We start from the raw sequence: 202803 nt of genomic DNA, 5'->3' as shown, positions 1-202803 counted from the left end.
GAGTGTACAAAATGTAACTAAATTGACCTTTCCGTGTCTGCAAGGATACATTAGATTAATCTGAATTTTGATTATATCTGTTTTAAATAGGCTAGCCTATCTTTGACTTCAAAATAGTCATTGATTTATAGTTTCACAGAAAACTCACCCGATTAACACTTTGATTGCTACAAGATCTCGACAGGCCTATTTGGATGTTGCTACCGTTTAACATTGCACAAAGGCCTTGTTCGGGGGCCCACAGCAAAATGTTCTCTTATAGCGAGAATCACACGCATACATCAAAAGAAAGCTGAACTTGTCCACTTCAATTTAAAAAATACATTTTGATTTTACCATGTTCCATTCTGGAGATATTGACCTTTTTGCAACACCTGCATTTGCCTGGAAGTGGTTATCTTGAACAGCGAGCAGAGTTATGGATGGTTTAAAGTCAGAGACATTGACAGGCAGATATAAAATTGAACCCAATAAATATCCTATACATCCTATACACCGAATGAAAGCCCTGAATGTGTACTGTTGCGCGGTGCAACTGTAGAGAACAGTTGCACCGCTCACTTCACAGGGGTGTGATTTTTATTATTACAGTAGAAGTTTACAGACCAAACTGTAAATAAAAGGTTTACATGACTTTCTGCCTCAGTCCGTATATAGCGAGCTGTAGTGAATAAGTACAGAACAGTTGCAACGCTCACTTCACAGGGGTGTGATTTTTATTATTACAGTAGAAGTTTACAGACCAAACTGTAAATAAAAGGTTTACATGACTTTCTGCCTCAGTCCGTATATAGCGACCTGTATTGAATAAGCAGAGAACAGAATATGGGACAGAGTTGCACCACTCACTTCACATGGGTGTGATTTTTATTATTACTACAGTAGAAGTTTTTTTCTTATGAAAGCAGAGAGTCTTCTGTTTCATACGGTATATAGTATTTATATGTCGCTATAGGCCTTATTTTGTGAATATTGAGTTCGGGTCCATGTCTTCTCTGCAGTTATATCTGGTGGGCGCAATGTGCATCCACCCAGTAACCAATTTATGACAGACTGTACATGGGATCAATGTTTACTCTTTTCCTCGTAAAAGTACACATTCAGGGCTTTCATTCCGTGTATAGGATGTATAGCATATTTATTGTGTTTATTGTTATATCTGCCTGTCAATGTCTGACTATAAACCTTCATAACTCTGCATCCTTTAGATGATGATGATTCACTGCTTTCATTGTTTTGATCGCAGTAACATTGGGGGGGGGGGGGGGGGGGGGGGGGTCATGGGCACATTGGGCAGCAAAAGTCTTGATCGTACGGCTATAAAAAGTCCCATTCCACCGTTCGGTTCAGAACTATAGTATAACGGTGAGACGCGTTGTCATCATGAGCTGATTTTGTTTTTCAAGCTAGTATAGGGAACATGCCTGGGCATGCACGGTTTAGGACGCGGAAAAGTTCGTTATACATTACACCCGGGTCGATTACGTCCCCGACGCGTTCATTGCGGTCTTATCACTACAATTATAATGAATAAAAAAGCGTTACAATCACACGTCTGAGCGATCTCCGATTATGACGGCTCTGCATGGCGATACGTGATCCACCAACGGTAGACTGTCTGTTGTCATGGCGGCCCCTCGATACTGTAGTTCGTTTGTTAGTTCGTAGTATTGTAGGCTCGGGGATCGTTTGGTCGCTACAGTATGAAGAAGTAAACATGCATCTGTCCATGTGTGTTGCAGCAATGCCGATCTGGTGCAGAATCTGCAGATCATGTGTTAGGCAGCGTAACAGCGTTTCGTTCATGTTTTTTTCCGAGACATGAGCCCCCATCTCGCAAGGCCCTCCTCCTGCAGGAGAAACAGGAGGGGAGGGGGGAATCGAGTATAAAAGCCAATAGGTGGAGGAAAGCCTGGTGAGGCGAGGTTAGGTGAAATTTGATTCTTTTCACACACAGACTAGATCGGCATGGGCGCATCCAAGCGGCCCGCCAGGAGGGGAGGGGTTTTTTTTTTTTTTTTTTTTTTTTCTGATCACGTGAGCGGGACTAAGCAGCAATGATTGGGCGATGGTTCTTCATTGTCCGGGTGGGTAAAAAGATGAATGAAAGTATGCTATAAAAAAGTGATTGAAACGTATTGATACGTGATCCGCACCCGACGTTTGATTAATTGATAACGTATTGATACGCGATTCGCGTCGGCTGTGTTAAATAAATACTTTTTGAAATGTCTATGGGAGAAATGCATTGGGATTAATTTCCTGGGCCTGGCGTCGTCATGAAAGGGGGCGGGACTGCGACGCTCTATAGTGTAGCGGGTGTTTAAATGGGCTTACCTCTACGATGGGAGGGTGGGGGCGTACACGACAAGGCTCCGCCTTTAGGGCGGGTGGTGGCAGCTGATTGGGTAGATGGCGTGGCTCCACCTGTAGCTCGAGACGGCAGCGGACATGAGGCTTCATCGTCATTATCAGTCACGAGAAAACAAAGACAAAAAGGACCAATCATTCACTGATGATCAACGAGTGTCTGCGTGGGAAAGAAGTCCCGAATCAGTGATACTTTAATCCACTGATTAAAGATACTTTAATCTTTAATCTTCATATAATAGGTCCTCACTAATGATCATAAAATGGAGAACATTTTATGGTGCCCATTTTCTTCTACTCAGTCTGTGTCTCATAGAAGGGCTGTGGGCAGTTCAGTTCATTTTTTTTTAAAACAAGATTATTTTTACAAAAATGTTTAGATTATTATTATTGAGAGAACGATGGCTACCATTTTCGCATTGCAAAGCCTGCCGTTTCTATTAGCTTGGATTCCCCATCGATCATGTCACTGGTGGACGGGTTTCTGAACTGCCCACAGCCCTCTATATGAGACACAGACAGAGTAGAAAAACATTGTGCCATTTTATCATGATTATTAGTGAGGACCTATTATGCCCAGCCCACTGAGCCCCCACTGTGTGCCCAGAAAGATGCCCAGCCCCCTGAGCCACTGCCACCCCACTGTGTGCCCAGAAAGATGCCCAGCCCGGATCTACGTTAACATACCTTGAGGTCGAAGAGGAGGTCGCGGTGTAGGGTTGGTCGTCATGTCATACACTAAAGAAAACCGGTTTGATGAGATATTGTAAATAAGCATTATTTTTATTTTATGCAGGCTGTATTATATTGTAAATATTTTATATTTGACATGTGATTTATGCTTTATGACTAGAGAAGGTTGTAACAGTTACCTGTATCTTGCCTGGGATTTGTTTGCTTTTCATCCACTGAGGTGACTCCTAAAAAGAATGATTTGGGGCATTATTGGTCATTATAAGTGCAGATGTTCAGCCTGCTCACTCCTCATGCATTGAAGGAAGTATGAGCTCAGTTCAAGGCTCTCCCCGGGATTACAGTAGGCAATTGAGGAATAAATAAATTACACACACACGGCTGTATTTTTTTTTTTTTTTTTAATGACTCTTTCTAATTGTCAAATTGATTAAAAAAATATATATTTGACACTTTTTGACAAAATATCAGTAATTCGGACACAAAACTCTGACCATTGGTCAGACTCATCATACAGTATATAATGTAAATTAATTGAAGATAATTACGCTCCTTTCCAACCAAAACAACTTTGCTGGAACCTTTGGCGCTTTCACGGAACCAGCAGACATTTTGTTGGTTCCAGTTTCGAACCAACTTTTAGGATTAAATCTGAACAAATTCATTTTCAGTGGAAACACTCTGAACTGGTTCAATATTAACCCCTTTAGGCCTGACGTCGAAATTTTAACACCAAAAGGGGTTCCCGCCCAAAATGGATTAAGGCGGGAAAAAATAACCAAACTGGTTCAAGCCCGATGGTAAAGGGACGTTAGTTAGTTGTGAATTCACCTGTATTTGTTGTGGTGGGCTGAATATCTTCCACATCACTGGCTAATGGCGTCATCCTGCTGTCATTCACTGCAACGACAACGTGTGCACGACACACACACACACACACACACACACACACACACACACACACACACACACACACACACACACACACACACACACACACACACACACACACACACACACACACACACACACACACACACACACAATAGGAGATCTACAAGCTCACAGTGCGTCACTTGGTGCCACGCTGTCAGCTTGTACAAGAGAAAAAAAGATGTTTGGAAACTTTTGAATAATTATATTAAAAAAAAAAAGTAAAGATCAATCTTCTCTTCTGGGGGTCCCTGTCCCATTTTCAGAGATTGGGGTGTCCGCGGCCAAAATACCTATATCTATAGAGCACCGACGTCTGACGTAATTCACACATCCTACCTTTTTTTCCCCCATTCTGAATTCCCGTAGATTTTTTTGAGTGGTGTAAACCACTCCTACAACTGGCTTTTGTGTGCATAAAAAAATTACCATGGTTGCTATGTTCAAAATAATTTCTGACGTAATTAAATCACACCCGGGTGAACTGGATGACCATAGCAACCGTGGTCATTTTCTCTGCACAGAAAAAGCCAGTTGTGAAATCACATCCGGGTGTGATTTCATTACGTCAGATCAGAGCTGATCAGGCTACATAATACCTTACCTTATTTCATTACGTCAGACATTACGTCAGACCACAGCTGATCATGCTATATAAAACCTTACACCACTCAGTTCACACGGGTGTGATTTTTTAATATCGTGTCGAATACGAACTGTGTTCCACAAACAATGGGGATGTCAGCGAGTGAATGTCGAGACTTTCTGTGCTCTATTTGGGGCGGTCCTTGGCCGTGGGAAAAGGTTCTGAGCACTCACCTATCCTGAAGATGTTGTCCAGGCTGGTTTTGCACAGGTCCTGGAGGTGGTCTCTGAGTTGTGTCACGGCTGAGTGGACCTCCGCCACGACCCTCTCCTCCTGAGCCAGACCCCCCTGACCACCTGTCTGGACCGCCAGGGGCTCCATGGTCAGGAAGTTCTGGGGAAGAAAAAACGCAAGAGAACAGACCAGAAAAGATGATAGACTGAATATGACCATTCAAACACAATTTTTCGGGCCAAAAGAAGAATTAGAAAGTAGAAAAGAAAGGCAGGTTACAACACTTTTTGTTGTTGTTTTTCTTCTTTGTAATTATTTGTTTGGTCCAAAATATTGTGTGTGTTGTCATGATTTGTCACGACAAGAGTTGGCTTCGTACGACACTTAAAAAGGTCTTTAAATAAATACGTTTTGAAATGTCTATATGGGAAAAATGCATTGGGATTCATTTCCTGGGCCTGGCGTCGTCATGAAAGGGGGCAGGACTGCGACGCTCTATTTCGCAGAGCACTCTACCTGATGGGCGTGGTTATAGCCTAAACCTATAACCCTATAACCTTTACCCCACACACACACACACTATTGCCTAAACCTATATAACCTCAACCCTAACCTCAGAAACACTATTGGAATCATGCATTTCCCGTCAGTCAGTCAAGTGTATCACTCAAAATCTCCATACATAGGGAAAGCCCCATATATGGTGCCCAGGTCTTGTGACATCGCACAGAACCTCGCTTCTCGCCCCCGGAGGTCTTACTGGTATTATCATCATCATCATGATGGGGACAATATCTCACAACGGGCAAGGGCTAGTTAAAGTAATTAAAAGGGCAGAGTGGGTTTATATCAAAAGCATCATGCAATGTGTGTGTCCGTGTTCGTGTGCGTGTGTGTGTGTGTGCGTGGCTGCGTGCGTGTGTATACCTTCAAGAAGCATACTGGATCCTCCATCTCGGCCAGCCGTGCGATCTCCTCACAGTTCCTCCGCCTCCAGCGCAGCATGGCCACCTCCTGCTCCAGACCCTGTATGTGCACCTCGGCCCTGCTCGGCAGAGAGGCCTCGTGGGCGCAGAGGAGCTGGGCGACCTGGGCGGCCATCGTCTCCACACTGCCCACCAGCGCGGAGAACACCGCAGAGCTCTCCGTCTGCACGGCCTGGATGGAAGCCTGCATGTATGTGGGGATATGGAGGAGGAGACAGAAGAGAGGATGATGGGAAATGGAGTCACAAGCAAACTGGCATGATCATGACACCCCTTACTAGGTGTCCCTCAGGTCATGGGGGTCCAGGGACCCCCCCGCCCAGGGTCCTTAACCCATTCTGACCTGAGATCAGATTCTAAAAATGTCTTCTACATCCTGACAGTTTTCTGAAAAAGCTATGTTTCTATGTCAGTCGTTCTTCGATTTTTCAAAAATAGCAGACCTACAAGCTCGTAGCGCGCCACTCGGTGGCGCGCTATGAGCTTGTAGGTCTGCTATTTTTCAATAGCTAAAGCATAACATAATGCTTTAGCTATTGAAAAAGGGGTTCTCGCCCAAAATGGGTTAAGGGTTTGATTGCTAAATGGATTGTTAGGAACCAAAGGACCCTTATGGATCTATAACTCTGAGAGTGTACAAACGGGTCCATTTGGATCCATTTGTACAGTTAATTTGTGAGTTAAATTGATTGATTGATTTTACAATATAAATTGGGGTCCCCGCGGAGATAGCAATGCCATTAAATGGGGGCCTGCAGCCTAAATGCATGTCAAACTGGAGGTCCTTGAAATTAAAAAATGGTTGAGAATCACTGCTAGAGCTGTAAAAATCTTCTCTTAGGCAAATGGGGGTCCGCAGGCTAACGTATGTCAACTTGGGGGTCCTTTACCTTGTGTTGACGGGCCAAGTGTGGCAGTTCTCTGAGATGTTTCTCTGTGTCCTGGATTCTCTTCTGGAGGTCAACCTGCAGCTGAGCCAACTCCTTCTGCAGAAGACCAATAGGAAAATAAATACTGTCAACAAAAGGAAACAAAACAGGACTTGGCCTGAGCCATTTTCATGCCTGAATGGACAGATTGCAGTTGATTCAGAGTGTAGTATTTTATCAATACCAAGAACTTACGATCTTAGTTTTTATACTGGCTCCCAGTGTGTCAAATAATCAACTTTAAATGACTGTTGTATTGTACGTTGGTCTATACGGCTGTACACCGGGGCTCCACCAGGCGTGTCAGCGTCGTGTCTCCGTCACCGGCAGGGAATGTTCCCTTTTTAATCAATGAAGGGTGGCTCCACTGCCCGCGTTGCGTTGCGTTGCGTGACTGCACTCAAATTGCCCCGGTTCGTTTTTTGACGCACGCGACGGAGACGCAACACGTCCGGTGGAGCCCCGGTGTTACATGATTTAGGGAACAAAAATGTACAAATTAAGTCAAGTGCAGTAAAATACTCAATTAATTAAAAAAAAAATTGGTCATTTAAAAAGGCTTTAATTAAAGTGTTTCAACTGTGGCAGAAATCAGTATTGGATGCTCAAAAAACACAAATTCAGACTTCAAAGTATGAGAGATTTTACTCGAGTAAGGAGCCAAAACGTACATGACACTTCAATGTACTGTACAGTAACAGAAATCCAGTAGTGGCTCAAAGAACAACTAGCTTAACCCATTTTGGACTGAGGTCGATAAAAAAAGGCTTCTAAATCCTAACATTTTTCTGAACCTTTTTCATGACCAGAATTATCTCTATTGGTCCACGGACCCCCATCTCAAAATATGATGTCCCAGGGACCCCCCTAGAAGCCAATATTTTAGTTAAAAATGTTCACTCTGAAATATAGTATGCGCCACATTTTCACGATTTTCCAAAAATAGCAGACCTACAAGCTCGTAGCGCGCCACTCGGTGGCACGCTATGAGCTTGTAGATCTGCTATTTTTCTATAGCTAAAGCATAACATAATGCTAACACCAAAAGGGGTTCCCGCCCAAAATGGGTTAATATACATACTGTATCAACTGTTTATATGCAAGATTTCATAGCAGTTAACATATGGGCTTATGTGCTTGATTTACTATCATCCCTGATGATTTCATGTTAAAAAAAAAAGTAGTTACTGCACTTTGACTTTGTAGGCCGCAGTGTCTCTCTCCTCTCCTCCTCAGGTTTGACTCTAATATTCCTGTCTCTCTCTCTCTCTGTCAAGAATGCTACGAATGGCACTAGGTGTCAAATGGACGGACCGGATCAGAAATGTGGACCTCTATGGAGGACCTACCACGGGTCACAGACAAAGTCAGAGAGAGAAGGATGAAGCTGGCAGGGCACTGCGTCAGCCAGGCACCCAGAACTAGAGTCAAGTAAATTCAGTGCCGTCGCTACCTATACGCGCAATACGCAGGGGGGTAACAAAATGTGCCAAAAAGTGCCTAGCCGACCGCACCCTCAAAATAACAATTTTCTCGGCGGCTCCGCCGCATAATAACAAGCGTCCTCGCAAACAGCGAAAATAGCCGGTTTGCATGAGGAATAGAGCACCGAAGTCCTGACGTCACTGCCCTCTACTATCAGTAGAGGGCGCCAGTCCCAAGGTTCGTGTATTATTTTATAAGCATTGTAATCTCCATAGGGGGATTTTTAGATCGCCTCATATAAGAACTGTGTTTGAAAAATAAACCGATCACCCCGGCCTTTTCACTCATATGGATATGAAGCATCGACTGAAGGTGGAGATGTACAAATATACCCAAAGAGTAACAAAATAAGCGTTAGAAACGAGCCAAACAACCCAGAGACTACATTTCCGGGTAGGCTGCGTCTGCCCGCAGCCCGTCACACAACAGAAACTGAACGTTAATTACGTTTATTTTAATTTTAATTTTATTGATATATAATGTATCGTGGTTAGTACGAGTCGAGTCACCACCAGCTGAGCTTACGTCAACGAGGAATCTCAGGAACGCAGTATGTTGACAGCTGGGCGTGACGTATATGCTCAGCGACATTGCATTCATATGTAGTTTCAAGGCTTTTGCGGTCACATTAATTCCATTTTCTCCAGAAACTGGCTGTATCAAATATGAATGGACATCATTAACGACGCACAGCCACTCCCCTGACAGAAAGGCCGGGGTGGTCGGTTTATTTTTCAAACACAGTTCTTATATGAAGCGACATAAAATCGCCCTATGGAGATTTCAATACAAATAAAAAAAAATACACAAACCTGTGCGTTGGTGCCCTCTACTGAAAGTGACGTCAGACTTCGGTGCTCTATAGCAGCGCTCTCTTCAGGAGGGGGGGGGGGCAGCACACATATCCTACGAGTAGGGCAACTAAAACGGTCAGCTACGTCCCTGAGTAAATTGACTATGGGCACCAACCCAGGGCAGGAGGGGACAGAAGCGTACCACTTGCAGTACGTAGACGCACTGCGGCGTGACAGCTTAGCTAACAACACTGTAGAGCTCAGGAACCTGATCTTAGATGGGAAAGTGTGGATGGCATCGATCCAGGAATCCCGAGTTGGTGTTGGCTAGACCTCACTCTCGCAGTAACTTTATCTTATACAAGTAAGACGTGCGAACGCAGCTCGTAAATTGCAATAACAATTAGAATAAATTACGTACTTTAAGGTTTTATTTAAGTTATTTTTTTATTAGTTAAGTTTTTTTAAGTTACGTTTTTTTTGCGTGTGTGTTTTTCTTTTTTTTAAGTTTTTTTTTTAAAGTTTTCTTTTTAAGTTACGTTTTTTTTAATTTTGTTTTAGTGTGTGTGTATGTGTGCGTGCGTGTGTGTTACAGCTGCGCCCTCTGGTGGCGGGTCGGTGGTGTTACAGCGTGACACACAGACACACAGGCCATCTTCTATAGTTAGTGCTCACTGCGTTCGCAAAAACCTGTCTCGCTGTCCTCTTGTCCTCAGGTTTGAATATAATAATACACACATGCCCGTCTCTCTCTCATAATAATTACCCGTCTCTCTGTCCTCTCGTCCTCGGGTCTCAGCACATGGTGATTGCGGTGACCACGCCGGTCATGGCGGCACTCTGCGCACACACACTCCTGGCAGTCGCGGCAGTAGAGCTCCAGGGGGAGCTCGTGCAGCGGGCAGGTCCGAGGGGCCACGCTGGGCAGCGTGGGGTAGACGCTGCCCTGACGGCGAGGAGGCCCTCCCTCCCCGCTGGGCCCCCCCGGCGCAGCACTACCGCCGTCGGAGTCTGTTCACCATTAGTTGGTTAGTAGAGAATCACAGTTATTTCTGTGTTGATTTCATCGATTAGAACAGTGGTTTTCAGCTGGTGGTCCTTGAGGGGGTTCCAGGTGGTCCCCAGCTAAATGACGGAGAGTTGGTAACCAAATGGATCCTTATTAGATCTTGAACTCTTGAGAGTGTATAAACCATTTGGTTTCATTTTACGCTCTCAAGAGTTACATTATTGTTAAACATCTGCATCACTTCATGTACAAGAAGTCTACACAATTACAGAATGTAGAAGAATTGTTATTTTGATAACAATTCTTCTTCTCAACGTTTGCCTGTTATCTCTCCTAATTTTACCAACATCAATACAGCATGGATTAGTGGACAAAATATAATTCAACAACAACAAAATATTCTTTAGTTTTGGGTCTGAGAGGCTAAATCTCATCAAATGGTGGTCTGTGGCTCAAATTCCGAATAAATAATAATAATAATAATATGAAAATGGTTGAAAACCACTAGACTAGAAACTATGACGGAACATGTTCGTCAACTACCTTTTTTCCACCCAGGAAAGCTAAATAAAAAAAGAAATGCAAACTACAAAAACTAAGACTAAATATATTGACAATTTCGTCAACAGATAAAAACTAGACTAAAATGTTAGGGAGAGAAGAGAGACAGTAGAACTAAAGGCAAGTCATTTCATGTTTGGTTGCGCTTGGGGCGCGTTGTGAGCTTGTAGATCTGCTATTTTCAGCCTGCAAGCAAGTGTAAAATCGGCTCCATAATGGATTTCTGTCGACAATATCAAGACTAAAACTAAAAACATTTCACATGACTAAAATATGACTAAAACTAAGACTCTGACTAAAACCACATCCAGATTTGCAGTAAAACATGAACAGACCTGTCCCAGGAATCAGCTCCAGATACAGGGCCATGGAGGGCGGAGCGGAGGAGATGGAGTTCTCCCTAAAGCTGTTGCTCCTCAGCTTCTCCATGGCCTCCATCAGCACCGTGCTCCTCGACAGACAGGGACGAGGATTGAACACCTTACGACACTGTGGGAATCAATCATCACAATGAGTCACCGTCCGCTTCATATTGTCATTGGAACGCACCGACACCATCCTGTGTGACAGGAGGTGTGTTTCTATTAATCGTCAACTTAAATTTGTAATCATAAAAGCCCTAAGTTATATTGTCCCTTTTCATTTTTCGCGCAGACGAAATGAAAGCCTGGGTATCGAGGCTATATTGTCCCCTACTACAGGACTCATACCTGGGGACAGTTGTATTGTCCCCTACTATAGGACATACCTGGGGACAGTTGCATTGTCCCCTACTACAGGACCCATACCTGGGGACAGTTGTATTGTCCCCTACTATAGGACATACCTGAGGACAGTTGTATTGTCCCCTACAATAGGACATACCTGGGGACAGTTGTATTGTCCCCTACAATAGGACATACCTAGGGACAGTTGTATTGTCCCCTACAATAGGACATACCTAGGGACAGTTGTATTGTCCCCTACAATAGGACATACCTGGGGACAGTTGTATTGTCCCCTACTTTAGGACATACCTGGGGACAGTTGTATTGTCCCCTACTATAGGACATACCTAGGGACAGTTGTATTGTCCCCTACAATAGGACATACCTGGGGACAGTTGTATTGTCCCCTACTATAGGACATACCTAGGGACAGTTGTATTGTCCCCTACAATAGGACATACCTAGGGACAGTTGTATTGTCCCCTACAATAGGACATACCTGGGGACAGTTGTATTGTCCCCTACTATAGGACATACCTGGGGACAGTTGTATTGTCCTCTGGCCTTCCCTCGGTCAAAGTGGTTCTGGATACACGGCAGGCAGTATGAGTGTCCACAGGGCAGGGTGGCGGGGTCTCGGAGCGTCTCCAGACACACGGAGCACGCAAACGTCTCCTCTTCTGCCCAGGCTGAGGCCATGATGACCACGTCCGGCTAGAGAGGAAACGCACAGTGCAAAAAAGGTATACGTTAAAAGTTCTCAGTCGCCACGGCTGATTTCGTTTGGATTCCATAGAAACCAGCATACGTCTTCTATGTAGAAGCATGCTGCACAGCGAAAATAGCTGATCTAAAAGCTGGAGCAGTGGCGTGCACAGATAGACACTAGGGGGTGCTAGAGCACCCCCTGCCCTTTTGGCAATGTGCCCTTTTGAAAAAAAAAGAAGAAAAAAAAACTTTTTTTTTCTTTCTTTTTTTTGATTTTTCAAAAATAGCAGACCTACAAGCTCGTAGCGCGCCACTCGGTGGCGCGCTATGAGCTTGTAGATCTGCTATTTTTCAATAGCTAAAGCATAACATAATGCTAACACCAAAAGGGGTTCCCGCCCAAAATGGATTAAGGCAACCGGCCGGTTCCACGCGCTGCACAAGTTGCCCTTTTTTAACTTGAGCACCTGCCCCTCTAAATGTCTGTGCACGCCACTGAGCTGGAGGGCTGCATGGGAGCAGGGGTCATCAATATGTCCGTACATGGCCTTGTCCGTGGGAAATGTTTTTGTTTTACATACCATTGTAATGTTCATACTGTAGTTATGTTGATCATAATGGCCAAACTGAATGTCAGTCTCCAGGTTTTCTTCAAAATATGTATGACATATGATTTGTTTAATACACATTAGGAGTCCACTGGTACTAGTGCTTCTCAAACGTTTTATTTGCAAGGACCACCACTCTTAGGGCCGATTCATACTCCTATTTTAGAGCCGAATAAAAGTCGGTTCGGCGCTGTAGACTAGAGCCTACAATGTGACGTCATTTGAGGTTCGGGGGAGCGGCTCTTCGGTGCTCTTCGGTGCTACTGAAAATTTCTGACGAGCCGAAATCATTTCGGCACTACAGCGCCGAAACAGCGGTAAAATAGGAGTATGAATCGGCACTTAGAGTGTACCAATGTCAATGGCATGTGTACACTCAGAGATGGGCAGTATTTGAAATACATGTATTTGAAATACGTATTTGAAATACTTTTTTGTATTTTGTAATTTGTATTTTGCTGGGATGGAAGAAATGAGATGTATTTTGTATCTAAATACTTTCAGATCTAGTATTTTCTGTATTTCAAATACATAAAATACTTTTTAATGTCATTTTACACAGCCTCAGGTTTAAACTGTAGGGGCAAAACACATGCACCCACACTCTAGGTGCTGCCACACGGTCAAAAGAGCTGCGCACGTTCTCGGCTGCGCGCTGCTTAAAGCTTGAGTTTTTAGACAGCTGGTGGCTGGAAATTAAGCTCCACCTCCGCCGAATACTTGCGCGACGGCCAGATTCCCGGAAACGCTCTCCTCCGCTCAAGTCTTCCGCGGAGGTGGAGCTTAATTTCCATCCACCAGCTGTCTAAAAACTCAGAATTTAAGCTGCGCGCAGCTTAAGAAGTGCGCAGCTTAAGAAAGTTTTGCGCTATGGTGTGGAGACGGTGACACCGTGGGCACATTTGAGCCGACAGGCGCGGCCAAAGGAAGCTGACTGACGACGTCTTTCCGGAGTTTTAGACAGCTGATGGATGGAAAAGAAGCTCCACCCCCGCGGCTGACTGCCTCGACTGACAGATTCCCGGAAATGCTCTCCTCCGCGGCAGTCAGCCGAGGGGGTGGAGCTTCTTTTCCATCCACCAGCTGTCTAAAAACTCGGAAATGACGTAAAATACAGCTTCTTCTGTCCGCGCATGGAATCTAAAGTGTGCTTAGGCCCACACACAACACAACACAATGTGTGATGTCACTTCTGATTGGCTTACACTCATTGAACCACAAATGAGAGGCAGAGTAGGACGGGCCTTGAGTTGAGACTTTACCTCACATCTCCAAGTTGCAACTAAATGATTACTTGTTCCCCAGAGATAAAAGGTGTATTAATCTAAACATGATTATTGGATATTGCAAGCTAAGGCAAGCTTACAACAGGACATATTTAAATATTAGTAAAGTAGTGGAAGGTGGAGGGAGGCTTTAGAGCTGGGCATGTCTGACTCTGTGGACAAGCAGAACATGTGGACACATGGAACTGAACAGAACAGGGCACACCAAACAACCAACATGTTATAATAAATATGTTTGTTCTACTGTGTAGAGCCTAAATGTGCAGGTGCAGTACTATTTCAACACAGTGTGGGTGTATAATTCTATTTTTGGTGTTTTGTTTGGCTGGATCAGTCACAAAAAACACACCTGACTGCAATTAATCTCATTAAAAATTAACAGTTGCCACCTAGTGGCACAACTGCTGTTTGTTTTAAACAGCAGTTCAATATAAAACCTGTCCATGCCCTCTTTGAACTCTTAAATGGTGATTCATACTTTAAACTAGAGCATTTACATTTTAGATGAGTCACCACTTTTATGAGTTTATAGTAAATCAGCTTTCATTTATCCTTAGTAGCCTCACTGTTCCTTTTAGCCTTTATTATAATGAAGTGCCCTTTTGTTGTGACATCACGCTGTTCAGGTTAAATTATTAATGGTAATTAAAGGTATATTCAGTGATTTCACTTAATTCAAATATCACTCCTTTTGTTTTGTTGTGATAATCCTCCCTACTATAGAGTGTGCTGACCATATAAGGAGGTCCTCCCTGTTACTCCCTGGGGGGGGGGGGGGGGGGTCAAAATACCGTAGGTTTCGTTTTTGGCTAGGTGGCCCAGCCTTCATCCAATCAGGATAGAGAGGGGCCTTCCACCAATCATGATTGAACGGGGCTTGGTGTGTGTGCTGTTACAGCCTGTTGCGTTTCTCCCCACTGTAGTGCGTGCATGTGCACATCTTGTTACCGGGGAAGACCGGGGGGTTTCCAAATCACTGAATGCTCCTTTAATTGATAATCTATTCATGTTAGTCATTAGTATCTTGTTTACTTATCTTGTTTTTTTATTGTTGGTTTAAATGTAAATTGGTGGTAGGCCTAATAAATCAATCAATCAATCTCTTTCTACATTTTTCTCGAGGTAGAAGTCAAAGAGGAGTGACAGTGATGAATCAGATGGCCAATTCATTCCTTTGTGGGTCCTGTTTGATACAGTTATAGCACATTGATTTGCTTAAAATATAAAGTGTATCATTCTTAATAACCTTCAATGTATTAGACCAGTGGTAACCAACCTTTTCAAGCCCAAGAGATTTTATTCCCAATTGTAAGCCATGATCTACCACTAAAATGTGTTAAAAAAACACTTGTTTTTTGCGATGTGTGCACACATCCAGAGACTATAGTTTAAGAATAAATAACTGATAGTTATATAATTAATGCCTAAATATTAAGACAAATGTATTAGAAATATACATATTATTATTATTATCTTATTTGTTGAGGCTTTTTTTAATAAAACAAAACGCAAAGGACATGAAATTAATTGCTTATATAGCACAATATTTAGTTTCTCAGTTCGATGAATATTCACATTTACAGATGTTCAAATGACAAATGCATACAAATGCATACAGTACATATACAGTATATATACCAATAAAGCGAAAAGTGGAGATGTCATGTTTAAGATCATTGAAATGAATGGCAACAGGATAATCACGGACATTTCTTCGAATAGAGCTCTTATGTTCACTCATTCTCTGTTTGAACTGTCTAGTAGTTTTCCCAATATATGCTAAACCACAGGGACATTTGATCATGTATACCACATGGGTTGAGACACAAGGTATACAGAACTGTTGACAAAAAGAAAGAAAGTTTTCGGTAACATGTGTCACCACATATTCTCCTCACTCTCGTAAGATAAAGGCTATGTTCAAAAAGCACTGGCACATTTTAACCTCTGAGTCTCTGACCCTGAATTATTATCATTATTTAAGTACCCTCCCTTGTTTTCTTTTAAACGAGTAAAAAATGTAAAAGACCAACTTGTACATTCTGACTTTCAGTCCCCTAAGGTTTCACTTAGACAGACCTTATTGAGTCCTCTGCCACAGGGCAATTATCCATGTGGCCATTGTGCCCAGTGTGGTAATACACACAAGACGTCCTCTTTTAATCACCCCCATACTGGAAAGAAGTTCAAGATTAACAGCATTATAACTTGTGTCTCAACCCATGTGGTATACATGATCAAATGTCCCTGTGGTTTAGCATATATTGGGAAAACTACTAGACAGTTAAAACAGAGAATGAGTGAACATAAGAGCTCTATTCGAAGAAATGACCGTGAATATCCTGTTGCCATTCATTTCAATGATCTTAAACATGACATCTCCACTTTTCGCTTTATTGGTATAGAACAAGTCAAACTACCAGCCAGGGGTGGTAACCATGATGTCCTTCTCAAACAACGCGAGGCTTACTGGATACACACATTGCAAACCCTCTACCCGAAAGGGTTGAATGATGAGCTATTATTAAATGTTATGCTGTAATCCATAAAATGTATTAATTATATTATTGATTTGAACTTCATGTCCAGTGGGGTACTAAAAGCACCATGTGTCTTCTTTTTTATCCTTTATGTCCACTCTTGTTTGAGTATGGACCTTTTTTACATTTATTTTATACATTAATTGTATGTTGATTTCCTTATGTATTATGGCATGACTTATATATTATTCCCTGTATTGTTGTAATTGGTGACTTTCAATAATATACTAGGAATGTTCTACAGAAGTACTGCACCTTTAAGTCACATGACTGGGTTCTTCACAGCTGCTATCTTATGAATGATTACTATATACAATTTGATTGGTTGTCTAAACCTACTGTTGTGTATTTAATGAATGTCAGCCTATTCTCAAACTATGCCTGAAGAAGGCCGAAAGGTTGCTATGACTCTTTAAAATAAAGTCCTTGAACCAGCAAGTGGCGGTGTGCGGGTCTCTCCCCCTTCCTCATGCCACAGACATACAGCATTTGTGATCAATACAGATTTTGATGGCTTCGTGACTACGAGCTGTGCGGCCTCTCTCCTTTCTCAGTCATAGTTATCTCCTGCGGTCAGCACCTCCCCACTACTGGTGTGCGCTCCTACCTTCCTGTTTGTGTGATCAATAATTTGACCATGAATACATAATAAACTAAATGTGCTGCACATTTTTTAAATTATACTAGAATAATACAGAAAAGTCAATTTACGGCACTTGGCCTATAATGACATGCCCAAACAAAATGGAGATGCCAGGGTTAAAGAAAACCTTACGACCACCAGGTGACTATAAGACGGTCATTAACTGTGGCATGATGACAGTTTATTCCATATTTGAGGTTTCAATAATTGGGTCTCATCAGTACAGTTAGTGCTTCCATCGCATGTTACATAACATGAGAAAAGGGCCATTTAGGTGCAGAGGTGAGTGGGTGCGTGTTATATGGTTATTGTAGAGATTGCTTGCTTTTCAGAGGACAGGGTTGCTTGAGGTCATGAGGAGATCAAGTTCTTATCAAACCGAAACTATTTGGTTTGGTACGGTAGCTTCGATAGTTGGTGACATCTTGATGAGACATCCTAGAGACAGTCTTAGACCTTGCATAGCTGTGATGTCATGCATGACAATGGAACAATGGAAACAGAAAGATAAGAGTCAAAACCATCATGTACATGTACGTACATGATGAGTGATTAGATAACGATAAAAAGAGCATGCCAGGATTTAAAGGAATGCACTAGTCACAACTAGTTCCATGCAAGGGCTACTGTAACTTTGATCATAGGTGAACAAGCTTCTAAGTGGAGATTGTGGAAGTTGTGCATAATAGTCAAACAAACAAACTCCACATGTCTGGGGCCATCACTGCGAGCTATTCTAAATGCACGTTCTGTGTATTGGTAGTGATGGACTGCCTGTCAGTCTGACACCCGCTCACACCGGGATCTACTTGAATGGCTCGTGCGAGCTACTGGTAGCTCGCGAACCCCTGGTTGGTTACCCCTGTATTAGACATTCTGACAGGTCATTCATTTAATATTTGGCAATTAATTATGAATTTACTTATTATATACATTTTAATGAAAATGTATTTTCAAAATACAAAATACGTATTTGTATCTCAAATACATTTCTCAGACCAGTATTTGTATTTTGTATTTAAATACATTCTGTGACCCAGTATTTGTATTTTGTAACAAAATACATTTTCAATGTATTTTGCCCATCTCTGTGTACACTCTCGGACTCAGAGTTACGACACTGTTACGGTCATTCAGGGCTATCTCTGTAATACTCATTTTGTATGTCCATGGCAAATATTTAATTTTGACAAAAATGTCCACCACAAGCCAATGGGGCTGGGGGTTCATTTCACAGTTTCACAAATCGCACACAGGACTTAGTCAAACAAACATTTCAGCATTGAGACGCTACCACCCATGGAAAATAGAGCTATTAAATGAATACTTATCTCAACAAAACAAAAATCACTTACTATACTAAACCTCAAAGGTTATTTTCTCTGGAGGTGAAATCTTAGCTGCGACCACAACGTGACGAAGCGTACTAGCAGGCAACCTTTCCAAGCACAGTAGTCACCTCAAGACGCCGTTAAAGTGACCCGAGTTGTTCCAACCACCACCAGATGCAGCCAACAGACAATAGCAACAGAGCTGAAATGCCATGATTTCACAACATGCATTATTACACACTGCTCCAAACATGCAGTCTGGGCTGAGGTGCAGGGCAGGAAAGACGGGTTCGTCAACACGTTTTCCACAATGATGCCATGAATGCAACAACCCCAAAAATAAATAAAATAAAATAAAATCATGTGGGGCCCGGGAGCCACAGGTTGAGAACCCCCACCCCCGAAAAAAATGTTTGTTCAGTTAAAAAGAAACCATCAGTGTTCTATTTGGGTGGTCGGCCGCTCCCTCTAGTGTTGTGGCTGTGGGTGTCACTCACTTTTGGGGAAGTACCTCGACAGGTGCAGGTCATTGAGGGCACTGTCTCTTTGACTATCTTACATATTTGCTTAACCCCATGTCTATCTGGAAAATAGCCAATCTACAAGCTCACAACAGGTGATAATTTTAGTAGTCTAGCACAGTGTTTAAATTGCAAATGCGTATATGTTTTGGATTAATAATATACATCTGCAAGTTCATTATTAACTCAAAGTAACTGAACCTGGCAAATGATTAACACTTTTTTACTTCACTACCATTATTTTGCTTCTGATTAACGGAGTAGAAGTAAAGTATTGAAAAACAGATACTGTAAAGGACCTCAAATAATTAGCTTACTTAATACTGGAGTAAACACTTTCCATGGTTTACTTGGGGTGGAACTTAAGACTAGTATATGGGGGGGGGGGGGGGGAGTTAGGGGCCAGTTTGGCTATCATTGGTTCTCAAGGTGGGGTCCAGGTACCCCCAGGGGTCCTTGAGGGAGTTCCAGGGGGTCCCCAGCTATGGCAGCCAAATAATATCTGTACAGGTCTGTAACTCAGAGTGTACAAATTAAACCAAATTGGACCCTTATTACAGGTCTGCAACTCTGAGTGTGCATGTACTGTACATACTCAGTTAAAATTACAATTCATTTTACAATATTAAACACTTTGATTGCTGGAAGATCTCAACAGGCCTATTTGGATGTTGCTGCCATTTAACATTGCACAAAGGCCTTGTTCGGGGGCCCACAGTAAAATGTTCTCTTATAGCGAGAATCACACGCCTACATCAAAAGAAAGCTGAACTTGTCCACTTCAATTAAAAAAATACATTTTGATTTTACCATGTTCCATTCTGGAGATATTGACCTTTTTGCAACACCTGCATTTGCCTGGAAGTGGTTATCTTGAACAGCGAGCAGAGTTATGGATGGTTTAAAGTCAGAGACATTGACAGGCAGATATAAAATTGAACCCAATAAATATCCTATACATCCTATACACCGAATGAAAGCCCTGAATGTGTACTTTTACGAGGAAAACAGTAAACATTGATCCCATCTACAGTTAGACAGTAATTGGTTATTGAATGCAGCTTGTGCCCACCAGATAACTTCAGAGAAGACATGGACGTGAACTCCTCAATATTCACAAAATAAGGCCTATAGCGACATATAAATACTATATACCGTATGAAACAGAAGACTCTCTGCTTTCATAAGAAAAAAACTTCTACTGTAGTAATAATAAAAATCACACCCCTGTGAAGTGAGCGGTGCAACTCTGTCCCATATTGCACCACTCACTTCACATGGGTGTGATTTTTATTATTACTACAGTAGAAGTTTTTTTCTTATGAAAGCAGAGAGTCTTCTGTTTCATACGGTATATAGTATTTATATGTCGCTATAGGCCTTATTTTGTGAATATTGAGTTCAGGTCCATGTCTTCTCTGCAGTTATATCTGGTGGGCGCAATGTGCATCCACCCAGTATCCAATTTATGACAAACTGTAAATGGGATCAATGTTTACTCTTTTCCTCGTAAAAGTACACATTCAGGGCTTTCATTCGATGTATAGGATGTATAGCATATTTATTGTGTTTATTGTTATATCTGCCTGTCAATGTCTGACTATAAACCTTCATAACTATGCTTTCTTTTTGATGATGATTGCCGCATCGCCTAATCTATCTCACTGCTTTCATTGTTTTGATCGCAGTAACATTGGGGGGGGGGGGGGGGTCATGGGCACATTGGGCAGCAAAAGTCTTGATCCGTACGGCTATAAAAAGTCCCATTTCACCGTTCGGTTCAGAACTATAGTATAACGGTGACTCGGTGAGACGCGTTGTCATCATCAGCTGATTTTGTTTTTCAAGCTAGTGAAGTATATTTACTAACAAGAGAACATGCCTGGGCATGCAGGTTGGAGGCGATGGAGGAAAAAAAAAGATTCCCCCGGCTGTGATGTCAACGACAACGGATCACAACACCACGGTTTAGGACGCGGAAAAGTTCGTTATACATTACACCCGGGTCGATTACGTCCCCGATGCGTTCATTGCGGTCTTATCACTACAATTATAATGAATAAAAAAGCGTTACAATCACACGTCCGAGCGATCTCCGATTATGACGGTTCTGCATGGCGATACGTGATCCACCAACGGATTTTCCGAGAGACAGAGCCAGCCAGGACAGAGCCCCCATCTCGCAGGCTCCTCCTGCAGGAGAAACAGGAGGGGAGGGGGGAATCGAGTAGTATAGTGTTGTGTGAAAGCCAATAGCTGGAGGAAAGCCTGGTGAGGCGAGGTTAGGTTAAATTTGATTATTTTCATACACCGACTGGATCATTCCATGGGCGCGTCCATTTTAGACTGGCTTAGTGGCTTCTACACGTAAAGCGGCCCGCCCTCCTGTTTTCAGGATGGGAGGGGGGGTTTTTTTTTTTGGTTTTTTTTCTGATCACGTGAGCGGGACTAAGCAACAATGATAGGGCGATGGTTCTTCATTGTCCGGGTGGGTAAAAAGATGAATGAAAGTATGCTATAAAAAAGTGATTGAAACGTATTGATACGTGATCCGCACCCGACGTTTGATTAATTGATAACGTATTGATACGCGATCCGCGTTGGGAGTGTTAAGATCGAGGGATACATTTGCTATGACTCTGAGCTGGTAATTGGAGCCTGCTCCCTGCTGATAATTTATTATAAAAAAAGTAAAAGGGTTATGGCTAAATGCTCTCAAACATAACCATTTGTTAAATTATGGAGAAGTAAGGGTATATGACCATCAAAACTAATCACTGAAATATTTAATTATTTTACACCATTTATAGATGAATGCAATGAAGTGTCTGCAGGTGCATTTATAGATACTAGAGCGGTGCCCGTGGGGCCTCTACAGCGTTGCCCGTTGGGCACTGGCCTACCCAGATATTACGCGTTGGAGCCTCTACAGCGGTGCCCGTTGGGCACTGGCCTACCCAGATATTACGCGTTGGAGCCTCTACAGCGGTGCCCGTTGGGCACTGGCCTACCCCGATATTATGCGTTGGAGCCTCTACAGCGGTGCCCGTTGGGCACTGGCCTACCCAGATATTACGCGTTGGAGCCTCTACAGCGATGCCCGTTGGGCACTGGCCTACCCAGATATTACGCGGTGGAGCCTCTACAGCGATGCCCGTTGGGCACTGGCCTACCCAGATATTACGCGTTGGAGCCTCTACAGCGGTGCCCGTTGGGCACTGGCCTACCCAGATATTACGCGGTGGAGCCTCTACAGCGATGCCCGTTGGGCACTGGCCTACCCAGATATTACGCGGTGGAGCCTCTACAGCGATGCCCGTTGGGCACTGGCCTACCCAGATATTACGCGTTGGAGCCTCTACAGCGGTGCCCGTTGGGCACTGGCCTACCCAGATATTACGCGTTGGAGCCTCTACAGCGGTGCCCGTTGGGCACTGGCCTACCCCGATATTATGCGTTGGAGCCTCTACAGCGGTGCCCGTTGGGCACTGGCCTACCCAGATATTACGCGTTGGAGCCTCTACAGCGGTGCCCGTTGGGCACTGGCCTACCCAGATATTACGCGGTGGAGCCTCTACAGCGATGCCCGTTGGGCACTGGCCTACCCAGATATTACGCGTTGGAGCCTCTACAGCGGTGCCCGTTGGGCACTGGCCTACCCAGATATTACGCGGTGGAGCCTCTACAGCGATGCCCGTTGGGCACTGGCCTACCCAGATATTACGCGGTGGAGCCTCTACAGCGATGCCCGTTGGGCACTGGCCTACCCAGATATTACGCGGTGGAGCCTCTACAGCGGTGCCCGTTGGGCACTGGCCTACCCAGATATTAAGCGTTGGAGCCTCTACAACGGTGCCCGTTGGGCACTGGCCTACTTGGAACGATGCAAGTTGGAAATGCATGTCCCACCCAGATATTATGTCCGTGTCCCTAATATGCCCATATATGGAGTTCTTTGTCAGGCATGCCCAAATATGGAGTCTATGCAGATGTCAGAATTATGTCAGAACAGTTCTTGGTCAGGCATACCCAAATATGGAATCTGGCCCGGGCAGAGGCCCTGCACTCCCTGTGGGGGTGTGGAACGCGTGTGTCGAATTTGAAGTCGGTGGGGTGAACGGTTCTCGAGTTACGTGGATTACAGACGTACAGTACAAGTACAGAGACTTGGTGCATTTATAGTCAGATAGATATAGATGCCATTAGTAGCTATTTCCAATAGAGGGCACTGTAGTACAATTTTGTCATCTTAAATTTCCACTGGAAGCACTAACACTAATTCACGATTATTTGCTGAATCTAAAAGAATTATCACTATAATTATCTAATTTATCATATTTAATCACAGAACATAAACCTACCTCTGACCCAATATCAATTAATATCAATATTCATACAAAACACTAGAAAAATGTGCTTCCAGCAAAAAAATAAATTACGCACGAGACAACATTAACATTAGAACAAAATCTTAGTCGTTTTTATTATAAAATGATGCTACAATTTAACTGATTATTACATAGTGTCATAAGAGTTACTAATGAGTTTATGGATTAATCCTCTCTCTCTCTTGTGTACTAAATGGATAAAGTGTTGGAGTCCTCCCAGAAGGTTTGCACGCCATTTACATCAGGTGTGTCCCATCCGCCAAGCGGGTTTACGGACATACCGTCACTGGTCTGGGGTGGACCCAACCATAGCCACTGGTACTTGGAGAGGTAGAGGAGGAAGGGATGATGGCATGTAGAATCAATAAGTTAAGCATCAGTCAGTCAGTATGGATTTAAAGATAGTTGGGAAGGTCCCTCTCCACCACCTGAAAAGCAAGAAACAGCAGAAGGAAATCCATTACACATCTCCCACTCAAAGCATTGTAATACACACAAGTAGCCTACATTAAAAGGTAGGGCAAGTGATTTTAAGTGTTAAATTAAATAGCTCTATATTCTGATAGTACTCATTGTTATAAATTGTTTGTTCAGTAGCACGGGTCTCCCTGTCTCTCCAGCTCTTTAATAAACAGAATCAATTACACTACCTAAAGTTAATGCTATTACCGGTAGATACATGTTCTGTTGTAGTTCGTTTTTAGATATTTGATGTCGCATTAAATTTTTACTAGTTACAAAGAAGACCACCAATCTCAATGTCATTGGTTTACTTTTTACTTTCTCTATCCCACTTTAACAGAAATGTTCGAATGATCTGTACTAACTCTCAGAGTATGACTACGTGTTAATAGTTTGTTTGCATTTAATCCTCTGCCGTCTGGCTTTTTGTTTTTCTAATGCAAGTTTGGGTGGGATGGCCGATTTGGAAGGAAAGGGACAATATAAAGCTTTTGATGTGCATTTCATTTCAATGTTGATGATCATCATAGAACAACCCGTGGTGCATTTCAATGCCAAACTTTGGCCTGGCACGGCCATATAGTATACTGTATAGCATATAGCAAAGACAACACGCCACACAACCACTGAGAGTAGGTGCTAAAAACCACTGGAGTTAACCTCGGTGGCATTCGAAAGTCACACAAGCCCTACAACAAATAGGTAATGTTGAAAATCGTGATAGTGTCCCTCCAAGCTTAATTATACAACAGGTCGTTTCGAGGAAGCAATCTGATTGGTTGAAACGGCTTCTAGCCGTGGATCAAACCACGTTTGTGGTCGTAGTGACTACATCTGTCATTACAAATATTTTTTCAGCGATTTTCTTAGTTTTAAGGGTAACTGTTGTATAATTGCAATATTACACTCGAGGGTGTGGTTTAACGTGATTATTGCCACTTCAGTGATGCTTGCGGAACTCGACTTAGTCTCGTTCCTTACCGCATCACTGTCGTGGCAATAATCACGTTAACCCACACCCTCTTGTGTAATATTGCTTAAGTCTAAGACAATAACACACACATCTACGATGGTATTTCAGCATTTAAAGGACTACTGTAGTCCAGTTATTCCACTCAGCATTAGATCAAACAAGGAGGTTATGTTATACATACACTGGGATCATCCATTGGTCCATATCTCTTCACCACTTGGCCTTCTCTATTGATGAGAAACTAAAAACAGAGAGTCAGCGGGATATTAGATCAGCGGGATATTAGATCATTAAATGCACATAAACAAAGAATTAGTTTCTACAAATTGCTCATCTTGTCAATGTGTATATAGCGTTTACTTTCTGTATGGGTATTATCATATGAGTAGCCTTCTATAACTATATTCAAAACAATTACAATTATTTGCCTTACAGTAACATTGCGGTTACATTGCACATACTTTACTTGAATTTCTCTGTACAGGAAAGGTATACCATTGCTATTGCCATGTGAACTCAAATATTTAAGAGTGACTGAACATAGATGCTGTACTTGCCTTGGTGAAATTCCACTTGATACTGCTGCAGGGGTGAAAGAAATAACATGTGAGAAGATTATACCAACCACACTGGCTACAAGAACAGAAACATTAAATACATAAAATAGTCATCATGAATCTTACGTAAGCTAAGAACAGTGGAATATCTATATAATTAAACTATACGTATACACTATAGAGCGTCGCAGTCCCGCCCCTTTCATGACGACGCCAGGCCCAGGAAATGATTCCCAATGCATTTTTCCCATAGACATTTCTATTAGTATTTATTTAAAGACGGTTACGCCGCAGACAAAGCCAACTCGAGTCGTGACAACTCATGACAACAAACACAATATTTTGGACCAAACAAATAATTACAAAGAAGAAAAACAACAAAAAAAGTGTTGTAACCTGCCGTTTTTTTCTTTTTTCTAATTATTTGTTCGGCCCAAAAAATGGTGTTTGTTGGCTTTGTCCGCGGCGTAAACGTCTTTAAATAAATACTTTTTGAAATGTCTATGAGAAAAATGAACGGAGAATCATTTCCTGGGCCCTGGTAGGGGGCGGGACTGCGACGCTCTATAGAGTGCTATGTCTACATAAAATCTAAGTTACTTAAGTTTAGCCTTTGCATACGCCTGTAAGGTCACTGAGGCTAGGGAAAGTGCTACGGCAAGTGCTACGGGCTAAGATGGAGTCTGAAGAGGTGGGTTTTCAGACGACGGCGGAAGATTGGGTGTGAGTCTGCAGTTCTAATTGCAATGGGAAGTGCATTCCATAGTTTTTGAGCCAGAAGGGAGAAGCGTTTGGGACGTGTGGAGCATTGTCCCGGCGTTTTAAGTGAAGGTACTTTCAGCTTCCCTTCGTTGGCTGATATGAGCACGCAGGAGGGTTTGTAGGGTCTGATCAGACTTGCAAGATATGGGGTTGCCATACCTTTGGTTGCTTTGAAGGCTAGCATCATAGTTTTGTGAGGGCCGCGACCGGGAGCCAATGGAGGGATAATATTATTATTTAAACTGTCCTTCAGGAAGTGCAATTAACAGTTTGCTCAATACTGAATTACATGTGGTATATTTAAAGGTATGTTAAAACACTGCATATCTTTATATCTAGATATATATGTCAGGGGAAGAAAACTAGAATCAACTATAAGACTCTGCATCTAATGATAAAGGAGGATTGGCTGCATTACAAGGCAGCACAAAACCACTGGCTTATCTGTGCAATCCATCATACTCCAGATGGAAGGAGAGTGAGAGGGGTATACAGGTTATGGTGGGGGACCCTAACCCTTTGGGACAGGGAGGGCGGGGTCTATTGGTCTAACTTATCAACAAGGGGGCAGTGGTGTAAAGTAACCAAGTATTTGTATAGATACTTACATACTAAGTGTTCCATCAAATAATTGAACAAATTGATAGAAATGACAACATAGATAAGGTCAATTCAGGAATATTAAAAGTGTTTATAAATGTTATAACTCAGAATCATGCTATGGTATCATTCTAGAACTAGACTCTAGAAGGGAGAGGAACTTTGATATGACAGAGGAATGGGAGACATTGTATAAACAACAATGGGACCTGACAAAAAGGTTATTTTTTTCCTTTGTCGTCTCCCAGTGTTCACTCATTGACTTGCTCATGACCATACAGTACAACTTACTTTCCCAGGAAGCCTCTCCCGTTGGGTTGCTCCTTTAGCCACTTCCACAAAGGGTGGGCATCGTCCCCATTTACATCAATCTTACTGAACATAGGAAAGTCAGCATTGTAGGACTTAGCAAATTCCTTGATCTGGGCCTCAGTGCCAGGTTCCTGGGAAGTAAAACAAAATACTTATTTTATTATTCAGGTGCTGATTGATCATGTATCCACACTAAATGTAACCACTTGTCACTTGTGTTAAGACATTCATCTTTGATGGTTAACTTTATGTTAATTTTATTTATTCTAATAGGCACTAGAATTATGCTGGTGCTGGAATAATCAATAAGCATCTATGGTGTGCACTGTTATAATTGCTATATCGATCTGTGTATGCATGGTCCTCTGTATATGGCAAGCAATTCAGATGTAACCTACCTGCTTCCCAAATTGGTTAGAGGGGAAGGCCAGGATGCTTAAACCTCTCTCAGCGTACTTAGCGTGCATCTCCGCAAACTGAGAGTAGTTTACTGGGGTTTTACCTCATTTAGAGGCAACGTTGGTGATGATGACAACATTCCCCCTGGAAACAAGTCAGACACATACAGTACTGTACGGGACTGTGCATATAGAATTGTAAAGACATACAGTATGGGTCCTAATACTGTAGTACACCATCTACAACTGTTGATGAGGAATTTTGAATCAACATACTTTAACTATACAGTAGATTGATTGATTTTATTTGGTGTATTAAAGTTTCTTTTATAAATAGATGATTAAAGTAAACATATTCTTCAGTATATATTGAAATTTTATTTCCTTTAGAGGATAGCCCCTTGAGATGTATCATCTCGTTTTAGAGGGGGTCCTCTGGCACAACACAATGAATACAGTACATAGACAATACAACAATACATTAAACATGTCGACACAGAACACAGTAGTGGTTGCATATTACAAAAGAAACATCTACAACTGCCAATAAGGAATTTTAAATCAACACATACTGTAACTATCTCACATTTACTGTACATATATATATATACATATACATAGTATATTGCAAATTACCCACTGTCTAGTATACTGATATTAATATTCTATCTATTAACAGCCATATAACTAACCTGTATTTTTCTAGGGGTACTACGTTGCCATCAATATCGGTGGCTGAGAAGTCATAAATAGATGTGGCTCTCTGCCATTCCTCTGTTGGGTTACTCTGTGTAGGAGACAGAACATACAAAGGGAGATAAGAGAAAAACAAGAGGAGAGTTTCACAACAACTTTGGGGGAGTTAGTTGTTGCAACTTGTTGGGACGTCTTCCTAATGATGAAGATCTGTTTGTGTGTGCAGATGGACACATGCCAATGTCCACATATTTGCTGCACAGTGAATAGCTTATTATGCAATGTAAGATGTGAGCCAAAATCTTTGCGCTTATCTCTGCATCCAAAGTTTCGTATGAAGGTTCACCTTAAAAGCATTTCCACGTATTTCATCTCGACAACATACTGTGTGTGTGTGTGTGTGCGCGCGTGAATGTGTGTGTGTCAGTGTGTGTGTGTGTGCGTGCGTGTGTCAGTGTGTGTGTTGTTTGCTTTTGTTTTTGCTGTTGTTTTTTACTCTGTTTATTAGTTATTCAATTATAATTACTTTTTTAACTGTTTTTTAAATTTATCCTGTTACCCGCTGAATGACTATTTTGAGATACATTGATTATTTGCTTCAATACATGCCTATATGACCTGCTGAGCCTGTAAAAAAACTCAATAAACTGAATAAACTGAATTTTCAAAAAACCAAATACTAGCCAATAAAAACAAGTAAAAAAATGTAGGCAGTGATGGCATGTCACATTCACATAATACACTTCTCTGATCCGCTATAACAGGGATTTTCAACTGATTGTGAACCAGGGACCACCACCCTGACACTGTTGTGTTGGGACGAGATATGGGCTAAGCTTAGTGCTTTCGTAACACTTGCTAAGTTGCTACGCAATGCATCCCCATGTCTCTACATACTACTGATGGCCCCTCTCATCCTGATTGGATGAAGGCTGGCTAACCCTAGCCAAAAACAAAACCTAAGATTTTTTGTTTACCCCAGGGGTTAACTGGGGACAGAGAGGAACTCCTTATATGGTCAGCACACTCTATAGTAGGGAGGGAGGATTATTAAAAAAGATATTTGAATTAAGTGAAATAACTAAATATATCTTTAAAATATAAATAAATAAAATGCCTTCGTTAAATGTATTAAAATATGTTTAAATAATACAGTATTTCAAAAGTCCATCAAATGTAAGAAAATATTTGAATTAATAGCTAATTTGAATTAAATTGAAATTAAATCATGATCATGTTAAAGACTTGATTTCATTCATTGCGCGATACTACGTGCAACAAATTATATCAAGCCCAGGCATTATTTAACTGAAATATACGAGTGGTGCAGAGCCAAAAGATATATATTAGAACAACTGATCTATTCCTATCCCACGGTTGCCCTACCCTTATTCCATTATCTTACTTTATCCAACCTTCCATTAAACTCAGATTAACTGATATACAGTTGCAGAAACAGGATGGGCACAATTCCTAATAATAATGATGACTCAATCAGGCAAGCTGGTACACTTCTTGAGATTCTAACTCCCTTTTCTGTGGAATTTCTTAACCTCAGACTTTCCAGTAACTGACAACATTGACGCACTTCCACGGAACTGTGCACACATGTTTAGTGCACTGTTCCTTGGAAGAAAATACAAAATAATCACTTTGCTACATTAGTAAATGCATGGTCATGGACCTCATGCAATACTAGCTCTGGTCCATAGCTCTAATGCCTTCATTAGAGCTATGGAACTGTTCTCTTCCTACGCTCGCATAAATGCAGACCAGCCTCTCGTCTGTAGCTTAAATATAAAAAACGTTTTACCTACTCACCAATACAAAGGCGGTTTGTGTAATTAGAAAGCCTACTTTCCTTAGTGGACACACTCTTAGCCCCCCACCACATGTATAACATGCACTTTTTGGCCAGAAAGGGATTTATTTTCTCCGGAAGGAAAACCAGATGAGATTTTTCTCTTGACAATATCGGTAGAGGGCGCAGTGGAGTTTCCCGGTGGAAATACAATCCCTTTCTGGCCAAAAAGTGCATTTTCTACGTGTGGTGGGGGCTCAGAGTGCATCCACTAAGGAAAGTAGGCTTTCTAATTACACAAACCGCCTTTGTATTGGCGAGTAGGTAAAACGTCATTTCAGCTATAGGCTAGTCTGCATTTCATGCGAGGGCTAGAAGCAAAGAGTGGCAGAGCCTTAATGCAACGGCAGCAAAGGACATTAGGGCTATGGACAAGAGCTAATGCAATACCTTCACGGACCACCTGTTGAAAACCCCAGCCCTATCACAATGATCAGCTTCACACTCACACTGCTTTCAAAATATCATGATATTTGATTAATTATAACACCAGTTCAGCTGGTCTTACCATAGTCTGCAACAAGACCGCAAAGAGAATGGTGGGCCCTAGCAGACCCATGACTGCCTTTCAGTAAGTCCCACTGAGAAGGCAGAAAGTGGTATCTCCAAACTCTGAGTGATTTCACCAGCTGTCCACAGTCCTACTATAATAACCACTACTGACTCTCGCTGCTACAAAAGGCACATATTTGAGTGACTATTTATGAGGCTCAGGTGATGATTAACATGACAGATAAGTGGACTGTGACTTGATCAATCACACGTCTGCAGTGGTCCACAGTCCACAACATTTTCCACAGGCTACATGATGTGCATGTGGTTATCTTCTCTTAGAGGCGTGAGACATACAGTCAAGCAATGCATTACATCATATACTGCCGTCTGCTGCTCTAACATACTAAAGGTTACATCAGTCAAACATTATGCCTGAAGTGACCCACTATGTCATTTTTCAACTTAAACTGTATACTCTGTTGGCCAGGGTCCCCCAGGGATACTTGGCTATACTATTCTTCCTTTTCTCCCTCTACACACCAATTTAATATAGCTCATGTTGTGAGCTTGTGCATTGGTTATGTTTGCCTCTTTTTGTAGAATAGGGACGCTAGGGTGGTTAAACAACATAATACCATAACCGTTACCATACACACTACTAGGGGACAACATATATATGCCCATATAGTAGTTTATACTGTACACTACCAGGGGCATACTCTCGTGGAAAGGCAAATCAATGTTATGTCTGAGTCTTTTTCCTATTAAGAACAACAGGGAAGAAAATTATGCAAATAGATGATCCTGTAACTGTAAGGTCTCAGATCACACTTTTCCCTGCATGACCTATCATTGCACAAGTGTTCTTTAACAAAGTACCAAGCCCATGTCATGTGAGTATTACTGCTGATCCTGTATACAGTTAGGCAACATGCCTGAGTGTATAGACTGGCTGGGGTGGGGTTCTCCCTTTCCACATTGATAACTCAATAAAGTATTGAAATAATACCGTATTTAAATTGTTAATATATTACAGTAAGAATTTGCTGACTATGTGTCTACACTAGATGTCAAATGGCAACAGAATTCCATACCAGTTTTCTCACAGTGAACCAACCTACCGAGATGCCAGTGGGAGTGCTTGCATTTGAGCTGAGGCGGTACTAGGCAGAGCCTTACTCAACATGGCTAGTGATAGATAGCCTGATAGGGTAATAATCTAATCTGATTTAGGATGGATTATTTTCAATTACGTATAAACCTCAACTCAATAAAACAATCTATAACTCTGTACCCTGCAAAATGCTAAATAATTATATTTCCATTGGTAAACACAGCATAGCCAATTTTATAATAATAATAATAAGTGTAATAATAATAATAATAATAATAATAATAATAATAATAATAATAATAATAATAATAATAATAATAATAATAAATTTGATGTGGCGAAATGCTGCAGGGACACAGAAGAAACAGTCACCCTCATTAATTCAAAATTGTCACACAATTTTGCCATGATGATATTCAAGTAAACTGCTCAGGAATGGCTGTGGTTAAATGAGATAAGGTGCACGCTGACAACATAAACAAACTTGACATTTGTTATCGTGCATGACTGTGCAAGCTTGAGAACATTATCAGAGAAGACCTGCATTTCCTTCCAATGAAGATAGGAGTTATACATTGACCAAATGTCCCTGGAGTAAAGTAACATTACCAAATAAATAAATAAAACATCAAAGGTGAGAACAGGGATTAGGCGTTTTATGGTGGTTTTATAGCTAGGGCTATATTGTGGAGACTGGCGCCGGGGATGTAACGGTACGCAACGGTACAGTATAAACATTAACTAATAATAACAGAGGTTCAAATTAAATAAACTTTACAACAATAGCTACATCTATGAAACGACCAGATAGGCTACATCTTAACCTACTAAATAGGCCTATACAAGACATAATGAATTATATTACCGTTGTCAATAAAAAATAGTACAATACCATCGCAAGCACTCCACTGCAGCTGCTCGCCAATGCCCCAAACATAAACAGTCGATAGACTAGTGGTTTCATTTTGTCAAACCCTTTTCAGTGGAGTTTGGAGTGCACAAAAAATGTGCACAAAAATATGTGCGAATTGCGAAATGCGTGTGCGCTCATCAGAGATCAGACTAGCGTAATCCTTTTACATCCGCTTGTTAGTTTGAAAAATAAAAGTCAAATATGTTACAATATGAAGTTATTATTTCTTTTTTTTAAATTGCCGCAACTATTAACACATTTGTCATTATTTGCACATATGGCTTACAGTTTCACTGTTTTTTATGGCCAACATATATCGTGCTTTCCTTGCATTGAATCAACGCTGCCTGCTACTTTCCCCCGTCTTTTTCTGAAAACATAAAATAAGCCTTTATTTTGAAGTGATCGGAACTTGGGAGAAGAACTTGGAGTCAATGCTTTCTATGTTACAGCCCTACCTTACATTCTACACGGCGTGCCGTGTAGAATGATTGATTGAATGAATACCAATCATAACAAAAGTACATAATGTTTGCTTTAAGCCCACATTTAATCTACGTTGTCCTCGCCGTGTCGTGGTGCGGCTATTTACTTAAAATAACGTTTAATTACGAGATGCACACACACACACACACTTCGAAAATAATTAATTCATCAAATATGTTAGATTTCTATTAATCCTTTTTTTGTTTTTGTTTTGGAATCTCAGTCGCACAGTGATGATGACACAGACAGATAAACGTCATCAGTTTGCGACGTTAGACGGAAACGTGAGTGAGAGAGTAGCACATCACAGAGAGAGTGGAATAAAAAACGCATTTAATAAAAGTCCACATCATACATTCACCTGAGAGGAGATGGATGACGAGGAAGAAACATACAGGCTCTGGAAAATCCGTAAAACAATCATGCAGGTGCGTCGTAAAAAACAACTAAACGTCGTTTAGCCCCGTGCTGTTGTGTGAATGAGATTTCATTACGAGCTGCAGGGTAGCTACATCAAGTAATTTAGATCTATTGATTGATTGAAGTATTAATGAACAGTTTGCAGAATTACAGTACATTTCAAGCACAACTCAATACAAAAAACTTAACTGTGAGTGGACGACAAAATAAAGTACACTTGAACGTTTATCTAACGTTCAAATATATGAATACAATATACTTCGTTTTAAAGTTGAATTGACATTAAAGTACCATTGCAGGTATTATTCATCATCATATTTTATAATAAGAAGAAATGTGTCTAATCAGGATTGTGCTGATCTTTTGTTAGCTCCGTTTGGAACCTACGCTGCTACGCTTTATCTCATTTAGCTCATCTCGGAGCTAAAGCGTAGCAGAGTAGATATAGAGGTTCCAAAGAAACGGAGCCAATCTTTTGTTTGCTTCGTGCTAAACCAACCTGTCTCTGCTTTCAGTTGTGTCATGACAGAGGCTATCTGGTGACCCAGGATGAGTTGGACCAGACTCTGGATGAATTCAAGAGTCAGTTTGGCGACAAGCCCAGTGAGGGTCGCCCCAGACGGACAGATCTCACTGTGCTGGTTGCACACAATGATGACCCCACTGACCAGATGTTTGTTTTCTTTCCTGGTGCGTTTATGGTCAATTATTAATGCCCGAGGGCAAATGTGACAATTTTAAACGAAGTCATTTAATATCCAGCAAGAATATAACGTCAGTGTTGTTAATGTCTCTTCACCTATCAGAGGAACCCAAGGTTGGAATCAAAACCATCAAGATGTACTGTCAGAGGATGCAGGAGGAGAACATCACACGTGCCATCATTGTTGTTCAGATGGGCATGACGCCATCAGCCAAACAGGTAAAAGATCAATGATAAGCCATGTATATTATAGTTAATATTAACATTGAAGTAAACTTTGATGTAATTTGAATTGACTTCTATTGTACCATAACACATTAAAACCATGATGCATCTGTCATTAGATATACAAGCTCATAGCGTGGCACACTATGAGTTTGTAGATGTTTTTTAAAATCTTGAAAATGTGTGTATTTCAAAGCGAACATGTTTAACTCAACTCTTTGTTTTAGCCCCTTTCGGGAGTCGGGACCCTCGGTTACCGTTTCTGAATTTTGGACGGCGGTAACCTAGAATAATCCTTCCAGGTTATTCCACTTTCCATAGGAATGATATGACGCAGCTTTACCACTGTCTGTTCACGGAGACCCGCGTCCCGCGTGGTCGCTTGAGTGTTGATGAGATGTTTCAAAGATGCATAAAGTTGCAGTAGGAGACTGTGGAAACGTGTGAGAAGCGGCATTAATCGGTGTGGCCGTTAAGTATTTTTAATCTATTTTTGAAGTTTTGGCTTCTCTGAAGTGCGACATATCAAAGCCTACACGGGTTGTGCAGTCGATGCGCTGTGATTGGCCAGTCGCTGTGATTGACAGCCTAACCTTAACCTCAGTAAAACTAAACCTAACCCTAACCTTAACCTCAGTAAAACTATACCTAACCTTAACCTCAGTAAACTTAACTTGCCTGGGGGCGTGGTTATAAGCACAACCCGTGTAGGAATTAGTATGTAGCGGTAAAGCTGTGTCCTATCATTCCTATGGAGAGTGGAATAACCTAGAAGGGACCCTAGGATGCCGCAGTCCAAAATTCAGAAAAGGTCCCGAAAGGGGCTAATCTTTGCTTCTGTGGGTCACTGGAACAAAATATTTAGAGGTGGGGGTCGGCGGTCAAATACATATCGGGGGGGGGTTAAGCACCACTGATATAGCAACATGTGTTTTTCAGAAAACCTAGGATTTAGAAGACATATTTAGAATCGGCCTCAGGACTTAATGGCCGGTATACTATATACATGGGCAACTCTATGCTACACTACACCAAATCTTTGCCAAAAAATAGCCAATTTGCTCAACGCTTTGTGTTTCAATGTGCTGTGAGCTTGTAGATCTGCTTTTGTAATAGGGAGGGACTCTAGCGCTTATGCATTGGGGTGGTGGGCATATTGTAATTGGCACTGTACTTGACCTTCACCCTGTTTTGGGGCTGTATCTATTGTTTTAATATATAGATAAGATTACTATTTGTCTAATTATTTCTGTGCATACATTTCTATATTCAGTCTCTGGTTGACATGGCCCCCAAATACATTCTGGAACAGTTTCTACAGCAAGAGCTGCTCATCAACATCACAGAACACGAGGTAAACGGCACATTGTTTCGACCCTTTACTGCTCCCATTATGCTCGAATAGGGAAATGTTCTCTTAGTGACACTGTTCTTTGTCTTTCAGCTTGTTCCTGAACACATTGTCATGACAAAAGAGGAAGTGGTCGAACTACTGGCAAGATAGTATCCTTTCACACTTTAAAAGTTCATTCAAGAGGAAGGACTTAAAGTCAGATGTTATACATTCGTGCTTCACAACCTGATTGAGGTATTTATAATGAAACATAACTGTCTGGATTCAGCTGAAGGAATGACAGTATGACTGCTGATATTTAACTGTACAAGCCAGGTATGTTTGCTATTCCTTTACACTTAAACCTCAGCAAACTGAAGGAGAGTCAGCTACCAAGGATCCAGGCAGGGGACCCTGTGGCCCGCTACTTTGGCCTGAAAAGAGGACAGGTAACCAAACTGATGCAGTAGATCGCTTTTCCCCCTCTGACATTATATACCTACTAACTTATTTATTTCAGAAATATGGATTAATTACCACTGAATTGTCTTTCAATTGCATTGTTTGAGGCACTGGGACCATATTAGCTAGTTTGGGCCATGGTGGTGCCTGTTGCTGAATAGTCTACTCTAGATGACCATTGTCTCTCTTGTACTATTCCATTTAAACCTACCGTATATGTAAAGTTGTCGTATTTAGGAAAAAACTTTCATTCACTTTCTTTTTCCAGGTAGTAAAGATCATCAGGCCTAGTGAGACAGCTGGGCGGTATATTACATACAGACTGGTACAGTGACAGCAAAGTGAGTATTGGATATGTAAAGAAACAAATTAAGTTATTAAAGCCATGTATGCCTCAGTGAAGAGTACCAGGAATACTAACGGTAGTAGTGCATGCTACTGCATTCCCCCACATCCTATGTTTTAGAGTTAATCCAAAATGAATAAACATGGTTCCTGGGTATGTGGCTTTTACAACTAAACATCTCTTAAAGAATTTAGCAAACTAAATGTCTGGATCTGTTATGCTTTGTAAAAGATTTCTTTGCATGTTTTTTCCCCCAGATATTTTTGTATTCCTACTTCCTAGTAAAAGAAACTGAAGATGGAACATCACCTGTGGCTTATTCCTTAGCATGTCTCTTTATTTACTATATACTATTTAGTTTTAGTTGTCATTTTACTTTTGTAATATTTTGTAAAATAAACTGAGTTACAAGACTGTTTTCACGAGTTCACTCCTTGGTTAGAAAATATCTTGAGGAATATTTTTGAAATGCCTACCTTCTTTCTCCAACGTAAAGCCATGCTGCTTAAACTGCAGTGGATCCGATTTGCATGACTACCGGTATGTTTATACTGAATCCTCTAGTCTTACGTACATTAAAAATCACACCCGTGTGAACTGAGTGGTGCCTCCCCCTCATTAGCAGGCAAGTGCAGCACTCTCCGTTTCTGGTACTCAGTCAATGAGTCAGTCATAGTTAACACGGACATTGCTGTTCCTTGGAGTGGTTGCACCACTCAAACAGCAAAGTATATTTTGTTATTCATGAGATCCAGATGGAACCAGTATTTGGTATGCAAAGTCGTATTTGTTTTAAAATGTAGCAACCGTTTAGTATGCCCAACGCCTAATGATTGTATGAAACAAGGACATTCAAAATCCTCTGAAAATACAAATTTATTTATCACGACAAGACAGACATTCAAAACCAAGCAACATTTAAAAAATAAAATTAAAAATTGTGCTGAAATAAAACCAGCAGCACTTTCAATGAAATGGTTGGAAAGAGCAATGTCAAAATACTTCTAAAGGTTTAAAGGGGAGTGATTGCACAAAACAGCAGTAAGCATCTGGCATTGTGGAGTTGTATGCATACGTTTCACTACCAGGCTAGATTAAAAAAAAATCCATTGTACAACTAAATTTCAGTGTTTTCTCGAGAACAAATATCTTGACACCCTGTTTCATAACATACTTGACAATATACACTGATGGTTATCAGACAAACTCAGCATCTCTGTCCGCATTTCTGGTTAGGGGTAGTTTTTGCCCATGTAGACGTGTCGGGGTGTGCCCTGCTAGGCTCACTGTAGGGGAGCAGTTATTGTTGGACTGGTTAATGTTGAGCTGTGACAGGGTGGCACCCAGATCCTCTTCTGCACCAATCTCTACTGGGGGTTCACACTGTGGCGGCGCAGGGGGGTCACCTCCATCAAATTCTTTTTGGCTCTCCTGGTCCGCATCTGTATGGCACATAGGCTGGCTGGACAGATCAAGGCTGTCCCTGTTGTTCAGCTGGTCATCATCCGTGCTGACCACACTGTCCTGCTTGACCAGGGTGTGTGGCTGCTGTGAGTGTGTGGTTGCCTGGCCGCTCTCATCCAGTTCCGAGTCAGAATCTCGATCCAGCTGTTCGCTGGAGCCTAGAGAACTGTCTGAATGGAAGAAAGACAACACTGCTCAGGAAGGAGTGTTAATCCTGGACACACTTCACTGACACTTATGAAGTAGGTCTGTTGATTAAATAACAGACCAAGAGAGTTATCGCTGTCAATAAAACTAATAATAACTGCTGTTGTAAAATTGGGGACCGCATGTAATTCCGACGGAGCATTTGTCAGACATGCGCTGCTCCCGTGCTTGCGGTTATGGTTAGGGTTTGAGGTGGTCGTTTGTCGGACCAATGACTAGTCTGAACTACGTACTGCAACCATAAAATTAGCATACTTAAGTAGAGAGAATTACTACTGGGAGAAACAGCATTATGCATTGTTGCAGACATCAGAACTCTTACCACATCCCTCCTCCATCTTATCATGGTCTTGTCTGTTCTGCTCCTCTGTGCCACCACTGTCCTCTGCTTCAACAGTGCTGCCACCCTGAACCAGAGGATAGAGGAAAACCTTTCACACACTGAAGCACGGAGTTTAAAAAAAAAAAAGCGTTCATCTTGGCGTCGACAGTTCATGTTAGACATTCTGCAAAGACGCAGATCCACCTCATAAGATTCTCCTGTGTAAATAGACTTTGAAAGGTCTGCTTTTAATGATGTCAAATTGTGACAGCCCTGTTCAGCAGTGACGTATATGAAAGTAAACTACATTGACAAAGATGCATGTTTCAACCCTCGGTTGTGGGTGTGAAGGGGATACAATGCTCTCGTACAGGGAACTAGAATGAACAAAGCCTACCTGTTCATGGTGAAAACAATGAGTCATTTAAAGCTAAAGGGAACTGCCGAAACTATTGTAAAAACATTGGATGACTATTTTTTATGGTACTATGCCTACAGTCTTAAAACCACTCTTGTTAACCTGTAAATTGTAAAACTTGCATGTATTGTATACAAACACGTTCTACAAATGTTACAGAGATGTAAAAAGGTAATGAGCCGTATCTGGCTAATTACCCGTCATGTACATTGCCATACCTGTTGAGTAGAGGGAGGGGTGGTACTACAGGATGATGTTTTGGACTGGAAGATGGCAGTGTAGAAGACTATGAGGGCTTCTATGATGCGGGCCTGGTGGGGGTAGTCCACCAAGGACGACAGGGAGACTGTGGCCCCCGTTGGCCGGGGACGCATCAGGGAGGGCCCAAACACAATCCCCAAGTTACTGGGACTCATCTTGTTTTCCTGCTCCAACTCTGAAATTCTGTGAGAGCGTGAGATAGGTGCAGGACAGAGATTGAGGAATGAAGAGTAATATGACAGTTGGTTCTCTCAAAGGTTCATTCAGAATCTGAAGCCATTCAAACAGACTATGAAAAGTTATTTTTGTTTTTTTACCAGCCGTGTTAACTGACCTGCGGAGATGGCGTATGATGTAGCGTAATGTAGCAATGTTGGGCTTTGGCAGCCCCTTCAGAAGCTCCCTGAGCTTGTCCACTAGGACCAGGGCATCCGGGTCAGTGTCTGGACCAAGGTCAACTAGCTCCGGCCCCCTGCCCATCAAATGGCTGCCACTACCTGACTCGGCATCCTCTCCTGGGGTTTCAGCCTGCAAGCTCTCCTTGGCGAGCCCCATCAGATTATTGTACAGAGGGAATGGCATAATGGGCTCTGGCAACTGGGGGGGAGGGGGAGATTTAATTAAGAGTAAGGTAGGAGTGTGGAAACAGGAATTAAAGGCTTGTGTTAAAAGGGGTGCAACACTTAAAGCACACATCTTTTTTTCATATACAGAAGTTATGCATCATTCAAAGCATGGATAGTTAACACTTTGCATCAACATTGTTTATAGTTAATTCAACACAGCATCAAGGTCCTTTTCCCATTTGTGCATGTATCCGTCTGTGTTCATTTAATGATACCTGTCTGAGGTAGAGCTTGAGGACATTGCTGATGTCATGTGGTGAACACGGAGACAGTTCTACCAGCTCCTTGCCATTTTCAAAGGACTGGCACAACTTCTCCACACGAGTCTTCACCCCATTCACCCTGTAGATACCCTAGAAAGAGGTGATTGGAGATTGTGTTTGTTAGCTGAGCACACGTGCATTTTAGCAACACCCTTGTTAATAAATTAAATTAATAAAGCACCACCACCAACTATTGCCTTCAAATATACACAAATCGGTCACGTTTGTAGATTAGTACACACTATTTAGCTGCTGGGGAGTCTTCAGATTATGCACCTTGGATTATGAACACATTTTGCCTCCCATGGTGCTCATTGTGTACTGGTGTGGGATAGACTCCTTCCCTTATCACATATAAGGTAATGAATGTTACCCTTTGAATGGCATTGTGAAACAATGCACACTGCCACAGTGTCACACACCAGTGAATAGGTAACGCAGGTAAAAACAGAAACTACCAAGCACACTAGAGCAATAACGGGGGGCATGGCCAAGACTCCCCCTCACCTTCATCTTGAGTGCCCGTCTCTCGATCTCAGAGATACATTTGGTGATGATAAAGGGGATGCCATCACTGCCACAGCTGGCTGCCTGAGAAAACTCTCTTCCAAAGAGCTGTAGACGTCCCTGCAGCCTCTTATGGCCACATTGGATGGCCATTGTCTCCAAACAACGCTTGTGGCACGCTAGGAAGCACTGTAGGAGGATGATTACAATTTCACAGTATTCTCAAAGTAATGAAAACTTATCCCAATACATGACAATCACACAGTATTTGTAATCGTTCGTGTCAGCATCAGATGTATTGTTTATACATAGTATATTTTGCACATGAAGATTGTCCCAGTGATGTTGGTACAGTACATTACACTGAAATAAATAGCACAAATTTGTATTTTGTATCATTTACTCAAAATATAAAGACAACCGGTAATCACAGCCCCAAATGCAATGTACACTATATAACCTGGTATACAGTAGCAATATATATTCATTCACAACAAATTATAAACTACTTCTACTAGATGGCATAATTAATTTAGCATACCATTATGTGAATGACCAATGCCTTGAAATTATCTTAACTGCAATAAAAGTACAAGAGCAACCATTTATCTGTGGCTTGGTGATATGGGACAAGCGTTATTTTCTTAGTTTAGTTATGGGCATTTTAAAGCCTTTATTTGATAACAAAAGTGGAAAGAGACACAAAATGACAAGAGTGAGAGAGATAGGGAAGGACATGCATCAAAGGGCCTCAGTACAGGTGGCCTTTGAACCCGGGCCGGCTGCGCAAGGACTGAGCGGTATGCATTTTACCCATGATAAATTAACTCTCACCTCCTCACACTCAGCACCCTGGAAGTAAACGTAGCTGTCACACTCCCGACACTTCGAAGGAGTCCGCAGCTTCCTTAGTCTGTGTGTTTGTGCTGCTTTGGAAAGGCCGATGTTCCGGAAGGGTCCAGTGGAGACCACATCAGGCTCCAAGCCATTGACATCTAGAGAATAGGAGATGCATTAATGCACAGTCAGTAACACAGTTCTGCCAACTTAATTCTGTAAAATAAATATAAATTATAAAACATTTTTATCCCACTCCGTTCACTTGTCATGCAAAGTAAAGTACAGAAATATGACAATCTGTGGATCCTACTTGGGGTTTCAAAGGATGCCACATTGCCATCCGGTTTTTCGTCCTCAGAAGAAATGGTACCAGTGGACGACGTCCTTGCGATTTTATTGATGTCACCTAAAATGTGCACACACAAAAATATACATGAATGTTTAAGTTTGACACACACCGAAAAAAGTCAGGTGATTAGTGTATTAAATGTATGCATATCTATTCAATGACAGTGGATTCAGATTTACATGTGCTAGCAGTAGGAGACTCCATCCCTCCAACACTGTCATCGCTAACTGTCGATCCCCATGACTTATGGCCTAGTCCTGGTGAAGAGAAAGACATGATCAACTATGAGTAATGACAGCCCAAAAGTATTAGGTTTACTAGGTAAATACATGCACCTTACTTTTTACTGTTGTGCATTAAATATTAAAATGTTTCCAGTCTTGACAAAAGTTATCTTCCTAGCCCAAGCAATCTAATATTGCAATCACTGCAAATGTTAAAACAAGCAAAGGTACAGCTCTGTCCCACTCACTCTTTCGATTTCGCTCGGTCTCTCTGCTGTCTCCAGGGCCCGTGTCCACAGAACAGCTTTCCGTGCCGCTGGGCTGATCCATGTTGAAACTGTCATGCCTGCTTCTATGGCCCTGCCTACGACACCAAGTCAAATCATCAGAAAAATAACTAAGTACATTCACTCAAGTACTGTACTTGAGTACAATGTGGTAGTTTAGGTAAGTATTTCTAGTTTTTCTAGTGCAGATTTAGATTACTACTACAAAACATACAGTAACATAGCAACAATATAATATCTATATATTGCCCAGGTATTGCTGTGCCGTGTCTTACTGTGAGGATGAGGAGTACGGCTCAAAGGCGTAATGCCGGGTGGGCTGCTCTGGCAGCTGCAGGTCTCGGACATGGGCAGCGTACTGCTGGCCTGGGTCATACAGCTTACTGCTCTCACACAGGGTCTGATAGTGGACTGGTAAAGCCACAGTCTGCATGTGCATATTCTGATAGTAGGAGATTGTTGCCTGTACAAAGATGAGCAAACAAGTAAATACAAAATGCACACATGAACGTAAAAGGATTTTATATAACCACTTAAGCGCCATTAAAGTCTTCTAAAAAATAGACGATCTAGAAGTTCACAACGCATCGACACGCTGAGCTTGCAGATATTTTTCTGGGAGGAAAATTTGTTCACTTTTCAAAATGGGTACGCCAGCTTGAAATTGAAGACATATCGGCTGCATAATTGCCGATACCAACACCGTAAGTAAAATAATGTCCGGCGTATTGGCCAGACCGGTATAGTTGTCTGGATTTATGCTATATATCAAAAGATGAGGGACGGGCGGCGAGTCTAGATGATGCAGATGGGGACTTTGTGTGTCAGTACTGACCGAGCGTAGGGTCTGGTCACTTTGTTTGATGACTTCCTGTAGCTGTCTCAGTACAGTGACCTTGGTGTGTTCTAGATCCAGCTGCTGAGTGGTGGCATCAGCTATACAAGTCCTGTAGGTCGCCTCAGCTTCATCAGCCTGCACAGAGAGGGAAGCAATACCTTTATGTATTTATTTTTTGCTACTTTAGCCTGACACCGTTGTACGACCAAGTAGGGCATTCATTAACGGAGATACAAGGTTTCTGCCCGACAGCAACGATAAACAGTAAGGGAGTGGCAAGTGGTGAGGAAGACCTTGTTGCGAGTCTCTTCCTCCAAACGTTTCTTCTTCTCCGACTTCGACTTGCCGGTGGACCCGCCTCCATCCTCCTCGGCACGGCAGGCGGAAGCTTTGGCCTTTTCATATTCCTCGCAGCGTGCCATGTAGGCCTGCTTGGCCTTCCGCAGGTTCGCCTCGCATTCCATCTGTACACACACGTGCACAATGTTACACGCAATGTTGGAGGTGATTTTTCGTGGTATGGTCCTTAAATGTTTTTATTTTTTAAAGACTCTCTCTATCTATCCATATACACACACACACACGACCATATATTGTACATAAAGAGCCACATTGCCATTTTGAATGCATTTCCCTATAGGCATTAAAACGTTGCCTAGTGCACATCATTGCGCAGTCATGTACAGAAAATAAATTGAACGTTTCAAATTGATTTTCATGCTCATTTACACATACAGAATTTGTCTTGTACATTTAGCCCATAATAACCATAAGGAGCGTTTTCCAGTACCCGATCAAACTACTGTTTCCCAAACAATGGGTTTTATGGATTAATTGTGGTTAATTCACTATTTTTTTATAGTGTTAAAAATGCCAGACCACAGATAGGAGTGTACAAATAAGACAAAAAGAGTCCATACTAGTTTCCTCCTGGCTCGAATCCACTGCTCCTTGATCTCCTTCCGTCTCTTCTCGTGCTCCTGTTTACGTTGCAGCAGTGGCTACAAACAAACAATGTCAAACATGTCAAATATCTTACATGTCTGCTTTTTGGGACATCATTTAAGTCTGTGTGCATGTGCCTTTGTGTGATGAATGAGTACCAGGATGAAAGTCTGGTTGTGCAGTCTGGCGTGCGCCTGCTGAAGCCCAACGCTCTGCTCTTGGTCCTGCTCCAGAGCCAGAGAGTAGATGGAGAAGAAGGGCATGTGGGGCTGGTGAGAGAAGAGGAGAGGATTCACCATGATGGAATAAAGCAAAATCTATAAAGCAAGATCTACAAGCTCATAACACATCGCAGCACATAGAAAAGTGCAATTATTTAGTTTTTTTATGTATTGTGTGGAGACTTTGTGGGAACTAGCATATTTGCTAAATCTGGCGTACCGGTATTGACGTTGCATTCACATTAACTGTCCCATCCAAATAAACTAATAACAAAAAAAAGTAAAGTAAAAAAAGTCTGCCTTGCCAGTAAAGGGGCAAAACTCTGGAACTCAATGATGTAAACTCAAATGATGGTTAAAATCAAAACGGTGCTCACATGAATAGACCGACTGGTTTATTGTTACGATTAGGTTGACTTTCTAAGTTTCTATAGTTTATGTATCGTGTCTGATTCTAGTTATTTTTTATTCCCTGTATTTGATATATTATGTATTATTTTTGTATAAAAGCCTCCTGTGTATTGAGAATTATCACTTGTGCTAGAACACTCAAGCAATGCATCTGGTCTGTCCAATATTATTATAATGTCAAATAATCATAAAAGGCTAAAAGGAAAGTATAAAATAAGGATTAAGTGATTAAAACCAGGAAAAGACAACACTTTTTCCACATCACAATATCCATTCATCTTCAACCGCTTATCCGTAGTCGGGTCGGCATCTCATCCTTGGTCTGCCCCGGGGTCTCCTCCCATGTGCGAGGCATCGTGGACCTCCTTAGGGAGACGCTCGAGACAGCATCCTAACCAGATGCCCGAACCACCTAATATGGCTCCTTTTCAGGCAAAGACGCAGCGACTCACTCTGCTCCGAGTCTCTCTCGCATGACTGAACCTTCTCACCCCATCTCTAAGGGAGATGCCAGCCACCCGTTGGAGAAATCTCGGCTGATTGTATTCGCAACCTTCACGATATGCATAATGTAAACGTGACAATATCTAGTCTCATATCATGATAGTGATATATTGCCCTGCCTTCATAGACTGAAGAAACAAAACATGTTTACTTGTGTGATGCTGTGTTTGCAGGACTGATATAGTCTCTGAAGGTTCTTGGAGAACTCCATCTCTAGAAGGACACAGAAAAACAAACATTTAAATGTGTTGCTGACAGACAAAGATATAAAGAGGATGGTTCTAGAGAGATATATATACACACCCAACGAGAGCCTCTTCTCCACATAACCTATCAAGTCCTTCATGTACTTTGAGATCGTCTTGGCGTAGAGCAGAGCAGAGTCCACTCCTCCTTCACTGTGCTGCAGGACTATATCCACCTCCTCCACCCTGCCTACAAATGTATATTATATACACATACCGTTACTGTGCTTCAAAAGCAGTGGGAAAGTGCCAGTAAGGGACAGAGCAGCAATGAGTGTTGTTGTGTGTATCTTGGTGTGTGTCTATTTGTAAGACAAGAGGGGAAAACAGCACTCACACCAGTCTCTCAATGAGACATTGGAGAATAGTGAGAACAATAATGGAAGTGGGAGAAAGTGGAAAAGCGATGGAATTCCTACCGATATACTGATGGTCATTCCTGAACAGGCTGCCATCATGTCCTTGACCTGAGGCTGCATGCAGGTTCTCCATAGACTACAGGGAACAAAGACCACATCTAGAAGTCAATACCAACAAGCAACAATTCAAGTCTAATCTAAAACCTGACAGGCCCAGGGCTAAGTGTATTCCTCTGAAACTGACCCATGTTTTAAGCCAATTACTACTTTAGGCAAGGGCAAATCCACTGCTGCATTATGCAGGTCTAATTCCAGTGAATAAGGGGCTTAGAAGGTGGTTATCTGGACCCTCAGAGGCAGTGTGTGAGGAACCGGCATGATTTTAATGATCCATCCATCCATCTTCAACTGCTTATCCGGAAATCGGGTCACGGGGGTAACAGTTACAAAGATTTCCAGTCTTCCCTTTCCAGAGCAACATTAGCAACTTCCTCCTGGGGGATCCCGAGGCCAGTGTGGAGATATAATCCCCTCCCCATCTGGTCCTTGGTCTGCCACTGGGTCTCTTCCCAGTGGGATGTGCAGCGAGGACCTCCCTACTAGGGAGATGCTTGGGAGGCATCCGCATTAGATGCCCGAACCACCTCTTAAGCTATTGTATTTTTTTAGGGGCACTAGCCCCTCCTATGCCCAGCTTTCCGGGTTTGTGTAAACACAAACATTGAAGACAAAAGTGAAGACGGCAAAGTGAGGACGCAAATTGTGATTGGCCGGAGTCTTCCCAGGGCTGCCCTTCCCGTTTTCACTCTACACTAAATATTTGACAAAGCTCACATTATGACATTAGAGCTGCCATTTTCACAGAATGTTTGCCCGCAGAATAGGGACACACAGGGCTCATGTGGTCTATACCAGTAAAATGTAGGCAGTCATGCACATAATTCATAACAAGACATACCCTGCTTTTCTCAGTTGGCAGCAGGTTGAGCAGTGTGCTGCTGTCCACCTCTCCCATGAGCAGCTCAGACACACTGTGGAGACAACACAGAACAGTACAACTTACTGAACACAAAGATACAGGCCTAACAAGTAAAAGTAATATGAAGACAGGACAATGAATATAGTGATGATCCATGTTCCAGAAGGAAAGCATTCTAAAATTAAAACCAAAGGAAGACAAGGCCTTTCATTGTAGTAGGTAGGTAGTATAAGTCAATAGTCAAGCATGGAGCAAATGGTACAGTAGATGGCAAAAAATAGCCTTTATCCGTGTTGTGTTTGGCTTTTGTATACTACGTCTGGTCTGATTCACCATCGTCCATGTCATCAGTCTGTGTACTTTATTTATTTTATTTTAAAATAATGTATTTATCTACCAAACTATCAAGTGGATCTTCATGGGAATCTCTACACATCTTCATGCTCCCCAGAAGATGACCCCTACTGATTTAGGTGAGCCAATGGCCTTTCCTCTATGGCACTACCGTTAGACACACAATGCTAAAAATCTGCTGGGCAGATTGCAATGAAACTCACCGAGTGCATGCATACGCCATGATGGCCTTTCTTCCATCAATATTTTCTACTTGTGCACAAGTCATCTCAAGCTGTAATGGGCGCATTGCCATGAAACCTGCCGAGCACATTCATGCTCTGGGAGAATATTTTAGCCATCATCTGGCACCACCCGCAGGACAAAATATAAACTTCTCATAACCTAATAAGCTGACCCTATGGATTTCCACTAGTTTTGACGTGTAAGAACCATGGACTCAATGTGCTGCTACTATAGTGGGGCTTTAAGACATGGGCAGACGCAACGATGCAGTCTGCCTTTCATTGTCAATGGAAGCCAGCGCCTTGACGATGCAAAGACGCAATGATGTTCTTGAGCTTAGCCCAGATACCCTGGGTAAATATAGTAATCATTTCATTTCATGCATGTAGCTTCTCCAAATGATACTCCCAGTCGTCTTTGCGTCTGCCCGTGTGAACGCACCATAAGTCTCGTTTAAGTTACAATGTAATTTAATGGAGCAAAATACTCTCCCCCCAAGAGGCCCTTTGCCAAGATACCATGAATTACAATTTGGTAATAAATAATTTAAAGCATAATAAATTTAATCTTCAGGTTGTGATTCAAAGAGTAGAAGACAGAATGAGGAAATAGCCTCGACAGGGGGAAATGTTCAACTCAACTGTCCTACTCTGCCCACTCGCTTCCTCCTATGGGTCTATGCCTTTTTTAAGACCATCAGAGTAGCTTATGGTAGATGTGTGCACACCTGCTCATGCCTATAAGGAAAACACAGACCTACGGTATTTTAGCCATGAAAATATTTTCCCTTTGAGAGAACGTTCAGGTACTAAAGAATAAACTTTGAGAGCTTACAAATACAGCCATATTTATAACTGTTAGTTACATATCACATGTCTCCCAGCAGGGACGAATTTCATTTTCATGTTCTTTTCAAATCGATAACAATCAGTTCAGACTGCAACTAGGCACTGAATAACAGGGTTTGGGTTTGTGTCATACTGCATGCAACGCAAAAGAAAACCACTTCCTGTTTTCAGCTCTGCCTCATGCAAATGTGTCACACAAGAACTGCACTTCTCCAGACAACGTTGCACAGGTTATACACAGAATGACTATTGCACTGCACCTCAAGCCATCCCTTATGCTCTTGCATTGCTCACCACAAGTACACATGACTCATGATGGACTACACATAATGGTAATAACAAATACAATTTAGGCATTTAGTAGACCCTCTTAATTCAGAGCGATTTAAAGTAAGCAAGAACGAGTGCCATGTCTACATAAAATGCTATCTAAGTTACTTAAAGACAGGGTGAAATGGTTAATTTGGGCATTTTATTTTGAAGTTTCAGCTTGAAACACTGGCTCTGAGTTTCTGAACCAATCAGAGCGTCGCATCCCTTCAGGCGATGGGACGGTAGCTCTGCTACATGCATGCACAACGCATGGAGTGTAGCCAAGGGGGCAGGCAGACTTTCCAACGTTGAAGCTCTGGGTCCTAGTGGTAGGAGGAGGGACTACAGGCGGACCCGTGGATTCATGACCGGGAAACCCCGTGCAGCTGGGCTTTAACGTTGAGCGCTCGGTTGCCCTACGTCACTCAGGACCTCAAAGTTGAGGTCCTGGGAGGGACTTCCGGCAGTCTTCCGGGTGCTTCAAAACGCCACTGAGCAACTTCCACTGACATGAATAGCTGGGGGGGCGGAGCTTCGCGCCAGTTCAGTCTCTATTATATATATACTCTATGAGTGTAGCTCTAGCAGTTTACTGCCATGTGGCTTATTTCTAACCTATGTTTTTTCTGATACATATTTTAGCGTGATGATTAAGTTTAAACCGAGTAATACACTGTCTGGATGTCATCTTGAATGAGATTAAAAATAGAGTGGTTCTGTAATCAAAACCACCTGTGTTTAGACGGATGCGCAGCAATGGGAATCAAACAGGTGAATCAAGATTCATTAATATGCATGTGAGCCTCGACATGTCATCACGCAGCCCGTTTTCGTTCAAAGGAAGTAAACCACAGATATGGTCTAAAAGTGTGAAAAACGTATTTTTAATTTCAGTAGGTCTTTATGTTTAGCCTTTGCATACAAGCAAACGGTAGGATTATAGAGATTCCACTTCACTAAATATACAGTAGATAGAAGAGAATACTTACTTGCTGCTAAAAGCCACTGCAATCGTCTCAATGGCCTTCTCAAAGTCCTTTTTGTCTGCCTCGTTACAAGCCTCATAGTGAAAACCTATAAAACCAAGATCACAAATAGGCTTAGCTCTCATATAAAAAGGTAATTTAGTAGACAAATGTGACAAAATTTGACTGAGGGGCTGCCATTGGATTTTTCGTTTTTTCATGTCATATGAAAGCAGGGAATAAAAAAAAAAAGGTTTTCTCCTCTGGTGAAAAGCTGGAATTTGCGCGATGGCAGTCTTTCAGTCAAATCTGGTCACAAATGCTCTACCTTAAGTTTTGCATTACACTAATAAAGATGGCAAAGCTGTCATTACATTTTATTTCACATTAAATAAAACTAAATCATCCCATTTCCCCCCAGGGGACTTGTAAACGGTAAGGGGTTCTGGTCGGAGCAACCAACTGACCTTTGACCTTGGATATGAGCATGCCAGCAGCGGTGAGGATCTCCACGGTGTTGAGCAGAGGGTAGGTGCTAATGACCTGCCGTAGAACCCGCAGAACCTCCCCCAGACACTCATGGGCCACAGGACGCCGACTCTCCTCCTTACCTGGTTCAAGGTGAGTCAGAGGGGCTGACAGGGAGTGTGAGAGGGACAGAGGAAGACATGAATGGTGAATTTGTGTTACATGAGTTGACAACTTCACATTGCCGTGTGCCGGAAAGGAAGACATACAAGAAGACAAAACTGGCAGAAAGTACCGTGAAGCCTAATTGATACTTCATGACTGGTGTCGCTGAAATGAACGATATTCAAGTGGAAGAACGTGACACATTCCAACAGCATTCTGGTAGAAAATGGACAACCTGAAGCGATATTGCCCTTTGCCCCTGTTAAGTGTTGACTTGATGCCATATGTAGTCCTGAAGAAAGCAAGGATGTTACAGAGACACTGGAGATGGAGTAACTTGGAGGGGGGAGGGAGGGAAGAGGGGTGAAAAATAAAAAATAAATCCTGGGAACTGCACTTGTGTCCTATGTATGCATAGAAATGCTGTTATTGTACTGCTTTTTCCAAATAAAATAAATATTATAAAGAAAAAAGAAAATAGACAACCTGTCAGACATTGTCAGAGCCACAGTAAAATCCTTAGTAAAGGCCACAGTGTTGAAAGTTCACACTGAGTCACACCTCTGTCTTGATGTCAGTAACAACATCTGCAGCCTTCTGTTCATTTCCTCATTTCTTGTGTACTGCATCATCTGCCTACACCTCCCCATTTCTATCAAAGCAGCTCTCTGAAAAAGGGCAACCTTCCCTGAAGTCTTCTCCCTTTTCGTCCATGTGGCCTCGTCTGTAAATGTCTTGTCTGTGTCAGAAGCAAGAAGACAAAAGGCAGAGGGCTACGTGACCTGCGTCAAGTTGTGTCACAGAGGATGTGGCCCTTTCCCATTGTTTTGACCGATTACAAACAGACAACTATTCTTGCTGTATAATTCTGGTACTGTACAAGAAACATGCTCCGTCAGCTTTCTGTTCTGGCTAAATTCAGCAACCTTCTCCATTAAGTGTATGCATGTATAAAGGAATTTGGCATGGGGAAAAATTCTTTAGCTTTGCTGGATGTGCAGACAAATCAATGACCATACCAGTGGTCTGGCACGTTTAGCCCACTGACTACAACTCAGTATAATTAACATTACTATTTTCCAAAGCATAGTCGTTTGTTTGAAGTTAGTCATTGGATTCCATTCATTTCAGTATGGTATGAAAATCAACATGCAGACTTGAAACTTGTTTCCAGCATACAAAATACTGTCACTGTATTGTCACATTTTGTCAAATGTTATTGCATTTGAAAATCAAAGATAGTCCCTGGAGATTAGCCAAACAATGTTGTTTAGCCAACATTGGCTCAATTATCCAGGCAAGTTTACAAGAAATGTAAACTAACGCATAATCTAAAAATAGAGCAATTAACAGGAAAAGGTCCTATGCATGATATATGGCTGAAGCCATACATAGACAATGACCTGTATGCAATATGGTAACGGTCATGGGGAATTCTTCTGAGTAAGCGGAGTAAGAAGTGGAGACTACGCTGTGTTGCGATGTGATAGGTGAGGGGTCATGGCGATGCAGCCAGCCTATCAGAGGAGGAAATGTGAACGAGGCCTTTCTTTCAGAGACTATCCATCATGGCTTCCTGTTTAGAATGCTCACCATGGGTGGAGAACGACACAGAATAGAACCAGATAAAGTTACAGACAACTCTCATCTCGACCGTGAGAAACCAAAAACGCAACAAGTGTGTCTACTCTGAACAAGTCTTTTCATCCGTTTAAAACAGGCATCTTTCTTATATTATGAAAACACATATTGCTTATACCTGAGAGGTTAGAAAAGCTTTTTTCAAATGCTTCATTGGCAGTATGGCACTTCTTTTAAATAAACAAAATGTAAAATATATCCTGAACCATAACCTTCACTCCACAACGTCTAGTCACGATGAGGGAGTGGAAATCTTTCACCATTCTAGCCCTGTAGCACATACATAGAGCAGGGGGAAGAGTGTGCAAGAGGCTGCAGTAAACAAGAAGTTGGCTTCCTGCTGGAGACAAGAGCGCGGTCGACTCTGTGGGCGCAGCGGAAACGCAGCCCTTCAGTTGGAGAGAGGAAGCTACGAGGCACTTGTCAGCTTGCTGCAAAGTGGCTCCACGCCTTCAATACAATATACACATGGTGGGTAACAGGAGAGAGATTGACGTTGGTGGATTCCTCGTCGTCTCCTCTCCCTTATCAAGATGCAGTGAAGGGGACCATGTCAGCCTCCCACCTTCGCCACCCCCCCCACTCAGAGCCAAGAGGGAAGGAGGAGCCAAAACAACAAGTGTTGTTCCAGACTCATGTTAACAAGTACGTACGTTTTGTGGTGTGTGTGTGTGTGTATATACAAAGACACACAACACAATAACACTGGTATACAGTCACCATCCAGTAGCCAAATATTAAAACTAACAAACAAAAGGAACATTAATTACATATACACAGAGATATGTTTGTGTCAACTGTCCCATTCATATCCCTGGGTCTGATCTCTGGGGCAGGAGGAGGTTCACTTGTGTCTGTCACTTGCTATTTTCACCAAACGGTTTTATAAGGCAGAGCAGAGCCTAACCAATCATTTAAAGTTGAATAAGTAAATATTTGGGATGATATCAATCATGTCAACCTTTTTTCCAATGCTTCCAAGAGAAGAGTTATGACTGGCTCTGGAAGAAAAAGCCTCACCCTTCTATGAACTGTACTTGGCTGAAAGTTCATAGACACAGCTTCATGAAAGCATCTCATTGCTACATTCTCTCTCTCTCTCCCCCCTTACCTTCAGCCAGCACGACATCCTTCAGTTTATCCACAGCCTCAGCAAAACGCGCCACATCCCTCAACAGGGCTGGGATGTCTTCCACCTCAATGGCTGTGCTCTCAGGACCATCGTTTGGGGTGGTAGGGGCAGATGCTCCCTTCCCTTGGCCCTTAGTAAACACCCATGACTGCAGTGGGAAACCTGGGGGACACACAGCTAGTCACTCAACCAACCAGGCATTTACATCATCTGGATTATGACCATTACACTTTATGAAAGAATATGAAACATTTTCCTGACATAGGGTTGGATTTCTAAACGGCTGACTTGGACATTGAGCCTTGCCAATGTTTCCATAACATTGACACTATTTGCACTTCCCATACACTTGCACACCCCACTGAAGTGTGTACAGTAAAGAACATAAGAGGGTAAACACATTAATAGCTTAACTTTAAAGAGCGAGACTTGGAACTAGCGTCAAAGACGATGTCCACGGTTTCTCTTTTGCATTTTATGACGTAGGTCGGGCTGCACGATTATGGCCAAAACGATTATCATGCATTATTTTGACCAAAATTGAGATCACGATTAGTCAGAGTTTAGTAAAAAACAAAAATCACTCGTGTGAAGTGAGGGGCGCTCTCACAAACACGTCCTCCATAATAAATACAAAAACTGAATGAAAACAGAGCAATGCTTTCACTTTTACATATTCCTGCTAATAAACACATCTTTGTATACTTAAATACTGTTTGTATTCACTCCAGTGAGTCCATTCATTGTACCTGCATGATGGATGTGAATAAAACTGCTGAACCTCATTAGTTGACATACATTTTAACTGATACTTTATCGTACGTGGGAAGTGAAAATCGTGAACCCAATTAAAATTGTATTAATTGTGCAGCCCTAGTATGACGTGGTGACATTTTATGATGGTATTGAAATGGATACTGTAGTCATTTTAAAATACCTTTTCGTTATATTGCCCAAATCTATTTAGGCTGTTTAATTCCTAGAGTCAATTAACGAGCGGTGGTTTCACCTGAATTCCTCTAGTTTGTCCATTTCATGCAAAAATCAGGTGTTTGTAACAATGCACATTCAATGCATGCTATGGCTACAAGTCATCTTTTCAGCACATGATTTGGTCTTTTGTGTTCTCGGTTTGTTGCCAACGTGTCAGGCGATTGCATGGATGTGAACTGCAGCAGAAAGGAATATATATTAAGAAAATAACCACAGTTTATGACCAAACCTGCAGCGCTGGCGTGTCTGCTGAGGGCCGTGGGCCTCCTCAGGGTGGCCACTGGGGATGGGCAGCCCACCACTTGCAATCCCGCCAGCTTACTATGATGGGGGTTAGGTGTGCCTGGGCACGACATGGAGGGGTCCAGCAGTCCAGCGGAGGTCGGGGTGAGAGTGGAGGTGGAAGAGGAAAAACTGAGGTCGACATCTCTACGAGGCTGCTCCTGGAGAATGGACAGCTAAGAGAGAGAGTGGCATGAAGAGAGAGACGGATAGATGGAGCAAGAGAGAGTCAGACATACATGGAGAGACAGCAAATTTTATGAGAAACATCAAGAGACGAAATAAGTTGAAAACAGCATGCACACCAATTGTTTTGTTGCCCTACACTACAGAAGAAAGAAAACAGAATTAATAAAAATCCAACATTTCAGTTGCGACCAAAAACAATTAAATGCAGAGGTATTCAGTAAGTGCAGCAGGAATAGATTTTTTCTTTAAACATGAAGAGACAGACATGGAAAAAGGTTGAGATGATCGCATGACTTATGCCCAGAACCAAACAGCACGAGGGCAAAAAATGTGACTGCTTGACTTGTGGTGTCCAGGACAACCTTAACACAGTACTGTTGTTGGTAAACACGTAAATGGAGACTTTCACAAGATCCTGTGCTGGCTTATGCAACACTTCCTCACTGAAGAGCTGCTTCAGGGTGTGGCCAAATTGAGCGTCTATAAATTCAGAAACTGTATTTTGGGAAAGTATCGTGAATATGGGTGATGATACAGTGTGTGCGACTGTGTGTAACTGTGTGTGTGTGTGTGTGTGTGTGTGTGTGTGTGTGTGTGTGTGTACACACGCGCGCGCTCGCTCACTCACTCACTCACTCTATATACATGCATGTATATAGATATTTAAAACGTTTTTTTAGGAAGCACAGCACAGCAGCTAACTGGACACTCACTACCACATTTTGCAGTCTCAGCATTTTAGTGTGTTTATGAATAAACCTGCCCAAGCCTGGGTGGCAGGTGTATGCCCTCCAGCTAGATTGTAAAACATTATAAGCAGCATCTGACCTTGCGACTAGTACTACTTGGTATTAAATGGTCTGCATATCTTATCAAATGGGGATCCATTATATTTACTACAAGTAGGCTACTGTAGTGTGTATACAGTACTTATTTACTCTTGGAGTGAGAAGTAAAAGAAATATTGTAAGTCTTGAATAATGTCATTGGTTTCAGAAAGCAGCCGTCTGTACTACTGTCACTGTGCATAATCTTTGCACAATCCACACAGAAAAGGCCCATTTTCATTCCAGCTCAAAATTTCACTTTGCAGTTTGCATATCGGTTATCGGTGATTGTCCTCGGTCACAAAAATCCCTATCGGTCGGAGTCTTGCACACTAACTATTACTACAGATACAGAAGCAAGTGACTCCTCTGCAACAGGAAGCAGCACTGTATGGCAGTTTAAAGCATGATGGGGATCTCAGGGATAGGCCCAACTACTAAAATAATGCAAATTATCTGTCACCCATTACAGAAATGACTTTCCACATTATTACACTACACACTTTTTGTTGCATATACACAAAATTGTTGAATAACTATTTCCAGTGGATGTATTGGAAAGTGGTTCATCTGCAAAAGGGGAAACATACCTGCTTAAGCCATATGTTCGGTCTGTTGGGAAGTATGTCCAATTTATCCTTTCCCTTAGACTCGCTTTTCTTAACTCTCTGACCAGTAGAGTAAGGGTTGTAAGTGGGTTTTCCACCACGTTTCTGCATGCTCCTGTCTTAGAGTATAAGGCTCCTGTCCCTATAGCTGCCTCTCCAGCTTAAGCAGAAGTAAATTTTGAAAGTAGCCTACGTTGATCTTGCAAGAGCACCCCCTGTGTGGCTTACACTGGCTTGAAAGTGAGAGGGGGAGGGGGGGGGGGGGGGTGCGACTGGTAGCCTACTTCTGCCTAAGATGAGCCATAAGTCTATTTCACAAACCAGGCTCGTAGCGTGACACAACCTGTTAAGAATGTTGTTGATACCAAATGTCAAATCTGAAGGCTCTACCATAATATATATTTCTTATAGCCATATACTACTTCTCATTGGAGCATCTTATAAATGGCTAAATTGTAACAGCTGCAAAAGCGTTAGTCAGTTGTCACTTTCCACTCCCCTCAAAGTCCTGTCTGTCTAGAAAAAGACAAGTTCCTCAAGTCGTGATCTGACTGACAGTGAGTCAGTGTCAGTCAGTCACACAGTGACAGCAGGAAATCGTTTAAAAGCCTGATATACTTCGTCGTACGAGGGTGTTGTATGCCAAAAACAGCCGATCTACAAGCTCACACCACACAGGGGATGCAACACCTCCCGAGCTTGCGAATCGGCTTTTTTTCGGCGCGCGACACACGTCGTACGGTGGAGCAGCATAAACCAAACAAAGACAAATCTAATTAAAACAGTGCCAACCATTACACTTACAGAAGGGACGCCGCTCTGCGTCCCGGTGCTTCCTGCTCGGCTCTTCTTCGAGATGGATGGCGTCTTGATGAGTTCCCGTTTCTTTCGGGTGAACATCTTCAGCGTGCCCTTGCCGTCCATCCCGGCCACTTTGATTTTCCCGTAGATCCCCCCCGCCCACCCCCCGACTCGCCACTTGCGGTGTGCTCTGTGCCCGGTTAGCGCCTCTGGCACCTCGCCGCTGCCATCCAGTCCGACCTGCCTACCCCACGTATACCGTCTGTGGTCTGCCGTGCTCTCGTTGTCACACATGGGAGAGAGAGGGCGCGCGCGCACGCTCACAAGTAACGAACTGACTCAAACTCAACCGTCACTCACCACACACACAGTCAGCGCACTGAGCGCAGCAGAGCAGCAACACGATAGGGCTTGATTGATTGATTTCGTCCGCGGAACGCAATTCAAATGTTGGGTGGTTTTATGAATTATTATTCCACAATGGCTGGTTCAAATCAAATCAGTGGTTAGTGGCTATTACATGAATATTGTTTTGTTTTTCGTTCGGTTTCTAGTAAATCGAACATAACTTGATGATCCACCCTACTACCAGGTTCTCTAATGCTCATGCACACCAAACTGGGAAAAAAACAAACACCCTTGCAATTGATAGCCTGCAAATCAATCAATCCGCCTGTGAACACCTGAGATTCTTTGACCATGTGATTTGTAACTCCGCCTCGCATGATGCACCTGTCTGACCCTCACTAGTGGATACACCCCCTCAGCTTGATTGACGTGATCAGAGTCCAAGATGCTTCATCTATTCTAGTTAATCTACCACAGACATTCTGAAATGGATATGGATCTCAAATTAATTGCACCCTAGTGCCAATTGCCAACCGAGGTACTTTAATAGGATGTTTTTTATTTTTGTCGTACGAGGAGGGTGTACTTTAATAAAGTTTGCAAAAGATTACAGATTTATACAAGGATGCTAAAAGGAAGCCTGTTATTTCCATTGAGGGCCTGTGTATTCAATTAATTGAGACATTTAAAGACAAACAATAATCTATCTATAAATGCACCATGTCCATGTCTCTGTACAGTAGGCTGTGTGTAATCCACGTAACTCGAGAACCGTTCACCCCACCGACTTCAAATTTGACTTCACACTTGCGTTCCACACCCCCACAGGGAGTGTCGAGTCGGTCGGACCCACGGTTGTCTAGACCCGCCTCAAAAGCCCTCTGTCCATATATGGAGCTGGCCAGTTCTGACATCACAACACTCCATATTTGGGCCAGGAAAAAACCTGCCTACGGAATCAAATTGATCAGGGCCCACTGATAGATATAGAAATCTCCATGGGCATAAACGGGACACAGACAGATGGGTGGAACGGGTATTGCATAACCGGGTGGGGCATGGATCTCCAACTTCCATCATTACCGACTCAGTGCTCCACAACCGGGCACCGGTCTACTATACAATAATATGCAAAACCATCGTATCGAAACGAGTAGTAATCAAAAAGAAAAATGCAGGTATAACAGTAAACAGTTGGGGGGGTCATTTCCGGTGATAAGTGAGGAGGACTGTACTTGGGAACATATCACAGCTGTTTTGTGTTGCGCTTAATAGACTACGTCATTGAGTAAAAGTAGACCTCAAGTCAAAAAAGTGTGGCCACCCTGCTACGGTTTACCCATCCATACACAATCAACCACATATACCGTAGCCTATTTTTGGACTCATAGTTACTCATCAACACTGATATTTGCAATTATCTTACACGTTAGGCCAAAAAAAAATGTGATGTAGAATCACAATATATGTTGGCTATTATTATCATCAATAATAAATAATATTATACTGTAATCTTAAAGAAAGACATCCAGGAAAATGAAGAAAAAATGTTTATTGTAGCAAAAAGAACCTTGTGCAGTGCCATGATGAATCAATAGCTATAAGATGTTACCATTTCTAATAAAACTAGAATTTGTTAAACTTATACATGCTATAGCAATATGATTTAAAATGAGCTATTTAAATAAAAAAACAAAACCAGGCATTCCTGATTTATATCTAAATGGGGGTACCCAAACACTATAAAAACAATACCTGTCTCCCATAGCCCACACCTGAATGAGGCCCTGAGATTGGCCCCACAAACATTTTCAAACAAAGTTTTTTTTCCCCGTATAAAAATGTATTAAATGTATTCCTACTAATGTTTAAAATCCTAGAGACAGCTTCAGAGTAGTGGAGAATGACATTGTTGTTTTGTTCCCATTGCAGTAGAGTAATGGCCTTGGTACTGTTGGCTTCAAAGTTCTTTATTCTGAAACGGGGAAATCTGCAGTCCAGCTTCAAGTTGGCCCAGTTTCTAGAACACTGTTAAATTGTGCTTCAATTGCGCTTAAAATGTCGAATCTAGAGTTCTGTAGCCGGACCCCATTCAAAGTCTTCCGCCTCTTCCTCTTCCTCAGAGCTGTCGCTGCCTCTGATCTGTGTGCGTCTGGTTTGAAGAGCCTGGTGATGAGCCAGCCTATAGCAGAAAGGAACAGATTACCACACAAATAAAATACCTTACAGGAGGTCTAGCATCTGTAGCTCATTGACCATAACTAACTGCCGACCATTTTCCATAGCATACTGTTAGTTTAGTATTGGATTAATTGGATTCTTCAGTACGATAAAATCAAGAGACTTGAAATGTGCTTGAGATACAGTAGGCCTAAACTAAATACACCAAATACCACTGCATGTTTATTTTTTTGGTTTGTTATATGACTTTGGGGGGAGTGTGTTTGTGTGTGTGTATACATTATACGGCCAAAGCTGTGAATAGAAAATTGTCAGTATTGTCTTTAACTACTATAATCCCAGCATCTCAGTTTTGGGAATCCAAAAAAGAAAATCCAAAGATTTTCAAATATTGTCGATCTGCAGTATTTTTTAAATAATTTAGAAAATATTTGTGGGTAAGTGGTTAAACACATTGTGGTCTGACTATATACCAATGGACTCTGAAAGAATACTTACACAAGGAACTGAGGAGACTTCCTGTCTTTTGCTTCTACTTGTGGCTCTGCAAGGCGAGCCTAGAGGGTGGACAAGACCGATTTAAAGCAATTTTGTAAATATACACCTGTCATTTAGGATTACAACACTCTGTCTACAGCAAGTTTAAGACATATGGCTAAAATCACTGGAGCCTTATAAATATGCCAAATGTAATATTTACCTGCTCTAGTTTCTCTTCAATAACAGACAAAGTGATGGGTGGAGGACTCTCAGGCTCCACCTCAACAGGTGGAGGTTCAGCCACCGAGTTCAGAGTGGTGGGGTCAGGGGCTATAAAATCTGGGGGTCCATCTGACGGAGTAGTGGGGGACACCACACGTTCATTGGCACTGTAATCTGAATCAGAGTAGCTCCTGTGAGAGGGAGCCGTCTCTGGAACAGCGATTTGAGGTGGGCTGTAATCCCCATGTCGAGACGCCCTGGGCTCTGGTACATGCATCAAAGGTGGGATTTCTCTAGGCATGTAGGAGTCACTATCGGGCTCCTGGTCCATGTCAGAGTTGTGGTGTTCCGAGGCAGGCTCAGAGGATCGGGCTAGTGCGGCGCCAGTAGCTCTGGAGCTCTGCCGCGGTAAGGTTTGGTCTCTGTGAAAGGCCTCGTCCAGGTCTTCATCGGTGTACAGCTCTCCATCGGTGAAGGCCTCTCCATCCGTGTCCTCCAGGTCACTGGCAGCACTGAGGTAGTCCGAGTGAGTTTGGTCTAGTGTTTCCAGATCCTGCTCTGCACCACTCTCCAACTGCATTAGAAAAAGCACAGGATTGTTGTTGTTTTATTTAAAGTATTTCACACAACTTCAGCATGTATGACAAAGGAGAACAGGTGAATAACAGTTGAAGATACAAATTATTCTCATATTATAAGCTTTAGTTTCCATCATCCTTAGCCTAATGGAATAAGGGCTATGCATATAGTAAAGTTTCCTGTGACTTATTAAACAAAGCCTTCCATTCATACTAATTTAGCAAGTTATAGCAATTCACTTCCCTACACAATTGACTTATCTCTGCCGCAGCAGAAAATCCTCATATTTTTACTTGGAATGATGGATTACTATGGTCCTCTATGAAAACACTGGGACTAGAAAACCTTTTAAAAAATCCATTCATTATATAATTTGATTTCAAAAGTGCATGTCTGTCAATTTAATCACACGGCTGTTTCTTTCATTCCTGCGCGCGCGCACGCACGCACGAACACGTGCGTGCGTGTGTGTGTGTATGTGTGCGACTATCTTACCGCGACCTCAGACACCCAGACTGGTTTGGCTTGCTGGTGGCGGATCTTGTCCTTTAGCGTATCATACCAAACATTGGCGTTGGGCTGGAGGTCGACACGTGCTGGGAGGGAGCGATGAAGACAGAAAACATTAACACAGTGTCAAAATCACACATAACCTGCTGGGAGAAAACTGTAGAGGAAATCTTGAAAAAACAAGAGGGTGACCGCACACGCCAATAGCCAGAGTGCCAATATTTTATTAGGACAGCAGGTAAGACAAAAAATGAATCCAACGTTTCGGCGGTTAAGCCTTCATCAGGGAATGTAACCAATATCTAACAGTATGTCTGTTGGCCACTTTAGGGGCAAGAAAATCAATTAATTATTAATTAAACAGTTGTACTTTCATTGTATTGAATTTCAATAGCCTATATACAACAGTGGAGCTCAAAGTGTGGTCCAGCGACCCTCGGGAGTCCATCAGGGGGTCCCCAGCAAAATGAGTTAAAATAGCATAAAAAAATCAGTTCAACCACTTTAAACATATATACATTTTAGACTATTTTAAAATAGTCGATCTACAAGCTCAAAACGTGTTGCATCGAGTTTGTAGATGTGCTAAAGTGGAAAATGTGGAATATTTTGAAACATTAACACAATTTCAGTCATGAAAACGAGAAACACTGGCCTATACAACATGGCAAAGATGTGTCCTTACGGTGAGTTTACCAGGAGGAACGACATGGTGTTACCTGAGAAAAGATGACTGCAGTGTTTCCTCATCTTGAGGGCCTGTGCGTAGAGGCGTCTGGAGCTCTTGTTGGAGTTGGGGCTGTACCTCTGCCTCATGGCCTTCACCTCCTTGCGGCTGTGAGGGTCCAGGAACAGCACCATAGGGTGGTACTGGATGTAGTTTAGCCTCTCCACTGCAGTGGGAGTGATGTCCAGCAGGGGGTGCTTGTCCTGAGAGTCAAAGCCATGTATGGGTGTGACAGTTAATCAAACTAATAATAATTAATTTAATCGGCTATAAAAGATAATAAGTTAAATAAAATGATTAGAATGGTCAGATCTACAAGCAGATCTACAATCGCTAAGTACTGTAAATAATCAATAGTTGCAGCCCTAAATGCCATAACCAAGAAAATAGGCTGTTTTGAATGAGGCGATGAGAAGCAAGCAAAACAGAATATTTTGTATTATATAATTTTACAGTATAATCAGGTCGTTTGGCAGATAAGAACATCTTTAGACTAGCAGGTTTCTCTTCCGCTTCATATACATCAACGGTCTGGTCCAGAATGTGTAACAGTCTTGATTTAATCAATCTTAATCAACCAGTCAGGTAACCGATGAAATGCTTGTTTTTATAAATATTTATGTCACTTAGTGTTCACCTTCTCAGCTATCCTCCTCACTGTGTCCAATTTAATAACTGTAGATCCACTGTCCCCTCCTCCACTGCGGGGTACCATTTCTGTCATTGCACAAGAATCATAAAAAAGCATTGTTGATATTTTTGTTTTAAAAGGAAAGCAGATAAGAATATGAAATGACAAAGATGAGAAGCATAGTTTACATTTATCTTTAAAAACTTTTTTAATAACAGTGGAACATTGGAAAATACAAGACATACAACTAACCTGCCATCTCATATTCATCAGGCAACTCTCTGGCCAGCTTCTCCATGGCAATGTCATTTAGAGGACCCAGGATAACAATAGGCCTTTTAAAATTGGCTGAAGACATACAAGTTACAACAGTATCAGAACCAGTTCAACAAGTAATCATTGAAATTTGTCTAGTGGCATTATGTTCATCATCATACAAAGATATATTTGTCTTTTACATGACACTGACATTTGTCCTGTTTGAACACATGCAGATGAGTGTCAACAAAACACCAACCTTCTCTGAGCAGCACTTTCTCATAAGCTGGGAATTTGCCCTGAATGGTGAGCTGCAGTAAGTCATCACGATTCCTGCGAATGTTCTTTTTGGCACCTCTGAGCCCCCGTAGTTTCCAGAATTCAGCTCTGGGTCCTGCTGAGACCTGCTGTCGGTCTCCACTGCCCCTCTGAGCTTTCTCCAGGCTGGCCATGGTCTCAGCCCTGGGAAAGAGTACAGCAAACTCAGTCAATGGAATTGAAGTACAGGAAAGGGCATTTTGCAATATGCAGTGTAAGTAAATACATAGATTACACTATATATATTATAGCATTTAGTCAATTCGTTAATTGTGGTTCAATCTTATTTGAATGCACATTGTAAAGTACTTTGGATACAGGTGCCTTATAAATGTACCATTGAATTTACATTTATACTTAATATATTATTTTTATATTCTAAGACTAAACCCAGTTGGTCATTTATTATGTACATATATGTCCCTCTGACCTGACTTGGTTGGGGATGGTGCCTTTATCCATTTCATGCAGGTCATGGCCCATACGGATGGCTAGCCAGTTTCCCAGTTTTCCACGGTGCATGGTGTCCACCACCCTGAACACCTCTCCTCTGGTGAAGCTCAGGCCGATGTTGCCTTCCGCCTCATGGTCAAAGTGAGTCCGAATGTAGAAATTGTCTCCCAGGCTAGACTTGAGAATCTTCTTATAAACTGTAAAATGACAATCATTACGTTTGGCAGAAGAAGAGATGTACAGATGCTAAAATCCCTTACATTCCTAATGCCACCTGTTTCTTTAGATAGAAAAAAACAACAATAAGTTGATTTAATAATAATAGTAATAACATAACAATTGAGTTCCTATTTTTTTCAATTCTTGTTACCCTGCCCTATAGTAAAGACACAGATATAGTATCTGTGAGAAATCGTTGTACTGTAATGACACTTACGATCCATCTTGTTCTGTGTGCGGATTTCCACCTGCTCCCCTCTCTTGATGTTGAGGAGGAAGTTGGCAGCCTCCTCTCGTGTGAAATGGCCAAAGTCTATTCTATTCACCTACACAGAAACAAGCACACACCCGTTAACTTATTTTGGTTTTAGATGATAAATAATCATCTCCTCAATAATGTGTGAGAGAGTACTTTAAAGACAATCTGATAATTCCTTCTCAATTCTTATTCATTTGCCAACACCTTTTTTTTGACATTATCAGTCTCTGCCCACAGAAAAACAACCCTATATACTTCATTGACTGTGTTCCCCCAGGACGTCTATACTGTCCTTTTACACCTCTTCCCACAAAATATAAAAGCTCAATTTATGACGTGCCAAAATTGTGACCCTAGGATTCATGTGGTGGTTATCAGGGCTGTGCTGTGCAGCTGGCCCTCATCCTCTGCAGTGGAACATGTGTGTTAATAACAAAAAATAACTCTTAATGGGTGTGTCACCTGCATGATCTGGTCCCCTTCCTTCATGCCCTGATCGTAGGCAGGGCTGTTGGGTTGAACGCCACCAACAAAGATGCCAACGTCATTGCCACCGACCAACCTCAGACCCACGCTGCCCTCTTTTGTAAACGATACGGTCTTCAGATCTGAGCTGTATCTGAAATGTGTGAGAGAGAGAAAAAGAGAGAGAGAGAGAGAGAGAGAGAGAGAGAGAGAGATGGGCAGCGAAAAGGTGGAGGACCGGATTTTTTTTTAAAGTTATGTTTATTGAATAGCACTTAATGACATTCAACAGTATAGTCAACATAGTCAACATTTACATTTTTTTGTATAGATCCCCCCTTGCCCTCCCCCACCCCTTCCAAGATCTGTCCATCTGTGGGCAATGTCTTGTTGCCAGTACATATGCACAGTATGCCTAATTCGGCATCATACTGGCCAGTATTTGAGTGTATACAGAAAAATAAACAGTAAAAAAGAGAAAACAAAGAAAACAAAAACCAAAAAGGGGGAAAAAACGAAACAAAAACTGAAAGAAAACGAAACAAAACACAACAACCAAAAAAAGAGACAACAACAACAACCATCTTAATGAATTGCAGTGCAATATGGTTTGGTCATGACATGGTTGGGATAAGGACAGGAGATTTTACGTGCACTGTGCATACATATAGGTTTGTTTTTGCCCTCATACATACATACATTTTATATATATATATTCTTTTTTTTGCATATATGTATACACAGACATACACGTGTAAGTGTACCCCTTTTCAAACAAACACCTAGTTCTTTATAGTGTTTTAGGTGATAGTGTGAGTTTCTACGTATCTTATAAAGGGGGACCAGGTTGTGTCGAATTTCTCCCGGGCTCCGGTAACGGAGTATCTGATCTTTTCTAACTTCAGTGAGAACATCACTTCCTTGATCCATTGTTTAAAGGAGGGGGTTTATTCGATTTCCAGTTTAATAGAATGAGACGACGAGCTAAAAGGGAGGCAAAAGCGAACGCTTTCTTGTGCTGTACAGATAATCCTTCCTCTGTCTTTTTTTTTAAAGATATTTTTTTGCGGCTTACGCCTTTTATTGGTTTTTTGAAGGGACAGACAGTAGGCTGACAGGAAACGGGAGAGAGATGGGGGAAGACATGCAGTAAAGGCCGTGTCGGGCTCGGGAGTCGAACCCGCGGCACACTGCGACTGTATTACCAGTCGGGTGCCCAGACGGTTACGCCACCGCCTGGGCATCCTTCCTCTGTCTTTACCACTCCAAATATGGCCGTGATAGGGTTGGGTTCAAAATGTTTCCCGCAAATGGTTGAAAATGTGGAGAAGATCTGATTCCAGAAAGGATGTAAGTCACGACAGTTCCAAAACATATGGCCTAATGTAGCTGGACATTGAGAGCACCTGGGACAGTTGGGATTGGTCGATGGATAGATTCTGGCTAATCTAGCATTGGAGAAGTGAAGACGATGAAACACTTTGAACTGTATTAAACTGTGTCTTATACAGAATGATGAGTTGTGGATAAGTGCTATACTGTCTGTCCATGTCTGTTCCGAAATTCCTTCTCCAATGTCCTCTTCCCAGGCCAGTTTTGTCCTTGTCCAGGAGATGGGCTCAATCTGGTGTATTGCTGAGTATGTTTTGGAGATTAGGCCTTTTTTGTGTGGGTTGAGTCTCAGTATATAAAGTAATGGGTCATTTGAAGGGAAATTAGGAAAAGAAGGAAACGGTCTGTTGGCAAAGCTACGGATTTGAAGGTATCTGAAAAAATGTGATCTTGGGATGTTATTGTTATTGCATATATGATTGCATGTGACAAAAGTATTGTTAGCGATTAGATCTGAAATGAAGACAAGACCGTTCCTGTGCCATAATTTGAATGCAGAGTCAATTTGTGATGGTAGAAAAAGATGATTATGTGTTAAGGGAAGGAGGATACTGGATTCTCTAAGGCTGAAGTGGGTCCTGAATTGGTTCCATATTCGGATTGAGTTTTTAACTATTGGGTTTTTAGAATATTTACCTGGGTTAAGGGGGAGTTGGGATGACAACAGCGAAATAGGGGAGATTGAAGCCGCATTCTGGATCTCCATATGTGACCACATTGAGCCGTCTCTCTTAGAGAAAGTGTTGAGCCAATAGGGAAATTTAACTAAGTTTGCTGCCCAATAGTAGTAGTAGTAGAAGTTTGGTAATCCTAACCCTCCCTCTGACTTAGACCGTTTTAAATATCTTCTTCGTGCGTGGATTGGTATTGATCCATATAAAAGTAGAAATGATTTGGTCCAATTGATTAAAGAATGATTTTGGTAGGAAGATGGGTAACATTTGAAATAGATACATAAATCTTGGTAGTATATTCATTTTAATAAAGTTAGCTCGACCTGCAAGTGAAATGGGAAGATTTAACCAGCGTGTTAGCTCTAATTTGGTGCGATTTATGAGTGGAGAGAAATTAAGATTGGAGAGTGCGGAGATTTTACGCGTTACGTTTATACCCAAGTATACAAAGCTCTCCTTTTCTACTTTAAATGGGAACGAGTCATATACTACCTGTTCGGCTAATGTATTACTGGGGAAGATTAGACTTTTATTTAAATTAAGTTTATATCCTGAGAATTTTCCAAATTGTTCAAAAGTGTCTAGGACATGAGGTAGCAAGCTTTCTGGATTAGAGATATAGAGAAGAAGGTCATCTGCGTATAATGAGAGGAGGATCGGAAATTGAGTTTGTTTATTATAACAATATCATATTAATTGCAAAAGAAATAACAGAATAAATTATAGCCACATCTATGTACACAGTAAAATAATCAGCATATACACATATGACTACAACCACTTGCAAATTCATGTTACTTACCCTAGATTTGGTGTAGGGTAGGAGTCTGGCGGTAAAGAATAGATGGGCTCTTCTACGGGCTTGGCTAAAGGAGATTTCAAACGGTTTAGAATCTTCAGCCAACCACAGGTGAATCAGAAAGCACTGCAATGGTTTCATAGAACAAACAGATACTCACAGTAGACTTGGGGGTTATGCTTCACTGAAATCCCTGACCTTATTGTGCCAGTTCCATTAGTAGCTCTGGGAATGCTGCAGTAGAGAACGTGACATAATCTGAATACACATTCAAAATATAACAAAATGTATAAAAGGTAAAATGTATTCTACTGTAGATACACCGTAAAATCATTGTGTTAATGTATTTATTTGTAAGAGGATGTCATTCCTATGGGAACTTGCTAAACAGGAAAACAGTAGAGGGAGAAAGACCATAACCCTGTCTATGTATGTGTAATAGCTACTGATCAAATATGGCCCACCAGGGCCCAGGGGCATGTTGCATTGTTATGTTACTCAGAGTCACTTACCTGTGGTTGCTCTCCCGCCCTGAGCTCCCAGACCTCCTAAGATGTGACAGCTGGTCTGACTCTGAGGAGTCTAAAAAAGACAAAGTTACAGCAGTCAGGTATAACTCCAGCATATACATCACAACCTTCAGTGTTAACTCGTTCCTGATGTAGGTATGTGAGCAATATTCAGGTTGACAATATCATATGACCATATCCAATTCACAAATAAATATAATATGTCCCTCTTCTCATTTATTTGGTGACGTATGTAGACCAGATAGGGCATACACACAACGAGTTGGCGAAACAAAATACAATGAAAGCCAGTGTTCTTGTGGCGGTCCCTTTCCTTTAGCACCAGCTCCAACAACTCCATCGGTTGCTCTGCTGATAAACATGAATGTTTACCACTCAAACTAGAGAGAGAATACTAATGATTTCACTGAGCACCTGCTGCATAATTTGTGTAACTAGTAAAACAGAAACCAGAACCACAAGTAACTTACGAGATTACAAACGTATTCAAACATGTTTGAAAAGCTAGATATCATATTAACAATCAATCAGTCACAAAGTGCTTTAAAGTAACTATGAAATTACAGGTACAAATGTGAAAGGAACAAGCATGTATGCATGAATGTTTGAGGAAGGGAGGGTCAGAGAGTGTGTGAGAGAGGATAGGATGTGGTGCATACAGACCATCTGGAGGTGGTTTGTTGGGCGGCAGGACTCGTCGAGGAGGCTCCTGTTTCACTGAGGGTGGAGAAGACCCCGTCTCTGAAAGAACTCTAGGGAGGGGGATATCAAGAAACCTAGTGAATTGATTCAGTAATACAAGCACTGGGTGATATACCCCGGCCCATAGTTTTTATTTTATTTTATAAATGGAACGTGAATAATAATAATGGAGTTTATTTGTTACGCACTTTTAAAATTTTACACAAATCTCAAAGTGCTACATTGCATAAAAAGTTAAAAAAAAACAATTAAATGAATACAATTCTGATCAATGATGCCCCCCCTCCCAACTAGTTTAAAAACACACAAAGGCTCAATGTCTTCCTTCTTGCAGGAAGTGTCAGGTCATAAATGTGTGTACAGAGTTGTTTGAGTTGAGACAACAGTCATCTGTGTCTTAAGCAGATAAACCAGTCTAACATCCTGCCTCGATATATCTTTGCATATCTATCTACACTGAGACAGTGACCCAAAAAAAGAGATTTATTTCTATGAAATGCAACATCAAGAACCTTTGGTCAAATGCATTATTTATTTTGTACACAACTGGAGTGTGCAATTGTTTGGATACGGGATTGCATGCTACAGGCCCAGTGTTTGGTCGGGCTACCTGCACCTGGTTTTAATATAGATTGTCAGTGACATCACAGCACCATGTTCCTCAAACCACACTCATGTTGTCCCGTCAGCCATACCTGTATCTGTTCTTGGCTGGTTTGGAGTGTCCACTGTCTGAGGAGTCCCTACGCGGGACAGCTGCATAGCTGGCCTCCGACTCGGAGTCAGAGTGAGCTGTGTACAGAAATATGCACCTTCAATAAACTTTCAACACTCATCTCATATTCATTTCTCTCTCACACACACACACACACACACACACACACACACACACACACACACACACACACACACACACACACACACACACACACACACACACACACACACACACACACACACACACACACACACACACACACACACACACACACACACACACACACACACACACACACACACTAAATCATCCTTTCTGGGGCTGTGTGATAAAACATGCCATATCTCAACTTGTATGCCAAATGCCTGCTTATTAGCTATGAATATGACTATGGGTTCACACTTATTTTAAATTTTGTAAGTGTAACAACAGTTGCAAGGAGTTGCATCATGGCGACCCTCTGGTGTGGTTAGGGCTTTAGTGTCAACGCCCGCGCGCACACCCGCCCACACCCACATCCCGCCCACACCCACATCCCCCCCCCCACACACACACACACACACACACACACACACACACACACACACACACACACACACACACACACACACACACACACACACACACACACACACACACACACACACACACACACACACACACACACACACACACACACACACACACACACACACCTTTCTGTGGTGGAATGCTGGCAGTTACGCTGGGTGCCTTCCAGCGTGGTGGCTCCACCTGGGTAGGCTGGGAGACATCTGGGAGGACTCTGGAAGAGAAGAGAGGGAGGCGGGAGTGAGGGAGGAGGAAACAAACAAATCTCAGTTACGTTTGGAGAGGGGAGGTCGCGTGGCTAATATGATGATTATAGGTGGAGGTGGAATATTGAATATTCACCTTAGCGTCTCTGGGGGGGGTAGCCCTCTCTTTGGCGGTTTACATGCGTTAAAACTTAAAAGTGATCAGTGTATCGACAAAAAGCAAGGGGTCAATTCATTCGGAAACGTTGGTCCCGCTTGACCTGGCCTTCTTACAGTACTAGGTCTAAAAGATTTCTGCCACATGTTGATGTGATTATCACGTGTCATACGAAACATGCCGTCTTATCTTGGTTGACATTTGTATTGATATATTAGATAATATATGAGAGTGTAATGAGACAGGAAGCTGTCATAACAGAGATAGGGGACACACTGATTTGAGCCTGGCTCCTCGCAACTTCATAAGAAGTGCATGAAGTGTTTGAGCCACCAGGCTCCTCCTGAACACGCTATCTCTACTCGGAATTGATATGGGGATTGTTTTTCATCAGTCCGTTTGAAAACAGTGATTGTGGTTCCCTCTGGAACATCAACATACAGCCACATAAGAACGTGATCAGTGGAAGTCATTTTTATTTCATTGCTTAACAAAATCAAACACAACTTAAAAAATGATCAAAAATCCAAATAATTAAAAATAAAAAATGTATCACGCAGTACGCGGTCAAAAAAACACAACAACAACAGTCAAATACAACAGTCAAATACAACTCAAGACTAGGATTCTACAAACACAAAATAACCAAATCAATTAAAATCACAAGGACATTTTTAAAGGTTAAGCTAGATTAGCTAATGAAGACATGCATAACATGCATCGTTTGCTCAGCGTCCCAGTCCGGGAGGTCTTGTTGAGGGGGGAGGGGCTATGAAGACGTGACAGTGGGACCCTCATGTATACCTGTATCTGCTCCGGGAGTCTTGGCTGTGGGGGGTGCCCTGCCTCTGGGGGGGTCCCGAACTTCCATCTGACTCCGACTCAGAGTCTAGGGATTGTCAGAGAGAATCAATGTGGTAGTTTTAATGTTAATGTTATCATCATGCGGTAGCTTTAATGTTAATGTTAGCAGCGTGTGGTACATTAGCTTTAAGGTTAGGCTCTGACCATAGATAAGATTCATTGATGGTAGGTACTGCTGAGTTGTTACCATATCATAACCTGCACTTAAGTTCCATTTCGGAAGGACTCCAATTAAACATGTTAATTTAAACTGTTTTGGGGCCTAGGGATAGGGTTTATGTGTATACAGAGCTTGGGGGCAAGAGTTTAGACTGGGGTTTGTGTGTGTGTGTGTGTGTGTGTGTGTGTGTGTGTGTGCGCGTGTGTGTGTATTGACCTGGGGGTGCGTCTCTAACGGGAGAGTTGACACGCCGAAGTGTCTCTTGGCGAACAGTGATGGGGGAACCACTTCTCCTTCCAGGGTGGGGCAGGTCAGGAAGAACTCTGTAGGGGGGCACACAGAAGAGATGAAAGTTAAGCAAGAGATGAGCAGTATATGTTATCACGTGCCGTGATAACAATGTCTGAAGTTTTACTAGGCAGGGTGACCCGGTTCCAAAATCGTCTCGAATGCCGGCATAATCTGCGCACGGTCACACCAAAATTATATATACACCATTAAATTGCTAGCATTTCAAGCAAGTGCGAAGAATCAGGAATGGATCAACAATCGAAATTAAATCGGAGTGGAAACAATAGGGAAGAGTCAGGTACAGTGGAGGATGGACAGATGTGAGTACTACAACGAATTCAGTTCAATACTACTACTACTACTGTATGCATTGCTGTGCTTACTTGTATCTGGAATCTAGCCGTGGGCTCACTCTCCGTGGGGGAGGGGAAGCACTCCGGTCCGAGTCCGATTCCGAGACAGGCTTACGGGGCCGGGAGGCACTGGACGAGGGGCGTGGGGCGGTCCAGCTGTGGATCGAAGGAGTGGCTCCCACCGAGCTCCCCCCGAGCCTGGGGAGGGTGGAGACTCCTGACAGACTTCTGGAAACAAAGAGGAGTAACACTTTCTATGAAGCCCATATTTATGCATTAATAGATACCTTCATAACACGTACGTAACGAACGTATGTTTAGATACCTAAATGCATGAAAGTGAAGTTATTATGAATTATGTGGATTCAATGCTCATAAAGTGGCATGAATACAAGTAAACACAAATGGCTTTTTTTCCTAAATCACTGACTTGTATTTATTGGAGTGGTCCCTGGTGTCAAGGCTGTCTCTCCTGGCAGGAGGTGGGGAGGCACTTCGATCGGACTCAGACTCTGACGGGACTGGAGAAGCAAGATCAACAGTAAAAACATATTGTTCCATTACATATTTCCAGCTGCTTTAGACAAACAAACAAGCTCTGCTCACACAGTAGATGTCGGAGCTTTGGTTACAATCATTTCCCATGTAGGCTCCCGTGAAAACACAGCCCTGTGTCATCAATATTATCAACGGGGTGTCCCCCGTTAATATTTCTAAGCTTCTGGGGGTGCCAACTTTGGTTTGGTACTCTGGTTATCCGAGAACCTGTTTGTTTTTTTGAGTGTGTAATAGATCGACTGAGCCTGGATCTGTTAGGAGAGAGCTATTCTCTGCAGTACTGACCTTTGCGAGAGGGGTAGGCCTTGGCGGGAGGCCGGGTCAGGGTTGAGCGCACCGGGGATGAGTCACGGGACTTGGCTGGAGGCGGTGGTTCAGCTCTGGTTCTGGATTCAAAGATAGGCAGAAATTAGAAAAGCCATCCTTCTATTCTTAGAAATGTACACATAACAAGGTGAGGCGTGAACCTGATAATACTAGAGAACCACAAAGATGGCGAGCAAGACAAGCATCGTGTATGTGTTGTGTACCTGCGTGTCCGTTTTTCTCTGGTGGGGGGGCGGGACATTCTGTCTCTAGGAGCAGGAATGTCTGTGTCGAGGTCTGAAATGTCTGACAGGAGAAAGATGGGCATTGTGTTTAAAATGACATCACACATTGGTATTTGACAACAATATCTCACACACAATATCTCACCACACACGTTCCCCTCGGTTTCTCCACTCACCCTCCAGCTCCGAGCTGCTGTTTTTGTGGCGGTCCTCCTCGCTGTTGGGGGCACTGTCCTCCACCTCTGGAATGCTGACCAGGAACTTGCGGTCATCCCTGAGAACCATCATGGTCAGTTTGCCCCTGCTCTTCTCCACAAGGTGCTTGGTCTCCAGCAGCGACAGGTTCTCTGTCGTCATGCCATTTATCTGAACACAGGGATAATAGGGGCTAAGTATGTGAATTGAAAACAACAGAGTGTATTTTCACATTCGTACAACAAAAAGGAAAAACAACATCCATTCCAGGCTGCTACAATATTATTTTACTAAATGCTAAATGATGCATTTATATAGCGCCTTTATCCAAGGCACTTTACATAGATTGTGCATTACATTCACTCATTCATACACTGATGGCGGCGAAAACCATGCAAGGAACCAACCAGCACATCAGGAGCAATTAGGGGTTCAGTGTCTTGCTCAAGGACACTTCGACACTAACTCTGGGGGAGCCCGGGTTCGAACTAGCAACCTTGCGGTTACCATCCAGCCACTCTTCCCCTGAGCCACCCACGCCGCCACTGATGCATCAACACAAATATGCTGACTACTACCATCTGAGAGAGCCAGATTCTTTATTCTCACCTTGAGAATAAGGTCTCCCTCTTGCAATGTGCCTTCTTTGGCAGCCAGGCCCGTTTCTGTCATGTGTTTAATGAAGATCTGACTGCCCAGCTTTAGTCCATATTCTGCAGACACAGGAAGACAACAAGATACACCAATATTATTTCAGAAGCCGCCAGGTGCTTCCAAACAGCATAAGGATTTGAGACTAAGTTGAAACCCATCTCTCTCTGTGCTCATTTCTCCTTACCATCTGTGAGTTTCTTCTTAATTAGGGTGGCTCTGATGGGTTTTTCTGCTACGTCCTGGCGTGGCAGTCTCTTGTACCCCGACGATACGAGGGGCAGCGTGTGTCCGTTGCGATCCGGCGAGGAGCTGCGTGCGCGGTAGCGGTATCGGTCAGAGTCTCTGGCCTTGTCGCTGCCATCTGAGTAGCGCCTTGGCCGTCGAGTGGGGGCGCCCTGGTCAAGCAGGTTGGAGTGAGAAACGGCCCGAGTTGGCCTTGAGGAGGTTGATGGGATTTGGATCTTGCGAGGACGCTTCACCGTCTGCAGAGAGGGGAACAGACAGACAGAGAGGGGAACAGACAGACAGAGAGAGAGATGTGTGACAGAGAGATGGAGTGTTAGGCTACAGTTTTCCAATGTGTTTAAACTGCATGCTTGCTTCATCATTAATGTCTGGAAGAACATATGGATCAAAACTCCAAAATCAATCACTACAGACAGAGAACAAACAACATATGGTCTTCTCCCAAAGGGGTAGAAGGGGTTTACTCACTACGTTGGCCGTCTTTCCACATGACTTTAGGTTTGAAATCGTGAAGTTAGAGTGGACGTTTTCCATAGACACTCCATTGACCATGACCACGTGATCTTTGGTGCTATAGGGTAGAGGCACAACATTGTCAGTGTGATAACCTATGAGAAATGTGTGAATATGTATTGGCGTGTGTGTGTGTGTGTGTGTGTGTGTGTGTGTGTGTGTGTGTGTGTGTGTGTGTGTGCAGTATTTTTTGTTCCTTCAGGTATCTTAATTCATGCGCACAGTATTTTTGTCCCTTCAGGTATCTTAATTCATGCATGTGGGTCAGTGAATGCAAATAGTCATGATAAGGCCTGAAGTAATTTCAGTGCAATAATAATGAACTCACAACAGCCTTCCCATTGCTGGTCCATTAGGCAGCACATCTGAGATCACTATAGCCGTGTCCCCAGTGTCAGGGTTGGGCTTGTCCCGGCCTCCTGATAGGGCAAAGCCAAACCCAAACTTGTGATCCTGGATTTAAGAAGGTAGGAGATGTAGATAAAGAAAGAGAAAAAAAACAAAGCAAAAAATATAAAAGAGGCAGAATAAAAGGAAAAGGCGAGGGGGCAAATGAGAGAGAGAGAGAGAGAGAGAGAGAGAGAGAGAGAGATACATTATTATAATTATAATATGGGAAAGGAGAGGATGTCAGTGTGGAGCGGGGGAGAGCCATGTGTGGGAGATGGAGAGATAGGAGAGAAAGAGTACATTCCATCAGCGCTCAACTGTATCACCTGAGCCAGCAGGTAGGTGCTATAGACTGTAGCAGGGTGTGTCTCTGTGAATTCCTTCCTTCCCCCTTAATTTAACCCACAGTGTAAAATGGACCTTCTGTGTTCTGTCCCCCTTTACAGTTCAATTAACACTGAGGAATTTGCTTTGGTGAAACTGAAGACCAGTGAAACTCAACCCCCCCACAAAAGCTTTAACAATACATTCTAAAAACCTATAGTCTATAGTCTATAACGTAGCCAGACAATCACAGATCTCTGCCTTAATACATATGGTGAATCTAAATTCAATGAACCGAGTGAAAATACATATGGTGAATCTAGATTCAATGAACTGAGTGAAAAAACTAAAACAGAACTACTGCAATTTACAATTAAGGCATTTAGCAGATGCTCTTAATCCAGAGATCCTTACAGTAAGCAAGAACACCACAAGGTAATACAATACAAGTACATAATAGTCATCTAGGATGATAAGTAAACTAAGAACCCAACAAACTGTAAAGCTAAATCTTTAGGACGGCCCTTCATATGGGCATACAGTAGTAACAGCATAGTAACAGTATCAGAACTGGTTTTCAAAATAGTGGGCATAGGTTTCTTTTCCCAACGTTTTAGCCCCTAACTGAATATTGTGGTTTCATCTTTTGCGTTGAAACGTTTGGTCAAAATAAACGTCACAACCTACAAATCAGTGAATGAGATATGTCTACTCACTTTGTTCAGCGTTATTGTATGTTGCTCCCATATTGTCAGCTCCTCCATGCCTGGTTTCTGAAATGACAGCACAGAAATGATGAGACACACAATGATGGTCAAATGGCCATAATACTCACTCACATACTGAGTGAATCCCAAAACAAGCTCTCACATTAGTAATATGTCAACCAACCAACCAACCAAAGGATAGTTTGCATTAACATATGGCAGAGTCCAAGCCGTTGCAGAGTCAGAGTCCAAGACGTCCTTACTTACAGAGTCACAACAGCTGAGCAAGAGCAGTGTATGACACTAAGCATGCACTCACCTGTCTCATTCCTGTCTGACAGGTATGGGGGAGGGGCTTCCTGGAAAGTGGGAATGCGTGTATGCTCCCTCCCTCTCCCTCTCACCTCTTATGTCCCTGTGGTGGCGGTGACATATGACACCAGGGGGTTGTTCGGTGAACTTGTGCACAGAAATAGAGAGTATAGAACTGAAGTGACTCCCTCCTCTCCCAGTACAACAGGGACTCTGTGTCTGTTCTACACAGTACACCGTGTATATCTGTGTCCTTCACGTTCTGTAAACAGTGCACTCACACTTGGCCCCTGGAGCTGGTGAAACGCTAGAGTGTTTGTAGATAGTCAACTGCTTTCGGTTAACAGTCTTTTGTTATTCTGAACAGTATACCGTAACCATTTGCTGAGCTGACACACACACAAATGCATTATAGATTTATTTTCAGTCAGTGGTGTGTGTCTCTAACATGAAGCGCAGCAGACCAACCTAGAGACAGACACTGTCTTATTTGTTTTGCTGCACTGACATACCAATCATGACTCCCATTTCCAGCATTCCAGCTCATTTCGAAACCAAACAACAAGCAGGCAGGCCATATAGACTAACAGTATGCAATATATGTCAGCCGCAGAGAGGATTTCTTACTTGGACAAAGATGTGGGCACAAAACTGGTAAAGCCAGCTAACCTACTCTGAAGCACAACATGGTTCTGTTGTAACTAACCAACCAAATTAGAACATGCTCTATTCAAATAGCGAGGGTATGAGGAAGACATGTAGGCCATAATATGAGTAGGGAGTGGAACGCAGTGACACACATTTACACCAGCAAGGTAAACAGACTTTTACAAGCAGGAACAGCAGCACAGGAACACTGTATGTGACCTGTGAACAGTAGACTGTTTGTTTGACCAAGTTAATGATGAACCAGAACATGGTAGGGAAAAAAGGACATGGGGATAATGTCTAACATGAGAGCTGGCTGTGGTCACTGACATTGGTATTTGACATACCGTTTGCTATTACTGTTGTAAGCAAATGTGTGTACAGCAAGATGAAAAGCAAACTACCGAGGGCCCGGTTTGATAAAGGTTCCAAATAGTAAACGTTATCACACCAGTCCCTGCGTGGGTAAAAAACAGTGTCCCGACCCACCCTTGGCCTGGATGATAAAGGTTCCAAACAGAACATTTATCATGCACCCACGTCACGTGCACTACGTAGATAGAAGGTCCAATGCACATGACTACACACCTCAAACAGCCATAAACATGGCTTTATCCCAGTGCCTACTGAAGGTGTAGTGACCAGTGGGAGACTGCACATAATCTCAACACAGAGCAAAGAGAACACTAAAATAACATACTTTCCCTTTCATATAAAATCTATGATTTACTACTGCCCATATTCACAACCTTATATTAGGATAGAAATACAACACACAAGAAAAAACAACAGGATTAATCCTGATCAATATACAGCTTGGCAAAAAGATGAGGGCCGCCGAAACGGTGATCCATTAAACTGTATCTGTCAGAAGAATTGAAACCAAGAGCGGAAAATGATCTTTGAGCTACAGTTAACATCTATTCCATTGGAATAGGAGAAACAATGAATGATAATGAACCATGCAAATCAGCCTTGGATATTTTTTCCTGAATTGGTGATTTTCTTCACCAATATGTTTGTAAGGGTGTCTACTAACATCTCCCACATTGGTTTCTATTCAACCACCCTAGGGGACAGCTGCTTATAGTTGGACACGTCACATGCTACTTAAAGTATAATGACATTTAGAACTTTTTGCCTTATATTGGTTGTTGATGGCACCCCAACTTTCAGCAGCGGTCAAGAATTCCCCTAGGGTGGTTGAATAGAAACCTATGTGGGATATGTTAGTAGACACCTTTACAAACACATTGGTGAAGAACATTCTTGGTAAGAAATGTATTCCCAGATTTGACATTATTCTGATAATATTCCCTGACTAATGTGTTTTATATTGAAATTATCCCTAAAGTCACAGTGACTCTAAAGGTGATGGCGCATAAGACAAAGCTCCCTGGCTGTAATAGTCCATTGAGTGTTACAATCAAAATCAAACAGTAACAATACCTGTCAGTGTCAGTAAACACATGCCAGGTGAAAACAGGAAGTGACTGTTGCTGACTGCCTATATGGTATACCGCATGGTGGGTGGAGGCCTTGTTGAAGCCTTCTATGTGTAGATAATGTTTATCTAAAAGCTAGAACATACACTCCATTGTTACAGTTACAGTATACTCTGAGAGTTAACTCACACTCAGGATTTTGCAGAGTTCTGTAGGCGGGTGACAGTTTCATATGGGGGAAGCAATAAACACAGCTAGAATGTAAACATCATCACACCATTTTCAAGTACTTCGACATCGAACAGTAGACCATAAATGTTGAGCTTCCCACTCACCACTTGTTCTTTGAACCTCACTTCCATTTCCCCACTGGGATCACTAAGCCTAGCAGCAGCACACCTGCGGCCTCCTCCTCTCAGTAAACAGCCACTTCTTTATATTCCATATGGCAACATTGAAACCGGCGGTCTTGGCAAAATCAAAGATCCCACACTTTTTCCCCCCAGCTCCGATTTACTTCCTCGTCAGATCAACTGTGTGTCGATGACCCTCAGACCCTGTGTGGGCCACTGTCCAGCTGACACCCGATCTCCCTGAGGTTATCAATATCTAATGTGTCTGGCTTTGGTGTTCTTCTGTTAGTAGCAAGGGGAGAAACAAAACACCTACCGTGGCCGAAAACCCAGGAGGGCTCCTCCCCCATACAGCTATGCCCACTCATACATAACAGGCATAGGACTTTCTATTGGACTTTATTGCCGGGGACCTGTCATACAGGTATAGGACTTTCTATTGGACTTTATTGCCGGGGACCTGTCATACAGGTATAGGACTTTCTATTGCCCTTCATTGCGGGGGAACTGTCATGCATAATTTCCCCACATCCAATTGAAAAGGTGAAACACCTTAAGAGAGAAGTCGCTCTGGATTAAGAGCGTCTGCTAAATGCCTAAATTGTAAATTGTAAATTGTAAATTGTAAAATAGGTAATCATAAACCAGTCAAATAATAGGATATGAGACTTGAACAGATACAACTATGGAAAATGCTCTGAACAACACTGCTCAAAGGGACGGGCAAATCCAAACACTGTCATCGAAACTAGGTGATGTCATTATCATTGTTACTGTTGGCTGGGGTAACTTCTCGAAAAACAAAAAAAACTTCACCACTCCTTGTTTCTCAGAAGTGAGGTACAAAAACAAAAGCAAGCTACAGCTTGGTCAGCAAACTTTTAAAAAGTGTAGAATGTTCTCCCTTCCTAGTGATAATCTATATGACAATGTAGTCGCCCACAAAGTATGGTATTGGTAAGCTTGAGATTGAGAAGATAGTCAAGTATAGTACAGCATGAAGATCAATCCACTTACAGGTACTACCAGTAGTGGTGGTGGCGGAGGCTCTGGGGGCAGGGAGCCAAAATGCTTCATCAGTTTCATTCGTTGAGCCAGATTCATGATGATACAAGCAGGGTTTTAAGTGCAAAAAAACCCAAAACAAAACAAAAATCCCCGGTGAACAGAATCACCCCTGGTCTTACTTCACACAGAAACACACAACACTATCTCCTGAGCAGTCAAAGAAATCAGTCAAAGAAATAGAGTGCCTTTGTAGTCAAGGTCTCAGCAGGATATAGTCGCTACAACTTTATACAATCCTGGAAAGAAATATTCTCCAAAGAGGCAAGATAATAAGCATAGAGAAACAAAACAAAACACCCTATAAACCAGTTAAAAACACGTTTCTTTTGCATTCCCAGCAGCTACTGTAGGATCCAATATTCCAAAAGGTACTGTATCCTCAATTCTTTTGTTTTTGAAGGAATCATGAAGTCAAAAAGGTCCACTGGCTCCCACTGTCAGTCCTCAGTGTGTGTGTCTGTGTGCATGTGAGCGGTTTGTTTAGGTACTGGTCTTTCCCACAGGGCAGCAGCCGGTCTCAAGCTGCTGCCTGGGTTCAGCTGAGCTCGGCACTATGGTTACGCAGGGGGGAATGAGAATACTGGGCCGTTAATAATTGACGACAGTGTTTGCTACACCAGAGCCCTGAGTAAAGGTTCCTGGGTTCCCTTACAGACCCACACTGTGTTGTGGGACCAGGAAACAGCCATTTGGCTATACTGGGAACTGTGATTGTATCTATTCTACATGGCACACATTTTATGCATGGCTCAGAGCATGGGCGTGATGCTGCAATATAGGCCTAACACTGTGTGCGTGCAATTGATCGTCAGCACCCTGCCAAACCAAGTGCACAGGTTGGTCTTTTGAATTGTGCCCTACTTGCATGGGAGGAGGAAAGGGGTGAGGCAGCTAACTAGACATTTCTCTACACTACTGTAGACTAATGTGGACTGATGGTGATGCATCACTGTTTATCACATCTTCATCAAGGGAAACATATCCCTTGAAATCTTATTCAGCAGTAGTAGTTTGTAATACTTCTTAATAAGAATGTTAAAAGAAATAAACAAATCCAGGCTGAGGAAAGAGGGAACTAGGCTACTGTGTTTTTCAAGAGTTTGTGTTTAGTTGGGTGGAACAGCTGGCCTTTGGACCACTACTAGCCATACTGAATCATTAATAGGTCTGAGGGGAATGGGACAGTGCCAAAAACACTATCAAATAACTATCAAATAAGCCTGTTTGAAAAGTTAAAGATACTGAGCACTTGCCGCACTTACTAGAATAAACATTTGCCAGTAGCAGAGAACTGAAAGTGACAGTGTGCCACTTTCTTCAGTAAGTACGAAGTAAGAAACACAAACTTCTTAATAGGAATGACACATTCTATACAGACAATGGGCTATAAACTGTGCTATAAACCTGCACTACTCTATCAAATATCTTCTTGTGCCCCCTGTTCACATAAAATGTGAGCTAAACTTTGAGCTATTGTACAGTGGCTTGATGTAATAACAAATGTGATATTTTCACAGAGCCTCAATCAAAACAAGCCTTTTCTCTGACTGACTAGTTGTACATCATGTGACTGCAACATACATTTTTGCTCAATGGTTCACAAAAACAACAAAGGGGCTTCCTCCAAAGTGCGGCCCGCGGGCCAAATGCAGCCTGGGGTCAGATTTTATACGGCCATCGGCTTTATACCTGACTTGTATTACCGCAATATTTATACATTGAAGTTTTTTGTATTAACCCGGGCATTTCCCAGAGTATAATTTGTCAGGATTCCTTGTTCCTTGTAGTCTCATTTTGAAGGGGTCAAAAGGTAATGTGAAATAAGGCTGCAAAAAAGGCCGAGTTATTTTTGTGTTTTGTTCACAGCACACCTAGCCTCGGAAACCCAGACGTTTTTGATATTAAATATTGATGATGATATATGTATGTGACTTTGTTATAGTCCGAAGGCACATTATGTCAGTCGAGGAGATGTAGTTGGCCCTTAATTGGGTCAGCGTTTTCATATTTTCTAATATGGCACCCTTTGAAAAAGGTTTGGACACACCTGTCCAAGGCCACAGTTGTGAAACAGATTCCAGAGTGGATGTAATTACAGTTTATTTTCACTACTAGAGGAACACCAAAGGTATGTCCTCAACATTGTTTACATACCGCAAACACCAACTTGACATTGACTCATTGCCATTGTATGTCATTGTCATGGTTATATTCTTTGCTTAACTAATCACAGAATAATGTAATTTTGATACAACCGGATAGCCCTTCAGAAAGTCTTAATTTCCTAGACAAAAGCCATAATGATCCACATACAGTTTTATAATTAAATCTCAAATTGAAACAGATCAAACTGTAGTGGGATTTACAGAATGGCAATCAGATTTGTTTTTAATTGTGAATGATGAATACCAGGCAGGCAGGCAGCATCACCATCAAACACCACTAGGCTATACAAATCACAGCAGTCAATTGGAAGGCAAGTAAGCTACGCAGCTATCTGGGAATGCGGGGAGTCGAAACTATTGTGCAAGTTTATGGCAGGCAGGCAGAAACCTGCATGTGTGGCAGAACCAGTAAAGTAAGGCCAAGTCAATTGGTCCTTTACTCTGAAGGCATCCCACGCGCACAAATAATGTACACACACACACACACACACACACGTCAATGTTATATACAAAATGGAAATGAGCAGCAGCAGCACACTATAGCAATCACAATAAATAAAAGTCAATTTCTCACAGACATCTAGCAAAGGTTCTCCCTCAAATAATCTAATTTCAACCGCACCTCATTATTCTTTGTTGTCAATGTGTGTCAACAAAGCCTTAGCTATTACAAAGCCTAAAGTAACTCACCTGTAAACTTTCACAGTCTAGTAGACTCCTCGCACACGTAAAAACGAACAAACTCGGTAGTTCACAGGCAGAAGCAGTCTTTTGGTAAGTTGTATGTATGTACAGCCGAGTGATCTAACTACAAACTACTTGTGAAGTTTCTAAACCTACCTGAAGACAAGAGGAGAGAGGGGCGTGTCATTGGGGGTAAAGGGCCAGAGGTAAGTCATTCTTCGCCGCATACAGGTGTCGCGCGTCAAAAACAGCCAATCTACAAGCTCACGGTGTGTCGCATCCGCGACGCGCCGTGAGCTTGAAGATCGGCTGTTTTCGACGCGCGACACCTGCTCGCGGCGGAGCATAAATTGGGTTTCATGACGTCACCACGCATGGTACTAGTCGCAGGTACGCGCAGTCGGAAATGAGTCATTTCATTTACATATGGGCTTGTCAGTGTCGTTTTTATAATTTTTTAATTTGAATAAATACCATAGTCTCTCTGTCAAAATGTCTCTCAAATGCTTTTTTTTAATTTTATTTTGAAAACCAGGAAAATTCAGTGAAATGTATGATAAAAAGCTGATGATAATGCGTAGTACTGTAGCCTACATTTCATACACTGTACACAAAGGTGTTTTCCACAGATACAAATAGTTGTTTGGTGCTGTAGAGTAAATAACGTTTAATTTTGAACATGTTTCAAAGATTGTAATAGTCTAAAGAACAGTCTAAAGAAAAGATCTTTGTATGAAATGTATGTAGGCCTACTACAACTACAGTATAATGAGATATATCATACATTTCACAGAATCTTCCTTGCTTAAAAAAGCATTTGAGATAGGCTACATTTTGATAGAGGTCACGTATTTCTTCAAATTACAAATTAAAAAAGGAAGTTTAATACTGAAAAGCCCATTTCACTGAATTGTCTCAGAGGGCTGTGGACTGAGTGTTAGTTATGACCAATTTATACCAATAAGGTTGAAAATGGGTGAAAAGCTCCTTTAAGTAGGCATAACATTTTCTTCTCTTTGAATATTGTCTGCCTTTGCTTAATATAGCACACTATGTCTATCCTTTTTATATTCCATTGAACTTAAGTGGCTTTACTCTCTTATACAGTCGTTTACTAAATGTACATCCAGGCCATTACACTTCCGAGTTTTTATTGTTGCGTGTAACTCACCTGTCTTTCTCACCAAGTAATGTACAGGATATTAACTTGCTGAATCAAGTATTTGAGTTTGAAACTCCCTCCATTTTATAAACGTGTGTACTGTACTATTCTCATGATGTTGAGCAGATAAACTATACAATAAATTACTATGGTAAGGATACTGTCTGTAATCATGGCAAAAAAAAGACTAGAATTCAGCAATCTTCAAGGTTTTATTTGTTTACAAAGTTAAGATTGCAATATGATATATTCCTTCCTTTATGAGTAGAAAACCTTTTTAAAGAATTAGTCGAAAGGCACGATTTTTACAATATATACATTTCGATCTAAATTATAAATATATATAGAAAAACAAAAGCACAACCCAGAATAAAAGTGCTGAACACATCTTTTTTTACAGAAAAAATAGGCTTTGTTTAAAAATACATACAATCAGTAGCATGTTTTTTGTTTCATTTTTTGTTAGCAATAAATTATTTGAATGTGATAACATTTATTTATATAATATGCAAAAGGTGGGGAAACAAAGAAGTTTGTTACAGTATACAAATAGCAATCCATCAAAAGGTCAGGAACACAATGAGCTTGCAACTCTCAATCATAAACAAGAACAGTAACATGATTATGCCATTCTTAGTGCAAAATTATAAAAATGACAAAAGGCCTAACTACTCTGATCAAAGTAACAGAGTTTCAAAAGAAACAAAATTATTGTATTCTTTTTCTGTCAGAATATCTTTTATGGACATTTATCCAATTCCCTCAAATGTAAAACAAATATATAATAATTATGACCGCATAACTGATGGGGAGAGCCAACTCGTTCATTTGTATATCTCGGAATGTGCCTTGATGGAGAAAACTACAAGCAAAAGTAAAGTGGGCACAAAGACACCATAAAACATCTGAAAACATAGATACTTAAAAGCAATCAAGTGTGAGTAATACACACAGGAGAGGAGACTAAATCAAGACGGATGCAATAGAGCGAATTCTGAAGACTTGCACAAACCATTGCACATATACGAGTATAACCCAGTGCAAATCTGCACTAAATCTTTGTCAGATTTAACACGGATGAATTGTATAATAACCCTAACCACAAAAATAAAACATTGTAAAGACAAAATAATAATGTTCCTTAAAAGAAACAGCCTTTGATCTTTGCCCTAAGAAGGCATACATGTTAAGAATCTCTGACACTTCCACTACAATGACAAAACAGACCCATCACATTAAGTTTCTGAAAAAGCAAAAACAAATACAGCAAAAGGTTGCAGCACAGAATGAAGAAATAAAATCGCAATCAAATGTACTGGTTAGTCTCTCCGCTGTCATAAGGGAAAACCATATTATAACATGTCTTATAACTCTTCGACCAATACATTTCTTAAAGGTTTCTTCCTGAGATTGATAAAAAAAGATCTGATATCTTTAGAGCCAGTAACTTCAGGAGTGTCTGTCTGTGGAATACTTTGGTATGTCTGCCAACTAAAGCCCTGGCATAATCTGTAGAAGTTGGAAAAAATAAAATAAAACAAATTATACTTGAGAGAAGCAAAATCAAAATGAGTAGAAACTAAACCCAGACACTGTACAGCAGTACAGAACAGTGCAATATTATTTGGTGGCAGGTTATAATAGACTTTTCTTGCTTTTTTGTTTTATAGTAATCTTGAAAACTATAAACTTCCCTGACCAAACGTTTTGATAACTAACATAATAATCAGGATAACATTATATCTAAAATCTAAATATCCCTTAAATATAAATATCAACAATGATAAATTTCATAATAACTATGATGACAAAAACACCAAGACCACATTGCTTTCATCCCAGTACAATGTTCTATACAAAGGTCACATACATAGTATTTCAGCTGTTTGACTACTAGAATACGGAGCGGAACAGAAATAAGATTTCAATTCATACCATGCACAGGTATTCACAAACCATTGCTTGCTTTTCAACGTAAACAGTACTGAGACTTTTCAAAAATCTGGGTTGGTTTGTTTTTCCTTTTATTGCTTTTGGATTGGTTGATCTTGCCCAGGCATTTTGTCGTGAACCAACTACAGTGCATTCATTTCACGCAAAGACAGTTGGATCTTACAGGTTTCCATATACAATATATATAAACCCCCAAAAATATTGAAAATGTGTCTTTTTTTCGTTCTGTTTTGACTGTACTAGTAGCATTGTATCTTATATAACTGGAAAACTGTCCATTTCCCTTTACAATAATGTCCAATGTTATGACGATTGTGTGAAATGTGCCAAAATTCCCTCCCAAAGTCAAACCTGTATACTTTGGTATTGACTAGATTGGCACTTTATTGGCAACACTTGGAGCATGGTGCTGAATTTACTTTATATGTGCTTAAACAGGGCCTGTTGTGTATTGCTCTCTATCTTACAACTGGTCATTTGGTGTCTGCTACATCCATTGGCAACACTGACAATGGAACCTGAATGGCAGGTTCTACATATGGAGACATGGAGAATGTTGTTGATCGTTGCATTGATCCAGTAACAGTTTTTGGTGGGGGCAGTATTTGCATCACTGGTATAACGAGCTTGTCACCAGACTCGCCACTGAAGGCGATCTTAATGCACCAAGATATCAGGACGAGATTCTGCAGCCATTGCTGATCCCATATCTTCACAATCTAGGACCTAACAACATCCTTCATGATGACAACACTCGCCCAGACAGAGGCAGGGTTATCACAGATTACCTCCATAATGTGGAAGTAGAGGATGGAATGACCTGCCAACAGCCCAGATCTCAATCTAGTTGGAACACTAGCACGATCAGCTCAGTCATTACTCTGTACCTGACAGTGTAAAGAAGCTGACCTGCAACAAATCCTTGAGGAATGGAATGCCATCCCACAGCAACGCATGACCAGGCTGGTGACAAGCATGAGTTGGTGGTGCACTGTGAGGCTGTTGTGTCCTTGTATGGTTCTTCCACCCACAACTGAGGCCCCTGGCTGTTTGTTCAGTGAACAAACCATACAATTGCCAATATGTTGCGTTTATTCCTTGTTGCTGATATGTCAATTTTGGCACATTTTACTTGAGATTCCCCAACATAATCAGCAATGCCGATTATCGCACAAATGGATGATTACAAAAGGAACATCATTATAAAGGGAAATGATCAGGTTTTCCCAATAACATGAGATACAGCTACTAATACAGTAAAAGAGAGATTATTGACCAAACACATTTCCAAAAGTCTTTCAGTGGTTTATACATATGCTAATTTTTCTCCTTCTCCATATCAACATTGGTCAAAAATTATTAAAAAAACCAAACACAAACAAAAAGCACTCGAGTCAAGACTTTCCTGAGAACTTCAAATCAATGCAAACCAGGAGTCACATCACTAGATGTAATCACTATTTGTTTTTGGAGGGGGGGGTAGGTAAGTGGGTAATCATTTCTTTGACACAATTTCAACTCATTCTCCGCTTAATAGAGTTATCCTTGTAGCATCCGTCTCATATAGACTCCCAAGTACACCGCAGTACGAGTTGGGAAAACAAGGGGGGGACGGGGAAGAGGTCTGCTGCTATGGGTTCCACAGATAAACATAAAAACACATAGGCAAATGGAGATGGGAGCTTTAATCCAGAAGTCCACCACCAACATTTTGTAACACCAACGACGACTGACTTAGGGGCTAATAGTTAAATACAAATATATCACAATAAATTAAGATTAAAACCAACAAATCCTTATGAAGTACAAATCTATACATCAGGCCTATATGGGTTCATTTTTAAAGACTGCATTTTTAGTAGATTTCTCCAAAGGCACTGTTTGCAACTGCAGACTGACCTCCCTCTCCCTTCTTCATCACGCTAGACACAGACAAGTGTTCACACAAGCAGGGAGAGAAACAAGAGCGGGCAAGTAGAGGCAGATTAAAACCCAGGCAGCTCATAGCTCACTGGCCAATTGATCTGATCCGTGTTTTTTTGTTGTCGTTTTGTTTCCAGTTCAACTATTTATCTTCACTGAAATTCCAGCCAAGCCTGGCATAAAGCTGTGTCCCATTTGGAGCTGTATAGTTACAGATAAAAAAGGTTTATACCTCAATGAATAAACCCAATTTGTACGGTATGTATATATATATATCTTTTTTTAACATACACATTTACCACAATATTTGTTTTCCAAATATCAAAAGACAAAATTCTTACTTTGTTACAGCTGCCGTAGACTGTTTGAGGGAACAATTTGGTACAAGGTATTACACAAAGAGCTCCCTTGCACTCTTATCAGTAGCCCCTTTTATACAGAGATCCTGCAACATAACTGAAAAGAAGATCCGTCATCACGCAGGCTTTGCTTTTTTATACAGAACCAGAAAGCCAGTGAAATGCTTGCCGAGTGTGCTTATACATGGCATGCCAGCGTTCCGGAATCAGAGGTGTGACGTGTAACACAAAACAGCATAAGTGTCTAGTTTGACGTTTAACATGCACGTCTGTCAGGCAGCAATGTCGCTTTCTAATCAATAATGGCAGGTGAACTGAGAGTTGCGGTGCTTTTGCTAACTGTACAAATGTGTACGAGTCATTTAGCGCCAAGTTATTCACAAACATGTGTGCATCCAGAGGGTGGTAGCCATCATCTGGCTACCCCCCCCTCCAGACCATCACAGTCACAAAAGAGCCTCTACACTGGGCAGACGCCTGGCAAAGTCAGGCCAGCTGAGAGACCTCGGCACCCATATAAGCTATTTTTCCGTCTAGGCAGGATTCTGACTTCGAGGCGTTCAGTCATAAGTCTGCAGATGGTCCTAAACCAAGCACATGCACCAAATATCTGAACCTGAGGTTCCTCTCGTACTGAGCGGGATTACTATTGCAACACACTCAGTAGGGTAAAACTAATGTCTATGTCTATGTCTCATGTGTCTCATGTTAGAAATGTCTCCAGAGATGTTTTTAATCCTCTGGTGGCAGGTCGCACACAATTTTCAATGTAGGCATTTAGCAGGGCGACTCAACACACAACACATAATCAAAATGTCACACCCCTGTCCCCACCATGTTGGCTATCCCTATTACAAGAACATCGAGTCGGCTGTGTGACCACATCCGCTGCTGGTTTAACGGCAGAACGACAATGAACACCCCTCCATTTCATCACTAAACTTTTATAAACAGCGAGGTGGAATAACAGAATTCCACCTTGCACACTGTGTAAAAGGGGCTAGTGACTCTACCAATTAAAAATACATTAGATAATACAAGTCTCCCAACATTTATCAGGTGGTCAGATTATAAAAAAATTTAGCAACCTAGCGAATGTGACCCAAGCAGTTGAATGTCAACTTTGGATGAGATATGGGTGAGCTGAGCATGGGACAGGACAGGCAGTGATGTGACTATAGGCCCTGAGGGGGGAGGGGGGGGTTTGGGGGGGTCGGAGCAGGACCAAGGGGTACGTTCACAGACAGCAGCTAACAACAAGACACAATCTGCTAAAACAAAAAAAATAGTCCAGATGAGTTGCCGTTAAGCAGTGTCCCATTCTTGTCCATACTGTATGACAGACTTACGATCCAATCCGGCCTGTAGCATGCTGTTCAGAACCTCGCGCACATTGAGAGCATCGGAACTGCAGTGGCCATTGGGTAAAGAGTCCGACGGAGATGGGAGGACAGAGGGGGACGAAGAGGAGAAGAGAGAGGAGGGGGAGGAGTTTGTGTTGGAGAAAAGAGAGGATGAGGAAGACGAGGGGAGGAGGGTGGACGTGGAAAGGAGCCCGGTGCTGATGTGAGACACTGTGTTTGAGATGGACGAGCTGGCAGGAGACGAGGAAGGGTTGGACGTCTGTGTGGACAGTGGGTAAGGCGGCGGGGGCAAGTCTAAGAAGTCCATAAAGTCTGGTTGGACGTTGTTGACCAGTAAACCATGGTTGCCCTGCTGCTGCTGTCTGGCCTGCAGATGCGACTGCTGCTGTATTTGTGCGTTCTGAGTGCTCCGAGCAAACAGAGACTCAAGACTAAAGTCATCCGAGAAGCTTCCAAGACTCAGCATACCCTCTGTGCTGTCTGGGGAGGGCGACGGTGAGCTGACTGTCAGGTCCAAGATGTCCTCCAGAGGGTTCTTGGAGGACGACGGGGCCGACATGGTGGTCTGCGAAGGGGGCAGGGAGGGGTTTTTGAGCTGCGCAAAAGGGGATAAGAAGGACTGCTGATAGTGGGAGAAGTGGGAGCTGAGGCTCGCCATACTGGGCAGAGTGCCCTGGTTCGTGGCGGTGCCATGGGTTGTCCGGTTGAGCATGGTCCTTTGAGGAATTTGGCTGGAGTTCCTCCTCTGTAACGACAAGTTTTGGGCGGCTCGCAGACTGGACTGGAGATGTAGTGGGATGTGGTTCAGTTTCTGGTTCAGGGACGGGAGTGGGGTTAGGGACTGGTTCCGAATGTGATTCTGATTGATCAGCTTGGCCAGGAGGTGTTTGTTCTGCTCCAGCTTGCGCTCTTCAGCCAGCTTGCGCTTCTCAGCCAGCTCTTGCTGCACAGCCTGCTGATCCCTCTCTTTTCGCCTCCTCTTCACCTCCTCGTCCATCGACACGAGCTCCTCGCGCACACGGGCTATGCAGTTCTCCGGGATCTTAATGCCTGGAGAAGATGTAATGCATTATTATTTTTTAAATAAACTCAGTATTCAGAGTTAACGATATATCTGCTGTGTTGTGTAGGAACCAATTTGTTACTCTTTCAACAGTGTTACTTTGTGCCCCATCTGGTAGCGCTGCAGGGAAAACCTTCTTTATTATAGACAACAAGCAACATGTCAAAACAACGAGGCCAGCATCATGACCTGACTTTTTGACATCTTGAGATCATGTTTTAAAGGACCATGCCATTTTCTTACACCAAAACATTTTTATACAGACAAATGTGCATACATTTTCTAATATATGCATGTTTTTAATAATTTAGATAGATGCACAGGAGATGAATATTCAAATGTATTTCTTTGGCTTAGAGTGAGTAATTTTACTCTACACAGCGCAGGTTGCACTGCCATGAAAAGACATTCCACAAGTCTGAGCCAACGGCGCAACGTGTTAACCCATTTTGGGCAGGAACCCCTTTTGGTGTTAGCATTATGTTATGCTTTAGCTATTGAAAAATAGCAGATCTACAAGCTCATAGCGCGTCATCGAGTGGCGCGCTACGAGCTTGTAGGTCTGCTATTTTTGAAAAATCGAAGAACGACTGACATGGAAACATAGCTTTTTCAGAAAACTGTCAGGATGTAGAAGACATTTTTAGAATCTGATCTCAGGTCAAAATGGGTTAATGGTCTAAGAGGGGGCGATACTAAACAACGTGTTAATGGTCTAAGAGGGGGCGATACTGACCAACGTGTTAATGGTCTAAGAGGGGGCGATACTGACCAACGTGTTAATGGTCTAAGAGGGGGCGATACTGACCAACGTGTTAATGGTCTAAGAGGGGGCGATACTGACCAACGTGTTAATGGTCTAAGAGGGGGTGATACTGACCAACTTGCTTATTGTGATCTTTCGTTTTGAGGCGAACTATCTGCAGGATGCTGGAGCTGGTGATGTCAGAGACCAAGTCAGCGACACGTTTCCACACGCGCAGCAGAGCGCCGCACAGCATGTGGTACTGACGAATGCGCATGCCCTGCAGACACTCCTGACCCTCTTCAATCTTCTTACATTTCCCATTCCTGGAGATGGTAGAGAGAGACAAACATACATGTTTAATAACGGCTTTTGAAAATCCCATTAATGCTCTTATGACCCTTTACAAATTGTATCACATTTGTGTTGCTTTTAAAAGCCAACCCCCATTGTATAACAAAAAAACAACAAATAACAAACTCTACAAACACAAACAAAACATACAGTACATATATCCCCACCCTACAACCCAACCATCCCACCAATCAACAAAGGCCATGTGAGAGAAAGGGAGAAAGAAACAAAAAATAATAAAGTGGGGAAGTCATCATCTTTAGGTTGCATTGAGACAGTTGAGCCATTCATCCTACAAGGACTTTGTTACTATACTCACCAGTTGGCATGGCTACACTTCCTGAAGGAGAAGGTGAACTGGGTCTCCCAGCTCGCCTTTGCCTCGTCTGCGTCCACCTGGAGGGAAGGAGCACATAGCACGGCCATCAGTATGGAGCGGACAACACTGAGCATGATACAGAATGAGGAGAACGCAAGAGGAGGATTCACACTCGATAAAAACATTGGTGTGATCCCAGTCATACTAGGTGGCAGATTGGGGTCCCATCACATTAATTACAACCCTTCACTGTGTTCAGTAAGCGCATGGTGAGGGGTGGTGGTGATTAATCATCGGCCACTTAAGTCATGTGGTTAAGTGAACGAGGCACGGCTTATTTCAACAGCAGCAACATACCGGTATACAAGTGGGATTTGCAACAACCTCTTGAGCCATACGTTTAATCCTGCATTAGGTTGCTCATGCATTCGCTAATGAGTTTAGTAGTCTATGCAATATTGCAACACATACGTTCTACAAATGCCAATTGCCTTTGTATAGCATACCCTCTAAGTCACTACTCCTTTTCGTCCACAAGGTGGCAGTTGACTCCATGAAACAGTGATGCACCATGCTTTGCAATACCTTCCCAGTTCCCACAGCCTTTTTATTACATTCAACTCACAACTTCCTTGCTAGTGGAACATGATAGTCAAATCACCACCAGACAGATACGTACTACATAAGCCAACTGACATTTTGACCAGCCGACTGACGGACAGAGAAACAGGCTCTCACCTTGCGATAGCGTTGCAGCAGGTTGTCCAGGCTCTCAGGGTGGGCCTGCTTGCCAATGTTGGGCTTGTACACAACAAAGTTCTTGCCTCGGCCCTGCTCAGCTAACAGTACACATGGGTTGTTACCTCGCAGCTGTGAGGAGGAAGCAAACGTTAGTACTATGTAGGTAATCACGTGGTTGTTGTTTTTTAGTCATGCAATGTCCTTCCTTAGGCCGAACATTGTAACATGGAAATATTTTATCATGTACAAACTTCTGACATACAATAATGCCTATTTTCCACACAGCTGTGTGTGATGCGCAATAATATTTCCAGCTACTGTATGCGGAAGGAAAATGCATTCATTTTACGGATTCTTAATGACAATTCTTAAGTACCTGAAAAGAGCAGTATACGTAACATATTAACACAGTCAAGCAACTAAAATGAATGAATTAGCATCTTTTGCTTATTTCCTGGTACATCCGTGAAAATCTGAGTTTCGCACATATCGGGGAAAGGGGTTACAGACTTACGAACAGAACACAGCTGTGTGGAAACGAGGCACCTGGACCGCATAAATATCCTCCGGACTTAGCAACGTTTTAACAGTACTGACCACATTTGGTTTGTTTGTTGTGACATACAGTATACTGTTGTATATATTCACCTTATGAGATAAGTAGAATCCCTCATCAGTTTTTGCGAGTTTCAGTGCCTTTTCACAGGCCTCTTCCCAGGGCATACCTCTGTCCACACTGATCTATAGGGGGGAGAAGTACAGGGGAAGAGAATAAGAATAAATGACTCATTAAGAGAGGAAAACTAGGCAGCCACATAACCTCATATTGTAAGGGAGCTGATGGAGAGAGAAACGCCTGTGAAGAAATACAAGATCAAAATGATTGGTGTAGTGATTGATGCATGCAGATTTGAACCAAAGACTATACCGTCACGCACAGTATGTCCATATGCACCCACTCTTTCTATACTTGCTAAACCAGTCCTGATTGTGCAGCACACTGCTTTCTACTGAGGTTTAAAATGTCAGCGTAGGTTAGCCTGCAGCAACGGCACAAAAAGCCAGATACGATTAATCATCTTTTTCGCAAGTCCTACCGGTGGCTCCACAGACTCCTCCGCCTTGGGCTCACAGACTGATTTGAATCAAAGCTTTCATACAAAGCCACTATCTCTAAAACTCAGAGTTTGTTTTATTATAATAACTCATAGCTAGCTGGAGCCAGATTCATGGTTCAATCTGTTGACTTATGCATGGAAGAAATGTCATGTTTCGGGCAAACCTTGGCTTAAGGCAATCTATAGTTAATTAAGAGTTATTTAATCTGGGGATAGAGCTCTACCGACATGCGTTTGTGATGTTCCTAGTTTGGACCCTATAGCCTACTCTGAACAACTGAGAAAGAGGAGACAGACACACACATTATGTAACAATAAGTGGTAAAAGGGGAATACTATCACACATCTGGAGTGAGGTTCATGCTAATGTCTTTTATAGGTCAACAAAGCCTCTGCTTCAGTTCCAACACAACGTACTGTATAGTAAGTATAAGGGTATATCTCACTACAAGAACATAATGCGACAACATTATGTAAACTAAAGGTTCAAACAATAACCTAAATCTTGTAAATGTCCATGGCTGTCTGACTGCACCCATTACCTACAAAGCAGGTACAGCAGGACAACAGGTCTATACAGGCCTATAACTCATTTGTAGTGCTATATGAGATAGTGCCCACATTACAGCGTTATGTAAGATGATAGGAGTGTGCCTACCTTATACAAAACAACCTGTCCGTCCTGAGGGTTTCCTGCCGTCAGGAAATTCTCCGATTTCTCCTCATAGATCTCATCATTACCTGGGGCAAGGTCTGAGAGAGACACAGCAGAACATCAGAGGAGAACACGACTGATTGGTACTGGTGATACATTGGGAGCAGAATAGTCAGAACAGTTGTAGCGGTCAGAGCCTGCAAGCATGACAGAGTAGAACAGAAAAGAATAGTCCAAAAAATATGAAGTATCTTAAGACAAAGTCTAATTTATGCTTTGCAAATATCTTTGTAAGAGTGACATTTTTTATTTGCTAAAAAAAATAGTTTTCTTCTCTTTTTTCACCGAATAATAGGCTGAAGCCATTGAACCAACATAGTTCAATGTAAGTGGCGGTGAGCTATTTGGATAAATGTTTTTCACCACACTGGGATTGAAGAAAACAGACGGTGAGTGATGTTTGCAGGCCTACCATTTGTTCCAGTGCCTTTCATAAGTAAATAAGAAGTCTTGGGAACCAACGTTTCCTAAGCCATGTGGCCCATAGGTCAGGTTAATATCACCCGTTTCTCCTGTTTTTCAGGTTGCATATTATCAATTGTTTAACTATTTAAGCCCCACAGTGTCAGACGATGAATAGCAATCTACAAGCTCCCTGTATATTGCCTTTGTGAACTTGCAATTTGTTTTAGAAAAATGTATTGCACCGAGAGTTGTGCTAAGCAGATTTGCCCAGCACCTCTGATAGTGATGTTGAGTGAGCTTCATACCTAGGATTCCCATGTCGTATTTTCCCTCCTTCTTGTCCTTCTCGATTAGGTAGTCAAAGTTGTCAGTAAAGTACTGGAAGAGATAGTTCTGCTTGTGGACCTCCAGGCCAAGGATGCGGTTCAGGAACTTTGTGATGCTGCAGTCTGAGATGGGGGTGAAATTCATGGGGGTTCAGCAAGATGTTATGCAAGATCCTAAATGCAATGGGGCCTGGTCCAGACGTGGTCCAGGTCCTCCACGGAGCCCACCAAAGTGTGACCGTGGACCCGGCCCCCTCACAGTGCACGATCATGGACTGCTATCATATTATTACAACACTACACTATATCCTAATATTCTCATACATTATATATTATTATTATCCGACAACATTGCTATACCATATTTTATTATCTTACACTATTTCATTCATTATATTATCCTACACTATTTCATTCATTATTATTGCTACTACTTGTATTTGCCTGTAACTCTTCTATTCTTTCTTCCTATGGATCTACATGGTTTTAAATCTGTTTGTGCCTCTCCTCTAGCAGTGTCTTACCTTTCTCAGTGTTGATCCCAAATCGAGACTCCCTACAAAAGATGCCCACATCCATCATACCAATCTTCATGTCTGGAACAAAAGAAATGAGTTTTTTAGGGCTGCAAATATCTGAATGAGAAACTTCTTTATTGTCACATCAAGTTCAAGCAAGTAACAAGTTATCTTATTCAAACTATCCTGAGAGTAACAGGAGAACATACCTCTGAAGAACATGCCATCTCCACCGGGGTAGCCTTTGGGTGAGGGAACCTTGTTCTCTATATGACCCAGGATCGCTTTGGTTATTTTATCCAGAGCCTTGGTACCATACTGCAGAGTTACAGAGAATACATCAGGTATAAAAAACATTGTCAACGCTCTATTTCAAACAACAGCTTCAAGCATAGTTCCCTGGGGAACCTCTGTCAATCAAATAGGGTGCAAGTAATTTAGTCAAGGTAATTCACAGGGCCTTATCACAAGCCCTTTGCGGCGTTTATGGTAAATGACACCAACATCATTAGGGATTCCTACGTCACAGCCTCACAGGTGACCTCAATGCTGTCTGATGCCCTCGGCTTCGGTATTGCAGCCTCACCCACTGCATTCCTTTTAAATGTTTTTTGTTGCAGCTATGAGAAACTAAACTTTATAGAATGCATGTATCATGTCTAATTTCCTGCCGTTTTATACTATTACCACTTCACTTTAGCACTTTGAGATAAAAAAAAATGTAAAGTGCGTAAAATAAAGTGTGCAGTACTAAGTTCCAACACGTGTTTTGGTCCGACGGTCATTAGACCGACAACCTACCTAACCTAACCTAACCATAACCGCAAGCACGGGAGCAGCGCATGTTGGACCGGTAGTCCGACCGTTGTTCCCGCATGTCGGACTACATGTGGGAACATGCGGGAACTCCGTCGGAATTGCGTCCGGATCCCAAAATAAATACAATTTACTATTATTATTAGATGTAGATGATTGTGTAGGACTACAGTACATGGAGTGATGGCTAAAACTAGTAAGGAATTCTGCTCATCGTTTTATTGTGTATAATGTATTTTACTTTGTGCCATATTGTGACATCTGTCCCACTGTAAAAAGATGTCCATAAAATAATTCCTCAAGGTTTAATTCAAAGCTTAAAAAGCAAAGCAACAATCCATAACTTTTGGGTATTGTCAGACTTGCAGGCCTGGTCCAGAGTTTTCTGCATTGACCTACCTTGTTCTCAAAGTTGTATTTACTCAGATCTCTGGACTCAGTGGCTCTTCGATCCCCATGGGTTAACGCACCCTGAAAAGTAGAGCAGAGCCAACATTAGCATTATAGCCTTCACACGCATACACACACAGCCCTCTCAGTTGCTGGTTTGGGAAAATAAAGTGGTACTATTGGCAAAGGTGACTTTCACATTACAGCCCAAAGTATTTTGTGTGTCTTCCAGATTGAAACATTGATACCTCGTTAAGCCTAATTTTAATTTTGTGGCATGGTGGCGTCATTTGCGGGAAATATCAGATTTTCAAATTAAAACCAGTACGCAGAGTATATACACACACATAGATGGGAATCTAAAGCCAAATTCAAGAACAAACAAATACACTATAAAACAATAACAAAACCGCCCTTTAATATAATTACTCAAGCCGACTTTTCATTGACTTGTCGGGTAAACTTTGTGCCTGCGGAGGTCATGAATGGTTTAGAGGGAACGGGGTGACGTTAATGAGCTACTGGCACTGCTGCCCACACACAGGAATGTCTGGAAACACCAAAACAAAAGGGATGTCTGAGCCAAATATGACATCACTGCTCATCTGGAGACAGACGGTCACACAAGTATTTGGCCCTCTGGTGCGAGAGCATGTGCACGGCACTCATGTTCGTGCGTTTTGGTGTATCAAATTAAGCCAGGAGGATAGGATGTGACCTATTCTCAAGGCGAATTACCGAACACAGCTGGCAAAGACGGGAAGGACTTTCTGGAACTGCTAGCCACCCCCCTCCCCCTACTCCTCCTCCTCCTATTCTCTCCCAATAGAAATAAGGAGGAAAAAATAGAACGGGGGGGGATTAGGAAAATAAATGGCTGGTGGTTCTGAAACGCAATAATAAATATGGAAAAGCGTGGTAGGCTCATAAAATTATCCATGCGTCTTCCCTTTCTTCTGCTAACTTAGTTTTTCCATTATTAAGACGGAGAGGGAAAGAACCTCCGAGAATCTCCTGAGGGTTTGCGATGTGGTGAGAAATTGTTTATGTGACCTTGAATGAACCAGCCAGAGAGGAGGGTCTTACATGCCAGGGAATGCCCCAGAACACGAGGAGGACAAAGGGTGAGAGAACAAATGGAGGAGTTTGGGCAATTAGAAAACAGGCAGACAGGTCGGTTTTGGTTAACAGTGCAACTGGTTTCCTCAGTATGCAGGTTTCACATGACAATAAACCCATTTAGGCCCGACGTCGAAATTTAAAGAATTTCTTCTAAATCCTGTTTTCTGAAATACCTATGATTCTATATCAGTGGTTCTCAATATTTCATGTTGTCAAGGACCGCAAAAAGTATATGTAATTGGCTTCAGACCCCCATCTGAACATATGAACCCCCAGAAGCAAAGATTTGAGTTAAAAACGCTCAGATTTGCACCACATTTTCACGATTTTTCAAAAATAGCAGACCTACAAGCTCGTAGCACGGCACTCGGTGCTACGCTATGAGCTTGTAGATCTGCTTTTTTCAATAGAAAAATAAAACACCAAAAGGGGTTCCTGCCCAGAATGGGTTATGGGTGATTTAGTGTCTTGTACTGAGAATAGCCATTCTACAAGCTCACAACAAGTTTGTAGATCGACTATTTTTGATACATGACACAGCGCGTGACCAAGTATAATAATAATAATCATGCTTTAGATGAAGGGGAGGCATCTTCTGTAGAAAGAGTTTGTTCAGGACATGTCAGAAATTGAATTGTGGTGCAATATGATGAAAAAAAAAAATATATATATATATATATATATATATATCAAAGTCACACCGAACTTGAACTCTGCGGCAGATTCTGCCAATGCTTTTCAATGGGAGTGGAGCGATTTATTACCATTCGTGGATTTCAGCAAAACAAAGCGCTCCGTTACTATTGAAAAGGCAGAATCAAAGTTCAGTGTGACTGCACCCTAAAAGTCAAAAATATATGGAATCCAGATGAAACAAGACAAAAGAACATCACTGAGAATAGCTTTAGAACATGAGACATACCAGGCTCTCCAATCTCTTGGCCACAATGGAGGCAAAGCGTCTCTCCCCAGCCAGCTCAGAGATGAGGAAGATGTACTCTGGGGCCGTTACCTGATTGGATCGATGTGTGCGACCTGCAATGTCAGTGAGAAGACCGAGTCAGGATAGGAACTGGATGGAGATGGAAACCATTTGCAGAACAAAAACACCCTCTCTACAAAAATGGCATAAAAATATAGCTCATGATGGAAAAGCAGGATGTTTACTTCAAAACACTTGATATAAAACAGATTAAAAGCAGACATATCTTCCCGGCACCCCGAGCTTCTATTTTGAAGGAATCCCAATAATAATTCAATTAGGTACACCCCTGGAGAATGCTCTAGCAAGCAATGTATACATTGTACTGCTAAACTGCTTAGTAGTTACAGAATATAAATATAATAGGACATTACTGCAATAATAATAACACACAAAAACACAACTGCTGCTTGAGTTGTTCAACATGACTTTAAGAAGTGTGAGAAATCACACAAGTGTATTATATTGTTTTATTTACTGGCTAGCTGATTCATTTGTTTCCATTAGCATTGCTACAGAATAGTAACAAGCTTCCATGTGGACATTGCTCAATAACTGTAAGGCCAATTTAAAATGTTTCTCAATAAATAAATAAATCAACAATTGGCAAGAACATTAAGATTAAAAAACAAAAAAACAACGTTGGCTTACATGAAGATAAAGGCAAAGAAAGAACGATACTTGACACAATCCCTCTGGATTAAAACCTTCTCCTTCAATACTTATACATAATAATAATAATACATTCTTTTGACCCCAGGCAGACTCATTCAGGACTCATTCACTGTAACCTTTTAGCCCATGGTTTCCAGCTCAAGACTCACCAAACTGCTGTATGGCTCTATCTGCACTCCAGGGCAGCTCCAAGGTCATGTGGACCCTGCGGCACTGGTTCTTTATCCTCTTATCTGCCTGCAGGGAGATGCCAGAGCTGGCCGCCTCAGAGATGATAGCCACCAACTGGAGGAGAGGGAAGACGTTGAGTTAAGGAGCGCTTAAGGAATAGCTAGTTTTAGTTGCATCACTCTTTGAGAAAGCTACAAGATGATAATAAACCACTAGATCTCAAACAGTGTAATACAGATTTAGTTTTAGCTGTGATAAGAGACCTAACATTATACTATTGAATAGTCATTGTTTATATTTGATTGTGTATCTTCAAGGATAGTTCAATTAGATACGTCTAATGCCCTCCTATGTCTGACCTTCTCTCCTTCCATGAAGCGGTCTTTCTCCTTGACGTTGATGTGGTCAATGGTGTGGCCCTGTTCAGCCCGTGACTCGTAGCGGACGGTGCCATCAGGCCGTCGCACCACGCGGCCCTTACGACCCGTCATCTAAAACAAAACACACACACACTTAACTTGTTTGACAAAAACATGAAAACTACAGCATTGGTGTCTCAACTTTCGTTTGGAGACAAGATTAGAGGAAGTGTAAACAATAGCAATGAACAGGAAGTGGAAAACCCTGCCAATACACATCACTTTTCCAGCTTAACGGATTCTGCTGCACTTTAACTCATTAAACTGTACATTTTAATGAGTAAAGCCAGTATGACTGGCTTTCTGCAGCACGTACCTCCGAGACTTTCTCTGGCCCTCCGAACTTGTCGATGAGCTCGTCTAGCGTGTTGAGAGGTAGTTCTTTTCCCAGTACGGATATCTTGTAGAGAAGGGCCTGCTTCATCTCCTCTATCCGGGCTGTGAAAACATCAAGAAGACAAAGGAACATTAAATGGAGTAACACTAGCTAGCAGAGCATAAAATCATGAGAGCATGAGTCATAAACCCCAACAGGACACAGCAGACTACAGTGCCATGCTAGTGTCAAGAGGGTTTTACTGTCTAGACCTGTGTGACAGACCAGAGACACATGACAGAATAAAAAAAAAAAACATTCTGCTGCTTATCGTTAATTCCTTCATTAAGTGCCGGCAGCATGAGCCAACTTGCAGGAGTGCAACTGTCATTATTTGCAATCAGTAATACAGCTTGGGTAAAAGAGGTCAGACCAGCTTGCCTACCTGTGTGGAGGCTAGTTTGGTTGACGAAGATGACATCGTCGTTATCTAGCAGGGAGTCCGGGGAGGAGTTGGAGTCTGTGTCCATGCTGTCGTCACTGCTACTGTCGTCACTGATGTTGATGACACCAATGTGCTCCATCATGTGCTTAGCCAGCTTGGTTTGACGGCCCCGTGGCTTATTACCTATTCAATAGTGACATGTTTTAGAACCTGTCTTAAGGCTCATTTAAAAAAAAACTAAAATATATTTTGCCATTTCAACAAATTCTGCTTCTATTTAAACTCAATACATTGTTGCCAAGACACATTCTTGTCCAGCTGTAAATATGTAATTTGTCATGCGATGCGACACAGTATAAATTAGCCTTAAGCAACACTGGACAGAGACCAATTCATTGAAATGTCAGCATTATAATATAATGCTGACATTTCAATGAATTGGTCTCTGTCCAGTATTATCAGCCTCTAAAGTAATTAGGGAGCAGATAAGACATGAATGGTAACAGAACAGAGCTTCAGTATCCGGCAATAAATAAAAAGAACACAGCTAGGGCGGGGTGGAGTTGTCTGCTCACAGTTCACAGATACCATGGCTGTTATAGTAAAATAAAACATCAAGGCTTTGGTACAGTATTGTGCTAGGGTGGTGCTGTTCACCCAGTGTGAGATGCGTGTCTCAAAAGCTCAGTTGACTTACGTTTTCTTTTGTTTCCTGGGCCCTTCTCTCTCCTCTGTTTCTCCGAGGGAAAATGTTTCATGACCAGGGAATGGAAAACACCCCTTTAGTTAAAAAGAGAGGGAGACAGGGAGAAGGTAGTCATTACTCTGACAGGGCCGCATTCCCTACACCCAGCAGTCGCAGCGTTGATGGGCCTCATTACAGCTGTCATGTCTCAGCATATATGACAGCTAAATACCTCCCAGACACATTGACACTTTGTCTTCCACCTGGGTGACCCAGGCATTCAGGTATGTTTGAGCGCAAAATAGTCAGAAAGATGAAGCTTCAATTCTTTATGGAAACCCTTTCTTGCCCTATTAACTTCTTTTAGGCAACTATTAAAGAAAGGAATGGAAATACACCCGCACACTGTATCTGCTCGGTACATGAGCGGCACGGCAACGTTTCTACTCATGTACCGAGCAGATGCAGTGTGTGGGTGTATTTTCATTCCTTTCATTGGGGTCCACTGGCCTATGCACCTGTGCATACGCCTGATTTCTAGGTGTGCGAAAGCTTTTTCCTACAGGCAACTATTAAACAAATGCTTATAAATAAAGACAGACGACCTCTTGGGGTTACGGATGAATGGAACTGATTGAAATCTTATCTGAAGAGGTCTATAATATGGAAGGAGAGAGGTAAGGAAGACGGGAAGGAAAGCTCGAGGGGAAAGGATACATTCTGCAATGAAAAAAATAAAAAATAAATCTGTTTTTGTCTGGGCTTTTGGCAGAACATTTGTCTGTCTGCTGAAGGTAAGAAAATGGAATGTGTGACAACCACAGACAGACAAAGCTCCAAGTAACAAGCGAATAATTAATCCTCAACGTCAGGGGAGGGGGGGGTGGAAACAATGGATATTCCAGATACAAGTTGTGATGCTGCAACATGGTGTGCACCATAGCTATGCACATCAGACATCAGTAATCGGCCCACCCTTCGTTTGTCTAATGTGAGAGTTCAATGTGTTGCGTGAAGCGGAAAACATGATTGTATTGTTATATGATCTGTTCAGCAAACTGCAGGGGAGGTACATTTCCATTAAACAGCAATAAACGCACCTAGTGTGACACACACACACACACACACACACACACACACACACACACACACACACACACACACACACACACACACACACACACACACACACACACACACACACACACACACACACACACACACACACACACACACACACACACACACACACACACACACACACACACACACACACACACACACACACACACACACACACACACACACACACACACACACACACACACACACACAGTTCCACTCACTCTGCAGCTGAAACAAATCTGTCGAGATGGCCGTCATTCTCATCTAGGACTTCTCTGGTGCGGGCCTCCCCTGTGGACTGCAGTCCAACGACAATGCACTGAGCAGGAGATGGGGGTACAGAGCAGAACAGTTAAACACAGTCCAATGACAATGCACTGAGCAGGAGATGGGGTACAGAGAAGAACAGTTAAACACAGTCCAATGACAATGTACTGAGCAGGAGATGGGGGTACAGAGAAGAACAGTTAAACACAGTCCAATGACAATGTACTGAGCAGGAGATGGGGGTACAGAGAAGAACAGTTAAACACAGTCCAACGACAATGCACTGAGCAGGAGATGGGGGTACAGAGCAGAACAGTTAAACACAGTCCAATGACAATGCACTGAGCAGGAGATGGGGGTACAGAGCAGAACAGTTAAACACAGTCCAACGACAATGCACTGAGCAGGAGATGGGGTACAGAGAAGAACAGTTAAACAGAACATCCAAACAGAAATAAGCATTATCTGGGTCAATCAAACTAATACCCACAGCTGACTATTATCAACTAAAAAGGTAGATATTTAACCCTAGTATTCTTGACAAATGTGCCACATTTTTGACAACACTGAAAATGGCAGATTTACATTTAAAAAAAGCAGCGCTACGATGTGTTGGGACTCGGGAGGTGAGCTTGCTCTCTTCTCTTTCTGCTATTTCCGCTATCAGTCGTATGATAACGTGCCAGGGGATCTGAGTTTTCTAGGTTTCGTGTTGTAACTTTTATGTTCCGACAACTCTCCACTTATAAATGTACTAGGACAATGTATTAAGAATTAATCAAGGTGATACCTGTAAAACTCTGCTGTGCTCCAATTTAAACCACAGAAAAGTATGCATAACCCATAATGGCCTGCTCCAAAAATGCCTTTCAACTGATACAATGTTTCTGCTCCACAAACCAAGTAGGCAGAGCTCTGAGTCCTACTTGGATCCAAATCAAGCCATTTTTAGTCCTCCAGTGTGAACAGTGTGTGTGTGTGTGTGTGTGTGTGTGTGTGTGTGTGTGTGTGTGTGTGTGTGTGTGTGTTGCGCTGACCTTCCCAGCCGCCAGCTCTTTCTGGGCCAGTTCCACCAGACAGCGAACCTTCGCTGCGATGCAGAGGTATTTGAAGAAGCGCTGGTGGGACGACCAGAACTGTCCCCAGAGGGACTTCCTGCTCACCAGACCCAGCTCGTCTGCAGCGCGCATGAACACCTGCAGAGCCTCCGCCCACTGGAGATAAGTGACAAAGAGGAAGGAGGGTTAGGAGGGAGGAAGGAGGGTTTAGATGAGAACAGCATTTTCGGGGGGTGAAACTTTAGACAGTCGGGTACCCTCATATATATAGGCTATATTTTTTACAGATATTTGTGATTGTGATTTACAGATAATTGTGATTATTAACCACTTAAACCATTGGCCCAAGCTGCCCAACTGTACTTGGCACTCTTTTTTCCCCACTCTACACCAAATTCTCTTTGTGCAGGAACGTTCCCCTCAGAATCGGGAAAGTAGCCTTGCCGAGCCATGAGGCCCATAGGGCAGGAGCCTATCTCCTGTTTCTGTAACGTGAGGCAGCTTGATGTACAAGTACACCCCCTGGACATGACGCTAGTACGTCGCAGGGACTTACCCCCCATCCAACCCTTGATGTGGAGTGCCAAGCAGGGAGGCACTGGGTCCCAATTTTTAAGAGTTTTTGGTATGACCCGGCTGGGGATTGAACCCCAGCCTCCCAGTCCCAGGGTGGACACTCAACCACAAGGCCACGATCAGAATCGGGAAGCTGAGGTTTAAGTGATTAAATCACAATTAGTAGTCTTGGTAGTTTGCTGAAAGGAAGTGTATATTAACTGTACTTTTTGATTTCTATAGCAATGTCCTTAGCATCAATGATGCATTACGGCTAGAAGAATAAAAGAAAACTAAAAGAGCAAGACTTGTTTTATACTATAATTGCAATATACTATACCATTACAGGCTAGTTGCGCACCTTAAAAGGTAGCACAAGTGATATTTTTGGTCGAAACAGGTTTAAGTTCTGAGCCAAGTCTCCTGAGGAGTCGTGTCTGAAACCTGTCCTGGACGGGGTATCCGGACGTAAAAACAAATCCATTCTAATAGTCATCATTGCTAGAGTGTTCAGTAACGGGGGTCTCCCCATCTCTTCAATAAAGAGAAAATACATTTTCAGGTTGGTTCAGGAGATCAGGAGAGAGTACCCATTCAGCTGCTTCAATTTGATAGTGTTCCAGACAAAAATGTATCTGCTCACGTATTTGTGTTATCCTAAAATATAACTTAACGCACCTGAAAAAAGTTAGTGCAAATATGTTCTGCCACTGACTCCAACACACATACCAGGTAGCTAAACCTTATGTTTGACAGACGAGGCTTACCAATTTGGCAGCTTTGTTGTAGACCAGTTTAAAGTCATTGTCCAGGGCGATCTCCTCGATGCGGAACGACACCCCTGAGAAGCTCAGCTGCCTGGCGATGTACATCCCACTCACTTTCATATCCATGGCAACAATCTCCATAGCACCGACACCTCTGTATAGAAATGGCAAATCAATTATTCAACATCATTCAATCAAGGGTCAACCGGCTTTAACCACAGGCGGATAGCAACTTGGAACATCACTGAAAACACAGCAGTGTCCAGATATGCATCTACGGGTAGAAATAGCTGAGGGGAGACTTTCCCAGTGAGTTTACAACGGGAGTCTCTACACACCTCTTCTCGATGGCGTGCAGGAAGTCATCAAAGGTTTTGAAGGGCGTGCCCTCTCCCCAGATCCCCAGGCGGCTCATATAGATCATGTTCTTTGGCTCAGAGGCACCTGGGACAGACAGGGAGAAGTGCAGAGGGATTTTAAGGTGGGGAATTCAAGAGAGTGACGTAGTGTTCAATGTCCTTACATTGTGTGTGCTTGCGCGTGTGTGTGTGTGTGTGTGTGTGTGTATGTCTACCTGTGGCACTGGCATAGACCACTCTGGCCCGTGGCAGTTTGTTCTGCAGGTCCAGCACAGCCTTGCCCATCTTAGTGGACGTGGCATTCTTGGCTTTGTGGCATTCATCAAAAACAATCTGAGGGAGGCATAGGGTCAAGGGCAAACACAGCATGCTTGGTATGACGTCTATCATGTTATCCAATTGATCCGGAGTGTTTAATTTGGTACAATGCAGAATATAAGGGTTGGGTTGTTTACCGCGACTGGGAGAAAAGCTTAATAAGGGATTTGTTTGGTGCATGTTTGTTTGTTTCTGTGACTGAAACAATGACGGCAGAATTGGGGGTTTTCATCTCCCTACCAATCTGAGGTACTATTTGACATTACACAGTAGTTAATTTATCCATTTGTAACTCTGAGCATTTGCAAATGTAACCAAATGGATCCTTACGAGTCCAATCTGAATTAAATTAACACATTTGAACACACTCAGAGTTACATGATCACTGTGGATTTCATTTTACTGTGTACATCCTGCACGGGACGGTGAGGCAGTGAGGCAGCAAATCAAAAGGATACAACTCCATCAAAATCCGCCTTGCACCAGTCCAGGATCTGTTTGATTCTGGTCCGGTGCTGTCCTCCTGCCTGGCTCTCTCCAATCAGCGCAGAGTAGGTTGCAAACAGGACTCCTTCTGAGGTAGCTGTGTCTCCATACTTAATCTACAAAGAGAAAAAAGAACCACCACACAAACACACATTGGTTGGAAAGACAGGGGGAAGCATTGACTGTCGGTATTTCTTTTTTGTGTATAGAAATATACAGAACCATGGAAGCGCCCAATAGTCTGTTTTATATTTCTCCCGGATCCCAAAGAAAACAATGCAAATGATGCTTTCATTTATACTAAGTTTTAAGACGGTGTTGCATGCCAGAGATTGCTGATCTAACAGCTCACTTAGATTGGCAATGTCACCATCATACAATGAAATATCAGGTTGCAGGCAAACTTAATTTCCACATGTGATGTCTTCCTTTCAGACTCACCTTGTTTAAGGCGTGCACAGGAATAGTGGGTGAGTCTATGTCTTTGAGATCTCTCTCTGCGTCAAATTTCAGGTCATTGGATATGCTGAACCTGAGGATGGGAAACAGAATCACTCTCATTAAACCACTACTAACCTCTTGGTACAAACCAGTTCGAACATGCACACTATATCCTGACAAACAATGAGAGACATGTTCCTTTCGTTACAATCAAATCAATCAATCACACAGGCATCACACGTTAACCGTGTAGCTTTAAGCCCAGCCCCACCAATGATTTGCAACGCAACTGCAACCACTTGCAACATTATCCCAAAATAGCGGGTCAATTCAGACCGGCCAATTAAAATGGTTGCAAGTTGCATGTAGTTGCATTGTGAATCATTGGTGTTGAGGCTTAGGGTGGAACTTTAAAAATCGGTTATTGCACACCTCCCGTCTTTCACTAAAGCATATTGGTAACCATAATGTATGCCCAGCTGCCCAAATGTATACTGCTCAATCCCTGCTTGGCCTAGGGAAATATGCTTTATGAGCTTCAGGTAGTGCAGGTAGTACTAATTAGCAACCAGTAAAAGGGAGTACACTTCCAACCACTACAAGATGTGCTCGTTATATTGTATTAACATACTCTACTGGCTGCAATCCAGAAAGGTTTAAAGTTTTTCCCTGTATTAATGTATGCCTGGCCAGAGAAATATGAGACTCGCAGATTTCGATGGACTGGATGTAATGATAATAGTCTTACCATAATGCCTTCTTCCTTCCCTTCAGGTAGTTTTCCAGGATTATTCCGGCCACGGTGCGTCCTTTACCCACTCCCGCCCCATCTCCGATTAGGAAGCCTGCTCTCTGGTTATTCTGGAGGATCACCTCGTGTTGCTAAGAACACACACACGCACACAGAGAGAGTGTGAACATTGGTATGAGAGTGCACATAGATGGATTATGAATAACTCAAGTGAAATTATTTTTATACACAGCTAAACTAGCACACAGGATTTGATTTCACAGTGTACCTGGCAGGCATAGATGATGGCTTCAAGCTGCAGTGCCGATAGCAGGCCGAGGTTGATGATGTTCTCTGGGATGGAGAGAGTGTAGGTGATGTCCGGTGGAGGGACACTGGACAGGGTGTTGGTCTCTACTACTATGTCTGGATGGGAGATTCCTATGCTGGCTGTTAAAAAATGCAACATTCTTCAATCAATAACATATTTTGGATTGGACTGATTGCTCTTTCAAAACTCTTTTCTCAAAAAACATGACAGACGGGCCCCATCTCGCGTGGCGCCAGTGGTGTTTTCCACCATTATGTGCTATATAGGTAGTATGCTGTGCCGACGTTTTGTAAAAAGCGTATAACGTCTGCTAATCATTTCATCCATTGACCACGCACAAGTGTATAGACTATACGTGCACATGGCGCGCAGGGAATACTGTAATTATCGTATATCATCTGAAAAAACCTAGGCAACAGCACTGCGTGGCACCATAGACATTATGCCTAATTAATAGGTATTTTTTTGTTATTTGTTAAAATGTTTAAAAAAAAGCAGCTTGACCCCATGTACAATCATTAGATAGTAGGTTACTATAGATACAGCTTTTGAATGAAGCCGCACTACACAAGCTGGGTACTTGTGGCATGTCCTGTGGCGACGGTCTCATTTGGCCAAACAAAAATATCTATCTTTAAATACCATATTAATAACAAAAGTTCTTCAAAAGAACAATGTTGGCCAAGAGATTTGCTCAAAATGTTTTTTGAATGTTTTATGAACACACCAACATGAACCCAACATAACACTTCACCAGGCCTTTTAGGCCATCATGGTCAGAGGTGGTTACACATAGCAGCTTGACTTGTTATACACCTAGTTTTGAGGTGGCAGATATACATCCTGTACACAGCATTAAACACGCATACAGACCAAATGTAGGTGTAGAGGTAAAGAGTCAAGGTGGCTTACATTTAGAAGGCTTGTAGTCTGCATACGTTTCTACATGTCCCAGCTCCTCCGTCTCCTCTTCGTCTGCATCTTCTTCCTCCTCGGGCGGCGACTGCGTTCTCTGAGCCTGGCAACAGCAAAGACGTGTGTGTAAATATAATTCCCCTCATTACCAGGCGTTTGGCGGCATAGCCCAGGTGTGTAGCATGGAGATAAGTGGGAGAGAGACTGGAACCAAGAGTCAGAAGTGGATGAGTTAAATGAAGCCCCAAGAGCAGATCTACGGCAGCAGCTTTATGTCCAGAAATATGCATTTCCCCCGCAGGAAAGTAGCAAGTAATGTGATACCAGTGAAATGATGTACCAAACCAAGCAGACAGATAATGACTCTGGAAATAAGGTGTTAAATTGCAGATAGAATCATCATTAGCATCAGCGGTAATTAGGAGCCAGGATTTCACTCCTCCACAGTGTCATACAGGACGACAAAGCATCTTATTAACCATTTCATGGTCAATGTGTGACTGGATTTGGAACGCATCCAAGCCGTTAGAAACAATGGCCAGTTGCCACTCATGCCGCATCAGAGACGTACATGTTGAACACAAACTGCTATTTCCCCTGTGTGTGTACAGCCAAGTATATTTAGAGGAGGATTGCATGATGATTAGGCTCGTGTTACATTTGGGAGCTCGGTTCCCTTCCTGCCTCGCACTGAGGAGGTTAGTGTGGCTACCTGGAATCGTGCTAGAGGTGGGGTGCTGATAATGGCAGATATATCCTCCAAACTCGCCAAACCCTGAAACCTGCTGCCGCCATTTAGCTGCAAACAAAACAAAAACATACAAAGAAATGCAAACTGAAAAAAAGAAATCAGGAAACAAAAGCATGGGGACATTGGAGGGTGGGTGGGGTGACAGAATGAATTGTGTGTGTGTGAGTGTGAGTGTGAGTGTGAGTGTGTGTGTGTGTGTGCGCGCTGTATGTGCATATGTAGGCACGTGCCTGTGCACTGTGGATATCTGATTGAGCAGCACTCAAACAAAATGCAATTTGTCATCTGGTGGTGAAATGCCAGCAACAACAAAGGGCAGATAAAGCTAGCATGTGTCTTGGCAATATAATGGATGAAATGATAACAGAATGAAGAGGAAAACATTAAAAGGCTTTCAAAAAGGAAGCGGAAGAAAATGTACCCTCTTGGAGTCATATGGGGAGGATGCATGCTTGGGCAAACCATAATAACAGCAATTGATGCGAATGAGGATGCATTTCTTAAGCAACTAGCTTTGCAGCCAGTCACCATCTATGTATGCCTTTGAATTTTTCTTTTGACCTAAACCCCAGTTGACCTCACACCCGTTTTGAAAAGACTTCATACATACAGTATGTATTCTTTCATGAATTCACTGGCTTCGTCATGGACTCGTGGTGTACGAGCACACACCAGGTCACATCTCGTCACAGAACATCAATAGAGCAAATATTTGCAGAGCCGAACCATACATTTCAAACTCTGCTTCAGTTCAGTTTTGTGTATTTGGATGGAATATATAATCCATGAATCAAACATGAATCATTGGTTGGAAGCAATGAATAGAGGATAAAACACAATTAAATTGAGCATAAAAATAAGAGCACCAGATAATGTCATTTTGGGTGAGAAGCTGTATTACGTTTGACTACTCTTTTTTGTAAGGGAGGGGGGGGGGTTGCCTTTATTGATAGTCAAAGGATACTCCCAGGAATCTAACCAGGGACTTGCAGTCAGGCATCGGAGCCTATGCGATATGGACCTTAACCACCACTGGGCTATCAGAGCCCCCTTGATGAATCAAGTTGCTTGTGCGCGTCTGTTTGAGTTCCCTTCATTTGTCCCAATTTACAATGTGTTTTGCTTGCAGCATGGTACAACAAACAATCACAAGACAAAGACAAGATAATTGCGACTGAAGGTCACAGTTAACTATGAAATTGCGCATTTCCCGTCAGTGTGTGTGTGTTTTTGTGTGTGTGTGTGTGTCACGCCTCCATATATGGTCATGTCTCCTGACATCACACCTCCATATATGGTCACACGTCGTGACATCATGCCTCCATATATGGTCACGCCTTGTGACATCACACCTCCATTTATGGTCACACCTCGTGACATCATGCCTCCATATATGGTCACGCCTTGTAACATCACACCTCCATTTATGGTCACGCCTTGTGACATGTCACGCCATCATATATGGCCATCTCCATATATGGCCATCTCCATATATGAAGATCACGACACTAACCTCATCTAACCCTAAATAACCATACATGGAGAAGACTGGATCATCACCTAGATCTCCATATTTGGAGCCAGCCAGCAACTCTATATCTGACCTCAAACCCTTAGATCTCCATATATGGAGTTTACCTGTTTTGACATTCCATATGTTGATCCCTCCCCACCCCTCCTTCCTGTTCTGACATTCCATATGTTGATCTGACCTCATCAAACCCTGTACACTGAAGACACGCTCCATTTATGGCCAGTACATAATTCATTCCATATCTGTTCTGACCCCGCATGCCAAAGCACCAGTGCTTTGGCAGTCTACCGTCTGCAGTCATTCAGGTAGATGCGTGGCTTCTCGCCCTCAGGTCACCTTACTGGTAAATACAATACAAAATGTTTATGTGTGTCCATCTGTGTGTGTGTGTGTGTGTGTGTGTGTGTGTGTGTGTGTGTGTGTGTGTGTGTGTGTGTGAGTGCGTGTGTGCTCTACTAACCTCTAGCTGGCTCTGTGCTGGTGTGCTGGTGGTACTAGTGTTTACATCCCAGAGGGTGGGCACCGTGGCCAGGCTGTCTGTGCTGATGAAGGCCTGGGCATCCGCGTACTCCGACAGGGAGTCGGCCGGAGACGAGAACAGAGAGTTGTTGGAGAGGTCATCGATGCAGGACAGGTCCTGTTGGGGGGAGGCACAAAGAGAGAGAGAGGGGGGGGGATGTGTCAATTTTCTCTGTTTCGGTGGAGTGACGGTGGATTCTGCAGAAAGCACATTGAGTCACCGTTTAAATTGCACAGTTTTAGTTTCCGACGCTTTATTTACCACATGCAAAAGTGAAGTGAGTGAACTTTGTATATAGTCTTTCCAAATACTCCCCTTAACCACTTGCAAAGAAAAATATGGAATAGGAGCACAACATATTCCGTCAGCGAGATGTAGTATAGAGCTAGCCTGAATTATACAGCAGATGCTATCATGAACAGTAAGAGGACGAAGGAAATGTCACAAACTCATGACACACAGACCTAGTATAGGTCCTGAGACGATACTGCACCCTCTCTGGGTAACGGCGAAACAACACACAGAGGAGTGTGAGAAAGACAGGGTGAAAAGGGCATGAAGAGAGAGAATGTGCGGTACTGCGTGTGTGTGTGTGTGTGTGTGTGTGAATTTCAGGCATGGCTGCCTTCCAGTCGCCTCTCCATTCATATCCTCTCCATCCTATTTGCATGCCATGTTCTTTAACTAGCCTCCCACAGGCAGTCATGTTCCCCTGAGACTTATAAACATGGATGTAGGGAGAGAGGTGGTGACGGGTGGGGGGCGCTGAGAGAGAGGAAGAACATGGTCAAGAAAGACAGGGTTGTTTTTGGGAGTGGGTATCTTTCTGTGCATGATGTGCATATACCTCTGTTTGTGTGCGCGCGTGCATGCGTGTGCGTGTGTGTGTGGAGGGGGGGTGCACACTCCTTAGGCCATGTGTGTTGATTCCCACACCCCCGATCGCAGCTAAACAGGGTGGGGGACCATGAATCAGCACTAATGAATACCAAGGGCGTACTGACTAAACAAAGGCAAATACACCACAAGCATTTTACTCAACGTCAACACTACACTACTTAATTTTAATGCCGTCTACAAAATAAATGTTTTCAGTAGGCAATGCAGTGTTTATTCATTATTGTAGTGACCTTATGGCAGTAAAGTAAATAGCCTTGGGAAACAACGGTTCTAGAGCCATGTGGCCCATCAGCCTATCTCCTGTTTTCGTAGCACGAGTTAGCTTGATGTACAAGTACTCTTGACATGATGCAAGGGACACAGGCATGTATCCCCAACCCAACCCTTCAAGCAGAGAGGCATTGGGTAGAATGGGTACCATTATTATAGTCTTTTGTATGACTCGGCCAGGGTTAGAACCCCAACCTCCCAATCTCAGGGCGGATACTAGACTAACCACAAACCTGTGGCATCACAAGGTGGTGACTTTTCTTGTGACCACCACGCTCTGACTTATGGTCAGTGCGTTATCCACTCAAAATAACATCATGAAAAACTGAGGTTTTTCACACACAGTGGCAATTATTTTTTTATTATCTACATAGGAGAGACAGACGTTTCGGCTATCCAGCCTTCAGTGTATCACAAGGTACTAACCATATGAGCCCATTTCTTTTTTTCTTTTTTGTGATCAAGTTTTTATTTTATTTTTTGTTATTAAAGGTTTTCCCTTACGCCCCACACCAAAGATTGAACTGCATAGACAGGAAGGATAAGCAAGCAAATAAATACAAAGTGACAATACAGCAATGGACAAAATCAAATACAGGGAAAATACCGTTGAACCATATGAGCCTATTTCAATTTTAAAAATGTATGTATCACACTTACATTTCTATAGGAAAGAATAGCAAGAAAGTAAAGCATATTAACGAAATACTGAAATGAAGGAATACAGACTGGTGTTCTGTTGTGAAAGGTACAAGATTCACTGTCAAAAGGATGAATACAGTTGAAGCCAGATGAGATGTAAATTATGATGCTGCTGCTTCTGATTCAACCAACCAGATGCCATTAAGTGATTCATGATTTGAAGCCAAATTACGCTGGCTTCTGTCACAGTGACCTGCTGGAAAACTTTCCAGCAGGTCACTGTGACAGTGAAATGGTAGGTTGGACCAATACTATGTCTAAACGAGCAAAAGGATAGACAGACAGTTAGGACTACTTGTGCTTGGGGGGGACACATGCGCAGCTCTTTGCTCACAGAGAAAACAAAGAAAGCCACTCACCCAAGTGTGTGAAGCTGCAGCACGGTGCTTGTTCAAGGGCAAAGCACTTAGCTAATCAGTGTTTGCTGTAAACTCTGATTATGCTCCTGTGCATATGATATACACAGGATATATCATGTATACTGTATAATACATATCATTCTGTATAATATATATTTTTAATCCATCTATTAATACACAGAATCTGTGTGTGTGTGTGTCGGGAATAACTCGGGAGCCGTCTGATCGAACAACCTCAAACTTGGCGTGTGTGCCGCATAGGACTCGGGTGTGTGCAGTGCAGAGTAGCAATACGATCCGACCAACGGCTTCTGAGAAGTATGTACCTTATATACACACATGCGATGTGTATATATATATTACGATGTGTGCATCACATACGTGACATCCCAACGTTTTGATTGATGAAACTAGGTGACAATTTGGTCACAAGCGTGACATCCGGCGCGGGCTGTGATGTTACTTGGTGCAACAAATGGCACAAAAGGATCATCATCATCCTGATTTGATTAATCAAGCTTCACGTGACGTAATGCTCTGCTCAGCGATTGGGCGTTACTGGATTTTACGCGGCCTTGAAATCTAGTATATATTCCCTATATCTCACTCACTCTCTAAGAAGCCACCACAAACAACCAGAACAACTTCAATGCACCTTGGCACAGATTGTAAAAGTCTCTCTGGAACTCTACTGGAAGGATGGAACACTGTTCCAAAATAATCATAAAAAAATCCCCTCATTCAGTGTTGTCTAACTTGTCGGTTCAGAATCTCCTGTAGGTGATGTACCACTGGGTTGAGATGTGGTGACTGTGAGGATAGCATATGACTCACATCATTTTCCTACTCAAACAATTCAGTGAACCCTAGTGCCTTGTGGATCGTCCTGGAAGAGACAGACCACTACCGTAAGGACAGAAATGTTTGTTTCATCATGGAATAAAGGTGATTACTACTCAACGTAACTTTATATTGATTTACAATGTCCCTTCCCTTAATTACACACCAGGAGCGACAAAGATAATGATTATTTGACATCAACGATTTGTTTTGGTGAATACCTCATTGGTAGCAGGTTGATGATTGTATTCTCGATGAAGATTCGACCTAGTTTAAAAAAATATTAACGTTGCATCATCGCCTCATAATCGTGCTCAATGTGCAAACAGCAGTTTAAATTGACAAATGAATACACGGGCCTGAATGTTTGAACCGTGAGCGTTTACATTCACTTGCCCACCTGGATGACTCATCTGACCATATCACTTTCTTCCCACAGCTCTGTACACCAGTGCCTATGGGTCTAACACCATTGAACTCTCAAATGTGCATTAGTCTTTGAAATAAGAAGCATATGCACTGAAACTCTACTATTATTGTTAATGCTGAGTGACAGACTGATATTAACAACAGTGGGCTCACATTCACATTCTCTTCCTCTATATATGTAAACTAAACGTAAAAGTATTTATTCATGATATGGTAAAGCACCAAAATAATCTATTCATTCACTAATGTTTCATGCCGGTCATTGAATGTATCCGATTTACTAATGGCTTTCCCATGGATCAAAATGCAGATGTCACTTTGACTTTAGTTACTGTTCTCCTATTGAAACAATATCCAGTTAAGCAGTTGCTGTAACTCAAGCTCCTGCCACCCTTGTCCCAATATTGAACCACCTTTCATAGTCAATTAGATATCTTGCCATATCGATTCAAAATCGAGCTCAACTGGGCCTGCTCAGCATTTTCATACTCATTCCACAGAATAGGATGTCAATTACTTAATGTTATGCAGACCACCTGTACGGAAGCAAATGCATCTGTTCTGTTCCTCCAGTAACTTATTCAGGTTTTGATTTAATTTGTTACACATCTACGTGTGTGTATATGCGAGTATGAAGACAAAGACAAACTTGTATTGATTCTCCGAGGTAAATTCAGGCTATGTGTATCTTTCTGTACGTGTGCTTGTTCTGCAAGGGCAGGACCAGACATGAGCTCTGAAAGCAGGCTCTCCCAGTTGCATGCCCTGCAGAAAGATGTGTGACTCCCTTTTATAATGTGGTGACAAAGTGGGAGAAATACATGAACACAGTCCCTCCTAAACTCTCCCCCTCTCTCTTTTGTAAGTCCTCTGTTTCCACTTTCCTGCCTTGGTCTGTCTGCTTCTCCTCCATGCCCTCCTTCCTTCCTTTCTCTCTCCTCCCTGTTAAGGATCTTGACTGTTCTGGCTGAGGGGCGATGAGAAACAAGAGGGCCAGGGAAAGGGACGTTGTGTAACCAGAGGCTCCATTCCACACAAGCACAGCACACAAGCCCGCATTCACACAGGACACGCACGCACACAGAAAACAGAGTCAACTGTTCTGTGCTGCGAACAGAAGAACTATTAAAATGGCTTTTCCGTGGCACCTCAGAGTGGCAGGACCAAAAGCAAGTTAAAAGCATGTCTCACAGCCAAATGCAGCATGGTCTTCATTCTTCAACGACGCATACACAAATTACCAAGTATTTCGCTTTGGTACTGCTGAGCTAATGACAATTATGGTTCTTGGAGAAAACAATGGCTTATCAGCAATGCCATGGAAATTCAAGCAGAGTCTGGGGGAGCATCACATTCTGTGGACCAGTATTCATGGTTTTCTCATTAAATATGTGGAATAAAAGGCATGGGGAACAGAGCGTAACTGAGGCTGTGGCGTTTGTACCCTAAGCTAGTTCTGCTGCTCCTGCTAAGACGGGTTCTGCCAGGCAGAGATAAGGCCTGAATTCAGACCGCTCTGATGGTAATCAGGGTCCTTCCACAGCGAAGAACTGCATTGCCTCCTAATCCTGCCTCCCCCACTCTCCCCTAACACACAATAAGACAAAAGCACAATGTTGTATCTTGTATGTGTGTATTTTCAAATTGCTTTCAGGGAACAAAATCCAAGAGGGAGCCTTATTGTTTTTGTTTTCTTTTACAAATCTAGAATAGATGAAATGTGACTGAGTGAGAATAAGCAAACATATTTTCCTGTAATTTGAGCCCCGTCCTGTTTTTAAACAAGGCAGCCTTTCACATGTTCATGTTCATCTTCCACTTTTCAGTTTCTCCTGTTTGTACTACTGACGCTGGCAGTTTATCGTTCCTTTCACTGCATGCACCAAACGTAGGGCCCCTTTTTACAACCCTGTTATGACCTGGTATCATCCGAGACCTCCTCCCCCCCTTGCACTCAACTCAACCAAGCCTACTATGCTTTACCCCCCTGCTCCCCCCCCCCCCCCCCCCATTCACACATAGGTAGATAGATACACATGCATGCAGACACTGCACCACGAATCCAAAGGAGTGTTAAACTGGCACAAAGGCACAATTGTCTGCCTAATGGTGAGTAAATATAAACAATGCGGTGAGAACTCCATGTTGGCCTGTAGGGGTACGTGATGGCTCTGAAGTCGTTCAGGGTTGTCGGTTCTGAGAAATACAGTTCCGAGAAGAGAGCCACATCTCTACACAAACCACCCACAAACAGCTAGGCTCGCTCATCTGTTATTGTTGATGTATTTACAAGGCCATTAGTCTTTGGAAACACAGTGTCAGAAAATTCAGGAAATGCCTAAGCTGGGAGAATTTGGCCCACACCGTGGCCAAAATTCTCCCAGAGTAAAACTGCGGCCACAGAGAGATACCCCTTAAAATAACTATACAAATAAATAAAATAAAACTATGAAATCATGAATCTAGCATTTATCTACTTTAGCCAACTAGAAGCTTAGGGAGGAGAGAGAACGGTCTGTCCTGACATAGGAAGGAAAATAAGTCTAAAGATAACAGTTATGACACAGGTCCCAGTGATAAGCTTGGCCATTGCCATAGAAGGAAGTGTAGCATGTCTATCCTCTACTTGGCTTTACGGACCAATGGACCATTACTTCCACAGACCTGTGTGCGTCTTCATCATCACAGACTGCCAGCATCCCATTCAGGGAAAAAGCTGTTTGTAAATACAAATGTAATCTTCATCTTCTAGGGAGGAGGTATGCTGATCAGAGGAGTGGGGATATAGACTACTGATATGAATTAGTATTTCTGATGTCTTTAAAATGTCTGGTGTGTTCAGCTCATCGAACTAATAGGGGCCATACTGGTGTCGCTCTAAAGGTTTCAGTGAGCATTTCCTCTGCTTGAAAATTTGTATTCAAGTGAATGAACACATTTTATTTGGCAACTGAACATAAAGGGGAAGAATCGTGGCTGCTGCACACAAGACTACATTGATGTTTGCATTCTATCCAAACAGCAGTTATGGGGAATGTGCAACATAGTCCTGGGCTACATCCTGTTAAACTCAATAACCTCTTCTCTCTTCATTTCCTGCATCGGAGAGGCTGACTGTGTGAACACACACACACAGTCTCTCACACACACACAGTCTCACACACACACACACACACACACACACACACACAGTCTCACACACACACACACACACACGGCATGGCAGCAGGGATTCCCCCTCCTACAGACCGCTTGGCTTGGCTGCTTCTCCAAGGCCAGGAAGCAAAGTCACTTTTCCCACCTCAACCCACGCAGACACAAAATGACCCCCCCCACCCAATACAGTTTGCATCTCTATTCTCATACAGTCTCCATCATTTAACATCCCTCTCCCATTTCTCTCTCTCTTCTCTCCTCCCACCAGTCTCTCATTGTGTGTTTACCCAAGTTTGCTTTCCCACAGACATCTGCAGCAGGAAGAGGCTCTGTTTAACGTAACACTCAGTCATTCCTCACTGAGGTTAGTCTCCTTTTGGCTAAAAAGCCCCATCTTCGTCAAGGGACCTGGTGCCCCCAGACGTCAGCATATTAGCAAACAGTAGAACGTACGTCGTACGTAGTCGTACACCAGTAAAATGTGGTGCTAGAACAAAGGGAGACTAAACCTTGATTAATAGCAAACATGCTGCATATAGAGTAGCACTTAAAAGAACAACTAAAATTCATGAGTGTTTTAACACAAGTCCTCTGTGTCCTCTTTATCACTACTTTTTGGGTCAGTAACGACATCAACCCTTTTGTTTGCGGAAATCCATCTACTAAGCTTTTTTCCCCCCTCATTAGGCTGTAAGGGGGTAAGGGGGGTGTTAAAAGAAATAAAACATCCATGCAAGGGAATCCATTTATTTCTGATACATATAGACCAGTAAAATAGCATAGGCTCATCCTGTGAAGAGTTGCAGACTGCTCCGGGCCAGAGACTGTGACTGCGCGTGCGTGTGTGTGTGCATGTGTGCGTGCACCAAAACACACAGCTGCAGTCAGCTGACAGAGGAAGCCCTACAACAGCCCTTCCAAAGGCATGGTCAGATGGTGACCCTGCCTTACGGTCACCAGAGCGTGACTGACACTGTGTGTGTGTGTGTGTGTGTGTGTGTGTGTGTGTGTGTGTGTGTGTGTGTGTGTGTGTGTGTGTGTGTGTGTGTGTGTGTGTGTGTGTGTAGCGGAGGTCAGGGTCTGGACGGCCAGTCAGTGGTGTCTGTCTTTCTGTCTGGATTGTGTTCTCCCATGCTGCCTACATTGCCCACATCCCTGACATGTCCACCTGTGCTCTGTATACCTTGTACAGCTCTGACCCCTGTTGTTTGACTACAACTACTAGTCTGATAGCAGTGCCTGCGCTGTCCTGTTATGTTAGAACAGAAAGTCTGCATAATACACCATAGAAGCAAAGTCACAGCAACTACTCCTCTTGCACAATAAGGTGGAGGTGGATAGATCAAAGAGGCAATTTTCCACAAAACCACAGTCTGAATTCCTTTTCAAATCATGAAAGTGCTCTCTGCCTTTATCTTGGCCAACAGAACAGTCAAGCTACACAGCCCCCCCAATCTACACACCATTAGTATGATTAATACTACAACTACAATTTCAAAGAGACTTTCTCAGTAGGAGAAAGGGCTCCATGCAACAGTTCAGCTGCAAGTCTTCAGCCTACGCCACAGTCTGGCCAATGCTAATGCAGCGCTGCCTTTAGGCTGCAAAGCATCTCTCCTGATCTGGTCTGGCCTGCAGTTTGCTCGGCAGAGTCCAAAAGACGTGTGCTTACGGTTTGCCCAGGCCAGGGACCTCCTCAAAGGTCCTTCATGTCCTGCCCAAACATGGCAGACCAGGCCAGGAGCAGGGACAACTAGCAAGCTGTTCCGAAGGCCTCTGGAACTTTCCAGTGTTTTCACATCATATTCTGGAAAATAAAAGGATGCTGTGTGATGTGTCTCTGCTCACAAGAACAGAATAACAAGTCTTCATTTCTAGAGAGCTGCTCGGCTAGTTGTCCGCATATAAAAGGCTCCGTTAACACTTCAACAGTCACAGTCACTTCAACAAAGACCAGACTTAAGACTCAAGCGAGGACATAATAGCAATGTCCCCAGATCAATTCCGACTGGAGACTCATATCCTTCCCCCTCTCTGCCCAATGTAAAAACGGAAGGCACACTTAAATGAGTGCTTGGAATTAAGGAACAAGCAAAAAGGAGAGCAAGTAAGACACAAGGAGATGTAACAAAGAGAGCAAAGACAGCAAGTGAGAGAGAGATGAATTGAATTGGAAGAGAGAGAAAGAGATACGAGAGATTTGATCCCTGCTGTGTCTGAGGTTCTGCCAAGAGGAAGTCACTGATGGCTTGGTGCCACAGGAATGAGCATTGACTGGTTCACCGAATCACCGGGACACGTCTCAATGGTCTAATCCTCGCCTTCTTCCGTCGCACACACTTTTTTCAGCCATCTGAAAACAAGCTCCAGCTAACTCTTGACAAGCCACAGAAGGAAAAGGAAAATAGAAATCACATGATAGCGGGGTCCAATCAGCTTGTGGGAGGGCCCGTCAATCTGAGTGTGTGATACGCTGGCAGGGTGTGCCCAAACAGTGTGGGAGACCAAAGGAAAAAAATTGAGATGCAGCAAACCAAAAACAAGGAAGGCGGTCTTGTGAATTGGATTACCGTAAACCAGTGATGTGAGTGGCACCACTTTGTGTGTTAGGGGTGTGTACTGTGTACGCATGAACAAACTGGGGTCAGGCGTGTGCGTATACATGCTCTGTGGGAAGGGATGTGATGTGGCTGTTGACGTAAGCTGATGTTTCAGTTCTGAAGAAATTACACAATCATCTCTTCTACACAATACATGCTTTGATTAGGCAAATGTTATATAGAATTCTAAGGAATAGCTTCTTCTGCCTCAGTTTACTAGTAATACATGCAAATAAATTACATATATTGAAACTAATAATTTAACAAGCCCTCGATTAAAAGATCTGATATTTTGCAAATATGTATACCATGTTAGGCTTACCTTGTGTTACTTTGCTAAATTACAAAGAGGTATTTACTTTTTTTTTTTTTTTTTTACAACTTGTAATAAGGGTCTACTTTACAGCATAATTACAGCCTTATAAAGTCTATACTTCTACAAAACATTTTCATAATAAAAAACAATACCTCCCCACTCAGTGGGGAACAGGGAATTAAGTTGCCTTTTCTCAAAGAGGTCAGTGATATGTGAAGCAACTAATGAAGATAATACAGGCAATATTTTACAGACAATATTTTGACTCATTTATACATTTAGAGTACAAGTGGATTGTAGATTGGACAATTAGCATTATACAACCGGTCGTTTAAAGGAAGCAATCTGATTGGTTGAAATAACCATCTAGCCTTTGCTTAAAACGAGCATGATGGAACACCTAATCAAAACATAAAAATCAGCTGTGATGAGTCTCGCTGCTCTCCCAGGCTGGGTTGCTAGACTAGCGATTTCCTTTGTTTTTCTAAATTTGTATTTGTTTTTGTTTTAGTGAATATCTTAGTTATAATGAATTTGAGTTGACATGTTTTTTTTAGGGTAACTGTTGTATAATTACAATAATACACTCGAGGTTGTGCTTTACCGTCATTAATGGTACTTCTGCGCTGCCTACAGAACTCACCCATCGCTATTGGTGTGCCATTAATGCCACAAAGCACACCCTCTCGTGTAATATTGCGTACTTTTAACATACCTTTTAAAAGTCTCTGACTGGCAAACTTTCTACTCTATCCACAACACTTGCTCTTTGAAGGCTAGCTCCAAGGGCAGCTCATCACCTCAAATAACCTTCCTTTGTCTCGTTGGTGGCGCACACGCACGCACACGCACGCAACTGCAAGGACACATACACACACACACACACACACCTGTGGTCAGCATGACGTGCCTGATCTGCGAGACTCAGAAGGGTCAGTGCCAGTAAGTGGCTGCCTCTTAGAAGAGAGCCAAATGTGATCCCTCTGAACTTAAAATCCCCGTCTTAAACGATCTTATTGAATGTATTGAATATGGTTGCCAAGCTGGAGAGCGTGAACTTCTCCAAACAAAAGTCTTCAAAAGAGCAGCACTTAGCCAACAATATCATTTTCATAGGAATAAGGTGTTCCCATAAATAAGGAGAAATATTACCGACATCATTGCAATATTCATTGAGGAGTTCTGACTGAACAAGGTTCAATTTCGTTTGTGGAAATCAAATAGACACCTGATAAGTGTGTGTACAGTACCTGCATTAAATAAACAACCTGTCTGTCTCTTGCGATAACTCGGAATACATTTCTCTGATCAAGAGATCAACCTTATGAAAGGAAACATTATGATGAGCTATTGTAATACTAACAGCACCCCTCCTATGCTTGCATATTCCTTCATTCTCACAGTTGCTCATCATTCATTCATTCATTCACTGCGCCGTTGCTCATCCACTTCCAGGAAAGCCCACGCCTGACTCTGGGGGACTGAAAAGATATACTGATAAGACTCTTGACATACTGTATACCTTGGTATATGACATGTATGTAACAATCAAATATGTACAACAACAACAACTGCCTCCCCCCAGCTCTAAACAATGGACTCATGGGGAGCGCTTCTAATGAATGGCTCATTTGCAGAGTGGAAAACCACATCAACGCTGTCATGGTGTGCTGCGTACTTTGGACTATCCATTGAAAAACAGTGTGACACGTTTAGACCACTGACGAAGCCAATTCCAGGAAAATGTGTGTGGCGAAGGAATAAATGGCCATATCATGGTTGAAATGGAGAAAGCAGCTTATCTATCTGTAATAGATAGGGCCTATCAAATTGACTTGAAATTGACTTAGTAAGCCGTGCACCTTTGATGTCATCGGATTAATATAGATTCCGTTCCCATTCTGCTTTGTCTCGTCTTATGAATGGAAGCAATTTAAAAGACAACAAAGTAACAGACAATATTCTGCTTATACCAGAGAATATCAACATCACAGCATAATAGCTGAATGCAAGAGACACAAAAGCTCCATTATGAAGGGTCCAGCTATCAGGTTCTAGCACTTACTGGAAAACACCAGGCAGTGAGGCAGACAACTATCTGTCATATTTCCTGGGAATGTGAGTCTGGAAGGCACAGTGGATGACAAAGTGTTTAGCCTGCTAGCTAGATAGGCTAGCAGGCCAGCTGAGAAAATGAACAGGGCCGTTCTGGACACCCAATTCTTAAAATACTGGGCTAAACCCCTTGGAAAAAAAGATATATGTTTTTATTGAAATGAGCAGCTTTGTTAAGACATTTTTACACAATTAAAAGTTTGAATGTACTGTATTGTAATAATAAAGAAGGGACCTGCTCCAGCAAACTAGTTCAGGTCTTATGAGGCCATAAACCAGGTGTGGTGGAAAGCAAGGCATAGGCTATGGAGGAAGATAGTGATGAAAATATAAGGAAGTATTTTCAGAATTCATTCAAGGAAGTAAAACAAATAATTGACACCATATGTGACTCAATTCTAGGGAAACTCATCCAAAGTTATCCTGTGATAAAGAAGATAACCCACCCATTTGAATGAGTATTTTGTTTAAGTCACTAGCATGGCATCTCAAACGAAGTTTTTTACAGTTATATAAGAACAAAAAGTCTTAACAAAATAGACTTTATTAAACAGTTATAATTTAGTTTTTCTATTCTTTTTTATCTTCACACAGCTTAATATAAGAAAATAGTTAGAAAACGGTGTCAATACCTTGGGAAGTGGTCGTCCCAGCTGTGAATATAACTTAGTCCAAAACTGCATGAGAGACATGGGTCCAAACACTGTGGTGTGGTGGGGCAAATACACACACAGATTTCACCTTGAATGCCTCAAAGCGACAGTTCCTTCCATGTGTCGGTCAAAGTGTTATTATTCACCTGACAGCTGATGTGTTTCCACCCAAACAGCCCTTGCAAAGCTCCTCTTTAGTCCAACACACATCTGTTTCTACCACAGGTAAGGATAGACAACTCTCGTCCTCTCCCTCTCTCCCTCTCTTGTACACACACACACACAACCGGCACCCTAAAACACACTTCCTGCTATGCCAGGAGAGACAGGTATTTGCATAGAAGGTTTAGTCATATTGATTGTGGACTAGTTCCTCAGCGCTCAACAAAAAAAGGTGCTTGGGAGAGTGAGTGAGCGCAGCAGAGGAGGCGAGGGGAGGGAAGGGGAGGGGAGAGGAGGGAGGGAGGGGGAGGAGCTTTCAGGAAATGATGCTTTTGTTGGTAAGTGACTAGAGTTACTGGCAGTCAGGCCCCTTTTACTGTACATGGTGTAACTCAACCGCATTTATAGTGTAAACAGCAGTGCGCTCTGGACCTGGACGCTGCTCACACCCAGCCGCTTACCGCTCTGTTTAATGACGCTCTATTTAATGATCATTATATTTAGAGACTGACTGCATGTCTTACTTCAGCCCGTGCCTTTTGTCTTTCTGTCTGGTTGTCTGCAGTGTCAGTTTTCAAGGCTACCGATCTGGACAACATTATGACTTGCTTAACTGCTGTTGTAATGGTTCACAGCAGCTTTTATTGATCGACTTGTGCTGAGCTAGCTACGTTAGCCCAAAAGTCATCAAAGCTGATTAGAGGGATGGCTAACATGACAGCTAATTAGCTAATTGGGAGAGGAAATCAATTATGAGAACGTATGATACAGCGGTTGACACCAGTGTCTCCTGGCATGTGGCAACTGTATATATAAAAAAAACGAAAACGGCATCATTAAAAAAACGAAAAAAAAACTAGGCCTATTTTTTTAAGGCGTTTCCAGCCATTGGTCGTCTTCACATACTCACACAAATGAACAACCTGTCATTCTTCAGAGTTGTAACTAACACCCTCCCCCCCATCAACAACAACGAAGGGCAGAAATACATTCTGGGAATCTAATGGGGAAATGGTTACTTTCAATAAACCCAGGAGGCTATTCTTTCAGACACAGTGATGCAATCATGCAACACTAGCTTTTCAGACAGAGATGGCAAAATGTTAATGGAAAAAGAGCCAGACATAAGTCAGAAAATCATGCAGTCTAATCACAGAGATCACGTGATTTATCAGATTTGGGGGGTGAAGAGGGGTCCATTTGCACAAACCGCTTCCAGGAATATATGATATCAACTCCAGGACGGTAAAGACACTGCAATGTCCATCTCTACTGGACTGATCTCTACTGGACTGAGGAGGAGAGACAGACGCAGAGACGGAGTGGCGCCTGTCCATGGTGTCATCATGGTATGAGTGGGAATCCTAGGCCAGTATGAGCGGAATTGTGTGTGTGTGTGTGTGTGTGCACGCACACACGCTCGCTCAAGTCTATGACAAGCAAGAAGACTGAATCTACAAAAGCCACACACACACACACACACACACACACACACCTTGCATCACAGTTGCGCTTCACTTCAATAGCAAATATTAAACTTTCTGAATTATAGTACCTGCATCCGATCAGAGAAACAAGTCATTAGCTCCGTGTTGGTCATAAGTTTCCATCACTTCATGATGAGAGAAACATGTCCTGTTTACAAAGCAGTCTGATTAATGTCACTGTAGTAAACTAGCAAAATGAATTAAGCTTACAACGGCTGGGAGGAGCATCAAACATTTGGTTCCCTGATTTGGTTCCCAGAGATAAAGTAAAGTAATATTCTTAATGTGGAGACGAGTAATGACTGAGTAGAGAGAATATTACCTTTTCTAAGTGAGCAGTTCAACACTGCCCATCAGGCATGCACACTCACACACACAAGTTACAACATACCTGAGGCCTATACAGTTACCTTTTGAAATGTGGATCTTTGGCACCACACAAACTCGCAATATATAATCTAAATGTGAGTTTGAAAAAGGTAAAAAGACTCACAAGATAATCTACACTTATGCTATATCAGAGGCTCCCTCATTCCCAAAGGAAAAATGGTACTCATAAGAATCCTTTGCGATAATCTTTTCCTTCCTTGAATAAATGTAGGCCATCTAAATGATTAACCACTACTTCAAACAAGGAAATGGCCTAAAAAAGTTCATAGAGCGAAACAGACCACCATATGAAGATTGGCTTGCACGAGGCAAGGAGGATAATAAAACAGGACGGCAAGCTTTCATTTATTTTAGATGAAGTGGATTATTGAATCAGGCCACCTCTCACTTTCTGTTGCTACCTGAATGGACTGACCTCAATGGAAAACACTGAGACAAAAGACCTGGATCAATCTCCTAACATACCCCACTATGCCTGGCGTCCCTATTTTGGGACCAATAGCATGCCATGCGCTTAATTTATATAATCGAACGCAGTGAAAAGAGGCAATCTACAAACTCACAATGCATTGCAATCACACGATGCGTCACAATAGCTAATCTACGAACTCACAATGCATCGCAATCACATAGATCGGTTCTCATCATACAAACTTGTCAGGCTTAAGTGGTTAAGCAAAAAGAAATAGTGCACTGCCGACTATGAATAGAGCCAGCTCGTGGACTGGGTGTGAGATGAGAGAGAAAGGCGCATGTGAGGTACAGTGCTTGGGGTGTGTGTGTGTGTGTGTGTGTGTGTGTGTGCGCGCGCGCGCGCGCGCACACACACACACACACACACACACACACACACACGCATGCATTCGCTGTTGTTCACTGTGTGGTTAGCCAGAGCGGTTGCATTTTCTCTTCCAGTAAGTCATATTTTCATGAGGAAATGAATCAGGTTTCAGGGCACAGGACCATAAGTGACCCAACTCACACATGGACAGGTGGGCATGTGGGTTGGAGTGTGGCAGGTGCATGCATGCAAAATCATGTGTTTTTAATGTGGAAATGCCAACGAACACTGAAAGAAACTGCCTACGTATATCATATATAGTTCACACAGACCGGTCATGGTTACAAAGTTGAATAATTCTAATGCAAAAACACAAATGTTGTCTTATCAGAGCGAACATGTGCTGTGTGTTCCTGAACAATCCAAGGGTATCTCGATAAGTCGCCTAGTTTCCAAAAGGAATTGAAGAATGAATGTCAATGAATTGATTTTTAAAGTAAAATTAACGGTGCTTTTAATTTGAGAATTCCTTTGTGTATTACCCTACTTAATGTATAGTTTATATTCTGTATTGTTGAGGTATTTATGCATTATTATATTGTAAATTTGTGATTGACACAATTAATAACTGCAAAAAAGCTGACCTATTCACATCCACCTAGACAAGGCAAACGCTGATGAAGACCTGAGTAGCCGAAATGCGGTCGTTTGTCAGGCTGCTGCTGCAGTATATTAACACTTCCTGTGTCCAAGACGTCCACACAGACGTCCTGGGAATTACCGCTATGCCCGCTATGCCCGCGACGTCTGTGGACGTCTTTGAAAAGTCTTTCACTATTTTGAAAGTGTTGTGTGGGCACACAACGTGTTAAGGGGAAAAAAAGGAAACTTGAATTTTAAAAAATGTGGTCTCACTTCCTTCCTTCCAAGATCATCGGACTTCCTACACCCACTTTCCGATATGAGGGCATCACACGGCTAGCACTTTCGATATGAAATGACACTGATCATCCCCTGTATCACTTCTTTAACCTCATGCCATCTGGACAAAGATACAGAACCTTGCCATGGAAAAAGGTCAGTTTTAGTAGGAGTTTTGTTCCCTCAGCCATCGCGGCATTAAACAAACTGCTGATAGGATGGTTCTGTGGGGAGTGGGGACCTCATGTTTCTGTATAGAGGGTATGCGCATGCTTAAAGTGAATGGCACATCGAGTGGCAAAGCAACATGCAAAGTGAGTTTAACATTGTTTAACGTTGTTTAATGCAATCAGATAGGACTTTTCTGTTTGGATACATGTAAAGGCCAGAAAGTAGTTTTTGCCACTCAGTAGGCATTCCTGCATAACTTCCGGGTTTTATGATGATGTCATGCGCATACCCTCTATTGTCTGGGTGTTATGTGCTCTGTGTTGTTTTTGATATGGGTGTTTGAACATAGCCTGGTTAATAAACCAGACCGAATCAGCCGTTGGCAAAAAAAAGTTGCCTACCAGCGGATTACGGTCTGGCGAGGCTCAGTAGCACGCCTCTTTCCTACAGCAGAGAACAGGTCGGACCAATCGGGACACGGTATGCAATATAGGCGGGCTTTGGTACAGTGACGTTCAATGCTTGAGACTTTTGACTGACAGTAGCTCTGACCAATTGCGTCAAAGAGAAAATGTTCCCCGGGAAATGAAATCCAAGTGGAGCCAGCCCAGACTGATATACCGCGACAGTGTTGTGTGATATTAGTCTGGCTTATTAGCCAGGCTAGTTTGAACAGACTGTGAAGACGAATTAACCTGACTCCGCCAGATGGGGCAGCAGAGAGTACACTGGGTTCCCCCCTCCTGCTCCCATCTGGGAACTCTCAGGCAGACTTGATGCTCCGGCCACCAAACGGCCTGGCCAATCAGCGGCAGCTAGAGGTGGGATCAAGGCAGCACTGTGTATGCCTTGATCCCGCCTCTAGCTGCTGCTGATCGGCCAGGCCGTTTGAAATGTCCCCTTTAAGATCAGTTCTACCTAGTAGTCACACAGATGCCAATGTGTCCTTTGTGCCATTACAACACAGAGAGGCAAAGGAAGAGCTGCCCACTAGCTTATTCATCTGCCAGCTGATGGCTGATATACGACAAGCTGCTTTCCTTATGCTGCCCCCAATCCAAGTGGCTGGCTGATTAGATAACCTTAACTAGATTCAATCAAAGTTCTGTTAACCTTAACTAGATTCAATCAAAATGGGTTGATCCCAAAGGAAATCCCAGTATTTGAGTTGTGGGCAAAAACTATGGCTAGAGGGCTGAGGAAGAGAAGCGTTTGAAGGGAGGGGCTGAGAATGTAGAAGATTAGTCATGATGACCCTGTGCCTTACATTTTCTCTGCATGCCTGGCATGGTCTAGAGTGAGACCACCAGAACAGCTGAGAAAGCAAAACACACACACATACACACACACACACAGACACACACACACACACACGAGGAGGAAACTGAATACAATCAGGCATGCAGAGACACAGACATTTTCTCACTCACGTGCGCATACACACACGACAAGTACACTTCGTAACATTCCACATATCCATTGCCAGGAAACCAGCGAACCCGCTTTTAATACCCCCACCACTGATGAAAGAGCTAATTTAGACTAAACCACATGAAAAGGACAACTGGCAAGGCATGCCAGTCTAAATATGTAAAATGACAAATTGACACATCATGTAACACATAGTCCTGACTTACTTGTAAAGAAGAAGGCTATAGAGTAGACGCGCACACAGGCGCACTGTTCAGGCAGCCAGGCAAGCATAAAACTTGAATAGAAGACATGGAAAACTAGGGAAACCCCACATGAATCACTTATGCCACAGCAAGAACACACACGAGATGGGATTGACATATCATTGTCCTTACACGACAACCTCTTACTTGTGTATTTGGTCTTAAAACTTCCATCATCAATAAAGCCTAAAAAAGCTTGAGAGCTTGTTGATCGACTATTTTTGAGGAGCCACACCATCGTAAAACAAAGCATAAATCAGGCTCAAGTCTGATCACACATACAGCAAAAAAAGCCTGTGTACCGAGGCTTCACACACGGCAACCTCTGAGTCTCTGACAGTGCACACCCACAGTCAAGCTCAAACACGGCCCGGCAATAAACGATCACCACTCTCAATATCAGCAAACACCAGGAGACATTCACTGGCTGGCTTCTGCGCCAATCCAAAATTACTTCACGCTTCAGGACTTCACTTCCTGACCTACCGGCTAAACGTAAGAGCAGCACAGAGGTTCACAGGAGGCTACACCATTTATACATTGACCCACGTCTGGGTCAATGTATAACCCATTCACACGTCTGGACGCGGAATTGCAATGAACATTTTTGTTCAAGTTCATCTCTGTGCAGTTGTTCTCGTCTTTCTAGTCAAATACAGAATATATGACCAACTAAAATATTCTAAAATACAAAATATACAGTCAATATACGGTATGAAAAAAGAGAGAGAAAGATGAAGACGTGCTACATTTTGGGTAAGGTCTCATAGTTCAAGGGGAGGGTTTTAAACAATGACTTGTAGTAATAATAATAAACTATTTATAGAGCACTATATAGTTACATAGTGCTCTATTTATAGAGCACTATGTAAAGGAAGCAATAAGAGAATAAAGAAGACCAAAGTACAATCCCTGAGGGTTGCGTTCCCAATAATCTGCCTCGTCTCTTTTTTTAACAGGCACAGCACCATAAGTCACAACCTCAGAAACTGGGCCCTGCCTATATTACAGAATCTGTAATCACCCCCTTTTACCAGGTTAGGAAGGCTAAACATGAGAGGAATATTAATGGGCTGCTTAGTAACCCATGACTGCTCTTCTTTTACACTCTTCTATCAGAGTGTGTGCATGTGTTAATGTGGTTCTACAACAAGAGGCGATGCCCAGACACTCAACGTCTCATCCCAAAATAAGCTGCAGATGAGAAATGCACTGGTCTGTGACATTAGGATTAGCTCATTTTCATATGAAGCTCATTATATGCGGAATTGGCTGGGTCGACACAAAAGTGCAGAGAAATGGAAAATGCAAATGACAAGGGGATGACTATCCTAGCTCTTTATAGCTAGGATAGTCAGCTAAATAAAAACTGAAGAAAGGGGGTGGGCATTTCTTTTATCCCATTTTATTTCAGCAAACGTCCCCATCTAGAAATGTACGTCTTCTCTTAATTCGGTGTCCACATTTAAAACCACACACCTTTAATACAAATGACGGATGGAAATTAATTCACAAAAATAATACATAAATAATAAAATGAGATTGTTTCCTGTATCCTATCATTGTGCAAGGAAAGAGGAATGTAGCATAACAAAGAGAGGCCCTGGTGTTAAATAGAATGATCAGCAAAGAAGATGCAGAAGATGGACAGCTAAATTACAGTGTCTTATTAATGACACGCCTCAACAGAAACCGGCACAGGGAGCTCCTGTCTTTTGTCTAGCGGGTCTAGGCAACACTGGGGCTTTAATCATGGTCGCTCTACGGTACACTGATGAAAACATACAGAGGACAGGATGAAAGAAGAAAAAGAGTGGGCGGGACGGCAACTCCCTTAGCTAAGAGTGTGTGTGTGTGTGTGTGTGTGTGTGTGTGTGTATTGGGGGGGGTCACAGATGTAAAAAGACATGCGGGGAAGCAAATGCAAACAGCATGAAAGTGCATGGTGTGTGGGTGTACAGTACTGTATCTCACAGAGATGAAGGGTGTTTTCACACTCAGTCTATCACTCCCATTCCAGTGAACTCTGATCATTGGAATTCGTTGTGCATGTGTGCACACACACATTACTACTACCCCCCAAGCGTTACGCTGAAGGAAACAAAACAAAAATCTGGCTTTACCTGGGGGAAGTCTCCATTCCTTGCGAGGTTGAGGCCGGAGAAGTCCACATCGGGGAAGCCCGAGTACATGTCCATGTGCACATCCGGAGTGGTGGTGGTGCTGCTGCTGCTGTTCAAGTGGTATTGCCTAGGGAAAGGGCAGAGATACACAGCCAATAAAAAACTAGTGCTGGAAGAGGGAGGACAGTGTTGCAGCCCAGACAGCATGATAGCCATGTTCGCCTTGCAAACATGGCATAAAGACGGCATAACGACCGTTTTAGACCCAGCATTTCACACAAATTGATGGCCAGGCTTACAATGTCACATGACTCATCTCAGGTTTTAGAAATCCAGAAGTTTAGTTAGGACATAGACTACGCAGTGGGGCGTTTGTCATGTGTGAATGATTTTTTTTTCAACTTCAGAAGTAATTACACAACCTTCTGCAACCTCAGGCCAAAGAACCATCTGAAATCCTTCAGTCTCATGAAAATCATTTATTACATAAATGATCAAGGAATTTGATTAACGGAATCTCAGACCCCTGATATCCAGCCAAACATCAGAATGAACATGGAGTCTCTGTAAAGCTACAGTGTTTGTAAGTACATGATCAGAGATTCATTCAGAATATGAACATTGGGCAATAAGCAGCAAATACTAAAAGTCGACAGCCAAGGGAGAACATGACCGATAAGACCATTAACTATTTGGGTTAAATCTGTTCTCTGATCACAGTACAAATCTAAACAAAGGGTTACACACACAGTATGTATTAATGCTACCCAGGAAAAAAACGATGTTTTGAATTGTCTCTCAACATGCACACCTTAAGAATGTCCTTCCGGCACAAATGCAAAAGTGTAGCTGTGCTCCACATGGATGATAAAAAAAAACAATCCTAAAGCCCCAGGCCCTGTTGCCAAAGTAAAACCCAACCTTCTAGCCCTATCAGCCAATTGATCAAATAATTGATCATCAATAAACTAATCAAATGCAAACGAAACAAACAAATCAATTTAGTGATAATGTAAAGCTTGAAAATATGTGCAATTTGCTTGTCTTCGTTTCATATTAACAATGTAGATTTCTGTCTAATGGGTAAACATATTAAGCAATTTCAAGTTTCTTTACAGGTTCATCTCAATGTGAAGACCATTTGCCATTACCATTTTAAACCTTATTACCCTATTGTCCTACAATTGTATGGTCATTCATTAATAAAAAAGTACTCTGATTATTCGATTACTAAAAATAAAATAATCGTTAGTTTGTTGCAGTCCTACAAACAAAAGTCTGACATACTGGAGGAATGAAGGGTTAAAAGCCAGGTGCGCGTACAGTGAAAGAGCAAGAGAGAGAGAAACCACACAGAAGAGAGGAGTAAAAGTAAACAGGGGTAGCTCCTACCATTCTTGTGATTCCATGATCCAAGTAGACCACATTGCGTCAATATCAGCCATACTCCCTTGGTCCCACCTCTACAAATCCACAGACATTGCCTCACATATTCAAGCCACATGCTCTATAATATGGACAGTAGAGAGTGGAGACACACAGCATTCACTCTACTACCTAGGCTCAAAGTGTCACACTCCCATATCCACACCTTGGCAACACTTGCTTCTTTCACTCTCTTCCAGGAACAGAACAAACATTAGCATTTCCTAGGAACCTTGGGACGTTTTCACTTACTTCATGAGTCAAATACATAACCCGCCGAGCGTGCCATCATAAACTCATGTACTCTGATACAGTCAAAATGAAAGCAAAAGGAAAACTATGCCATTGCCATGATGGTGGACAGCACACCAGCCAACCTCACCTCCCCCACAAATCCTGTGTGATCAAGGCTCAGAAGGATTGAGCTTGGCTGTCAAGGATTTGGCTCAGAGTCCACTGGCCACTTGGCCAGCGATCAGGGGGAGGATGTTATTTAAGTTCAAGATAACCAATAGGGTGAGGGGGGCACCCAGGTTTTATACCACCTCTGATGTTATAAGACTGGGTGGAGAATGGGATACATATTTACATACAAATTTTATGATAGATGTACACACACAAATGCACGTTAAGGTGAACACGTTGTGCTGACTAATCCATTCAGAGGATGAAACAAACTGCCTGTGTGAGAACACAACGCTGCCGTGCATTCTCACGCAACGGACAAGCAGCAAGCAGGAGCAGAAAGGGGAGCATGGCAGCAAGATTACTGTAACTTCTCATATTAATCGCTTCGTCATTGATTCATTCCCACAAATAAGGAACCCTTATCAGTTCAAAAAGAGACAGCTTTCTTTTCATCTTTCAAAAAGAGACATCTTTCTTTTCATCTTTTCTTTTCATCAATCTTTCTTTTCGTTTCTAAATGTGGGATGATTCCATATTTCAAGGGTTGTATTCGATATGGCTTTATTGCTAAACTTTTTGCAAAGTTTAGCTCGGAAACAGGAGTGTGTTTTTCTGTAACCAATCAATCACATCGTCAGCGGACGGGTCCCATACCCTCTGGGCTATGAATGGGATCTCTGGACTCTACACAGTGCACAGTGCAGTGTAGAGGCAAGCAGAGAGAGAGGAAAACTTTTGCACCACTTCTATGTAGTGCATTTCTTATTTCTCTCCTCCAATGTTTTCAGAATTCTACATATTTAAAGTTACCCTACCGTTTGAGTTAAAAACACGTAATGCACCATCTGGCCATCATCTTCAGTTGGATAAACAGCCCAATATTCTCTCCCTAATTAAAAGCAGGTGCGAGTGGAGGAACGTGTATGGGACTGCATCAAACAGGTGAATGAAATCAAGATTCATTTATATTCCCGTAAGGGTCAATCTCACAGTACGTTTGCGTTTGCAGGAACAGCAATTAAGATTGAGGGACTGCGCAAGAAGGTAATAGTGTGGCAAAAAACAAAAAAAATCCATTCGCCTCACACTTCATTTGTTTGAATGAAAAGTATAATGTTGGTTCTTGGATCTTCACGCATGCTTTTCCCAGAACAGGTACGGCGGTTGTTAATTAATGCTAAATACAACATATTTGACAAATTAAAAGATAGACAAAAGCTGCAGATACAAAATAAATAAATATAATTAATACACTGGCCTAACAGGGCCAGGCACCGCACTAGTTTATTCAATTGGAAATTTACTACACTCAGGTGTTATCATGTGCCAAACCAACCACAACCAGTATTTATTGTTGTGTTGTCGTCTTGCACACTAGTATTAATGACTAAAGTTTCTTGAATCATACGGTGCAATTTCTTTAATCAAACAAGATATTGCAGGGGCAAGGCCAGCCAGGGGCAAGGCCAGCCAGGGGCAAGGCCAGCCAGAGAACACATTTAGCTCCAATTTGAATTTAGGTGGAGTCATGATTGTAGGTCCGCTTTAAACTTTAATGGGGAATTTAGAACTTTCAGGGCCATTTGGCAGAGCACTCCACTGTGTTGTGGTTGTAGAATGCATTCCATTCTTACCCTTGATTGACTTGAACTTGGGGGGGGCACGGTCAGAGGAACTCCCTCTGAGTAGCTATGAACATTTCCTCCTCTGGAGAAGTAGTTTGGCTACTTGAGAATTGCTCCTCTGAGTATCATGTAAACTTTATCCTGTTGGATTTATCCAACATATGTACCGTATCAAATATCTATATGGCTGCCGCAAAATCTCTAATGTTAATGTCACACTCCACCAAAAGATGTCTTTTGAGTGGTTAATATTTGGATGTTTTTAACTTATGCACCGAAATCAGTTTTTTAGACAACACTAACAAAAAAACTGGTGTGACCTGTTACACGCAACGCAAGTAAGGCGCAACGTGACAACGTCACTGACATCGGGTAGACCTGGGGCGGCAACCCGGCACTCCAAGCAAGGAGTTCTTTAGTTCTCACTTTCATAAAGCATAGTATTTGGACCCACTTCTGCTAAATAGGCATGCAACGATATATCGTATGTTGATATATATTGATATTAATCCCGACGATATATATCGATTTAATAAACAAAAAAACAAAACAAAAAACGATTTAAATTAAAATAAATTATATATATATATATATATATTTTTTTTTTTTTTCTTTTTAGGGGGGCTAGTGAATTATGGTGTGTGTGATATGAATTGTGAGCTTCCAACATATTCAAGTGCTTTTGGAGAGAAATGAGACAGACTACATGCAGTCCTGCAGAGGGCCTGGTGTGTGAAAGTGAGTCTAATGGTCAGTCTCTGTGTGTGAAACGTATGCTGGACACGGGCCCATTCACATTTCCTCCTCACTGGTGTGATCCCATCACTCTCTGCTTGTTCAGACAGGTCACGTGAAGAGTAGCATCTGTGTGGGCTATCTCTAAGTTAATTTAATTACTTCTCTAGTGTACAGAGAGCATAGCTCAGCCACAATGAATGGTAGCTGGCTGTGTACTCACTCTCATCATGGAAAAGATAAGACCAAAGTACAGTCGCGTGGAAAAAGCACCTGACCGACGAATGTCAGAAACCAGAAGACCAAATGAAAAGCGGTTTCTCATCTGCGTAGCGGGATCTTGTCTGCACTGCCTTACTCAAACTTACCTTTATTTAAAGAGAGGGTAGAGTTATATGTTGAATTCACGTCTTTCTCATGCTACAGTACAGTTTTCAAACTTTTTGAGAGACAAGACAAGGGCATGTCAAAATCAAAAGGCACACACCTGACTGCATTCATTTCATATCCATGCTAAATAGCCTCTATAACTCACTCAGTAAATATTTTTCTATCATCATTAATTATAATGAATATTAATACATACTCATTTCTATTTACTAATGTATATATTTGTATTTATTTCTAATTTAAGGCATAGTATTTGCCTCATCATATATTAAAAAAACATATTTTGTATAGGCCTAGTTGTATACATACCGGTATGTATATTGCAATAATATGCGGTTGTCACAAAATCCCATGGCATACCTGGACTTCATTGTTTGGGAACCACTGATGTAGCGTCATGGCTACATACCGTAGTACATACTGTACTACAGAACCACCACAGATCAGACCCAGAGTTATTAATTTTAAAAAAAGAGTAAGAACATCAAAACCACACCTTTGTTGATCAAGGGTCTTGAAAAATAAGCCTGGAGTGGATAACAGTTAATTCCACTCTGACTAAAACTGAAAGCCACAGAGACAGTTTCCACGTCATCTGTTGCATGATTTCAATCTGCTATCAAGGAAACCACATACACAATACACAGAATACCTCTTGTGGAACAAACACCATTATACCATGCATTACTTTTAGTTTAACTGATGACTGAACCAAAAAGTCGGTTTTGTCCTATGCATGGGTGGGTGGATTTCCTCTAAGTTAAATAAAAGGAGTGCGTACTTACGTACGTATACAACAGTACACAAAACAAATCCCTAACTCCCACTCACACACACACACACAGTACAGCACGCACAAATATATTGGCCAAACACAATGATACAAAGAGAAACACACACACGCAGTGTGGGAGAGAGAGGTTTTAAAAGCAAGGTGCACCTCTCATTTCACAGGGAGGCTATGGCACAGAGGCGGGTTGCCAGATGTTCAGATAACGACCCCCCACCCCAACACTAAGGTTGACGCCAGGCCGCCCACAACAGGAAATGAAGTAGATCTAATAAAGGAAGTGAAGGCCACCCTCCGATTTTAAACCCAGGAGGCCAGTACTGGTTTGATGCCACAAGTTGAATGCTAAGAACAAACAGCACAAAGTCAATCTGGTTACTATTACAGTCTGTCACCACTAGCGTTGGTTGATGATTTAGTGTCAGTGCAACTTTGATGCATTACCAGCAAACAGCCTGCCTTCATTAGGTTATGCTAGCTGTGAACAGCCCAACATTGTAGGTGTAAATTAATTTATTTGTGTTAAGATCATTTTAACATTATCCGTCAAAGAACGTTGGCATGTTTACAGTCCACGGTTTAGAAATTCAATCACAATTCAATAGAGCGTAAATTACATTAGCTTGAGGAGGTTCAAAAGAACAAGTTATTTCTAGGGCCAGTTGGGCCACTTAGCAATATCAATATGGGAATTGGAGTGTGCATCAATAACCATAGGACCAGAAACAAACTTTCCAATGGTCACTGCAAAAAAATCTAAGCTTCAAATAAACCTTGTTAACACTCTCCTGCGCCATTCACATCCTCATTCAAATGTCCATCAACAATGGTTGGCTCTCCTGGACGTGACAGCCAGGGTCTCTCTATTAACACCCTCCGCGCCATTGGCGTAGATCTAGGTCAATTGAAGCCTATTATTTAATACTACCCTTACCGCCATTGGCGAAGATCAATGGCAATTGCGCTTTTATAGCGCTTTCGATCGATCAAGCCAAAGGGTTTTATCCAACAATAGGAAATGTTGAATCTGGAAAAATCAGTGATGTAAAAATAAACATTATTAAAACATTTTACCTGATGTTCTTATGCAGAACAATTCACAATGAGGGATAAGGAGATAATATTGGAGTCGGCAACTGATAGTCACACACTAGCTTGTTATAGGGATCAAACATGTGACCAAACAAGTCAATATCAGCAATAATTATTTTTTGGAACAATGTAGTTTAAAGTCAATGTGTGGATGTCACTGGGTATAAACTTACTGGTTTCCAGATTGCATAGGGCAGTGTACGCTGTATCCAGCCTGCTGTGAGAAGGATCCCCAGGAATCAGACGAGGTGTATATGGAACTCTGGAACACAGGGGGAAAAAATTAAAAAACATGTTGAGTGTGAACGTAATAAGTGCTTCATAACCCATGAAGATATTCCAAATAAATAAAAACAATATGGTTCCCAGTGCTGCTCATTCCTTTAAAGATGCACGTGTTGAAAACCTACAAGATGGAATTTGCCTTTCAAATATGTGATATTATTCCATTCATTCCAAAGGGATGTCCCCAGACAGACTATCACTACACCAGTGCATTTTTACCACCAGCACAGTGATAATAGAAAGCACAATTCTTACATTTAGATGGCAAACGCTGCATGCATGAGGACCTTTGCGAATGCGTTCCAGGTTGTCAGGTCGAAGGGTCATTAAACATTGTGACAGTCATGAGACGGCAGGCCAGAGGCACCTGATCAGATCATACAAACCACACAGTAAGCACTGCATGAACACTGTGCATGAACATATCTGTTGAGGGTAGGGCTGTCTTCAACTAAACAAATTCTTAGTAGACCAAGGATTTTATTTTATATTTATAGGTAGCAGAACAATATTGAATTCAGTCACTTCAGTCCAACAAGCATCTCAATAATAGGTGACCAGAATTTTTGAAATAAGGGTTTGACAGGGTAAATCTAATTTTCTCCAAATGCAGCACTCCTCCCAGCTCCTTTAGCCACATGTCACCTGTCGGAGGTTTTTCCGACTTCCAGGCCTGAAGAATTAACTTCCTAGCTAGTAGTGTCGAGAGCGAGATGGCCTGGACTTCATATTTATTTTGAACCTGATCTAAACTGTACAATGTTTGCATCATACAATCATGTAGAGACCATCAGCCACTTCAGGTTTGGTGAGGTTGAGAACCCCACAGTCACAATTGTTACTTGTTTGAAAGTTTTTTTATCCTGTTTTTGGATTCTTCAATTTGTCACAAACAAAACATTCTCTTTTTTTTGTAAAGGCACGTGGCACAGATTCATACAAAAAAAATGCTAAAAGGATAACCCAAATAAGCCTCATGGCTTGTTTACATTAAGACCCTGTGTTCAGGAATGGGTCTCATTAATCAATTAATCATTAATAGGCTCAAAAGCTTTTTTTTAATTGGTTTATTGACACCCGCCCCCTTTGACTATATATTGTTCATATATATATATATATATATATATATATATATATATATATATATATAGAAAAATAGTAATCGCTTTTTTGGACAGTTACACATCCCTACTGTGTGTATTCAAGCCTTCACAGGTTGAGAAATTGATAAGTCATTTTGGGGTTGAAGTATTCCTTTAATCCACTATCAAAGGACAACCATATTTGGGGGTCTGCCAAGCTGCTGACATGTTTCATCATTCAACCAAAGTCTTGGACTACTTTCCTTTTCAATCCAATGAGTCTGAAACTAAATCACATGGCAAGATCTTGCCAAGCCAAAGTAAACATTGCAATTTGCAACACATTTGATTCACACATACCAAAAAGTTAACTTGGGTGAATTCCAGCTATTTAAAGAAGTGGCTCCCAAACGTTTTAGCCCAGAAGAGAAATTAGACTGACATTCCCCTGGGACCAGGGTTGAGGAGCAGATCTCACAACGTGTCACTTTACGCCAAGTTGTGAGCTTGTAGATTAGATTTCTTTTATTTATTCAAAAAATAATTAAAAAAATAATTAAATTTAGAATAAATTCATGAAAACTTTTGCTTTTTTGTGAATGTAAAAAACACTCCTTGAGCTAAAAATTGCATCACAAATGTGTCCAAATAGAGGTCATCACATTTGGCCAAGTGGCTATGGTCAAATTTAGCAGTGTTTTTTGTAAAAATGTGTCCACGGCCCACTGTTTGGGAAACAGTGATTTAAAGGACTGTTTGGCTCTAGTCAAAGGATGGGATGTGAAGAGGAGCTAAATTCTTCAACATTATTGCCCTTTTTGAATGAATGCCCAAACCATTTCCTATGAAGTGTGTTTAATGATGCAGGGTTAAAAATTAAATCAGCCAAACATACCTCCATGTTGGACGTGCTCACTGGGAACAGGCTGCTCTCCAGCTGAGGCCCCTCTGGATGCAGGTAGTTCTCCCCGTCCATGGCCAGCGCTGAGGGGAGGGTGGGCATCAGACCACAGCTTGGCACATGACCACCAGCAGACTGAGGCTACACACCTTCCGACCACTCACACACACCCGCTGGCTGTGTCTGAGAGAGTACTCCTAACAATGGCAAACACCCTCCATGACCTGAAAGAGGGGAACAGAGAAGTACAGACAGACAAGATTGGATGAGTTTCATTCAGGTATTCCAAGAAAGAAATATGAATCCCTTTAGCAAAGACTTCAAAAGCATGTCATTCATCTGGAGTGCATTTATCCGAAATCAGTGAAACTGTGTGGGAGACATGTCAGAGAGCGCTTTTATATCTCACTTCCTATATTGTAGATTCAATCAAGGTATATTTGAATATATATTTGCTATATTAAGACCAAACAAATTCCAATACGTGACATTTCCGTTTCCAATCCCTTAAAAAGGGGTCTCAGGCTGACTATCAGGGTACCGATGCGCACCCAAGGCCCTGGGGTGGGCACACAAAGGTCAAGTAATGATACAAATAAAGGTGATCAAATTGGACCGGTACCGAAAATAGAATATATTGTTATCTGTGCTGGACTGGCAACAGTGGCCTCTGGGTGAAACAAGCTTTTCTCAACTCATGAAACTATGTCTCTGAAGACCGTCTGAATGGACTGGCTGAAATTGCAATAGAGCACAAAATCTCTCACTGATTGGATTTACTCCAAGAAAACTAGAGTTTGCTGAAGGCAGCCAAATCAAGAAAGATCCACTTCTGTAGGGGTGAGTTACCCTATTACTTGATTATGGCTGCGATAGGCTAGCCGCACCTGTGTATTCTGTTACTACAAGAGCCAAATAATGTAAAAAATATGGCATGTGTTCATTAAACTTATATTGTGTACCACTTTGACAAATAAATTAATTATAAAAAATGATGTTACAGCTCACATGTTTTTATATTGGAATGAATACTTTAATTTGGCAAATGACTAGTGTGTTCATTGTTAATCAAACAATTTCCAATGATGAAAATAGCTAGTTTGTGCCACCAAATTCTAACCAGTAGTGTGCACTGGACAGCAGCATGCAGCTACCGTGCATGTTCTTTGATCATTATAGACTAGAGCAGTCGTTCTCAACCTGTGGAGGAGTAGCTAAAAAAAAAATGGGAAAAAAAGACAAAAGTGGAATGAAATATTTATATTACTACAGGTAGTTCTTATGACCAAGCAATTGGTTGAAATAGGCTCTCCAGCCGTGCTGAAATGAGCGTGACAGCACACCTAGCCGTTAATAGAAGATTTGAGAACGGATGAATCACGTTAGGAATCATCAGTTGAGCCGATTAGACTGACTTTTTGTCAGAGCAGCAGCATTATTGGCTAAGTGTATGGTGGTACTTGGAGTCAGATATTTTCTGAGGTGGTACTTGGTATAAAAAAGGTTGAGAACCACTGGACTAGAGCATGTAACCTGCTTATTTACTATCGCCGTTTTATTATTTTTATAATTGACTGGCCCTATTTAATACTTTGGCTGTATTAGCTAGTTTCAATCGATACCGTTGTAGACCAATTTTCAATCTACATGCTCGCCACATGTCGCATTGTTGCAATGATCTACTTAATTGACTATAATTTTAATGAAAAAAAAGCTACATTTCAACCACAATATAGCTTATTTCTTGTTCAAATACATTTGTAATGTTGAGTGGAAGCTCATACATAGTACTTGACTGACAACCCTCATTAGCTGGATGACACGGACATCACTAAAGATTTTTCATCCATCAGAGACCTCATTACACGCACAGCATGTGTGTGTGGGGGGGGGCTGTCACACAGAATGAGATGTCATGAATATTCCAAAACCTAAAAAAAAGGAAGCTTGCATAGATATATTTGTTCATCATACCCGTCGCACTCTCATGTCGCACTCTCATTTCATGTGTCAATTTGGTCACATATGAAATGTGAACACAAGAACAAAGATGAGGAGGTATTGGTTAGGGCTGGGTGCAATAACTGCAATATCACCATACCACCAGTATGTAACAAATACTGCGTTATCGGGTTCATTACCGCGGTAAAAATAAAAATATATTTATATTTTAACTTTTTTTTCCTTTCTGTGCTGTTCTGGCGACCTAAGTTATAGGCCTACGAGTGCATATGGGTGTGATATGATAATAATAATAATATCATATAATGATCAGTGAGGCTCAGTCTAATCATGTCAGCAATAATGTAACACGAGCACAAATCAAATTGCTGCTGCCATGGTGGAGCGGCAGCGTCTGGAGCCTTTTAATTTATCATATATGTTTGGCTGGTTAACTTGGAATTTGTTTAAAAGATAATAGGAATAAAAGGATTATGATCCATGAGGGCCGAGGAACGTTATTGAATGGTCGGTTTGACCCGACCGACATTTCCTTTCCATGGAGCGAGAATGTGTGCCGATGCGAGTCCAAAAATGACAGTGTTTGAAATCATTCCAACCCGATAGACCTACCTAACCTCCCTAACCTCTAAATGTTCTGTCAGTCAAAAGATAAAAATAGTTCTGTCCGTCCTCCTGTCCGTAAACTTTTCTGCGAGCGACCAGTGGAACTGCCTGGCTGGCTCTCTATTTCTCTCTCTCTCTCGCTGGCTGCTCGGAGCAACGTCTCATGCATGCAATGTTCATGAATCCAAGTAACTGCCCGTGAGGTAGTGGAAGTGCATTTTAGATAATGCTGTAGGACTATCTGTGGCGGTGATGCGTCACATGACTTGACCTATGGTATATAAACCGTGCTGCAGCTGCTGCTGTTAGAATGCGGCGGTAAGGGGGCCGACAATAACCACCATGCCGCCCCAGCCCTAGTATTGGTGCATATTTATGAAGACTTGAATGTGATGACCGAGTCAGTTGCTTTCACAAAGTTATGCTTTTGTATTACACAGTATATAATTGGAATGACTTAGAAGCAGGCATTCTGTCTTTTCTGATCACCCAACCATCCACTCCATAGACAGCAGTGACATCAAAGAAACTTTCTGCTACTGTAGTCAGTAGCAGCCAGAAAGGACTTCCTGACAAGGAAAGGACAGGCCTGGAGTGCTTGTAATAAGCTACATACATCAAGAGCTACCAAGGGATCGTCTTGACGGATCACGGAACATACACTCCTCATGCATGTCCAGAACCTTTCATGGAGGGACCATCTCACGAAAGCTCAGATTTATGGAGGCATCCCTCCCATCTGACCACAGAGCAAAAGACCAGGTCATTTTGTATATTCTTCTGTGGAGAGTAGCCTACCTGCCCATCAGGAGAACAAGACCACTCAACATTTCCAGATGTTCAGAGTAGGGACACAGGACTGAATGAACTTGGTGTGGCAATGAACAACAGAGACCAGTGGACGCAGCTCGTGTCGCAGGGCACACGAATGATGATGATTCTGGAATGATTCAATCTGGACCATGGGGTCCTGACAAAACATCCCCCATATAAAAACTAAACTAATAAAGTTATAATAAAAAAAGAACTGAAATGAGAAAAAAAATATGAAAGTGTAATAACTGAATATCTGAAATGAATAATTGTAACTGTATGAAAAGGTGTCATATAATCCCATGAGGGATGGGCCACACGGTGGCATGACAATTAAATAAAATCCTTAATTCATTAATTTGTTAATTCATTAATTCATAACTGTTCTATTTAGCCAGCTAAATAAGTCTCCTGGTCTGGACACAATAGGTAATAGGTAAAAAAAATCAAATAATGATCTCGATAATTGCAAATTGCACTTACAATTTCAGATGAACAATCAACTATTACCTCACTGTAACTTTTAACAAATAAAATGATCAAAGCCCAACCAAGAAAAGTCTCACTCTGGTTTTTACCACTGAATCAATCCAATCTCTCTCAACACCCTGCAATGCATGGCTGTGTAACATCAATCACACACCGTGGCGTCACCCTACACAAATCACACACTCTGCCCCACTCTCCCTTCTGCCAGTCTTTTGTCCACCTCACCCCCTGATCTGTAACATTGGCCAGACGGCCCAGACCTGTTCACTGGGGACAAAGCCAGCATAATAAATCCTAATAGAGTTAATAAGAGTCTAAATAAGGGGGCCTTTTTGTGTGTGGGACAGTGAGAGAGACCTGACATCTTTGCCACTCAGCCCAATACTAGACATAAGGATGGAGGAAGCCATTTTATTCCCTCAGGCTACCAGTGTGATATTGTCTGGGATGGGTGTGTGCGTGCGTGCGCACTGTGCATGGCACTGTGCACAAGCCCGCGCGCCATGGGAAGGTGGGGCTAGCCAACAAGCCACCCAGTAAAACAAGGCAGGTGTTGACTGCTCCTCAGACAGTCTATATTGGGAGACGGCAGCCAGTAGAGTTGGATATTGGATATTGTCAGAGTATGTATGGACAGCCCATTAGCCTCTGAAGCTCAGCTTAGGGGCAGGCAGAAACGGCAAAACGTAGGGTACCTGGGGGCTGGGAGTGACTCGTTTGAATAGTGGCCTTGAGCTTCTCTGTGTGTGTCATCTAAACGAACACCACATGCAGCAACACCATGAGGACACTGCAGAATTAGCATGACGGGAGGTTCCCAAATACCTTGCAGTGCCGAGTTCATCGCTGGTCAAAGACAAAGTTTACAGAAGAAGAAATCAAACCACAGTGGCCTTGGAAGTTGGAAGTAAGGACATCTTAAAATTGGGAATTTGGGAGTGTAGTGTATTCATGGCCACCGGAGCCACAGATAATTTCTATGTACAATTATTACTTAGAAGTGGGACATCACTGAGATAATCACACCAGGCAAGAGGTGGATCTAGCAGTGTTGATGATGACAGGCTAATATGGACTAGTCCTTCAGGGGGAAGTGCTTGTATGCACATGCCACATATTGTGTACATTGTGTAGTTATGAGTTTTGTGTTGTTGTGTGTTACAGTGGAATGAGTGGATGCTGCGTGGGTGGGTGGCCTGGTGTGAAGTAGATTATAATGTCCTCAGTTGGGCATGCAGGTGGGAGTAAGTGAGATGACTGACAAATGCAACAAGACCCACAATCAATCAATCAATCCAGGTTCTCCCCTGGTATGGTCTATTATGGGCCAACCCCCTCCCACACACATGGAGGGCACGCAAATGGGAAACACAACTAGATTAATAATGTAAGGTACTTCTACATGCTGTAAAAGAATATAGTTTTAAACTATGGTGTGCAAGGTATATTTGGAGACCCATTTTAACGTACTGAGAAAACTATCCAATCCGTGATCAATTAACCCCCCCTAAGAAACTGACATGGACTGTGGCGTTTTTTACAAGCACAGACAAGGTAAAGCGCTCACTTTCTGCTTATTGTATACGTATTCTATTCTCTGTACTTTAGTAGCTTTGAATTATATGAGAATTTGCAACAATGATAAATCTACAAAGGTCAATTGAATGTTGCTGTTCTGTTAATCCGTTTTGTTTTTGTTTATTGCTTTGAAAATGTTGTATTATGTTGTAATCTCAATGTCTTTCGAGAATAAATAAAGGTTTGAATGAATGAATGAATGGTCTTTACTCATCTCAAATGGAAGATCTCACTCGATCTACAAAGCTTAAAGTCAACCATCCAACCCACCCTCCAGCCACTGCATCTTCTCTCGTGTCTGGTGCCACTGGGATTAGTTCCCAACATCCCCCAGTCCCTTTCCCGCTCCTCCAACATGACCCCTGCGACAGCCCACCCACCAGTGCTGTGCCAACAGCTCACACGTGTGGCACGTTAGAGTCTCCTAGCAACGGAGAGGTGTCCGTTGTTACAGGCCCCCCACGCCATGCCCCACCTTCCTTCGTCTCTGAGGACAATCGATACTGATCACTAGAACAGAAGCCCTTTCCTGTAAGGCCTCCTTATCATTACTGGAAAACAGGAAAAAACTCTCGGCCCGCCTTCTCTAGTGCTGCTAACCTCCAGAGAGGGGCAGCAACAGAGGGAGGGATGTGGGTGAGGTAAGGAGTGTGTGGAAGCCTGGAAGGCATGGGCAAAATGCGATGCTGGTAGATGGAAAGAGGGAAAATAGGAGAGAATGAGGCAGAGAGCAAGTGGATTCCTTTTTTTTACAATTTTTTTAACCAATTTTTGTTTTCTCCCAATTTTGTCGTTATGACATTTAATCGTACCCACACATTTCTATGTTTTGTCACATTTATGTGGTTTCCCGTTCAGCACCCTCCACTGACAGGCGCTTCCCAAGGCTTTAGTCGCTAGCACAGCAACAAAGATTGCCCACCCTGCCCGGCTTCCCTCCGTTGAATACGAGCAATTGCATTCATGTAGACACTCGCCATGCCTAGTGTCACTCTCCAAGCGTAGAGGCGGGGAAAGAGAATCACATATATGACCAATAAACAAGCCATTTTACATTCTGTGTGTGGTGACTCAAAAGTCCAAAAGCAACATACTGTATATCACAATATCTGTGTAGTGTCTACAGTAGACAGTATCACAACTTGATCAATGTGGGTATGGCCATTATTCTGGGGTGGTATTTGTGTCATTAATCTCAAAAAGCTGTTAAAAGCTTACATTATTGGCGAGTGGGTATAGGAGCAATACAGGACAAAGTTAAGAGACAGAACCAGGGAGAGCAACAAGGGTATTTAAATAAGGATACACACTACACAGCGTATCTGTTAATTGGTTCTGAGGCTGCCGTCGGTTTTGGTAGACCCCTTCCATGTGTATTTGTTCCTCTCATGTCTCCCCCGCTCTCGCTCTCTGGGTGGCCTGACACAGAAGCCGAGAGGGCTGAAAGACTAGGCTATATCACATAATCCCAGAGTAAGTTTGAAGAAATGAAAAGCATATACAAAGTTACAAATCAAACAGTGTACAATGCAGTGTACATTAAAACGTGTCATGGGACAGCAAACATGTTGCGGCTATAAGGTTTGCGTGCGTTCCTTTAGAAATACTGAAATACTGTAGCCGTGTTGTGGCAGAGTTTCGAAGCCAGTTCCTTTCCCCTGGGCAGTATGAGTCACCCTCCATGACAGTCTACCAGACATAGGTTAGTTAACAAGCAGCAGAGCAAACCTCCGTCACATGCAAGGTTTATGGTGTTCGTGGTTGCAGCAGTCACCATGTCCTACAGAACCCTGGGTAAGGGTAGGTGGGTGCCATGTGGCAGGGATTGGATAGGCAATGGCATAGTCACCCAGGTGGTTCTGACTTGCACATGGAAGTCATCCAGGGAAGTGTGACACCCATAAGCTGCTGAGTCACGGCTAAGCACTCACGAGGACCACCATCCTGCCTCTCACACAGACCGCCTTGCTCAGAGCCAGACATGCACACCTATGACTGCACAGAAATGTGTACCGCTTGGCTTGTATGCCATCGTTTGGGCAGTTTGCTGCTCATGTTTTTCATTTAAATTGTGAGTATTCTATGAACAAAACTCATTGTAGAAGGATAATGCCACAGCACAGTCTATAGTTGATAATGTACAAATGTTTTTGTGTGTGCATCTGTCACACTAGTGACTAAAATTGCGTGAGTGCAGTGCCCGGTGTTGAGTCCGTCGCATAGCCGGTTGTCCAGAACCAGCTTCCATCATTACCAACTTCCATCATTACCGACTCTGTGCTCTACAGCCGGGCACCAGTCTAGTATTTATAAGCATAGATAGATCATCAACTACAGTGTAACTATTTCCTTACACAGAAAAGATGCCAACAATAATACTTAGCTTTGTGTTTCATCAGTGAAAGTGGCTCTCGGTGCATCGTCATTTCTCTGCAGAGATAACAATCTTACCACAAAGAGTCTTGATTTGATTCATTATTGGGTTTTTTTATATGTTGTCTTGTAAAATACCAACTAAAGCAAAAATGTAAAAAAGTATTTGGGGCAGCCCGGAATAGAATGGATGTACCTCAGAACCTGTAATTATTTTACGATAGAGACCTAAATAAAATAAACCAGAGAGAAAAGGTCAAAAAGGGGCCATTTCTTCCATGATCGAGAAGGAAGCTTGGTTACGTTCTTCCTTTGCCTTTATTTAGCCATTTCCTTTGCTAATATCTTGGAAGGACAGCTTCTGAGGAAGGCTCTGTGCTAGTTGGTTATAGAGAGCTCAACCAGCTCTCACATACATTCCCTCAGACTCTCGCCTCCTCATACCTCTCTCCTTGGGCCTGGCATTAATCCTTCTTAAGGCACAGGGAAAATCCTTTAATGCACCAGCTTTTTTTTTCTTCTCATCTTCATTAACCGGCTTCTCAGAATCAGCACGTGGTTGTAAATGGGAGGGGAGAGCGCGCACACACACACACACACACACACACACACACACACACACACACACACACACACACACACACACACACACACACACACACACACACACACACACACACACACACACACACACACACACACACACACACACACACACACACACACACACACACACACACACACACACACACACACACACACACACACACACACACACACACACACACAGCATCTAGTAGTCAGCATCTGTCTTCAATACTAGAAGTAGGCGAACACGCACAACTGACAACACTCATTCAGGTCAGTCCGGCACACCATGGCACGGAGTCACTCTCAGCCCATCAAAGTCTACTCTCCTCATCGGTAATCAGATTAGAAATGATCTAGGCAACAATGCTACATTATAGCCAAGCAGCAGGGGGGTTATTAGTTGGTTATGATGGCCTAAACTGGCCGGCTTCATTAGCCACGGTGATGAAATATTCATAAAAGGAACAAGTTACTTCTCAGGGAAACACGCAGAGCTCCGTCATTCAGAAACAACCTGCATTATTAATCAGGACCTTTCTCAACACAAAGGCCCACCCACCCACCCACCCCCCCCCCCCCCCCCCCCCCCCCCCACACAACCACACACACCCACCCACACCCCCACCCCCCCCAGACACCCACACCCACCATTGACATGCGCATGTACTCAACATGCACACAAACTGGCACAAGTCACACTTTCCATTCAGGGCTACAGAAGACGCAGACGGTACCCCATAGAGAAGCTGTGTGAACTACTGAGTGACAGTAGACACTGGAGGGAGAATGATGATCATATGACTAACCAAATCATCTGTCTTATCAAAAGCCGGGAAATGGAAACAAATTGGGTTTTAAGAGCCCGTTATTGCTTTTTGACCATTCAAAAAATCAGACAGGGGTCTCTCTCGCCTGGCTGGGACGGCACACAGGAACAAAGCGGGCAGCCATCTGAATGATTAGGCCTCGCACGAATAAGCTATATGGCTCAAAGCTGTATTTGTAAGAGATAATGATTCATCTTGACTAGGCCCTCACCACCACCCTCACTCCAAGCGAAACGCACTGAAGGGGGCTATTCAGTAGTGCACAGACCTTGATGATGAATATCATTGTGGGTACAATCACCAGCTGAATGAGGCTTTAAAGTGATTTATCAACAGAGAAGACAACTAATAGAGCCCTCGTGTTTCATAGGGTGTCTTTGTTGTGGTGAAGAGAGGCGTGGGGGAGAGAGGGGTGGTCAGTGAAGAGAAAATCAAGGCACAGGAAAAACAGCTGAAAGAAAAAGGACCAACAATGGTTTGCAGTTACTTGATAACACTCACTTATCTAGCATTATAGGTCCCCAACTCACTTATCTAGGAATATATACCCCAATCAACTCCCAGTTCTAATTCCACCTCCACCATCATCATCATCATCATCATGCACCAGGAATAGATCAAACGCCAGTTAGATCAAAGGGACGGAACTACTCTCTAGTTCCGCTTCTGTTTACCTCTGTCATCTTTGCTCAGGACAAAATAGGGAGTCAGCGCCGGCTGATGTGGTAGTTCTAATGCCCCCATTGGTCTGCTTCAACCAGTAGTTAGGTGAACACACAATGAAAGCCAGGAAAACTCTGGCGTCCGCTGAGCTCAGACACCCAAGAAATATTCTCACTTCATTTTGTATGCAGCATCCACAAAATGTTCACTCAGGTCATTATTATGGGAATAAAAATGATGGATATCCTAATAAATAAAGCACTGTTTAAATGACATGGAATTTATCCGCTTCGGCGCTTAACCCATTTAGACCCGAGGACGATTACAAATGCCATCTAAATACGTTTTCTGAAAAACTTCAAATTTTCAACGATTTCCAAAAGAAATATGTTGCTATATATATATATATATATATATATATATATAGTGTTACAAAAAGCGGTTCCTGGATTGAAACAACTAATAGGTGTTCCTAATAGTGTTGACATGCAACCATCATGCACCACAATAAGTTCGCTAACTTACCTACTTCTCTCTTTCTGCCCTGACCTTCTGTTTGTCAGCCTTACTCTCTCTCCAGTCTCCATCAACTACAGCAGTGGTTCCCAAACTGTTTTGACCATGCACCCCCTCTTACCTCCTCTTGACCTAGATGACACGCCCAACCCAACCCCCCCCCCCCCCCCCCCCCCAATCCTTTTGTGCAAACTTAAAGGTGTTAGTTTCTGTGGAAGGAAACCCTTCCACAGAAACACAACGTTAATCTTATCTAATCAATGTATGAAGGAAGAATAAAATCCCGCACATCGGTACACAGTATCTCTATAGTCAATGTGAGTCATCCCCATTGGCCAAGATTGGTTTCTAAAGTTTGCAGGATTGGCCCATTTGAAACAAAATATCTAAACTCCTGAACACCGCTTGCGATTTTGTACGATTTTACTTTTTTTGCACGCACATTCCCACTGGGCAGAGGAAAAATGTCTCTTGATTCTTTCTTTTTTTTTGTATCAGCTTCATGGTGGTGCTATAACAGGGCAATTAGCGTTTTTACCTATAACTGCACCAATCTGCACAAAACTTTACAAACACACTCCCTAAAGGCCCAGGAAAAAAAGATTCCACAACAGCCACCAGCAGGTTGATTTTTGCAAAACACATCTTGGAACAAAATGCCTCAAATCATGAATGCAGCGTCTGATTGCCATGAAAGGCCCAAGAAGACATGGTACCCTTTTCACATTAGTCTTATTATAGTTGCCATTGCCTCTCTTTCTCCATTACTATTCTCCACATTATTCTGCCGTTGATAGCTTACCATTTCCTTCTTTGCATGCCCTCTATATAATTTATTTTTGTATTAATCTTTCTCTCCTTTCAGTTTTGACAGTCTAAACTACTACAGCCCAATCTATTCCCTGGCCCAGTAATGGCATTTTGCTATCATTCTTATTCCTTACAGACTACAGTATATCTCTATCCATTTACCCAGACAGTCCTGGCCTATATACGCTCGCTCTACTTTCCCCGTGTGTCTTGCTCCCTCCTATCGAACAGAGGCTAGCCTGTGGCATCTGCTGCTGCCTCTCACCCAGCATGACCCTGAAAAAAAAAAGATTCTGATGCTGATTTGAGGCTGCTGGCTTGCAGCATCCCAGAACCTAAAAAAAATCCCAGTCAGCCATCATTATTCTGTGAGTCAGTCTGTTACAACCACATTTCAGCAACACAAAATGGCATAGTCACAGGACTGTTTTAAAAAAGAAAATAATGGCCAGACCTCTGGTGTAGTGGTTCAGGCACCAAAGCTGCTAGGAGGTGTTCAACTACCAGTTTGTTGAACACCTCTGATCTAAACTGTTCGGGCCTACACTGCAAGATCCTGAGTATCCATTTGATTTAAGTACAATAAAAATGGCCCCGTAAGGAAGGATTTTGCAGTGGACTCTGTTTGACCTCACGAGTCACCACACACGCTCAGCTTGACTCTGTTCGGCTGTGGGCTTCGCTTCAGCTGGTGGGCGTCTGACTGACTGGGCCAACTCAGGTAACGGTTGCTGTCATACTCCCCAGCAACAATCGCAAGCAATTGTTCAGATGGACAGCTTTCAAAGTCTACCTATATCAACGGATGGCTAGATGAAGTCCATAAAATGTGTCTGAGAAATATTCAGTGTGACTGCACAAAATCATTGGCGGTAAAGGTCCAGCACTGTCATTTTGACTTCCTGGGGTGTGTGTCAAAAAGACAGGGAGAGGGAGAGAGAGAAGCAGGAGATGAGAGATGGACAGAAACCTGGCCTACAGTTAATATTGATTTTAAAGATAAGTAGAATGGTCTATGCATTTGTTACTGTATGTTCTGTTTGTTCACTACTCCTGGAAAGTCAGAATACACAAGGGACAAAGATGCAAAGAGTAATTTACAAATTTACACTTCACAGAACAGAGATAATATATAGGTTTGCACTTTAGGCTTTGTGTAACTAAGCGCAAAGTTATTGTCCTAAATATGAAGCGATACTCCATTCTGTAAATAATCAAAATAGACTAGGATCTTGCTCTGGGGGACCTGTGATCGTACTGGAAACTTTCCGGTTACCAAGCGGCCACTCTACCCCTGAGCCACTGCCACCCAATTAAGGCTGTCTACAAGCACCTTTTTGATGGTATAAAAGCCCTTTCAAATACATGTTGGCAGTTGCGGGTCGTTAAAATTGATGCGGTGGTGCTGGGCAGGCTGGGACGAGTCAAATTATTAATACCCGCGAATCATAAAAACCCTAGCCTGCGCATGATATTGTTCATGCCTCCATGCATCCTACATTACCATGCTAATGATCAACAAAAACTGCATTGAAATTATCATAGAAAAGCTATACAAACCAAAAGCAACAACTAGCAGAGCAGATGGCTCTCAACTGTTATATCAAAACATGTAACCCATAGAAATGAGTTACCCTAGGAGGAGGAGTCTCGCAGGAGACCATGCAGAATAAAGCCCTGTTGATACTTGGTTGCACGGCAGTGTCGCACACCTAAAATATCAGAGCCACAAGCTCATGACATGTTGTGTAAATTAATAATTTACAAACATTCAGCAGATATTCTGCAGTGGTGGTGTGCCACTGTTATGCATATAGAGGAAACACTGGTTGGCCATCCAGCCCGGCCGGGGCATATACACCAAGACAGAGCAATCCCTTTTAGTTTCTGCTCCATCTACTCATTGAGGGTTCATGTTTAATACATGACCTATTACCTAATGGGGTACAGGTTCCAGGAAAGCAGAACCAAGACGGTCAAACCATCCCTGACTGCCCCCCCCCCCATCACTACTATTACCACCATCCTGCTCCACTTCACATTTTTCACTCTCACTTCAATCAGCCCACAGGCAATAAATTAGATTTATCACTAGCACTGACTGAAGAAGGGGTGGGGAGAAATGGAAAAAAGCAAAGGCAAATAGAGAGGAAGAATGTCGCTGTAGAAAGAAACGTGTCATTGATAGGATGTTAAAATAAAGTGAAGTGAACATGTGAAGTGGAAGGGAACCCTGAAGAAGCCTAAATGCAGTAATGCATAGTACACCAGAACAGACAAAATGCGTTCAGTTGGCTATCGATTTTGGGTGTTCAGACTTCAGAGTCTCCAAGATGTTGTGACTCCCCGAACTAATTTGGCTACTGTGATTGGTCAGATGTTGGTCAGAAGTTCCGCATTCAGCCCAGCGTCATGTTCATTCTGTCAGCAGTGAAGCGGGTGAAACGCAGCAATAGTTTGGAAGAGATACAAGCCAATGTCCAGGGGGTAAAGCTCTGAAATCTACATCTAATAACCGTTCATAAACACTGAACCTATCGCTTGAAAGGGCAAAACCTCCATACCTGTAAGAAATTCCGCATAGCATCGGAATATCCAGGTAATTTAACCATCTGTTCCAGGCTTCCAGCAGTGCTGGCCGTAGAGTTGCCACCAACAGCGCCAGCTGTATTGGGAGGGGTCTGGCTAGTGGCTATTACAACAGAACTTACTAGTGTGCTGTGGCAATACGATGCGATTATAATCAGAATCATCTTATATTCGGCACAATACGGTATACTCCTGAGTCCCGTTTAAAACGGATGCGTATATTGACATGTTCAGATGTTCTTTGCTTACATACTAGGCTCTGTACCACTCTAAGTCTATATTGAGGTTCAACCATTTAATCCACAACCATCCAAGAGGCTCTGTGCCAGCCAACTTGCTAATGAGTTAAAAAGAAGCATTATCTAGTATGTTGTAGATCTGCTATTTTGTGTGTGGGGCTCAGGATTCAACTCACCCAGGTCAGTTCAGGTTGGATTTTAATTAGGTACACAGTACACACACCCAGTCGTCACCCACTACCTAGTCTCGTGTTGTCAGACTGCCTCTCGCAATTTTCAAATGCTTCCATCATACAGTCTGGACTCTGGAGCAAAGGAAGTTCTATCATGAGTAAAATATAAAGCCGAAGTGGAGCCTCCTCCCCACTTCCGTTTCGTCTATACAGTTGCGCACATTTATCCTAATATAAATAGAAATCATCTAAAGCAGATATATTGTTGCTTAGCAGAAAAGGAAATAAAAAAATCAGACATGTCTGAAGTGAGTGGTGCAACAGCACATCCTGTTGGGACCCTAAACATACGAATGGACTTAGGGACAGACATTGCTGGTTATAGGAGTTGTTGCACCACTCAAGAAAATAAGCTCTAAAGATATTTTAAAATATATAAGCTTCCTTACTCGGATTTCGGGAGGTTTTGTTCCAGTCTCTATATAGCATTCGGAGATTGTGGAATAGTTGTCTGGATACGTGAGACTACCCACTACCAGGCAGGTACAACCCCAATTTTCCCCCCCCATCCTTTTCAAGGTGTAAAGGTGCGTTCAGACTTGGATGGTTAGAGCGGCGCGATTACATACATCAATGACGAGAAGTTGCGCAAGCCGCGAACGGGCGCGGCGCGACCTGGCGCAGCACAAACGGGACGAACCGAGGTGAATATTTAAATTAAAGTCTGAACGCACCTTTAGAAGTTGCGCATTCAAAGATACCCTCCCGCACACCAATGTTTAACTGGGTTATTACTGTGATATGTGGCCTTCCTGTTAGCCTTCGGTTGAGTGACAGTTCTGATATGCATTATTAGGCTACTGACTGACATCCATTTAATATGTTTGTCATTTCTGGGGCCCCAATCTACTCTGTAAAATAGAGTGGAGAGTATCCTTACTTTACATTGAGTAAAAACGCGCGTTTACATCTCTCAGCAACAATATGCATGGCCCTTATGGCTCAGGCATACAAAACAGGAGCATTGCCGGCAAACCAGGTAGATGTCTGAAACTAGTGGGAGAGGAGGGTAAAAGAGGAAAGTAGGAAACAATACAAACACCAGGACGGTTCTCAATTTTAGTTGCCATTCATTCGGCTAATTTGTCTTGTTTGTGATGGACTATATTCCTTGCCTGAATTTAACTGCATAGACTTTTTGTCCATTCTCTTCTCATGAGGCCCTATTACTTAAGTTAAGCAAATTCACACAGGACAAGACAAAAGAACAGTGTAAGCTGAAGCCTTTTTTCCTCCATATGTTGCCACAGAGAGAACAAGCATCTATTGATCCAGCAACTCTGGTGCTTTTGAGCTGCAACTGGCCAGGAGAGACCGCCTGTGGGGTTGTGGTGGTGGGGAGGGTTGTGGTTTTTTCACCCTGCATTTCGCCTTTGACACAGTAGTTACAGTGTGTGTGGTGATACGAGTGTGTTGCACATCAAGCTGCAAAGACAGCAAGCTAATGCAAGCACGATTCTTGCTCAAATGTAAATCTCGATTTTCCTCCACACGAATTGAGACGATTCTCATTTTTCCATAAAAATATTTATCAAAAAACAAGTAACTGATAAGAGTAACAAATGAATTGGACAGCCAACTAGTGCTGCACGATTCTTCACAAAATGAGATTGCATAGGTGTCTGAATATAGATCTTGATCTTTTTTTATTCATTGTGCAGCACTACAGCAAGCTGCAACATGGTAAACAGTAACACCAAAAATGATACAAAGGCCATTGACCATCATATCACCAGTTGTAATAGTACTCAACAGGAATTTGGGGGAGAAGCATAACATGTCATTCACTTCAATATTGGCAAATGGCATCACTCAACAAGTAGGAAATGACATAATTGGAAAAATAGCCAGCGACCATGGCAACCTATATGTCAAGGCTTAAGGATTGACTGACAAGCCCTGCCTGCAGGCAATGGAGACATGGGAAACCAAACAGTGGAAACTGTAGAAGTGGGGGTAGCTTTGTGAGAGCTTGAATTCATGTCTTAAATTCTTACTGGTCAAATCGTCCATTCTGCACCTGGCTGATATATCCACTGAGAGTATGAGGCTTTTGTGTATGAAAAACAGTGCTTGGTTTACATTTATGATTAAAAAAAATATATCCATTGTCTAGCTCTGGTGAGCTATCCATTGTCTAGCTCTCTAGCTTACTCTGAAAGCACACTAAACACAGTAAACTACATTTCAGTTGAGCATCTGCTTTCCTCTCATAACAACGCATGTAACTTAACTCAGTACAATGCTTAAGTAAACTTTGGTCCACAAGTCCAGACAGGCCTACAAAAGCACTACCAGACTGACTACATGTCACAAAACTAAACCAATGTATTCATATGAAAGCTAACCAAGTTACTGATTGCAGACAAAGTGACATACAGAGATTAAACTGCCATTTCAATATAAGCAGGCATTTAGCAGGCATTCAGAGACTGCTTGCTTTTACGATGTTAAACATGGAGACCAGACCACCGCTCTAAGAAGAGTACCATACCATCTACTAGCTAGCTGTACTTTCCAGTACTTTACTGACTGGTGATTGAATACTTTGCATAAGTACAGTTCAATACAAGGTCTGCTAAGAGGATTTAAAAACCAATAAAGCCTATGGCTTGTTTCCATTGGGGTCCTTCATATGCAATTCATCAGAAGACTTATTTTTACTTGTGAATGTTATGCCCCACTGCTAACTCCGAAGACGCCAGCCATCGCCTATCATTGATAGTTGTGGACATGAGCAAAGGCAGTAGGCTACATAGTACATACAGTTTAATTAAGGTCAGTTTCAAGCCGTGCTCTTTGAACGGAATCAACCTATTAATAAACTTCACGTTGATTCAATTAAACTAATCTAGTGTAATGAAAAGCACGCATTTCATATTGATGATATACCGTTTAAATGCCGAAACTCCAGCGCAATCACAGATGCTGTACGTGTACGTTTTTTTTTAAGACTGTCGCCTCAGAAAGGTTGAAAATCAAGCTCCCTTGGCAGCACAAAGAAAAGCAGAGGTACTAGTAGCATTGGTGCTATTGTGGCTAATTTACACTTCGTCGACCGTTTCGCTGGACAAAATTACACATTTTCAAATAGTTAAAGTGTTGACTTGAGCCGCGTCGACACTTTAGTCACATGAAAATACCTGATTTTTAATAGGAAAACACGTCATATTCGTCCAGCGACACGGTCGTGCGACGAGGAATAAATTAGTGTTAGCTCGCTAGACGACAAAAGGATAACGTTTGCTGACGTCGACGGGAAACCTATCGTCCCTTTCGACCGAATTCCAAACCCAACAAGTCCATCTCGGAGGTGTACTGTACACAATACAACAGAGGCGATTGAATCTACATCCCCATCCGTTTAATAAGAACAACGCAGTGTACTTCTGATCGCCAGTTGAGATAGCTAGGTTAGCATAGCAGATAGCTGCTGGCTTAATGACTTGGGGTACGCTCGTTCTGGTCGCTCAGCTCTGCCAAGGATATTGGCTTTACATGAATGCCATGCAGGGCATCCGATTCAAACAAAACAACGTGAACTCCAGGTAATCCGATTCCCATACCGTGGAAACAAAAACATCAGATTAAATTGCAACTACCGTCTGTACAGTCAAGACGAGTGATTGTGTTCACAACAACAACCGTATGGGCAGTTGTGTGGCATTTCTTTAAACGTCGCTGCCATTTCTAAACATCTCTATGCGTCTCTTTAAACTGGGTCACGAATGTAGATCTCAAATGCACGCCAGCAGACTGGGTTTAACTGCGGATACAGTAGCATACAACTCCGTCGGCGCTAGACCAACAACCGGGGTACAAAGTTGCCCAAAACGTACGCTCCTCTAGGAGAGGCTGCCTAGAGCAACATCCACTTAATGATCACTGCCGATGTGTCGGTTGCGCACGGCTAGACCCGTGTAATAACCCCGAATTACACTTACCACTTAGATGTTACTTATTCGTAATCCAGGCTCCGCTCAAACGCGCCACTCGACTCCAATATTCGGCGTGAAATGGCGATAAACACCGAAATGTATCCAACTTATTCTTCTCAGTTGTTTTCTTCACTTCCTGATTGAGACGCTGCCATTTTGAATAGACGAAAGCAGATATTTCCGCTGGTGTCGTCACGAAGTACCCCCCGATTCCCCCCTGTTGCTCTCCTAGTTGCTCTCCCGGACCTTGGAAAACGAAGCCAAAAATAGTAAACTGACTATATGCACATGATGGAAATTATTGCAGAAAATTAAGCTGCACTTATGACAGAAAGTCACATTCAGTCCAAGACATCTGTACTTGATAGACAGGTTCTGTTCTGTTCTTTGTCTATATAGAAGTGTCTATTTGTACGTCTCTAAATGTTTTGATGAATTGAACATGGTGGACCCTCCCTCTTGTAAGCAAGAGGGAGGGTCCACAAGATTCGATACTCCACCAAGATACCCATGTACCTGTGTAGATACTTCCTTAATGTTAATGAAGTCCACACCCACAACACCAGAGGGAGTGCTACGAATCATGTTCAACCCAGATTCGGCACAAACAAGGGACTAAATTCTTTTCGCTCCTATGCCACCAAAATGTGGAACGCCCTACCAACAGTCATTAAGACATGCGAATCCCTTGACTCCTTCAAAACCGCTCTCAAAGGGCACCTACGGATGGCTGCAATTCGAAACTGGCCCCCGTAAAATCTGAATTTACCCAGGGTGAATGGACTAAGCTCGACGAACTTGTAAACAAGTAATATGCTTAATTGGGTCGTCCACTCACAGTTAACAGCCTTTGTATTGAGCTTGTGCTTGAAATGTACTGTAATTCTGCAAACTGTTAATAAATATTTCAATCAATCAATCAAAAGGTTGTCAGGTTCCCTAAACATGTAGGGAGAACTAGTCACATTTTTCTTTTCTTTTTTTACTGGCCTCTATTTAGCGTGTTACATTTATAAAACCCATTCTAATCACCCGTGAACAATGAGGTGAGCATTTCATGTGCAACATAATTACATTTACAGCAGATGCAGACCAGTCCAGGACCAAATGGTTCCTAAAACGCTAAAGTAAACAGAGGACTTGCACAATTTGTCAAAATACATACAATTGTGAGAAAAAAATGCTTAATATAATGTGATATGTTAATTTAATACTTCACTAATTAAACTTGTAGTCTTGTACACATAACAGTATTGTGTTATAACAAAAGGACTTCTGGGACTTCACTAAAGTAGTAGCGATTGCAGGTTATGGGACATAAGGGAACAGTGGGTCCCCCACTATATTTATTTTATATATTAGTCTATTATTTTATTTCATTTTATAGCGCATCTACATTTATTTTACAAAGGAGGGGCCAAATACGTGTAATAATTTGTTTTGTATTAACCTACATTTAAGTGGTCCATTTCACAATACAGAAAAACATACTTTCCCAGAATGTGTATAGTGCCTACGTTTTCAGCAATGATTTTTAACATATGACATGTAATATATTATAACATGTTATAACATGTAGCCTAATGGGTTTAGAAATCTGATCTGATTAGATTTGCTGTTTTATATCTTCTTATGCTGCTGCGCTTTTAATCTTGTTCTGTAAAGTAACCTTGCTTAGAAAAGCACTATGCAAATATATTCATTATCATTCGTTATGACATCACAGCTGGCCTCCAAGTAGGCTCCACTGAGTAGGCCTGTACTCTGACAATGGGTTCAATGGGTAGGCCTATATGGGTAGCTTTCGTTCCCAACGGGCATCGCCCTATAGTTTATTATGATCAATGCTTAAGACAAAGATACATAGTTATACCGTGCTCAATTTGTAAAAGTGCCCAATTCACCAGTGCGAGGGTATGTGCATGCCATGCATGCATAAAGTGAGTGGCAAATCGAGTGGCAAATGTAATCAGATAGGACTTTTCAGTTTGGATGTATGGCTGTAAAGGCCAGAAAGTAGTTTTTTGCCACTCAGTAGGCATTCTTGCAAAACGTCTAGGTATGATGATGATGTCAATTGACTATTCACCTGTACCCACACAAACCAGGGATTTTCAACCTTTTTATACCAAGAACCACCACAGAAAATATGTCTCTCCGTACCACCATAATAAAAAATATAGGAGCGTAGACCTTCCCCATCGTATTCAGCTATTAACACAGGGGGAAATGTAATTCATTATTTGAATTGTTCTGTTTTTGTTCCATTCCTAAGCCAATTTTGCTGCTGCTCTGACGAAACTCTGTCTAATCAGCACAACTAATAATATTTCGAATGCGATTAATCCGTTTTCAAAACTTCTATTAACGGCTATGCTCATTCCATCATGGCTGGAGAGCCTATTTCAACCAATGCTTGGTCAGAAGAACTACCAACCTAACACTGCACTACAGAAAAAATGTTGTCTAACTATACTATATGTAAAGTAGAACTAGTCATAACACAAACACATCCGCAATTTTATTTAGTTTGAAAGTTGAGTACCGGCAAATGCATTTGAATGTGTCCTGAAGGCTGAAGTTGATGTCAGATATTATATTAACTTATAGCCAACTGACTTCATTTTGAAGTATAACAATTTTAGTAAGAATTTGCACCTCACAGATGATAAATCATGCACCTGCAGACTGCAACATTCTGCCAGGTGTCTACCAGAATCAAAGCAATGAAATAAAGTGTGTTTGTTCCTTCTGCTCATTTACTGACAGATATTATGCATATTCAGCTTCACACTTGCCTAATTTGTTTATACTGCAAGATCAATAATTTTTCCTCATAAAAGATAGTGTAATTTATCATCAGACTATAAATTTGTATGCTCAGGCTCAATGGGCTATGATTCATTACATAAAAACAAATATCAATGGCCCTGCACAAGATGGGATTGATTTATAACTAGCCTAATAAACAATTATCAGCATAGGCAAACTCATAATGATGTCTTTAATGAAGAGTTTGGAGCCGTTTCCTAGTTTAAACAATGACGTTTACATCCACACAATCCCTACTCTCAATGGGGGTATGGTATGGCTTAGGACAGGGTGAGCGCTATCTGATATTAACTATGTTGATAGCATGACACCCCTGCACGTGCTGCATTATCCAATAACCAGGACTACTAGAAATGTATATTTGTATATCTGCAATTAAGCTTTGGTTTGCTTTTATTTTGATTATCATGTTAAAGAAGTAGTCTACTGTAGACTACAGATATGTGTAGACTCTACAGTATCTGTTTATCCTCTTCCTGGTTGTTGTTCTCTTTTTGGCATCAATCCGTCCACTCTGAGTTATTGAGCGATAGCTACTATTGGAAGAGCTCCAGTTGTTTCCAGTAAACACAGTCGGACACTGCTTTCCTGGTATAACAGTCCCCCTTTCCCCCACAAAGGGGGTGGTAGGAGCAGGGTATTGGCACAGAGTGTGTCAGGGCATAATGAAGTACAAGGTGGGGCTCATGAAATCATTTGATAATGTATAAGATATATACGGACACTGCTTTGTCTGCCCCCTGTGTATTTATTGTATTGTATTGTTCTGAGTATAAAAAAGGACACACCTTTGGAATAGATGCATACCGGTATGTGCTCTTGTGCTGACAAATCATGCAGGATCTGGGTGCAAATCACTTCTCTTATTAAGCTAAGTCAGATAAAGCTGTGGATCAATTCAACAATATCATATGCTACCTGTCTCACATGTCATGTTTGCATTTTGATTCGTAACATTATTTGTAACATAATGGGTATAACAGTTATAGCCATTAACTGTACAGTAGGGCAGGCCACGCTCTCCAGTCTGAGCCCACCAGCAGTGTTAGTGTGGCTGTAGTATAAAAGTTTGAATTTGGCGCACTCTACAGGAAGAGGTTCACTACAGGCTTTAATTTGTTTAATAACTACAGCTGATGCAATTTAACAACTTTCAACCTAGCATCCCTATTTTAGGATAGCCTGGCTAATAAGCCAGACTCAAATCACACTGTCGTGTTTGCCAACGGCTGATTCGGTCTGGCTTATTAGCCAGGCTAATTTTAGGAATGTTTAAAGGCAAAACCTTCTAAAGAATGTCTGTCCGTCCGTCCGTCCGTGTGTGTGTGTGTGTGTGTGTGTGTGTGTGTGTGTGTCCGTCTGTGTACATCTAATCTCCGGCACCGTTAACCTGGTCGATGCCAAATTTTGCACACACTCCCTGGATGCCAACGATGAACCTCTGCCCCAAATCTTCCAGAACGGCCTGTTATAGCGCCACCAGGAGGCCAACTTTTGAAAAACACATTTTTTTATATTAATCCTTCAGATTCTGTCCAAATATCCCGCAAATCTATAGTCATGTGTTCAAGATGGATCTAGTTTTGTTTTAGATCAATGGTGAAATTAGCCAAACCACCAGCTCAAAAACAATGCAATGTGTTGCAGTGAGCTTATAGATCTGTAGGCCTATCTGTAGCCTATAAAGAAAAAAGAAATCATGTATAATCCTAGGCCTACTCATGTTATATTATAGCCCTATCATACATCAGTTCTATGTTCCCTCAAAACTAACACTAACCCTAAACCAAGCCTAACCCTAACCCGAGGGAACATAGGCATGACCCTGTTAAGGGAATGGAATCTAAACCCCCATAGTACTGAACTGACAAATTAATTCAATATTGCGATTATTTCCCTGCATGTCATGTGTGTAAATCCATTGACTGAAAATAGAACATGCAATAATAACTGTATATGTAACCATCCAGTGTTGTAATCCTATACTTAGCCTACAGCACATTGCCAAACAGAAGAATGTGACTTTAAAGTGAGATTCTTCATGAACTGGAACACACTGTAATAGGCTACGACTTATGTAAATCTCTGACAAATTGCACAACTTGCACCAAAAAGCTTCTTTGTCTTTGGTTTATATCCCCCCTGTTAAGTCTGTGTCTGCCTCAGACCTGCCATATGTGATTAGACCACCAAAAGACTAGCCAGACGGTAAGGGCATGTTCTGTTTTCTTTTTCATCCATCTGATATTTTTTTGCACTTGGCACTAAATTAAATCATATAATTTAATTACATTTTCTCTTACAGTGCTGAGAATGATCATGAAATCAAGTTTTTCTTATTTGATGCTTTGTTAGTCCTAAGTCCTACGTTATATTGTTGTTGATTTCCAATTACATGGACATAAAATGATGTATTGTGTTTTCAGTTGTGCTTGGAGTTCAACTGGGAAAGGGTGAAGAAACGTTTTTAAGAAATGGAGACCTTAGTATTCTTATTTTCATTCTCTGCACTTGGTATACTTTATACAATGAATACCAATCCAGAACTCCAAGAGTAAGTTACATTTTTATTTTCCTATTGCTCTTTCATAAATCAGCTCTGCAAGGGGAACAAAAGAAATCGATAAAACGTAACTGAAACGTATTGTGTACATTAAATGTAATAATGTGTTGGTGCAGGTGATGCTCTTAGTATCATTTCATAATAGACCGTATAGTTTTCCACCACTTGAGGACACTATAAGCTCAACATTTAAGTATTAATACCAATTAATTTCCACGTGCGTGTGACAGCATGTGAATAAATCCCTGGCCATGTTGAAACAGCTAATGTTCTCAGTTCAAACTGCAGATATGGCGTTTACAAATTCCTTCTTTCGTTGTGTGTAAATCCTGGTAGCGAGAAAAGGTGTGTCAAAGAGCCCATGGGAATCGAATAGTTTAAGTTCATACAATGCGGTTTATGGGGGGTTATCCGAAAGCTCAAATTGACCTTTCATTTATCATTCAAATATGCTGTACATTCAATGTAATCAAATTTAATTTTAAATGATGTCTTAAACCTTGCAACTGATGGGCAGTGTGCAGCAGTAACGAGTGTAGTTAAAAGGTAAGGTTCTCCCTGTACAAACCTCTAGTCTATAACGTTGCTGACACTTTTTATGACTTGACAATCAATAGACAGCACAGAAGAGTTTGATAAATTGCTCCTGACAATGCCTTGAATTACATTATGCCTGGTGCTCTTCCGCTCTGCAAACAAACAGAATTGTGTGCATAAATCTTACTGTGGTGTTGAATTGGAGATTGACTGAGGAGCTTCCCTTTGGCCTCACAACATTTGCTTGGCTTTTGTGTGCATAGATTGTACATTTCTGCTAAAGTGATTTTGTTTACCAGGGGAGGCCTTGAGCACATTCATCTTTTCCATTGTACGGCAGTGGTACTTTTGACTGATAAACATGGAGGGCACAGTTGTACTAACATGGCCAGGCCCATAACTTGCTGCTTTCCACACCTTGGCATGATGGATTATGTCTTCATCCACTTGAACACATCTGGAGCAACACAGTAGTAATGGAAAGCAAAGCAAAGCAAAGTTACTATATTTACCCAGGGTAACTGGACTAAGCATCAGATACTTGTTTACAGCCAGGCCCTGCTCATAGAACATTTCATGGTAGTGGTTCAATGCCTTGCTCAAGGGCACTTCAGCAGTGGTAATTTTAACGTGCCGGTCCGGGGATACGAACTGGCGACCTTCCGGTATCAAGACCGCTCCGCAAACCGTTCGGCCACCGCTGCCACCTGGAAGGTTCTTGGTGTAAGGATGTCTTTCCCATTTGCTGGGGTTCTGATAGAATTATAGCCTACCTCCGTTATTTGCCAGTATTGATAACCATGTGCAATTAGGATGATAAAGGCTCCATTCAGGATCTGTATTAAAAAAAAAGCAACCTTAGATTTATTGGTTGGATGAATCCAATTTGAGACCACTGTCTTTCTAGGATCCCTGAGGACCAGAAAAATGTACAAAACTAGCAGGCTCACAGCCGTCACTGGAGACCGGCGTCTGTCACTGTCTTTTCCCTCACACCTCTGCTGCATTTCCCCCCACTGATACACACTTGGAGTGCTGGCATAATTATCTCTCTCTCTCTGTATTCCCATTCATCATTGTTCAGTAATTTACTACCACAGAGGAGACTGCCACAACTTCCCAGGGAGAAACTAATTAGAAAAGAGAATGAGGCAGAAAATCAGAGGGAGATGGGTCCTCTAAAAAGTATAAAATGCAAGTGCTAATGCTTTATTAAAACATTTAAGCCCTATTTAAAAAAGAAAACTGAAATATCTTATCCACAAGCTATGAGTTTGTAAATTCTCTATTTTCGCAATTTGTGAAGATTTTTGAGAAAATGTTTGAAAATTTTAAATCAAAATAAGGATGTCAGATTCAAAGTGGTAACACTGGTGAAAGTCTGTGGATAAAGTGCTATTACACTTTATAGATAACAATAGATAACATTTTGTTCTCTCCTTCCCATGCAGGCCTTATATGATCTTGCACGTTGGAATTGCTGTGTTGGTCGTGGTGTTTCTGTTCTACTTCATCATCACTCGAGGAAACCCACCTAAGGATGTTTTATTCTTTGGTATTGTATACAATACATTTAGTTTTATAGTGGCTATTTTTAAATTCTGCAACGTTCTTGGGTTGATTCCAGTGCCAAATAAAGGTTTCGAGAACTTTCTCTTACTCGCCGTGTTGGAACGAGAGCATGAATAGTTTTCATTGTGTATTCATCACGTAGTAGAAAGAGGCTTACACTGATCAGGCTCAGAGAGAAGCTAAACCCAGACTGGTATTTCTGTGGCATATTTCTGAAATGTGCTCCACCCTCTCAACATAACCACTTAAGTAAACACCAGATCTGTATTATGGGGAAAACCTTTAAAAAAATGTGCAGATCTACAAGCTCACAACAGAACGTGTTGTGAACTTGTAGCTACTTTCAGAGAAGATATTTAAAGTTATTTAAAGTTGAAAACAGAGAAGTTACTATAGTATAGAGCCCAGAGGGACTCCAATCAACCAAGTAGGGGTTAAAGTGGTTAAGTTTCCTCTTACATCACCACCACCAGTGAGTTTCTGAGAGTCTACATATTTGGCACAGTGTGCCTAAGCCATGTGAACTCCTGACAACTGTACAACACTTATTGTAATAGCGCACAAGAGCTGTGATGTATTTGTATACTAGAAAAATGTGCTCTGTGGAGCGCAGATCTCCGCCAGGCCGGGTTGCCTACCCAGAGCTGTGTCAGTCATGGGGTACATCTACATCTTGATCATGACCCCAGAGAGAATGTGTACTGACTTGCGTGAGTTTCTGACCAAATCTGTAGGAGCAGTAATAGAAAACGCTAAATTATGGAAAATCTTGTTAGGCAGAAATGGGTGGGACCTATATGGGCGGTTGCATGATTCAAGTAATCCACGGAAAGAAACGGATTGAAACTTCTTGGTCACATGACTCCAGAGAGAATGTGTACCGATCTGCTTGAGTTTCTGAGTGTCGTTTGCCATTTGTGCGTAAACGCCATCCAGGGCACCTGCTGTACTGAGATTGAGTGTCTGTCCATGTCTCCACCACGTACAGCAGCTACTGATTCTGCTGTAGCCACAAACAGTCATCGCCTATGTCAGATTTTCACACTCTCCTCATCCCATACAAGGCATTCCAGGCACTCCAGGCCATTGTGTAATTAGAAAGCAATTGAAAATTAGAGGAATGGGTGCATCCCTCTTATGCACAGCTTTCTGTGTAGGTGTGTTTGTAGCACAGAATGTGATGATTTGATGATTTGATTGGCTGGGCACGGCATATGATGTATGATGATGTACGATAAGAGTGCCCCTCACTTCACACAAGTGTGATTTTTTAATTAATTGAATGTTAGTTTCTAAGGATGATGGACTGGACAGAGTGTAGTGGCACAACTACAAATATAATATTCCCATTTTGATGACATAATTAATGTCATCCTATGCTCTCTTTTGCATAGTAAAAGAATAAAGTTCACACACTTGGAACACTATGCATGCACACCTCTTATAATGGGAACAAGGATTCATCCATCCCAGCACCAACCATGCCTTGACATATCGTACATACATGTATGACTACTTGTCAAACTATTATCTCCATTTCTAGCCAAGGGCACCCTTGCAAACATGCAGCCGTGTGGCCAATGCCAGTGGCTATGCCAATGGACCAAAAACCGGTGCCTGAGGCCATGCCAGTGATGTTATAGACTGGAGAACCAGAGGGATGAGGTCAGCGATTTGTCTGGCTTTTCTGTATGAACATGTACAGAACCATAATTCCCCTCCTGTCTCCATTGTTAGTCCAGATAAATAGGACAGACAGTGACCAGCGCAACACTATAATGTGACACCTAATGTGATATCCTGCCATGTTCAGACCACAGATCTTCATTTTACAAGGACTTTTACAGCCTTTCCTACATTATTAAACCCATTTCTCATATTGTATATATATGTGTAAGACACATTTCAAACTATGAACATGTAGATCGAAGTAAATTGTCTGACTGTTATCCAGCAGAATATGCATTATACGGTTCACTTTGTGTACCAATAGATATTAAAAGAGATGCTGTTAGATATATTCTATTAATAAAATTAGACTCAAGGACAGAAACGCAAGGATTACAGTGATGTGGTCTGCCCATTTTACATCAAGTGCCATTTGTAGCATACTTGTGTAGATATCATCCAAGGCCTTTTCCTGCTGTACTGTGTTGCCAGCACAAAAGCTCTCAGGGAATTTAATGGTTGAGAAATGAGAACAGTCCATACTAGCATATTACCAGCTGTTGTCTGTGTTTAGTTTTGGCTATCAGCAGATCCACTCCGTTCTACCTAGCAGTCTTTGAAATTTCCACACTTTTGTGAACTATAAAGCTATGGTACAGGGATGTGAACTTCTAGCTCAGCTGGACACTGAACCTGAGGAAAAGTCTATTCTCACTGGCTCCCAGCAAGTATTAATCTGCCTCCAACCCACCTCACTGCTAGAGAAGACATCATTATCTCCTGACACAGCCCTTGAAGCCGCTTTGTTAGAGGGAAATGTTTTAAACTAAACAGTATATAGTTAGTAGAGCAAGCAAATAAGAGGATGAGGTTAGAGAGGGAGAAAGGTGAGGTGAAGGGTGATTTATATTTGTGAGTCAGTGTTGCACACCAGAAATGTTGATCTAAAAGCTCATCCAGCTTGTAGAGCTGCTATTTTTGGTGTGTGACACCACACACACAACAAAGTATATCAAGGCCTTGAGAGAGCAATATCGCAGTAAGCTCATTGGACAGATGTATTCTTTATTGTTAAGGCAGACAAAGCAGATTGAGACCTTAAATTAAAGAGAAATTATCAAAAACATGATCACACTCTGAAATATATTTTGTTCAAACCATCTGTAAGCTGCTTTAACACACCAAGATGATTGTGCTGAGATGTGATGTACAATATTTTACACCCAAGGATGCTGAAAGACATTACAACACAGGCACTTCCTGTGTTGTAATAGTGTTTTCAAAACAAACCATATTTATTTCTGATGTCTATGATCTTTATGATGTTATACTTATACCACTTATGTCAATCTTTCTTTCCAGTGTTTGCAGAGTTCTCGTTTACATGTATCATTGACTTGACGAGTGCCTTGGAGTATGATGGCATTATTTCTGGGTTCATGGAATTCTACCGGAAAACGGTGAGTTTCTTACTGTCAAAGCTACACTTAGTTAAAGAGACAATATATTGATCCAAACGAGTACGTTTTTCCTGGACTTACAATAGCCCATTGCAACAATCATAGAAATAGCATTATCTTTTTTTATTCTTCCATTAACAATCTGATGTTTACTTTGTTTAGAGCTCATTGGGAATTTAGGCCAGAAAATGGGGTTTTATATATAGGCAACCCCAATAGCGTATGGTGCTCAAAGTAAAACAAAACACATTATATTACAAATATTTAACCTCAGGTTTGTAACTACAGTCTGAACAATGTATGTCAATGTTTTAGGGAGAACCTTATCTGGGCACATCCTATGCCATCATGATGTGTTACTGGGATGGAATAGTCCATTTCATCATGTACCTGATGATGATCAGTAAGATATCAGACAGGTGAGTGCCACTCATTCTGCAGTCTCAGATGTATCGGAGACCTCCGACTTCCAATACGTTTGGTGACATAGAAATTCAATGTAGGACCAGAACCGACACAGCATCAGAACCGACACAGACTTGCATGGGCAGAACTGCATATCAGGATGTGATCAAACGAAAACAAAAAACTAAAGAAAACCTCCCATTCCTTTACATACTTCTTTGCCCAAGCAACTGGGAGTCATTAACCTGACTCCACCAGATGGTGGCAGTAGTGAGTTCCTCCTCCAGGGAACTTGTGAACTCAATAGGTCAGGTTAGGGAGAGGGGGCCTAAAAGAGCCACATTCTGGAGCAGCAGGTTGCCTAGTAGATGCCACCAGACATATTGGTAGATCTCTGATACGGCTGGCTATGTGACATGAGACTACTTCAGGGCTACATTACCCACTTTATCCCTACACTTCAGTCCCCCAGAGCTCTATTCATGGCCCCCTAATTTGTTCTCTCTACATCATATCCCTTTACAAAAATACAAGCTCACATATCACAACGCATTGTGGCGCTTTGTGAGTTCACAGATCTGCTATGTTCACCTATTTTATGATATTCCCAAGTATAGAGACACTAGGGTACACGTGGTATGTGAGCATACTGCATCAACATTGACATACTGTATAGATGGTTGTAGACTAGAGCCTTTACCTGTAGCTATACAGGGCCAACTGGGTTAAGTCGAGTTTAGACGAGAGCTTCAGTAATTCAATGTCCAGAGAATTGTATCATGTCGGATATGTCAATCCATTTATTGATCATAAGCGTTCTTTTCATCAGTCAAAATTATAATACAATAAACTCAAAACAAAAGGCATTGAGCAGTGAGCACCAACCTGCAAGGCATCAAGCTCAGTCAAAAACAGTTTTAGTCCGGCAGCTGACAGGCTTCTTTTGTTTAAAGTGGGAAATTTGGTATATAGACTTTTTATTGGCCTAAAATATTGTCTACATACATTCATGAATCCACTTGCTGACCGGCTGTCAGTATTGAGCAATGTTTTTATAGGGGTTTCTTGTGACCCTACCATTAACATCCTGTGGCAGGCAAAATTGTCAAAAATGTCAAACTTTCCTTATGCTTTAAATAGCATGCGACACGTCAAACTAGGGTTTTCATGATTCTGAATCCATTCCAAGCATTAGTTTTGCACAACAAAACACTCCTTGAGCTAAAAACGGCCAAAGATGTCATGACAAATGCGATGAGGGCAGCACAAATGTGATGAGGTCAGCACATGTATGGCTGTTTTTAGACCACAATGGTGATGTGATATGAAACAAGTAAAACGAAGTAAAACAGGAGACTTCACAATTCCAGGCCTCTGTACCAGTGCAGAGGGTTGGTTTTCTCAGGTGTTGATTCGAGCAGGCAAATCCTATCAAATAATACATAAGTATCCACTTCTTTCACATTGTTTATGCTATTTGACTATAACAGAATATGCAGTGAAGTGAACAAAGACCTTTTGTGGAAGGATTTGTCAGTTTCCTTCATCCCAGACAATATATACTCAGCTGTGGTGAGAAGGAAAAGGGAAAATAAATACAGTACATATTTCCCTAGCTACTGTAGCTAGTCGCAAAAACTGACATCAGTTTGTTAAGTTCAGAGAGAGAAATGCCTGAGGGCTGATACTGTGATGGAAATAAGATCTTGTTTAAATCACCCTCAACCCTTTCCCAGAGGGGGAACAAACAGTAGGCCTCATCTCTCAGGAAGTTATCCTTTGATCCCATACAGACTGTATGCACATTAAGTCCTTGAGCACCACGTTTGTGCCATGTGTTGTCTGTGAAGCATGGGCTGGAGAATTACGGTATAAACTGCAAATGATTATTATTACTGTATTCATAATTAGTGTGTTGTATCTAAAAACAAGTCATCATGTACGTCCATCTGTTTTAATCCATAGAAAGTCCTATCGTACCCTTGGCTTGTTCTGGGCTGGCTCTTTGTGTGCCAACATGAGTGTCTTTATTGCTGGGATCGTCGCAGGTGAGCCTCATCTTGTATTCCTCACCTAACAATCCCAGAGTGAAGGCTTTAATCAACAGAACATCTGCACCACCTTGTAACATCACTGTCAGCTTGCAAACACAATAGGCCTACAGACATTATAGCCCTGCTTGGCATTGCAACCCCAGAACATGAAGTTGAAAACAGACTACAGCTGTGATGTGCAAGTGTCAGAAGATCAAACTTGCCTATCGGCAAAGTGTTTCTCTCTTTATTTTGTTATTTTAGACACATGCATTTTCTCCAGAGACTTAACAGGAAACAAATTAATGACTCTCTGAGAAGTGTGTGTGTGTGTGTGTGTGTGTGTGTGTGTGTACTTGAAAACATGCAGGAGTGGGAGGAAATAAGTGCTTGAACATAAGTTAATGTGAACTCCTTGCTTTTGACAGAGGTTGCATCAATTCACCATGCAAACCTTATGGAAGTGTGATAACAGTTTAAAAATAGGTTGCAACCCTACTATTGTTTGAGAACCAAGTTGGTAGACTTAATGATTCCCATTCCCCCTTATTTCTGGCAGGTAAATACGGGTCAGAAATACGTCCAGCATTCTGGATCAACTTTCTCTTCCTGTTGACGCCTGTTTTGGCCGCCATCCTGATTTTTACACGGTCCCAGGAAAAACAACTTACTGGTGGATACAATGTGAGTAAAGGATATCATCAGTGGAAAGAAATTAGATGTAAAGAAATGTTCTAGCTTGAGAATGTGTGCCAAGGTCACTGGCACAGGTAAATTTAGCATGCTCACAATGTGGTTATCATCAACAATCAGATGTTGATATCATGTTGTTAAACATGTTGATAACCTTGTGCACAGTGAATACACATTTTGTTATTACAAGGCTTGGTTGAATGCCTGATTATGATTGGTCAATTACTGAATTCAGCAGTCAATAACAGACAACAGATGGTGGAGACAACAATCCGCATGCAGTGCTTTCTTTGTTCATGGTAGCCATGTAAACAAACACAATGTCATTTTTACAGCTAAATGTAAGTAAACTAAAGAATGTTTTTGAAAACATTTGAGGCAACAAATAAGCAATGCAGTAACATTAATTTTACAGGAGCCATTGACTATATACCGCAATATACAGACATTGCTTTCTTTTTCTATTTTAGTTTAATGCTGCTACAATATCAGAGAAGTCGAACAAAACATATGTTTTACTGTATGTACAATGCCTGCATGCATACAAGATGTAACAACCTTGAACCTTGTGTGTAGCTAGACTAGAGCATATTTAACCCCAAGTTTAAATACCCACAAGCCAAATCGACTTATTCCAAACTCCCTCCTTCTTCATCATCTGTATCTTAAGAGCACCATACTGAAACAAGCACAATCTTGGAGTTTGACCTTATGTTGGCGTCTCCCTTCAGGCCCAGCAAGCACAGTGCATGAAACTCATCTGGAGGCCCATGGATCTAGCACTGGTAGTGCTATTGATAGGTGCCATGGCTTTCACCATTCTCAGGGGTTTGGTGAGTGAGACAGACAGAATCAATACGTGTCAGTAAAATTAATTCATGCCTGGACTATTTAATTGTAGACAGATATTCATCTTTATGTGTAATATATACTGTGGATATAGTTCATTTGAGCTGTATTAGTATTTGCTGCAGGTTTATCCATGGAGTCGTTCAAAGATTTTTTTTACTACTACTACTACTAGTAGTAGTACTAGTAGTAGCCGCAGCAGCAGCAGCAGTAGTAGTAGTATTAGTAGACAGTAGTAGTATTTAAAGGATTGTTCAATGATGTGCAGATTATTAAGTATTTTTTGTCATTACTATGATTTGTTGGGCATTCAATCATGTTCAAAAAAGAAAATCTTAATTCCAAAACGTCCGGTATGCATGTATGCAGGTGGCTCTTGACTCCCCTCTAGAGGCCTGTTCCATGTACCTGAAGCAATATGAACCCTACCTGCAGGATCCTGTGGGCTTCCCCAGAGTTATGGTGGGTTTTTCTTCTCTCTCTATCTGTACATCTCTCTTTTTACTGTATCACACTTTCGATTTACAATTTGGGCTTTTAGCTGAGACACTCTTATCAAGAGTGACTTTGATTGATTGATTAAATACTTTATTAGTCAGAATACAGTGTGTGTGTGTCAAAGAAGGTCACGCTGGGGGCGTGTTCTCTCCTCTGCATCATACCCTAGGTGGGGTTGGTGAAAGGGCCTTTCTGTGTGGAGTTTGCATGTTCTCCCTGTGTCCCCTAAGTAGTACTAGGTACCCTCACAAAAAACATGCAGTAATCCTGGTCTGTCTGTCTGTCTTGCCCTGACCAGCCAGTGCAAGGGCCTGATGGAGGGGAAAGAAACTGGTTGGAATAACGTGTTCCTTCGACGCGCTACGTCTAATCGGGGAAACTCCCCCCTGTCAGGTGAAAATGCTCATGCATTGAAGGAAGCATGAGGTCAGTCCGTCGCTCTCCCCAAGTTGGGAGAGGGAGTGTAGCGCCCAGGATTACATTAGATATTGAAAAAGAAATTGTGGGATAAAAATATAAAGTAAAAAAAGAATACAGTGTGTGTGTGTGTGTGTGTGTGTGTGTGTGTGTGTGTGCGTGCATGTGTGCATGTGTGCGTGCGTGCATGCACGCAAAATGTGAAATGAGGACGTCTGTGTTGCACAGGGTTACACCGGTCTTGCATAGACCAACCTTTTTCATCACTGATGACGATAAACCACATGCCGTGACGTGATGATTGACTTGCAGCACTGGAACACTCCCACAATAAGACTGAAGGCTGAAGGGCATTAATGATGATTGGCTCTCAGACACTAGCTGGGTTCAACGCAGCTCATTAGAATTCTTCTGGACTACAGGCCTAGGATGAAAAGACATCATTTGGAGCCATTATATGGCAGCAAGCAGGCTTTCATGCACCAAATATTTAAGTTGAAGTCCATGCCAGTAATGACCCTTATGCATAACTTGCAGTTCGTGCCGAGTTTGCAAATGTTTGTAGTGAATCTTTTGAATGTGGGGCTGAGAGTAATATGGGAGATAGGAGAGATAAAGAGACAGGAGAGAACGTGGTTGAGGGTAGCCTGGTGACGCGAGGTTAGGTTGAGGATGTGCCTCTCAGTCTTCCGTTAAGAATCTTAAAGGGTAAGACCACTTTTGCAGAGGTTTGGGTTGTGTAGTTACCTTGCCATGATGTAACTCCAAATGTGGAGACATTTTGTACTAAAAAAATCAGACCCGTCTGAAGTGAGTGGTGCTGTAATGTACTTGTGCTGTACACCCAGCCAGGGACAGACACAGGGACCCAGGGACACACATAGCTGTCTATGGGAGTGGTTGCACAAACAAACTCAAAGGAACCTGGCCGGGTTCAATAATAATGTCATTGCACAGCACGTATTCCTTATTCCACAACTGGGTCCAATAATCTTTACGTCCCAAAGGCACTAAGCACCGCTGTGCCTCTCCGTGCATGACCGCGTTCCTGCGTGTCTCTGTCAATCTATGAATGACTTTGAACCATATGATCCCCCAGGTAAAACTCATCAGCATCAGTTCTCCTCAGTCAAACTCACGACATCACACAGGCTGCTTACCCAACCTGCTTTTGAAATGCCAAAAGCAACCACCTCTGGATGGGAATTGTAATAACTCAGCTGTGACTATAGGCTAATATAGTTACATACAAATTAGAATGTAACACTCTCTGTGTGTGGTCATCGGGCATGTCCAGTCCATATATGGGCAGATCATACGCTCATTTGCGCTGATGACAGTCATGCCCAACATTGTCCAATTCTTAGATGCCGGTGAACAGTAAAGGCGACAGCACAGTTCCTTAGGGTACACCAACACCATTGTTGCATACAGCCCATCTGACAGGCTGGCCTGCAGTCCTGACGTTTTGTGACCTGCTGGTGTAGTAGTCTCTAGTCTGTAATCCAGGCCAGCAGCAGGTTGGTTGGTGTTGGAGGTACTGAAAAAGTCAAAGAACATGACTACCGCAGTGCTACACTGTCTCTACATTGTGTGTAGCATCTGTGGAGCAGGTAGATGATGGCAGATGTTGATGGCTGTGCCTGTGCCAACTTTAACTTTTAGTGTTACTTAGAACAGTGGTTCCCAAAGTGGGGTCCGGGGACCCCCAGGGGTACTTGAGGGAGTTCCAGGGGGGACCCAGCTAAATGATCATTTGGAACCAAATGGACCCTTATGGGTCTGTAACTCTGAGAGTGTACAAATGGAACCAAATGGACCCTAACGGGTCCATTTGGTTCCATTTGTACACTCTGAGTTAAATTAACATTGATTTTACAATATAAATTGGGGTCTCAGAGATAGAAATCCCATTAAATGGGGATCCGTAGCCTAATGCATATCAAACTAGGGGTGAAAATGGTTGAAAATCACTGCTAGAGCCGTACAAATCTTCTGTTATGGGGTCCTTGGCATACCTTTTCAAATGGGGGTACGTAATTAGTGTCAATTCACACACAACACAGTCGGATACACGACTACTGGCGGACACACTACTAAAGGACAGTCAGATATGACTACTGGCAGACACTAAACTACTAAACAGTCAGATACATGACTACTGGCAGACACAAAACTACTAAACAGTCAGATACATGACTACTGGCAGACACAAAACTACTAAACAGTCAGATACATGACTACTGGCAGACACAAAGGTTCTGTCATGTGAGCCCTTCTCAGCACACATGACAGGAGCTAATCAGTAGGCCTGAACACAAAAATACACATTTTTACCCATTTTAACCATTTGGTTGGCAGATTTACCCAGGAGCAAATTATAATTCTGTGCAGCATTCCCCACCAATTTATACTGCAATAGCAGCCAAATACACACCAAATCACACAAAAATCCAAATTAGGAGTGGCAGTGTTAGCTAGGGGCTGGTACACATAGTCAGCTCTAGCCTTAACTCCTTGCTTGGAGCTCCACCTAGGTGGAGGGCCAGCCTAAGACTCTGTTGAGTCCCCCCACCCAACACAAATGAGAACCTCCCCCACCCTCCCCACGGAAATGTTCCACCATGGGACGTAAGAGTTTCCTCTCCCTCCCCATGGTCACACTTACCGCGGTAGAAGGTGAAGGTCTCTCGCTGAAGCCACCAGAATACACTTCTCAGAATGTTGCAACACCATTCTTCTCTCTCCGCCTGCAGTGCAGAGATTGAAACATTAGCAAACAGCAACAAAGGCACTTGAATGAAACACATGAGCTAATAGTAACAGTGGGTACAAAATTATCACCGATACCAACAATACGAACCTGCCAACCTAAAACAAAACCAAGCCAACCCAACTGGCATGATCAAAATGACCCAAAATGTTTAACTTTAGGCAAGGACGAGCCCCCATTTGTTACGCCCCCTAGTCTAGGGTTAGGGGAAGCAACATAAATGCAGAAAGACAACTGCAATAAAACGGAATGTGCATTTATTTACAGCCCAAAATCAGGAATATTTACAAAATATACAATAAACGCAAACAAACCTAAACTAACAAAACCCAACTACAAACATAAGAAACACAAATCAAAAACAAACAGAACTCAAACTTATCCCAAATAAAGAACTGGACAGGATGGTCGTAGGTTGTGGTGAGAGGACAGGGGGACCGATTCCCTGCTGCCCTGAAGCCGACAGTCCTCTGAACAGAGTTGTTTGTGACTGAGCTTTATAGTAGATCGGGTGTGGCCACCACCCAATCCACTGCTGGTGTCATAGGGCTCATCAGAGCCGGCCAATCCGTGGAGAGGGCTAATTCCCCACAGCAGCAAGCACTCTCCAGTAATCAGTCTCATGATGACACAGGTCTCCTCCACTTCTCATCAACTCTCCACCTCAGAACAAAGGAAACAGATAATACCAAATACAAAATAACCTAATTATGGCTGGCCATAACAGGGTCCTTGACATGAAAAAGTTTGGGAACCACTGACTTAGAAGGCACACAACATTTCCTATATCTGACTAGAACTATGATAGCCCTTAGTAAAAGTACAGGAGATACTGTGGCTGACTAGAACTAGCCCTTAGTAAAAGTACAGGAGATACTGTGGCTGACTGATGTTACAGCAAGTGTAATATGGAAATATTTTATTAATACAAACCATCTCTTCATGATGTCAATCCTGTTCTTTTAGATGCTGCACCTTTTCTTCTATGGTGTTCCCATGTTGGGTGCATTTGTTTATGGTCTCCTCAAGCCTCGATGCACATGGATGTCAGACTGGACCCTTTTCTTCGCTGGAGCCGTGACCCAGGTATGAACTTTAGGAAAAAGAGATAATGGATGAAAAAGGACCAGGACACAACATTTTAGTTTACAGTAAATGTGTTTAATACACACCTGTAATGGGGCCATTTGGAACCCCCTCAATGAACCATGAGGGCAGAGGGTACCTGGAGCACACTTTGTAGCAGTGTTTCCAGTGAGCCAACATGCACAATATCAGCACCCTGACTCTGTTTACAATTTACCATTTAGGCATTTAGCAGACGCTCTTAATCCAGAGCAATTTACAGTAAGCAAGAACAACACAAGGCAATACATAGGAATAGTCATCAAGAATCATAAGCACGCTAATAACATAATATCTGTCTAACAGTAGATTATCTGTACAGTGAAGCTCTGAGAAAATGCATAAAATGCAAATACATACATTACACAAGTTTAGCCTTATGTAATTAGATTCATAATTTAGCATATCTGTTTGACCAGAATGGAGCAGAGCCTTAATTAGTATAATTGGTAAGACGGAAACAAGGAAGAAAGAGGCTGAATTTCTTTCCAATATGGCTGCTGTGCATAGAGCCTATATCTGCCTCACCTATCATCTCCATCAGTTGTTCTCACTGACTCGGATGTAAGTATTGATACAAGAACAACTGTCCTTGTCAACTTTCCTTTTCATAATCCAGTTCCTGGAGCCCACACTCTGAAAAGCCAATGATGACTATAATTGATTGAAACCATTATTTATTCTCGAAAAAGCATTGAGGTTCACCCTCATTTGCAGTGCTGCCGAGATCACATACACAAAAATTAAGACAGATATAAAACACAAAAACAAATCTACGAGTAAGGCATAAAGATATAACACACAAGCAGTGAAGTTAAAAAACAATCACATATTGAGGTAGGGAGATTTAAAAGCAGGTTTTCCAGTTCAGACTGCAGATGGGACCTCTAGTGCAAGCCATTCACTTGAACGGATCTGACGAGTACTTATTTTCCAGTTTAGCAGCAATGTGATGTAGGGTGGTAACTTCCCATCAATAGCTTAGATGCTAGCCTAGATCTCCTCTCAGAGAGGGAAGACCAACCTGGTGAGTGCTGTAGCGATGAACTGTATATCTAGGGGTAAAAGAGTGGTAAAGGCAGCATTTCTATAGATTACATCACCATAATCCAAAACTGACATAAAGACAGCTTCAACAACCCTTTTCCTACAGATCATTGGGAAGTTATAGCTTTGTCCGTATAATACTTTGTCCGTCTTACTGTATTGCTATATATCAAACAGACAGGTGGCCTTTCCTCTCTCTGAAGTATTGATCTGGTTTAAGAAATGGAGAGAACAGGACATCCATGATCAAAGCTGAATATACAGGCTGCAGTGTTCAGCCTTACGATTTATGCTTGGTTAATCAAAGGACTCCGGTGAACAGCCAGCTGCTCTATGCCCACTAGCATCTCCTCTGTACGAGGACCCTGTACTGTATACTGCTAACTTTAGACTTTATATAATGACTGCAGAAGAAGGGCTCAAAGTACGTATTCTTCTGGGGGAGGATATGAAAAGTAAAGCCAACTAATGAGCTAACATTTGCGCGAATACAGCACATGACCAAACAGCAGACTGCAAGTGCATGTTAGTGATTAGTTATTACAGCTCTGGGTTTAAAAGTCTGCTCTCCCTCATTTTTACTAGATTCTCTAACAAGTAAAATATAGATGCCTTTTTCATGCTTTGTTTTTTATTACTCACCGGAAGAAATGTGAGACATCAAAAGCTGTATCTCACATTTTTCTGTATTTAAAAAACTAGAAAACAAAACACCCCTCGAGTTCTGCTGTTATGAACCAGCCTCATCTCTCTCTCTCTCCCTCTCTCTCTCCCATCTCTTTCTCCCATCTCTTTCTCCCATCTCTTTCTCCCATCTTCTCTCTCTCTCTCTCTCTCCAGTGTCAGTGGGCCCATATTGGAGGATCACTCCATTCTCATACTACAGCTCCATTCCGTATTCCAGATGAAGCCTTTTGGTGTGTGATGGCAGCTAACCTAATCTATGCAGTTATCCCCAGCTTGTTAGCTCTGCGAGTTCAAAGTGATCCCTACTTCTTCCTGAAGGTTGCTTACTTCCCTGGGCAGACAGGTCTGCCAAACAGCGAGGAGAAAGACACCTTAATCACGAAGAACAAATAATTATTATTTCATGCATTGACGCTTTGTTTCAAATTAGTTGTTTGAAATGTTAAAATATACTATTATTTTTGCTCAACAGCTATGGGTTTTTGTTGTCATTGAAATGTTGGTCTCCAAGTTCCAACTATTTGCTGAAAGCGTGTATTGTGGGCTTGTATACCAGAATTTCTTATTTGTAAGAGTTGTCCACAGGTAATTATTTTCCCTTTCTCTTGCAAAACTGAATGAGTCCAAGTGGACGTTTGAGCCAAATGTCATGGAATTCCATGAAGGCATAAAAAGTGGAGGGAACGGAAACACAAGAGTTGAGGAGGCAAGAGGAGGGTGTTCATGTTTCCAGGAATGAGAAGCATACCAGAAGTGCACAATAAATCCTGAGTGTTAATTTAACTCTGTGTGATGTTCGAGGTAATTGTCAAAGATTGTGAAGGTCATTGTGTGCTAGGTGGTTGTATTCATCATTTGTCTACACTTCCGAAGAAGACACCACTCCTGTCCTGCTTAAATCAAGTCAAGTCAATTTTATTTATAAAGCACATTTAAAAACAGGTGATGAAAACCAACCAAATGCTATTTTCGTGCTCGGACACAGCCAGGGACAGACAGCCAGGGACACAGGGACACAGAAAAAAAAACATCAGAAGACACAAAGAGTAGGGGCAGCAAGTTAAATAAAGGCATCAAATAGGCCTACAATAAAAATTAAGGCATCGGATACAAAAGTAAAAAAAGAGTCCAACCAATTTCCAGGTAAGGATTTAAAAGGCCTAGGAGAATAGGGGCTCCATCTTATGCCATGCTTTATCCTCAAGTAATAAACATTTTCCGTGAATTACGCATTTAGGAGCTTCCACTATGCGTAAATGTTATCTTGTGACCACACAACCCACTATTCATTTTGCCGACTCCTATATTTGCAGGTGGAGGTGTGTCTGTAGGCGTGTTGATGCGCTTTCCCTATATTTGCTATCTTATGCACACAGGTTTAAGACAATGTTAAGTGCCTCCTCAAACCACCCACAATGCGAATTCTGTTTGATAATAATAATAATAATAATAAACTTTATTTATAGAGCGCTTTTCAGAACAAAATTCACAAAGTGCTTTACATTTCATATAAAATACAGTACAATAGAGGTCGTTTGTAGGATAAATCAACAACAACAACAACAAAAAAACATTGTTTAAATCATTGAACGGACAATAAATAAAATAACATAACACCACATAATAAACAATAAACAGGCTATCTATGGGAAAGCCTGTGTAAAAAGAAAGGTTTTTAAAAGTTTTTTAAAAACAGCCACTGAGGGTGCATCCCTCAGGTTCTGGGGTAGGGCATTCCATAGTTTCGGTGCCCGGGCTGCGAAGGCCCTATCACCCGTGGTAATGTGTTTTGTTTTAAAAGGAGTCAGTAGACCCCTGCCTGCTGATCTGAGGGTACGTGTGGGGTCGTAGGGCTGTAACATAGCTAAAATGTAGTTTGGGGCCAGCCCTCGCACAGCTTTAAAAGTAGTCAATAAAATCTTAAAATCAATTCTGAAATGTACTGGCAACCAATGCAGGGAGGCCAGTACTGGCGTAATGTGTTCACACCTCCTGGTGTTGGTCAATAATCTTGCTGCAGAATTTTGCACTAGTTGCAGGCGGGCTATGGCTTTTTTGTGGAGTCCGGAGTACAGGGCGTTGCAGTAGTCTAAACGTGAAGAGATGAATGCGTGGATTACTTTCTCAAGATCTGTAGAGGTGAGGAATGGTTTTATTCTGGCGATATTTCTTAACTGAAAAAAGCATGTCTGTACAACCTTAGTTATTTGGGCATCAAAAGTGAGGTTAGAATCGAATAACACACCCAGATTTCGGGCTGAGGTTTTGACATTATTTCCTAGGCTGCCTAGCTGTGTCTGGATGAGGGTGGTGGAGTTTGGGGGGCCGAATAGGAGGACTTCAGATTTTGCCTCGTTTAACTGGAGAAAATTTTGGCTCATCCAGCCTTTAATGTCTGAGAGACATGCAAGGATCCGGGGTATATTGTCTGCATCATTCTGTTTGAGTGGGATGTATAGTTGGGAATCGTCTGCATAGCAGTGAAAATGTATGTTATGGTTGCGAATAATCTGGCCGAGTGGGAGCATATAAATTGAAAAGAGCAGTGGACCCAGAATTGAACCCTGAGGGACACCACAGGACAGGGGGACCTTAGAAGAGGACGCCTCTCCAATCACCACCGAAAAGCTCCTGTTTGTGATAAAAGAATGCGCTCCTGACTCTGACGGTGAGACCTAAGTTGGAGCTGCCTCGGCTTGAGTCATGTTGCACAACATTCACAGCTCAGAGGTCTCGTTCTGTCTTAATTCTCCACAAATCTCTGTGATTGGAATTTTACTATAATCAGCAGTGTCAATTCCTTGTGCTTATTGTGTTAAATTGTCTAGTCAAAGAAGTTATTAGATTTGCATGAGTGAGGCTGTGTTGGAGCTACTGGACACAAAACAACCCAGCCTCTGTATCAAATATAAATAGGCTATATTTCAAGGCAGCACTTTACTACCTGTAATACATCCTAATACTGGGGGGTCAAATTATGACAGGCAATTCCTGCTGTCAAAATATGACCCCCCAGTCAAAAAACACTTTGTTTGAAATAGACACTCATGCTTTCTAAGGTGTGATTTGGGGTCCTAAGGATGAATATCAACATCTTAAAACCAAAATGTTGAATTGTGGGTTTGAGCTCACATGCCCTTTTGATGTAAATCAAAAAGGGGGGGGGGGGGGGTAACAGCCCCTGATCAGTTGAAGTGGCTTAGGATTGTCCGGGGAGGAAGCAGCTCACAGATGTATGGTGGTGCCAGCCCATGGTGGGCTTTATAAACAAATAATACAATTTTAAAATTGATTCTAAATTTGACTGGGAGCCAGTGGAGGGAGGCCAGGGCGGGAGTAATTTGCCTCATGTCATATTGTCTCTTTATTGTTAATGGCGTTCAATGTTTGTGTTTGTACCTTTTTGTTTGTTTTACATCACCATTACATCACCTAATCAACATGAGTTAGACTTTAATATATTAGCGCCGCTCACTTCACATGGGTGTGATTTTTTTACTCAGTGATGCTGCTATGCATCACTTAGTAGATCTGTGTTGAACTTTCTCTCTGTAAAAAAATACACAAAACACATTTTTGGGGGATTTTGTTTTGTATACAATTGTGTCCCCACAACAAAGTAAAAATGGATAGTGCCTTTTTTCTTCTCGTTTTAACAAATAATTGGACACAAAGGCAAAATACAAAGAAAGGCTTCTTTGTAAATGTTGTTTTAGACAGATACAAATGCTTGTAGGGATGTGGGGTTTGCATCTCAGCATGAATCAAGTAAACAAATAATATATCATCATGAAAGGGGGTTGGCAAATGTTGAAACTGTTGTCAGCATGCATGATGGTTTGGAGGTTTGGAATTGGATGCTGTTATTTGCATAAATGCACATGCGCTATACGCTGATAATATATGCTTTAGAAACTGTCTTAAGCCTTTGAGCGTGATTCCATCAAAACATCAAAAAGGGAAGAGAGAAAGAGAGTGGCTGAGAGACAGACAGACAGACAGACAGACAGACAGACAGACAGACAGACAGACAGAGATCTATCTAATTCAATTTCACTCAGCAGGTTTTTTCATGCTGAAGTGTGGCATTGGCCTAGCTTGCACATGCTAGAAATGCATTGTGTGTGTGAATAAATCTCTAAATCAAATCTGCCCTTTCCAAACAGCTCTGTAATTCCATGAAGGAATTCACAAGGGATCCTACTGCAGCTGTCTGCTCAGCTGTGCTGTCAGTCAGCCCTGGAGAGCTGAAGCTGACCCAGCATCCATTATTCTGAGGGGAATGTTAGCCAAAAATAGCAGATATACAGGCTCACAATCTAATGTGGCTCACAAACCAACTCAGGTCCAGTTTAATAAGTCTAGAGCAGGGAGTTGGAGTCTCAAACTGGGGTACCGGTACGCAAGCTGCCTCGAGTCTAGGGGGTGCTAGTCTAGGGGGTGTGTGACATTAATAGTGTAATGGAGGTGCAGGTGTCAACAATTAACAATATTAACACACCATTTCTTTGAACTGTGATCTTTCACCAAACAAATAGCCTACGTCGGGCCTAGTTTAACGATTGATTGATTGATTGATTGATTGATTGATTGAAATATTTATTAACAGTTTGCAGAATTACAGTACATTTCAAGCACAACTCAATACAAAGACTGTTAACTGTGAGTGGACGACCCAATAAAGCATTACACTTGTTTACAAGAGGGTCCACCTTGTTCAATTCATCAAAACATTTAGAGACGTACAAATAGACACTTCTATAGCCAAAGAACAGAACAGAACAGGAATTCATCATAAAGGAGGTAAAAAGGGAAAAGAAACCTATACAGTGAGGTTTACGGGGGCCAGTTTCTAATTGCAGCCGTCCGTAGGTGCCCTTTGAGAGCGGTTTTGAAGGAGTCAAGGGATTCACATGTCTTAATGACTGTTGGTAGGGCGTTCCACATTTTGGTGGCATAGGAGCGAAAAGAATTTAGTCCCTTGTTTGTGCCGAATCTGGGTTGTACATGGTTTGTTGCACTCCCTCTGGTGTTGTGGGTGTGGACTTCGTTAACATTAAGGAAGTATCTAGACATGGGTATCTTGGTGGTGTATCGAATCTTGTGGACCAGACCCATTGCAAGAATCTGTACTCTGTCGTCGACCCTAACCAATTGCTTTAAGCTTGTTAACCAGTATGGAGTGGTTCACTGTGTCAAAAGCCTTTTGGAGGTCCAGCATGACCATGCCGCAGTATTTGCCAGCATCCACCTCATGTTTGATGAGGTGTTTGATGATGATAATAGCTTGGGGGGGCGACTTTCTCATATGAAACGTAAACTCTATTCATGTGTGACGTCACTGTATATATCCAAATAAGGGCCGCCATAACAATTATAAACTTCTTGACGAAAATAATAAGTGGAGGATACGGGCATCGATCCCGCTACCTCTCGCATGCTAAGCGAGCGCTCTACCATTTGAGCTAATCCCCCGTCGAAGGTGCACAGGCAGCGTGGCGGTATATAAAGACTACAAAAACAAAACGACAATCAGGTTACTTCGTCAATCAATCTTCTTTTGAAGTATTTGTTGCTTTTACGCGATCGCGGTCCTACATATAGACCAGCTGAAAAGCAATAATTGATTTAACTAAAGGGGACTGGTACAGGAACAGGAATTCATCATAAAGGAGGTAAAAAGGGAAAATAAACCTATACAGTGAGGTTTACGGGGGCCAGTTTCGAATTGCAGCCGTCCGTAGGTGCCCTTTGAGAGCGGTTTTGAAGGAGTCAAGGGATTCGCATGTCTTAATGACTGTTGGTAGGGCGTTCCACATTTTGTTGGCATAGGAGCGAAAATAATTTAGTCCCTTGTTTGTGCCGAATCTGGGTTGTACATGGTTTGGTTGCACTCCCTCTGGTGTTGTGGGTGTGGACTTCGTTAACATTAAGGAAGTATCTAGACAGGTACATGGGTATCTTGGTGGTGTATCGAATCTTGTGGACCAGACCCATTGCAAGATGCTGTACTCTCTCGTCGACCCTAAGCCATTCCAGCCTGTCGAAGTGGGCAGGGGTGAGGTGGGTTCAGGGGGTGAGGTCAAGTAGGAGCCTGACCAGTTTGTTTTGGGAAGTCTGGAGCCTAGTTTTAAGGGCCTTTGAGGTGCTGTGGTACCAGGAGGTGCATGCATAGTCAAAGAAACCTTGTACAAGGGCTCCTGTTAAGGTCTTCAAGGTGTTTTTGTTGACCAGTGAGGAGATCCTGTAAAGGAATCTTGTTCTTTGGTTGACCTTTTTGATTACATTGGTGATTTTATCACCGGAAAGATTAGCCTCCAGGATGGAACCTAGGTAGGTAATTTAATCTTTACGTGTGATAACATTGTCACCCACTCTAACCAAGAAGCCATTTGCCTTGCTGAGATTACTATTAGATCCAAAGAGAATGGATTCAGTTTTTCCCAGGTGTAAAGATAGTTTGTTATCAGCGAGCCAGGTGCAGATTCTACCGAGTTCAGAGCTGAGGGCCTTTTCAACCTGCAGTTTGTTCCTGTCCGAGATTAGCAGTGCCGAGTCATCTGCGAACAGGAACAAGTTGCAGTCACAAGCTGAAGTCATGTCGTTGACATATATTAGGAACAGTAAAGGCCCTAGTATGCTTCCTTGTGGAACGCCACAGCTCACTGGGAGGGGGGGGGGACAGTGTTCCATTCACCTCCACCATCTGTTCTCTCCCCTCCAGGTAGGATTGCATCCAGCTCACTGATGTGCTATCGAAACCAATTGCTTTAAGCTTGTTAACCAGTATGGAGTGGTTCACTGTGTCAAAAGCCTTTTGGAGGTCCAGCATGACCATGCCGCAGTATTTGCCAGCATCCACCTCATGTTTGATGAGGTGTTTGATGATGATAATAGCTTGGGGGGGGGCGACTTTCTCATACGAAACGTAAACTCTATTCAGGTGTGACATCACAGTATATATCCAAATAAGGGCCGCCGTAACAATTATAAACTTCTTGACGAAAATAATAAGTGGAGGATACGGGCATCGATCCCGCTACCTCTCGCATGCTAAGCGAGCGCTCTACCATTTGAGCTAATCCCCCGTCGAAGGTGCACAGGCAGCGTGGCGGTATATAAAGACTACAAAAACAAAACGACAATCAGGTTACTTCGTCAATCAATCTTCTTTTGAAGTATTTGTTGCTTTTACGCGATCGCGGTCCTACATATAGACCAGCTGAAAAGCAATAATTGATTTAACTAAAGGGGACTGGTGTGCAGTGTTGCTTAGCTGCTGCGCGGTCGGAATGATACGCCAGCACCAGCAGACAGTGAGTGACCTGTTAAAAACGACGTGTTTCTGATCAAACATACGCTCCGTGTGTGCGATCGATCACTTGTTCAATCGAAGCAACGTCATCATGACTCACTGACTACTGGGATCTACCAAGCCCGCTGTGATTCCCCTGCATTGCGAGGGATCTGTAATGGGACATGAAAACCCCCAAGTGAGAGGAGGAGGAGATGAGCTGAGGTCTGATTCCGCAGCAGCAGCATCACAGCGTCATTAACCTGTCTGGAAGTGAACGACGCACCGCGGCACAACTACTACATTCAGGCAACAACAATCCTTCTGATGAGAATGGTAAGTTGACTTGTGCGGTCGAATGGTTTAGCTCACATGATATCTACGGCGCATTATGCAGTTTTTATACTGCGTATGGAATTGAATGCACCAACCTTGAAAATATTAGGCCATGATAATAAGATTATGCAGCAGGATTGTTGTTTGACTGTGGTATGTGAACACATGCAGTGTAGCCTATTAGGGTTGTTTTTGTTGTAATTGTGCGTTATGTTTGGTGGTCAAAATGGTCAACTATACACTACTGCATGGTTTTTAGAGGCTAGCCTCTAGTCTATGCAAACAATGACATAAACAATAATGTAAGCTAATTTGCATCCAGATTGTGCTGCCTCAGACTGTGACGTTATCTAGGCCTACACTATACTAGCCCACAAACAAACGCCAACAGTCAGTGTTGTGTCCTATATAGGAGTATAGGCTACTTCGATGTGTGTGTGTGTGTGTGTGTGTGTGTGTGTGTGTGTGTGTGTAGACAGAGGTAGTTCTCTCTGTGGGGGGGTTCATGCAGCATTGCCAAATGCTGCTAAATTATAGGTCAAAACTCTCCCACACACACACACTCATGCTTGGCGCACTTGCATGGTATAAAAATAATAATCCCCATCCATAACACACTGTCACTGCCCAGATATAAATGGGTAGCTGGCCAGGATTAGTGCCCTCAAATTTCACATTTACCTGTGTCTACTCTGTTCTAGTCATTACCATGTCTGGTTAATAACAACATACCCAGATAGACCTACTGCAGGACCTTAAGACATATAATAGTATAATAATATAATAGAGACACACATTTATGATGATTGGTTATTGGCCAAAGACATTATTTTAGGGCCAAATTGTGAGGTCCTGTCCACAATTGTCATTCTTCATACAACACTGTCATTTTAACAATATAAGTAATCATTGAATAGCCTACATATTTTATATTTAATAATGTCAAGAAGAACCCCCTAACCTACTTAATTGATTCAATACCCACATTCGGTAACCAATAACCATATATGATTCACATCATTCTCTGATGTTTCCCTTTCTGCAGCACTCCCGTCAGCCTCTTCCACTGTCCTTCGGGGCAACATCCTTGACCTTCATGCTTATCACCCTGACCTTTGCCCTCTCAGTGACCTCCCTACCAGCTAACACAGAAAAGGGAAGGAGGAGAGTGGTGCACGTGCTCGGTAAAATCTATTTTTTCCTCTTTCTTATAGATGGCAAACAGCAAGGATTTGTTTGTATCGTTTACTTAACCGCTTAAACCCTACTTCCTTGACCCTCAGGTATCAATCCTAGGCCCACTAACTTATCCTATGCTACACCAAATCTCTTCGCTGAAGATAGCCGATCTACAAGCTCACAATGAGACACCTAAGCTTGTAGATCTGCTATTTTTGCAGAATGTTAATTCCAGCATAGGGATGTTATCATGTTAGGGTTCATGTGTTTACCGTAATTTCTTTGTATTGTATTTATGTTACCATATAATACCATATAACTAGCATTTCTACAGTGGGTGGAGGTGGTGGTCTCCCTGCACTTCTATTGAGAAATTTAGACCCTGTCTTCAGGTAGAAACTATAGGAACTCTACTGGTCGACAAGTGGTAGGCCTACTGCCTGAAGCTCAAATGCTCAAATCATGTAAGAAGGATTTCTTTAAACAGCCTTCGTGGTTAGTTAGTGCTTCTCAAAGTGGGGCCCAGGGCCCCTCAGGGTTCATTTGGGGGGTCTGTAACTCTGAGAGTGTACAAATGGAACCATATGGATCAAAATGTTTTGAAAACCACTGGGTTAGTGAGCCAACCACAAACTGAAAACACATCGCACCCTGCTTGCAGTATCACTCACACACAAAGCAATTTGGTCTCTTCAGAGGGCAGGTTACAATTTCAGATGGGGAAACGTAATCTTACGTGCATCCAGCCAAAATGTTGGACTTCATTTGGGTTCTCTCCTATTGATTTAGCTACCGCTAGACAGTGCTAATGTGACAAAACTAGATTAGACATCTTTATAGCTAATCCAATTTCAGGTATAACTTTGTGCTAGTATCAATTAAGATGTTACATAGAGATTCCATAGGCATTCTGTCTTTGATCACAAACAATTCAAACATGTCCAGCAATTAATGCCATTGGCATGAACTCTCAAAACTCTCGTATACTGACAAATCACACAAGTCCACCACAAGTCATTTATTAATCATGATATCAAGTATTGTGACAGTAAAATCAAAAGTGTTCATTTAAGAGCGTGTACAAATGGGTCCATTCGGTTACATTTGTACACTGACTTACATTAACACTGAGGATTGTACTGTGTAACCACCTCCCTGTCCCTGTTTAAAGAGGATGATACAGGGGAGGTGATCGTGCAGACAGCCCCCGGTAAGGTTCTCACTCACCGTGGAGGCTCCATCACTTTGCCCTGCCGGTACCGCCATGAACCAGAGAACACAGATCCTGACCGCATCCGCATCAAGTGGACAAAGGTGACAGACTCTTTGCAGTTTGAGGACGTCTTTGTGGCACTAGGAAGGTAAAGATTCTATTTTAATTTGGCTTATTTTTCCTATACGATACAAAGTCAAAAGTTTAAATTTGTAGAATTTAAACAAATAAGGTCAATAAGTTGATGCTGTGCTGTGCAGGCAGCAACGTGTATATGGAACGTACAAAGGCCGTCTGTCTCTGGAGGAGGCGGGGCCAGGCGATGCCTCTGTGATCATCCACAACGTTACCCTAGAAGACTATGGACGCTATGAGTGTGAAATCACTAATGATATGGAGGATGACACGGGATTTGTCAATCTTGACCTGGAAGGTGAGGATTAGGGCTTTTTGGTATACATATGAAAAGTTCTATTTGCATTTATGCTTGTAATCAAAAATATGGAAAATCCTATATTAGAATTGCCTAGAGGGTCAACCGACGGTGGGCGGGTGGGCGGGCGGGCGGGCGCCGGGCGGTAGGGTGGACGTCACAAACACATCATGCAGACCTGCGAGGCGCACCAACACTCTGTTCTGCACCAAACTTGGCACTAACACTGTTGTGTTCAGGGGTCAGCTGCCATCAGAACCACTCCCTGCAGTATCACCAACACTGTTGTGTTCAGGGGTCAGCTGCCATCAGAACCACTCCCTGCAGTATCACTAACACTGTTGTGTTCAGGGGTCAGCTGCCATCAGAACCACTCCCTGCAGTATCACCAACACTGTTGTGTTCAGGGGTCAGCTGCCATCAGAACCACTCCCTGCAGTATCACTAACACTGTTGTGTTCAGGGGTCAGCTGCCATCAGAACCACTCCCTGCAGTATCACTAACACACATACAATTTCAGAGTTTTCAGGGAAACCATATCCATCCAGCCAAAATGTTGGGACTTCATTTGGGTTCTCTGACTTCTCTCCCATTGATTTAGCGACCGCTAGTTAGCTAAATCAAGTTTGGCCAAGTTATTGGCCAAAATGCAAAACAGCCTGGTATAGCACCACTGTGGAGTGTCTTCCTTGACTGGGGTCCACTTATAATTCCTCCCATTATTCAAACGTTAGGTTGGTGTGAGGTTAGGGTTAGGTAATGGGACCGGTCAGACCACCGGGACGTCGAAATAATGGGCTGTCTGAATAATATGACATGGCATCCCTTGACCTACTGGGAGAGTGTATGCACACACACACACGCACACGCACACACACACACACACACACACACACACACACACACACACACACACACACACACACACACACACACACACACACACACACACACACACACACACACACACACACACCTCGTGGCCTATTGGCCGGGCGAATACAACGAGGACTGTTAAACATGATGCTGTCAAATAAAAGGGTGTAGTTTTCCTTCTCCCACGTACTATCAGCCTTTCTTTTTGCTCCTGCAGGAGTGGTGTTCCCTTACTACCCCCGCGTGGGGCGCTATAAGCTCAACTACCACGAGGCTGAAGAGGCCTGTAAACAGCAGGATGCCATCTTGGCCTCTCATTCCCAGTTGCACAAGGTGAGTTAATGCTTAACCAAATTGTTAACATTTGGAGATATTGACGAAGTGAGATATGTTGAAGTGAGACTAGTATCAATACAAGATTGAGAAACCTATTTTCTGAAATCCATCTGTAAAAAAACAAACAGTATCAGTATCTACTTATCAGCTTGTAAAGTTGGATGCACACACAGATTAGACACACCAACAGACCGTCCCGACATGCAGTAACAACGGGCGAACATGTGCTGCTCCGTGCTTGTAGTTAGGGTTAGGTTAGTGTTTGAGGTAGGTTGTCAATGACAGTCGGACCAATAGTATGTCTAAACTAAAGCCTGTACCCGTATCAATACAAGATTAAGAAACCTATTTTCTGAAAACCATCTGTAAAACAACAACAACAACTTAAGTATCTACTCATCAGCTTGTAAAGTAACATTCTCTAATATTTACTAATATGCCACTAATGCCAGAATCCTCAACCTAGCAGCTGCCTAACTGGCTGCTGCATTATTGGACCACTTGGGACTTAGATGAACAGAGTTCTTTTGCCCCTTTCCATGTCCATATTAACCTTCCCACAGGCCTGGCTAGAAGGTCTGGACTGGTGTAATGCTGGCTGGCTGGAAGATGGCTCAGTCCAATACCCCATCTCACACCCCAGAGAGCAGTGTGGGCGCAAGGACTCCCCAGCTGGTGTACGGAACTATGGCTACAGGCACAAGGAGGACGAACGCTATGATGCTTTCTGTTTCACGTCCAATGTCAATGGTGAGAGACATAAAGGACAGTGTGGGTGTGTGTGTGTGTGCGTGCGTGCGTGTGCGCCGAGCACTGTACTCCCTTTCATGTGAAAAGATCTGAAACGAGCTGTGTCCACAGAAAGTGTTTTTTGTTTGTTGCAGCTGAGCCCTTTGGATATCATGTCTAGAGTGCTACACATGCACTGAATGAGATGCCTCTGCTCAATCACTGTAGTTGTGTCTCTCCAACCCTCTGCATAATTAGGCAAGTGACATTGATGAGCGGCACTCATCGTCCAAAAGTTGAACAATTTTCTGCTTGAGGCGCCCAGAGCACTCCGGCAAAAAAAAAAAAACACTGGATGCTGAGAACGCTGAAATGCGATGAGAGGCGCAAGGAAGAGGTGCGCTCAAGCACATCTTTACCATAGAAATGCATGGCTGAAATGTGCTGGCAGATGGAAAAAACGCAGCTTTCTGTCGACACGGCCCCTAACACTTTCAATGCTTCTATCAAATACTTGAATGAAGTTTCTCCCGAACACATATCCTGCCCCGCATTCAGCATTTCCAGCTCAAAGTTTATGAGGGGGGAGGAGATGAGACAACAGTTGGGCATAAATGTTGCATTATAGATCATATATGTATCTATGGGAATATGGGAATATGATCTCTGAATGCCTTGATCTCCGTATGTGATGTAACAGGCCTTGGGCCATTGGATTTACATCAGGCGTGTTGATTTTGCCCTGCTAGGAGAGCCACGATGTCCTCTGGGTGCAGACCATAGCCTTTTATCTTACAGGCCTTTGATTTACATTGTATTCACACAACAGCTACGAGCGTTTTATTCAGACACTCTACCTTAGCTAAAAGTGGAGAAAATAGGAGGCTGTCTAATTTAGTTTTTGGGGCAATGAAAGTTACAGTAGCTGAAGTTCTGGGGGCTGTTCACTCTAAGGTAGTATACATTCACAAAGTCTCTGGACAGAATGATCCATTTGTTGCCGGGGAATTTCAAACATTCAATTTGGAAAAGAACAACATGATTTATAACTTCAAGCTTCATGCGTGCTCTCCTAAAGCGAAACCATTTTTGTATTCCAAGACAAAGACGGAAAAACTATATTATTCCTTTTTGTACTACAAAACAATATTTTGTAATGCAAATTAAACTGGAGAAGAGAAATAGCACCATTATGTTTTCTCTCTATCCTAAGAAAAAAGGTATTGTGCTAGAGACCCTATAATTATACAAGCATTCATACTTCCCTTGTGTGTTAATTATTGTGGACAGTCTGCTGTGCTTCCAGAGTGGATGTGATAGACACTATAGTTTGGTCCAGCTGGAAGATATTTACTGAATGGCCCCAGGGGAAATATGAGACAATATTCTGCTTCTCTAACAGCCACCAGTCACAAACAAGCAGAAATCAATAGTGGAGCAGTGCAAGGCTGAGGCTGCAGGCACATTTTCATGATAGCTATTTTTTGGTAAAGACCAGGTGCTTTTTGTTCTTGGATAGTTTACTTTAGTCTTTGCCCATCTCTGGAGAAAGTATGCTGAAGTACAGTACAGTCCAGTTAAAACTAGAATGTCACACGTATATTAACAGCCAGGTGAAACAGTCTCCGTTGTGCATCTGTCCCTCTTTTCTTTTTTTTAAATGTTTGTTTGTGGCTTTCGCTTTTTTATTTTTTATAGAGGGACAGACAGTAGGCTGACAGGAAATGGGGAGAGAGATTGGGGGGGGGGGTGACATGCAGTAAGGGCCGTCGGGATCGGGAGTCGAACCCGCGGCACGCTGCCAGACTTGGGCTACCGGCCAAGGTGCCTGGACCGCTGAGCCACGGCCCAGGCCCTGTCCCCCTTTTCTGTGGCGTTACAGACTCTGGGTTGATACCAATAGAGTTATAATATATCTAGAGAGCGGATGAGGAGCGACAGGCCCGCCCCCGCTATTCACTTCAGTGGAAGTCTGGGGGCTTGGTTGAGACTTCCGCGTTCTATCAGTGTCTCTCTTTCAGTTGCTCTCTCTCACTTGCCTTAATTGTCTTGCCTCACCCTGTCTTGTTGTACAACATATTTTCCTCTGTCAACTTTGTTTGTCATCTCAGAACCAATCTAAATAGACTTTTGTTCATAATCTCTCCATACCTCTCCCTAAACCCTATCTTCTCAGGCAAAGTGTACTTCCTGAAACGTTTTAAGAAGGTGAACTATGGAGAGGCTGTGAAGGCATGCGTTCGTGATGGTTCAGTGGTGGCCAAAGTAGGTCACCTGTATGCTGCCTGGAAGATACAACTTTTTGACCGCTGTGAAGCCGGCTGGTTGGAAGATGGCAGCATTCGCTATCCAATAGTCAACCCTCGCGCCCGCTGTGGAGGGCCCCAACCCGGCGTCCGACACCTGGGATTCCCCGATAAGAAGTTCAGACTCTATGGAGTTTACTGCTTCCGCAAGACCAAACAGGAGGCAGCAGGTGGTTTCCCAGCAACAAGGCCCCCCACAGAGATCTCCACAATGAGGAAGAGCAGCAACAGCATCCCCATCAATGCCACCAGTGTGTGATTTGAGGGACGGGGAGCAGGAGGTGGAGAGAATTTTAGATTTTACTGCAGCAACTGTCGCCTAGCAGCCAGTCTCCATTCATCGCTTTTAAAATAAAATACTCACTGACAACTTTGACAAGATGTGCTCATTTGCAGATTTGTCGGAGAGGAGAAGCGAGGCCTTGTGAAATTAATGGTGACGTCTGTATCTGGGTGATTTGCCTTTTGTCTCCATTCGGTCAATCATCTTAAGGAGTCAGTGAGTTCACAAAACCGGTGGTGGAAAATGGAAGATTGAACAGCAGCTGGATATTAGGCACAGTACACATAAGATTATATAAAGACTGTAATATTTGAAGGTGTTGTTTACAGTACATGTAGATGTCTACATGTAAGGTAGTTGTCTGTGCAGCTACATAATGAGTATGTATGTGCATATTTGAATTTGTGATTGTATGGTAAAGCTCTGATGTTCTACATGTTTTGACCGTGCCGAGTTATGTTGCCTATACCTAGAAGCCATGTTTTGTTAACAGCCCTCTGGCACAATGCAATGATCCTTTTTTCATTCACTAAGACTTGGCAAACACATTATCATAGCTTTACAGGCTAAGTAACAAAAACAATACGCTGCACTTGCTCAGATATTTGCACATATTTATAGATAGTTATATTTTATGATAATGTAGTATCCTAATAAAAGGTGTCATTTAAGGATAAGCAAGCATGTTCTAGTTTGAGAATTGTCGCTGGGGCTGAAATAGCATAAATACTTAGCTGCAATTGCCGCTTTTTTTACCTCATCTACTGAATTGCCTGTGCTGCCTTGGCCATCAGTTGCACTACACTGCTTGTATTGTCAAATAGAACAAGTACAATTAAATTAATGCATTGCTATGACCTATATTCCTGAATGTGTTGAGGGCTATAGAAAATGAATGAATGTTTATTGTAGAATAAATAAAGTCTCGAGATTATTTGTTGATTTAATCGATGTGGGATACTGTCCTTTTCCTGTAATTAGTGTTTTGCTGTATCTGATCTCTCAAGTGTATTTGCACATGAGTCATCATTGTTTGAAACCTTTATTTCAGGGGAATCCAATCATAGCAACTGGCAGCCTGTAATCATCCAAGTCGAGGCAAAACCTTCAACATGAAATAATCATTCTATTCTGTAAGTGATTAGCTGGAGCAGTTTTTTATTTGCATTGGATCAGATGCCTTGAACAGTTTGATTTCAAAGATGTCTTCATACAAGAGGAAAGCAAATGAGATCGCATTGACGGCTTAACATTTAGATTAGGATACAGTATCCTAATCAAAATATTCAGCTGTCAAGGTACAAAAGGGATACAAATCCACTTGAAATTAATTTTGTATTTAGATACAAATTTAGCACAAAGTCAGTGAGGGCTCCTATATCAATTATACATGTCTGCTGACATATTATTTTACAAGCAGACGTGCTTTGTAGCGTTAGCCTCATAGCAGCATAATTGCTCAAGTAATTGTTTTGGTCAAACATGACATTTCTGCCTACCTACTCTCCTAATACCGCTGCTTCATTGTGCAGCCAGAATCCGAATGCTTATTACATTCCAAAATCACTTTCTGGCTAAGTCATTTTAAGTCAACGTTTTGACTTAAATAAAGACACAAACATTTGTTTTGCCTAAGTCAACTAGATGACTTTGTCTGACAGGGATTTTTAATTTCATCTTTTCTGAAAACCATAAAAATATGACTCAGGCAATTGTACTGTATACTAAATAACACACCAAAATACACTTGGGCAGTGGGCACAATGTTTTTACCAGCTCCACTACAAAAAAAGAAAACACCACGTCCTTGATTAAATCGTGGGCTGCATGTGCTTTATTTAGACCACAATATACACTTTTAATAGCTCATGAAAAATGTGATGTGCAAAAATGACGGTGCTCTTATTTCATTCATCAATCTGTGACAGAGGTCACAATCTCAGAACATAGGCCTGAGATAAGATAGAAATGAATCTTAATCCCCTTTTGAACTGATTTTTTATTTATTTTTGAAGTGGAGATTTGGTACAGAGAACCAGAACCAGATATCTGATATATCATCTGATAGTGGGACCTATAATGTTCATAACTATTCCGATGATGAATGGTATAACTCTTTTTCTTTTTGAGTTGTGCAACCACTCCCCTACGGAGCTATGTGTGTGGGTGGCTGGGTGGCTGGGTAGCTGGGTATGAGCACGAAAACAACATGGTTGTTTTTCACCACCTGTGCGCAACCTAACACACACACACACAAACACACACGCACATATTAACTGTATATGATGCTTTCGGGTGTGCCAGTACAGTACAGTACAGTAGAGGGTACAGTAGAGGGACCGCCGCACGGTAACTCTGTCATTTCTCAACCATTTTGGACGCGGGGCGGCACGCCGGAACCGGCCCGGCCCCCTGGCCACGTTCCTGGGGGTCTGGAACTCCCCCCCCACACACCCCTGGGGACCCCCACATGGTAACTCTGTCATTTCTCTACCGTTTCGGACGCGGGGCCGGCACCCTGGGTGTGTTCCTGTGGGTCTGGAACCCCCCCCCCAGAAACCCCCACACTGTGAGTTGCACCACTCACTTCACACTGTTGTGATTTTTTTGTCCACATGTGGTCTGGCAGGTTCACTCCATTGACTACAACTCATGGTATACTTACTGCTGACCGTTTTTGTCAATACATACCATGGTTTGATTTTTGATGAAACCGTGGATTCTGTTCATTTCAACTTGTTATATCATCATGGGGTTTTATTGCATTTTAAAGCACATATTTATATTAGATTGCTTTATGAAAGAAATTCAAACACACACACAAATGAGTGTGGCGTGCATTTAGCCCGGAAGTTCGGTAACATTTGAATGACTGGAGAATATGTAAACAAATGCAAAATCTAAAAATAATATAGGCCTATATTGTATACATATTAACGGGAAAATAGTCAATGTTTATGTATGATATGGCTGAAGCTGTGAATAGACATATTGATGCTGGTATATGGTCCTTTAACAAAGGACAGCAAACCTAGAGTCTATCTTGGGGGTGAAGGGTGAACATTCGACAAAAGATTGGCTATTTATGACAAAGATGTTTGACTAAGGGAAAAGGGAGGATATACAGATACATAGCCCTGGGGGGCCCCAGTCAACTAAGTACAGTTTAATTGTGGTTAAGAAACAAGCAGAACAATCTCCACAGTTTCTATCTTGCATCAGTCCCCCTCATTATGACGGAATACAGTGACATTCATGTAACATTAGTTCTGCATGGGAAATGACTTCTGTTATGATGCCAAGCTCTGCGATCTATAATGTTTTATGCATTCTCTCGAGCCCTCCGTGTAATTCAACTAGAGGATGCTTATGGTGCTGCACATGATACATTACAGCATTTGGTTAGCTGAGATGAGTAATTGGCCAAATTGTGAGGATGTTTTCCCCCAAAGACGTTTTAAGCAGGCGATTGAAAGTTAATTGAAAGTGCTAACTGTTAACAAATCTAATGGAGTACTGTGGTGAGTGGTCTATGTTATGGGACTGGCCCTATGGTGTGCTACTCACTTAAGGCTCCCATCTGTTACACAGTCATTTTTTCAGCTGGCTGACAACCGGAGGCACTGAGGCAGTCACACTCACTGATCCAAGGTATTAAGTGGTTTTACGGGACTGTTTTGACCATCCCAGATTGGGTTGAAACTTTATTGAGAGGTTAAAAAGCTACAGGCCATAACCATATTTTTTATGATCATTGTCTCAATCAATCGCTCAAAGCAAATGGCCCGTTGCAATTGCAACAATGTTTGAACTACAAAGATGGCTGTGCATATATAGTGTCCAATCTGCTTCAAATAGCTGAGGTGGACACCTCACTCCTTTTCTCTTCGCAGATGAGTAAGCCTGGGACCAAGGCTCTCAGTCCTACCTGAGACCAGAGGTCAAAACTTAGGTAGGCTATAGGGATAAATCACTATAGTACAAAATGTGCCATTTATCCTATATAGACCTGAGGCTGATTCTAAAAACGCCTCTTAAAACCTAAGGTTTTCTGAAAATCTTCAAATTCTTAATTAAATAAATAAATAAATGATGTTGCTATATGAGACACAGAGACAAAGGTGTATGTGACACAGAGGGTGCAGTTGGCATTTATATTACTACCACACAGATCGGTTAAAACTATATTTTATAAATTAACATAAGTCCCAGATTGTAGCAATTCAAACCTTTGCAGAGTAAGTGTGTGTGTGTGTGTGTGTGTGTGTGTGTGTGTGTGTGTGTGTGTGTGTGTGTGTGTGTGTGTGTGTGTGTGTGTCCATGTTGGATGGTGGATGAAGGGGAAGACAGCGTCAGCAGGAACACCAGAGTGCAGTGAAGGACAGCAGTGAGGCTGGAGGGAGAGGAAGTCAGAGAATGAGGAAAGAAAGCCTGTGAAGGAGAGATAGTTGGAGGAAATAGGGATGGGAGTGGGAATGAAGAAGGGGAGTGAGATAAGAGAGTATGAAGCGAGCCGAGAAGTTGAAAAGAGAGACGGATGCAATGCAGGGTGTCGGGGACGTGCAGTGCACTGCAGGCATGGTCAAGGCCGCCAGAACCATCCCTTGGAAGGCAGAAAATAGCTGGTGAAATCTATTGTTAATAATGGGGGAGGGGGGAATTGAGTTTCTGCTGCAGAGGTACGCATGGACCTGCTCTGGTCCATAGCTCTAATAACGCATTAGAGCTATGGACCAGAGCTAGCATGGACCATGGTCCATTGGTTCAAATCCCACAGCACCTGCAAATACAATAGGCCTACATTTGAACCACATGAACCATGTGTCCTTATTCTGGGCATGTCATACATGTCATAATTACCGCCTACAAGCTCACAATGCTTTGAATCTCACAAGTAACACTTAAGTCCTCAGACTTCTTTTGAATTAATCTGAACCACTTAAACACGAAAACGTTATAAATTATTTTGAAGTATATGGTTTAAGTGGTTACTCATTTACTCCCCATTTATTTATGGAATGCTGATGGACGACATTGGTCTGAAATACTGAAGAGAACAGATAAGAGCACAACTGACTTTTATTAAGATGCTCCTGGCATCAAAATGTTACTGTATCTAGTTAAGGCCTCGACAGAGTCCGTTTTTGCCTTGCGGAGGGGTGAGTTAAATGCACACAAAAACGCAAGATTATTTAGTCCTTACATAGTCCCTGCGTTAGTTGCATCGCTATTGTAGGCTTATGTCGGTCTATAATGTGCATATAATGTGCAATCAACTATTCGTCCACTAGATGGTAGCTTTATTTTTGTTATGAGTTGAGATGTAGTGTGTTTACACTACATCATCATAATTGAAGTATATATACACACCACTGCCTTTGCTGGCCAATCTATCTTGGTCACGTCTGTAAACGGCCAAATTGTCACCAAATGGAAGCATAGGATTAGGAGACGATAAATTATGTATCAGAGCTTGTACACACTCCGTGTACACACTCCGCGTCTGATAATCACCAGGGCTGGACTGGGTCGAAAATTCATCCCTGACATTAGGCCCAAAAACATATTAAAGCAATGTTCATTGGGCAGCCCACTGGACATAACGTCAAGTGGCCAGTCCAGGCCTGATAATCACCGACGAGTTTGCAAAGCTGGGCTTCGAACGATGATGTCATGTTGTCCTATTTAACTTTCAATGTGACATCCATGCAGATCGTGTTTACATTTACAAAGGTGCCGGCAGAAGTGTCATCCTCTTTCAGAAACAGAAAGAAGGGGTCGAGTAGAGGAGGAAAAGCCTTCTTGCTCTCTGCTGCCAAAGGACGCCAGGGGTACTTTTGCTCTGCTTGTGTCGAAGAATGCTGCTTGTGTAGCCCCCAGCCAAGACCCAACCCGCAACAGCCCTGCCCTATTGGCACGGTGGGTTGCGCGTTGGTCTGGCGAGTGGGAGCCCCGGGTTCAATCCCCGCTTCCGTGCAATGCTACAATCTGGCGTAGTCGGCAGGACGTGGAGCGTGATATCCTCGCGTGAGGGACAGGAGGGACATGAGGGACATTGTGTGCGGCGGTCCGCAGTGTGAAGTGAGAAGCGCAAGGACACGCTTCAAAGACTGGGGGGTGATTGTAGCCCCCAGCCAAGACCCAGCCCGCAACAGCCCTGCCAATCGTGCTCAGCCCTATTGGCACGGTGGGTTGCGCGTTGGTCTGGCGAGTGGGAGCCCCGGGTTCAACCCCCGCTTCCGCGCAATGCTACACTTGCGTTCCTTGTGCTGCGTTGGATTGGGTTTCGTACGTACCCAAGCTGACGGATGACGTAAGGGAGCTGACACAAGGGGAGAAATCGCTCTCACCCTCCGTGCTTAGTGCTTCTTGCGTCGATTACGTTTGACTCTGTAAAGCACTTTAGCACAAAAACTGTAGAGTAGAGGGTGGGTCGACCGCAGACGTCACAAATGTAACATCCTGACTTGCGAGGCACACCTTTGCTCTGATCCGCACCAAACTTGGCACAAACATTGTTCAGGGGACTGCCATTAAATAGCCACACCAGGAGATGTGGCCCCCAGAGGCCACATGCACACCGTTGTTCCAATCCGCATCCAATTTGCCACAAACACTGTTCAGGGGTCTGCCATGACAATAGTCACTCACACCAGGGCTGTTGACAAACTGTAGGTACAGTATGATAGTATTGAAATACAATGGCTTAATAACATCACAACAGATCTCTCTGATCTAATATGTCATATGATCATTATCATGCCTTGCATGCATGCACAAGAGGTCATTAGTCAGCTTCTGCCATATTTACCCCATACAGGGTGGTGGGTCCAAGGCACAGCGTGGAGCCTGTCTTAGAAGTGGGATAAATCTAAAAATAACTACAGCAGCCAAATAAAGTCGTCTCGCCTTCATCCATCCACTTGCCTTCCAGCCATCCCATGCTGCTTTGATTCCAAGATGTGAAAATCCGGTTGTGGAGTGATGCTTGGTAAGCTGCTTAATGAAGCCAGAATTCCAGATAATCTGTTGTACTAGTCACACAACAAAACATTGCACTGTGTAGCTACGGTGCCAGTAGCAGAAGTGAGTGATTGAGTGTATGAAGGACCAAGGCTCAAGGTGTTGTTTTGCCATCTTTGCCTCTCAGTCCAGAGTCGTTCACATACACACACAGCTTTAAAATAAACTATCAGTGCACCGATGCTCTTCCGTCTGCGCTAACATCATTAGAATGGGTGTGAATGCAGATTCAGGGGGATAAGGAAGATAAATGGGCTGAAGATATAAATACAAAAACATATCGGGATCCCGGATAAGCGACTAATGTGTATACACGCATGAGCGAGAGAGTCAGAGAGAGAAAGATTAGGGAATTAAAAAACAAGTGATAAGAGGAAAATAATCAAAGAGGATGCAATGTTGTTGAAGGTACACAGTACAAATAATCAGTAAGATGCCCTGAGGGCGAGGGCGCTGAAACAACAGGTCTGGAAATTCCCATAGAGGAAGGACAGGTGGGGTGCAGGGATCAACATATGCAATGCTCCATATATGGAGATCTAAGGGTTTGAGGTCAGATCTAGACTTGCTATCCGGCTCCATATATGCAGATCTAGGCGATGATCCAGTCTTCTCCATGTATATGGCTATCCAGGGTTTGATGAGGTCACAGTGATCTTTATATATGGAGACAGCCATATATGGAGCGTGTCACGAGGCGTGACGGACAGACGAACGGACGGACTGACAGGTTTTGCAGGTTTTCATAGTAATCTGCGACCAATCATAGTGTTAATTATTGGTACAAATTAGGGATGTCCCGATCACGTTTTTTTTGCTCCCGATCTGATTCAGATAATTTGATTTTGAGTATCTGCCCGATACCGATTTTTCCCGATCCGATATTTATATTTTATAGAACACCTTTATGCCATATCACATTAGTACAATATCCCAAATCAGAGACAATATCCAGTCTAATATCATGATATGGATATAATATTGATACTAGG

General features: G+C 42.3%; 8 protein-coding genes across 14 annotated transcripts; 3 read left to right on the top strand and 5 right to left on the bottom strand.

The window, feature by feature from the left end:
* Positions 1-2323: 2323 nt before the first annotated feature.
* On the bottom strand, positions 2324-18494 carry LOC306926153 (E3 ubiquitin-protein ligase TRIM47-like; the record flags this gene model as incomplete). Its single annotated transcript, XM_079505413.1, has 11 exons — positions 18428-18494; positions 11825-12001; positions 10916-11069; positions 9777-10021; positions 6693-6788; positions 5744-5986; positions 4816-4975; positions 3895-3963; positions 3243-3290; positions 3058-3108; positions 2324-2457 (listed from the first exon to the last, which is right to left on the bottom strand). The coding sequence occupies exons 2-11, from the start codon at positions 11984-11986 to the stop codon at positions 2324-2326; spliced, it is 1362 nt and encodes a 453-aa protein (XP_079361539.1). The 5' UTR covers positions 11987-12001; positions 18428-18494.
* Positions 18495-23376: 4882 nt separating this feature from the next.
* On the bottom strand, positions 23377-32607 carry gpx4a (glutathione peroxidase 4a). Of its 3 annotated transcripts, none has more exons than XM_079505144.1 (7): positions 32408-32607; positions 28069-28163; positions 27377-27521; positions 26958-27109; positions 25305-25329; positions 24929-24988; positions 23377-23740 (listed from the first exon to the last, which is right to left on the bottom strand). In XM_079505144.1, the coding sequence occupies exons 1-7, from the start codon at positions 32504-32506 to the stop codon at positions 23708-23710; spliced, it is 609 nt and encodes a 202-aa protein (XP_079361270.1). In that variant the 5' UTR covers positions 32507-32607; the 3' UTR covers positions 23377-23707. The 3 variants fall into 3 exon arrangements, with proteins under 3 accessions (XP_079361270.1, XP_079361271.1, XP_079361272.1); XM_079505145.1 differs by having other exon boundaries at positions 32435-32606; XM_079505146.1 differs by lacking the exon at positions 32408-32607 and adding an exon at positions 30442-30593.
* A 576-nt stretch (positions 32608-33183) lies between these two features.
* Positions 33184-36848, top strand: polr2eb (RNA polymerase II, I and III subunit E, b). Its single transcript, XM_079506416.1, has 8 exons — positions 33184-33369; positions 33877-34051; positions 34168-34283; positions 35563-35643; positions 35734-35792; positions 35993-36071; positions 36353-36425; positions 36688-36848. Exons 1-7 carry the CDS (start codon positions 33313-33315, stop codon positions 36416-36418), a joined length of 633 nt encoding a protein of 210 aa, XP_079362542.1. The 5' UTR covers positions 33184-33312; the 3' UTR covers positions 36419-36425; positions 36688-36848.
* A 440-nt stretch (positions 36849-37288) lies between these two features.
* Positions 37289-57188, bottom strand: arhgap45b (Rho GTPase activating protein 45b). Of its 2 annotated transcripts, none has more exons than XM_079506249.1 (24): positions 56514-57188; positions 54033-54261; positions 52790-52972; positions 49872-50039; positions 49429-49513; positions 46680-46752; positions 45782-45857; positions 45421-45552; positions 45269-45330; positions 44140-44250; positions 43957-44037; positions 43330-43500; positions 43034-43171; positions 42474-42661; positions 42160-42275; positions 41867-41944; positions 41649-41744; positions 41333-41493; positions 40499-40687; positions 39944-40081; positions 39437-39699; positions 39060-39285; positions 38424-38508; positions 37289-38064 (listed from the first exon to the last, which is right to left on the bottom strand). In XM_079506249.1, exons 1-24 carry the CDS (start codon positions 56802-56804, stop codon positions 37628-37630), a joined length of 3777 nt encoding a protein of 1258 aa, XP_079362375.1. In that variant the 5' UTR covers positions 56805-57188; the 3' UTR covers positions 37289-37627. The 2 variants fall into 2 exon arrangements, with proteins under 2 accessions (XP_079362375.1, XP_079362376.1); XM_079506250.1 differs by having other exon boundaries at positions 49872-50015.
* A 1205-nt stretch (positions 57189-58393) lies between these two features.
* On the bottom strand, positions 58394-82555 carry tjp3 (tight junction protein 3). 2 transcript variants are annotated; one of them, XM_079504977.1, is made up of 30 exons: positions 82396-82555; positions 75724-75780; positions 74622-74746; positions 74249-74351; positions 73719-74016; positions 73490-73593; positions 72862-73051; positions 72665-72746; positions 72420-72520; positions 72007-72097; positions 71607-71804; positions 71149-71255; positions 70713-70797; positions 69671-69759; positions 68953-69049; positions 68219-68307; positions 67538-67607; positions 67186-67259; positions 67029-67092; positions 64158-64314; positions 63654-63762; positions 63195-63414; positions 62706-62908; positions 62441-62536; positions 62195-62274; positions 61550-61760; positions 60816-60916; positions 59740-60315; positions 59538-59596; positions 58394-59040 (listed from the first exon to the last, which is right to left on the bottom strand). In XM_079504977.1, the coding sequence occupies exons 2-30, from the start codon at positions 75769-75771 to the stop codon at positions 58926-58928; spliced, it is 3942 nt and encodes a 1313-aa protein (XP_079361103.1). In that variant the 5' UTR covers positions 75772-75780; positions 82396-82555; the 3' UTR covers positions 58394-58925. The 2 variants fall into 2 exon arrangements, with proteins under 2 accessions (XP_079361103.1, XP_079361102.1); XM_079504976.1 differs by lacking the exon at positions 82396-82555 and adding an exon at positions 78455-78517.
* A 4619-nt stretch (positions 82556-87174) lies between these two features.
* Positions 87175-158782, bottom strand: sbno2b (strawberry notch homolog 2b). 3 transcript variants are annotated; one of them, XM_079504882.1, is made up of 32 exons: positions 158650-158782; positions 140411-140640; positions 138322-138410; positions 131684-131810; positions 111573-111749; positions 109540-109626; positions 108825-108930; positions 107871-108031; positions 107600-107733; positions 106852-106942; positions 106383-106526; positions 105822-105939; positions 105586-105691; positions 105248-105401; positions 103905-104081; positions 102822-102919; positions 101488-101570; positions 100791-100973; positions 100346-100467; positions 99970-100101; positions 99589-99724; positions 98705-98817; positions 96670-96741; positions 95664-95772; positions 95461-95532; positions 94916-95059; positions 94149-94243; positions 93021-93113; positions 92370-92501; positions 91632-91708; positions 91094-91284; positions 87175-90200 (listed from the first exon to the last, which is right to left on the bottom strand). In XM_079504882.1, the coding sequence occupies exons 2-32, from the start codon at positions 140516-140518 to the stop codon at positions 89092-89094; spliced, it is 4740 nt and encodes a 1579-aa protein (XP_079361008.1). In that variant the 5' UTR covers positions 140519-140640; positions 158650-158782; the 3' UTR covers positions 87175-89091. The 3 variants fall into 3 exon arrangements, with proteins under 3 accessions (XP_079361008.1, XP_079361009.1, XP_079361010.1); XM_079504883.1 differs by lacking the exon at positions 158650-158782 and adding an exon at positions 138689-138800 and having other exon boundaries at positions 140411-140536; XM_079504884.1 differs by lacking the exon at positions 109540-109626.
* Positions 158204-180273, top strand: tm6sf2b (transmembrane 6 superfamily member 2b). The gene is made up of 12 exons (XM_079504886.1): positions 158204-158253; positions 163626-163683; positions 163902-164029; positions 166027-166130; positions 169178-169275; positions 169591-169694; positions 171646-171728; positions 172273-172397; positions 173138-173239; positions 173625-173717; positions 177910-178029; positions 179956-180273. Exons 3-12 carry the CDS (start codon positions 163950-163952, stop codon positions 180193-180195), a joined length of 1149 nt encoding a protein of 382 aa, XP_079361012.1. The 5' UTR covers positions 158204-158253; positions 163626-163683; positions 163902-163949; the 3' UTR covers positions 180196-180273.
* A 6805-nt stretch (positions 180274-187078) lies between these two features.
* Positions 187079-195668, top strand: hapln4 (hyaluronan and proteoglycan link protein 4). Its single transcript, XM_079505894.1, has 7 exons — positions 187079-187432; positions 188478-188616; positions 189783-189972; positions 190085-190257; positions 191352-191467; positions 192034-192220; positions 194376-195668. The coding sequence occupies exons 1-7, from the start codon at positions 187424-187426 to the stop codon at positions 194762-194764; spliced, it is 1203 nt and encodes a 400-aa protein (XP_079362020.1). The 5' UTR covers positions 187079-187423; the 3' UTR covers positions 194765-195668.
* The last annotated feature ends 7135 nt before the right edge of the window (positions 195669-202803 follow it).

This window comes from Electrona antarctica, assembly GCF_951216825.1.
Source record: "Electrona antarctica genome assembly, chromosome: 7".
In the NCBI taxonomy this organism is placed as follows: domain Eukaryota; kingdom Metazoa; phylum Chordata; class Actinopteri; order Myctophiformes; family Myctophidae; genus Electrona; species Electrona antarctica.
Note: the sequence above shows the minus strand (reverse complement) of the source record. Positions and strands in the feature narration are given on the sequence as shown.

Coding starts and splice junctions, on each gene's coding strand:
- arhgap45b (XM_079506249.1), bottom strand. CDS start 56,804: ATGTGTGACAACGAGAGCACGGCAGACCACAGACGGTATACGTGGGGT. Junction 45,858..46,679: donor TGCCAACTGAGAAAAGCAGG/GTATGTCTTGTT, acceptor TGTTCCCTGTAG/TCTATGGAGAACCTGCATGC. Junction 39,700..39,943: donor TCAAGCTCTACCTCAGACAG/GTATCATTAAAT, acceptor CCTCCCCCCCAG/TTGCCAGAGCCCATTATGCC.
- sbno2b (XM_079504882.1), bottom strand. CDS start 140,518: ATGCCCACCCTCCCCTCAGCGCTGGCCATGGACGGGGAGAACTACCTG. Junction 107,734..107,870: donor CCATCATCTATGCCTGCCAG/GTACACTGTGAA, acceptor GTGTGTTCTTAG/CAACACGAGGTGATCCTCCA. Junction 94,244..94,915: donor ATACGACATGGGAATCCTAG/GTATGAAGCTCA, acceptor TGTCTCTCTCAG/ACCTTGCCCCAGGTAATGAT.
- tjp3 (XM_079504976.1), bottom strand. CDS start 78,481: ATGGAAGTGAGGTTCAAAGAACAAGTG. Junction 63,763..64,157: donor AAGGGGACCAGATCATGCAG/GTGACACACCCA, acceptor GTTTCTGTGTAG/GTGAATAGAATAGACTTTGG. Junction 63,415..63,653: donor CACACAGAACAAGATGGATC/GTAAGTGTCATT, acceptor GTCATTTTACAG/TTTATAAGAAGATTCTCAAG.
- polr2eb (XM_079506416.1), top strand. CDS start 33,313: ATGGATGACGAGGAAGAAACATACAGGCTCTGGAAAATCCGTAAAACA. Junction 33,370..33,876: donor TCCGTAAAACAATCATGCAG/GTGCGTCGTAAA, acceptor CTCTGCTTTCAG/TTGTGTCATGACAGAGGCTA. Junction 34,284..35,562: donor TGACGCCATCAGCCAAACAG/GTAAAAGATCAA, acceptor TTCTATATTCAG/TCTCTGGTTGACATGGCCCC.
- tm6sf2b (XM_079504886.1), top strand. CDS start 163,950: ATGGAGACCTTAGTATTCTTATTTTCATTCTCTGCACTTGGTATACTT. Junction 173,240..173,624: donor TCACCATTCTCAGGGGTTTG/GTGAGTGAGACA, acceptor GCATGTATGCAG/GTGGCTCTTGACTCCCCTCT. Junction 178,030..179,955: donor TCGCTGGAGCCGTGACCCAG/GTATGAACTTTA, acceptor CTCTCTCTCCAG/TGTCAGTGGGCCCATATTGG.
- hapln4 (XM_079505894.1), top strand. Junction 188,617..189,782: donor GAGAGTGGTGCACGTGCTCG/GTAAAATCTATT, acceptor CCCTGTTTAAAG/AGGATGATACAGGGGAGGTG. Junction 189,973..190,084: donor GTCTTTGTGGCACTAGGAAG/GTAAAGATTCTA, acceptor TGTGCTGTGCAG/GCAGCAACGTGTATATGGAA.